Source organism: Mobula hypostoma, chromosome 2 (genome assembly GCF_963921235.1).
Source record: "Mobula hypostoma chromosome 2, sMobHyp1.1, whole genome shotgun sequence".
Taxonomy (NCBI): Eukaryota; Metazoa; Chordata; class Chondrichthyes; order Myliobatiformes; family Myliobatidae; genus Mobula; species Mobula hypostoma.
The window spans coordinates 203,083,340-203,319,491 of record NC_086098.1 but is presented as its reverse complement, the minus strand read 5'-3'; the positions used below and the strand labels follow the sequence as shown (position 1 = coordinate 203,319,491).

Genomic DNA, 236,152 nt, shown 5'->3' with positions numbered 1-236,152 from the left:
TTTGTTTTTCAGTGTTTATAATATGAAAACAAAATCAAATATCTTCTTTGTATCCAGGGTGTTCCTCCTGATCTCCAACCTTCATTTGCTCTGAATCATATGGGAGGGTAAGGTGCATGAGAACCTACTTATTTCTCCAGCAGGGGGAGCAATTTGACTGTGTAAATCTGGTGGTATCTTTCTAAACAATGGAAAATCGTACAGATTGTTTTTAAACTTGTATGGCAACAGTTAAAGTTTCTTTAAGGCTTCTATGAAACAATGGAAATGAAGTCATTGTAGGTATGGGTGGGGGTGGAGGCTTGTAGGGGATGGGGGAAGCGAAATACAATAAATACCTCTCCAGAGGCTGATCCCAGCTTCAGTGATAGCAGCCTAGAGCATATTCAATATGTGATGACCTCTTCCGCTACACCTCTCACCAATAAATAAAAGGAAGATGAGATCACATGACTTCATCCAATTTTTGTTTGTTTAAATCTGTTGCCTTTTGCAGATTTTGTATATTATCCGAATAGTTTTTGCAAACCCTGCCATAAGTTAGTGTGTGTTCACTTCCAATTTTGATTTCCTCATCAAAACCTCCTATGACCATATTTTGTACTCATGTACCTTTTGAAGCATTTTGATCACAACCCTTCTAACTTTTGTAGCCATTTACTTTTATTTCTTGGTGATTGTCAGCTATTTTCATATATATCTGTCAGATTGCAAAGTATATCCTATGGAAGATGGATGTTAATGCAGACAAGTGTGAGGTGTTGCACTTCAGTAGGACCAACCAGGGTAGGTCTTACACAGTGAACAGCAGGGCACTGAGGAGTACTGTAGAGCAAAGGGATCTGGAAATACAGGTCCATAATTCATTGAAAGTGGTGGCACAGCTAGATAGGGTGGTAGAGAAAGCTTTTGGCATATGGCCTTCATTAATCAAAGTAGTGAGTACAGGAAATGGGATGTTGAAGTTGTAAGGGATATTGCTGAGGCCTAATCTGGCATATGGTGTGCAGTTTTGGTCACCTACCTACAGGAAAGATGAAAACAATTTGAAAGGTCTGGAAAGATTGAATACGTTATGACTTTATTGCTTGGAACATGGAAGACTGAGAGGAGTTTGATAAAGGTATACAAAATTATGAGAGATATAAATAGGGTAAATTCAAGCAGGCTTTTTCCACTGAGGTTGGGTGGGACAACTAGTGGTCATAGACTAAGGGTGAAAGGTGAAAAGTTTAAGGCGAATACAAGGGGAAACTTCTTCACTCAGAGGGTTGTGAGAGCATGGAACGAGCTGCCAGTGCAAGTGGTGCACACACACTCCATTTCAACACTCAAGAAAAGTTTAGATGGGTAAATGGATAGTAATGGTATTGAGGTTGTTGGAAGGAGGCAGTTTACATGGCTCAGCACAGGCTAAATGGACTGATGGGCTTGTTTCTATGCTGTATTTTTCTATGACTCTATGAATCTAGGTGTGTATTATATTGATTTGAAAACCAATGCACTGATATTGTTTCCCTGCTCTGGATAATACTAATTACAGCTTTGGCCATGGAGCTGAAAGACCTGGGCAGTAAAAGTAGTTTCACACCAAGTGACATAATGACAAAAATACAAGCCAATTTACTGAGAAACTGTAGGAAGCCTGACCTAGGCTTTAACATAACTCCTAGTATTCTTTACATTTGTTTGATAACATATTTGAACAGAACAGACCAGCTGAAGTAATTCCAGGATATCAGTAATAAAGGAAGAAAGAAGACAGATTTCCTCACATTTCAGAATTGTTGTCTGGAGGAAAAGCTGCAAAATTTGAATCTACTACACTTAAAATAATTTGTATTTACATTGCACAAATGTGTTCTTTTTCCAATGTCATCATTATCTCTGTAAATTTCTATTCACTCATCAGCACTGAAAATATTTACATAGCAAAGGAAAATCAACTTTATTTGTGTATAGTAAAACAGCCATAGTAATATAATGAAATAATTTTAATGTTTATAATTCCTTTTGTCACACTCAATCAGTAAAGCACCTTTGATGTCTAGTCACTGTGGTACATGAAAGAGATATGGGAGCCAGTTTGCATTCACCCTACATCAGCAATGAGATAATGATCGGATAATCCACTTTTGAAATGTTGGGCATTTATGTTGGGATGTTGGGCAGATAGGCGGGAGGGTCCCTCATTACTCTTTTGACAGAGTACCTCAGGATTCTGTTGGAAATGACAGACTAGGCTCTGGTTTAGTCTCTTATCTGAAGACCAACATTTCAGGTAGTGCATGCTATCTAGATTTTTGTACCCAAGTCTTTTGTGTCAGTCTTGTTCCCAGAGCCTTTCAACCAAGGGAAATATTTCTAATAAGATTAGCCACTGAATCACAGCTGACTCATTGCGAGCAGTATTGGAAAGTTTCTAAAGTCAGTTTTTAAAAAACCTACGAGCTTCTCTTATACTCCTTTTGTAAACTATTTTTGGAAGACTGATTGCTAATGTATGGTTACAACTAATAGATGATATGTTATGCATCGACACTATTAGTCAACCTAATAGTGAACTCATAAAAATAAACAGTGATCTGTTGCACAAGCTTTCTGTAGCCCTAATAAATCCTCCAAGCCGCAATTAGTAACTCTGTCTATTGGCAGGCATCCATAGGGTGTGGGGAATATGGGGCTGGAGAGCATTTCAGCATGCCCATGGAACATGAATCGCATGAGATAATTTAATTTCACATTCTGCAGTTGAAGAAGCTCACTGACTGTGTATAAGACTATTTCTTGCTGTTTTTTTTCCACTCATGTTCTCTAGGGTTTATAAGAGCGAGAGGTGACCAATAAAACAAAATTGTTACAGTTGGCTTGACAGTGCTTGAGGCATCACAGTTCCCAAATAAAGGGTAGACCAGTTAGAACTGAGAAGCGGAGAAACCTCTATACTCAGAGGGTAATGACTCTTTGGCTCTCTCTGCCTTGGAGGATTATGGAGGCTTGTTCTTTAAGTCGAATTAAAACAGAGATGGATAGACTTCTGAATAGTAAGCAAATCCAGTACAACGATAGCATACATAAAATACACTGAGGTAACAGGTCATCCATCAATGGTGGAGCAGGATGGAAGGCCAGATAACATGCACATGCTTGTCTTTCTTAGTTCTTCTGTAAACACACTGGACAACAAACAGTCTCCACAAAAGCAATTCATCAATTCACCAGTTTTACATTTATCCAAATCCTTAAAGTTGCTACCTATGCTAAAAGCTGCACAATATTAATTTTAATACACAATAAGTACCTTAAAAACATTTGCAAACTTTCAAGAAACTTGATTCCAACAAATCTGCTCCACGCATCCACCCTTTCTTGCCATTAACACTGATGAAATCCAATCCTCTTAATGCTTGCTGTATCTGGGGATTGTATGTAGTGGCCCCTTTGGAAGTGGGTTGCATCTACACATTTATTATTTCCATTTGATAAACCCGTGCTCACTTTCAGCCGCCAACACAGCTCACTGTTAAGGACATTCATCATGAAGGTAAAAATGTTTTTAACCTAAGCACTTTGAAGAGAAAGGTCAACAAATACCTTTTGGAGTGGCAGTGGGAGAGCTTGCAGTTGTAATAAATGCAACCCATTTTAATTTGCCACCAAAGTCCACCCATCCTTGATCATTCCATCACTGAAATTTCATGGCAATGTAGCAGACAATCTTTAGGCATGTTTGCTTATCTTGTCTTCATATCTGTATCCCACAGTACCATCAGGTGGCAAATTCCTTTTAGTACCTCTGCTTAATAGGATCCTGCCTATTTGTTTATTCAGTTTTAGGATCATTCATCACTGGCAAGACAAGGTTTTATTCCCATCCTTAATTGCCCTTGAGGAGGCAGTGGTGAGCCATCTTCTTGACCCATTGGCTTGGAGTTCCAGTATATGATCTCAATGATGATAAAGTACAGATGATATACACTCAGTCGACCCTGCTTTAGGTATACCTGTATACCTGCTCGTTAATGCAAATATCTAATCAACCAGTCATGTGACAGTAACTCAATGCAAAAAAGCATGCAGTCATAGTCAAGGTGTTTATTTTGTTTTTCAGACAAACATCAGAATGGGAAAGAAAAGTGACCGACTTGAGTATGGTTTGAGTATCTCAAAAACTACTGATCTGGTATTTTCATGCACAACAGATTCTAGAGTTGACAGAGAATGGTGTAAAAAACAAAATCCATCCAGTGAGCAACAGTTCTGTAGACGAAATGCCGTGTTGACAAGAGAGCTCAGAGGAGAATGGCCAGACTGGTTCAAGCTGACTGACAAGTGACAGTAACTCAAATAACTACGTGTGTAGAAGGGCATCTCTGAACACACAACATATTGAATCTCAAAGTGGATGGGCTACAACAGCAGAAGACCACAAACACACACTCAGTGGCCGCTTCATTAGAGACAGGTGGTACCTAGTAAGTGGCTACTGAATGTATTTTCTGGTCAGAAAGCTTTGCAGCTTGAAGGAGAACCTGTAGTTGGTGGTGCTCCCAACACCTTGTCCTTGTTGGTGGATGATGTTGTGGCTTTGGGACATGGTGCTTGAGCATCTTGGTTGAGTAATTGCAGTGCACTTCACAGATGGTATAAGCAGCAGCCACAGAGCAGTGGCGGTCTGGGGAATGAATGTTTCCACCAAAAATATATAAAAAAACGCAAATGTTGGAACTCTGAAATAAAAGTAGACAATGCTGGAAGAACTCAGTAGGTTAAGCAGCATTTGTGGAAGGAGAAATGGTCAAGGTTTCAGGTTCAGAACTGAGAGGATGAGAAACAAACGAGTCGAAGTAGTAGAGAAGGTGGAGGTGAATGATGTGTTGAATAAAAGGGGTTTCTCTGATAGAATGAAATAATGTGATAGTTAAGGCAGTTAAGATTACAGTAATAGTCTTTGCCCATGTATAAGTTGATGGATTAGCTATACACAGCAGGCTTGATGTCCCAGATGACATCTAGCTGCTTGATATCTCTTGAGCTCCATTCATCCCCAAGGCTTGGCATGACAATTTCTCTGCCCAAGACTTCAAGAAATTAGGGAGAGTTGTGAACATAGTTCAATCTATCAGGACAACCAGGAACTCCCCAACCCAGCCCTCCTTTGATTCTGTTTGCACTATCTGCTGACTTGAGAAAACAGCCAACATAATCAGGGTCCCCTGCCCCGCCATCATAGTCATTCTCTTTCCCCCCACCTACCCACTTATGTTGGGCAGACAATATGAATGCTTGAGAACATGTACCTTTAGGCTTACGGATATCAGCTACTCGCTGCTATAAGTCACTAGAATTACACAATGAAGATGAATTCTTGATCTCTCAATCAAGTTCACCTTGGCTCTTGCACCTTATTGTCTATCCACACTGCACTGTTTCTGTAAGCACTATATTCTGTATTCTGTTATCGTTTTCCTTTTGTGTCACCTCACTGCTCTTATGTATAGACCAATCTGTCTGGATGGTATACAAAGAAAGTTTTTCACTGTACCTCGGTGTAGCCCCCCTGGCCAACCTCAGGGTCGCTTGGCTTGCTGTCGTCTAGGGAAACAGCCCTCGGCCCCGCCAAACTGGGTAATTAGTTTGTGGATGCTGTGTGATGTACCCCATCCCACCCAAATAACAGACAATACACCAGATACGATTAAATGATTTACAGTTTATAGATATTACTGGAACTATATAATTAATAGAGCATAAAATATAAAAGGAAAATAAAAGGCGCCACACTTATCAAAGTTCAGTCTCTTCGTGCACAAACAGTTGGAGCTCAGGACCCTTCTTCTTCACCCTGCGACCCCTCAGACCACCTCGACTGGCCGCCTGGGACCAACAACGGTGGTCAACCAGACACTCCACACAAGTCTGTCTCTGTCTCCTCTCCTTGCCGGATGCCCTGCTTGGGGTCCGACCCCGTTAGCGGACATCGCAGCACCTAGTCCATCCTCTGTCTCTCTCTCCTGCCTTCTGCCCCAAAACCCCGCGCATACAGTATCTTCAAATACACCAAAAACATAACAACTATCCCAATTGGTTCGTTACATATTCTTATCACACTCTAAACCAAAACAAGCTGCTAGCGCAAAAACTTCCCCAGCATTTAACATAACAAAGAAGCATTCCCAAGTATAACATAACGAAGAAGCATTCCCAAGTATAACATAACGAAGAAGCCATTTTAATGAGCCTATGCAGTAACATAAGAGATGAAACCCCCTTACATCGGTAAATGTGACAATAATTAATCAAAGGTCAGTTACTGATTCAGGAAGCTGGAGAGTGCATGCTTCTGACTTGTGTCTTCTAGTTGATGGAAAGGCTTTGGTGTGTCAGAAGTTGAGTCATACCAAAGAAAAGTGAAGAAACTAAGTTAATTATCTACTCCGTGAATGAAGTCTTGGTAAAGTGTCTCAGCCTGAAATGTTGACCCCTCCACAGATGCTGCCTGACTTGCTGAAGTTCTACACCCAAAAGTTCTTTAAGTAGGAACTTAAAGATGTCAACAAAATAGAGAGAGTACAGAGAAGATTTACTAGAATGTTATTTGGGTTTCATCACCTAAGTTACAGAGAAAGGTTGAACAAGTTGGGTCTTTATTCTTTGGAGCATAGAAGGTTGAGGGGAGACTTGATAGAGGTATTTAAAATTATGAGGGGGATAGATAGAGTTGACATGGATAGGCATTTTCCATTGAGAGTAGGGGAGATTCAAACAAGAGGACATGAGTTGAGAGTTAAAGGGCAAAAGTTCAGGGGTAACATGAGGAGGAACTTCTTTACTCAGAGAGTGGTGGCTGTGTGGAGCGAGCTCCAGCAGAAGTGGTTGAGGCAGGTTCGATGTTGTCATTTAAAGTTAAATTGGATAGATATATGGACAGGAAAGGAATGGAGGGTTATGGGGTGAGTGCAGGTCAGTGGAACTAGGTGAGAGTAAGCGTTTGGCACAGACTAGAAGGGCCGAGATGGCCTGTTTCCATGCTGTAATTGTTATATGGTTATATGGTTATATGGTTATATGGTTATAGGAAAGCAGCTCTCAAGCATTGCAGGTAGCAGAGCTGACTCACAACTCTGTGGGCCCAGGTTTTATACTGACCTCTGTGCACAGTTTGAACATTCTCCCTATGACTATGTGGTTATCTTTCTAGACACTCAGTTTCCTCCTATTGTATATCCCAAGGCTGTTCTTCATTTCTTGGTGAAAAATTCTATTAATGTCAGATTTGGCTGTTGTCACTGCTTGGGCATTCACAGCCCAGCAGGGTAGAGAATGCCAACGACTTGTAATATTCTATGAAGAAAATTCACCTTAGTTTAATCCTTCATGGCCAACTTATTATCCGAAAATTATGACTTTTTATTTGGATTCTACAGTGGAAAATCTCTGTACTTTGTTGCCAGTTTCCCTGGTGAAATCTTTCAGAAATTCTATGTGTTTCAACAAGTTCATCAGCCATTCAGCCGAAATCCTGAGGGAAGAAGTCCCATTCTATTCCATTTCTTCTTAGTGTCATCTCTCGTTCTAGGAATCAATCTACTGACGGCTTTAAAGCAAGCAGTTTACATTAGATTGTGAGGACACGCAGTCCTCGTTTACTGTCATTCAGTAATGCATGCATTAAGAAATGATACAATGTTCCTCCAGCAGATATCACAGAAACACAAGACAGACCAAGATTTAAAAAACTGACAAAAACCACATAATTATAACATATAGTTACAACAGTACAAAACAATACCGTAATTTGATAAAGAACAGACCATGGGCATGGTAAAAAAAAGTCTCAAAGTCTCGAAAGTCCCATTATCTCACGCAGACGGTAGAAATAGGAAGAAAACTCCCCCTGCCATGAACCTCCAGTGCCGCAAACTTGCCGATGCAGCACCCCGGAAGCACCCGACCACAGCCGACTCTTGAGTATGTCCGAAAACTTCGAGCCTCCGACCAGCCCTCCGACACTGAGCACCGAGCACCATCTCTGCCCAGCCCTTCGACCCCGGCCCCGGCCCCCAGCAGCAGGGAAGGCCGAGGATTCGGGGCCTTCCCCTCCGGAGATTCTCGATCGCACAGTAGCAGCGGCAGCGAAGCGGCCATTTCAGAAGTTTCTCCAGATGTCCCTCCGTGCTTCTCACATCTGTCTCCATCAAATCAGGATTGTGCACGGCATCCTACTTGACAGATACTGATATCATTCACCGGAGAAGCCGCACGCGCTGCGTCACACCGCCATCTTCTCCTTCATATAAGGAGACCAAACTGTACACAGAGCTGCAGGTACGGTTTACCAAAGCCCCAAATAATTCACAACAACCTTTTTAGTCTGAAACTCTAATTGTTTTGTTATAACTGACTACATCTCTGTTTGCTTTAACCATTGCTGTCTATCTGCAAGTCAACATTGTGCTTCTTATACAAAATCCCACATATCCTCAAAATACCAATCCTCAAACAGTCTCTCATCCCTTGGGAGATATTCCCTTTTCTGACAAAGTGGATAATCACTAACTACTCCACTTTATGGTTGAATTTTTATGATGTTTTCTTGTTTATTACATTTATTGGCCCTTATCCCTTTACACTTTATTTCATATTTCCCCAGTTTACCTAAACAGCTATCTTTATAACAGAAGCAAAATAAGATATACCTGATCCTCTCGTCAAAGTCAGTCCTATTGCTTGGATATAACTCGGGCTCAAACAATGATCCTTACATGAAAACAACAATTAATTTTTCCATTCTGAAAATAATCTATTCTTAATTTTTCTGATAACAAATCCTCAATCCAACTGATATTTTACTCAATTCCCCTATAATTTTATAATATACATATGTAACACATGACTGTCCATGTGTGGGCGTATGGGAGGGAGGAAAGGGGCTTTTTTTGCTGCTATTTTGTTGCTTTTTGTGTTCAGTGTTGTTCTGCTGAACATTGTGGGCACGATATGTTGGCACTGGAATGTGTGGCAACACTTGTGGGCTGCCCGCAGCACAGCCCTAGGTGCCCAAATGCGAGAAAATCTACAGATGCTGGAAATCCAAGGCAACACACACAAAATGCTGAAGGAACTCAGCCAGTCTGGCAGCATCTAAGGAAAGGAATAAACAGTTGACATCTTTGGGCTGAGACCATTCATCAGGACTGAGCTCCCCTCGCATTTTATTTGAGCTGACATCCGTAGGTGTGTTGGTTGTTAACGCAAATTACGCATTTCACTGTATGTTTCGATGTACCTGTGATAAATAAATCTGAATCTGAATATGAACTTAATTTTGTATAAAGGTCTTCAGATAATTCAACTATACCCCATTTCTTGATCCACCCCAATCAATCCTAGAGATTACACTCTCAAAATCCAATATGTAGTTATGAGTCATTAGACAAAGTAAAATAATAGCAGAAACATTTCTAAAATATCATTAGATGTTTAGAATGAAAGATAATATGTTTAAAAGTGGAGTTATGGAATATTTTGAGTTGATTTGAAACACTTTTTTTAGAAAAGTCACCACTGGCTCAACAGCCTCCTTCTGGATTGGAAAATGCTATGATGCAATTGATTTTGGAGATTGTTATTTCAGTTGCAAACTTTGCCTTGAAGAGACAGTACACGTTGGCATATAAAACAGTTGGTTCAGCATTGTGACGTTTCCCTTCACCTTATCTAAAGCTTTATAGTTACCTGGGTGTGGGTGGAATTTATAGCACTAATTGCCCTTGACCCAGCCCTTCTTTATTTGATACAGTAAACCAAAATGATTATACTTCTCACAATCAAATTTTTTTTAGCTATCCAGAAAATGTTTTCATTAAATGAATAATTTTTCATATCGCTATCTTTTAAAATTTTTAGTTTGGTAAGCATTTTGGAATTACCAGAAATTTACTCATTGAGTTGAAGGTGTCAGGAACATTTGTCTTGAGATGGGGGCAATCTCATCTATCCATAACTGCCCCAAAAACACAAGCAAAGAGGGGCTATTGTGGGCCTGACCTGGAAGGTGCACTGAAATTTATATTTCAAACTTACAGCAAAGTCACAACTTTAGTAGTGTTTTGGAGATGGAAAACACTATTTCAATCTCCTTCCACTAACTGACATCACATAGGATAGAAATTGTCTTACAATGTTGCTGTGCAGACGTTTGCACCAATCTTGAATGAGTTGTCAAGTAGGGCTAGTCCATAGCACACAAGCTCTATGGCATTCTGCAACAAATACTGCACAAGCACCTTTTATATGTCTGCATCAACCACCATGGAAGGTAGAACTGATGAAAGAAATCAGAAGGGCACCAGAATGGACTGTTGTGATAGAAATGTCACAGATGAGAATCATGGCAGGGTAGAAACATGGGGAAATTAGGAATAAGGCCAGAAGGGAAGCAGTTGAGGGAAGGAATGGTCAACAGGTGTGAGGGGATATATACTGCCACTGTTGGAAGATAACTGATGTGTGCTTTGGAAGAGGAGTGAGAGCTAGAGAGATAAATGGGGGTCTTGAGGGCAACTTGAGCAAGCAGAAAGGTTGAAGGGACAATCACACCATCAAATTGATGCCTCAGCCCCCTTTGTAGCATCTCAGGTAAATGTGGCCACCAAAATCAATGGTGAGGTAGGCCTCAGTCTTCTGGTTAAGGCTTGCTTTAGTATCTGTGGGCCCTACCTGTATGCTACAATGTGTAAATTATGTCAAAGGAAACCTTATATGTTTGACATCACAGTAGTTGCCTAGTACTAATGAACATGTATGGATTCTTCATATGAGGAGCCCAAAACAAAATCCTAGAGTGAGCTACCTGTGCTTTAAAGTGATCAGATGTCACCACTTGATCGAATTCCTACATCATTAACTTTACAGATCCTAGAAAAGAGCATTGAAAACCTATAGGAAAAACAAATTACGAAGTATTGTTTATATCATAATTTATTCTGTTGCTTTCTAAATGTTCATTAACTGACTATGTAGTGTTTGCTCACGAACCAAGACTGGGTCACATACTTGGGGACAATGGAATGCAGGTAATCAGAATCAGAATCCTTTATTATTGCCACGTATGTGGACACATACAGGGAATTTGATGCCGGTTTCCCTGAGCTCTCGCTGTACAGGATCAAAGTAAACAAACAAAACAATAGTGTAAATAATGGTGAACTATATACAATGAGGTATACCTGTGTACGTACAGGTGGACTTGGTTTATAATAGACTAAAATTCAGGTGTTCATAAGACTGATGGCATACGGAAAGAAACTGTTCTTGTACCTATTTGTCCTGGCATACAGTGATCTAAAGTGCCTACCAGAAGGAAGGAGTTGGAACAGGTGATGTCCAGGGTGTGATGGGTCTACAATGATGCTGCTTGCTCGCTTCCTGACCCTGGACGCATATAAGTCCTGGATCGAGGGCAGCTTCACACCAATAATCCTTTCCGCAGCCCTGACAGTTCTTTGGAGTCTATTCTTGTCTTGTCTGGTAGCTGATCCAAACCAGATAGTGATGGACGAACAGAGAACAGACTGGATTATTCCTGAATAGAATTGAATCAGCATCTCCTGAGGCAGGTTGTACTTCCTGAGTTGACGTAGGAAATACAACCTCTGCTGAGCCTTTTTGATAAGAGTGTCCGCGTTGGGTGTCCATTTCAGGTCCTGGGAAATTGTGACACTCAGAAACCTGAAGGTCTCCACAGCAGACACTATACTGTTGAGTATAGGGAGTTGGGGGAGTATTGGGGGGATCCTCCTGAAGTCCACTGTTATCTCCACAGTCTTGAGTGTATTTAGCTCCAGATTGTTCTGACCACACCAGAGGGCCAGCCGTTCCACCACCCGTCTGTACGCAGACTCATCACCGTCTCGGATAAGGCTAATGACAGATGTGTCGTCTGCAAACTTCAGGAGTTTAACAGATGGATCCTGTGAGGTGCAGTCATTGGTGTAAAGGGAGAAGAGCAGTGGGGAGAGCACACATCCCTGGGGGGGGGGCACCGGTACTGATTGTCCGAGTGCTAGAAATGATACTCCCCAGCCTCACTTGCAGTGCCCTGTCAGTCAAGAAGCTTGTGATCCAAGATGACAGATGGCGGGGGAGACAGTGAGCTGGGTGAGTTTGGAGTGGAGGATTTCTGGGATGATGGTGTTGAACGCCAAGCTGAAGTCAACAAACAGGACCCTCGCAGAAGTTCCTGGGTTGTCGAGGTGTTGTAGTATGTAATTCAGTCCCATGTTGACTGCATCATCCACTGACCTATTTGCCCGATAAGCAAACTGCAGGGGTCCAGCAGGGGGCCTGTGATGTCCTTCAGGTGAGCCAACACTAGTCTCTCAAAGGACTTCATGACCACAGATGTCAAGGCAACAGGCCTGTAGTCATTTAGCCCCTTGATAGTGGGCTTCTTAGGGACTGGAATGATAATGGAGCACTTGAAGCAATGAGGGACTTCACACAGCTCCAGTGATCTATTGAAGATCCGTGTGTAGGTGGGGGCCAGCTGATCAGCACAGGTCTTCAGGCAGGAGGGCGACACGCCGTCTGGGCCTGGCGTTTTCCTGGTCTTCTGCCTCCAGAACAGCTGACTCACCTCCCTCTCACAGATCCTGAGTGCAGGTACAAGAGGGTTGAAGTGAAGGGGGGTAGGGTGAGCAGGTTTTGTAATGCGGGGTGAGAAAGCGGATACTGAGATGTCGGGGTGATGGATGATGGGGGTTGCAGGTAGGTCTGTGTTGGCTGGGGGGAATGAAGGTGTCGAATCTACAATAAAACTGGTTCAGATCGTCAGCCAGTTGATGGTTCTCCACAGCTTGGGGGAATGGTTTCTTGTATTTGATGATCTCTTGGAGCCCCTTTCGCACTGACACTGGGTCGTTGTCTGAAAAACTGTTTTGCAGTTTTCCAATGTAGCGTTTCTTTGGTGCCTTAATCTCCCTTGTCAGTGTGTTCCTGGCTCATTTGTACAGAATCCTGTCCCCTCTTCTGTACGCCTCCTCCTTCTCCCAACGAAGCTGCCTGAGTTGTGAGGTGAACCAGGGCTTGTTGTTGTTGAATGTGCAGAAGGTTTTTGTTGGAATGCACATGTCTTCACAAAAACTGATGTATGAGGTCACGATGTCAGACAGATCAGGAAGATAATATAGATAGGAAAACATCACTGACTTTGGGTGTGGCCCCAGCAGCAAGATTCTGATGTGCTTAATGCCCAAGGCCTTATCTGAGTGCACTATGGCACGTCTTCACTAATTCTGGCACTGTGGAGGAAAACAGAGAGTCTCATATCGTTTTTGTGGAGTGGTATTAAATTTGTCAATTGGAAGACACCTGGGAGAGGGTTTTGTGGATGCCAAGAGATGGGTGGGGTTCAGGCCTTGAACATTAAGGCTACGGGGAGGGACATAATTGAGTTGGTGAGCTGGGGAATAGGAGTAACTTTCCAGTGGGTGTACAGTGGTGGTGGTTGATTAGAAAATTGATTGTGGGACCTGACAAGTGGGGCTTTTGCAGTTAGGGTGATGGGATCAGCCATCAGAAACATCTGTATGAAAACTATCCTCAGAAAACATTGACACGTTAAGCCCAGTAGTCACTGACCAAGTAAGAATGGTCCTCTTTAACTAGCGGAGAAAGAAATTTTAACATTCTTGTTAATTTCTACTTCTGCACGAGTGATATGAGCTGCTGCAGGCCAAGGGTGCACACAGGTGACATGCATGTCCTGAAGCAAAAAGACTGCGGATGATGGAAATCTGAAACAAAAACACAAAGTGCCAGAAGCACCCAGCAGGTCAAACAGTATCTGTGGTGAGAGGGAGAGGGAGAGGGGGAGGGGGGGGGGGGAGAGAGAGAGAGAGAGAGAGAGAGAGAGAGAGAGAGAGAGAGAGAGAGGGAGGGAGAATTCTTTGACACATTTCTTGCAACTGATGTGTTTTATATCTTACAGTTTAACTTGTTCTTTTGTTTCTTTAAAAGCAGGTGTTAGCTCAAGTTCCATCAATGAGACGTGTTAAAATATTGCACTACATGAAGGAATTTGTCAGTCCTGTAACTCCTTAAAATGAAGAGTTGCAGACAGAACCATGGTCACTGAGCTTCATGTTTCATATTAAAATATGATCTGCTGACTAATTATTGTTTTAACCATCATAATTATATAAATATTGCCATGTTGCTTCAAGATAGTACTTCATAAATGTGAACACATTAGATTTTCAGTGACAGCTTTTCAAAAGCATGTTGTTGAATTTATCATTCAAAATAGGTTTAGCTTCAAAAAAAGTTGTTTTGCTGTGGCAATATTTTACACCTAGTGCTCTGTATTGTTAACACAAGCATCACTTTCCACTTATAGATTTTTACAGATCATCATAAGAATTAAAGTGATTTTAAGCAGCTTGGAATTCATCAAAGGCATTTTACAGCTCATTTAAAGGTGTATTTTAACTCTTATTTATTCATTTAAGTGTATATAATTAAGAGCCTTGCATTCTGTGTCTAATGGAACAGATTTTCATCTCTCAAAAGCAAAATTTATATATACAGGTAAAAAAAAGTAAATATTTACTTGAGTATAGAGGAACTACAATTGGTCAATGAGGACTCTTTGAGTTTTTGGTTGAAGTTGTAGTGTTGTAAGTAAAGCAATTATTTTATGCCCAGCAACTCAGATGGAACAGCCGCAGATCATACAGTGGAGCATCTTCTCATCAACTATGCTACAGTATCACCCTAGGTTACTTGTTCAAACTTCCTTAACAAAAAGGGTTTAATCAAAAATTTGTGAGGTGCCATTAAAATAATGTACACCTTACCAACACCTCTCAGTTCCATATGATACTGTTGGAAATGTTGCTGCTCTCAATGAATAGATAACTATATATAGTGTACTTATATCCATGAGTGACCGATATAGGAATCTGTTTCTGGTTCATAGATATTTCACTCAGTGACATGAGAGATGAAGCATAACTTATATTTCTGCTGCTAATTTAACTTGTTACCTGAATACACTTGTAATATACTAAAGTGCAAGGCATTTTATTACACCGATGTAAGTGAAAGGATAAAACTCTAAAGGAAATTAGTGCAACACACATAAAAGTTGCTGGTGAACACAGCAGGCCAGGCAGCATCTCTAGGAAGAGGTGCAGTCGACGTTTCAGGCCGAGACCCTTCGTCAGGACTAACTGAAGGAAGAGTACACCTCCCCCTCGTACCCCATCTGTTACTTATTTTTATACACACATTCTTTCTCTCACTCGCCTTTTTCTCCCTCTGTCCCTCTGAATATACCTCTTGCCCATCCTCTGGGTCCCCCCCCCCCACTTGTCTTTCTTCCCGGACCTCCTGTCCCATGACCCTCTCGTATCCCTTTTGCCAATCACCTGTCCAGCTCTTGGCTCCATCCCTCCCCCTCCTGTCTTCTCCTATCATTTTGGATCTCCCCCTCCCCCTCCAACTTTCAAATCCCTTACTCACTCTTCCTTCAGTTAGTCCTGACGAAGGGTCTCGGCCTGAAACGTCGACTGCACCTCTTCCTAGAGATGCTACCTGGCCTGCTGCGTTCACCAGCAACTTTTATGTGTGTTGCTTGAATTTCCAGCATCTGCAGAATTCCTGTTGCTTAAGGAAATTAGTGATCCATTTTGGATTCAGGGGCTAGCAGAGTAATTAAGTTGACCTGAGACAGAGTAATATCTGAATTTGGTGCACAGAGATCTAGATCAGCATTGGAGGCCTCATAGATTTTCTGTCCAGCAATGCAAATTACAGGAGCAACATCTCACGAAGGGTCTCGGCCCGTAATGTCGACTGTACCTCTTCCAGTAGATGCTGCCTGGCTTGCTGTGTTCACCAGCAACTTTTATGTGTGTTGCTTGATCTCATCTTGAAGACATTCAGCTCTTACTTAAAGGGAGTATAGCTGGTACAAGCCATACCACATGATGAACTCAGTTCTTAAAGATACAGTTGCACATAAGTAAATTGCAATTATATAATATTGAATATTGAAAGATCTAGATAGAGTGAAAATGAAGAGAATGTTTCCTGTAGTAGGGGAATCTAGTACCAGGGGACATAGTTTCCGAATATAAGGATGCCTGTTTAGAACAGCGATGAGGAGGAATTTCTTTAGGCAGAGGATGGAGAATCTGATGAATTCATTGCCACCAGTGGCTATGGTTATGGATGTCATTGGGTATATTTAAAGTGGAGATTGATAGGTTCTTTATTAATAAGGTTACAATTAGTAAGGTCTTGATCAGTAATGTTACAAGAAGAAGCTAGTAGAATAGAGTTGTGGAGGACAATACTAAATCAGCCATGATGGAATGGCAGAGCAAACCTGATGGCTCGAATGACCTGATTCTGCTCCTACAGTATGTCTTGTAGTCTAATCATTTAAGTGAAATGATCTGCAAAAAAATTCTTCAGGTTTTTGGTTTTAAGTTATAACCATTTAGTTTCTCCAGATAGTACTACTTTGCCCCTCTGTCTCTTCTAAGAAGGCGTTACACCTGAATCCTGAAGATCCCTTCCCAGCATTTAACTAATCTTGTACAGTTACCGTATTTTGTTTTTAACAATTAGTTAGCTTGTACAGAATCAAAACATTTTGCAGATCATCAATGAATCTTAAGTTTGCTTAGGAAAGTTGCCTGTGACTGAAGGAAGTATTTGCACACAAAATGTAACCAAGAGAACAAAAGCAGTGAGACAGATTGAAAGTGAAAGATTATGACATGGCATGTATTGAAAAAAAAAGGTCAAAGAAAGCCTTGAATTTATAATGTTTCTTGAAAAGGTCATAGTTAGTTAAAGGAACACAGTGCATTATGCTTATTCATGATATTGTTCAGACAACTAGTTTCACTAAAGGAAAATTAAACTATTTCTAGAATTCTAAGATAAAATGAAAATGAAGGAACAACTTGCAGGCTAGGTGGTGTTTGAGAGAAACAATTATAATGCTTCAAGTCAATGACACTTTATTTAAACTCATTGTCAATGAGGGGTACATTTAGTTCAGGAAAATAGAGAGGATACTCCTGTTCTTGTACAATTTAGTAGCATGGAAATGCCTGCAAGGACAAAATGGGCCCCCGTTTATTGTCTTCTTCAAAAGCTTCCCTGGGCACTGTAGTCTGATTCCCAGATTTAATACCTAATCCTGCCTCTGGGATTCTGGATTGGAGACAAACATGGTACCACTGAAGCATTCGAAGAAAGATAGGAACTAATCTATTAAGTTTGAAAGAAATAAATATTGATAAGTGTATAGAGATGTCAACACCCAGAGAGAAAACTGAGATTAAGAGGTAGAAAGAATTATGGTAGAAGATAAAGACAATTTTGTTTTACCTTTTTCTGGTGGTGATGGATCAAGTTGTTTGAGAAACATTAAAAATCGGAACAAGAATAGACTATTCAGATCTTCAGGCCTGGTCTGCCACTCAATCCGATCAAGACCAATCCACTGCAGTGCTATATTCTTGTTTGCTTCCCTTACCCTTTAATATTGTTTGTGTCCTTCAACTTCAGAAAGTTCATCACACTTTGCTTGAAGAAATTTCTTCTCATCTCAGTCATAAATGTTTTATCCTGTATCCGTGATTTACATTTTGATGGCCAATGAACGACACAGTGCTAAAATGAACTGAACTGAACAGAACCAACCTGTATATTCCTAGACTATGTCAAATCTCGGCGGTTTGATGTTTAATATTCTGTGTGTGTCTCTCTCAATTTTGCCATTTACAATATTTGCTCTTTTTTGTACGTTATGTGTATGAACAGGTTCCTTGGTGTTTTCTTGTTTTGTCGCTGTCTGTGGGAAGAAGAATCTCATGGTTGTATACTGCATGCATACTTTGATAATAAATGCACTTTGAATCTGGAGACGTGGCTGTCGATTGCACAGACAGGGGAAACATTGTCTCTGCATGTACTGTCAAACTCCATCCAAATTTTAGATTTTTTTTAAGATTATGAGGACACTCAGTCAATGTTTACTGTCATTTAGAAATGCATGCATTAAAAAATGATACAATGTTCCTCCAGAAAGATATCACAGAAACACAGAACAAACCAAGACTAAAGCTGATAAAACCACATAATTATAACATATAGTTACAACAGTGCAAAGCAATACCGTAATTTGATAAAGAGCAGACCATGGGCACAGTAAAAAAAGTCTCAAGTCCCAATAGCCCCATCATCTCACGCAGATGGTAGAAGGGAGAAACTCTCCCTGCCATGAAATCCAAGCGCCGCAAACTTGCCGATGCATTGGAAGCATCCGACTGCAGCCAACTCTGAATCCATCCGAAAACTTCGAGCCTCTGACCAGCCTTCCGACACCAAGCACCGAGCACCATCTCTGCCGAGCGTTTTGACCCCGCCCTGGCTGCCGAGCAACAAGAAAAGCCGAGGACTCGGGGCCTTCCCCTCCGGAGATTCTGGATCACACAGTAGCAGCGGCAGTGAAGCAGGCATTGCAGAAGTTTCAGAGATGTTCTTCCGTGCTCTAACGTCTGTCTCCATCAAATCAGGATTGTGCACGGCACCCTACTTGACAGATAACAGATACCATTCAACGGAGTGGCTGCTGCAAGCTGCGTCGCGTCGCCATCTTCTCCTCCTAATATATTTTAGTGAGATCTCTTTTCATTAGTAGGACCAAGTTGACTTATATCTCTTTTCATACAAGTTCCACCATATCAGGAATCTGTCTGGTAAACCCTTTTTGCAATCCTTTTGTCACAATTATATCCATTCTTCAGTAAGACCACCATAACTACATACAGTAACCATAGAAACCATAGAAAAACTACAGCACAGAAACAGGCCTTTTGGCTCTTCTTGACTGTGCCGAACCATTTTCTGCCTAGTCCCACTGACCTGCACACGGACCATATCCCTCCATACACCTCCCATCCATGTATCTGTCCAACTTATTCTTAAATGTTAAAAAAGAACCCGCATTTACCACCTCATCTGGCAGCTCATTCCGTACTCCCACCACTCTCTGTGTGAAGAAGCCCCCCTAATGTTCCCTTTAAACTTTTCCCCCCTCACCCTTAACCCATGTCCTCTGGTTTTTTTTCTCCCCTTGCCTCAGTGGAAAAAGCCTGCTTGCATTCACTCTATCTATACCCATCATAATTTTATATACCTCTATCAAATCTCCCCTCATTCTTCTATGCTCCAGGGAATAAAGTCCAAACCTATTCAACCTTTCTCTGTAACTGAGTTTCTCAAGTCCCGGCAACATCCTTGTAAACCTTCTCTGCACTCTTTGAACCTTATTTATATCCTTCCTGTAATTTGGTGACCAAAACTGAACACAATACTCCAGATTCGGCCTCACCAATGCCTTATACAACCTCATCATAACATTCCAGCTCTTATACTCAATACTTCGATTAATAAAGGCCAATGTACCAAAAACTCTCTTTACAAACCTATCTACCTGTGATGCTACTTTTAGGGAATTTTGTATCTGTATTCCCAGATCCCTCTGTTCCACTGCACTCCTCAGTGCCTTACCATTAACCCTGTATGTTCTACCTTGGTTTGTCCTTCCAACGTGCAATACCTCACACTTGTCTGTATTAAACTCCATCTGCCATTTTTCAGCCCATTTTTCCAGCTGGTCCAAGTCCCTCTGCAGGCTCTGAAAACCTTCCTCACTGTCTACTACACCTCCAATCTTTGTATCATCAGCAAATTTGCTGATCCAATTTACCATATTATCATCCAGATCATTGATATAGATGACAAATAACAATGGACCCAGCACTGATCCCTGTGGCCTCCACTCAGAGAAGCAATTCTCTACTACCACTCTTTGGCTTCTTCCATTGAGCCAATGTCTAATTCAAATTACCACCTCTCCATGTATACCTAACGACTGAATTTTCCTAACTAACCTCCCATGCGGGACCTTGTCAAAGGCCTTACTGAAGTCCATGTAGACAATATCCACTGCCTTCCCTTCATCCACTCTCCTGGTAACCTCCGCGAAAAACTCCAATAGATTGGTCAAACATGACCTACCATGCACAAAGCCATGTTGACTCTTCCTAGTAAGTCCCTGTCTATCCAAATACTTGTAGATTCTGTCTCTTAGTACTCCCTCCAATAACTTACCTACCACTGACATTAAACTTACTGACCTATAATTTCCCAGATTACTTTTCGATCCTTTTTTAAACAACGGAACAAATGAGCCACTCTCCAATCCTCCGGCACCTCACCTGTAGACAGCGACATTTTAAATATATCTGCCAGGGCCCCTGCAATTTCAACACTAGTCTCTTTCAAGGTCCAAGGGAACACCCTGTCAGGTCCCGGGGATTTATCCACTTTAATTTTCCTCAAGACAGCAAGCACCTCCTCCTTTTCAATCTGTACAGTTTCCATGATCTCACTACTTGTTTCCCTTAATTCCATAGACTTCATGCCAGTTTCCTTACTCATAATGTGGACTCACAATGTTCTATATATTAATAACAAGCTATCCATATTCCTGTACTTATAATCTCTTGCAATGTAGGCTAATATACCATTTGCCTTCTCACTAGATTGTTGTAACTGCATGTCACCTTTCAGTGACTGGTGTACAAGGACACTCATGTTTCTTTGTACATCAAAAAGTCCCAATCCAATGTTATTTTAATTTTACCTTCCCTCTGTTTTTCTTTCACCAGATGCTGCCTGACCTGCTGAGCATTAACAGTATTTTTCATTTTTGTTTCAGATTTCCAGTATATGCCTCAATTTTCTTGTTTTGCATTTGCCTTGTATTTGTCCATTGTGTCTATGTTGCCTTGAACTCTCACTGCATCTTCCTCATTGCCACACTCATCTTTGTGTCATCAGAAAACTGTTACTTTCCTCATCTGCATCATCAGAATCAGATTTAATATCTCTGGCATATATCGTGAAATTTGTTAAATTACAGCAGCAGGACAATGAAATACATGATAAATAAATATAGAGAAAAAGCTGGGTTACATTAAGTATATATATGTCTATTAAATAGTTAAGTTAAACTTCTGTGGTTAAGAAGGCATATGGAGCATTGGCCTTCATCAATTGTGGGGTTGAGTTTAAGAGCCAAGAAGTAATGTTGCAGCTATCTAGGACCCTGGTCAAACCCCACCTGGAGTACTGTGGTCAATTCTGGTCGCCTCACTACAGGAAGGATGTGGAAACCATAGAAAGGGTGCAGAGGAGATTTACAAGGATGTTGTCTGGATTGGGGAGCACGCCTTATGAGAATAGGTTGAGTGAACTTGGCCTTTTCTTCTTGGAGCGACGGAGGAGGAGAAGTAACCTGACAGAAGCGTACAAGATAATGAGAGGCATTGATTGTGTGGATAGTCAGAGTCTTTTTCCCAGGGCTGAAATGGCTAGCACAAGAGGACGTAGTTTGAAGGTGCTTGGAAGTAGGTACAGAGGAGATGACAGGGGTAAGTTTTTTACGCAGAGAGTGGTGAGTGTGTGGAGTGGGCTGCCGACGGTGATGGTGGAAGCGGAAACCATAGGGTTTTTTAATAGACTCCTGGATGGATACATGGAACTTAGAAAAATAGAGAGCTATGGGTAATCCTATGCAGTTCTAAGGTAAGGACATGTTTGGCACAGTGTTGTGGGCCGAAGGGCCCGTAGTTGGCTGTAGGTTTTCTATGTTTCTATGTAAGTAGTGCAAAATAACAGAAATAAAAAGTAACACACACAAATTGCCGGAGGAACTCAGCAGGCCAGAGAACATTTATGGAAAAGAGTACAGTTGACATTTTGGGCCGAAGTGTCTCCCTTCATGGGGGAGCCTTCGGGAGTAAAACCCAAAGGAAAAATCCAGAGCTGGGGTCCCTAAGGTAATGCTACATTGAGCTCAATGCCGACTGGCAACCCCTGTGATGCTGCCGATACCAAACTGGATTCATCAGATCCATGGAGGCGGGAGCTTGTTATATGGGCAATAGCTTGCTCTCCATATTGTACTGCCCTGGCCTGAGTATCAAGAATGCTAGGATGCAACATCCATTGTCGACCCTGACCAATGGAGGTCTCCACAAAACGATCTTTTTGTCCTACATTTTGTTTCTCGTCTGTCAGACAATTTTGAATCTGTACCAATATATTATCTATAGTCCCAAATGGTTTAATTGAATTTAATATATGGCACTTTATCAACAGGCTTGTACTTGTTCTTGCTTATCTCTTCTAACCATTCCATCCTCAAAAACTCTAGTAATTTGTTAACGTAATTTCTGTTTTGTAAATTCATACGGGACTTATCTAATCCTTTTGATATTTTCCAAGTGTCATCATTTATAATGGATTCTGGCGTTTCCCTCTTGCTGATGCCAAACTAACTGGTGTGTTATTTCATTTTCTCCCCTTTTTTAAGTAGTAGGGTTACATTTGCCATCATTCAATCTGCAGTGTCATTTGGACAATGACAACTGCTGCATCCACCGTTTCGATGGCTACCCATTTTAGTATTTTGGGATACTCTTAATTCCCCTTTTTCATTAGATTGATGGTTCTTTTGCCTTTCCTGAAAATTATTTGTGTCAGCATCTGTGAAAACAGGATTTGTTTAATTTCTCAGTTTATTCTTTGTTCTTTGTTATAAATTTTCCCATTTCTGACTGTAAGGGACCCATGTTTATCTCTTTATTTTTCCAGACTTTTACATGCAGTTTGCATTTTTGTACCTAGCTAGTTTAATCTTGCATTTTATTTTTCCATTCTTCATCAATCTCTTGGCCCTCTTGATTTACTGAATTCTGAACAGCTCTTTTCCCTCAGAGCATTTTTTTTTTCATCTGGCAACTCTATTATGTATCTAAAATAACCCTTAATTTCCTGTTAGCTACAGCCAAGGAACTTTTGTGCTTTTGTACTTGAAAGGAGTCTATGGTCATTACAGTCCTTGTGTTAATATCATAGATGTTAGCCATCTATGAAATCCACTGTTATGCCTTTTACTGATTTGCCCCAGTCCCCATTTATCATAGCTAACTCTTTCCTCAAAGCTGTATAATTTCTTTTGTTTAGATTTAGTACCCTAGTTTTGCACTGATCTTCTTCATTTTCCTTTTTAATGAAGAATTCTCTCATATTATGGTCGTTCTCTTCTAAAGGACTCTGAAAAATAAGATTATTAACCAACTTTCTTGCACAGTACCCAATATAGGAATTTATTTTCCCTTGCTGGTTCCTCATCATGCTGTTCATACAAGATGCATTGTTAGCACACCACAGGACCACATCCTCCATAATAATTTGGTTTGGCCAGTTTACATGTAAATTTAAATCACCTTTAGTTACTTTACAGCCCTTGTTGCATGCAGTGCTAATTTCTCATTTGATGCCACCCATTACTACTCTTTGGAGACTATTAGACAACTTCCCCCCCAAAAAAATGCCTTTTTCCCTCTTTATCCTGGCGGGGATGTTTGCAAAGGCTATTGGGGAGAGTTTAAATCAGAATTGCTGGGGGGTGAGAACTGAACTGAAGAGACAGAGGAAGAGGTGGTTGGCTCACAAATAGAGAAAGCTTGGAGACAGCGTGAGAGGGAGGATAGGCAGGTGATAGAGAAGGGATGTGCTCAGACCGATGGTTTGAGATGTGTCTATTTTAATACGAGGAGTGTTATGAACAAAGCGGATGAGCTTAGAGCGTGGATCAGCACTTGGAGCTATGACGTTGTGGCCATTACAGAGACTTGGATGGTGCAGGGGCAGGAATGGCTACTTCAAGTGCCAGGCTTTACATGTTTCAGAAAGGACAGAGAGGGAGGCAAAAGAGGTGGGGCGTGGGACTGTTGATCAGTGATAGTGTCACGGCTGCAGAAAAGGAGGAAGTTATGGAGGGGTTGTCTATGAACTCTCTGTGGGTGGAAGTTAGGAATAGGAAGGGGTCAATAACTCTACTGGGTGTTTTTTATAGACCACCCAACAGGGACATCAAGGAACAGATGGGGAGACAGATTCTGCAAAGGTGTAATAATAACAGGGTTGTTGTGGTGGGAGATTTTAATTTCCCAAATATTGATTGGCATCTCCCTAGAGCGAGGGGTTTAGATGGGGTGGAGTTTGTTAGGTGTGTTCAGGAAGGTTTCTTGACACAATATGTAGATAAGCCTACAAGAGGTGAGACTGTACTTGATCTGGTATTGGGAAATGAACCTGGTCAGGTGTCAGGTTCTTAGTGGGAGAGCATTTTGGAGATGGTGATCACATTTCTATCTCCTTTACCATAGCACTGGAGAGGGATAGGAACAGGCAAGTTAGGGAAATGTTTAATTGGAGTAAGGGGAACTAAGAGGCTATCAGGCAGGAACTTGGAAGTATAAATTGGAAACAGTTGTTCTCAGGGAAACATACAGAAGAAATGTGGTAAACGTTCAGGGGATATTTGTGTGGGGTTCTGCATAGGTACATTCCAATAAGACAGGGAAAGGATAGTAGGGTACAGGAACTACGGTATATAAAGGCTGTTGTAAATTTAGTCAAGAAGAAAAGAAGAGCTTATGAAAGGTTCAAAAACGAGGTAATGATAGAGATCTAGAAGATTATAAGACAAGCAGGAAAGAGCTTAAGAATGAAATTAGGAGAGCCAGAAGGGGCCATGAGAAGGCCTTGGCAGACAGAATTAAGAAAAACCCCAAGGCATTCTACAAGTATGTGAAGAACAAGAGGATAAGATATGAAAGAAAAGGACCAATCAAGTGTGATGGTGGAAAAGTGTGTATGGAACCGGAGGAGATTGCAGAGGTACTTAATGAATACTTTGCTTCAGTATTCACTAAGGAAAAGGATCCTGGCGATTGTAGGGATGACTTACAATGGACTGAAAAGCTTGAGCATGTAGATATTAAGGAAGAGGATGTTCTGGAGATTTTGGAAAGCATCAAGTCAGATAAGTCACTGGGATCAGACGGGATGTATCCCAGGCTACTGTGGGAAGTGAGGAAGGAGATTGCTGAGCTTCTGGTGATGATCCTTGCATCATCAATGAGGATGGGAGATGTTGTTCCCTTATTCAAGCAAGGGAGTAGAAATAGCCCAGGAAATTATGGACCAGTGAGTCTTACTTCAGTTGATGGAGAAGATCCTGAGAGGCAGGATTTATGAACATTTGGAGAGGCATAATATGATTAGGAATAGTCAGCATGGCTTTGTCAAAGGCAGGTCCTGCCTTATGAGCCTGATTGAATTTTTTGAGGATGTGACTAAACACATTGATAAAGGTAGAGCCGTAGATGTAGTGTATATGGATTTTAGCAAGGCATTTGATAAGGTACCCCATACAAGGCTTATTGAGAAAGTAAGGAGGCATGGGATCCAACGGAATATTGCTTTGTGGATCCAGAACTGGCTTGCCAACAGAAGGCAAAGAATGGTTGTAGATGGGTCATATTGTGCATGGAAGTTGATGACCAGTGGTGTGCCTCAGGGATCTGTTCTGGGACCCATACTCTTCGTGATTTTTATAAGTGACCTGGATGAGGAAGTGGAGGGATGGGTTAGTAAATTTGTTGATGTTGTGGATAGTGTGGAGGGCTGTCAGAGGTTACAGAGTGACATTGATAGGATGCAAAACTAGGCTGAGAAATGGCAGATGGAGTTCAACCCAGAAACGTGTGAGGTGGTTCATTTTGGCAGGTCAATTATGATGGCAGAATATAGCATTAATGGTAAGACTCTTGGTAGTGTGGAGGATCAGAGAGGTCTTGGGATCTGAGTCCATAGAACACTCAAAGCTGCTGCACAGGTTGACTCTGTGGTTAAGAAGGCATATAGTGCATTGGCTTTCATCAATCATGGGATTGAGTTTAAGAGCCGAGATGTAATGTTGCAGCTATATAGGACTCTGGTCAGACCCCACCTGGAGTACTGTGCTCATTTCTGGTTGCCTCACTACAGGAAGGATGTGGAAGCCATAGAAAGGGTGCAGAGGAGATTTACAAGGATGTTGCCTGGATTGGGGAGCATGCCTTATGAGAATAGATTGAGTGAACTCGGTCTTTTCTCCTTGGAGCGACGGAGGATGAGAGGTGACCTGATAGAGGTGTACAAGATGATGAGAGACATTGATCATGTGGATAGTCAGAGGCTTTTTCCCAGGGCTGAAATAGCTAGCATGGGAGGACATAGTTTTAAGGTGCTTGGAAGTAGGTACAGAGGAGATGTCAGGGGTAAGTTTTTTATGCAGAGAGTGATGAGTGTGTGGAATGGGCTGCCAGCAGTGGTGGTGGAGGCAGATACGATAGGGTCTTTTAAGAGACTCCTAGATAGGTACGTGGAGCTTAGAAAAATGGAGGGCTATGGGTAACCCTAGATAATTTGTAAGGTAAGGACATGTTCAGCACAGCTTTGTGGGCTGAAGGGCCTGTATTGTGCTATAGGTTTTCTATGTTTATGTCTTTTAGTTTTAGGACTAACTGAGTTTTTAAAATTTGATTTTTTTGAGGAATCATCTTTTCTCAGTATTATGCACTTTTCATTCTTTTTTTTATGTGTCCTATCTAAGTGTCAATTATCTTTCAACATTAAATTCGCAGCCTTGGATACTCTGCAAGTATACTTTGTAACTGCGATTAAATTTGATCTATTTAAACTTACTTACATTGTTAATTTATCTGTCGTATAATGAACATATATTCATTTGCAGTAATGTATTTTTAGTATTTTAGACATCTCTGCACTGTGGCTCTTTATGTCACATTTCAATTCTTTTCTTTCCTGGATTCTCTTTGTTAGTGCCCTCTTTGATTGTGTCTTTGTCTCTCGTTGATGTAGTTTGGTTTCCTAACCCGAATCACTTTCCCATCTTTGCTCGTTTGCAGTCTCGATTTCTCTGCGCTCATTCTGCTTTCTCTTATTGAAAGTCCTATCTAATTCAATTGCTATTCAGTTGCTGAACTCTGCTCTCAGTATAATTCCTGTGTTTTCCATTCCAACAGCATAGTTCTCTTCCCATTACTGACACTGGAAAACCATGAGTTGAAATTCACTTCACTCACACTAATTTTTGAGTAACAGGTCCAAATGATTGATCCAATCAACGCTGTGCCAATTTGCTTGTGGCTCAGGTAGTAATCCAAATATTATTACCTTTGTGATTCTACATTTAAATTTAATTCCTGGATACTCAAACTCTCTCAACAGAACCGTTTTCTTAGTTCTACCTTTGTTCTTTACTCTATATTCAGTGATATTCTTGTTAAGTTTTTATATAATGGCCCAGAATTTTCCACCAGTGGTAAGCCAACTACATTCAGTGAGGAACAACCTTCCTGACCAAGGCTATCCTGATCTTCATCAGTAAGGCTTTGCTTGGTGTGGAGCCTTGTGTACAGAAATGCCATCACAAGAGCATAAAACCATGAGACCTAGAAGCAGAATTAGCCTATTTGACCCACCGAGTCTGCTCTTCCAATTCATCATGGCTGATTTAATTTTCCTCTCTGCCCCAATCTCCTCGTACCCCTTCATGCCCTGACCAATCAATAATCTATCAATGTCTGCCTTAAATATACATAAAGACTTGGCCTCCACAGCTGCCTGTGGCAAAGAATTCCTCAGATTCAGCATTCTCTGGCAAAAGAAATTCTTCCTCATCTCCATTCTAAAAGGACACCCATCTATTCTGATGCTGTGTTCTCTGGTCTTAGACTCTCCCACCACAAGAAACATCCTCTCCACATCCACTCTTTCAAGGCCTTTCACCACTCAATAGGTTTCAATGAGGTCACCCCCATACTTGTGAATTCTAGTGAATACAGGCCCAGAGCCATCAAAAGCTCTTCATATGACAAGCTATTCAATCTTGAAGCTCCTTTGAATCCTGTCCAGTTTCAGAATGTCCTATCTAAGATAAGGGGCCCAAAGCTGCTCACAATACTTGGGAGCACTCACTGGTCCTTTGTAAAGTCTTAACTTTACATCCTTGCATTTATATTTTAGTCCTCTTGATTTGAATGCTAACTTTGCATTTGCCTTCCTCACCACAGACTCAACCTGTAAATTAACCCTTAGGGAATCCTGCACAAGGACTTCCAAGTCCCTTTACACCTCAGTTTTTTTTGTATTTTCTCTCCTTTAAAAATAGTCAACCCTTTCATTTCTTCTACCAAAGAGCATAACCATAACTTCCTGATGCTGTATTCCATCTGACACTTCTTTGCCCATTCTCCTAATCTGCCTAAGTCCATCTGTAGTCTCTCTACTTCCTCAAAACTAACTGCCCCTCCACCTATCCTCATATTGTCTGCAAACTTTGCAAGAAAGCCATCAATTCCATTATCCAAATCATTGACATTTAATGTAAAAAGAATCAGTCCCAACACTGACCCCTGTGGAACACCACTAGTCATTGGCAGGCAACAATTAAAGATTCCCTTTATTCCCACTCCTGACAATCAGCCACTGCTTTATCCATGCTAGAATATTTCCTGTAATACCAAGAAGTTGTAGCATGTTAAGCAGTCTCATGTGTGACACCTTGTCAAAGGCCTTCTGAGAATTCAAGTACACAACATCAACCGATTCTCCTTTGTCTATACTGCTTGCTATTTCTTCGAAGAATTCTAACAGATTTGTCAGGCAATATTTTCCCTTGAGGAAACCCTGCTGACGACGGCCTAATTTATCACGTGCCTCCAAGTATTCTGAGACCTCATCTTTAAGATGGATTGTTGCAAAACGACCCTTGCCTGCAGAACGATCAAAATTTTGCAGCCAGCCAAAGCACATCCTGTTAAAATAAGGACTAAAATAGATGAAGTAATCAGAAAAGCATTCAAAGTCACCTAAAAACCTTTAGCTGCAGATATACAGTAAGCAGTGAATTAAATAAAACTATCTTTTACTTAGCTCTGTACATTATTGCTATTCCCCTTGACTCCAATGAGTGGGGGCACTTTTCCTGGGACAGAGATTTTGGGAATATTTCCCATGAATGCCGTGGATCTCTCCCAAGTCTGTTGTCTGGGACTGTACTCTACAAAGGTTACAACTTTGGAGTACAGTCAGGCTAACGCTGATGAATAGGGCCAACAAATTCCATGACGAACTGCAAGTATTAGCCTACAAATCCGTCGCTAATTAATTATAATTTTAACATATTATTGGGCCAGCTGTACCAGTCTAGTTCATTCTATCAAATCCATACCCGAGGACAAAGTAGAATTATCCAGAAATAAGTCAGAGTTCAAAAATAAACATGAGCAAAATAGATGTTTCTTCCCCAGTTAATCATTCATTTTAACTGGTGACTGATGTGACATGCCTGCAGTGTATTGGCTTTTACTCTTGCTTGGAATACAGAGCCGTACAGGTTAAGCAATGCTGGGCTTTCACTGTATAAATGTAAGTTGAAACGGATTCTTACAATTGTTAGGATCTGCCAAACTTGATTTTAAATAAAAGGATATAAACTGTAAGATGAACTAATACCTCTTAGGTGTTCCAGATAGCCACATTTACAGGTAATGTTGAGAAAAAAGAAACTTAATTGGCTAATCATGTCATAAAAAGAGACTCCATCAACCCTGCTTATGTGGCATTTATTACATAGGTACACAGTGTGAGCATGTCAGCTGGGTCATTGCCTTTTTTCTGCAAGTTCTAAAGATAAGACAACTGCATAAGTTATCAGAGTAGGATACAGTATTTCAAAGCATGCTCTGGTCATATGCCAATAAGTAGTAAGATATTATAAAGAGCAAAGTGAAAACATGTTGAAAGAATTAGTTTTATGGACCAGGCCTCAAATTATGGATACAAATTCAAATGCTCACAGTATCTAATTCATTATAACCATTTTTGAAAGTTTCACTTTGCCATTATCTCCTATTTAAGTTATGGCTTTGACAGTGGTTAACTCCTACATGCCCCTGTTCTATCTACGTGTCTGCTCTTTATTTGAATGTGCCATATATAAACATGATATTCCTCTTAACACACATACGTTATTTGTTCATCATACCCAGTTTCTTCTTGTCATCAATGCAGTAGTACCCCCTTGGAATAGGATAACCCAGGAGAATGAGGAGAAGAGGAGTTAATAGAGAAGAAGAGGAGGATTGCCGATGGTCTTGCGCAGGAAGCTGTATCTGATTATTTTCTCCAGTCTTGCTGAAGGGTTTCGGCCTGAATCGTCGACTGTACATTTTTTTCATAGATGCTGCCTGGCCTGCTGAATTCCTCCAGCATTTTGCATGTGTTGGTCTGCTAAGGGTGTTCAGAGAGCAGTTTTATGAGCAGACATTCAGCCAGGAGCAGTGTGCAATGCCTGCACCTCAGCAAGAATATTCTCACAGAGATTGGCCAGCTGCCGCAGCTCAAGTACATCCCCCAGAGCCAGCTAAGGCCTGCATTGGCACAGGAAGCCAATGTGAGTGTGGTAATAAATGTTTTTACATTCAGCCCCTTCCAGACTGGAAATATTTGTAATATCTCATGCTGTGTTTTGCACCGTTGAGAATGCAAATTCACTGAAGAGTAGGCAAAACACATTTTATATGTGAGCGATTATCAGGTGTAAAGAATTCTTGTCTTCACTAAGATACACCTTGACGTAACTGGGATTTCTATTACTCTGCTGTTGAGATCATGCTGAAAATCTACCAACATTCAATTTATTGACCTCATTGATAAATAGTTCGAGAAAATTCACTCATACTCACCTGTAAAAATTGATATTTTTCTTGTAGTTTAACGTTCTTATGCCTGTTTGTAATTTTATATATTCACCCATATACATTCAGTGGCCACTCTATTAGATAAGCCTCCTTGCTAATGCAAATGTATAACCATCCAATCATGTGCATAAAATATCAATGCATAGAAGCATGTAGACATGGTCAATAGGTTCAGTTGTTGTTCAGACAAACAGTAAGTGACTTTGACTATGGAATGATTGTTTGTGCCATATAGGGTAGTGTGAATATCTCAAAAACCACCGATCTGGGATTTTCATGCACAACAGTCTCTAGAATTTACAGAGAATGGTACAAAAAACAAAAAAAAAATCCAGTTAGTGACAGTTCTGTAGGCGCAACCACCTGGTTAATAAGAGAGGTTAGAGGAGAATGGCCAGACTGTTTCAAGCTGACTGGAAGGCAACCATAATTAAAATAACCATGCTTTATAACAGTGATGTGCACCTCTGAACACACAACACATCAAACCTTGAAGTGAATGAGCTTACAAATGCAGAAGAGTACAAACATACAGAAATCCACTCAGTGGCCATTTTATTATGTACAGGAGGTTACCTAACATATGAGTGCAAATGGGTGATTGTCATTGAGACAGCTGACCTGCTCTTCTTGGGCACCGGTATGATTGTCAGCCTTTTGAAGCAGATGGGAATCTCTGACTGCAGCAGTGACAGATTAAGGCTGTCCTTGAATCCATCAGCGTAGTTGGCTGGAAAGTGTTAGTGCAGGGGCACTGAGTATACATGTAATTGTTCAGTAAATTTTCCAGTAATTATGGTAAGTTGCTTCTGCATTTTTCTAGAAACTTCTTAGTTTTCAGTAGCAGGTGTATTTCCACTTAAATCTGGCTATTTTATAGGCTATTTTTTATCACTGGAATGTTTTGTTATCTCTAGTTTGAGTGTGAGATGACCATGACTAACTTTTCTATTATCTTTCTGTTGGTTCTGTGTTTATACAACACTTAATAAAATTGCTAGCAATAAGTTTTATGCTTCAAATTATTGACTTCCAAAGAATCTGTCAATTGCAAAAGCATCAGGATCCAACAAATACAATAATCTGGTAAGTAGAAACTTTCCTATTTAGATTTAGCTTTTCCAGTGGAGGAATTTCCAAATGTAAGAGTTATAAATTCGTCCTTAACACTTGATCAATGATCTGGCAGAGTGGATTTTCAATATTTTTAGATCTCATTTTAAACAAATTTAATTTGGATTTTTAATGCAGGCTCTTTCCAGCTTTTAAACTCTCCCAGATGAGCTCAAGACTTTTTATGCATACTTTGAAAGGGAAAATAAAACTACACCTGTGTGAATCCCTGCAGCTTTGGTGACCCTCTGATCTCTATATCAGAGGCCGACATCAGAACACCTTTCAAGAGGGTGAACCCTCACAAGGTGTCAGGCTCTGATTGTGTACCTGGTAGGGCTCTGAAAACATGTGCCAGCCAACTGCTTGGGAGTGTTTAAGGACATCTTCAATTTTTCACTGCTGCAGTCAAAGATTCCCACCTGCTTCTTAAGAGTGACAATCATACTAGTGTCCATGAAGAGCAGGGTGAGCTGCCTCAACGACAATCACCCAGTTGCACTCACACCTAGTGAGAGATTCGTCATGGCAACATCAAACTCAAGAACATATTGTTTTCCATTTTGAGGATCTTACCTAGAGACATATTGTCTGGGCCAGCAGCAGTATCCTTTTTCAAGCATTTGCAGTAAAATCTTTTAAAATAATGTTATTATTAACCCAAGCAACACACACAAAATGCTGGTAGAACACAGCAGGCCAGGCAGCATCTATAGGAAGAGGTACTCTGGTGGGTCTCAGCCCAAAACGTCGACTGTACTTCTTCATATAGGTGCTGCCTGGTCTGCTTGTGTTCTACCAGCATTTTGTGTGTGTTGCTTGAATTTCCAGCATCTGCAGATTTTCTCGTGTTTGTGTTATTATTAGCCCAAGTTAGGTTTGGGGTTAAATCTGTTATATCAGCTTTCATCTTAAGAATGGCAAAGTGATATGTAAAATTCTTCTCAAGACTATGTTCCTATGGGATAGCCCACCTCTGCAAGCATCTTCTGCCACGTGGAACTCGTTTCATTGCCACATTTCCAATTAGCAAACTGGTCAGATTACAAACAGTTCTCAGGAAATGTATCCTGCTGTAAGCTGCAAACTATCTGTATACAGTTTCAATAAAGGATGGCAACCAGTTCTGCCAGATTAGTACCCACATGAACAAGAATCTGCACCCAAATTATTTTGTGATGTCAGCACAACATTTTGCCCACCATACAGCTTTCAGGTAATTAGAAAAATAGAATTCTGCTAAATTTGAAGTCAAATATTAGGCTAATGATTTTAGTGTAACCTGTTGGACAATGCTATTTCATTATTTGCAAGCTATTATGTAGTTTTGCTTTGGGAAAGATATATTTTTATTGAATGTTATTATTGAGTTATTCCATGCAGTTAAACAAAGCATTAGAGTATAGAACTTGTAACCCATATGAAAAGGCACTTCAAAGTACCTCATGCAATTTTAAGAAATTGGCACCTCAATTTCCCATCAGAAATCCAAAGCAGTACATGTAGAACATAGAACATAGAATAGTACAGCACAGTACAGGCGCTTCGGCCCACAATGTTGTGCCAACCCTCAAACCCTGCCTCCCATATAAGCCCCCACCTTAGATTCCTCCATATACCTGTCTAGTAGTCTCTTAAACTTCACTAGTGTATCTGCCTCCACCACTGACTCAGGCAGTGCATTCCACGCACCAACCACTCTCTGAGTAAAAAACCTTCCTCTAATATCCCCCTTGAACTTCCCACCCCTTACCTTAAAGCCATGTCCTCTTGTATTGAGCAGTGGTGCCCTGGGGAAGAGGCGCTGGCTATCCACTCTATCTATTCCTCTTATTATCTTGTACACCTCTATCATGTCTCCTCTCATCCTCCTTCTCTCCAAAGAGTAAAGCCCTAGCTCATATATATCAACTTGCACTAATGCCTTTCTCCAAGAGCTCTCACCATCTCAGAAAGGCGAACTCAGAGAAGATCATTTGGACCAGCTGCTTGCTAATTTTGGGGACGGGGAGAAAGCGGATCAGCTGGTTGGATGGGGAAAGACTGAGGAGTAGAAATGGGATGGGTGGGGGTGTGGTGTAAAGAGCATCACAGTGGAAAGAGTTGATTGCATGTGACTGGACTCAGGCTCTGACACATTCTTTAGCTGCTCTAGTAATGCACACCAATTGTTTGACACATTTAAACAAACAACAGTTTCCAGGTTATGAAATGCCAAGCAAATTCAGGTTAAAACAATGGACCTAAAATATTTTCATGGCTCATCTTGGTGCAGTATTGTGAGGCAGTATAAGCTGCCTCAATGACTATTGCCCGGTTACATTCACATCTATGGTGATGAAGTTCTTTGAGAGGTTGATCATGGCTAGAATTAACTCTTGCCTAAGCAAGGACCTGGACCCACTGTAATTTGCCTACCACAACAATAGGTCTACAGTAGATACAGTCTCATTGGCTTTCCACTTGGCCTTGGACCTCTTGGAAAACAACAATACCTATGCAGGCTGCTGATTATTGATTACAGTTCAGTGTTCAACACCATCATCACCACAGTGCTGATCAATAAACTTCAAAATCTAGGCCTCTGTACCTCCCTCTGCAACTTGATGTTTGACTACGTCATTGGGAGACCATGGTCATTGGAGGTAACGTTTCCTCCTTGAAGACTTTGATGATGAGTCTTTGACCTGAAAAGTTAACTCTTTTTTTCCACAGATGCTGCTTTCTAGTCAAGTGTTTCTGGCATTTTCTGTTTTTATGCTTTAAGGTTCCCCACTTTGATCATGTGGTTGATGGAAGTGTTAGAGTGAGGGATTGACAGATATATGACAGATTGAAAGGAATAGTAGATTTCTTCCCAATTAAAATTATTGAATCACATTGATGCTAATTTTATTTATTACAGTTTACTGATCAATAATATTCAAACATCAGAAGTGCAGAGGGACTTTGGAGTCCTCGTGCAAGATTCCGAGAAGGTTAATTTACAGGCTGAGTTTGTGGTAAAGAAGGCAAATGCAATATTGGCATTTATTTCAAGGGGAATAGAATATAAAAGCAAGGAGATAATGCTGAGCCTTTATAAGACACTTGTCAGGTCACACTTGGAACATTGTCAACGGTTTTGGGCCCTATATCTCAGAAAGGATGTGATGTCATTGGAAAGAGTCCAGAGGAGGCTCACAAGGATGATCCCTGGAATGAAGGGGTTAACATATGAGGAGCATTTGGCAGCTTTGGGCCTGTTCTGACTGGAATTTAGAAGAATGCGAGGGATTTGGGGGGGGATCTCATTGAAACCTACTGAATGTTGAAAGGACTAGATAGGGTGGATGTAGAGAGGATATTTCCTGTGGCGGGGGTATCCAGAACTAGAGGGCCCAGCCACAAAATAAAGGGGAAACTCTTAAGAACAGAGGTAGGGAGGAATTGTTTTATCCAGAGAGTAGTAAATCTGTGAAATGCTCTGCCACAGACTGTGGAGGAAGCCAAGTCCATGCATATATTTAATGTGAAAGTTGATTGTTTCCTGATCGGTCAGGGCATCAAAAGATATGGTGATAAGGCAGGTGTGTGGGGTTGAGTGGGATCCAGGATCAGCCATGATGGAATGGCGGAGCAGACTCAATGGCTGAATGGCCTAATTCTGCTCCTATGTCTTCTGGTCTTATGGTCTAAACTTCTTGGTTGTAGAAAGGTGCATTGAAGAACATTGTAATTGCTAATGATAACTTTCAGTTCAGAACTTGCACTCACTATCAATATTTATAATAGTGGCGTCTCCAATCTTTTCTATTGTAGAAATATTACAGAATTTTACAGGAAGAGTTCATTTCAACAATTCCATTTTTCACAATTACACAAATTCAGATATTGCGCAACACAATAAAATAATTTAAAAGTAAATTCAAATAACATTCAGAAGGGAGGGCTCTAAACCTCTAGGACAAGAGGGCATAGTCTTAGGACACAAGGGTGCCCTTTCAAATAGAGATGTGGAGAAGTTTCTTTAGCCAAAAGGTGGTGAATTTGTGGAACTTGCTGCCACATGCAGCTCGGAGGCCAGATTGTTGGGTGTATTTAAGGGAGAGATTGATAGGTTCTTGATTGGAATGGCACCAAAGGATACGGGAAGAAGGCCAAGAACTGGGGTTGAGAAGGAGATAGAAAAAACGATCAGCTGTGATTGAGTGGCGGAGCAGACTCAATGGGCCAGATGACTTAATTCTGCTCCTATGTCTAATGATCTTATGGTCGAGGTCTGATATGTTAATTGATCTTTTGTATTCTGCAGGGTGATTGACCTGCTGTGCATAATCAGCATTTTCTACATTCAGTACAACTGCTAAGCATTGTCCTTGAGACAAAATGATACAACAGTCAAGAAACAATTAAAAACATAGAAAATATCTCATTTATTATTTCTGTTTTTACATGGATTAAAAGAATGGCAACAATATGTTAATAATTACAGTATTGAGTAATGAGGCAGTATTTATCAGAGACTTGTAGCAACATTTTCTTTTGCAAAGAAATACCAATAAGGGAATACCTTGCAAAGTGAAAATGGCAAGGTCAAAAAATTATACAGAGTACAGATATGTTAAAGAACTATCATTAGTGTCTTAATTGTCATTAATCATCAATATTATTTATGATAATAATGTCATAGTTACAAGAAAAATTACACCCATATTAGAATAAAGTAATTAGCAACATTAGTTTTATTTATTATATACAAATAAATGCTACTTGACCACAGTTATATCAAGAATTATTTTCTTTTAAACATTTTTGAGCCCCTGGCAGTTATGACCAAGTGAAAAACACCCAGTTGCTGAAAGTACTGAAGTAATTCAAAAATAGGAAGTGCAAAATTTGTAGTGACCAGTCTGTTAATGGTTATCACAGGCACATGTATTACAAACAAGTAAAGGCCAAAATAAATGTCACTAAACTTGTTGGGATATCAACCCTTGATAACAGAATTGTGATTTGTAGTAAATGCATCATATTTGCATCACAGACAATAAAAATAAGAACATTTCTATTTAACTGAAATGCAAAACAAAAACACATTGAAAAACAAAGCTGTTGTATCATGTGAATAGATTCACATATTCAAACATTATTTTTGCTAAAACGTGGGCAAGATGTTACCCTTCAGTAAGCTTTTGAAAACTGAGAATTCCTGAGTTAACTTGAATTGGCAGTATACGTGTAAATAATTATGATATCTGATTGGATAGTTTTGTTTTAAATGCCAGCCTCATCGTGGGATCTTCCTCATTCTTCATTTCATTGCAACCTTCAGTGGGAGTCCATCTCTCCTCAGAATATCAAAGTGCATTGAGTTATAAGTTTCTTAAGGTATTGTAGAGTGGCACATCATGGCACAGTCAGTCAGTTGAAATATCAGCTCATCATGCTGCTTTGGAATGTCGATACTGTCGGAGCAGAGCATACTTATTGATTGTCGAGACAGAAGGCACCTAGTATCTATGCGGTCGCTTTGATGTAGATTTAGAATAACAATTCAGAGGCCTGACATTATTTTTGATCTTTAGGGTCCATGTACATATGTAATGAATTTTGATTGTTGAAGTTGCCCTAGATCCTAGCTTCAGTACATTCATTCAGTCCTGCAATCAATCAGTTTTTTTTAACAGAGTTTGTTCAATGTCTTAATGCTATCTCCTGACAAAGTCTGGTCAGCCATCAGATTGTCCAGCTAAGGCTGGATCAACTCTGGGTCACCAATGGTTACTATGCAGTGTAGCAAATTTGTTTGAGAAACTGATATCTAAGTTTTGCAGAGATCAACATGTCGCAACATGGTGGATCAAGGAGAATGTTTTAAGTGTTCTCTCACTTATTACATTATAAACTGTGTACTTTAGCATACCCTTTACAAACCAGTGAGGATCTTCTTATTCAAATAGGTCCTCTGTATTTTAAGAGGGACCAAAAATTATACCAGAATAAACAAGGACAATTTATTTCATGTGATTTTGGGGACTTCTTTATATAAGAATAAAATATTTTTTTTGATATAAAATTGTTTTTTTTAAATAAATATGCTAGAACACTTAAGTTCTGCTTATAGATGAAGGAATTCACAGCACAATCTGCCTGAATTTATCATTTCTAAATAGCCTTTGCAACCTGGCTTTGAATCAGTAAAATAACAGTATTTGGATTTATTAATAATTTAGGCATCTGCTTAACTTCTGTAAATTTTCACATTTTATACCTCTATTAAAGGTAGAATTTGCTTTAAATGATATATCTCGACAAGCTGAAAGTAAACTATGAACACATTATCAATGGCTCATTATTAGTAGATAGAAAAAAATTCTCATTTAAAAATTGTAGGACAGAGAAAACAGAAGACCTGCCTAATTAGATTTATTGGAGGGTGTGTCTCTTAAGTGAAATATATCTGAGGTAGTGCACCTTAAATTTAATAGTATTTGAATTTATGTTAGTAGAGACAGACATTCCAAGCCATACCAATTTGTCACGCAAAGTAGTGCTGAGTTATAAAACTGAGCTTGCATGAATTCAAATGATAAACTTGGTTGAGTATGTCTCACAAAATGACAAGGCTTCTCATATTTTTCCAAAAATATACTTATGGGCTTTTAGAAAACTTACATTTGTTATTGCTTGCAAATATACAGTATGTATACATTAATATCAGTGTTGCATAAAATCTTCTTATTAATAGTTGGCAGTGCAGCAAACATCTGTAACTGTAGATAACTTGCCTGAGCAAAGAAGCAGGCTTTGGAACAATTACTGACTCCCTAAGTCAATTATACTTATCTAGGATTTCCATGATTCTCTACCGAAACAACAGGCTTGAGGGAAGTGCCTTCAGAAACATTCCTTCCAAAACAACATAATAAAGGGAAAAGAAAAAACTTTGAATTATAAAGGACTTTTCACAAAGGCAGGGCATTCCAAATTACACCTTCCTCTAAAAGTACTTTTGAAGAATGGTCACTGTCATAATATTAGAGGGTGATCTCTTTATCCTTCTGTTATAAATGCTTTTGTGATTATTATGTGGAAGAAGCAAGTTTTTGAAGGCGAGGGAAATTGTTAGATCATTTAAGTATAACAGGTATAAAATGGATGTGAGACTCTCACACAGCATGCAAGATACACATATTGCGTACATTCTTGCTTCAGTTTTGCCTTTTATTGTTTAAAAAAAACTGTAGTTTTCTTTAAACATTTTGAGAGGATTATCACCACTGTAGCCTAAGTGATTTTTCTTCAAATATTTTAAGACCTTTAAATAATCTTCACGAAATCTATTTTCTAATATGTACATCTACATGAATTTGACTTACTGAAATGGTTTCAAGGGAAATGTAAAAATATAGCATAGGTATATACACTAAATAAAAGAAGGAAGGGACAAAAGATATGAAATTATAGAAAAACCCAAAATATTATAAAACCATAAATATTAGATGATAAACATTCAGAGAGATAAGTGAGTTGAGGCTCCATTGAAGATGAAAAGCAACATTTTGACCCCAAACCTTACAAATTCACCCTGAGTTTATGTCAAAATCCAGTTTGTATCTAGTTCTACTGCTTGATCACATCCGATTCCTTAAGTGTGTCAAGACATGAAACTATTTTTGAAATAATAAAAACAGAAATCGCTGGAAATACTTGGCAGGTTAGTTAATATCTGAGATAGAGAACATTACAAATTGATGACTTTCATTAGAACTAGAAACCTTAGGAAACAGACAACTTACAAATTGTTAGTCATAGTCTATTAATGTATGGAGGAGATTTAAATAGAAACATGCTTTAATTTCATATTTCCAGCATTGCAATGATGCGTGTCATAGAGTTTCAGAATTGTTTTGTACTCTCTACTTTCTGTTCTTTTACAACTCCTCCAGATTGATCATTGGTGATTCACTGCTCTCTCACCCTGCATTACCACCACCCTTATCATTCAGCACCTCTTGCTCTCCACCCTAATGTTTCTAGTGTTCTCTCCACTCCTCTTGCTTTTCTACAACTTTAGATATATTTGGTTCTGATTTTTGTCCTTTTTCCGCCATCAAGCCATCAACTTGGAATGTTAAATCAGTTTCTTTCTCCATAGGTGCTGCTTGTCCAGCTGTATATTTCCAACATATTCTGTTTTTATTTCAGATTCCCAGCATCTGTAGTTTATTTGTATTTTCATTACTACAACTTGAATTCATACAATAAAATTCAATGGTAAAAGTCAAGGGTTGATTTTAGCCTGAGCCAAGTATAGAGTAGAGAGAATGTTATGCAGGTGTGCCTCGACAACAAGTTAAGCCTTTTAATAACCCTGCACTTTATAAAGTATTTCAGAACTGGGCTATATCCAAGACCAGTGGAAGTAATGATTGAGCTGGCCGGTGAGACCAGTAAGACAGGGGTCTGGTAAGATTCCTGATAAGATAAGTATTGAATGAAGGTATAGACTATAGGAAAGGAATTGAAGGTGTAGGAGAAGGATTTCAATTTAGAAACATATCTCATCCAGGTTACTTTACTACCCCGTTAGTTTCTGCATTTTGCACTCTAAATTTTCAATTAAGTTGGTAATAGCCACAGATGAAATGTCATATTGTGATCTTTGGATATGAATCCGGCATCTGCCTTCAATTAATATTTATCCTGAACTGTTCCAGTTAAGTTTTGAGATAGCAGGAGCATGAGGAACTTGGTCTGAACCCTCTGCTAATTTATTCAATCATAAGTCATCTTCTGTGCTCTAACCTCAGCAGATGTACTTAAAATATTGTTAGAATCTACAGTTAAAACCGTAGTTTAAATGTACATGGGAAGGTACATGGGTAGGAAAGTATGGAGGAATAGGTATCAAATAAAGGTAAATTGGATGAGCTTAGATTGGAATCCTGATTGATATGGACCAGTTCAGCAGAAGGGCCTGTTTCTTTGCTGTATGATTCTGTGACTCTGACTCTAAAATCAACCCTTAAGATGCAAGAAATAATTGTCATTTCACAGAAAAAATTCAAGATAATTAAATGAATTGAAATAATGTTTCCACAGCCGACTCTTGAAAACACAAAGGTACAATATTTTTGTGATAGTAAATTAAACATTTATCTTAACTTTAACCTTTGGATTCATTTGCATCACTCAGTAAAAATAGAACATAATTCTCATTAAAATAACCGCATTCTGCAGTCCTCTTGGTGAAGAAGCTCAGTATAGTTAGTTATTTAGTAAATTTGCCGTTAAATGCGTCCCATTGGTGCAGATGAGATGTTAAATTACCTCCTGTTTTGGAATGGATGTTGGTGGCTTTGATACTGATGGTACAGAGCCTGTTACTAGTTTGTATGGCTCTGATGCTGAACCTCCAGGAGGAGATGGTAAAGGAGTTTCAGGTGTCGCTGTGACATACATATATAAAAAAAAACAAGAAAAAGTCTTAAATTTTCAAAGGAAAATCTGGCAATGCAAGCATGTACTTGAATTCATTTATGTCACACATAAATAGAATGTTGCAGTAGTATTAATCCAACTAAAGACATTGTGGATTGTGGCTAGAGATTAATGGAACATTCATCCTGCTCTTCTCATGCGAATGTGATATAAGGGCTGGAAATTAGTCCTCTGTTTACTTTTTACATAGTCTCATGAATAGAGTTCTCCCTCTTGCTGTTGACCAAATCACAGATTAGGGTATAGGGAAGTAAAGTTTGAGTTCACAGTTGCTAGAAATGTAAGGCAGAGAATGGTTGTTCTTTCATTAATGAGAGGAAATACAAATCTAAGTCCTCACTGTATTTGAGCTTGCTTAAAAATATTAATAGCTTCATTGGCACAAACTGACTATATACCCTTCCTATTTGGAATTTTGTCACAATTAAAAGTAGAACAATTACATTAAAACAGGTCATGGAAGCTTGAATTAAGAAACAAAAGCCATAGTATTAGCACAGTAATTTCAGGTTTTGGAAAACATTGGTTAATACTCACAGATCTGTCCGTTGTGTACTGGAGCAGGCATTGCACTGGCCACGATGACATTAGTTGCCAAGTGTTCCTGGACCAGGTGAGGATGTAGTGAGTGGTGTGTATGTGGTGTTTCATTTGCAGTTCCTGAAGAACAAAAAATGTATGAGAATCTGGAAAAAAGGCCAACAAGATAAACTTGCAAAAAACATTTAGATTACTTACATAAGTTTAACAGGACAATTAAAAGTACAGAAAAATGAGTATACACAGAGAGTTAATTCAGGGGCTGTCAATGTGATGGTGAATTACCTCTAGAACTGAGTAGAAAATAACCCATGGTTTCTTTGATTGTATTCAATGCCGAACTTAGACATCAGTTTTAGCAAAATGAAGCACCAAGTTAACTTTGAATAAAACATTCTTTTAAAAAGGATACTAATTTAAATATTATCCTTTGCTTTAACATGATTTTTATTATTCTTTGATTTAACTTGAGTTTTTTAGGGACAAACCTAATTATGCATTTTGTTTAAAATGGCTTCTTACCTCCCAGAAGCATCTCTTGAAGTAGATTGTCAATCTTAGCCATCCCAAAGAGTTTGACAAACTGAATTTGCTCTATCATTTGCCAGGTGATACTCTGTAGAGTAGGAAGCAATAGCAGCAGCTCTCCAAATCGACCGCGAGAGTCATACTGTCTGTCATTAATATAGTCCTCCAAACTGACTTGTACCTGGAACCGCATGCGCTTGATTTTGGCAGGGTTGCTGAGGCCCTTGGCATCTGCGGATAGGAATTAATTCATCATTTCAAAGCTGTATTGTACCACTTCATTTCCTTGCCTATAATCTGTTGTTAAAAAGGAGAGATAATCTGGTTTATAAAAATGTGAACCATATTAGACGTTTTATTTCAGGTAATTGGACTATCACAGTATGACATTAGAGGATATTGTTCCTGCATTTTTCAGAGTGCAAATGGCCAGCACTGCAAAAGCAATGCTAGATTGATCACATCAATATGAGTTGACATAATGGACATTGATATCTGAAGCATAGCCATAAACATTAAAAAAGAATCTGCAGCAAAATTTAAATTCCCCTATCAAAGCTTTCCCTATCAAGACTCCAAATCTGTAGCAAACTGTTGCACTTGGACCAGAGACAAGTACCACAAACAAAGGAATAAATCCCATCTTATGTCTATACCTTTCAAAAAATTAAGAATTGGCTGAGAGTTTCCTTGGAACTGCTTTGGCTCTGTTAATTGTGCCTTAGTTAGTTTACATGATTTAACAGGGTGTGTGTTGCATCTTTATGAAGTCACTGTGTTAGTGGAAAAGTAATTCTTGGGAAAGTTCAAGCCTAAATCTTAGTTTGATCCAATTGTACACTAACTTTTTGCCAATAGAATGAGGACAGCAAAGCTCTGACTTCCTGTTGCTTTTCAAGATCTTACTTGAATAGGCAACACTTATTCCTTGATACCTTAAACAAGTGTTCATTAATCAATATGAACTAAGGCAGTGTGTACTTGAAAGTTATATAAATGCAGATAAACTTAAATTCAAACCTGAATTGGTCTTGGAATTGCTCGAGCCTTAGTGAGTAGAGGTTACTTGGATAATGAATTGAATCAAACTTAAAAGAATTATGACACCCTGTTTCCTCCCTCTGAGATCATCTAACACAGAAAGACTATGAAAGGAACCTACAAACTTTGCATTATATATGGCTCATTTATTCACCAGAAAGGTTGGCTGAGCTCTTGAGAAAATTTCAAGTAGTAAGGAATAAATCGAATTTGGAAAACCTGTTGACCCAAGTTCATCTAATATACTTGAGAATAACATTCCTCTACCTACCCATTCAGTGGGGAATGGTGGATGTTCTAACTGAAAGATGGCATGCTATTTTTAGAGTTTTAATGTTGTTCTAAATGTATCTTTTGTTTGGACTAACAAACAATCCACTGGAAGAACTCAGCAGCTCTAGCAACATCTGTGGGAGGATAGGAATTAATTACATTTCGATCGAAATCCTGCGTCAGGACTGTTTGGACTACTTACACATAGTATAGGGGTTTAAGCACTGGCCATTAAAGTGTTACATTATATAACAGATGACTGACTAATTTAGTTCTTTGGAAGTACTAGCTTCAACAATCAGTGAAAAGTTAATATTGATGCAAAGTTTCTACTTTTACAATGATGAGTATAGTTATTTAATGCCCATAGCTTAGCATTCCAGTTTCTATGCTTATGTTGCATATATTAAGCTGTTATTTCTTTGCCTGCAAACTGCCCAGTACATCTGACCTTATTTCTGTTGCTGGGTTCTGTCTTGAATTCATGGAAAGAGTCATATTGAGCTGAGGGGTCAGATGCAGTACACATCTTGCCCCTCAATTTAGTGCTGGATTTCTGCAGTTATTGTCCAGAATATTCTTACATCTCTCTTTCAGCACCAATGTCAGCAACCCATACTAGAAAGAGTGCCTAATAGTTAATTTTACAACTCTGACAGATTATGGACATATTTGTTGGTAGGTGATCTTGTAGAGTACCCTGCTGTATCCCAAGGAAGGAGAAAAAACAAAGGCTCAGTTGAAATCCTAACATACCAATTTCTAACCTGGTGGTCATAGTCTATAGGTGGTCTTTGACCTTTCCTCCTCCCCCCCCCCCCACCCCAGTTACAAGGTTAGTGAAGTGGAGGTAGGAAGTGGCAGACTGGAAACAGATATTCTGAATGTTGGTGATCATATAGTCAGAGAACTCTGGAAGCTAAGGAATTCTGAGGGACAAATTTGGGCTATGAAAATCTAGTAAACATAAATGTATGAAGAAAGTCCTTCTGGTGGTATTGATCCACTCTTTTCTTGGATATATCATGTCCAGATTCATAAACATCTAAATAGAAACTTAGGGTGTAATTTTACCTACATTTCTGGTAACGCTCATGCTTTATTAAAATATTTTTCTTTTAAAAAAGTTTTTATTTTATGGATTTAGTTAAGGGGAATTAACAGGTTCATAGAAATACCTTTCTTATCTTTTATTTGATATACTACACAAGTAACATCTACAGACTTACTTTTCAATAATCAGCTATGAATTATTATTTTATGACATTATGACATTAAACGTCATTATGTAGAGATAGCCTCCTATCATACTGACAAACAACCTACAAGGAAGCAATCACTGAAGAACATAATGCAAATAGTAAAAACATCAAGGGAGGAATGCTTTCAAGACTACATGGCAATCTTGTAGAATATTCAGCTGTCATCTTCTTAGTTTCTGGCATGAAATGAATAACAATGTAAATCTCAACAATATACAAAGTGCTCTGTTATTGATAATCTACAAAGCAGATCTTAATGTTGACCCACTCAGTTCTGTTGCATGCGTCTCTGATGACCTACCTGGATCAAAGAAAACAATGGCTTTTAAGCAAGCATATTCATTGTCGTCTATTTGGATCTCCTGAAACGTCTGAACTAATTCATCTAGAATTCTCATTGCAACACGGCTTATTTCCAGCTCCGGACAATTGCGTGGAATGATGTAGTCATTTCCTTTAAAGATGAAAGGAAGCAGTACAGATTTCAAGGATATTCCTACAATGTTCTGAATTGACTTATTATCTCACAAATGTCTCATGCATAAAAATATATTAAAAATAATTGTTTTACCCAAGAGCAGAACATCTTTGTACATCATGGAACGTTTGGCAGCTCCAAGCAGTAAATGTTCCCCAGCATGGGCTCGTAGCAAGGCAACCTACTCGAATCAATCCATGATTAATATTGATTACATTTTCTCAACTCAAAACTTGCTGATTATTAAATAAATCAGAGAATCTTGCAACTTAACATTTCATTGATTCCCTTTAATACACATATAATCAAGAATTAACTTCATTTTCAATTCTTGAATAGCTTTTCAGTCCACCCAATAACTAGGCAAGTAAAATGAGAGCTAGCAAATTTAATATTGAAATCAGAAAATGTTTTCTCACAAATAGTTCAGGAAATCAAAACCGTTTCTGAAAAAGCTGGTGGAGAATTTTAAGGCTGTTACAGATAACCTTTTGTTTCTTTGGTTTATCAAGGAAAAAGATGTAATGGGAATTACATGGGGTTGAATGGAGATTATGTTGTGATCCAATGAAATGTCCCAGCAAGCTCAAGCTGATGGAAATCTGATATTTCTAAGATGGAAAAGTATGCTGCAAGCAAGATCTATTCCAAATGGGAAAATAGTTTGGTAGCTTGGAATGGTTTCACAGCTTTTTTTTTTTGGCTATTTTCTTCCATTGCACCAAAGTCCAACCCACATCTCAACTTTCTATAAAAAATGCGAAGTCAGAAAAGGAACTGCACTTAAAATAATCCGTGCTTAAACACCACTATGTTGGCTCTTGGGAAACAAAGCATATCAATTGCAGCTTATCTGCTCCAATTTATGCTCCTTAGCAATGTTCCTTCTATCAAAAATACTGACTCAGGTTGAACTATGGTTTTAGTGATTGCCCCATGACCGTAGAGAAATATATTTATGCATTGACAAAATCACAGTGTTCTCACAGCATGCCCTTTCATGCGGCCAGATCCTCTCATCATCTGTTTTAATGTGTTCCTTTCATAGTGATGTGATGACGCTTAATGATACAGTAATGGAACTCCATTTTGAAACTGGGCATAATATATGCTGTACATCCTCATGCACGTAAGTATGATCTATCCAAAGTTTTTGTATGGAGTTGTATTTTATTTGTTCAGTCAGTAATTCATTTTGAACTGAGCTAGAAATGCATTTCTTGGTCAGCACAGTGTTTGAGGGGTAAGATCAGAGAAAATAACATTTATTATACTCACTGGCCACTTTATTAAGTACACCCATACACCTGCACGCCTACTTGTGAATGGAAATATCTAATCAGCCAATCATGTGGCAGCAACTCAATGCATAAAAGCATGCAGATATGGTCAAGAGGTTCAGTTTCATTCAGATTGAACATCAGAAAGGGAAAGAAATGTGATCTAAATGATTTTGACTATGGAAAGATTTTTGGTGCCAGATGGGGTTGTTTGAGTATTTCAGAAACTACTTATCACCTGGGATTTTCACACACAGCAGTCTCTAGAGTTTACAGAGAATGGTGTGCAAAACAACAAAAAAAAATCCAGTGAGTGACACTTCTCTGGGTGAAAAAGCCTTGTTAATGAGAGAGATCAAAGGTTAATGGCAGGCTGGTTCAAATTGACAGGATGGTGGTAGTAATTCAAATAAGCACGTGTTACTACAGTGGCATGCAGAAGAGCAATTATGAATACACAGCACGTTAAACCTTGAAGTGAATGTGCTACAGCAGCAGAAGACTACGAAACACACACTTAGTGGACACCTTATTAGGTACAGAAGGCCACCGAGCGTATATATGACCAAAAATGTTAGGAAGGATTAATAAACTTTTATTACTGTCAGTTAACTGTGGTGTTCTATTCATGTAACCACAATACCTCCGAGTGTATTTTTGTCTCTTGGACACATGAACACTAATAACACAGTATAAAAGCATGCGTAGTAACTATTATGAAATGACTTAACTTGATGTGTGGGTGGGACTGATAAAGCAAAGGAACTTAGTACTGAAATTAAAACTACATTAAAGTATTTGTGCTCCTTTGGAACTAGTAACATAAATTTCATGGAACAAGCATTAGGTAGTTCTTCAAAATAAAAAAAAATGCTGAGGTATTCAACAAATGATATGTGTAACAATTAGTGACTTAATACTTTGTTTGTCCAGTGTTAATGTTTCTCACAAATGTTTAAAATGTAACATTAAAATGGTAAAAGTGTTGTGTACAACAATAAAATGTTTAACTATTTATTCCAAAGAAGAATGTCAATGAGGCTAGTTTTGCTTCCGTTGTTAGATTTTAATGTTAACAGTGCAATTGACAGGTTTAGTATTACCTGAAGCTACATTTTAGTTTTCCTAAATCTCCTTTTTGGTTATTTCATCCATGTTCAGCTTCTTCCACAAGGCACGCGTATTTCCTGGTTGAGAAAGCTCCTAGGGAACCATCGTTTCCTAGGCCTTTATCAGTACTACTCCTGCCAAGTGTGAGAAAATATTGAGGGTACTATTGGTATTTCCTTACAAAAATGTGAATGAATTTGGAAGTCAGCATCATTGGAGAGGGGAGGAAAGAAAGGAAGGAGTTTAAATTTATTATCCATATGACCATGTCAGCTCTAATTGGCCATATCTCACAATTAATAAACATCAGATGCACATTGTAACGTTATCATATTCTTTTAGATATTTTACATTCATTGTTTTCAAATGTGAGAACATCTGGTGATGTTCAAAGCAACATTCTAATTGTGACAGGCAATGGATTTTAAAGCGATGCATTTTCTGGAGAAGTTTTCTTTGGAAGTAAGTCGGGTGTATTGTATTCACTGTAATTTTGACTTTCCCCTAGTTAGAACTTCCTTAGGTGTCACTTTTCTACTTCACATATTTCAGGGATTTCCCTATTCTGCATTGTCTTAGAGGCACACATATCTCTTTGGGAACAAATAGTGTGGTGCACTGCATTTAGTCTGTAGGGAGAGGGTTTCAATCAACCTTCCATCATGCACACAACCAGTGAGTACCATGGACTTTCACCACTGGATTCCAGGGTTCAATAATTTGGTAGTTTTCATCTGCTCAGTTGAGATGTCAGCTTCTCACACCAGCTGCCTCCTTTACACCCTAAATTCCCATTGATTTCAAAATATATTTCCCTTCTTTTAACCGCAAAATGTTTATGAAATCCTTCCCCACATTTTCTTGTTCTATACAATGCATCATCTTCACATCTCTAAGATGCCCCCAAAAATTCTGGGGCTGAAAACTGTAATATAGTTCTCATTATATGCACATGCAGTTCCACTCTTTGAGTGATTATGCAGAAAGTTTGAAGTTAATAACTCATCGGGGTGATTGATAAGATCGTGGCCTAAGGTAGAAGGAGATGAGTTATTAACTTCAAACTTTCTGCATAATCACTCAAAGAGTTGAACTGCATGTGCATGTAACAAGAGCTGTATAACTAATTTCCTTCTACCTTAGGCCACGAACTAATCAATCACCGCACATATGTATTTTATTAGGGATTATGAATACATAATATTTTCATTTTTCTTATAAATATGCATTGAAGCAAACCGAGCAAACTATTAAATCTGAGACGCAACTTCACTCCAGAATGCATCACCTATCAGTTCACCACTGCACTGGTCACTAGAAAAGCAAGTTCTAGCTCTTGTACTGCACTCATCTCACCTAGTTAGTGCTTTAAGTAATGTACTGATGTTACCCCACCATTTCCTACTCTGGGTGATGAATATTAGGTTTGCACAGTGCCGCAGATATCCATTCCACCAGCTGTGGTAGTTCTTAAAGAATTATTATTAATTTGTATTAAAACAAGTGTTCCAAACCTGGTCGTCCAGTGCTAGCTCACAGAAAGCTGGGATGTATTTGGCCCACTCCACTAGGACCAAAAGTTGCTGTTTCATGGACTCACAAACATCACTTATCACAGCAATCTTTTTAGATCTGATGTCACTATTTATAACTGAAATGGGAGAGGAGATCTGAAATAACAACAACAGATGAAACAAATGTTATTTAACACTCTGAAACTCAGTTTATTAATTTCCCTTCAAATAAACAGAGGAACTTTGTACCATGTAATTAATTGTGTAATTTCTTATGACAATTTTGTCAGCCTTATTGATAGTCTGAAGCAATACCTGTTGGTCTCCTATTTGAGGATTGAATATGGTTGCAAAAGAAATTAATTGTTTATTATTAGTAAAGAACACAGTACCAGTACTAGGGGACATATCACTCAAGATTCGGAAGAATAGATTTAGGACGAAGATGAGGAGGAACTGCTTTTCTGGAGATTTGTTAATTTGTGGAATTCTCTGCCCAATGAAGCAGTGGAGGTTACCTCAGTAAATATATTTAAGACAAGGTTGGATAGATTTTTGTATAGTAGGGGAATTAAGGGTTATGGGGAAAAGGCAGGTAGGTGGAGGTGAGTCCACGGCCATATCAGCCATGACCTTATTGAATGGCGGAGCAGGCTCGATGGGCCAGATGGCCTACTCCTGCTCCTATTTCTTATGTTCTTATGTTCAGATTATGAGGTATTCTTGAAGGGTTCTGATTCCGTAACCCTCTAAGGCTTCTGACTGAGGTCTTCAATAGCAAAGTAAGGACCACGAGGAATGGGTCCACTTCTATAAATACTGTTAGCGCTTGAACCATAGAAATTTAGGAGTATGAAAAATGATGGCACAATTATATATCTACTGGAACGTGGGCACTCACAACACCAGTAAGATATAGAAAATGAACCTACAATGAATTGCTCAAGGAATGTCAATGCATATTTAATCACTCCAGATCAAAACAGAAAACTTGATCATCAAAAACAAGCTGATGGCAATAATATCATTTTAAAGTTCACCAATCACCAGTTTTCACCACAAAATATCAGAAATTCTGTTATCAATCTATCACTGCAAATTTTGACTGTCAAAAGAATCTGCTGTCTTGATGGGTTTGTAAATCTTTTGTTCACATCAAGCCAGCAGAGGATCTGTTGTTTGCATTCAAGAGCAACTTTCATTGCTCTATTCTGGGTGTTATACAATAAGCAATATATTGGCCTGCCTTATGAATATTTACTTCTAAAATGAAGAGCTACTATGAATTATAGTGGTAGGTCATCAAAGGTATTAGGCACCTGGTTTTCTTCTGGTAATTTGTGGTGGAGGGGATCTGATTGAAACATATAAGATCATTAAGGGATTGGACACGCTAGAGGCAGGAAACATATTCCCGATGTTGGGGGAGTCCAGAACCAGAGGCCACAGTTTAAGAATAAGGGGTAGGCCATTTAGAATGGAGTTGAGGAAAAACTTTTTCACCTAGAGAGTTGTGGATCTGTGGAATGCTCTGCCTCAGAAGGCAGTTGAGGCCAATTCTCTGGATGCTTTCAAGAAAGAGTTAGATAGAGCTCTTAAAGATAGTGGAGTCAAGGGATATGGGGAGAAGGCAGGAAAAGGGTACTGATTGTGGATGATCAGCCATGATCACAGTGAATGGCGGTGCTGGCTCGAAGGGCCGAATGGCCTACTCCTGCACCTATTGTCTATTGTCTAATTTGTATGTTGAAAAATCTCTGATTAAAGCAGTTGCTTCAGAGAAGCTTCCACATTTACAATGTTGTGCACATAAGATAAAACAGATTAGTGCATTAAAGCCAACAAATTAAAACTATGTTGCACAACTAGAGATAACAACATTCGACACTGAAAGGTCAAGCCTTTTAATTGTTTTGAAGTTTTCAATTGCATGCGTTCTATAAGTTATCTATTTGGAGCATATAAACTACTCAGGCAAAACATCACCGTCAGAAGATAACCTAGTGACTAAATGATCTGTTATTTGGAGTTAATGTAAACGCATCACATGCAAAAGGTCTTAAAATGAATCACATATCTGTGGTGTCAGGAAATCATTTAAAGTATTAATTATCTGCATGACTGATTTGGGTAATCTAAAGTAGTAGAAGGTAATCTATTACGGTGCATCTACTAAAATCATCAATTTATATTCACTGTTACTCTTTTAATGGAACTGATGAAATTATGTTTTGTATTTGTGGCCCCTTGCCAGCTAGTTAACAGCTAGTTAAAATACATTTTTATCTAATTTTTAAAAGTGCTGTTTATTTGGTCAGTAGCTCCAATCACAAGGTAGACGAATATCTATGCGAACTGCAGTTCAAGAACTAACCCCTACCTAAATAAAAAGGTGGATGATTTAGAACAGTTTTTGGCACAGAGGTTATAATAAACTTAAAATATAATCAAGCCTGTTGTGTGTTAATTGGTGAATGAATCCTTCTGCAGAAGCCACCATTCGTGCTGAAACAAAACATCTTTTGGCTCAGGAACATGAAGATATTTTTGATGAAGAATTGGGAAACTTGCTTTCAGCTGTCTTTGTGCTGACTAAAGCACAAGTGAATGAAATGATAATTCAGCTGAATCCATAGTAGTTACTTGCTGTAATGCCATGACACAAGTTTCTAAAGCATTGTTTATTTGATTTACTATGGCCTTAATCAAAAGAGTAGTCATAGGAAAACAATTATAATTTACAATCTGGAGATTAAGTTCAGACGTGGAAATTTTAAAATAGAAAAACATACAGAGGAAAAAGAGCAACAAAAAGGAAATGAAAACTAAAGGAAAGAGATTTAACATGAAAATAGATTTAAAAAATCATTTCTTGAAGGAGTTCTGAGTAACCAGACTAGCATTGTTATAAAGTGCCAATGATCGCTTCCATCATATTTCAGTGCACTAGTCCATGAGCTCAACTTTAATGCAGTTCACGGTATGGTCAAGCAAATTGTGCTTTCTGGGAACTTAAATGAGTTTGGGGTAGGTAGTGCATAGGTCAAAGCTATAATCGGGGTCCTGGGCTCGTGAGTGAGCAGTTTAAATGACAGGGTCTGGAGAAATGGGTGTGTTCAGACAAAAAGATAAAATCTGGGGCCTGGGTATGGCTTGGCAGAAGGATCAAGGTCAAGGAGTGGCTGCTATCGAAAAGAAAGATGAGAGCTTAGCATGCTCGTGGCAAATGGTGGAGGTATTAAAGTAACAATGCAATGCTCTGGGATATAAGAAGAGCAACAATTTTTTGCCAGGTTGATGAAGTCCAACCACCAAGTGTGCCCATCAGTGCTTGCTACAATTTAGTATAAGTTCTCCCAGATGCTCTGAAAATTAATTTCCACCTTTGTAATGGTGATAAAGGGTTGTACTAACAGAGTTATGGACAAGTGAGTTATAAAAAAACTTGAAAAATTTTATTAGCTACTCAACAAGTGATTTCATGTTGACTTGCTATTTTCTACAAAGGTAAATGCGATACATACGAACATAAATATTAATGTAAAAAACGGGGAAAATAAAAGGACAACAGGTATACAAAGTAAACAAGATAGCACAGCAGATTAATTCATTTAATTACTTGACAATTGTTTTAAAATCCAATTAAAACTAGATTTGATTAAATTGCATTATATCACTCCTTCAGTACATTTAAACTATTATTCTATTAAAAGCTTCAATTTATTTAAATTAAAACAGTCCTTATTATCCAAATTATTGAAGCAAAGGAACAATAATGATAAACTAGGCCTTAAATGTTAACTAAGTAAGTAAAAACTCTGACCAGATATACTGTATCCTCCATCTTTTACTTTGTACAATCATTTGTTAAAACATAGTAGTATAAGATAAAGTTACTGTACCTGTCGAGAAAGAACTTCTGCTTGTATGAGAGCATTAATTGAAGGCAAACTGCTGTCCTCGTAGCTTGACCTCCTTGTACTTATTCTGTCCCTTTCGTTCTGCACAGCTGGAATTAAATTCATTGTTTCTATATGATTGTGTTTTATAGGTGTACCATTAAACAGAGAAAATCTTAAATGCAATAGATACTACAGATGCTGAAAACCACAGCAAAACAAACAAAATGCTGGAGGAACTCAGCAGGTCGGGCAGCATCTATGGAAATGGAAGTTGACGTTTCGGGCTGACACCTTTCATCAGATCGGGAAAGGAAGGAGGAGGATAACAGTATAAGAAGGTGGGAGGAGGGGAAGGAGGACAATCTAGAAGGTAATAGGTGATGCCAGGTGGGTGGGGGAGAGGGGCAAAGGGCTGGTGAAAAATGAATGCAATAACAGAGGAGCGTGGACCATGGGAGAATGGGAAGGAGGAGAGACACCAAAGGGAGGTGATAGGCAAGTTCAGAGAAGAGGTAAAAGGCCAGAGTGGGGAACTGAAAAAGAGGGAATGGGAGGGGAAAAAGTTGCTGGAAGTTGGAGAAATTGATGTTCATGTCATCAGGTTGGAGGCTACCTAGATGGAATATGAGGTATTCCTCCCCCACCTTGAGTGTGGCCTCATTGTGGCAGAAGAGAAGGCCGTGGACCGGTATATTAGAATGGGAATGGGGATAGGAATTTTGGCCACAAGGAAATTCCACTTTTTAGGGATGGAGGTAAGGTGTTCAAAATGTCTATGTCAGGTCCCACCAAAGGAGAGGATGTCACATCAGGAGCACCCTAGACAGTAGACAACCCCATCAGATTTGCAGGTGGAGTGTCTGAAAGGACTATTTGAGACCCTGAGTGGAGGTGAGGGAGGTAGTGAATGGGCAGGAGCAGCAGTATTGCCACTTGGCACGATGAGTACTGGGACAGGGATTAGTGGGGAGGGATAAATAGATAATGCCATCACAGAGGGGGTGATCCCGGCAGAAAATGGAGAGTGGAGGGAGTGGGAAAATGCAGAAGTGGAGAAAGAGAAAATCTTAAAGTCTTCTTAAGTAAAAATCAAACTTGTATTTGAAATCATTAGTGTATATGTGTAAGTAGATTGAGCTGTACTTTGTAATAAATACAAAACAAATGTTTTACCCAAATTAAATATATTTATGTTAGTGCATTGCAGTGAAACATATATAATGATTTTTCTGCAATGATTCTTTAACGTAGGTATAAGAAACAGATTTGCCATCCAAGATGACAATACAGTTTTGATATGGAAGAGCATTTACCCAGCTTCATTCAGGAATTCTTAAATTTTTTAATGTCAGAAAAGTTAGTCAGAAGCAGTTAAATTTATATTAGTGAATAAGCACAAGGCACACAGAATGCTATAGTATTTAAATTGCTACCCCAGCTACTAAGAGCATGTTGGTTGCCATTGCATCCAAAGACCCCAGTCTGTCTTGTATCCATTAAAATTGAAAGTGCATGTACTGAGGTCAGCAATCATATAGCCAATATTTTACCCATCTGATCCAAATTCATCCACTTTGGAGTAGTGAGTGATAATAATGAATTTTAAGCTGTGCCCGTGATTCTGGACCACTGCATTGTTTAACTGATATTTTATACTAGTTAACCTAACAGTCAAACTTTTTTCTGAATGAAGCAAAACTTCTTTAAACAAAAACTTTTGCATGGCTCCAAACTGAAGTCACAAAAATTCTATGCATTCCTCTCAATGAAACAATTGAAAAAATTCTTCAAAGGTTGAAAGTGGGCACAGATTCTACAGTTTTTCAATGGTTGTTGTAGGTACACCAACTCTGCAGTGTGAACACCTGTATGTAATAGCATAGAGTACTTCTCTAATGAAATCTTCTTCTAGCTAAAGACCAGTTAACCATAAATGGCATATCCAAATTAAAGTAGAATATAAACTTTAAAGAAAGACCAGGTTAATGTACAATTACAAATCATTCAAAATGTCTTCTATGATGCATTTCCTTAGTGCAGATTATTGATAGAATGTCAATATCCAGAATATATTTTTCAAAATAAAGTGGTGCGATCATTTGTTCATAGTATTATAAATCTGGAAAACCTGGAAATGTGTACATCTGCATAGTGCACATAAAATTCAAACAGTTGGATACAATGAATAACTTTTATGAGAGAAAAGTGGCAGCGTGCAGTCAACTGTCCTGAGAGAAGTTCTCAAGGTTACACATTGGTTTATCAGTGGAGACATCGTGTTCAGTCACAGAGTGCAGCTTTCTGAATGTTTGTTCAGCACTAACTGGTCATGGGCCTCAAGTGAAATCTATTGAATATTAACAGATCTGGGAAAAAGATTTGAAGTGGGGAATTCGACTTTCATTTTTCCTGTTTCAATTAGACTATGATATCCTTCCATGCAATTTTATCTCAGGAAGGTGGAAATTGGATAACTGCTGTTGATAAGTTACAAGAAGGTACATGGTGTTGGAACATATATACCTGAGGCCTAATCAATATTGGTCCTTGGCCTAAAGTTTACAGGTTAGAATGAAGAAACAGAGAAACAGAAAAAGGAACAGGGATAGGCTATTTGGTTCTTTCAGATTGCTCCAATGTTCAGTATGTTTATTGTTAATTATTCATTTCAGTATACTGTTAAGAAATGTATCTCTCTCCTTGAATATTTTTAGTGATGCAGCTTCTACAAGTTACTGTGTTCATCACCCTCTAAGTGAACTGATTTAAGACCATAATATGAAAGAGCAGAATTGGACCATTTTTGCCCATCGAGTCACTCACCCATTCAATCATGTTTGATTCTTTTTTCAACCCTGTTCTCCAAATATTGGTTCAAAATGTATTGGCCCATATCCTGAGGCTGCAATCATTCATTCTGAACTCCTCAGTCACTGGAATATCTTCCTCATATATCAGCCTTGCCATCAGAGTGTCATAAACCTTTATTATTCTGTTTACATGGCAAGAGCATTCTTTTGCAGGTCAGGACTCCAACACTGCACACGCAACTCCAGTTTGATCTTGTACAATCCTCTTTCAATGTAGACCAACAAATTAGTTGCCTTCCTAACTGCTTGCTGCATCTGTACACGTATCGTTAAGCGACTCCTGTACAAGTTATGATTTACCTCTTCCTTACCTAATTTTACAACATTCCAATAAAATCTGCCTTTCTGTTTTTAAAACATAAATGTCTAACCTCACATTGATCTGTGTTATACAGCTTCTACCATGGATTTGCCCTCTCACCCATCTTGTCTAGGTCACTATAGAGTCCCCTCTGCATCATCCTTACATTTGACTACTCTCCCCAGCTTTGTGTTATCTGGAATCTTGAAAATGATATGCTTAGTTACTTATCTAAATTGTGAATAAACTGGAGTTCAAGCACTGCTGCCATCAGTCCCAATTATACACTGCCTGCTACCCAGGAAAAAAAGGACCCGTTTATTCCAAGAAACATTTTTTTTTGCCGCGTTCCATTATCCCCTTTTAGTTTCACTTATTTTGACTGCTCGGGGCCAAGTAAGCCTGAGCCAAGTGGGCCTGACACAGCTCTTGGGGAAAATGAACTTCCAGAATTGTTGTATATCTAAAATTTAATTATGAACAGTAATTGTTACTTTAAGGGTGCTATCCCGTTAAGAATTGTCAAAATGGGAGCAAGTCACAAAGCAGCAAAATGCAGGCCATTTAGCTTAACATATGTCTTAAGGAAGATGTAAGAACTTGAGTCTGTTAATATAAACAGATACAAATAATTTTCATAGATTACCTTACCATAAATGAGTCTGATGTCCTATTCACTGAGGTAGTTGAAGAGATGCAAACCCAGCAATGGGATTATGGAGACTGTTAAATTTGGGTGACATAATTAGAAGGCCAGGAAAGCCTTATTATGGTCCTAAATCAATTCACTCAGAGGGTTATGAACTGTTGCATTTTCTGCACAGCAGCTAGTGGAAGCTGCATCATTAAATATATTCAAGCAGAGAGATAAGTTTCTTAACAGTATACTGAAATGCATAATTAATGATAAGCATATTTAATGTTGGAACAGTCTCAAAAAACCTATACCTGCTCCTTCTTCTGTTTCTCTGTTTCTGCATTCTGCAATCCAGACCCACTGGTCTGGTTGCCTCTTCACCGTTCAGGTTCACAATAAAAGCTAGCATTTCCAGGAACATCTATATCCTGCAAATGAGCAGATTAATTTTTAAAAGCTGCTCGAACAGATTTAGCCTGTATGATAGGCTTTATAATATGATCTTTTGGTATGTTGGAGATGAGAAGATAAGAATTGGGAATTAGAAAAGCGGAGAAGTCAAGAAGATCATGGAACTGAAACATTCCTAAAGAGAAAATGCTTAAGAAGAATGAACGGGTAAGATTTCTAATTAGAGTCGCGTTGAGATATTAATGAGTCTAGGGACAGATGATACTCAGCGACATTGGGTAAACTCAAAAGAGCTCACACCAGTACTGTTGCAAAAATTCAGAGTGTGAAAATATGTAACTGCTTCAAGTTTGTAAAATTTGTAAATAATTTTAAGTGGAAGCTGCAGAATACTGTATCACTATTGGTTGTGAACAGTAATTGTTACTTCAAGGTTGTCCCCACTTTAAGGATTCCATCATGTGACCTCTATTCTGCAACAACATATATAGAACATTCATTGTAAAGAGCTGTTGAATCAACTATACAGGCTTTATTTGAGTTTCTGATGTCGTGTTTTAGTTTGTCCACCCTATAATGGATTTCATTGAAGGTTAAGAGCAAACTGAGCACATACAATTTACATAAATCGACACTATGGCCCTTAGTAACATACATAAAATGTTTTACATCAGTTTGCTGATAGCAAGAGCGCTATATCATTAAAGTGCATTTTGTGCATTTTTCTGGTAAACTCATGTATATGGAGTTGGATTCCTAGATTGAGTCCCTGGATTCCCCCATCTTTTTTGTTAACTTTTACTTGTAGACTTGGTAATAATCACACCAAGCTACAGTTCAGCACTCACAAATACAAGCTTTCCGGAGGAAAGCAAACATAGACGTCCACAAAGGGGAAATGGAAACTAAATGGTTGAGCTGATGACAATGGGAGGGAAGAACTTTGCTTATAATGAGAGAAAAGGGTATCCTGGGAATTCAGGCTGTGAATTCCTGAAAGCTGGAGTATAGTGACAAAGAGATAGCCCTGGATTTTGAAGAAATATGATGTCTCTGGGAGATAATAGTGATGGGATTTAAAACACAGGAAGAATCGTGATTTGGACTTAGTGAGGTAGCAGAGATGTCTAAGGATGAAAGTATGGTTATTTGAAGGAACTATGGTTTGTGGTTGGGCAAAGATGAAGAGCGAATGATTACTTTGAATGATTGATCAATAAGTCAGTAATTTGTGGAATACTGTTTCAGCCCTTGGGGAAAGGTTAGGCAAAATTAAGTTGGAATTTCATTAAGGCCCTATTTAACACATGAAAAACTTCAAAACATTAGGCTTGAGTTGAAGGCAAGGCAGATAAAGTTGTAGAAATATATTTTTAATGGTCTAATTTGAAAAAAATGAATATATTTGTTTTGAGGGGATGCAAGTTAAACTATATAAATACCTTATATTTTTTGCTTCAACCATTTGAAAAAGTGCAATTACATCACATTTGTGCAGTGCTTTAGCTTAGTTCCTGCCATTTTCTTTCAGTACACAACACTTGTTGCTCTTCATTGTTCTCGTCTGGGATATGATTGGCTTTGTTCATGGTGTATATTGCAGAAAGAGGTACATCTGGAGTCGTGAATGAATGTGCCAAAAGTAAATCCCAGGAAAAGGAGGCTAGAAGTCCAAGGAATGGCATAGATAGAGATCAGGATATCAGAAAAGGTGGGACTGTCACTTTACAGTAAGTTCTGATTTTTGAAAATCTCCAATATCCAAACTTAGATAAGGCTTTATCTAAGGGACATTGTTTGGGCTGAGTAGTTCAGACAAAAGAATACACTTGTATTTATCTTGAGAGTAATAAGATGTAAAAGACTGATGAGGTGAAGATTTTTCCTTCATTTTTATCTTTATTTGTGGACATCCAGATGATGTGCTTAGACTGATAGAGAATGCACAGACATGGAGCTGGGTGCCAACAGAGTATGGAGATGAGTTTTCCACCTTTTAACACTATAATTCAAAGCAAACTCATCTTCAAACTCCTAGACCTGGGACTCAAAACCTTTGCAACTGGAGCCTTGACTTCCTGAGCAACTGACCGCAATCAGTAAGGATTGTTCTCAACACCATTATTCTCAACACTGTTGCCCCACAAGGTTGTATCTTCAGCCTCCTATTCTACTGCTTATGCACCCATGAATCTGTGGTCAGATTTTGGTCTAATTCCACCTACAAGTTTGCAGATGGTACCATCATGCTGAGCCATATTTCAAATAATGATCAATCGGAGATAAAGAACCTACTGGCAGCAAAACAAAAGACCTGGTCTTTGACACCAGGAAGGTGCACATACTCTGTTTATATCAGCATTGCTGAATTCAAGAGGGTTGGGAGCTTCGAGTTCTTAGGAGTGAAAAACACTAATAGTTTCTCCTGGGCATCATGGCCAAGAAAGCTCACCAGCACCTCTGCTTCCCCAACTGGCTAAAAAATATTGGCATATTCCCTTTGACCCTCATAAATTTTAATTGATGTACCAAAGAAAGCATCTTATCAAGATGCATCACAGCTTGGTATGGCCATTGCTATGCCCATGATTGCAAGAATCTGCAGATAAAACGTTAAAGTATACTTCTACTTCAATACTCTGTATAACTACTTCCTTAGGTAGGTAGTTTTGTGTAGAGCAGAAAGAGATAATTTGGCCCATCTTGCCATGTTGACACTTTAGTAGCAGAAATCAGATTTCCAATATCTGCTTCTTTTTTTAACTTTCAATTACTTTGGCAGGCCAAACAGATTGGTCTCAATCTCCAGCTCTATATCTTCGCTATCACTTAATCCAATTTCCATTCATAAACACTGAGTTGGGCCCTTTGTTAAACATCAGCAAACAAAATATTCCTGAAGTAATGAATGACATTTTATTAGAACAATGTATTGAAATTTACTCATATGCATCAGTCTTATGATGCTGCAGATGGAAAGTTAACAGGGATCCATCAGTGTAGACACTATCTCACCAGACAACTTGCCATTTAATCATCTCTTCTTGCTGTGAAATAGTCTTGTTTGTTGTAAGGACATTACTTACTGATTGTATTTCTTCTGGAACCTAAATTTTATTAGTTATAAGTGCTATGGATTCTAATCTTTCTTTTAAATCAACTTCTTCATAGAATTAGGTTAAGAACATTGCCTGAATACAAAGCTCTTCAGCTATCTTCTTCTAACACTTGTGGAATATCTACGCAATGTAAATGTCTCATTATCAACAGGCTCTGCTTCATGTATACACTTAGGTTTCTTACCTTCCTTTTTCATCCCCGCACGAAAGCACTTTTTTAATCTGCAGTATCTACATTGGTTTCGTTTGTCCTTGTCTACAATGCATTGTCTATTAAACCTTGAAGAGAACACAAAAAAATTACATTGTTAACAACTATCAGTCACCAATAACAAAAGAATGTGGACACATTGAGCTTTTTACATAGCACCAAATCAGATTGCTTTAAATGTGCAAATCTAACGATAGAATAATTTATCACCAATATTTTTACAAGCAAACCCTCTCTAATCAACAAGAATGAAACAGAGGGGAAGCATGGAATTACATCTATTCTTAGTTATTGTCTCACTAAAATTAAATTATAGCTTCACTATTAACTGTAGCTTAAATATTCTTGTCATAGGCACAACAGTGGAATTGCCAGCACTTCCATCTTGGGCACTAGCTTACAAAGTACCCAGGACACCTTTAGGGAGCGGTGTCTCAGAAAGGCAGAATCCATTATTAAGGACCTCCAGCACCCAGGGCATGCCCTTTTCTCACTGTTACCATCAGGTAGGAGGTACAGAGGCCTGAAGGCACACACTCAGCGATTCAGGAACAGCTTCTTCCCCTCTGCCTCCCGATTCCTGAATGGACATTGAAGCCTTGGACACTACCTCACTATTTTTAGTATACAGTATTTCTGTTTTTACACATTTAAAAAAAAATCTATTCAATATGCATAATTGATTTACTTGTTTATTTATTATTATGTGTTATATTATTTATCATTTATTTTTTCTCTCTCTGCTAGATTATGTATTGCATTGAACTGCTGCTGCTAAGTTATCAAATTTCACATTATATGCTTGTGATAATAAACCTGATTCTGATTCTGATTCTGAACAACCTGGTCACTTTGAAGAATTAGTTGCTCTTTACAAGTAAATAGTTCAATTGTTTCCAATTTGAATTGCAATTAAAATGGCATCCAGTTAAAATATTTCAGTTTAACATATCCTAGGTCATAGAGCTCAATTATAATAAATTACAGGGTGCATTTTCAGGTTGAGTATAAGAATAAATATTCTTTTCTGCCATTATATATTATGATTGTGAGTATGTTAGATAATTTTTTGAGGGGAAGTTACTTTGAAATATGATTATTCTTTGGAGACTAGACACAGGAAAAGGAAACATGAATGAATAAATACTGTTGGTCCTCAGTATTCCATTCACAAACAGTGGATCCTTAACCATCCTTTATGTTTAGTCTGTATAACCATGTATTCTACCTACTTCTGTCAGGCATGACATCCCAACTGCATGCCAACTGCTAGTCTGATTATTGCAATTTCATTGTCACGATCTTTTCTCAACATTTTCACAATGAGGCCAATGACACTTAAATACAGCTTTTTTTCTGAAAATTAGCAAATACATTATTTACAGCCAGTAAAGATGTCAGTGCAATTGTGGAAGGTGGAAAGTGAACACATAAATATACATTGAAACTATGTATTCTATATGTAAACAGTGTCTAACTAACATGGCATGTAGCTCGTCTTTAAATACAGTACTGAGTTCTCCTAATAGTTACTTAGCAAAGATTGTAGCTTATTATCTAAATAAGGTTAGCTGTTTAGGCCTCAAAAATTATCTTGCACCCTCAGCAATGAAACACCCCTGAGACTATTGAATCAGATCAGATGCTACTGTTTTGAAAGTTTAACAATGATAATTTTTTACATTATTGCTTTACTGCAAACATACAATAGTTCTCTTGGCACACTATTTAGCTTCCATGTTCCTCACAGATTTCATATCCTTATTTTTTAAGAGAATAATCAATTCAGTATATTTTTATGGCAGATTCTGTATGTAATTTTATATTTGTGGCTCTATACCAACGTTGCTGGGTAAATGGAATTTTATCCTTGTTTTCCTAACTTGTAACATAATTGTAATGGAGTGAAACTCAGTGCTAATCATTAACAGAATTGGAATGAAGGAAAAAAAACTGTAGGCATAATTCTTTAGAAACAGAGAAGAGTCTTTATAAAAATCTCTGGTTGCCTTGGTAGAGATTGTTCAGTTATTCAAATTATACATTGTTATATTTCATAGACATATCATAAAGATGTTATCAAAGGAAATTTAACAGAAGTGTCCATCCTTGGCTGGTACCAAGAAGTACAGTGGCTCCACCTAGATCACAAACATCCACTTACAGTGGAGCTTTCTTATGTTTATTTCTCATTTGGCAAAGACATTTTATGAGCAGATGGGTTATTAGATTTCTTGCAATGTTCATCTTAACCAAGGCCATTTACATTTCTCTGAATGGAAATTTCCTCAGGTGGGCATTGTTGAGGGTAAATAATTTATCCCTTGTTTCAAATGCCTTGACTCCTGATTCACCTTTGCATGCTTTGGCTTTAGTAAGTAATAGAAGTCAAAATAACTAAACACTCAGGACATCTGAATGTTATCAAACCATGACAACATGGTTTTATGAAAGGTAAATCATGTTGCACGAATTTGCTCAAATTCTTTGAAGAATTTGGCAGGGAGAGTTGATAGAGGGGAACCTGTAGATGTGTGTTTAGATTTTCAACGTGCCGTATAGGAGCCTGGTGCATACGTTAAGAGCGCAAGATACCGAAGGAAGTGTAGTGGCATGGATTAATAATTTACTGCCTCATAGAAAACAGAAAGTTGGAATGAATGGATTGTTTTCAAGCTGGAAGGAGAGTCCCAGGTTTCTGTTTTTGATCCAGAATTGTTCAGTTTATATACTAACAACCTGGAGTAGGGAACAAGATGTAGTGTCTGAGTCTGCTGATTGTGACTTTATGACATTGTGATTCTGCAATGACATACAGATATTCTATGGCTGGCAAAAAGCCTGGGAAATGGAGTCAATGTGGAGAAGTATGAGTTTGTGCACTTTGAGGTGAGGAATCAAAAGGTGGATTATTCCCTTAACGGAGATAATTTGCAAATGAATGAAGTTCAGATGGATCTAAATGATCTTGTGCACAAGGCGGTCCAAAGGAGAGTCACGAGATTAATTGCTAGGATGAGAGTGTTGTCCTATCAAGAGAGGTTAAATGGTTTAGGTCTATTCTCCCTGGACTGAGACATACAGGATAAGACATACATATTTAAGCATACAGTATCCTAAATGCGTTTTCTCCAATTGAGTGTTAAAAGTTTCAGGAGCACTTCATTCTGATGTAACTTCCTAACTGGCAGCTAAGTAAGAACATTGTGTTATTTTTCTACAAAGTACATGAAGAATTTTGGAATTTGTAAATTATGTCTTGTCTCTTGTACAGGTCGTCCATTGAGATTGCTTCTCTCATTTCCATGCCAGATGTGCTACATTTGGATTGTATTGATGCATGCACTTCACCACGAACATTTGTTTCCATGGAAAGCCATCTGACGATCACAGGTCAAAGATGAACTCTTTCTTGATCCACAATAAAGCCCAGAAGGATGCTTCAGAAGACATGGCCTGAGAGTTTATTTGCATTTAGAATGAGTGCTCAGGGGTCTGAGTAGGGAAGGTAAAGAGGAGATTTTTGGAGAATACACTGAAAATAATATTACTTTACCATCTACCAGTACCATACATTAATTGTGGGCAAATATTCCCAAATCAGTCTAACTTCTGCTAGACCAGGGGTAGGCAACCTACGACCCACGGGCCAGATTTGCCCCTCGAAGGTATTTTCAATGGCCCGCGAGCAAGTATTGAGATATTATGCTTATCCGGCCCGTGAGCGATTTTTCTTTATTCTGAGTGTTTCACGCAACCACACTGATGGACATGCATGGTGCCTTGTTACACTGGCCCCAGGTTCCGTTTTGTTCCAAACCAAACACTGGTATATACGAAGGACGGGAAGGCAGACTACCTTATTAATATGTATTAGATAGTCTTCGTGCACGCGCAGGTTTTCAGATGGGATCATTCAAATTTGTAAACAGAAACAGCGCCACTGTGTTTTAACAAGAAATCCACGCTAAATATCCGGGTATTTACATGTGCTACGATACTTGTTGAATAACTCGCGTTTTGAAATAATATTGAAGAAAAAAATTCCAGTGGCAATGAACGCAAAACACAGGAAGGTGGACACTGAGTGCCGAAATTTCCAAGATGCTTGGACACTAGATTACTTCTTCATCGAGCAAGCTGGGAAACCAGTTTGTCTCATTTGCCTAGAAAATGTTGCTGTGAAGAAGGTGGCAAATATCAGGCAACATTACGAGACCCGAGAGTTGAAAGAAAGTTGCAATTGTGGGAGTACCAGCTTCAAAAAGGAAATTGTGCACATTTTCCCACTTTTCAAAAAAGAAAAGCACAAGATCCAGGCATTTTTGTGAATATGGTCCAAGAATTGAGAAAAGTTTTCATCTTGTTTTGCTGATTTTTGCTTGCATGTAAATGAGTTCAAGCTGTTCGCTACTCCATTTGATATGGAAGTGGACACTGCATTGGAAATTTTTCAAATGGAATTGATTGAGATGCAGTGTGATGACATATTGAGATCGAAATTTCATTCTGAAGATGTGTCAGTGCTTGACTTCTATAGAAAATATATTCATCCAAGTGGGAAGTATCCTAACTTAGTGGACCATGCAAAAAAAATGGCATCATTGTTTGGCAGCACTTATCTGTGTGAACAATTATTTCCAAAAATGAAGCACACCAAGAACCATTTGAAACAAGATTGACTAATGCTCATCTGGATAATGTCTTGCTCTTGGCAACAAGTCTGAATCCAATATTGAGAAGCCTTCAAGCAACAAACAGCATCAAGTTTCACATTGATTTATCGACTGTTTGCATTAAAATTTTCTTTTTTATTAAACTTAATTTACCACCATTCAATGCATCATGTTCATATGACTTATGTTTAAAGATTCTTTGTGTCCTTTTAATAGATTCAAAAGATGCCTTGACTGCAATAAATTGCAACTAAACTGAGTTCTTTGATTACTAATTGGCATCCTTGGTTAAGCACAAATGATTTTCTAGCATGTGTTATTCATTAATTTGAGGCAAAACATAACTAGATGTATTTAAATAGATAATTCCCATATTTCAAGTTTTTTATGGCATTTATCTGGCCCACCGTCTGCTCATTAGTACGCGATCCGGCCCACAGAGGCAAAAAGGTTGCCGACTCCTGTGCTAGACAGTTATCATTCTCGGTAGAAAGATCAAAGTTCAAAGTAAATTTATTATCAAAGTATATATATGTCACCCTGAGGTTCATTTTATTGCAGGCATTCACAGTAGAACAAAGAAATACAACAAAATCAATGAAAAACTACAGACAAAGACTGACAAACAACCAATGTGCAAAAGAAGTCAGACTGTGCAAATACAAAAAAAAATACAGTAGGTGAATAAATAATACTGAGAACATGAGTTGTAGAGTCCTTAAAGTAAGTCTATAGCTTGTGGAATAAGTTCAGTATTGAGGTGAGTGAAGTTATCCACACTGGTTCAGAGTTTACAGGCTGAAGGATAGTTATAGTTGGGAGCTGAATATCCAATATCACAGGATAGGAAGGTAGGCAGAGGGGTTGGTGTGTTTCTACTGGTAAAAATTGGCATCAAATCAGTAGAAAGATGTGATATATGATCAGGAGATTTTGAATACTTGTGGGTTGATTTAAGAAACTGCAAAGGTAAAGGGACCCTGATGACAATTATATACAGGTCTCCCAACAGTAGCTAGGATGTGGACTACAAATGATAATGGGAAATAGAAAAGGCGTGTCAAAGGGCAATGTTATGATAGTCTTCAAATATTTTAACATGCAGGTAGATTGGGAAAATCAGGTTGGTAATAGATCTCAAGAGAGTAAGTTTGTTGAATGCCTACGAGACGGCTTTTTTGAGCAGTTTGTCATTGAGCCTACTAGGGAATCTGCTGTACTGGTTTGGGTGTTATGTAATGAACTGGAGGTGAATAGGGAGCTACTTAAGGCAGAGCTTGATAGGATCTTGATTGGACATGGCATCAAAGGTTACAGGGAGAAGGCCGGGGAGTGGGGCTGAGGAGGGGGAAACTAGGATCAGCCATGATTGAATGGCAGAGCAGACTTGATGGGCCAAATGGCCTACTTCTGCTCCTATGTCTTATGGTCTTATGGTTGAAGGGTAATAACGTTTATGAATCATCATTATAGCTTGTCACACCAGACAGCCAGCCACCCTAGTGTTGTTTAGCTGATGTTGAGCAGGTCATTGTCAGCTATATCAGGTGAGACTGGGCAGTTGTGCAGAATGTGTTCAATGTTCTGCAACCCTTTCGCCACACTCACAGGATTTGCTAGACCTTTATGAATTGATCAAATTGACTGAACGCTGTTTCTCACAAATAGTGACCTACATTTTTTCCCTTCTCCTACACACAGTGATTAGAAAATTATTTTGTGATAAATTAAAATTGAACTATATATGATTCTGCACATGGTTATTTTATTATACTTTAATCAGACTATGTGAATATAATTTTGGAAGCATACACTACTGAAGGAAAATTACATTATTATAAATGTTGAATATGAGATGAGATATTAAATCAAGCCACAACCTATTCTCTCAAATGCCTGTGAAAGATTTCATGTCACTGTTTTAAAATGGAGCAGGAGAGTTTCCCCTCATGACCTTGTCATCATTTATCTTTCATTAATATAATATTCCTCATTATGGTAATGATGTTTTCCCGGTGATTGTTGTGCACAGATTAGCTGCCACATTTCCTACATTTCAGCAGTAACAACATTTCAAAATATATGTAAGTCACTTTGGAAAACCCAAGATTGGAAAAACAATACAGAAAATCTAGTATATTTTTTCAAACATTACAGCAACAGCCCAAATGTTTGATATTAACTTCAAAACTGGTGTCATATTATATTTACATGCAGTATGCTCTTCAAGTAAGGATACATAAGGATCATCAGGGAATGGAAATATGTAATGGCAATAGTTAGGAATCCTTCCTTTTCATAATGGTGAAGTATTTTCTGTTGCTCAGTAATGAACTTTGCCATGTGCTTGGAGTAAAGCCAAAATGGGAAATTGCCTAAGTACACATGTAGTTGCGTAGCCTTTGTGAAATTTAAGGAGAATGAGTTTTGCAACCTAGTGAACAAGTTTGATACACTTTACCTGCAAGAATACATGTGGTTCTTTCGTACACTTCGTCTGAAGAACCCCTTGCAGCCATCACAGCTGGAAGCACCATAATGTTTTCCTGTAGCTCGATCACCACAGATTGCACAAAGAGCACCAACCCCAAGGCTGTTAGACACATTCATGTTGGTGGTTTCACTTGGAGATGTCTCTAAGAACAATAGAAACAGGTGCTGTTAAAGGTGAGTCCAGTTGTACTTAAATATGAAACATGAAGGTAACCTTGACTTGGGCAAATTGATGGCCGTCATCCATTCCACTATGTTCTGGCCAATATTTGTAAGTTAAATAAGGTTAAGACATGTACAGCATGTGGTAGGGTGATAAGGAATACTGATGAACAGAGAGATATTGGGGTTTATGTTTAAAGTTCATTGAAGGCAGCAGCAGGAGTAGATAGAGTGGAGAAGAAGACATATGGCATGCTTACCTTCAGAGTTTGAAGGATACAATATAAAATTTGGTTCGTTATGTTGCAAATTTGATTGCACTTGGAGTGTTGTTGCAGTAATGATCACAAAGCTATTAGAGAATGTGATTGCACTGGAAATAGTGCAAAGGAAATTCACCGCTATGTTGTTTGTTTTGGAGGACTTAGTTATGAAGAGAGAGTGGATAAGCTGGGCTTGTTGCTCTGAGATGAAACTTCAGAAAGATGAAATGATGGATGGATGTAAAAATTCAAACGATAGGGTAGATGGTCAGAATTTTTTTCCCATGTCAGGTCTATCAAAAACACAAGGGCATATGTTTGTAGAGATGAGAAGGATTTTCAAAAGGGATTTGAAGGTCAAGTTAACACAGTAAGCATTTGATACCTACAAACTTATAACCTGCAACCATAGGACACAGTAGCAACTGATAAAGTCACTACATTTCAGAGACTGTTAAACAGACACTTGAACAGGCAATGCATAGAGTTTATGGACCCAGTGCGCTCAATTGGGATTATTATAGATGGGCAAAAATCTTAGCTAGGGCATGATGGGTTGGAAGGCCCATTGCAATACTATACATCTCTATGACAATAAACTTATTAAGGGTACTAAATGCAACACAGCAGTTTTCAGGTGATCTAAGATCAAATGCCTGTCCTATGATTGATGAAGTTCATTCATTTTGCAGGCCTGAACCAATTTTGTAGCTTGGCCATGTGGAAATTTAATTCCTGTCACCTTACATGAAACCCAGAGTTCCAAGGTACTGACCAGTTTATTTTATGAAACAGTTTTGAAACACAAAACAACTTGCAAAGAAATGTATTTTTTTCTGCTCTAAAAATAGATTGAGCTACACTAAATGTAGGGTCACATCTCACCAGGGTGGGCCACTTATGAATGGACACTATACTTTTCTCAAAAAGAGTTAATTAGAACAAAGGTAACAAGTTGAACATAAATGAACTGAAATCCAGGACAGATTCAACAGGTAAATCATTGGTGGTAGATTGTGGAACAGTGCTGATCGAATCTAGGGAGGAAATTGAGGACATGATGGCTCTTGTGAAGGAATCAGTGTATCAAACGGACAATTTAATCATTCATGTTCATGTAGGGAAATAAAACCAACAGTAGCATTTTTAGACCTTTTGCTTCCAGCCTGTGTAAAATAATGTAATTAATTATTAGGAATAAGTTTGAGGATCATCTAGAAAATAATCTAAAAAACACCAGAATCTCAACTATAAAGAATTAATGGCATTAATTGTCAACCATGGAAAACCCCCAAAAAGGATTCCATTAGCCATCTTAAAAAATCCTTCTCTGGAGCCATTGAAACCTAAAAAAATAAGGGTAACATATAAACTGTCTAAAATCTGAGAAATAACAAATTCTGTTGGAATGTAAGGAAGCATTGAGTAAAGTATCAGGGAATCTGCCAACACATATTTCTATTGCATACTAATGTCTGAAATCTAGAAACTTAGTATAAACAGAATGTATTTGCTGAAATCACAAACAAATGGTGATAAATTTGAAGAAAACAGACGGGATCACAATGTGAAGATAAAATGCAGTGCAGTACTGTGCAGACTAACACAATTTGTATAGAATATCAAGTTATTGTAGGACACAATGGATGATGCTGAAGTCCAACGGAAAATGAAATCTGTGAGTTTCAGTCAACTTCAAGTGTGATGTGCCAAACCGAACCAAATTGATAATCAACAAAACTAATAGAAGGAATATCTTTGAACATGGGCCACATAAGTGAACAGTGCAAATGCCAGCGAAAGTAATTATTCTTGTGTACAGTTCTGTGCTCTGGTCAAAGTATCATTTGAGTATTATGTTTTGTCTGCACTGTCAAGCCACAATATGACATTCGAATCCCATAAATAACAAAGAGCTCAGCACGGCTCCTGATCTAGTGTGGGAAGTCTGGGGAAATCCAGCTTTTTTACGCTAAGAATCTAACATCTGAGCGATAGTATTATGGAGGTACAGTGTAAGAACTGTTATGGAAAATGGAAATCCAGACTATTACATTAAATTACATGGTAAAAGATGAAGGAGGAGACAGGCTTGCCTGGCAAAATATAACACAAGGAGAGCCTTGTATATTCTATATACAAAGATGTTATGAGTAGATATCTGATGGAAGTGCAAAAAATTTATATGCATCTAATGCACTAGTACAGGGTCCATAACCACTTCTACATGTGAAGGAATATGTCCCATACTGCCTTCCACAATAATATTAAATTTATGATATATCGACCAGACATCACTCCTGCATTTTAACTCAGATATGCACATCGTGAGATATCTAAAGCACAGTCAGTCTGAAGGTATCATTGTCAAACATAAATAGAATATAAATACTTAAAGATTATATTAAAGTTACTTCCTGTTTAAACCTCTACAGATAAGTAACACTATTATTAGTAATGAAAGATATTTGGCATTTTGAAAAATAAAATGAAACTAAAATAACCATACAAAATAAAAAAAACTAATTGGAAAAAAAAAGCAAGAGAAAGAAAGAGAGAATGGTTCACTGAATTACATCTGAAAATGGTCATAGAAACTGCCATGTGTTATTAGCCAGGTTCAGTTGATTACAGTGCAGGCTATATATGAAGTTTGTGCTGGCAGCTCACTTCACTGATTTCTCTATTCATTCAGCAATGTTCCATACAATACTGTGAGTAAGTGCACGACATTGTTTAATTATTGGGAGCAGACAGCTTTGAGGGTCAATGCCAGGATCAGTGGCATGCAGGAGAGAGTGATGCTAAACAGATGCAGCATGAACTATCTGTGTGATACACACACCAGTAAATTCTCACCTAATGGAAGAGCCAGTGTTGGCCTTCGCTGGATCAGCTATTACTGTGCATCTGGCTAGTGGTAGGATGGAATTAAACTAGTGATGGCAGTATCTTCCATACCTAGTCATTCCTATCCCATCCCACTTTCTCCTCACCCTACAATCTCTTCTGGCTTGCAGGATGCTGGTAGTGTTAGCAGTCAGCTCTCAGTTCTCCTGACTCCATTATCCACATTTTTATTCTTATTTCTTTCTCCTTTCAGATAGTTAGAGTGTCAAGGATTGGCAACGGAAGGATAGCAAGAAGACAGAGAGCACATGAAGATAAGCTGTCCTTCTATTTTGCTCTCATAGACATGGTTTGATACTCGTACCATCAGCACAATGTGGTAAATTAAGGAGATAACATAGAGATGAAATTCTCAATGTGGTGAGTTAACAGACATGAGTACCTTGCAACTACAACAGGGAGAATGACAGCCAGGATACCAATCAAACTATACGTCATATATACCTTCTGTTGCTGTGGCAGATGAGAATTTCAGCCAAAGAGACTAATCGGCATGCAAACTGTCAAGCTTGGTACTGTTCAAATTTATCAGAAATCCCAAATTCACTGTTAAAGAGTACGGACAGGCCCATCAATGATGGGGCAAAGGAGCTTATACAGAGCTTGTAGCCCATCCTTCAAAGATGGATTGGTTCTAAATTCCAGTAACATGATGTAGTGATCATTAATAATTGTACCCTAAGCAATAGCCATCCAACATGTGGAAACTCAGGTTTGCTGTAGAGATTCAGACAAGCCAGCTTCCAGTCCTGAAAGCAGAATTTGCCACCAAGATTGTTTGTGGATGACAGAAGGCAAGATGTTTTGCAGGGTATTACAGCAGTCCATTGTTGTTTAGACATGTACAGCCTGCAGCATTTTACTTTAAAATTTGAGCCATCTTACCTAAAACTGATTAGTTAAAATGTTGAGCCTCCACAGAAGGGGACTGAACTCAAGGCCACTGTACTCTTTCAAGAAGACATTAGAAACTTTCATCTGAGCCACAAGTTAAAGAAGCATTTATAACTCATAAAAGATGCTCAAAAAGTATTCAAGTTCCTCACTCATTCCCTATAGTTAGCCCAGCTTGTGTAAATACAACACCTATCATAAGATTCTCATTGATTTATACAGACTAAACAGATTAATATATTAACATATTCAGTAACATAGATTTGTTGAAATCATATCAAGCTTGATTAACCTGATTTGAATTGAATGGAGGTTTGATTAAGGAAGTATGGTTAATGTTGAGCATTTAGATGCTAAAAGAACCATTTGATGTGGTATCATGTGATAGATATTTTAATGCAATTGTAGTCTGTAGGATTAAAGTTGCAATGGTAACTTGGATACTAAATTGACTGGAAAAAAAAAGCTTAGAGAATGGGAAAGAAGCTTAAAGGTTCCTTTTGCAACTGAAGAGAAGTGTGCAGTTTTGTAGTACATTCAGGGTTCGTGTTAAAACTGTGGTTAGAATGACCTGTATTTAAGTACTCTGGGTATAGAACCATAGAACCATAGAAACTACAGCACAGAAACAGGCCCTTTGGCCCTTCTTGGCAGTGCCAAACCATTTTCTGCCTAGTCCCACTGACCTGCACACGGACCATATCCCTCCATACACCTCCCATCCATGTATCTGTCCAATTTATTCTTAAATGTTAAAAAAGAACCCGCATTTACCACCTTGTCTGGCAGCTCATTCCATACTCCCACCACTCTCTGTGTGAAGAAGCCCCCCTAATGTTCCATTTAAACTTTTCCCCCCTCACCCTTAACTCATGTCCTCTGGTTTTTTTCTCCCCTTACCTCAGTGGAAAAAGCCTGCTTGCATTCACTCTATCTATACCCATCATAATTTTATATACCTCTATCAAATCTCCCCTCATTCTTCTACGCTCCAGGGAATAAAGTCCTAACCTATTCAACCTTTCTCTGTAACTGAGTTTCTCAAGTCCCGGCAACATCCTTGTAAACCTTCTCTGCACTCTTTCAACCTTATTTATATCCTTCCTGTAATTTGGTGACCAAAACTGAACACAATACTCCAGATTCAGCCTCACCAAAGCCTTATACAACCTCATCATAACATTCCAGCTCTTATACTCAATACTTCGATTAATAAAGGCCAATGTACCAAAAGCTCTCTTTTTGACCCTATCTACCTGTGACGACACTCTTAGGGAATTTTGTATCTGTATTCCCAGATCCCTCTGTTCCACTGCACTCCTCAGTGCCTTACCATTAACCCTGTATGTTCTATGTTGGTTTGTCCTTCCAACGTGCAATACCTCACACTTGTCAGTATTAAACTCCATCTGCCATAATTTCAAATTTTCTGATGAAGATTCAGTAGTACAGCAAACAGTGAGGAAATGATAACAGACCAGGAGGCCAGAGACTGACTGGTGAAATGGGAGGACATTCACCAATTGGAAATTAACATTCTAGTACAATTTGATAGGAAGACTGAGGAGGGCAGCATAAATTCTGCAATTCATTTTCTAAGAAGGAAATAGGAAGAAACTGATCTAGGGATGTTCATATGCAAACCTTCAATCTTGCAAGACAAGCTGTAAAGGTTATTAAGAAAGTATTTGGAACTTTGACTTCATAGCCAGTGGCAGAGTCTACAAAAGCAAAATCTTGCTCTACGAGTATAACACGTTTGCATGTGGAAGAATTATTAGCATAGCTCTGGTGTTGGATAGGCTGTGCGACATGAAGAGACAAAAGAAATCCATGAATCCAGATTTATTTCACAGCCTCGAAACATTTCAAAGTGGTTTACAGCTAATTTAGTACCTATCCACAAGGAGAGGATATTGATGGGCTCACAGAATGCATCACTGATTACATCAACTTCTGTGTGGACTGCAATGTTCTGACAAGAACTGTCCTTTGTTATTCAAATAACAAGCCATGGGTAACAAAGGACATTAAGGACATCCTGAACACTAAAAAGAGGGTGTTTAGAGATAGAAATCGGGACTAGCTGAGGGCAATACAGAGGGACCTGAAAGCCAGGATCAGGGAAGCTAAAGACAGGTACAGGAGGAAGCTTGAGTGGAAACTCCAGCAGAACAACATGAGAGAGGTCTGGAGTGGGATGAGGACCATCATGGGGATTCAGCAAACTAGCAACAGAGGAGCTGAAGGCAGTGTGGACAGGGCCAACGAACTTAACCTGTTCTTTAACAGATTTGACATTGTGGCCCCTGCCCATCCCCCACATGAGTCATCTGTTGTCGGCCCCCAACCAACACATATTCCACTCTCCCCTCCTACCCCTCCTCACAGTCCCCCACCATGCTCTCATGACTATACCCCTTCCCCACACGAAACCACCACGGTGGGCTTCACAGCTGAACAGGTGAGAAGACAACTGAAACGTCTCAACCCAAGCAAGGCTGCAGGACCAGATAGTGTCAGCACCAGGGTGCTCGAAGCCTGTGCCCCTCAGCTATGTGGAGTATTTCGCCATGTATTCAACCTGAGCCTGAGGCTCCAGAGGGTTCCTGTGCTGTGGAAGATGTCCTGCCTCGACCCTGTGCCGAAGATGCCGCGCCCCAGCGACCTCAATGACTACAGACTGGTGGCATTGACCTCCCACATCATGAAGACCCTGGAGAGACTTATTCTGGAGCTGCTCCGGCCTATGGTCAGGCCACACTTAGATCCCCTCCAGTTCGCCTACCAGCCCCGACTAGGAGTTGAGGATGCCATCGTCTACCTGCTGAACCGTGTCTATGCCCACCTGGACAAGCCAGCGAGCACTGTGAGGGTCATGCTTTTTGACTTCTCCAGTGCATTCAACACCATCCGCCCTGCTCTGCTGGGGGAGAAGCTGACAGCAATGCAGGTGGATGCTTCCCTGGTGTCATGGATTCTTGATTACCTGACTGGCAGACCACAGTACATGTGCTTGCAACACTGTGTGTCCGACAGAGTGATCAACAGCACTGGGGCTCCACAGGGGACTGTCTTGTCTCCCTTTCTCTTCACCATTTACACCTCGGACTTCAACTACTGCACAGAGTCTTGTCATCTTCAGAAGTTTTCGGATGACTCTGCCATAGTTGGATGCATCAGCAAGGGAGATGAGGCTGAGTACAGGGCTACGGTAGGAAACTTTGTCACATGGTGTGAGCAGAATTATCTGCAGCTTAATGTGAAAAAGACTAAGGAGCTGGTGGTAGACTGGAGGAGAGCTAAGGTACCGGTGACCCCTGTTTCCATCCGGGGGTCAGGGTGGAAATGGTGGAGGATTACAAATACCTGGGGATAAGAATTCACAATAAACTGGACTGGTCAAAGAATACTGAGGCTGTCTACAAGAAAGGTCAGAGCAGTCTCTATTTCCTGAGGAGAGTGAGGTCCTTTAACATCTGCCGGACGATGCTGAGGATGTTCTACGAGTCTGTGGTGGCCGGTGCTATCCTGTTTGCTGTTGTGTGCTGGGGCAGCAGGCTGAGGGTAGCAGACACCAACAGAATCAACAAACTCATTGGTAAGGCCAGCGATGTTGTGGGGATGGAACTGGATTCTCTGACGGTGGTGTCTGGAAAGAGGATGCGGTCCAAGTTGCATGCCATCTTGGACAATGTCTCCCATCCACTACATAATGTACTGGTTGGGCACAGGAGTACATTCAGCCAGAGACTCATTCCACCGAGATGCAACACAGAGCGTCATAGGAAGTCATTCCTGCCTGTGGCCATCAAACTTTACAACTCCTCCCTTGGAGGGTCAGACACCCTGAGCCAATAGGCTGGTCCTGGACTTATTTCCTGGCATAATTCTACATATTACTATTTAACTATTTATGGTTTTATTACTATTTATTATTTATGGTGCAACTGTAATGAAAACCAGTTTCCCCCGGGATCAATAAAGTATGACTATGACTATGACTAAGACTATTCAAGAGAGGTTGACATTACTAAATGAAAAAATGGGGAGCACAGATGCCAGTTTTCATATAGCAAACAGGAATATACTAATGACCAAATAATTTGTTTTTATTACGAGTATTGAGAGATTAATATCTACCATAATGGGATCTTTTATATTTTCAGAGAACAGAGCGGCACTTGTTTTAACCTCTGGTTTAAATGGCAGCACAGACCTTTGAGCTAAAGTTTCAGGACATGACTTCACACTTCCCAACTCAGAGACAGGAGCTCTTCGAACACAGTTGTGGCTGATATGGGGTGATATAACAGAGATGCTGAAAATGATGTAGGCTTTTATAGAATATGTCAGGAACAAAGAAAAGAAAAATTAAAAATAAAATTTAACGCTGCTTGGACACAATAGATAGACATAGCTGATTTCTGTACCATGCTCTTCTATGATTCAGTGATTAGAATGGGTAAGGCTTGGTTTAACAAAGAAGGAACCATATTAATATAAGAAATAGAAACAGAACTGGGTCATATGGCTCCTCATGTATTTCAATGAGATTATGGCTGATCTTAAGACAGGAAGAAGGAAAAGAATTTCGAAGCAAGGGGATTGAAGGAATGGGTTCCAATGTTAGAGTGTGGGAACCTCTGACAAACAATCACTCAAATAGAGAAGGAGCATTGGGTGTGATGTTCAGAACCTGAAACCATGCATTAGGAATGTTGGCAGAATAATCACACTACTTCATAAACGCCTGCCTGCCTTCATTATCAGTTCTCACCTGCCCCATCTGCGGACAAGACTGCAGTTTCATATTGACCTCATTGATCACAACTCGGATTCCACAAAACCAGAGTGGAACTAATGGCATTCTTGATCCTGAGAGAGTGCAGAGGAAGCATCTCAAAGAATTATATCAATTTTAAGAAAAAGAAGGAAGAGTTCAAGAAATATACAAAAGGGCAGTATCAGAGAAATACAGACTTCTGAGGGGATCACTTGAAAGGGAGAGCAGATGAACAAAATAAAATGGATCAAAACCATGAAAGGATTTGAATATGACATTTTACAATGAAGGCATTGGAACTCCGAGTGAGCATTCAGTATGTCAGCATAGATAAGAGGTACACAAAAGAAAACTGGTGTGTGATAGGATAGGATATGGGGCAGAATAGTTAATATTAAGGTTTATAGTGGTAGAATAGTAGGAAGCTGACTGGAAGACATTAAAGTACAGTGGTTAGGGTCAATGGAGGTGGAAAACCAAGGCTTCTAATTGAAGATGCTGGTTTGCTGGGTAAAATTTTTAGTGGTACTTTAGAACTAGGAACTTACTAGATTAGTTTTACATAGAATTCTCAGATACAGAAGAGGAGAATTTCATTATCCCATTAATCTGGGCTGGATTCGAGAAAATGGAACCAACATTGCTTTTTAGATAGATGGATAGACAGATAATTTATTGATCCCGAAGGAAATTATAGAGTCACAGGAGCAATACAAGTGCACAGATATACAAATATTAGAAGAGAAGTAAGAAAGAATAAAAAATAAGTTACCTTAAAAATAAGATGTACAAGATTTACAAGTCAAAGATTACAAAACTTACAAGATTTCCAAACTCACACTGATAAGATGGTTGTGCAAGAATATTAGTGCGTAATATTATACAGTAATGGTGCACATTTACATCATCCAGATAAGAAGTGATGGTAGTATTGCACAGTATTACATGGAGTGTCTGTGATAGCAGAGTGTGGTAAATAGAGCTAAACAGAGCTTAAACAGTGCTCTGGTAAACAGAGGTTAATAACAATCTAACAGGAGGTGGTTATCACTTTCCCAGCTATAGGTTGAATCATTATAGATTCTAATGACCGAGGGTAAGAATGATCTCACAGAGCGCTCTTTGGAACAGCGCATTTGTCTTAGTCTAATATTGAACCTGCTCCTCTGTTCAGTCAAGGTGGCATGCAGAGCACAAGAAATATTGTCCAGAATTGCCACAGGATTTTTCAGAGGATCCTTTGTTCTACCACAGACTCGAGTATGTCCCATTTGACTCCTATACCAGAACTAGCTAACGCATAACACCCGGTAGAATATTGAGAAAATGTTTACCAGCCAGCCAGTTCTTCTGAGTTGTTCCTAATAGTTTTGTCTACTCACTCACAGGTCAATGGGATCAATAGGGTATTCAAAAATCTTCATTCATAAATTCAGAGCGACTCTCATCAGTTTTCCTCAAGGAAATTATTTGTTTGCACTTCTCCAAGAATTCATGACCTAGCCTCAGTGGAAAAAGCCTGCATTCACATAGCAAATTCTGAAAGGTGAATTTGTTCTTAAAAAAAACATAAGATCTTGTTTGAAATAAAACTATAGAAATAGTTTTACTTTTAGATGCCCCATCAGCCCTCCACCCAGCTGAAAAAACATCAATAAGCTTTCTGCTCAGTTCTCTTGACTTGGCCTCATTACATTGGCTCTGTGATTTGAATGTCTCTTTTTTAATGATCAGAACTAGCATCAAAGTGGATTCTAGTATTGACAATGCTATTTGATTATCACTTTTATGGATTTCTAATTAAAAATGCTGTTAGATTTGCCGATTTTGTTTTACATTTGTTGGAAATTGCTTGTTTTCAGTGAATTTAAGATATCCTATTCAAGATAACCTTCTGCTTCATCTTTAGCTAACGCAATGCCACATATAGAATATGTTTCTATGTGCAACTTTTCAGAATACATTCCGTGACTACTTTATTAGGTGCACCTGTACACCTGCTCGACAAGGCAAATATCCAATCAGTCAATTATGACAGCAGCTCTATGCATAAAAGCACGCAGACATGGTCAAGAGATTCAGTTGGTGTTCAGACCAAATATTGGAATGGGGAAGAAATTATATCTAACCTGACTTTGACAGTGGAATAATTGTTGGTGCCAGATGGGATGGTTTGAGTAACTCAGAAGCTACTGATCTCCTGAGATTTTCACGCAGAGCAGTCTCTGGAGTTTACAGATAATGGTGTGAAAAGCAAGAAAACATCCAGTATGTGGTAGGTCTGGGGAAGAAAATGCCTTGTTAATGAGAGAGGTCAGAGGAGAATGGACAGACTTTTTCAAGCTGATAGGAAGGTGACAGTAACTCAAATAACCATGTGTAACATCCATGGTGTGCAGAAGAACATCTCTGAATGCATAACATATTGAGCCTTGAAGTAGATGGGATACAGCAGCAGAAGACCACAAACTTTCATTCAGTGACCACTTCATTAGGTACAGGAAGTACCTAATAAAGTGGTCAGAGTGTATAATATCCAAATTAAAATATCCGGTGGAGCTCTATATGGTGATTGAAAAGAATCATAGCCAGAATCCAAGTTCCTGAAAAATTACAACTAAGAAAGATCATTGGCCCTGTTGGAAGCAGCTACCATTATCAGGAAGAAACTTTTGCAATTGTTTTCAATGGAGCAGCTCTTATAGCTGGAAACTACTTTCTGCATTGTTTGCATACACAGTGCATCTGCTATTATTACACTTCTTTCACTGATATATTGTAACATTTGAATAGATTTTCAAGATGTGAATCTGAAAACTCCAAGAAGTAAATCAGAATACCAGTAAAGATGAGGAAAGGGTTCATATTTGATAGCTCACAAAAACTGGGCATGGGATCATAATGCGGTTTGGGTAGCATGCCAACCTTTATGGCTAATATCATCAATGGATACTTCCAGTTAAAGGAAATTTTAAAGTTAGATATTGCCTTTTAATGTAGAAAGCCATTTGCTTCTTCTGACATGCCAACTTAGAAAATCCTCCTGCAGATCTAAATAATTGAAAAGAAACTGGGCCAATAAATAGAAAAAGAAAGATCAGACACAAAAACTCTGTTAGAACTTAGTTCTTGTTACGTACTATCAGAAACACATGCAAAAGAAACAATCAAGAAACCTCAGGGCTCAGCTTCTGATCTGCCATCTGTGAGGACCATGGAAGGCTTTCTAACCTAAAAGTCTTCAATTTCTGACAAATTTATATCTGTAATTTTGGGGGAATAAACAGTTTTGATCAACAGTGCAAAATTAATTTTTGAATTGCACATCTTTAAAATTACTAAATGTTTGGAATGTCTATATGCAACTGATGCTGTCTTGAAAAATAACACACACAGTAGGTACTCAGGCAGAAGAATAAGTCTTCAGTTAATAATAGCAAAGGCCCAAAAACACATAGATCCTAGTTTGTGCTTTTTGAGAAGCAAAGCCTTGAAGTAAAAACATTAATGAAGATGCCAAATGATGTGTAAAATGAAGTAGGTAAATTTGCCGCGTTCTGCTAAAATTATGTTTTTTATGTTCAGCTAGTCTTTCTTTTGGTACTGTTTGTGGATACAACTGGAAAGGCTAGGATTTTTTGCTTCACCCTTAAATCCACGCTCACTAAACTATTTCAGAGTCATCGGTCTAAGTGATGATGGCAGATTTCCTTCCCTGAGTGAGATTAATGAATCAGATGAATTTTTAAAAAAATATCCAATAGTTCATGGTCACAGCTTTTTGATTAAATTAACTGAATTTAAATACTTTAGTTGACATGTTATGTTTTAAACATATCTTCGGATCATTAGTGCTCTGATTACTAACAACATAATGTGAAATAAAGTTAACCATTATGCTACTACACCTTAATCTGAGCTAAAAAGCACAACAAAATGAACTGGAAATTCTATTGGATGATATGACTGCTGAATTTAAATGAAGTGCAAACGAGGTAGAAGATATTTATTTATATGTAATCCTAACAAAACAATTAACATTTTTCCTATTTGTCCACCAGTTTTTAAGAATGTTTTCTTATATTTATCAGTGGGTTGGTGTCACTTACCACAAAAATATGTAAGAGCTTAAATGAAAATGTGTATATGAGGTACTAATAACTATTGTGCTGTTTTTTTAAAATGAGTCTGGATTTAACTAATCTCTATAGATTTCATAACACACTTTGAAGTCTTGGGCACTTCCAGTTGCAGTATTCAATTTTTGTTAGTTTGTTAGGAAAGAATACAGCTGTGCTGTTTGTATTACCTAGTGATCCAACAGACTCAAATAATGTACAGGGCAATGACACGAAGCCCCATTTCAATGCAAATAATTGAACACAAGTATAAATACTGAACATTACGCAAAGAACTATACATTACTTATTAAAAGAAAACAGAAATTCTACCAACCAAGTAGCTAAATGCGAATTTCCAATTTCATCAGATTTCAATTATATTTAATGATTTCCAGCAATTTAGAAAGAGGGCATTATTTGCTGGAAGTGAAACATGTAACAAGATCAAATTTTTACAAATGATGTTTAATATTGCTAAAACAATTAGAAGCTTTTCAAAGGTAGAATTGTACAGCACAGTACAGGCCCTTCGGCCCACATTGTTGTGCTGACCCTCAAATCCTGCCTCCCATATAACCCCCCACCTTAAATTCCTCTATATACCTGTCTAGTAATCTCTCAAATTTCACTGGTGTATCTCCCTCCACCACTGACTCAGGCAGTGTATTCCACACACCAACCACTCTCTGAGTAAAAAACCTTCCTCTAATATCCCCCTTGAACTTCCCACCTCTTACCTTAAAGCCATGTCCTCTTGTATTGAGCAGTGGTGCCCTGGGGAAGAGGCGTTGGCTATCCACTCTATTCCTCTTAATATCTTATATACCTCTAACATGTCTCCTCTCATCGTCCTTCTCTCCAAAGAGTAAAGCCCAAGCTCCTTTAATCTCTGATCATAATGCATACTCTCTAAACTAGGCAGCATCCTGGTAAATCTCCTCTGTACCCTTTCCAATGCTTCCACATTCTTCCTATAGTGAGGCGACCAGAACTGGACACAGTACTCCAAGTGTGGCCTAACCAGAGTTTTATAGAGCTGCATCATTACATCACGACTCTTAAACTCTATCTCTCGACTTATGAAAACTAACACCCCATAAGCTTTGGGAAAAGTTTATTGAGAAGTGATGATCATAGCAGCTACAGTCAATAAAATAGATTAAGATAAAATAAGAGCAGGGATTTCCTTCCCAAGATAAGTCTGCCATGAATCTCTGTTCTTGACCTGGGTAAACTATCCAGGTGGGTGAGGTACCATTTTGAATAGGGACATGATTGGATGCGGTGGGCTGTGGGGTTGTGGTGTCTAAAGCCAGACCTGACAGTTACTTAATCTTCAGTCAAAAGTTCCAATCCAAAAGAATATTTCAAAAGGATTTTCACCATGTTGGAATGCTTGTCACTCAGCTTTGTTGAGGAAAACATGTATGTAGAAGTGTCCATGTCTCTACTGCAAAGTTATTTGTATTAAACATAATTCTCATGACACATATGAACATAGCAATTGATAGTATATACTTTCCCCCATGAAGTATTGTCATTAATGCTTTGTGAAGTTACATAACACCTTCTGCCAACATAAAACAGGAGGATTTAAATTTAAAAGAAGTCCATAACTTTATATGTATTATCCAAATAAAAGGAAGAAGTCAAATTTCACATATATCTGATCGATATCTTAGCAATTTCCATAGCCTCCTTAGTGATCTATTTTTGAAATCACATAAACTGAATCCTTCCAGATCTTTTATGTAAATAAATGCAATGTATTATTTTTGAGGTACTGAATTAGCCAGAACACCTTAATATTCATTAAACTTGCTCACAGACCAATTAGATTTTGCTGTTCAATATCTAATATTTTTAAATGTGATTCTTCTTTCTTCCTGGGTCATGCTTCCATAGTTAATCTTCATATCCATAGAGTAATTGAAAATAAAAATAAGCAACAGATATTGGAAATCTGAAATATGAACATAAAATGGAAATACTCAGGAGATCAGACAATATCTGTTTTAAGCTGTAGAGCCTTCGTTAGAACTGGGAAAGAGAAATTATAAACTGTGGAGAGAATTGAGGAAGCATGAGGCCTAGAGGACACAGTCTGCAGAGCTTTCAGGGCAATAGATTAATGAAGTAATTAGAAAAAGAAAAAAAAACAGATAAAATATATGTACTCTGTGAAATGCAGGTTCAGAGTTGCTGCCGAAACTTGAACTCAAAAGGAGCCACCTAATAGATCAGGCAGTGTCTTTGGAAAGAGTCAACGTTGAAGTTGGGAAACTGGTAATGTTAAATTCTAAATTTCTTTCATCATTTTTGCAGGTCAGATAATGATGATGTCCAAAGAGAATATTGGAAACTGAACCTGTGATTATCTCTATTCTGCTCATCACAATGACTCCCCAAAACAGTAAAAACAAAACAAGAACTGCACATGCTGGAAATTTGAATAAATATAGAAAATGTTGGAAATGCACAGCAGGTCAGGTCCTGGATATTCAGCATTTTCTAGGATTGGAAATGAGTAAAGAGATATGAACCTTATGCAAGCAAACAAGATTAGCGTAGACAGGTATCACAGTTGCCGTGGATGGGCATGAGCCTATCTCTGTGTTGTAGGTTCTATGATTCTTTGATTCTGCTCTGTTTTATTTTCAGACTTCCTAAAACAGCTTTCTTAACCCAAAAGAACTCATGGGAGAAGAATCGAGCTGGGAAATTGCCCTCTGCTCTGTGATACTGTAGCGAAACAACGTGCTGTGCTGTGCTGTGTGTGGGAAATCCCTTCAACCAAGCATTCATGTCTGAAATTTAGGTAACTCTCGATCCTTTTTGCAGTTATTACTAAAATTATTAATAGGATATGAAGGGTTCTATTGAAGGATCTCAGCCCTAAACATCGACTGTTTACTCTTTTCCATAGATACTGCCTGGCCTGCTGAGTTCCTCCAGAATTTTGTGTATATTGCTTTGGATTTCCAGCATCTGCAGATTTTCTTGTGTTTATAATAAAACTCCTCTCCCCAATGGCAGGATTGACTCATCAAGCTTCCTTTTTATTTCGCATTACCTAGTTTCTCATGATACGTTATTCACTTTTAGTGTGGTCAATTTTGCAGTTTAGAAAATAATTAATTGAAGGTTTGTTTTGAATAATGCAACTTCAAATCAGGTAATTAAAGCTTGAAATTCCTTCAAAGTAATTATCAAACACGCTGAATTTCTGATAAATCAAATTTTGGAGCTCATTTTTATTGAACACAGTTCTCACATTTTGGATGAGTAAACAAAATTCTGAAAGTATTCCCTGATTGTTTCAGATGGAGATGTTTCTAACTTTGTGCTTAATTTAGTTTCTATGATTACATTTTGAAATATTTCAATTTCTAAATAAAATGATTTTTATATATAACATTTTATGCAGTTAATTAAATCATACAATTTCCAAGCAATTAGATAATATCAAAATTTCACCTTATACTGCATGGAAGAAAAGGACCTCCATTTATATATCAGTTTTTTGTAACTGTCTACAAAGCCTGAGTAATAATTCTGAAGAGCTGTTGTAATGTAGCAAACATGGCAACATTTTTGTGCCTACCAATTCTGACAGATAACATTGATGAATGAGCTGGAAACCTATCCAAAGGTGAAAGCCCTAGACAGGGTGTCATGGTGAGGATGTTTCCTCTAGTGGGGAAGCCTAGGATCAGAGGGATCAGCCTCGGAGTACAAGGACTTCCCTTTGGAACAGAGCTGAGAATGAATTTCTTTAGCCAGAGATGCGGTGAATCTGCAGAATTAGTTGCCACAGACCACTGTGGTAGTAAAGTCTTTGGGTTTATTTAAGTCAGAGGTTAATAGGTTCTTGATTAGTCGGGGGTCAAAGAGAAGGCAAGAGAATGGGGTTAAGTGGGATAATAAATCAGCCATGATCGAATGGTAGTGCAGACTCGATGGGCCAAATTGCCTAATTCTGCTCCTATGTCTTCTGATCTTATGGTCTTATCAAACGTTTTCCATCTGGCTCATTACCTGCTGTTACACACCATATTAGTCATATGGGCTGTCAGAAAATTTCTGAAGTTCACAGAATATTGCACAACTGCCAAGCAATGTTTCTTCCAGCATTTAGCTGCTGAAGTGTTCATAACATTGGTATGTCAGTTGAACACACCTGGAGTTATTAAAGATGTTGCTATGACAATCCTTGGCCCCACATGGAAGGTTGGAAACCTCAGGCTGGAGACAAAGACACCTGCAAAGGATCTACTCATAGAAAGTCCTGTGGGTGAACTGCTAGCCACACTCACATATTTAGACCACATTCTCCATTTATGTCAAGGTCTTGATGATTCTCAGTTACCTTGCCAGAGGACCCTTCCAAGTAGCTGCATTTAGAATGAACTTGCCAACTCAAAGTGTCAGCTAACGTCAGAGAAACAGCAGCAAGGTGATCAAGACCCTGAAGTACACAAGGCAGGGACTGGAGAGCGGCAGGAGCAAGATGACTAGGAAGACTAATGCCACTGAGGATTGTTCTTGCTCAACGTCCGCAGCTTCAATCCCAGCTGAGCAGAGGAGGGAAGCTTTGTTGGTATGGACCATAAGGATATCCACTAATATAAAGAAGCAAGAGCTTGCAAAATCATAGTCTTCAAGGGTAACCAAGTGATTCATTCCATTGCCAATTGTTACCAGCAAGATTGTAATAAGCAGAAAGAAGAGACCAGTTGATGCACAATGATCACACATATCCCTCAATGCATCGGCAATCATCATAGTACATCAACAAATGAGTCCATAATCCTGTTGCTGAAATGCTCACTATAACTTCTCTATTTATCCTGATGAGTGCCATCTTCTTTAAGGAACTCTGTTCATCAAGTAAAATACACACTCTGATTGTGTAATAGTCAACGTGAATGATTTGGACTGTTGTTCAGTACTATTGGTGACTTTTTTTATTACGTATCCTGTGCTGTGTGGAATAACGCACAATATTTTGAACAACTTGCTTACTTACTGCCTAGTGTGCTTGCTAGCATGATTTTCTACAAACTAGCATAAAATAGATAGAGGAAGGCACTGAGGTGTTGTTGAGTGACACCTCTCTGGCCCTTTATTAGGGAGAGAGAGCCTGTGGTATGATGAATTTGTCAAGTGAATAACAAAGTGTTTGTTGTACTGCCGATCATGGTCTTTCTTGGGGGCTTTGCTATTGCATACTTGGTCGGTGGAGGATACTGATCTTTTTGCTGAAGTAAGTAGAGGAGGGGCAGTGTTGTTGCTTTGCTGTTGCTTGTGCGTGGGAGGGGGAATGGGGGCTTTGGAGTTCTAATATTTTTACTGTCACTCATTTTTGGGGGACTCTTCTGTTTTCGTGGATTTCTGCGAAGAACAAGAATTTCAGGATGTATATTGTATATATTCTCCAATATTAACTGGAACTATTGAAACTAAATAGCTAATGAATCAAGACAGTGAAGTCAACCCTCATTTGGTGATCTCTATGGATTGCAATAAGGTTCATTCTAAATTATGGGATTAATAAACCAATTCAATGTATCACAATGAAATAGAACTGTTGAATTCTCAGCAGATGAAACACCACATATCAGTATGTTCACAAAAAATGGATGTGATCAATGCAAGGACACAAGCAAGCAATCATTTCTTGACTGATCCTTCCTCATTTATTTTGTCTCTTTCAATCCCATGTTTTGAAAAGTGGTTCCTTTAGAAAATTGGTTTTCAAAATTTTGGGGTTACAATGCCCTTGGCTCCCAGATCACATCCCCATTGCCCTCTCTGTCTTTCTGGCCATTACATTAAAAAAAAAGAATTTTGTTTTAAGATGCAAAGTAAATAGAAACTGCAAATTCAAAGCAATGACAAATAATTGCAAAAATTATTCAAATCCATTGAAAGCTACAAATAAAATTATTGATTTATTTAATTACAGTAAAAACAATTTTCATCAGGTATTTTAGAGCATATACAGTATTAGTAGTCCAACTATGTGCTACTTCATTGCTTTTTCACTTTTCAGTGTGATGGATGGGCTTGGTGCAGTGATATCAGTTTCTCAACATCAGGGCGAATGTCACTCAGAAGGAACCTCAGATCTCCATGTTCAGTAATTTGCAGTCTGTTTTGCTGCTTTGAAAGAAGTTGGATGACTGTACTGAAACCGCTCTCCATTAAATATGATGGTAGAAAAGCAATAAAAAGAAATCTTGACCTTTTTCTACTGTGCTGTGTAGGATTCAAAGATTTTGTTCTTCAATGAAAAGTCTTGATATGATTTTTTTGAATCTCGGATTCAGCTCAAAATCATTTTGTAGTGAGATCAGTTCTTCCTCCATCCTTCCTGTTAATTTCTCATTACAAGCATTCAGGAATGGATGCATTACCCAATCTGGAATTTGGATTGAGAGAAGATCCTGAAATTTCTCTGACATGTCATTCTGCAGCTAACCCAGGTGTGCACTGTACACCTTAATATCATCATCTGGTATTCTTTCTTTCACTTCCAACTCAGAGAGGCTCAGAAATTGGAAAAGGTCACGGCAGCTAATGTTGCACTTAAATAGTGTTAACTTGGACAGAGATGTGGAGACTATTGATTTGACTTTGATAAGTTTCAAATAATTTCCTTGCAATTGAAGATTGATTTAATTAAGCTTTGGAAATATTCCTGATAAATAAGCAATATTATGCCTAATATTCTTGAGTTGATTACTGAATAAAGCATTTGTGTCTTCAAAGAATTTTATCACAGTTTCAGAAAGCACATAAAAGCATCTTAGGCAGTTTCCTTTTGGGAGCCTTGTGACTTCTGTGTGCAACAGCAAGCGTTCAAACTGTAATCAATCTCAATACAAAGCTCTTGAAATATTCGAGAATTGAGAGCATGGGGCTTGATTTTATTTACCCCTCTGATAGCAGTATTTAATGATTTGGACAGCTGATCACTTAGGTACTTCTCTGCTAGTTACATAGTAAATGGTAAATATGTGAGGTACAGCTTTTTTCAAGAAAGTAATAACTCCACAGTGGTGTCCTCTCATTGATGGTGCCCCATCTGTTGCTCAAGCAAAAATGTTGCTGACCGGAATGTCCTTTACTTTGAAAATTACTCAATAACCCAATATATTGACTCTCCCTTCATATCTGTTTCTAGTTCTCTTGCAAATAACAACCCTTGAATCATGCTTTCATCTTTTATGAAGAAAATGTAACCAAGAAACAAAGATTCGCTGCCTGGCAAAGTTGAGTCATCCAACAGCAGAGCAAATTCTGTTGTCCTAAGTGTGCTACACAATGTGTCTTCCATTTTCTCAGATATTTCATCTATTCATCGTTGAACACAGTTGTCACTGAACGTAATTGCTTTAATTATTTTATCTGATGACTTATGCAAAACTATACTCTCTTACTGCTCGCAGAATCAGTTTCTCCCCATTTGTAATCCCCATCTGGATTTAACAAGGAGTAATCAAATGTTGTATAAAACATGCAGACCACAATTTTGTTGTGAAGTACTGGCAAACATGCTTTGAAATGATTCCTGTTTCTACAAATTTTCACAAAGTGACTGAAAATAAGACAAGTTTTGTTTGCTTTATCAGAGTGTATTCTCTTCAAGTGCTCAAGGAGCCTTCAAATATGATCAAGGCCATTCCAAAGGGAAAATTCTGAACTTTACCCATTAATCATGTAATTCACAGGAATTGTGTCATCGTGTGATTAGTACATGGGAATTGTGTTAGCTAACACTGTACTACAGTACTGAACAGCAATAATGCGCAGGGTGAGGCTAGAGTTAACACAGTTTCTTCAGTCCGGATTTCTCATGAACTGCCTAATACAGAAGTGTCACATTGCTTTTTAGCAACTATAACACGCTTTGAGCACAGTCTAAGAGAATGCTGGGTTAGCAAGAGATGAGGAGATTACGTGATCTTTGTGATCAATTATGTGGCACTGAGGATGAAAGGCTTATAAGTAATTCATTTCTTAATTTAATCCTGTAATTCCTCAGCTGCCCCTCTTGCTACCAAGCACCCTCCCCCCATTGCAACTTTTATCTTTATCGCCCCCTTAGAAATGCTCACTGGCCCCAGGGAGGTGATATTACCCACTTTGGGGACCATGCTTTAGGAGAACAAAATCAAATGGATGTTTGATCTCAGCAAACAACTTTCTTCACATCCTAGAGACTCTCGTAGGAGCCTCTCCCTCAGGAGTTGCCATTGTAAGTTACTGCAAATGCAGCTCAAGCAGCAAAGATTGGTCGGGAATCTTCCGGAGGGAAGGCCTCAAAATCCCCGGCTTTGCCTGCTGTTGGCGACCGAGATTGAGGTCGAATTCGGACAGAGATGGCGTTCAGTACTCGGTGTCGGAGAGCTGATTTGAAGGCTCGAAGTTTTCGGATGACTCAGAGACGGATTGTGGTCGGGCAGCAGGGAGAGTTTTTCTTCCTTCTCCCGTCTGCGTGAGATGTGGGACACTTGAGAGACTTTGAACTTCTTACTGTGCTCATGGACTTCTTCATCAAGTTATGGTATTGTTGCACTGCTGTAGCTATATGTTATAATTATGTGGTTTTGTCAGTTTTTTCAGTCTTGGTCTGTCCTGTGTTTTGTGATATCACACCAGAGGAAATATTGTATCATTTCTTAATGCATGCATTACTAAATGACAATAAAAGAGAACTGTGTGTCTTCATAATCTAAAAAAAAGATTCAAGACACTGGAATCAACTTCAGCTGGTAGTAGGACTCACTCATTTCAAGACTAACACGGAAGCTATTGCATAAGTCACATCAAATTTCAATCTTAAACTGTGTTGCAATCATTTTTATCTGAAGAACACCTCTCACCAGCTATAATTACATGGAAATACCAATCTTATTGGGCTGAGGCATGACAGCGTGTGCAAGAATGTCAGACCTTTGCGGCTTCCATCCATGCATTCCAAAATGTTTTTGAGCATTGGAAGGCTTGATGTTAGTGTGAGCTGTGAAAGGGACTGAAAGTCAATGATAAGTTGAGGAAATGTGGATAGAGTCACTCTGCGTTTCTTGCAGGTATGTTTGTGTGTGTTGGGGGAATGAAGAGAGAGGATAAGAGAGAAAGTCTGACGTGTTTGAAAAGCACATGGAACTCATTTCTGTATTGCTGCTTTGAAAATAGTTCTCATTCTTGAAGCAGGCAACTCAACCAACTTCTTGTTCTGATGTGCTAAAAATTGGTGAAGATGTGATCTACAGCCATATATGTTTTATTTCACATAAAATGCTGGAGTAACTTACCAGTTCAGGCAGCGTCTAAATGTTCTGATATAGGGTCTTGGCCTGAAGCATCAACTTTTTATTGACCTCTGTAGATGCTGCCACACCTTTGAGTTCCTCCAGCATTTTGTGTGTGTTTGAACATGGAACATAGAACATTACAGCAAAGAATTCAGTCAGGCTTGTGAAGCATGCCCTACCCCTCACAAAGCCATGCTGACTATCCCTAATCAGACTATGCTTTCCAAATGCTCAGAAATCCTCTAGTAATTTGCTCAAGGTTTTCAGCATCTGCAAAATGTCTCAAATTTATGCTTTATTTCACATTTCCAGGTACTGTCATTTCTTGATTTTGAACAATAGTGACATACACCCAACTTGAAATCTTAAACAAAATCTTAGCAACAAAATCTTATCCTTTCAAATCTAAATTTAATTCTCTGATTCTCAAACATAAGCAGATGAAATAAAGCACAATTGATGTTGAGAAAAACTGTAATGGTTCTCAGGATTTAAATGGTTGCAGAGATTGTTCATAAAATATATAGCATGACAATGTTATCACTCAATAAATCCTGATTGAGATCTTTAAAATATGTTGTCTGATTGGAATTCACTCTTATGTTGTTATAGGTTGCTCTCAACATTGACAATAGGCCCAGATACCACAAAAATAACAAGATCATCATTTTGTAAAGTAAAGAAACATACAGAAGGTTAATTTATTACCATAGATAACATACAAAGATTCAGATACACAGTTAACCATTGCCTGACAAGGATTTTTAGATGTTGTGATCTTATCACAATAATTTAAAATGAACATTTTCTTCTTTTCAATGTTGTCAAAGCCAATATACCTAAGAAATTTTGTGAGAGAGGAGATGTAGGCTTGATTACTCTAAGGCACCTATTCTGATATTTTTATAAAGATGGTTAATGAAGTAGATTTTTTTAAGAATGTAATTCCTTAACTCCAAACTTTTGTACTTCCTCTTTCATAGTTTGGGTAAACACTATTGGGTTGGGAAAAGGCAATTTCCAAATTGGCTTGCCTTATCAGGAGGAAAGATCTCTATGATAAATGCAGCATTATTCAGGTTTGGATACAATTTTTACATTGCATCAATATCTTGGTTTAATCTTGAGGTTAGTGTCCACCAGAACATTTCCATTTTCAATACAAGCAATCCCCAAAATTCTTCTGAGTAAGGCAATCTCTGTCAGCATAAGAAAATGTTAAAGCAAAATTTCCATATGTCAGGGGGGGAGATTAAATTCCCCCACGTTATTGTGGTCAGACTCAATCCCAATACATACATATTTTTTGCTTCATTGTGGTCAGACTCAATCTCAACACATACATATTTCTTTTCTTGCTTTGCTCTGATCATCTTATCCATAAGAACACATTATAGAACAGCCAAGAAGCACAGACAGCTCCATTCTGGATTTGCACGTTTACCACAGGATCCACACACTTCAGAAACAGCTGTCAGATTTACAATGTAATGACAGAAATTGCTGATCATTCCATAGAATTGCAGAAGTTTGTGGTATATAATTTGACACATGGTGTTTTGTCAGCTGAATTTTCCAATGATCTGAACTTTTCCATTTTATATTTTATCACATAACATCTACCTATTTGTTTTAAGTCCACTGAAGGTTTCTAACTGTATCACCTTTTTGGACAGAAAGCTTCAAAAACCAATCACTCTATGGAGCAAAAACTATTTTTATCCCCTTCCACCTAGTTTTATGAATCATAATGTATCTCTCAGCTTCTTCTGGGGTAATAGTTTCAAATTAACTTTTTTAAAATTTACGTTTCTACTCCAGAAAATAGATTTTTCTCATGTGTTGTGTGTAATTTACTGATTTTTTTTTATTAATCAAATTGAATTGAATTGACTTTATTACTTACATCCTTCAAATACATGAGGAGTAAAAATCTTTACGTAACATCTCTGTTCAAATGTGCAATGTGCAATTATAGTAATTTATACTAAATATTATGTACAACAGGATAGTCAATATAACATAGAAATACGGTAGCGTCCGCATGAATTAATCAGTCTGATGGCCTGGTGGACAAAGCTGTCCAGGAGCCTGTTGGTCCTGGCTTTTATGCTGCGGTACTGTTGGTAATTTGACATTTTCCTTCCTTATGATCAATGAGGTGATCATTTTTTGTCTCATGATTTTGCCACAACTGCAAAATTTGGGTCTTTATTTGTATCCTTGAATCAAAGAAAGATTTTTAATCCAAAGCTTTAGCATGATACTTACCTCTGGATGAAGTATAAAATGCTTAAAAATTATTTGCCAGAAACATTATTTTGGTTTAACTGCAGTGTTTCAGAACTGAACAGAAAACAAAGTGACACTAGAACAGTAATCTTGCAGAGCTGAATTTTGCAAAAATATTCCTGGACCATTGAGCTTCATATGGCTGTTTTTTTTTACCTCTTTATGGAATTCAATGAGGCAATCGTGCTTTACAAAGATTTTCAAGCTCATAGCTTTGGAGATCTGGGCCTCCACCAGATGAGATCTAGCACAAATACTGAGGCCCCTTTGAATTTAATGGGAAATAATGGCTGCAGATAGAAAGGCTGGTGGACTTCTTAATTTGATTTATGTCCATGTGTTTAAAGTTCTAAAATAGTTTTTAGTGCACATATATTTTTCTTTGGTGCTCTAATCTTGTAAAAGCAATTTAATTTCAAAGTATTTTATTCATATTTCCCAAGTCTATATGAATACTTCCGAAAGTGAAAGATGGCTACAGATGCAATTTCAGCAACAGCTTTGATAGGCAATGATCCTGGGGATAGAGCCTCAACTGCTGTTAAGCCATTCTGGTAGTGAAGCCAGCCACTTCCAATCAGGTCTCTCTGGTCAGATTGGAGATGAGTTTTAATCAGAGGATTGCACCCCAGACCAAGCTGAAGAATAGTTTTATCAAAGAATGGGTGATTGATGATCTCAGGATCAGGGAAAGAAATATAAAAAAATAATGGTTATGTTTGGACATATCTATTTCAGTCGATTCATTTCTCCATTGTTCATGCTACAGCCAGGAGTTTTTCAAATCTGAATGATTCCATTCTCCTTTAAAATCCAACACAGAAAACTAAGCTGTTCTTTCCAAATTCCTTGTGAGAAACAATAATCAAGAAACTTCAAAGCATCATAAAACTGTTATACTTTTGGGTAAGATGTTGCTCTTACATAGGCAGCAGTGTAAGGGATATCTTAGACTCCTATTTGGAAATGCAATGTGTCAAATACATTACTTAATGTATGCTCTGATATTAATACTTTAGCTTCAGTCTGAATATCTAGGTGTGATGACACAAAGGAGCACAAGTGAATAAAAAATGGCTTAATTTCTTGCTGTAATCTCAAGTGACTGTTGTACAAAAGATAACCAATTCAGTAAAGAAACTTCTTGACATACTTCAGATTCTTCAGACTGACCAACTGAAAGCATGCTTGTGCCATAGAATGTCATCTTAACAGAAAAGGCCTGTAAATAAGAGATTGGAATCAGGAAAAAAAATGTATTGAATAGAATGAGTTTGAGACATGCCTACACAGGAACTAAATGGCCACTGATTCATCTAGATGAGTAGTGACCAATCTTGGTTTCAATCCTACCCAATATTTGGTAAGCAAGGTTTTTAAAATGTTATGGAAACTTGTAAAGCAGATTTTCTTTAAAAAGATTTATGTACAGTACCTTTAACCCACTCCATTGTGCACTGGTGGCTATTGTTATCAGTATTAAATAATTTATCTTATTGACAAGCTTTTTAACTAGATTGAGCTATCTGATTCAAAGATTTGTGCTATCTAAAGACGTTAGTGGACAGTGAAAACTTAAAGGCATACTTGGCTATATCTAAACATCCAAATTACAAAGGAAGATCCAAATGTAATCTTATACTAATTAAAGAGAAGTAATTAAATAATAAAAATAATGTTTTTTAGAACCTACTATCAAATCTAACTTCAAGTCATTGCTTCTGCCCTTGATTTAGGTCGTGCTTCCATGTCAAATTGAGTTGTTATCATTACTGATCAATGGTAATTCTGTTGTTTTTTACTGAACTATTTGAAAGCTTTAAGAAGAATTGGAGTTTCGTAATTTAAACTGAATAATTTAGGGAGGCAATATGCGAGATTGTACATTCATGGAAATGTCCTGAAATTGACATGTGGTGAAGATTTGAATTTTTATCTTTAAAGGTAACACAGTGCTTGGGCAGCATGTGGTAACTGAATTGTGCTATAAACACAGTAATTTATTACAAGGTACAGTAAGTATTTTTTAGTTTCCAGCTGAACTGGTCCTATGAGCAGAATTTATGTAAGAGCTTCATTAAGCATAATCTAAACTTAAATGATTCTATTTAACATTTGAAATATATTTCATTTACAGTTTTTAAATGACATGATAACTAATTAGCAAGACCTGCACAACACCCTAACACATGGATTTCTCGGGATTTATTTTACTCCTTAATACCATTGTTCTGAAAACGGAAGTTGTAGTTATAGTGGATTTTGAGACCAGACTTAACACATTTTTCATGATTAAGTTATCTTTGCTGTTTCAGGCAGAAAGCATACCCATCAAGTATTCAAGTGCTGTCATTTATACATTACAAATTAATCAGTAACATAAAAAAGGTGATTTCAATGTAAAACTGATCATACAGACACTGATATTTAGGATGGCCCTTTGGAAGCAACCTCATAGTCTTATTTTTATATAGGCCAGGGTGAGCAAAACAAATTTCAGATAAATATTTGAAACAATGAGCTAGACAGTAGAATGGTAAATAAGGTTAAAAGCCATAAAGAATCTGATGATATAGGTGTCTGCCTAACAAAATCTTTTGGACATTCATTATAAAAATTAGTAAGCTAGTTCTTTATGGGATTTTTAAAGCACTTATATTTTCTTAAAAGTACAAACATTGGAATTTATTTTCTCAACTTGCTTAAATAAAAACATTGAAGAAAACAATTTAACTTCTAAACAATCCAAAACACTTAAGAAAGTATTAAAAAAGTTTTCTAAAGTTTTATATTGCAGTTGGCCACGAGAATGTAAAATTGATTCTTCAGTGCATGAAGCACACCACAACTTTCATACCTTTGAAAAGGCTATACTTTGGCAAATTCCAACCCTTACAGTATTAAATCCACAAAACTGACAGCAAAAAAAAAAATTAGGAACTCACCATTACCCATTGCTAACACCTGCATATTCTCAAACTCCAAAGTTGTGTAAGCAGGATCTAGGGCTGCTGTGTAATCTGGCAAATCCATTTCTATCAGAGCTTTCGACAAGCGCATGTTACCAAAACTCCACAGTCCTTCTTTTGGTGAATTTCTCTGAAGGTTGACGACCACTCTGCCAGGCTTGCATTGACTGAGTCTCTATCAGCTATGATGTTTAACAAGTATTTTACTGAAATGAAGCACAAACTACTAGTGATATATGCTGACGAGGGGTGGAGGGATTTTCATGTTAATATTTAATCTCTTCTTCTATCAATATGTTTTTTTAAAGGCACTGATTTCTGAAGCAGCTTATTATTTAATGACATGCAGTTTGCTGATCTCAGCTACTGTTTCATTAATAATTGTTAGTGAGAGATGATTGGACCAAGCAGAAATTATATTCTGCTTTCTTTCTTCTATCACTCTATACTGTCATCTGCCATTGCTAAACAACATAGCAGGAAAGAAGATGAAAGGAAGATAGAGTGAGTTTCCGTGTGTGATATAACATAAAGTTTATATATACTGTAAGATTCAAGAGTAATCTTACTTTGAAAGACCAACAACTACAGAAGGCTCAAGTTTTCCATTTATTAATCGTGTCAAACAGCATGTATCAAAATACTTACAGTCTAACATCAGTAATGAACTTGTGTTTCAATCAGTATTAAAATGGCACAAATAAAATAAAGCTCACACCACTGGCATTTTTAATTAATTTAAATACCACTCGCAAACTGCAGCTAGTCATTACCCTGAAGTAGCTTTCAGTGACATATGCAATTAAATTTGAGTTTCTATGCAATTAAAACAAGCTAAGAAAAGTGGCTAATCAAAGTTTTGCAATCGGTAAATCAGTGTAAGCCATGTTATGGGACAATGCCTTTAACTGCACATCTCCCTTTTCCACTGTAATCATTAATGACTCAGTTTGGATCCCCATTCTACTGGCTGTTTGCTCCTCTTAACTCTGAACATTAGCACCCCAGTACATTCATTTGTGCACTTTGTTTCCTTTTCCTGCTTACAGTTTACCATATTTAGATTCCATCAACTTGACTTTTTTCTTGCAATGATAAACAGAATTTTCACCATCTATATTGCTGCAATGTTACTTCCATTTTATTGAGAGTCAGATTGGATAAGCTTTTAAAGGTACCTGGAACAAATTGGATCCTGATAATTGGAGAAGTACAATATCATACTAGAAGCTGATATTTCGCAGTTGCTAAATTTAATGTCAGGAGTTCATCACAACAAAACACTAGTGTAGCTTCTGTCACTTACTTCTCCAAATACTTCTGAATTTACCAACAATATAGTTTAATGACATGCCCAATGCAAAAAGCAAATGTGTTATTTTTCTTTATTAAATAAAATGGACAAAATTAAAAAAAAACTGATATAAAGAAAGTATGCTTTTGTTTTTCTCTTAATTTCCACATTATTTTAAATTAAAAATACTAAATTGGCTACAAATATTCATCACTAATATCAGATAGAAACTTTTACTATTGCCTGGTAGAACTGTTTTCATTTCAATTAATTTGCTCCTTCAGTTTATCACTCAACAGCTGAAGTGAAAATTGTATCAACTATGGGCAAAATCCAAGAAGATTGATTTCATTACCATTTGCAGTGACTATAGATTAAATGATTGGAAACATGAATATCTCAAGGTATAGGTGGCCTATGTGATCAAATTAGTGAAAAGCTGCAGAAATATGCAAAAAGAAGGGTGAATATTTTTCTTTAAAACAAGAAGGTTAGAGTTTAATTGTAGCAATTATGCTGCAGATCAACAAAATGTGTGTTAGATCACATTTATAATAACATTTAAATTCTGCACCACTCAGGTGAAGAACACTAACTGGCATTGGAAGCAGTGCCACACAAATTCATAGAACGGAACATTCACTGGGCTATTACAACTTCAAGGATTAAATTATGAGAGAAGCACAAGTTGGTTTATAATCCTTGACAAATAAGAGGTCAAGAGAGACTTTGATTGAAGAAATTGGGAATTTGAAAGCTTTGATAATGTTGTTTAACAGTAGATCAAATTTCACTTGCAGTGCTCATTGGTCTGAGAAATACTTACTGAACAATAAGATTTTACTAATGTAATTTCTCCAAAACCATGTTATTTAAAAGGGCCAAGGCATTTTTTTTGTGCTTAATGTGATCAATTATCTCTTATACCTACAAATAAACTCTCACATGCATGCTTCAGAAGCTTTGCTCCTGGCCATTAAATTCACAGTCATTCTGAATTCCTGTCCTCAGGACCTGTCCAGGCTGTGCTGATGATCTCTGCCACACCTCGCAGTTTACTTGGGCAAGAAAATCAGTGGATGCTGGACGGATTCCTGTCCTGATGAAGGGTCTTGGCTTGAAATGTTGATTGTTTACTCTTTCCATTAGATACTATCTGACCTGCTGAATTTCTCCAGCATCTTGTGTGTTGCTCACAGTTTACTTAGTTGGTCCTAAAGTGTCCTGGCATCATAAAAGGCAAACACAAAATAATCTGCAGATGCTATTGTCAAAGGAACACTCACAATGCGCTGGAGGAACTCAGCAGGTCAGTCAGCATCAGTTGAAAAGATTAGTCGACATTTTGGGCGGAAACCCTTTGTCAGGACTGAAGGAAGAACTTTGGGGAGGGTTTGAAGAATGCTGGTAGTTGAAAAAAACGGTAATTTTTAAGACAAAGGGGTGGGGGAGGGGAAGCAGGGAGGTGATTGGCAGGAGAACAATAGTAGAAGGAGGCAGAACTATTAGGGAGGTGAAGTGAAATAGGGATAGAGGAAGGGAGGGGGAAGGGATTACCGGAAGTTGGAGAATTCTATCATAAAAGGCACCATGTGAATACAATGCAAAAACAAGTGCCTGAGGAACTCATCTGGTCAGGCAGCATCTATGGAGGGAAATAAACAATCGGTAGTTCAGGACCCTTCACCAGGACTACTAAGAAAGAGGGTAGAAGCCAGAAAAAAAAGTGTGGGGGAAAGGGGATGAGCATGAACTGATGAGCTGATAGGTCAACCCAAGTGAGGGAGTAGATTGGTAGGTGGAGGGAGGGGAAATGGGAATGGTTTGAGAAGCCTGGAGGTGAACGATGTAAGAGGTAATGGGCTGAAGAACATGAAATCTGATGCAGAGGACAGTGGACCATGGAATAAAGGGAAGGAAGTGAGGAACCAGAAGGAGGAAGGTGTGAGTGATGGGCAGGTCATGAGGGTGGGAAAGAGGAAAGAGCAAGGGTAATGGGACAAGAGGGATAGCAGAAAACAAAGATTGAGGGACATAGAGGGGATGGTCTGCAGAAGTTGGAATAATCGATGTTGATGCCATCAAGTTGGAGAGTATGAAAATGGAATACCAGATGTTGTTCCTCTATTCTGTGTCTGTACTCAACAGTAAGTAAAGGAAGCCATAGACAGACATGTCATTGTGGGAATGAGAAAATGGATGGCCACCAGGATATCCTGGCTGTTATGGTGGATGGAGTGAAGGTGTTCAGTGAAGCAATCTTCCAATCTGTATCTTCCACCACCATTCCCATCCATTCCTGTTCTCCCAAACCTCCTCATTGCTTTTGTTTTCCCTTCATTCCTCTAAGCCCCTATCTTCTTTAATTTTCCATGACCCCCTCCAACCCTCAACACACCTTTGATCCTAGCTCAAACACCTTCCATGTCTTCACCAACTGCTCCAACCTTCTTTTCTCTGAGACAGAACATTCTGCCCTCGACATGGGCGTGACTTTTGCTTCCCTATTGTCCTGACCACATCTCAATGACTTCCATGGCCACCATGACACTAAACTCTTCTTCCATCGGCTGCATTTCCAGGCCTACTTCTTTGGGAAGAATTCTTCACCTCACTCCTCCTATGGAGGACCCCTTCTCCTGCCTTCAACCCCCTCCTCAAAACAGGCCACTAGGCCATCTGCCCACTCTGATGTTTTTTTTTCATTTCTATCTACCAAACAGACATGATCAATCTCGACTTCTCCACTTATCTCATCTATTCTAATCATACCCCTCTAAGCAGATGCCTTTCACTCTCTCTGAACCAATCCCAACCTTACTTTCATTCCTGTAAATAGGGGAGGGGGCTGGGGAATGCAGCTGTACTCTGATGGACTGACCTTTAGCTTGCTGAGGCCAGATGACAGCTTATGGAGACCTTCCTCTTACTTATCTCTGAACCTTAAGGACACTAAGAAGCACCAGGCCACTGTTTCTCACATCAGCAATGACCTCAACACCTCTGGAGATCTCCCCTCTACATCCTGCAAACTCATTGTTCCCCCAACTCTACTCTACATTGCCCGTTTCTACCACTCATGGAAACATCCTCGTTCCAAACTCACACTGGTAATGCTCCCTAACTCTTTTCTGCACTACAATGAAGACTACTTTGGTGCTGCTTTCTGCTCCCATGCTGAGCTTGTCAATTCATCAACTTTGCTGCCAACTTCACCCCTGCCCTCAAATTCCCTTGATCCATCTCTAACACCTCTCTCCCCTTTTTTGATCGCTCTGTCTCCATCTCTGGAGACAGGTTATCAATTGACATCTTTTGCAAACCCCATAGTTACCTTGACTATATCTTCTCTCACCTTGTAACTTGCAAGGATGCTGTTCCCTTTTCTCACTTTCTCCATCTCCACTGCATCTATTCTCTTGATCAGGCTTTCTATTCCAGGACATGTAAAGTATCCTCTTTACTCAGAAAATGGACTTTTCCCTCTGTTGCTATTAATGCAGCCCTCAACCACATTTTCTCCATTTCTCACACATCTACCCTAAACCCATCCCACCCCAGGCTATCATTCAATCAGCCTAAGCATTCTCCACAGCTCCTACCATCTCCAACGGGATCCCACTTCTAGACACATCTTCCCTTACCCTCCCCTCTCCACTTTCTGCAGGGATCACTCTCTCTGCAACTTTGCTTGGTCAGCCCACCCCACAAGTCTCCCTCCAGGCATGTATCCCTGCAACTGCACCACTTCCCTCACTGTGAGTCAAGGCCCTAAGCATTTCTTCTAGGAGAGGCAGCAATTCACATGCGAATCCATCAGTGTTATTTATTGCATCTGGTGCTCCCAGCTCCTCACTTCTTCTGCATCATTAAGACCAACACAGATTGGGGGATTGCTTCACCAAGCACCTTTTCTCCATTCACCATAATAGCCTGGATCTCCCAGTGGCCAGTCATTTTAATTTCACCTCCCTTTGCAATAATGACATTTCTACCCATTGCTTCTTCTACAGTCACACTGAGGCCGGACAGAGAAGCAACACCTCACCTTCTATCTTGGTAGTCTTTGACATTGATCTGTCTAATTTCTGATAACTACTTCTGTTTTCCTTTTTCATCTCCCCTTTGTCTTCCCTCTTTGCTTCATCCCTCTCCCCACCCTCATGACCTGCCCATCACCTACATCTTCCTCCCACTGTTTCCCCAGTTCTTTCTCATTAATTCTCTGGTCTACTGTCTTCTCCAATCAGAGTTCATCTTCTTAAACCTTTTGTCGCTTCCACCTGTCACCTCCTAGCTTCTCACATCATTCCCACATCCCACTCTCCCCTCCCTTCCTACATTCCACCCCACCTCTCACCTGGATCTCCCACCGCTGGAGAGTGGTGCTTCAGCTTGTGCTCCTCTTCCTCACCCCATCCCTTGATCCTGGTTTCTGTCCTCTTTCTTTCAATCCTGATGAAGTGTTTCACCCTGAAATGTTTCTGTCTATGGATGCTGCCTGACCTGCTGACGTCCATGAACACATTTTTTTGTACTTTGCTTCTGATTTCCAGCATCTGCTGTCTTTCCGTGTCACGGGTGAAAGCATTTTCCTTCTTTACATTTGTTGTTGATTTAAGATGACAAGGGAAATAACAGTAAGAGATGAGGTTTTAAGGCAAAAGGTTGTTTACTTCCTTGTTTTCAACCGAGTTATCTGGAACACTGGAAAACGAAGAGAGAATGCCATCCTTGTGCTACTTGTAAGTCTTCAATCATGGTTGTTCCTTAGCAAATTTTAACGTCAGAAACACTACGTGTTGCCTGTTATGGGCCTAGAGGCTTAAAGATATTGGCACATTTTCCTTTGTAGAAAATAACTCAGGAAATTGTAAGTATAATAGCGAACTATGTCTTCTGTCCTAGCTTTTATGATGTAATTCCCAACAGATAGCAAGGAAGAATAGGTGCTGTGGGTTGACAAAGCTTGGACACAACTTCCTATGAGGATCTATCCCATAGGTAGTGGGTAACAGGGTCGATGGCTGTAAGTGTTGCTTTAGATCACAAAACATTCAACTCTCTTCGACTCCCAAACTCCATCTCTACCAATGCGATGGCAGAGAAAGTCAGTATGGATGAAAAATTGGCTATCAATTTGCTCTTGCCTATTTTCCACTCTTACCTAATACCAATTTCAACCCCGGAGAGAATAATGACTGAATGTAAAGAGGCTGCACAAAAGGCAGTATTAGGGGGATTTGATAGATTTGATAGATTTGATAGATTTCTTAGACCTTCTCTGGTAGATTTTTTTCCCAACTACGAAGCCACAACCATTTTCTTCCATAAAATTTGGCAAAGTTGAAGTGACCTGACTCAAATCAATGTCATCAGAGAAATTGATGACATTGATTTGAGCCATTTGTACCTGATCAACATTTGTATTTACTGGGATATCTTATGTAATTTAATTCTATGAACCTTCAGTAAGCTCTGTTCATTAATAAGAACAGAAAGAACACTGAGGGCCAAAGTAAATAAACATACATTTCCAATCCAATACAAATTCAGGTTACAATAATATTACAATAACATCAGCACCATGCTCTTATAGCTTCTGCTTTTTCTTGTATTTATTTTTCTACACCTTCACCATCCTGCGTTCTTTACTTTAAGAGCCAGACAAATTTAAAACCTGCAGTTTCTTTGCAGGCCATCCAGGTGCAGCTGAGAATCTGCTGGCATGATTCATGCACTTCTGTCCCGACGTGCTGCATGCGCTTCCCTTGGGACATGCAGCAAATCAGCACTGGGGACTGGTGGAATTCCTGCCCCACTGTTGTCCTGACAAGCGAACCATCTATGTGAAACATCACACCCGTAATTTACAACAAGCCACAGAAAAATATCTTTAAAAAATTAAATTATAGGAAGGAAAAGCTGATATTTTATCCAGAGAGGTTTGCAAGTAGGTTGTCATACTTTTGAATCAACAATACCAATGTGCATTCACGTAAAAACTGTAATAATATACAACTATCCTAAGCAGTGATGTGTAGGGAAAAAGTCAATAAACTGCCGCAGAACTGAAGTTGTGGGAGTGAATTAAGGCTTAGAGATAGTTGAGGAACTAGCAGCAACTTTGGGATCTTTGGTGATCAAGATAAATGAAGATGTAGGCAGATATGTAAGGCAGAGGCATTTTGTAAGTGGCCATTTTTTTGGGAGGCTATGAGGTCAAATTGCTCCTGTTGAGCTCAAAATACAGACTTTGGTGAGTGCTGGGATTCAGTGAGGTTGGTAAATAGTAATCTGAATAAATTTCTTCTCTTTCTAAGTGAAAGGTACAAGGATAAAGAAAATGTTAGGTAGGGGTGTGGCATGTTCCTTCTGTAGAACGTGGGAGATCAGGGACACTTCCAATCATGACATCTGCAGGAAGTGTGCTGAGCTGCAGCTCCTGTCAGACCACATACAGCAGAAGCAGCCTGAATGCGGAGAATATATTTAGCAAGTTAGCGAGAGTACAGAAAGAAAGGAGATGGGTGACCACTAGAAGCCAAAGGGCAGTAAGTAGAGGTAGAAATGTCCCATTTATTACTGGTTTCTCAAACATCTATAGTTTGGGGGGGGGGGGATAGGCCTTACAGTGGAAAGAGACAACAGCTTTGTGGCACAATAGTTGACCTTGGCCTACAGCAGGGGAGAGAAATGTGTCGATGAACCGTGTTGATGGTGGATCAGAACAGATGAGTGCTCTTGTGGTTAAAAGTGATACTCCAGAATGGTGAGTTGCCTCCCTCATCTGAATAACAAAGGTGTCTCTAGCTGGACACAGAAAACTCTGAAAGGAGAGGGAGAACAGCCAGATGCTGTGGTACATGCTTGTACAACTGTACTGTACAACCCTGTGACTCTAGAAAGTCTGAGAGGTGAGCAACGTCTTGGTTACAGAGATAGTTTTGAGGAAGCTTTTAAAACATTTGAGAAAGGTGGAGTCAGAAGATTCAGGACAAGAATTCCAATGCATCACCCTCCATGCTGGATTATATTGCATTTTCCTACAGTATCTCAATTATAAAACTCTCAGCTTTGTTTTTTAATTCTTCCATTGACTTCTCCCCTTCCCAGCCCTATAAACACTGTAATCCAGCCTTATAAATCCATAAAATAACTGCACTCCACCAATGCTAGCCTTCTCTATCTATCATTTCCGCAGCTGGCATCTGTGCCTCAGATTCCTGGATTCCAGCTATGAAATCACTGCTCACCTCTCTATACCTCATTATATCTTTAAAATGCTCCATAGAATCTATTCTTATTTGATAGTCATAGCGTCATGCAACATGGAAACAACCCCTTCAGTCCAACAATTCCATGCCAATTGTGAATCATCCATTTTAACATTCATCCTACCTTGATGCATTTTACTCTCCCCACATGCCATCAGTTCTCCCCAGATTCAAGTAGGACTTGCCTACACACTAGAGGGAATTTACAGAGGCCAGTTAGCCCACCAGCACCCCCCCCCCGACATTTTTTGGGATGTGGGATAGAAATCAAAGCATCCAGAGGAACCTCGTGTGATCATGCAACTCCATACAAACAGCACTTGAGGTCAGGATCAAACATGGGTCACTGGTCCTCTGAAGCATTGTTTCTGCTTGCTATGCCTCTGTTCCAGCACAGAACCAAGCTCTTTGAAGAACACGGTGTTAATTGTTAAGTATTTATATAGACTAACCCCGGTTACCAGCACTTTGCCCATAGGCATCACTGTTTTGTTGATTCAGAAGACCGTCCAGATCAGGAGTTCACGGAGTTCACATCCTTTTTTATGCCATGGACCAATACCACTAAGCAAGTGGTCCGTAAACACCCAGGTTGGGAACCCCTCGTCTAGATACTCCTTAAATGTTATGAGAGTTTATGTCACTAGTACTCTCCCAAAGCAATACTCTATAGACAATAAGCAATAGGTGCAGGAGTAGGCCATTCGGCCCTTCGAGCCAGCACCGCCATTCACTGTGATCATAGCTGATTATCCACAATCAGTACCCTGTTCCTGCCTCCTCCCCATATCCCATGACTCTGCTATCTTTAAGAGCTCTATCTAATTCTTTCTTGAAAGAATCCAGAGAATTGGCCTCCACTGCCTTCTGAGGCAGAGTATTCCACAGATCCACAACCCTCTGTGTGAAAAAGTTTTTCCTCAACTCCGTTCTAAATGGTCTACCCTTTATTCTTAAACTGTGGCCTCTGGTTCTGGAGTCCCCCAACATCGGGAACATGTTTCCTGCCTCCGGCGTATCCAATCCCGTAATAATCTTATATGCTTCAATCAGATCCCCTGTCATCCTCTAACTGCCCTCTGGCTGAAAAAAGCCTTCCATTACAACCTCGCTAAACCTCCTTACTCTACATTTACCACATATTTTAATAATGCAGCTGAATATTTATTGCATTAAATCCATCTTCTCTTTTTATTGACTATTTGGTCACTTATCAAATACAGAATTGTTCATAATGTCCCCTCAAGTTTTTTTTTACCTTATGCGATGTGGAAGTGTGCTTTCATAATGTGAGTTGTATGTCCCTTATATAATGTTCCTGAGAAATGGCTTGGAGCCTTTTAATATTTTAAATGCTTTGAAAATGTAAGTAGTTGTTGCCGCATGGGTCTAAGTGGCTGAAGTGATTTATCAGTGGAAGGAGATTACAGATGAGGAGACTTTGTAGATATAAATGAAGCCATAGCTTAGAGGAGGGTGAGCCCAGGCATAAAGGAGAATTTATATTGTGGTGATTTTGGGGGAAAAATTATGCTGTGCAAATGTTTTTAACTCACTGCTCAAAAAATAAGACATAGAAAAGATAGGAAAAGGAGATATAAGCCTGTGACAAAGATACAGCTTAAAAATGCTTGCAATTTAATCAAGTCAAGTTTTAACTGACAAAAAAAGTTCATCAGTGAGTTTGCAGATTCAAAACACTTTTGAAGCTTCATCCCACCCTACATGTTTGTCTAATTAAACTGCAGAATCTGCCAGCCATATGAATGTCTGCGATCTATAGATTTTTTTCCTTTTGAAGTGCTCAGTGTGATAAGCTGCAGTAGAGACTGGCTGGAAGTCAAATTTATGTTAATCGGCAGATAAAAACAGGGAGTTTTTTAGAAATAAAGTGATTTTCTTCTTTAATGTTTTCACTTTTCACAATTTCTCTCAAGCTCTCTCAAGCTCCCGAATTCCATGTAGAGACTTTTATTACACATTTTGCATTGTGTTAATGATTTATCTATGTGCTCATCTCAGTTATTCAACAAATAAACAACATCATATCAACATACCTTGATTCGAAAGAGTTTGTGGACATTTTGGTCTGCGTTTGTACAGTGTTCTCAGCAAGCAAGATAAGCATTTCTGTTTGAAATAGCATGCATTTTATTTTATGACTTAATAAGTGACAGTTTTAACATGATAGCATCCTCACTGGCAATGATCAACTTTGTACAAGCTGATATGTCTTTTACCTACTTAGACATTTATATTGGTACTTGTTATTTAAATTCATTTGCACTAATGTACAATTAAATTTATGTTTTAAAATCAGTAATAAAGTCACACAAAATCTTATCTTAAGAAAATACTCCATTGGAGCATTTAAAGTAGTTTTGCTTATTATTAAATGCTGGGGAAGTGCTTTGGTGTTCATCCCAAATTAAGGGTGCCAATTTGTCTGGTTAAATGACCTCAGGGAATGTTCATCCTCCTTTCCAAAAACTCTTCATTTCCTGAACTAAGGCTCTACTCTGGTTTCTCTTCAGATCGTATAGATCTTTCGCCTTTTACTATCCCAGAGCCGTGGGGCTCACCCCTGCTCTGATTTACTACAATGATGTGGGGGGGGGGGGTGCAGGGTGGTAAACAGGTTCAGAATGTATTCTCCATGTGAGATTTTTGCTGGTAATTACCTCCATCACACAGTACAGCACAGTACAGGCCCTTCAGCCCACGAACGTTTGGCTGAGCGTTTAACCTGCTCTAAGATCAATCTAACCCTTCTCTCCTATGTAACCCTCCATTTTTCTGTCATCCGTGTGCCTGTCTACGACTCTCTTAAATGCCATTAATATTCCTGCTTCTACTGCCACCACTGGTAGTTTATTCCATGTACCCATTAGACTCAGTAAGTGAAAATCTTACTTCTCTATACTTTTTTTCATTCACCTTAAAATTATGCCCCCTTGTATTAGCCATTTCTGTCAGGATAAAGTCTTTGGCTGTTCAGTTTATCTATGCCCTGTATCATTTTGTACACCTCTATCAAGTCAGCCCTTATCTTCCTTCACTCCTAGCTCCCTCAACCTATCCTCATTAGACAACTCTCCAATCCAGACAGCATCCTGACAGAATATTCTATGTGTGGTGTAACCAGTGTTTAATAGAGTTGCAACTTGTGGCTCTTGAACCTCATCCCCCAACTAATGAAGGCCAACACACCATACGCCTTCTTAACAACCTTATCAACTTGTGTGACAACTTTGAGGGATTTATGGACATGGCCTCAAAATCCCTCAGTAGCTCTACACTGCTAAGAATCCTGCCATTATCTCTGCATTCTGCCTTCAAAATCAACTTCACACTTTTCTGGATTGAACTTAATCTGCCACTTCTGAACTCAGCTCTGCATCCTGACAATGTAACATCAAGTCTCCAGCCATTATAAACAAGTATGATATCCTAAGGGTTCAGGTGTAGAATGCCGAACAGAAGGATAAAAAGAGAAGGATTATGCTTGCAATTTTCATTGACCATAACTTCCAGATCCTTGAGGTTGGGAGAGGGAGAAGTCCCATATGCCAGAAATAGTCGGGTGAGGAGAGTACGAGGCCATGCAAAACCAACAACTTGTAGGAGATGAGGACTGACCTATCTTGTAGAAGTGACTCCCAGTATAATGCGGAGGAGGATAAAACTCGGTGACTTTGTGAACTTTCAGCCAACCAAATACATGCAGTATGTATATGTGCATAAAACACACACACACACACACACACACACACACACACACACGCGCGTGCACAATCTTGCTCATACCATTTTCCTCACCGTCTCCTATCCCTCCCATGCTGATTTCACCCCTCCTTCATTTCTTCCTCCTTCTTTCTCCCAAGCTCTGAGCACACATCCCTCCTCATCTCCACGTCTATCTCATGCTCCTTCCTCCTTCATTTGCCCCATTTTCCACTTCCCTTTTTCTCTTGATTTCAGTGCACTTTCCTGTCCTGCCCTTACATTGGCTTGCTCCAACATCTAGCTGCTGATTGTTTGGTCTCAACCAGACTGAGGCTACCCATGGACTCTCTATGGGAGTATTGCCTGATTTCCAATTACCTGTCTCAGTAGCCACAAGGCCCAAACCTTGTGGCCTTGCACAGAGCCGCAAAAGCTCTTCCAGTAAGGCCTGGGAGAATCTTATGCTGTCCAGAAATGGCAGAGAGTGCCCACCAAGAGGTGGGTTGTGCTTTGGTATATGATACCCATCTAACAAAATCCTGCAGGGCAGGAAGCTTTTAGCCCCACTTGTTTTGCAGTGATTTTGGAAATACATCTTTCCAAATAACTATAGTATTTGCTTTTACAGTCTAAAGAGGATGCTCACGGTGGTGTCTGAAAAGAGGATGTTGTCTAAGTTGCATGCCATCTTGGACAATGTCTCCCATCCACTACATAATGTACTGGTTGGGCACAACAGTACATTCAGCCAGAGACTCATTCCTCCAAGATGCAGCACAGAGCGTCATAGGAAGTCATTCCTGCCTGTGGCCATCAAACTTTACAACTCCTCCCTTGGAGGGTCAGACACCCTGTGCCGATAGGCTGGTCCTGGACTTATTTCATAATTTACTGGCATAATTTACATATTACTATTTAACTATTTATTATTACTATTTATTATTTATGGTGCAACTGTAATGAAAACCAGTTTCCCCCGGGATCAATAAAGTATGACTATGACTATTTATAGTACTGCTCTTTAATATTGATAATAATAGAGAAAGTTGATAAGGAAAACCCAATTGGATAATGTTTGTATGTACTTTAGGATGGAATTAGATTAAATTCTCACAAAGTGTTTCGTAAGTACGTTTAAGGCCCGAGGAGTTAAAGGTAGTGGAGGTATGTGTATGAAATTGGCTTGCAGAAAATGGGGATTTGTGGTTGTTTTCCACACTGCAGGGTTGTTGTTCTCATGATACCAGTGCTGGGCCCATTAGTATTTTGATATCTATTTGCCAGTTTGTAGATAACGCAGTGCTTGCAGGTGCAGTTATCAGCAAGGAGGATGGTAATGGACTGCACAAAAACATTTTGGTTTGGCAGAATGGGCAAGCAAGTAGCAGATTAAATTTAATACCTAGAAGTATGAAGTGATACAGATTGGAAGGACAACTGACTAATGGAAACAGTTCTAAAATTTGTGTAGGACTAGAAGGAATGGTGGATGTAAATGTATAACTTCTTGAACTAGGCACAGCATTTTGAGAAGTCGCTTGGTAAAATGTATATGATTGCGGAAATCATTAACAGAAGCAAAGTACAACACCAGGGAAATTATATTGAATCTGTATCAAATTTTACTGAGCTACAAATGCAATATATTTCTAAATCTGGTCATGCCTTCTTAGAAAGGATCTATAGGTCCTTATGAAGTCAAAGTATAAGAATGGAGATATTTTAGTTGGATGAAAAAGATTGTTTTGAGCAAATAAATTAAACATAAATCTGATTAGGTTCTCAGAATAACATCCTTTAAGATGGGATAAAGAAAGGGAAATTGTTTCCAGGTGATTTGATGACAAGAAGCAAAGATTTACAATGTTGGGCAAAAGATACAAGGGGAGGGGGAGATGTGAGGAAAATATTTTTATATAGAAGGGTGGATGGCATTCAGTGCCTGTAAGCATAGTGGAAGTAGAACAGATGAGGAAAGTCAAGAGGGAACAGTTTCAATATTTGAATGAAAATTAACTATAGAGTTGTGGGAAAGATAAGGAAATGGGACAGACTGTATTAATCTACAAGGAGCCGACATATACTGCTTCGGTGCTGAAACAATTCTATGATTTGAGTAAAAGGAAAAGCAAGTACTAATGATTAGGAAAGGTTGGAGTTCCTTAAGGATGACTTCACTTCAACCTAGTTATCCCTAATGGAACAGACATGTCATTGTGAGGTTTAACTCCCCTTTCTTCAATTAGTAATTTAAACCATACACCCTGTGCAAATATAAAAAAAATGCTAGCCAGGGAAGTCATAATTCATAATGTTCAATTACTAGCTAGCACGGAGTTCAGTTTTAAAGTTGTGGGAGGGTTCATATATTGTTTGCATCAACATTGAAACTGTAATGGCCATATTAATTCTGCAATTTGAAAAAGCTTCTGCAACACTAGAAAACATTTGATAAGTTGCATTTAAATATTTTTTGAATAGAAGAATACAAATAGTAAAAATAGTGAAATGGAATTAGATAAACATTATTGTTATGTTTTCATTTGTATTTTGACCCTCACAGGTTGCTGTCAAGCTTCCCTGTGTGTTACGTGCGGGAATGCGAGAGGGCATTCTGGGTAGACAACTTAGAAGCAAAATAAACAGCTGCCCGCTTGTTACTCACCCCTCTGTCTCTTGTGTGTGTAATTCACTGTCACCCAGCTCCCCAGTGCCGCAGACATAACAACTGGCGATGAGGTGACAAGTTCTCATGTGATATTCATTGTTTTATTCTCTTTGTCAAGAAAAGTCCACCTGCAACACTGGCGGTGTAGCACTGTGTAATGTGGGTGAGTGAAAAGAAGATGCCATGAGAAAACAGCCACAGGAAGTGTGGTGAGTGAAAAATCTGAGGGGAGAGAATAAGAATAAGAAAAGGACGGTTAAATAAAACAGCTTAGACAAAGAGAGAGAGAGAGAGAGTGACTTCTCTGGAATATGATTGTATTTGAAAATGGTGATAACATTTGGAATTATGGGACTGTATGACAATGGAATTCATATTCTGTAAGATCTGAATATTTTGCACTGACAAGTTAGATTCCGGATTATAATTATGTACCAACTTTTCTGACTGTGATGGATTCATGGGTGCAATAACATTTAATCTATTACTCAATCTTATACGTTTGTACAGCCTGCGTAGCCTGGGGATAAGCCTTTATGAGGACATAGTTAAAGCATTAAAGGACTTCTATTCACCTAAACCTTTGATTATTGCTGAGATGTTTAGATTTCATAAAATGAGTCAAGAGGAAGGTGAATCTATTTCACAATTTGTGGCAGGACTGAAACATTTGTCTGAACACTATGATTTTGGGCAGTTGTTGAATGACAAGTTATGTGATAGCCTCGTGTGTGGACTGTGTAGTGAGACAATTCAGAAACACTTGCTTACAGAAGACTGGCAAACATTACAGAAGGCAATTGAGATTAGTACATCTATAGAGATGGCAGCTAAAGAAGCATAGCTATTAAGTACATCTTGCCAAGTTCATAAAGTTTCTTTAAGAATAAAAACTGACTTTAAGAATAAGATACCTATTGACAATCAATGTTATTGTTGAGGAAAAACTGGGCATTCAGCAAAAGAATGCTGGTATAAAGATTTAGATCGCCAAAGCTGTGGCAAAAAGGGTTGTATTGAACATGCCTGTAAAAGTAAAAAGACACTGTCAAAGTCAGAAAAATGGCTTTTGAAAAAACAGAAGGAAACACATAAACACGATGGAGCATAGAGGATAGGCTGAGTGATTCACTTTGTGGTTGAAGCTTTGCATGTTTTATCTGTTTCAGGACACAAAGACTGCTATTGCGTGATCATGCAGTTGGATGGGGTGACCGTGAGGATGCAGGTGGACATGGGTGTTGCAGTATCACTGGCATCAGAGACAGTTTACCAGGAGAAATTGCAGCACCTCACCCAGAAGGGGCAAGGTTGACTTTAAAGACCTACATTGGTAAGGTTGTTCCAGTGAGAGGAGTAGTACAGGTTACAGTGGGATTAATGAACAGAGAAAAAATCATCCACTGTATATTGTTAAAGGTAGCTATCCAGTGTTTCTGGGCCGCTTGTAGTTGGAGCAGCTCAAACACATGAAGTGCACTTGATTTGTGGGAGTTGTGGTCTGCAAGAAGTCACAGTCATAGATTCATAGAAAATACAGCAGAGAAACAGGCCCTTGGGTTCATCTAGTCCATGCCAAATCATTTCAAATGCCTACTGCCATTGACCTGTACCGGAACCATAGTCCTCCATATCCCTACCAAGCATGTACCTGTCCAAACTCCTTTTAAATGTTGAAATCAAGCTTGCATGCACCCCTTGCACTGGCAGCCTGTTCTACACTCTCACGACCCCTTGAGTGAAGAAATTACTCCTCATGTTACCCTTAAATTTTTCATCTTTCAACCTTAACCCATGACCTCTAGTTGTAGTCCCACCCAACTTCAGAGGAAAAAGCCTGCTTATATTCATCCTATCTATAAACCTCATAATTTTGTATACCACTATTAAATCTTCCCTCTGGCTTCTACATTTCAGGCAACAAAGTCCTAACCTATTCAATATTTCCTTATAATTCAAGTCATCCAGTCCCAGTGACATCCTTGTAAATTTTCTCTGTGCTCTTTCAACCTTATTTACATCTTTCCTGTAGCTAGGTGACCAGGATTGCACACTATATTTCCATAGGTTTTATACAAGTTCAACATAACATCCCATGTGCTGTATTCAGCACTTCGATTTATGATAGCCAGAGTGGCAAAAGCTTTCTTTATGACCTTATCTACCTGTGCTGCCACTTTCAATGAATTATGGAACTGTATTCACAGATCCCTTTGTTCTACCACACTCCTCAATGTTCTACTATTCACTGTGGAAGATCTACCCTGGTTGGTCCTACTGAAGTGCAATACCTTGCACTTGGCTGCATTAAATTCCATCTGTCATTTTTCAGCCAATGTTTCCCCTTAGAATAGCTTCATTATTCACCTTAATTTGCCTCAAGACAGCAGACACCTCCTGCTCTGTAACCTGTATATAGGGTCCATGGCCTCACTACTGCCAACTTCACTTTTATAGACTCTGTGTCTGTTTTCCAAGTAAATAAGGATGCAAAAAATTCATTTAAGATCTCCCCCATCTATTTACCTCCATGCATAGAATACCATTCTGATCTTCTAGAGGACCAATTTTGTCCCTTGCAATCCTTTGCTCTTACCATATCTGTGGAAGCCATTAGGATTCGCTTTCACCTTGACTGCTAGGGCAAACTCATGCCTTCTTTTAGCCCTCCAGATCTCTTCTTAGGTATGTCTTGCATTTCTTATACTCCTCAAGTACCTCATTTGTTCTTGCCTGCCTATACCTGCTATGCACCTCCTCCTTTTTCTTAACCAGGGTCTCAATATCTCTTGAAAACCATAAAACCTGTTATCCTTCCCTATTACTCTCAATGGACACACAATCTCTGTACTATCAAAATTTCTCCCATTTACCAAGTACATCTTTGCCAGAAAACAACCTGTCCTAATCCGCACTTGGCCTTGGCCTTTCTCTGATTTAGAATCTCAACTTGAGGACTGGATCCATTCTTTTCTGCAATTACCTTGAAACTGATGGCATTATGACCACTAGATACTAAGTGTTCCCCTACACTAATTTCTGTCACCTGCCCTTGCTCATTCCCCAATAGGAGATCTTGTATCACACTCTCTCTTCTATGTACTGATTAATTAAACTTTTTTGAACACATTTGACACACTCTATCTGAACTCTATTGAACAAACGTGCAGAAGTATTCAACAGAAATCTGGGCAGTTTGATAAGAGTCACTGCTAAGTTGGCTGTTAAGCCCAACACAACATCCAAATGCCTGAAGGCAAGGTTTGTTCCATATGTCCTCAAACCAAAGAGACTGAATTGGAAAGACTGGTCCAGTATTGGAATCAGTGTGTGTAAGTAAATAGACAACTCCAGTGGTTTCTGTTCTAAAAAAGGATGGGTTTTTAAGGCTTTGTGGAGACTTCAAGGTAACTGTTGACCTAGTTCTTGTGACTAAACAATACCCTCTTCCCCTCATTGATGACCTTTTTGTAGAATTAGCTTGTGACAGACATTTAGTAAGATTGACTTGTGTCAAGCATACTTGTAGATGTATGTAGAGCCAGAGTCACAGGAACTGTTGACCATAGCGACTCACAAAGGAATGTTCAGGTACCAAAGGCTTCCATTTGGCATCACCTCGGCTCTCACACTTTTTCAGCAAGCAATAGATTACGTCCTGAGCAGGTTGACAGGGTTGCAATGCTATTTGGATGATTTAGTCATTACTGGGAAAAATGAGCTTGAGCACCTATAAAACTTGGATGCTACACTACCAGGACTCAAGGAATATGAGCTAAGTGTACAGGAAAACAACAGCGAGTTCTTTTGAATTTCATTTGACTATGTGATTGATAACACAAGGCAATTATGAAGGCTCTAATTATAAATAAATTAAGATCTTTCTTAGGACTACTAACCTACTGTGTAAAATTTGTTCCTAGACTAGCTAGCATGCTAAAAACTATTTCATGAACTTTTAGATAAATCAAGACACTGGCAGTAGGGTTGCTGAGATTGCTGAGAAGAGGCTCTTAAAAAGGCCAAAACAGCTTTGTCACAATCTGAAGCACTCACACATTTTAACCCACCATTGCCCACACAGTTGGCCTGCAATGCATCACCCTAGTGTGTGAGGGATTGTTATCTCACACATCACGTCATTGAGTGAAGAGTGTCCGATCGCTTTCGCATCAAGGACATTAAAAGAGGAAGAAAACCACTATGGCCAAATTGAGTGGGAAATACTTGCAATTGTCTTTGGAGTTGAGAAATTCCATTGATTTCTCTTTGTTTAACAATTTACACTACTGACAGATCGTGACCTCTTGACATCAATTTGTGATCCACATGTGGGCATTCCTTTCCTAGCTGCTACTTGAAGACAATGTTGGGCTCTGTTACTATCTGCACATCAGTATGATATAAAGTGCAGGAGGTCAGAGCACCATTTGGATGTTGATGGACTATCCAGAATTCCCTTAGCTGTTACAGCTCCCGAGCCATCTCTGAAAGAGGTCTTTTGCTTCAAGAAAGTACCTATAGCTCCGATAACTGTGGTGCAAGTCCAGAAGTACACACATACTGGCCCCATTCTTTCTAACATGATTGACATTGTAACTCATGAGTGGAAAGGAGAGCCAACCATAGAGATGAAACCTTACTAGGCTCAATGGAAGAAGCTCATAGTCCAAGCAGGGTGTTTACTATGGGGTTACTGTGTTGCCATACCTCCACCATTAAGAAAGCAAGAGTTTGAAAATGTCCCCCAACTTGTACTGATGAAAAGACATCTTCACACCTGGCTCGAGCTGCTTAGAACCCACACCCAAAACAGATCGTGCTAAGTTAGCAGAAAAGCCAAACAGAGAGATGTGCCAAAGTGAAATACTGAAGATTCACAACAGGGGAGAGAGTACTTGCCCGGAACTACATCTCTGGAACAAAGTGGATACCTGCACCATGTGACACAAACTGGTGTCATGGTCTGGTCAGTGAAATCCGCATTCCGGTTCACAGTCTGGTCCATGTTCCTTATTCCAAGTTTTCCGGTTTTCCCCAGTTTCTGCTGAGGCAGCTGATTCTCGCTTGTGCTGGCTTCATAAATACCTTCAGGATTCAGCCTTTGGTTCCTGTTCTAACCCCCTGTCTGAATCCCTTCTCTGCCCCTTCCTCCTGTAGTCTTGCCATGCCCCTGCGACCTGTGTCTAAAGCCTTGCCTCGCCTCGCCTGAAGCCTTACCTCGCCTCGCCTGAAGCCTTACCTCGCCTGTAACCTTTGCCTGCACTGCGTCTAGTTCAATTGCTGGAGCAAGACAAGGAACTGTCTATCGTTGTTTTGAACTGTCTCTGTGTCCACGCCTTCACTAGGTAGGTCCGGCCATCTGCTGCTACCTTGTGTTGGGAACTGTCTTGTTGTATTCTGCATTCTGTGTATGAGTCCCAGCCCTATGTCTTGTTTCCAAGGAGGGGTCCCGGCTCTGTGTTCCTGTCTCTCCCTCGACCTAGTCAAGGCTTCGAGGTCTCATCCAGTCCTACCACGATTCAAGAACCTCGTCCTGTCCAAGCTGTGGCTTTGTGTTCTCGTCCTGTCCATGTGTCTTGCCCAGCCCAGGAGTACCTTGCCCAGCCCGGTGCTGGGGTTCCCTCGTCCTGTGCTGGAGTTCCCTTGTCCTGTCCAGGAGTCTCACATCCAGTACTGTTGCCTCTCCTCGTCCTGTAGCCACGTCTTGCCCTTGCCTAGTTCTGGAGTCCGAGCCTGAATCAAGTCCCAGGTTCTGGGTCCTTGCCCAGTCTCTGGCTCGGAGTCCAAGCCCAGGCTCCTAGTTCCAAGTTCCATGTCCTGGTTCTGCTAACCTAGTCAAGTCCTAGCCTAGGCCCTGTATCTTTGTCTTGCCCAGGGCCTGTGTCATATCCAGTGTCCTTTCTTCCTCTCTCCCATTGCTTCCTTGTCACTCCTAGTCCTGTTCCTAGTACTTCAGTGCCTGTGTCTTGCATTTGGGTCCGCCTCCCAGCGCCCCCGTATGACAACTGGTCCTGCACCATACGCAGTGGAAACTAATAACCACAGCATCTGGAGAAGGCATGTTGATCAGCCGTGGCCCAATTCTGAGGCTACTGAAAACCAACACAAACTGACCAATCCAGATCCAGTTGTAGAAATAGGACTGGATTCTGAGACAATGACTGCAGAGCCTCCATTAAGAACAAATGACACAGCTAGTGCTCCCTCATAACCTGTGCTTCTGAGGTGTCCCGTATTAACAGCAGTACCCAAGCCAAGATCTATACACACACCACCAAGAGAGAAAATGACTTTGGCATCATCCCCAGATCATTGATATTCTCACAGGAACAGACAGCCTCCAAAAAGATTGAATCTTTAGTTTAGTGACTAACCCTCAGTACATGGGGGCATATAACCCCCAAGGTTATATTTAGGAATAGAGGCAGTCCACCCTCTTTCCCTAGTTTAGAAAGAATTTTTTTTTTGTTTGTTGAATTTGGTGCTTACTGCATTGGATGTTAATAATTTATCAGCTGATCTGTGTGAGGGGCGGTGGGGGGGGGGAACCTTGAAAATAAGTGGGGAGGGATATGTTAAGTTTTGCATATTGTGATCCTTGCAGGTAGCAGTCAAACTTCCCTGTGTTATGTACTGGATGTAATGTGAGAGGACATTCTGGGTAGATGACTTACAAGCAAAATAAACAGCTGCATGTTTGTTCCTGGCCTCTCCATCTCTTGTGCGTGTTATTCACGGCCACCCAGATTCCCAGTACCACAGACATAATAGTTATCAGGAGTGATTGGGGTCATGACCAAAATACATTGTGCAAAAAAATCAGAACACATAAGGCAGAAAATGACTGGATCATTGCCATGTAAAGGAAGCCTATTCAGCCTGTTAAGCCAACATGTGCTCGCTGCAGAAATATTCCAGTCAGTCCTGTTCCCTAGGTTATTGCACTCTTTTCCTCTGAAGTAACTATCTAATACATTTTGAAACCACTCTTCGGGTATTGAATTCAAAATCAAGTCTATTTGCTCTCTGAACAATTTTTTCTCATGTGAATTTTATTTCCAGCTATTTTAATTAATGTCTTCTAGTTACCTTTTCTTTCACCAATGTGATAAGTCTCTCCTTTGTTCACTCTATCTAGCTCCTTGTATCACATTAGGTCTCAATCTCCTCTGGTCTATGGAGAACAATTTCATCTTCTGTACTTTTTCCCAATAATCTTTATTCTCAGGATGACCAACAGAATCAACAAACTCATCCGTAAGGCCAGTGATGTTGTGGGGATGGAACTGGACTCTCTGACGGTGGTGTCTGAAAAGAGGATGCTGTCCAAGTTGCATGCCATCTTGGACAATGTCTCCCATCCACTACATAATGTACTGGTTGGGCACAGGAATACATTCAGCCAGAGACTCATTCCACCGAGATGCAGCACAGAGCGTCATAGAAAGTCATTTCTGCCTGTGGCCATCAAACTTTACAACTCCTCCCTTGGAGGGTCAGACACCCTGAGCCAATAGACTGGTCCTGGACTTAGTTCCTGGCATAATTTACATATTACTATTTAATTATTTATGGTTTTGTATTGCTATATTTATACTCTATTCTTGGTTGGTGCAACTGTAATGAAAACGAATTTCCCTCGGGATCAATAAAGTATGACTATGACTATGACTATGGTATCTCTTTCCTGTACTTGCTGGAATATAATGGATCGAGTACTTCAGCTGAAGTCAAATCTGGAGCAAGGGTCAACTCAAGATCATTGGCCATATATACTTACATGCAGTAGAAAGTTGCTGTGGTGTGTTGGCGATACATGCAATACAGACTAACAACACTGAACAATTATAAAGAATAAAGAATGATTTAAAAAAAGTAAGTACGGACACGGAATAAAATGTGCATAAGTAGCCAAATACCAGCAGGGATTTACAATGTAAACAGCATTATACAAGTGGTTTAAAGTGTTTCCAATGCAGTGCAGTGACTGAGGTAATAGATAAGAGGGGTGGGGGGGGGGTCCAACTAGAATGGTTGATCAGATTAACTGTCTGAGAGAAGAAACTTTTAAGATGGTGTTAAGTTTTTCTTTTAATAGCCCTACAGCGCTTTCTGGAAGGGAGCTTTTCGAAAAGGCAGTTTGCTGGGTGGATAGTACCTATAACGATTTTTCTTGCTTGCTTCTTTGTCCTGGGCACATATAAATACTGCAGCTAATGGCGCTTTCTGCTGTCCTGACAGTTCACTGCAGTGGTCATATATTGTGAGAGGATGTTGTGCCAAAGCAGACAGCAATGGCTAACGTGAGGGTGTTCTCTATGACGGCAGTGTGGAATTGCACCAGTGTGTTCCGGGGAAGATGGAATTCTACCAGATGCCACAAGAAGTACATCCACTGCTGATTATTTTTGTTAATGAAGCAAATGTGGTTCTCCCTCATCATGAGTTCATGTGAAATAATGAACCCAGGAACCCGAATATTGAAACGGTGATAACTCTAGAGTTGCGGATGATAAGTGGGTAGAGAGAAGACACAGTATATTTCTCCTGAAGTTGATATGCATCTCTACAGTTTTGAGGGCATTCAGCTCCAAGTTGTGATTGTACAAGGACACTACATTCTTGTTGGTACTTGGACTTGTCACCTCTGGTGATTAGTCCTATAACAGAGGTGTCATCCACAAACATTTTCAGTTTAACTGATGGATCACTTGAGACACAGTCAATGGTGTATAAAGAAAATAGGAGAGAGGAGAGAAGACACCCCTGTACTGAACCAGTGCTGAGTGAGTGGGATGTGGAGATGTGCTTGCCTGGTCTCACATGCTACCTCCTGTCTGAGGGGATGTTTGTGATTCACCTGCAGATGGCTCCTGCTATGTTCAGTTTGGAGAGTTTCACTTGCAGAAGCTCAGGGTTGATGGTATTGAAGGCAGAACTGAGATAAATAATAAGAATCCTGACCGATGTACTGGGGGAGTTGAAGAGCTGTAGTATGAGTCTGGACTGATGTTAGCTGCATAGTCTACAGATCTGTTGGGTCTGTAGATGAACTGTAGCAGATCTAGAAAATTCTGAGTTATGGTTTTGAAAAATGACATGACCAGCCTTTCCAAAGTCTTCATTACGGCTTAAGTGAGTGGAACTGGCTTATATATTGAATCAAGTGATTTCTGAGTTTTTGGGGACTGGAATAAAATGGACTTCTTGAAACATGCTGAAACAGTGCACATTTTAAAAGACTGATAATAATGTCTGTAAAGACTGTAGACAAATGTTAGTGCAGTGTTTAAGAAGCAACTTATCTTAATTGCTTTTGTACTCTGTGCTTTTACAACACGAGTTCTGGTAGGCTTTTGCAATTGCTTTGTCAACTTCTCTCACTCATTCAATGAAATATTGACCTTTATATCCAGATCTTTCTAGATCCCAATTAGTAATTTACCTTTTATATTAATTTACTGTCCTGGTCTGCCCTCCAAAATGTACATGGAGTCATATAGTCATACATGGAAACAGGCCCTTCAGCCCAATGAATCCATGTTGACTATATAGTCGATGTGGAATTACAGAGGCATGAGAGAGGAACTTGCCCAAGCAGATGGGAGAGGGATGCTGGTGGGGATGACGGCAGAGCAGAGGTGGCTAAAGTTTCTGGGAATAGTTCACAAGACGCAGGATCGATGTGTCCCACAGAGGAAGAACTTCTCAAATGGTAGGGTAGGCAACTGTGGCTGACAAGGGAAGTTAAGAACTGCATAGAAGTCAAGGAAAGGGCATATAAAGTAGCAAAAGTGGGTGGGAAATTGGATGATTCGGAAGCTTTTAAAATCCAACAAAGAGCAACTAAAAGAGCTCTAAGAAGGGAAAAGGTGAAATACGAGGACAAACTAGCCAATAATATAAAGCAGGAGACCAAAATTTTGTTCAGTTATATAAAGAGTAAAAGGGAGGTGAGAGTTGATTTTGGACTACTGGAAAATGATGCCGGTGAGGTAGTAATGGGGGATGAAGAAATGGCAGATGAACTTAATGGGTACTTTGTATCTGTCTTCACTTTGGAAGACACTAGCAGTGTGTCAGAGGACTGTAGGTGTCAGGGAGCAGGAATGAGTGCCATTGCTATTACAAAGGAAAAATGCTAGGCAAACTCAAAGGTCTGAAGGTGGTAAGTCACCTGGACCAGATGTACTACATCCCAGAGTCCTGAAAGAGTTTGCTGAAGAGATAATGGATGCATTGGTCATGATCTTTCAAGAATCACTCGATTTTGGCATAGTCCCGGAGAAATGGAAGATTGCAAATGTCACTCCACTCTTTAAGAAGGGAGGAAGGCAAAAGAAAGGAAATTATAGTCCTGACGAAGGGTTCCGGCCCGAAACGTTGACTGATCATTTCCATGGATGCTGCCCGACCTGCTGAGTTCCTCCAGCGTGTTGTGAGTGTTGCTTTGACCCCAGCATCTGCAGAGTATTTTGTGTTTGAAATTATAGGCCAGGTAGCCTAACCTATGTGGTTGGGAAAGTGTTGCAGTCTATTACTAAGGACGAGGTTTCGGGGTACTTGGGGCCTAATGATAAAATAAGTCGACATGGTTTCTGTAAAAGGCAATCTTGCCTGACAAATCTGTTAGAGTCTTTTGAGGCAGTAACAAGCAGGCTGGACATAGGAGAGGCAGTGGATGTCATTTACTTGGATTTTCAGAAGGCGTTTGATAAGGTGCCACACATGTGGTTACTTAACAAGATAAAATCCTATGGTGTTACAGGAAAGAAACTGGCATGTATAGAGGAATGGCTGACAGGCGGGAGGCAGCGAGTAGGAATAAAAGGGGCCTTTTCTAGTTGGCTGCCAGTGACTAGTGGTGTTCCTCAGGGGTCAGTAATGGACTGCTACTTTTCACATTGCTTGTGAAAAATTTGTATAATGGAATTGATGGCTTTGTGGCAAAGTTTGTGGATGATGAAAAGATAAGTGGAGGGGTAGGTAGTGCTGAGGAAGCAATGCGATTGCAGTAGGACTTGGACAAATTGGAAGAATGGACAAAAAGTGGCAGATATGATTATACATTTTGGTAAAAGGAGCAATAGTGCAGACTATTATCAAATGGGGAGAAATTTGAAACATCAGAGGTGCAGAGGGACTTAGGAGTCCTCGTGTAAGACTCCCAGAAGGTTAATTTACAGTTGAATCTGTGGTAAAGAAGGGAAATACAATGTTGGCATTTATTTCAAGGGGAATAGAGTATAAAAGCAAAGAGATAATGCTGAGACTTTATGAGGCACTAGTCTGGCCGCACTTGAAGTATTGTCAACAGTTCGGACCCCATATCTTGGAATGGATATGTTGTCATTGAAGAGAGTCCAGAGGAGGTTCAGGAGAATGATTCCAGGAATGAAAGGGTTAACATATGAGGAGTGTTTGGCAGCTTTGGGCTTGTACTCACTTGAATTTAGAAGAATGCATGGGGATTTCTTTGAAACCTACTAAATGTTGAAAGGACTAGATAGGGTGGATGTGGAGAGGATGTTTTCTCTGCTGGGGGTATCCAGAACTAGAGGGCACCTATTAACAATAAATCACACATGAATCCTCTTCTGTTAATTCTTCCCACATTCCCAGCAATAACTCTACATTGTACAATGCATCTCCATCAAGGGAACGAATGTTGAAGTTGTCTGGGACTACTATTACCTGGGAACTCACCTGAACGTTAAACTGGACTGGACTAAAAATAGAGTCTATACAAGAAAGGGCAGAGCCAACTGTACTTCCTGAGAAGGCTCTGGCCATTCAACATCTGCCTTACAATGCTGCAGGTATACTATGGCTCAGAGGTGGCCAGCATTCTATTTTACGCTGTAGTCAGCTGGGGCAGCAGAGTGAGAACAGCCGACATCAAGAAGATGGATAAGTTCGTCAGGAAGATTGGTTGTGTTCTGGGGGTGGAAATGGATTCCCTGGTGCTTGTGTCTAAGAGGAGGATGCTGCAGAAGCTACCGAGCATTATGCATGTAATCCCCTGGTTCAGATGGTTCATTTCTTTTTCTCTGGTATGCTGTTCTGTTCTGTTCTGTGTATGCTACTTGTTCAGGTTACCTTTGAAGATAAGAGACAGGAGAATTGTATTCCATCCAATTAGGATGGCTAGATTAATGGGAGGTTTCTCCGCTGAGGGACACTAAGGTTGGTCTTGGGGCTTTTGTTGGGGGCCAAGAGAGAAAACTCTGGAGGGAAGCGGTTGTAAGAGTCGACTCGAAGTGGGGCAGTGATTTGACGAAGCCCAGGGAGATCGAAGGAGGATTGGCGAGGGGGAAACTGTGAGCTCCAACTTGTGCACATTAGACTGTTTCATTAAGATGGGCCTTTTTTTTTGTTTTTCCTTTACTAACCCTTTAGTCAAATTAAGAATTATAAAGCTGAATCTTTTAATTGTGTACTGTCTACTATTTCCTGGTACTTATTTGTAACAGGGTAACAAATCACGCAGTGTCTGCACAAACAGGAGGATTTGGGGGGCTTGCACTTCAATCTCCCACGTTTGGTGGGGCAGGAGAGCATCTTCTCTGGACACTTACACAGTTGACGAAAGCAGAGTGTTACATGAGGAGCACCTTTACGATCAGACTGACTCCACCAAGTACATCACTGAATGCCACAGGAGATCCTTTCTCCTCCTTAAGTATATAATATGTGGTTTCATTGCACATCTGTATTTTACACTATTATTTTTTAATGCATTTTTTGAATTTTTCTTACCTCAGTGCTTACATTTTGTATTTTAAAGTATATATTTCTGACTGAGCAACCTTGCAACAATAAATTCCTTCAGGATAAATGCAGTTTTATCTTATCTATGCACTGGGGGATATTTACAGCGAATAATTAACCTACTGACTCAGATGTTTTTGGGAGGGAATTGGAGTACCTGGAAGAAATCCACAAAGTCTTCAGAGCAGGCAAACACCACACAGACAGCATAAAACATCCGAAAATCTGCAGATGCTGGAAATCCAAGCAACACACACAAAATGCTGCCTGAACTCAGCAGGCCAGGCAGCATCAAGCATTAAGGGACCAAGAGTCTCGGCCTGAAATTATGACGGTTTACTCTTTTCCATAGATGCTGCCTGGCCTGTTAAGTTCCTCCAGCATTTTGTGTGTACCACACAGACAGCACCAGGTTTGAACTCTGGTAAATGGAAAAACTTCTTCTCTGGAAACACCCTTGGGAAGTTCCTCTAGTGCAAATATATTCTTCCTATATTGTGCAAACCTGGCCTGTTTTACAAAGTTGAACCATAACCCTTGTGCTCTTATATTCTGTGCCCTGGCATACTAAGCCAAATATCCCATATGCTTTCTTAACTACCTTGCCTATGTGCTGCCATCATCAGGGATCACTGGACTTATGAACTAAGATCCCTTTGTACCTCAGTACTCTCTTAAGACTTGTCATTTTTGGGCATTTCCTAGTCTTAATAGTCTTCCCAAAATGCATCGCCACACATTTCTCAGGATTAAATTCAATTTGCAATTAACTGAATTATTTATATTATCTCATAAATAGATGGTATGCTTTGTACTATCAACTTCTTGTCAGACATCCCACCCTGCAAAAATTAATTTCAGGGAGGTCTCAACCGGAAGTCTCAACCTCATAGCAGTCTGTGTCAATGAATTTGTTAATTTTGCAAGACATCAGATTCACAAGTGTTTTGTGAGACAGCCGACTTCTGAATTCTGTCTTAATGTGACGCACCATGCTGAATGCCCTTTCTACATCACAATTAGAATTTGGCAGCACCAAAAGCAGCTTCATCAACTGGCAGAGCTCTTTGAATCTCAACTGCCCTGTGCTCACAGATTTTACTTTGGACAGCTTCCCCCTGAACTCATCAACTGGCAAGCTTTTCTAGTTTGGCACCAGTCCTTCAAGGGTAGTTGAGACATAATCCAGGACTCACCTCAACATGTCTTTTACAGTCATTTAGCCCACCATATACAATAGAAAAGTCACTGTTGCAAACAGTACAGTGAGCAACACTGTCATTACTTTTGACCTCCATTAAGCGGGGGTACACTTTAGTGTAGTCTGGGGTGAAGTACGTTTTATATTTTCTTTTTTTGGAACTCTCTGCCATGGCGCTGCAGGACACTAAACTGAACTGATGGACAATGAAAGAGAGAGAGAGGTCGACTGTAAAGCCCACTCATAGAGAAAACTGATAGGTCTACTTAGCACAAAGAGAGACCAATCAGGATGCTCTCTCTCTGTCACTCTCTCGCTCTCTCTGTCTCTCTCTCTCTCTCTCTCTCTCTCTCTCTCTCTCTCTCTCTCTCTTACCCACCCCGGCTCACTCTCAAAAAATCAATTTCCAGGCGTCAGGGAGGCACTATCAGTATGTGGGAAACTCCTGGAACCTCTGGGAGAGGTGGGATGTCTGTCTTGTCATCTGCAGATTTAATAATCATATCTCTTATGGAGAGTCACATCTGGGAAAGGACCCAGCACCAATCCTTGTGATATTCTCTTAGTCACAGACTTCCACGAACAAAAAAAAATCCAGTTTTCAGGCATTGTTCTTTCCAGATCTACATAGAGCAATGTTTGTCATAGCAGCTGTGTTTTTTACTCTATCTAACTCTAGATAAATCTGTTTTCCTCTTTGTGGTAAGGGTCTTTATCTGCTTCGTAATTCTGCAGGAATCTTATTATCCATAGAACAGTGACTTGTGTGAAGCAAATTTAAAGGTAATCGGTAGAATCGTCAAGGGTGCTGTGCTGCTGCTGGAGAACATACAGAAGTAGTTATTATAGCTGGATCAAATCCCTTCTGAAAGCTCAGGCAAGCCTCTTAATGAGGGTTGAGCGTAAACTTTTACCGTGCTTTATAATACTTCAAATGTTTGAAAAGCAATGCAGTATCTACATATATATCTGGACACTAATTCAGGTATTCTTGCTGGAATACATGTCTGGGGAACTGGTCAAGGATTGTGTGGTCAGTGAATGATCCTGTGATTTTACTACTCATGATTGCTATCAGCAGTGCTACCCAATGCTCCTGGGATGCCTGCTTATTATACAATAGGAATGCCAGTTTCACCTGTCCATGGGAGAGAAACTTTCATATTTTTATTACACCTTAAACCTAACCCCTGTCCACTTCACCATGTAAAGAGTTTTACTGATACAAATATATACATCTTAATATTAAATCTTTTGAGAATTCATTATATATCCTTCATTTGAACTAACATTTTAGGCTTTAGCACCAATGATCTCGAGGTTGATACTTCAAGGAGAGCCAAGGAAAATCCCCAGGCTTCAAAAATAGAGATGTGCAACACAGTCCAACCTGCACTGCATCATTGAATTTCACTAGATATGACAACTGGTTTTGCCTATTCCCGGTGCTCCTCAAAATGTCTCAGCAGGATTTGCAAGGGTCGTAAAATTTTGACACCAGAAGTTCTGAATCAGTTGGTAGAGTGTAAACTCCAAGGTGCTATCTGCTGAAGTTGCATTGAGCCACCATCTACTAATTAGATGAACATATATCTTCTGATGGAGTTGTTTGAAGGAAAGTATAGCCTTGATCTCTGCGGATCTGTTGTCACGTACCTAAAGGATTTTTCAAATTCCTATTTTAAAAAAAAACACATAATATTCCTGCTGGTCATTCTTGCCTTGGCAATTAAACATAAACATGTTTTCTAGTGATTTACTCATATACAGGCTGCTTTGGTATCTTGATATCTGCAAATTTGTTTGCTGTGTTTGCCCTCATAACATCAGTGACTATTCTTTAGAAATAATCATTGTTATCGAGCATTTAGGACATTTGGAGGTGATAGATAAAGTACAAGTCCTATTTTCCACATCATTATCTGCCATTAACACAAGGGATTCTGCAGATGCTGGAGAACCAGAACGGCACACACCAAAAATGCTGGAGGAATTCAACAGGTCAGGCACCATCTTAGGAAATGAATAAACACTCGATATTTTGAGCCAAGGCCCTTCAACAGGATTGCCATTGATTTGATCAACAAGTATATTTAGGATACTTAAATATAAATCAGCATTTTGAAACTGGTAACAGTTCTCAGAAAAACTACTTTTTAGGTCAACGAGAGTGGTGAACAAAGTTCCGGAAACAAGGATACAGGATCAATTCAGGTAGGAATGAGAAACAATAAAGGTATTTCTGGGAGAGATATCCACATCCACAGACAGCAGCCGTATGTTATGACAGAATATAAAGGAACAAATAATGGATACTTGTTAGACAGGTACAGCAATTATCATGGGGGATTTTAATCTTCATTAAGAATGGAGGATATTACTTATTTGGGTATAACAATTACTAGGAATTATAAATTCGTTTTTAAAGAAAACTTTATCACTCTTTTGGATTATGTTAAGAAGGTACTATCAAATGGGTCTCCCCTTTCTTTATCACTGATTGGACGCATTAATTCTATTAAAATGAATATTTTGCCTAAATTTTTATATTTATTTCAAGCCCTTCCTGTTTTTATTCCTAAATCCTTTTTTGACTCTTTAGATTGGATTATATCTTCTTACTTATGGAAGAATAAAACCCCCTGATTAAACAAAGTTCATCTTCAGAAAACTAAAAAAATAGGGGATTAGCCCTACCCAATTTTAGGTTTTACTACTGGCCAGTCAACATACGCTACCTTACGTTTTGGTTATACTACATTAATCGTGAAGACTGTCCGGTTTGGTTTTCTTAAGAAGTTAATTCTGTTAATAAATTTTCTATTATTTCTCTTCTTAAGTAATTTGACTGATAATTATGTAGTTAAACATTCTTTGAGGATATGGTTACAATTTAGAAAATTCTTTGGGTTATTTGGTTTTTCACTCTCTAGTCCCATTTTTTCTAATTTCTTTTTAAACCTTCTTTGTCTGATGTGGTTTTTAAAGAGTGGAACAGACTAGGTATTAAATGTTTTCAGGATATGTTTGTTGGAGATAGTCTTTCCTCATTTGATCAACTATCTATTAAATATAATCTTCGTAAAACTCACTTTTTTAGATATTTACAAATTAGGGACTACTTGCGTTCTCAACTTCATACATTTCCTAAATGTCCAGATAAGAATTTAATTGATGCAATTTTTACTTAGAAACCTTTTCATAATGGATCTATTTCTAATATTTATAGTATGTTGTTGGCAATGAGAAACATTCCGTTAAGACAAAATTAAAAACCTCTGGGAACAAAACCTACAGATTTCAATTGATGAGGATACTTGGAATGAAATTTTTAAACTTGTTCACACCTCTTCGTTATGTGCGCGTCACTCTCTTTTACAACTTAAAGTGGGTCATACAGCCTATATGACTAAAGATAAGCTCTCTCATTTTTACTCAGATTTTTCTCCATACTGTAATAGGGGTAATGTTGAAGAAGCCTCTCTAATTCATATGTTTTGGTCCTACCCGCAGCTTGCTAAATTTTGGAAAGAAATATTTCAAACTTTCTCAGAGCTTTTTAAAGTAAACTTTAAACCCAACCCTTTGACTGCCTTGTTTGGCATTGTTGGGGGAAATGATTTTACTCTTAAGCCGAATGATTTGCATATTTTGGCTTTTATTTCTCTTTTAGCCAGAAGAGTTTTGTTGCTTAAATGGAAAGATGCCGCTCCGCCTGCTCTTGCCCATTGGTTGATTGATGTTATGTCATGTCTAAATCTAGAGAAGATTAGCTGTTCTATTTCTATACCTAGACAAGATTTTTTCACATTATGGGGACCTTTTTGGAACTACTTTCACAATTTTTGACTTGTTCAGCAATGATGATGGTTATTATATGTTTGAATTTACGACTATATGTCAGAGATTTTTTTCCTTTTCTTTTAACCAAACAGTTGTTTTTTTCTCTCTTTTTTGTTTTGTTATGGGGTTTTGATTTTGCTCTAGATTAGAATAAAATATACCTTTTCAATATTATGGTTAATTTGCCCCATAGTTATGGGGCATTTCAATCTTATTTCTGTTTCCATAATATCATAATGTATTTTGTATTCGTCTATGCAAGTGATTAATAAAAATATTGAAAAAAGAAAGAATGGAGGATATGATACTACCGTAGATAACCTGAACAGAAAATTCATAGAATGAATTTTCAGGATAGATTTTTAGCACATTTTGGAGCTCACTAAGAATTAACCTGCACTGGACCTGATGTTAAGTAAATGATAAAGTGAAGACTGATGAATTAAACAAATACATTGTCTTTACTTTAGAGAATGGAAGCAAACTAGTACAGTAAACTTAAACAAAGAAATAATAAGGCTATGAAAGCAGAGATAGCTGATGTAATATGGCAAATTACATTGAAGGATTAATCAATCAAAATGCAATGCTAGATGTTCTGAGCGGATTTTTCAGAATACTTTGAATTGATGGATTCCGATGAGAAGCAAAAAATCCAAAGGGGGATTATGCCATCTATGGTTAACTGAAAATTTTAAAGGAGTATCACAATTAAAGAAAAAATGCATAACTGAGTAAATAAAACTGGCAGATCAGAGGAGCCCACAGAATATCAGAAAGTCAGTTATGAGAAAATATAAGGAGGCTACAAAGAAGTCTAAATAGCCTACAATGTAAAATATGAAGTTGTCCTTTTTTCCAGGAAAACATAAATACGCATGCTCTCTTGGAAGAATATAAATAAACATTTTCTCTAAATAGCAAAAGACTGCAGAGTTCCAAGGCACAGAGGGCTCTGTGCATGCTAACGCATCATTTGCAAAAGCTCAATATGCAAGTCCAGCAAGTAATTAAGAAAGACTGTATCTGCTGAAGTTTAGAAGAATAAGAAGTGACATGATTGAAAATACAAGATCATGATGGTTCTTGAGAGAATGGATGTGAAGAAGATATTTACCCTTGTGAGAGAAGCAAAGACAAGAGGACAGTTTAAAACTAAGCAGTCGTCCAGTCAGCGACGAGATGCGATGCACAGGCTTTCTTTTAGAGCAGGAATTCCTAACCTTTTTTTATACCATGGACCCCTACCATTAATCTAGGGATCTGTGAATCCCAGGCTGGGAACCATTGCTTTAGAGGGTTGTGAGTTTTGGATCTCTCTTCTGTAAAGAGAAATGAAGACAAATTCTTTTAGTATTTTTATGGCAGAAATGGAGATATTCTTGCTAAGAAAGAGGGTGGAAGATTATTGTGGGTAATTGAGATTCCAATCAGTTCTGTCAGGAACCTATTGAAGACCTGAGAAGTGGAGTGGTTCACTCGTGCTCCTGTTCATGCATTCTAGATTGTGGTATTCTGCAGTATTTTGTGGAGCCATATATTAATATAACTTTCTATCTGAGATTCCTGTTGCTATTAATGTTTGCTTTTTTCTAGATTTTAACAGTCAGAGAACAATGGTACATGAGCAATTAGGTCAACAATCACTGTCACTGACTGATGTAACCGTTTTCTCTTTGAAATTACAAACTCCAGTTTGTGGACAAAGTCCTGTCTACTTCAGTATATGGATCTCCGACCACTGACCAAACTCCAAATGAAACAACAGCCTATTTATACTTACAAGAGTCACTGTTATGTTTATTCTCAGCCTGTACTATAGGTGAACTTCGAGGAGCAGAGAAACTGCTACCTGATAATCCACCTTTTGGAGATTCAGATCTAATGCACCTGATCGAAGTATTGGTGGAAAAAATATATAGGACTGGGAAACAGTTCCCGGCACTTCATATAACAGGTACGTTTTTAAAAATAGTTTTCAATGCATTAAAGAAAGTACTCTTTCTCTTGGCAGCCTTATTGGTTTTACTGAAAACACAAACAGCCTGCTGTGTATGAATGTGATGTGGGGTTTATTTTCTGGAACAAACACTTCACGTGGTTAACTGATAACAGGAAGGAGTGTTCATATTGCACTGTTTCTGGGTTGAATGTGGACAGCATAAATGTAGCTCGGAGTAGATGCACAACTCTGTAACTCCTGAACATCCAGCAACAATATCTTTATAACTTTTTTAACACCAATGAGCTTAAAATAAAAATGAATTCAATTACTCAGCAGTTTGACAGAGTATATCAACTCCATTTACTTCAACGAGTCACTCAGTGAAAGGAATTACTGTTTTCACAATAATTTTGGCTCTGCAGTGCAACAATTTTTACTGTTTTGCTGCTAGAATGATTTTAGTTTTTTATTTAGGAGCTTGCATTGTAATGGAAAGTAGAAAGGAAATGTGAATTGAGACTAACTATTTTCTGTTAAAATGTGCTTTGCGTCAAATTTGCATAAGTTGCGTCAAATTCAAGAAACCTTGGCAAGCGCCTTGGTAAAATCTTGGTAAGGGTCTTATTTGAAATGCTTCAATTAATTTTCTTGCAATAATTATGCAAGTCAAATTAATAGGACTAACAAGAGAAATATTGTGTGCCACTCAAAAAAGATTTTACCAAAATTATCCTTTCACTGATTAACTTTTACAACAGCAATCATAAAGCTCATAAACCTATTTCCCAGAACTCTGCTCGTTGCAATCATTCTCAGGATAAATAAATATTAACAACAGTTTTCCCCAGATACTAATGGCGAAATAGTTCTCTTGGGAAATCTAAGTGAACGGTCAAGGATGGAATTACAGAACACCAACGAGGCAAATAAGAACAAAAAGCATTGATTTGTTTGCACGGATTGAGTTATTTAGTGTTTTCATTATATGCAAATCAACTTAAATGCAAATATTGTAATATTAATTCCATTGTCTAGTGCAGACAAAGTTTTAAAGACAATAGTACTTCAGGAGATGAGAACATTGACTTAAAATGGTGCAGTTGGCATTGGTATTGGTTTAAGGGGTAAATCTGTAACCTACAATGTACCATAGATAATTGAACATTCAGACTTTCATCATTGTGGTGTCGAAAGTTTTGACTTATGACATATATATCGAAGATTCAGACTTACATCATTGCGGTTGCATTTCTATGTTAGTCTCTTTCAAGAGTAGCTCTCCATGAGGAAAGCAATTCTTAATCTTCTATGCTGTATTATTTATCAGACTGCCTGACTGCAGCTGTATTAGTATTAACATTTTGAATCAAAGTTGCTTGGATCTCTTGGAAGCAGATACCATTTGAATTCCATAGTGCACCAATGCCCAATGGAGTGGGTAGGGATCTGTGGCTGAAGCTTGAAAACATCTGGAGTACAATTCAAACGTAGTAGAAGACTGGGTTTATAATTATCTTCAATTTAGAGCAAAATCAGAGAAAGTAAAGTTTCTGATCCCTGTTTATCTAAATTAAAAAATACAGATTGAAATCTCCAAACCTGGATCTACACTACGCTACCCACAGGGTTGTTGACATTTGTACTTTATTCAATGAAGCTAATGGAATGAGTATGGTTCAATCATATAAAGCAGTATAGATTCCTGTACAATTATCATTTAAGAAATATATTGTGCCCCGTACTACAGTTTGTAATTCATTTTTGAAATACCAGCCTTTCAAAGTCATCAAAATCATTCTGATGGCATTTTCAACTTTTATGATGTTTTTAATAATCAGTTGACTTTACTTTGAAAGTAGTAGATTGCTGAGGTTGACCACAAACTAATGATTTAACCTTAAAATTTAGATGTAATCCAAAATATTTTTTGGACGTCTTGAGCCTAAAAACTAATTTGCATAACTCCAGGAAAATAAACAGAGCTGTGAAGTTGAAAAGTGTCTTAACCAGAGTGCATTATCTGTGGTGTAGGGGAGTATTAGGAGGATCGGGGTGGAGAGGATGGGAATGGGGCAGAGAGAGCAGGAGGGAATTAACTGGGGGAAGAGACTTGATGGAGGTGATCTGAGAGTCAACATTGACTTTACAGGTTGAATGTCCTCATTCTACCTGTATGTCATGAAAGAAGTAGATCAAATGAGGATAGGGCATATTGCATTGACTAACAATGTCAGTGTCAGTGCTACATAAATGAGGAAAACATGACAAGATTGTTCTGCGTGCTCACGGTGTGCATGAATTTCTTGCTCTGTTTGCAACGTTTACAATTACAGCTATGGTGACCATAACACTGTTTTAAGATAGATACGATTTCTTGCCCTTGTCTTCAGGATACCTCTAGTATTTCAATGAGTATTTAATGAGTATCTCTTCAGATGCATTGCCTTCATTATGTAGGTGAATGCAGAACATTCTCATATAAATTTGACCTGGATGGTGGCTGAAGGAAGAGTGTTTGATAGGACACAGTAAAGGACCTATGAATCCTCAAACTGGACACTGTGAACTTATCCAGTCAACTGAAGAAGAACTTAGCTTAACATAACATCTGGATGAAAGAACTGTCAAAATTTCAGAAGTCCAGTAATACAGCACTGAAGTAGACCATAAGCCCGTAAGATATAGAAGTAGAAGTAGGCCATTCAGCCCATTGAGTCTGCTCTGCCATTCAATCACGTGCTGATCTAATTCTTCCAGTCATCCCCACTTCCCGGTTTTTACTCCATACCCTTTGATGCCCTGGCTAATCAATAACCTATCCATCTCTGCCTTAAATACATCCAATGACTTGGCCTCCACAGATGCTCATGGCAACAAATTCCACAGATTTAGCACCTTCTGACTAAAGTAATTTCTCCACATCTCAGTTCTCAAAGGACATTCTTCAATCCTGAATTCGTGCCTCCTTGTCCTAGAATCCCCTGCCACGGGAAATAACTTTGTCATATCTAATCTGTTCAGGCCTTTCAACATCTGGAATGTTTCTATGAACCCCCCCCCCCCCCATTCTCCTGAACCTCAGGGAATACAGCACAAGAGCTGCCAGACGTTCCTCATACTGTAACCCTCTCATTCCTGGAATCATTCTTGTGCATCTTCTCTGAACCCTCTCCAATGTCGGTATATCCTTTCCAAAATAAGGAAAACTGCACACAATACTCTAAGTGTGGTCTCACGAGTGCCTTATAGAGCCTCAACATCACATCCCTGCTCTTATATTCTACTCCTCTGGAAATGAATGCCAACATTGCATTTGACGTTTTCACAACCGACTCAAACTGGAGGTCAACCTTTAGGGTATAGAAACATAGAAAATAGGTGCAGGAGTCAGCCATTCGGCCCTTCGAGCATGCACCGCCATTCAGTACGATCATGGCTGATTATCCAACTCAGAACCCTGTACCTGTCTTCTCTCCATACCCCCTGATCCCTATAGAAACATAGAAAGTATTTTGCACAAGGACTCCCAGGTCCCTTTGCATCTCCGCATTTTGAATTCTCTACCCATCTAAATAATAGTCTGCCCATTTATTTCTTCCACCAAAGTGCATGACAATACACTTTCCAACATTGTATTTCATTTGCCACTTCTTTGCCCATTCCCCTAAACTATCTAAGTCTCTCTGCAGGCTCTCTGTTTCCTCAACACTATCTGCTCCTCCACCTATCTTTGTAGCATCGACAAATTTAGACACAAATCCATTAATACCGTAGCCCAAATCATTGACATACATTGTGAAAAGCAGCGGCCCCAATACCGACCCCTGTGGAACTCCACTGGTAACTGGCAGCCAGCCAGACTAGGATCCCTTTATTCCCACTCTCTGTTTTCTGCCGACCAGCCAACGCTCCACCCATGCTAGTAACTTCCCTGTAATTCCATGGGCTCTTATCTTGCTAAGCAGCCTCATGTGCGGCACCTTGTTAAAGGCCTTCTGAAAATCCAAGTACACCATGTCTACTACATCTCCTTTGTCTACCCTGCTTGTAATTTCCTCAAAGAACTGCAGTAAGTTTGTCAGGCGGAATTTTCCTTGCACAAAACCATGCTGGCTTTGATTTATCTTGTCATGTGCTTCCAGGTACTCCGTAATCTCATCCCTAACAATTGATTCCAACAACTTCCCAACCACTGATGTCAGGCTAACAGGTCTATAGCTTCCTTTCTGCTGCCTCCCACCCTTCTTAAATAGCACAGTAACATTTGCAATTTTCCAGTCATCTGGTACCATGCCAGAATCTATCGATTCTTGAAAGATCATCGTTAATACCTCCGCTATCTCCCAAAGGTACATTCCATCAGGTCCAGGAGATTTATCCACCCTCAGACCACTAAGCTTCCTGAGCATCTTTTTAGTCATATAAATTCATAACAGTCATAATATTCATATAGTCATAATATTCACTACACAAACTTCACTTCCCTGACACTCTTGAATGTCCGGTATACTGGAGACATCTTCCACTGTGAAGACTGAAGCAAATACACATTCCGTTCCTCTGCCATCTCTGCATCTCTCATTACAATATATCCAGCATCATTTTGTATTGGTCCTGTACCTAGCCTTGACTCTCTTTTACCCTTTATAAACTTAAAAAAGCTTTTAGTACCATCTTTGCTATTAGTCGCCAGCTTCTTCTCATAATTCACCTTTTCCTTCTGAATGACCTTCTTTGTTTCCTTCTGCAAGTTTTTAAAAGCTCCCTAATCCTCTAGCTTCCCACTAGCTTTGGCTTCCTTATATGCCCTCTCTTTTGCTTTTAGCTTGGCTTTGGCTTCACTTGTCAGCCACGGTAGTGTCCTTCTTCCCTTTGAAAATTTCTTCTTATTTGGAATATATCTGTCTTGCACTTCCTTCATTTTTCACAGAAACTCTAGCCATTGCTGCTCTGCTGTCCTTCCTGCTAGTGTCCCTTTCCAGTCAACCTTGGCCAGTTCCCCTCTCATGCCATTGTAATTTCCTTTATTCCACTGAAATACCGACATACTGGATTTTATATTTTCCCTCTCAAATTTCAATGTGAACTTCGTCATATTGTGATCACTGTTTCCTAAGAGTTCCTTAACCTTAAGCTCTCTTATTACCTACAGATTATTGGACAACACCCAATCCAGCACAGCTGATCCCCTAGTGGGCTCAACAACAAACTGTTCTAAAAAACCATCCCTTAGACATTTTACAAATTCTCTCTTGAGGTCCAGTACTGGCCTAGTTTTCCCAATCCACTTTCATGTTAAAATCCCCAACGATTATCATGACATTGCCTTTCTGACATGCCTTTTCTACCTCCTGCTGTAATTTGTAATCCACATCCCGGCTACTGTTTGGAGGCCTGTATACAACTGCCATTAGGGTCCTTTTACCTTTGCCATTTCTTAACTCAACACCTTCCAATCCTATGTCATCTCTGCCCATTGATTTAATACTACTTCTTATACACAGAGCCACACCACTGCCTCTGCCTACTAACCTATCTTTCCGATATACCGTATATCCTTGGACGCTCAGCTCCCAATGGCAGCCATCCTTTAGCCAAGTTTCAGAGATGGCCACAGCATCATACTTGCCAATCTGTAGCTGAATTTCAAGATCGCCCATTATATTCCTTATGCTGCGTGCATTCAAATACAACACTCTCAGTCCAGTATTTGTTGCTTTCTGCTTTAACAGCACCATGCGTCTATTGCCCTGTAACACATGCCACTGGCTTTGATTAAGCCTCACCTCCTGCCTGTTTTTTCTATAATCTCTGTTGCACGCTATCTTTGATTTATTTCTGTTTTCCCCTTCCTCAGCCGTATTACTCCGCATCCCCCTGCCAAATTAGTTTAAATGCTCTCTAACAACTCTATTAAATGTGCCCGCTAGGATATTGGACCCCTTTGGATTCATGTGTAACCCATCCTTTTTGTACAGGTCATACCTCCCCCGAAGAAGCCCCACTGATCCAGGAATCTGAATCCCTGTCCCCTACACCAGTCTCTCCGCCATACATTAATACGTCTGATCATGCTATTCTTGCACTCGCTAGCACGTGGCACAGGCAGCAATCCTGAGATTACTAGCCTAGAGGTCCTGCCTTTCAGCTTCCTACCTAATTCCCTGAATTCCCTCTTCAGGACCTCCACCTTTTTCTACCTATGTCATTGGTACCAATGTGTACCAAGACTTCTGGCTGTTCACCCTCTCCCTTCAGAATACTTTGCACCCAATCTGAGACATCCCATACCTTGGCACCTGGGAGGCAACATACCATGTAGGTATCTCTATCAGGCTGACAAAACCTCCTGTCTGTTCTCCTCTCTATGGTATCCCCTATGACTACCGCATTCCTCATCTTCCTCTTTCCCTTCTGCACCACGGAACCAGGCTCAGTGCCAGAGGCCTGATCGCCATGGTCATCCTCTGTCAGATCACCTTCCCCGCCCCCTGCCAACTGCATCCAAAACAAGATAACGATTACTGAGGGGGATGGCCACAGGGATGTTCTCTACTATCTAAGCTTCTTTCCTTGCTTCCCTGACCATCAGCCACTTATCTAACTCCTGCAGCCTCGGGGTGACTAACGCCCTGTAACTCATCTCTATCTCTGTTCACTCTCCCTAATAAACTGTAGGTTATCGAGCCGCAGTTCCAGATCCCTAACACGGTCTCTCAGGAGCCGCGTCTCAGTGCACTTGGTGCAAATGTGGCCATCTGGAAGACTGGAAGATTCCCAGGATTCCCACATCCGACACCGAGAACAAAATACTAACCCTACCAACATGCTCATTATTCAGGGAAAAAAAATGCAAAGAAAACCAAAAACGAAATCCACTTACCCACTTACTTCGCTAAAGTCCGCTTTTGCCAAAGCCTGAATGAACAAAATCCTGTCGCTTCTACTCTCGCCAGTGGCCTACTCCCGATCATGCCCGCTCCACTTATCCCTTCTGTACTTTTATTTAATTTGTCAAGCTCAGTTGTTGCCGCTGACAGGCCCCGCATAATGGACAAACACCCACGAAGCTCTTATTTTAAATCACCGACTCTGACCTGATTTTCTGCTGAATCCTTTGGGTTTAAGATAATATTTACAGAATTCTGATAGGTAGTAGACTGGTAATTTTTTAGGAGGTGCATCTAATCTCTGTTTATGGGTCAGCAATTGTGAAATCAAATGGCATAACTTTATGAAATGACACTTTCAATTACAAGACATAATTGAAAATCAGAGAAGGATCCCAGGCATTAAATTTGAATTGTTTTTCTTTCCAAAGATGCTGCTTGACTTGCTGAATGTTTCCAGCACTTCCTGCTTTTAACTCAGAGACTTAATATTTGGAGATGCACATTGGGAGGTAAAGAATTGTGATGTTTGGGATTTTCCATGCATAAAAATACCAATGTAGTTACCTTCATGAAACTAATCTAGACAGCATCAGCAGTGGTTTGAGAGCATTTGGAAGCACACGATAAGGGGAAATCTTGCCAAACAAATCTGGAATGTTGGAATTCTTTGAGAAAATAACAGACACAATAGATAAAGAAGAGTGAGTGGATTTTTAGAAGGTCTTTGACAAGGTGCCACACATGAGGCTGCAAAACAAGATAAGATGGTATTACAGAAAAAGATACCAGCATGGACAGATGATTGGTTGAAAAGCAGCAGACAATGAGTGAAAATAACAGAGGCCTTTTCTTGTTGGCTGCCAGTGACTAGTGGTGTTCTGCAGGGGTCAGTGTTGGCCCTGCTACTTTTCATATTATATGTTAATGATCCGGATGACAGAATTGATACCTTTGTGGCCAGGTTTGAGGATGGTACAAAGATAGGTGGAGTTGCAGATAGTATTGAGGAAACAGGGAGCCCGAAGAAGGTTTGGACAGATTGGGCAGTTGAAGTACAGTGTAAGAGAGTGTATGGTCAAGCATTAGGATAGAAGGAAAAAAGGCATGGACTGGTTTCTAAACAAGGAGCAAAAAATGGAGGTTCAAAGCGACTAGGGAGTCTTAGTGCAGGATTCCCTAAAGATTAACTTGCAGATTGAGTCGATGGTGAGGAAGGCAAATGCAATACTAGTATTCATTTCAAGAGGACTAGAGTATTAAAGCAAGGATGTAATTCTGAGACTTTATAACATATTGGTCAGACTGCATTTGGAGTATTGAAAGCAGTTTTGTCCCTATCTAAGAAAGGTTGTGCTGGCATTGGAGAGGGTCCAGAGGAGGTTTATGAGAATGACCCCGGGAATGAAAGGGTTAATGTATGCAGAGAATTTGATGGCTCTTGTCCTGTGCTTGCTGGTGTTTAGAAGAATGAGGGGTATATTATTAAAATGTACTGAACATTGAAAGGCCTAAATAGAGTGTACGCGAGAAGATGCTCCAAATTGTTGGAGAGTCTACATAGAAGTCAGAATAGAAGTCATTGGGTATATTTAAAGCAGAGGTTGATAGGTTCTTGAATAATAAAGAGTGTCAAAGTTTAAAGGGGGAAGGCAGGAGAATGGGGTTGAGAGGGGAGATAAATCACAATGATCAAATGGCACAGAAGACTCGTTGGGCCTAATGGTCCAGATTTGCTCTTATGCTTTATAGTCTTAGCATCTGAAAGAGAGAAAAACTTTCAGATTCCCCATGTACGCCAACAAATGAGAATCAAAAGGACAAGGATAAAAGTAATCACAAATATGATTTTACTTAGGAATGCCAGCAAATTCATCCTTGATTCTCTGCATAACACTGTATAGATGTTCCCAGTAACTTCTTGCTTCCTTTATATCAGATATTTATTCAATAATCCAGAGTAGAGGATGAAATAGTTAAATACTTACCTTCTCCATTCAATTTAGGACAAGCAATAAGGACAAGAAGTTCAAAAATGAGAGAAGTTCTGATGGGAATTCCCTATGTAATCCTGTTCAAACCGAATTGTGAAATTCAAAGTAGTTCTGCATGCTAGGCTTTTATAATTAGTTCAAATTGCCAGGGCATAAAGTTTCTGTGCATAACTTTAGATTTTGCTGAGGTATATTCAATGATAGATCAGCCAGCAGCACTAGATCATAGTCGATTTCCTTTCCAATAGACCATCTTCAAAATTACTTTCAATATGTCATTTTTGATCCTTATGTAACTTGGAAGTTGCCAGTTAAAATCAATTCTGGAGCGAAGATAAAATTTCTCAATTGGCAAAGGTAAAATCAGTTTACACCAAGTATCCATTCTTTGTTATAATGTAGTCTTCACATCATATTGAATGGACAAAGATTTACAATATCTGGTCATATTAGTTGAAACAATAAAATTTAAATACCGTGACATGAGATGGTCATGATCACAATAAACTTGATAATAGAAGTAGACATACGTTCCCTTAATCCCTTCAAATTCAGTAAGCCTACATCTACATCACCTCCCTGCCCTAACCTCATACCCTTTGGAATACTTACTACCTGAGAACTTCTGTCTCGGATACTCTGATTTAAAGAGCAGCTAGAGCAGTTACAGGGGAAGAAATCTAAAGGTGAACATAGCTATGGCTAATAAATGCCTCCTTATTTTATGTTAAGTAACACTTTATCTTGACACTATAACCACCAGACTCAAAAAAAGTTACTTTGCCCAGGAAATAAGGCTTATCAACATTTCCACCCTCTAGCCCATCCCTCCATACCTCCAACCACCACTACTTTATCATTTCCTCAATCACCATATGTACTGACACTCCTTTGTCTACAATCATCCATACTATCAATATATGTACATAAGCTGTCTTAGTTATTTGTATGTATTGTGTTTCTTAATTATTCCACTTGTTATTGTACTTTTATAGTACTGCTTGGGATCTAGAGTAACAATTATTTCATTCTTATTTATACTTGTGCACTGGGAATGACATTAAACAATCTTGAATTAAAGGCTAGGCTCTCCAGTTAGGAGAAACAACACCAGGTCCATCAATATCTCAATTTTTTCATTTCTTATTTTTCTTGCACTAGAAGGTGAAATTAGACTGAATTGGTCTATCCTAATCAACATGAATATGATGGGCTGAATGGCCTCCTGCTGTGTTGTCAATGTTCTATGACTCACGGCTTTTCAAATATGTATTCAATTTATTTTAAAGTAACACACACAAAATGCTGGAGGAACTCAACAGGCCGAGCAGCATCTATGGAAAAAGTACAGTCAACGTTTTGGGCTGAGACTCTTGGTCTTGACAATAAAGGGAAATACCAGAAAGTCCAGCTGTACTTAAATTTGATGAATCACTGGTCCAGCAGGGATGTATCCTAGGCTGTGGGGGAAGAAAATCCAGAGGAAAATTTAAAAAAAACCTGAAAATCTGAAAAAAACAGAGCATGCTAGTGCCCTTCTTAGCTACAGATATGAGCTTATTTCCCTCCTTCCTAAAACTGATGAAGAATTCAGGACTTGAAACATTAACAATTTCTCTTCCATTGATGCTGTTATCAGCTAAGAAGTCAAGAACTAGAGGGCAGGATTCTATGGCTCTGTGGATAAAAGTAATCAGTAAAATAATCTAACTAACATAGAAAAATCTTTCTTTACACAATGATTAGAGACTGAAATGGACTAGCAGGAATAGGAATGGAGGCAGAAGCAGTTATCACCTTCCAATAGGAGTTGGATAAGTATTTGAAAGGAAAAGATTTTGTGGTCGATTGGGAGAGGGTGGGAGAGGGTGGAAGAGTGGGCCTAGCTGTGGTGCTCTAAGTTAGAGCCAATAAAACCTCCAAGGGCTGAATGGCCACCTTCCCTGTTATAATCATCCCATAATTATGTCGGAATAGACACCATGTTTAAATAAGAATCAAATACACATACAGTATCTGTAATAAATAAATTGATGAAGACCAAGTATGTTACCCCTATGTAAGTGGAACAAGTGCTACACATGCCCTTACACTTCCTCCCTCACCACCATTCATAACCCCAGACAGACCTTCCAGGTGAGGCGACACTTCACCTGTGAGACATCTGGGGTGATATACTGCGTCTGGTGCTCCTGATGCGGTCTTCTATATATTGGCAAGACCCAACGCAGGCTGGGAGACTGTCTCGCTGAACACCTACGCTCGGTCTGCCAGGGAAAGCAGGATCTCCCAAGGGCCACACATTTTAATTCCATGTCTCATTCCCATTTTGATATGTTTATCCACAGCCTCCTCTACTGTCAAGATGAAGCCACACTCAGGTTGGAGGAACAACACCTTATATTCTGTCTGGGTAGCCTCCAACCTGACGGCATGAACATTGACTTCTTAAACTTCTGTTAATGCCCCACCTCCCCCTCGTACCCCATCCATAATTTATTTATTTTTTGTTATTACTAATTTTTTTCTCTCTCCTTTTTCTCCCTCCGTCCCTCTCGCTATACCCCTTGCCCATCCTCTGGGCTTCCCCCCTCCCCCTTTCTTTCTCTCTAGGCCTCCCGTCCCATGATCCTCTCATATCCCTTTTGCCAATTAACTTTCCATCCCTCCCCCTCCTGTCTTCTCCTGTCATTTCCGATCTCCCCCTCCTTCTCCCACTTTCAAATCTCTTACTATCCCTTCTTTCAGTTAGTTCTGACGAGGGGTCTCAGCCCAAAACGTCGACTGTACCTCTTCCTAGAGATGCTGCCTGGCCTGCTGTGTTCACCAGCAATTTTTATGTGTGTTACCCCTATGTAATCTGCCTTGCACTACAATACGTACTGAAAAGTGAGCAAGTCAATGCAGCATAATTCGGTATAGTCTTTTAGGGATCTGATTTTGAGATTTTGTTTATTTATTGAGATACAGCACGGAATCGGCCCTTCTGGCCCCTCAAGTCGTGCTGCCCAGCAATCCCCTGATTTAATCCTAGCCTAATCACAGGACAATTGACAATGACCAATTAACCTCCCAAATGGTAGGTCTTTGGATCCTGGGAGGAAACTGAAGCACCCGGAGGAAACCCACGTGGACACAGAGAGAATGGACATATCCCTCACAGTCAACAGCATTGTGCTAACCACGATGCGTACTGCCCCAAAAGAGTTCATGCCAAAATAATCAAAGGAGCATTTCCTGTATTGTTACTATATTCTCAGTTCAGGTTTTTTCTGTCATTAATCCAGTATTAATCATTCTGCAAGTTCCTGATAACAGATACGTCGCAAATTTAATCAGTGTTCAATATCCCCATTTTTTGTTGATTCCAGCATGAGAGCAGAGAAATCTTACAGCAGTAAGTAAGTTATTTTAATCACACTAGGCTAATCTTAATGCATTTCTTGAAGTCACCCTTGCTTGTCTCTAGGAGTTTACTGCAATGGAATGAATTGAAGGATGTCAAGCAGCTTTTATAGGCTCCATTTATAGGAATCGATCAATTTCGATAGTTGTGAAATGAAACAGCTTGGATCTATTTAATCTTTAGACGTAAGTTAACCTGTGTATTTTTTGTTTTTCATTACCTGCTTTTTAAATATTTTTGAATTAAATTTAAATAATTCTGGAATAAATTTACTAATTTTACTAATTTTTCTCCTTCCACTTATTTTCTGGCCATATTAGAATTAGATGTGAATATGGGTATGTCAGTTATTGGATTATTACGTCTTTTGAGATTGGTTAGAACTACAGGTGATTTAAATATTTGGAAAACAATTATAAAGCTAAATCCATAATGACATAAATAATCTAGCAGCACATTCTCTTACATAAGAGCATACTTTTCTTTATTTGATATTTTAATACATTAGAAAATAGCATTTTTACCATTTACTAGGGCAACACAGTAGTGTAGTGGTTAGCACAACACTTCACAGTACTAGCAACCTGGGTTCAATTCCTGGCTCTGTCTGTAAGGTGTCTGTATGTTCTCCAGGTGCTCCAGTTTGCTCCCAGAGTCCAAGGACATGTCAGTTGGTAGGTTAATTGGTCGCTGTAAATTATCCCGTGATTAGGTTAGGGTTAATCAGGGGTTACTGGGTGGCTTGGCTCAAAGGGCCAGAAGAGCTTATTCTGTGTTATAGCTCATAAAGAAAACAAATTAATTAATGAATAAAGACATTGCATTAAATTAGTGCTCAGTAGCCAAAGCGATTATTGCATTAACTTTCAAGAATTATGTTGATTTGAAATTTAATGTATTACAAATACATTTACAGCCTTCTTCATGTGAATCTGTCCTTTCCAGTCCAATCCAGTTGTATCGGCAATGTAGTGACTTTTTGTGGAACTTTGGCTAATTATAAACCACTGGACATGGTTCAACTATTTCACAATATATTCCCAAAATAAGATTGATTAGTCATTGCCTAATATGTGTTTGTCTGATCAAAGCGATACAATTGCCTCTCCTTTGCACAACTTACTGAGCTACTATAAACGGCTGCTGCATTTTGCTGCTGTTAATATCTGTTGAACCACTCCTCCCTGAATATTAGATTTTCTGTTATATTGTTAACCTTGTTGTAGTAATAGTGGGCCTTGTTTCCTGTTATTTTCAGCTGTACAGATTGTGTTCTAAAATATGGCTTTGAGTCTGATGATGTAATAAAATATAATTGCTTTAGTTTTGGTGAAATATAATTGATCAATAGGAAATATAACCAAAATATTTTACCCAAAACATTATTTTCTTATTGTTCTCAAGAAGTGAGCACTACTGCCTTAGCTAACATTTATCCACATCTGCAGCTGCTGTCCACAGGAGAGGAAGAGTGTAGTGGCTTCCTGAAATTTTGCAGTTATTGTGATGCCCACCATTACATTGCAGTTGGGATGCAAGTTTCAGGATTTTGACTCAGATGAAGAACTAGCCAGTTATATAAAAGAGGATGCCAAAAGTTTTTCTTCAGGTACATAAAAAGTAAAAGAGAAGCAAGAGTGGATGTAGGAGGGCTGGAATTTAATAATAGAGAGGTGGTAAATGGCAACAAAGAAATAGTGGACAAACTCAGAAGTATTTTGCATCAGACTTCACCGTGGGAAACACTAGTAGTGTGGCAGAAATTTGAGAGTGTCAGGGTCAAGAAGTGAGTGTAGTTGCTGATACTTAAGAGAAGGTGCTTTGGAAGCTGAAAGGCCTGAAGGTACATACAGTAAGTCACCTGGAACAGCTGGACTACACTTTAGGGTTCTGAAAGAGGTAGCTGAAGAGGTTGTGAAGGCACTAGTAGTAATCTTTCAAGAACCACTAGATTTTGCGATGGTTCTGGAGGACTGGAAAATTGCAAATGCCACTCCACTCTTTAAGATGGGAGGGAGGCAAAAGACAAGAAATTATGGGCTAGTTAGCCGGACTTCAGTGGTGTCTTAAGATGTTGGAGTCCATTATTAAGGATAAAGTTTTTGCAGTACTTGGAGGCACATGACAAAATAGACCAAAGTCAGCAAGGTTTCCTTAAAGGGAAATCTTGCCTGACAAATTTGTTGGAATTCTTTAGAGCATTAGACCATAAGACATAGGAGCAGAATTAGGCCATCTGGCCCATTGAGTCTGCTCTGCCAGTCAATCATGGCTGATCCTTTTTTTCTCCTCCTCAACCCCATTTTCCGGCCTTCTCCCCGTAACCTTTGATGCTATGTCCAATGAAGAACCTATCAATCTCTGCCTTAAATATGCACGATAACCTGGCCTCTACAGCTGCATGTAGCAACAAATTCCAAAAATTCACCACCCTCTGTCTAAAGAAATTTCTCCGCATTTCTGTTTCGAATGGACGCCCCTCTACCCTGCGGCTGTACCCTTTTGTCCTAGATTTTCCTACCATGGGAAACATGCTTTCCACATCTACTCTGTCTAGGCCTTTCAACATTTGAAAGGTTTCAGTGAGATCCTCTCTCATCCTTCTAAATTCCAGTGAGTACAGACCCAGAGACATCAAATGTTCCTCATATGATAACCTTTTCATTCCTGGAATCATCCTTGTGAATCTCCTCTGGACCCTCTCCAACGCCGGCACATCTTTTCTAAGATGAGGGGCCCAAAACTGTTTACAATACTCAAGGTGAGGCCTCACCAGTGCCCTGTAAAGCCTTAGCATCACATCCTTGTTCTTGTATTCTAGACCTCTTGAAATGAATGCTAACATTGCATTCTTTAAGGAAATAAAGAATTCTTTAAGCAGGATAGACCAAGGAGCGTCAGTAGATATTGTGAAACTGGATTAAAAATACGAGGCAAAATTAAAAATCATAAACAAAAACCCACATTATATAGAACAAAATGTAATCAAATATACCAAAGAATATAAATATAATCAATATCAACAGACACTAAGTAACTCTATAAGTAAGCCAACTGAAAAAATTAGGTTTTTAGATGTATTTTGACACATTCCACAGCACTAGTCTGCTGTACTTCTATTAGTACAGTATTCCAGATTTTTGGTGTATAAGAGCAAAAAGTCGCGTTACCAGTTAGAACATAAAACATAGAAAATCTACAGCATGCTATAGGCCCTTTGGCCACAATGTTGTGCCAACCACTTAACTTACTCTAGAAGCTGCCTAGAATTTCCCTACTGCATAGTCCTCTATTTTTCTAAGCTCCACATACCTATCTAAGAGACTCTTAAAAGACCCTATTGTATCTGCTTCTACCAACTTCCATGCACCCACCACTCTCTGTGTGAAAAACTTACCTCTGACATGCCCCTTGTATCTACTTCCAAACACCTTAAAACTATGCCCCCTCATGTTAGCCATTTCAGCCCTGGGAAAAAGCCTCTGGCTATCCACACGATCAATGCCTCTCATCACCTTATGCACCTCTATCAGGTCACCTCTCATCCTCTGTCACTCCAAGGAGAAAAGGCCAAGTTCTTATATGCTTGGCTCCAGGAATACTAAGCAAACCAGTATTCACAGATCTACGATTATGATTAAGGCTGTAAGGGGAGAGACACTCCAAAATTACAGAAGAGCCTAGAATATTAAGAGCCTTATATACAATTAAGAGTATAATAAAATTGATCCTAAAGCAGTGGTCCCCAACCTCCGGGCCGTGGACTGATACATTGCTGCGAAGAATGCAGTGGTGCAGCGGTAGCCGGGAGGCACCCAGCACATCTTTAAGAAAAAAGCCAAAATAAACAAGCTAATTAATTAGGTGCCGCCTGGCACGAAAATGTCGGCCCAGATCTGAGGCGATTGCCGATTGCATCGCCTCTGATCTGGGCTGACATTTACGTGCCGGGTGGCACCTAACTAGATTGTTTATTTGGATTTTTTCTTAAAGCTGTGCTGGGTGCGTTCCGACTACCGCTGCACCACTGCATTCTTCGTGGCAATGTATCGGTCCGCGGCCCGGAGGTTGGGGACCACTGTCCTAAAGAACACAGGCAGCCAGTGTAATGATGAAAACTGGTGAAATATGAAACATAGAAACATAGAAAACCTACAGCACAATACAGGCCTTTCTGCCCACAAAGCTATGCCGAACATGTATTTTTCTAAGCTCCATGTATCCATCCAGGAGTTTCTTAAAAGACCCTATCATTTCCGTCTCCACTGCTGCCGCCTTCAGCCCATTCCTCTCACTCACCACCCTCTGCGTAAAAAACTTACCCCTGATATCTCCTCTGTACCTGCTTCCAAGCACCTTAAAACTATGCCCTCTCATGCTAGCCATTTCAGCCCTGGTAAAAAGTCTCTGACTATCCACACGATCAATGCCTCTCATTATCTTATACACCTCTATCAGGTCACCTCTCATCCTCCGTCGCTCCATGGAGAAAAGGCTGAGTTCACTCAACCTATTCTCATAAGGCATGCTCCCCAATCCAGGCAACATCCTTGTAAGTCTCCTTTGCACCCTTTCTATGGTTTCCACATCCTTCCTGTAGTAAGGCAACCAGAAATGAGCACAGTAGTCCAGATGGGGTCTGACCAGGGTCCTATATAGCTGCAACATTACCTCTCAGCTCAAACTCAGTCCCACAATTGATGAAGGCCAATGCACCGTATGCCTTCTTAACCACAGAGTCAACCTGCGTAGCAGCTTCGAGTGTCCTATGGACTCGAGCCTCAAGATCCCTCTGATCCTCCACACTGCAAAGAATCTTGCCATTAATGCTATATTCTGCCATCATATTTGTCCTACCAAAATGAACCACCTCACACTTATCCTGGGTTGAATTCCATCTGCCACTTCTCAACCCAGTTTTGCATCCTATAAATGTCCCGCTGTAACCTCTGACAGCCCTCCACACTATCCACAACACCCCCAACCTATGAGTCATCAGCAAATTTACTAACCCATCCCTCCACTTCCTCATCCAGGTCATTTATAAAAATCACAAGAAGTAGGGGTTCCAGAACAGATCCCTGATGCATACACTGGTCATCGTCCTCCATGCAGAATATGACCCATCTACAACCACTCTTTGCCTTTTGTGGGCAAACCAATTCTGGAACCACAAAACAAGATCCCCTTAGATCCCATGCCTCCTTACTTTCTCAATAAGCCTTTCATGGGGTACCTTATCAAGTGCCTTGCTGAAACCCATATACACTACATCTACTGCTCTTCCTTCATCAATGTGTTTAGTCACATTCTCAAAAAATTCAATCAGGCTTGTAAGGCCCGACCTGCCTTTGGCAAAGCCATGCTGACTATTCCTAATCACAATATGCCTCTCTAAATGTTCATAAATCCTGCCTCTCAGGATCTTCTCTATCAGCTTACCAACCACTGAAGTAAGACTCACTGGTCTATAATTTCCTGGGCTATTTCTACCCCCTTTCTTGAATAAGAGAACAACATCTGCAACCCTCCAATCCTCTGGAACCTCTCCCATCCTCATTGATGATGCAAAGATCATTGCCAGAGGCTCAGCAATCTCTTCCCTCGATTCCCACAGTAGCTTGGGGTACATCCCGTCGGGTCCCGGTGACTTATCCAACTTGATGCTTTCCAAAAGCTCCTGCACATCCTCTTCCTTAATATCTACAAGCTCAAACTTTTCAGTCTGCTGGAAGTCATCCCTACAATCGCCAAGATCCTTTTCCGTAGTGAACTAAAGCAAAATATTCGTTAAGTACCTCTGCCATCTCCTCCTGTTCCAGACACACTTTTCCACTGTCACACTTGATTGGTTCTATTCTCTCATGTCTCATCCTCTTGCTCTTCACATACTTGTAGAATGCCTTGGGGTTTTCCTGAATCCTGCTTGCCAAGGCCTTCTCATGGCCCCTTCTGGCTCTCCTAAGTTCATTCTTAAGCTCTTTCCTGCTTACCTTATAATCTTCTAGATCTCTATCATTGCCTAGTTTTTTGAACTTTTCTTAAGCTTTTCTTTTCTTCTTGACCAGATTTACAACAGCCTTTGTACACCATGGTTCCTGTACCCTTCCATCCTTTCCTTGTCTCATTGGAGCATATCTATGCAGATCTCCACGCAAATATCCCCTGAACATTTGCCACGTTTCTTCCGTACATTTCCCTGAGAACATCTTTTTCCAATTTATGCTTCCAAGTTCCTGCTTGATAGCCTCATATTTCCCCCACTCCAATAAAAAATTTCCCGAACTTGCCTGTTCCTGTCCCTCTCCAATGCTATGGTAAAGGAGATAGAATTGTAATCACTTAGATTTTCTTTTTTTTTTGGTTAAAATACTTGCTGCTGCATTTTGAACAAGCTTTATTAGGCAGTCCAGAAAGGAGTGCATTACAGTAGTCTAATCAGCTAAAAGCAAAAGCGTATGTCAATTTTTCTGAATCTTCAGATGTCATAAGAAATCAGACTCTTGCAATATTAAGTGAAATGATGCAGTCTTAGTAATATGATTAAAGTGTGATTTAAAATTTAGCTCAGAGTTAATAGTAACATCTAAATTCTTTACGTCTCGCCTGATTTGTAATGCCAGTTGATCAGATTTTTTTCTAAGATTCACACTTTTTTTTTATTGCTACCAATATCCAATCTTTCTGCTATGCTGGCTTTTTGAACAGGTGTGAATGTTGCAAAGATAGGTGGAAGGGCAGGTCGTGCTGAGGAGGCAGGGAGTCTGTATAAAGAATTAGAAGATTAGCAGAATGGGCAAAGAATTGGCAGATGGAATCTAGTGTTGGGAAGTGTATGGTCATGCATGCACTTTGGCAAAAGGAATAAAGGTTTAGGTTATTTTCTAAATAGGGAGAAAACTCAGAAATCAGAGGAGCAGAGGGTCTTGGGAATCCTCACTTCTAGATTCCCTAAAGGTTAAATTGAAGGTTGAGTGTGTGGTATGGAAGGCACATGCAATGTTAGCATTCATTTTGGAAGACTAGAATATAAAAGCAGGATATAATGTGAGGCTTTGTAAGGCTAGACCACAGAGAATTGTGAGGAGTTTTAGATCCTTTATATAAGAAAGGATGTGCTGGTATTGGAGAGGGTCAAGAGGAGGTTAATGAGAATGATCCCAGGAATGAAAGGGTTAACGTATGAATGGTGTGTGATGGCTCTAGGCCTTTACTCGCTGGAGTTTAAAAGAATGAGAGGAATCTCAATGAAACCAATTGAATATTGAAAGGCCTAGAGAGAGTGGATGTGGAGAGGGTGTTTTCTGTAGTGAGGGAGTCCAGGACCAGAGAGCATAGCCTCAGAATAGAAGGATGTCCCTTTAGAACAGAGATGAGGAGGAATTTCTCTGGAGGGTAGTGAAAGTATGGAATTTATTGCTACAGATGATTCTGAAGGCGATGTCATTGGGTATATATAAAGTGGAAATTGGTAGGTTCTTGTTTAGAAAGGGCCATAAAGGTTACAGGCAGAATGGGATTGAAAGAGATAACAGATCAGCCATGATGGAATGGAGGACTAGAATCAATGGCCCGAATGGCCTAATTCTGCTCCTATTTCTTATAGTCTCATGGTGTTCTGATGTAGTAGCAGTGAAATCTCTGAGTTGGAGTAGTATATGACTAGATAGTGTTCTGATATACACATTAATTAAGGTGGAAGGTGCCATAAACAAAGCTCATGTCACTTACTGTAATACCTCTTGTAGATAGCACGCACTGCCACTATGGTATGCGGCTGCAAAGAGAATAAAACTTTAAACCATGGGATGTTCTTGTTTCTGGGCAATTGTCCCTGGTTGTGTAAATCACAATAGGCTGCATTGGGCTACACTGGATTTACTACCTGCAGCTGCTGCCTACTACCCTCACAGTCTCATGTGAGCTGTATGTGAATGAGCTCCACACTCTCAAATCCAGTGATGTGGTCCAAGCAACATCACGGCCTCCAATGCTGAAGTGGGGAGTGCTGGGCCCAAGTTGTGACGAAAGGCTTGTATCGCTAGCAAAACCAGGGGCAAGGCTTTTTCCATCTCTGAAGTCTGTATATGATTGTAATAATCTTTAAATATCTGTGATATTCAAAGACATTTAAAAAGTACTGAAAATAAAATAAGTTTGGTTGGCACGGTGGTATAGCAGTTAGCATAATGCGATTATAGTATCAGTGATCAGGGTTCAGTTCTGCTGCTGTCCATAAGGAGTCTGCATGTTCTCCCCGGGACCACATGTGTTTCTTCCAGGTGCTCTGATTTGCTCCCACATTCCAAAGATAAATGGGTTAGTTGGTTAATTAGTCATGTGGATGTAACTGGGCGGGATGAGCTTGTTGGGCCAGGAGGCTCTGTTACCATGGTGTATCACTAAATCAACAATGTAAAAGTAATTAAAGAAAAATGATTAATGAAAATAAAGCTAATTAAAAACACATAAAGTATAAAAAAATTCAGAACAAAACTTTCCCCTCTGCCTCCTAACCACAGTCTTTTCATCTTTGTTGGAATTAGTTTGGCTTCTACCCCAGGTCTGACTTGGTGCAGAATCACAGAGGTGAAAAGCTGAGCTCCTTCTGCACTGCACCATGAGTCCAGAGTCTGATGAAAATGGCAGATACAGCACCACCTGTCAGTCAGTGTGGATTTGTGCGCTAGATGTTTGCTACTTAAAGCACCTACACTGTGTGTAAGCACTTGCGGTGGCAAATGAATAACTTCCAGCCTTTTATCACAGAACCACAGGAAAACTACTAGTAAATCAGAAAACATGCATGATTAATTAAGACACATTAATCGAAAATAAAACAATTAAACTAAGCTTTGTCTCCTAATACAAATTTGTACAGAGGAAAATGGAAGTTCTTCCCGTTCAGGCTGACTGCGTGTAAAGCATGCTGGGACCAGAGTTTCAGTTAATTGAATAATTTAGGTGATTAATAGGGTTTTCTGCTAAATGTGAAGTTTAGGGAGAAAAGACAGTGTGAAGGTGGGGGGGGGGGATAGTATGGGGGAGGATCTCAGTGGAGGGAAATCATGACTACTAACGAGAGGCTGAACAGGAGAATGAATCAGTTCCGGATGATCAATGGCATCAGGAAAGTACAGGAATACAAATAAGGTCCAGGCAAGTAAAAAATTTCATTAAGACATAGGGTTATAAAATAGTATAAAATAAATAATGTCAAGAGGCCCAAAAAGGTTAAAAAGAAAAATCTCAAGATGTTGAATCTAAATGCACAAAGAATTTAAAACAATGGACGAATTAACAGTGCATAAAGGTTTCAATTGACACTCAAGATTCATTAAGTAATTGTGCAGATAATTTAAATTAAGGTAAGTCTTGTTGTTGTATAATATAATGAAACTGCATATCACGTCACAAAATCTGTGAAATTCAACATAATGGCATTTTTCCTGGCCATCAGAGAGTAACACCACTATTACAACATGAGGTGCTTTGAGTTAGACTTAAGGACAATCAGAGACCTCGGTAGCTCACCATTTATAGTCAAGAACCCATGAACAGCTGAAAGCCCTGCACTCTTACAATGATGCTTTAAACGTTACATATATTTTGGAGAATTAATGTACAAAGTATATGGATGTGCAAAAATAAAAAAACTGAATATGGTTCTGAATATGGTGTAAAAAGATACTGTAACCAATTAACTGTTAACTCCCTACCAAAAGATTGTAATGACTACTGCTAAAGGAAGATACCTTTTAATTTCAATTATCACTAAATTAGGATGATTGGATTAACTGAAGCTGTGCAAATCTGAACAAAACAATTCAGTGATCTATTGCAGTGTTCAAAGTGCATCAAACAAACTACTCTGTAACTGTGAAATTGTTTGTTATATCGTCAAAGTTCGTCTGGTCAACCCACTTTAGAACGTGATAAAAGGATGCATAAAACACACACACACACACACACACACACACACACACACACACACACACACACACACACACAGAGGTACATTTACACATACACTATACACTCAGTGGCCAGTTTATTAGGTACCTACTTACTTAATAACATGGCCACTGACTGTACGTTTGAGGTCTTCTGCTGCTGTAGCCTATCTACTTCCAGTTTCAACGTGTTGTGCATTCAGAGTTGTTCGTCTGGCTGTTCTACTCTGATCCCTCTCATTATCAAGGCGCTTTCGCCCTCAGAATTGCCACTCAGTTGATGTTGTTCTTTGTACTTCGCACCATTCTCTGTAAACTCCAGAGAGTGTTACGCATGCAATTCCCAGGAAATTAGCAGTTTCTGAGGTGCACAAACCACTCCGTCTGAGACCAACAATCATTCCATGGTCAAAGTATGTATATAATTCCGGTTAATTGGGCCACTGATTAATCAGGGCAGTCCATTATCTGCATAAGGTGTCAGTGGTGATTTTGTTTATTTACAGTCAATCAAAAATATGCAGCAGCAAGCTATAGTGACGAATTCCTCCATCGATAACTATTGAGAAGTAATACACAGTTTTATAGTACTGTAGTAGTATTTGTACTGTTCTCTATTTAATTTAAATACATAATTTATTCATAGTCATAGTAGTCATAGTCATACTTTATTCATCCTGGGGGAAATTGGTTTTCGTTACAGTTTGTTACTCCTCAGTTAAACAGTAGTTTGTCTTTTTGATATCTTTTAAACTATTTCTAATTATTTCCATGACACTTCAGCTAATTGGGCAGCTGTTTAATCGGGGCAAAATAACGTACTAGTCCCAATGTGTCCCAGTTAACCAAAATCCACTATATATATTCCATTCATGCTGGGTTGATTGTCGAGCTAGCAACTCAGCCTCATAAGAAGCAAACAGATGCTAAAGAAATGGCACGGTTGCTGCCTGATGCGTCACATGCGGAACAACAATATATATGTGTGTTTTTAGATGTACAGTAAGTATGCAATCAATTATTTTGTGTTTAATAATTGGTATAAATTTAGATCCATTTGTAGAAATTTGTTTTCACTTTGGCATGTAAAAGTTTTTTCTGGTGATCAGTGTTAAAAAAGCCAAATTAGATCCACTGTGATTCAATGTTGTAAAACAATAAACATGAAAACTTATAAGGGGGCTGTATAGTTTTAATGGGCACTGCATATATGTGTGTGTGTGTGTATCTATCTATATCTATATTGATAGATAGACATAGACAGACAGACAGACAGACACACACACACACACACACACACACACACACACATATATATACATGTTGTCCATTCTCATCCATTTATGGTTTGTTCCGGTAGCCAATTTCTCACCAAATAGTCCTAGTTCCCCACCCACCGGCACGGACTATAGGCAATGTCTGATCCAGCATGATTCCTCTTGTTCTTGTCACTCTCATCTGGAGGTTTTTGTCCAAGGAGATAGTGGAGAATGGCAGAACTAAGAACCTATGGGACTTCCAAATACAGACCGATAGGCAGGTACTAGCCAATCAACCAGACATACTAATACTGGACAAGGAAGAGAAGAAAGCAATAGTAATAGACGCGACAATCACAAATGACAGTGACATCAGGAAGAAAGACTATGAGAAGATGGAGCAATACCAGAGCTTGAAAGAGCAGATAGAAAGGATGTAGAAGTTTAAAACTAGAGTAATGCCAGTGGTGATAGGAGCACTTGGAGCTGTGACACCTGGACTGGGAGAGTGGCTCCAACAAATCCCAGGAAAAGCATCTGAGATCTCAGTCCAGAAGAACGCTCTACTAGGAACAGGAAGAATACTATGCCAAACCCTGAAGCTCCCAGACCTCTGGTAGAGGACCCAAGATCGAAGGAAAAATACACATACGTACCACCCATAAGTAGGGAGATAATAATAACACATATATACAGTGCAGATAGACATACAGTGAATCTCAAAGCATTTCACTGAAATATTATCAGCAGTGTATTTTCTGATATGAACGAACTGATAAGACAAAAATCATCATGAAATAAATCAGAACTCTTGTGCAGGACATAGGATTATATGTAATAAAATATTAAAAGGAAATGTGCACATTTATTTACATGGCTAAAATTGTGTCTGTATTTTCTTGTTCTTATATTTTTGGAAGTATATTTCTGGATTATGTCTGTATCTGGAAGGAGGAAGTGTTAGAAATATCGGCATACTTTGGGCTGGATATATAGCTTCAAAGAGAATGAAAATTGTGTAAATAGTAAGTCTGAAGACAATACAAAGTTGATGGAGTAGTAGAGGGTTGTTTAGGGAGGCTTAGGTAAGCTGGAAAGCTGTGTGGAGTAAAGACAGATGGAACTTAATTCAATCAGGTCAGGTAATGCAATGATAGGTCATATAGAATAAATGCAGTAATGTTGGGAAGTTTGAAGTACAGAGGGACATTGGGATGGAAGTCCGGAGCCTGCTGAAAGTGGTGACACAGAAAGGGAATGAAGAAAGCATTCAGCATGCTTTTCTTTATAGGTTGAGGCATTGAGTATAACAGCTAAAATGTAATGTTGCAGCATACAAAACATACATAGGTTCTACTACATTTTGGAGAATTGTGTAAAGTACTGATTGACATACTACATAAAGGATATAATAGAATAGAGAAGGGAGAAACTATTCACCTGGATGTTGCTGATGGAGAGGTATTATTTTAAAAGGAGAACACATAATCTGGGTTTATTCTCAATAGAACGTAGGAGGCTGTGGTATGATTTTGTAAACAGGGATTCTCAACTTGGGGTCTATTGACCCCTCAGTTAATGGCAGGGGTCCATGGCATGAAAATGGTTGGAAGCATGTGCTGTAGAGGTTTATAGAATTATGAGGTACATAAATAGGATGGAAAATCTTAATCTTTTCCCATCGGAAGGGAATGTGGAATAAGCGGGAGTAGGTGTGAGTTAGAGGGAGAAAATTTAAAGGAGCTCTGAGGAGCAAACTTTTTCACACAAAATGGTGCTACTTATCTGAAATGAGATGTCGGAGGAGGTAATTGAGTCAGATAAAATTACAGCATTTTAAAAGGCATTTGGATTGGTACTTAACAGGAAAAGGGAAGTGGGCTATTATCCTATGGCAGGCAAAAGGGATGAGTGTAGACATCATAGTCAGCACTGACTGAGGTGAGTGACATGACCCAATGCTGTACCATACAGTTAAAACAATGTAATTCATATCAGGATCGTAGAATTTGCATTATAATGACTTATCATCAGCTTTGTGATGTCATTAACAAAAAGAATTCTTTCTTTCTCTGAAGGCGTCTGTGAAGATTTTCTTACAAGATAAATGACTGTCCCTCTGAAGTTTTGTCAAATGTTCATCCAAGTTTGAACATTTACCAAATCCATCAGGCTATGAAAGGGTTAAGAGATAAAATTGCCTAAGTGAAACAAGTGAAGCAATGGAGTTCATCATAACAAGCATGAAACACAATAGTCTTTTCTGGTAAATCATTACACATTTAGTAGATTTAAGCTAGTACAAGTGACTAAAAAGAACACCGGAGGATGATCAATAAATCATGTGACACATTTTATATTTAACTTAACAAAAGGTTTTAATTCCCTTGTGTGTAAATGCTGAGTCATATAACCCAGTACCAAAACACAGTTTAGAGCAATTTTAAGATTAATATGTGGAAAATACTTCAAGGAAAACTTTTTTAGCTGTCCCATACCTTAATGTAAACCATTAGAGCACACATTGTGAATGCAAACTGCAATTGGAGTACACGGAAAGTTAGATGGCTGTATGGCTAAATGTTTAAACCATGCAATTTTGCAAATCAATCACAGCTTTTGATAAAGTGGTTCAATTATTAACAGGACTGCTGCTGACAGTTATCCCCCTGCCTGAGGACTGAACACAGATAGGTAGAGAATATTTTTGTATCTTAGGTTATTACAATTCTGAAAAAATTTTTACAAAGACTTTTTCACACTTCAGAGTACCAAGCTCTCTAAGAGTTGATAGGAAATGACTTGTCTTGGTAAATGTTCCACAATTCATCACATAGAAAGATACATAATGGAATTTTTTAAAAATCAAATTTAATAGATGAGGCAAAATTAAAGATATAGAGCGTTGAATAACCAAGCTCAACTACTTACAAAGGGGTCGGCTTATCAGTACTTACTCAATTAGAAACTTCTTTTTACTGTAATCACCATCTGCAAATATTCATGTTTTCTCAGCGCCAAACTATGTTTCTAGAAGTGTACCTGCTTCAAAAGGCTCCATAATTACACTCAAGTTTTCTTTAATGGCGGCTCCCACAAAATTTACCATCTAGAATAACATGAGCTGCAAATGCACAAGAACACCAAGTTCCTCTTCCAGATCACGTGCAATCTTGCCTTGGGTCTCTAGTCTGGCACTCCGTATGCCTTTAGAACAGAGATGAGCAGGAAATTCTTCAGCTGGATGATGGTGAATCTGTAGAATTAATTCTCACAGACGGCTGTGGAGGCCAAGTCATTGGGTATATTTAAAGCAGAGGTTGATTAGTTCTTGATTAGTCAGGGTGTCAAAGGCAGTGGGGAGAAGGCAGGACAATGGGGTTGAGCGGGATAATACCTGTAAGTCAGCCATGATGGAATGGTGGAGCAGACTTGATGGGCCAAACTATGCTCCTATGTCTTATGGTCTTATAGATTATTCCTCAGTCAAAAGATTGTAATGGTTCAAGAATATGAACTACTTTCTCAAGGGCAACTTTTTTTCTCCAGTCCTGATGAAGGGTCTCGGCCCAAAAAGACTGTATTCTTTTCCATAGATGCTGCCTGGCCTGCTGAGTTCCTCCAGCATTTTGTGTGTGTTGAGTAGATAGAAATGTAAGTGCTTCATCAGACATCTAACCCCACTAGTTCTGGTAATTACTCTTTCTTTTTTGATTACAATGATCGGAAAAGCCACATTGTAGAATAATCTTTTAACAAAAGCACCTTTTCAGGTGAGGAGGAATCCAATAAGAAGCAATGATACATTATGCCATATTAGCTACAAGCGATCCTAAAGTGCTCTGCACTCTGCTTGGAACTCTAAGTAGAACCCTTAAATAGTTCTAAACTACACAGTGAAGAATTTACTTACAGCAAAAAAAAGATAAAACCATGTCGACATCATCACCTTCTGTCTTTTAATCAGATGAGGCAAAATTATTAATTGGCAATTACCCATCTTAAATTATTTGAAATTATTGGGTGTAACGTCAGTCTTGACCTATTATATGAGTAACGCACCCAGAAGGAATAACTGGATGCTGTGCACTTTAACAGGTTTAAGCTTGGTGTATTTAACTGCCACTATCAGCCAGTGCCCCCGCATAGCACGTAGTGCTATGGACTCACAGCTCCAGCAACCTCGATTAGATCCTGAATCCTATTGGTGCTTATGTAGATTGCTACACTATCTCTGTGATCCTCTCATATCCCAAAGACCTGCTGGTAGATACGAAACTGCCAATGTATCCCTCGTACATGAGGTTGGTGGGAGAATCAAAGCTAAGTTGATGGGGTTGTGAAAAAGTACAATGCAGTGACATTAAGTGGGGAAAGGAATTGTTCAGAGCCCGGTATCGACTTGATGGTCTGTATGGATTTCTGTGTCTAAATATGAGAAAGCTGGGAATAAAACATCCATTCCTGAAATATAAGAATCCATTGAGGACATCTTTAAAAAGGGGTGCTTCACGAAGATAGTATCCATCATTAAGGACCCTCACTATGCGTGACATGGTCTCTTGTCGTTACTGCCATCAGAGAGGAGGTACAGGAGCCTAAAGACGCATATGCAAAGTTTTAGGAACTGCTTCTGCCCCTCTGCCATCAGATTTCAGAATGGTCCATGAACCCGGGACCATCACCTCACTATTCCTCCTTTGCACTGTTCATGTATTTATCTTTTTATTGTAACTTCTAGTCATTGATATCTTGTACTGGACTGCCGCCACAAAACAACAAGTTTCACAACATACGTCAGTAATAATAAACCTGATTTTGATTCTGATCTTTTTCAAGTACTTGTAACATTAGCTTGAACACAAAGCATTTTGCAGACCTGAGCCTTCATGACTGATTTTATTGTGTACAACGGTAACTGAAAGAGATCTTTTGCTTAAGTTATCAAATCACACACTTACAAGCTAATTCTTTTGTACACAGCACAGCGCACACTTAGATTACATGAAACTTAATTCTCTGTAAATGAATAACACTTAATACCTGTTGAGCTTTTGAATCAAATGCCATCTTCACCATCGATCCTCATGATGTTTGATATTCTGCTGTAACTCATTGGTGAAAATGTGCCAAGTTGTTTTTACTTCATTGCTGTCAGCAGGCTTCTGGAGCTCATTGTTAATATCTTGTTGTAAGGCGTGTGATAGATTCTAAGTGTGTGGGCTGAAGGAATAATCCTTTAATGCCTGTCACACTGAGGTTGGATTGAGGACAGAAATGAATAGCCTTTGGCCCATAATGCAGAGCTTGTGTTGTTGTTGTGGTCAACAGTAGCTTCAGAAAGTTTATCCAGAGAATTAATTTTGTCGCTCAGAGCAAGATTTATTTGAATTTTTACATAGTTTTAAAATTACCATAAATAATAATGCAGAAAAAATTGAAAAAAGGGCTTTAATGATTGACCTCCCATGACACGAACAATAGACTCTACAACTAATTATTCAGTAGCAAATTGTATAAGAAAATTACTCCTTGCTAATTCCATCTGCACTTCATGTTATTTGAATGCATTATTTGCATTCACTAATTTTACTGCAGTGGTTTTGGACAAATAATTGAAATAATCTGTTCCCCTGTCTCCAGCTCAAAGGTGTTTCATGGAATTCTAGTGTTAGTTAAACTTGCAGGGATATGTCTACAGCGATTCTTATACGTACCTATCCTGAATCATATTGGCAAAATCCTGTTATGGAAGCTCATCATAATTAACGCAATAGTTTACTTTAGTGCCTTCTTTCAATATTTATGTTGTTAATAGATCAGTGTTTAAGTTTATTCAATGATAAAAGCCTAAAATCAACTAGAGCGAGAAAGAAAAGATATTGTCTTAAAAAATATTGAATGACTAAGACTGGGATTTTTACATTGAGAAATTACACCTTCTAGAAGTACTGTAGATTAACTACTTTTAACTGAAGGCATGTTCTTTATTAGAAGGGGCAATATGTAGGCTTGAGGGCTACAGTTAGGATGAGCTACAAACTCTCACAGTTCAATAAAAGAAAAATCCTTAGGCTGGGATGCTGACAGTTTGAACATGAACACTTGAGACACACAGGTGAGATTGTATCTGAGTCAGAGATCTCAGCATGAAGACAAAGAATGCAATTTAAGTGCTGGACCTTTTACAAAAGTGGTTTCTGGATAAAGGGGAGAAGGGCACATCAATTTTTTTAGAGCAGTGTGGCTCAATATCTTATTATTGACAAGTGCTGACATAATTTGGGAAGTTTCACATTGGAAAAAAGTGCTAGAAGGAATAAAAATTGTTGGTTTGTAACTCCAGAAACTAATTGAAAGAAAAACACAGGGGCCAGGGATACCTGTGTACTTAGTTTCCTTTTCTTTTCTTCGTGAGGTACCCACATATGACCAGGTGGTGTAAGGACATATGCAATTCACATACTTCTTACATACAACATGTAATGAATTATGTAAACAAAGAATGCTTAACCAAGCAATATATTTACAAGATTACTCAAATATTACTGAAAAATTAAATACAGTATATATAATGACTAGATGACTTGTGTGTGTATATATATGTGCACAATGACAATGTAGACATCCACATCATAGTAAATAGTAAGTTTTAAATTGTCCCATTCAGACCTAAAGACTTAATCGCCTTGGAGGTTTTCTTACTCTTGTGGGATAACGTCTTTCCTGGCAGGTGAGACTTGTGGCTGTGAAACAATATCAGGTTCTGAAGCCTCCCCCATGGTGATTGCAGGAATTGACTTTTAGATTGCAGGAAGTGGTGCTGACAGCACTAGACACCTTTGTTCTCCAACAACTGACCCGGTTCTTCTCAACTGATTGAAGTGTCATCTGCAGATGACATCGGATGCAATAGCATCTGTGTAGGAGTGTGTGTGATCCAGCTCTGTCCTTAATCTTTCCAAGAACCCACTTTTGATCACCTCTGCAATCCTGTAGTGCCTCTCTGAGACTGCTGGTCCAGGAGCTAAACATTGAACTTCCTTATTTGAGGAGCCCTCAATTTGTCTCATCTATTTGTCCTGCACACTCCTTCTGAGGTTGGGTTTTTGGCAGCTCCCAGCTTGAGCGCAAGTGATGACCCAGGAGCAGTGTAGTTGGTGTGCTGTTGGTGAGCTGCACTGTGATATGCAAGGAGCAATTGGCAAGCTTCTGATTCAGCGTCTGTGAAGTGTGTACCGCTCACATTGCTTGCAGTGCATTCTTTAGATTCTGGACAAACCATTCCACCAAGCCATTTGTAGCTGGGTGATATGGTGCACATGCAATATGTCTTAATCCATTCATTTTCAGGAATGACTGAAATGGTTCTGAAACTGTGGTGGGTTGTCGGCGATTGAGTGTTCTGGAACACCGTCCTTGAGAAGAGGCTTCTCAACACATCAACGATGTGCGAAGCTGCAGTGGAGGCTACTGGGAACGCTTCTGGCCACCTCTACCAAAAGAATTGTGCCCATGAATGATCCAGCAAAATCCATATGGATCCTCTGCCAGGGCAATGCAGGCCATTCACAGGGATGGAGAAGCACTGTTCTTGGAATCCTTTGAACATATCAACTTCACCAACAGTGTAGGGCAAGCTGCTCGACATGCTGATCTATCCCAGGCCACCAGACAAAGCTTCAAGCCAACACTTGCATTTTGATCACACCCAGATGACCAGCATGTAGTAGCTCATCCAACACTTTAGATCTCAGCTCAATCCTCACATAAAGCAAACTCTGTCAAGGACAAGTTCATCCCAGTGCTGGTAAAAATGGGGAAACACGGGTTTCTGTTGCACATTCCATCCATTTTGGGTTGCCATGTAGACCTGCGACAGTGTGGAGTCTTTTCTGGTTTCCCTTTGTATAATTTCTGCCGTAATAGGGAGAATTTCGATTTGCATTGGAGAGTATAGGTCAAGTGAAGTGTCAGTGTCTATTTTCAGGTATTTCCTTCACCAAGGGTAAATGGGACAGCCCATAAGTGTTATCCTGATGAGGTGACCTCTTGAATTCAAATCTTGTAATTAGGTCCTTCAAGAAAGAGAGCCCATCTCTGCATTTGTGCTACTGCTGTCAGTGCAAAACCCTGCTGTGGATTGAAAATGGACACCAGTAGTTGAAGACCAGTACTGAGGGTAAACTCTCTCCTATACAGGTACTGGTTGGAATGTTTTACACCACAACCCAGACTCAAGGTCTCTCTGTCAACCTATGCAGAATTTTTCTCTGCAGCAGTGAGGGAACTTGATGCAAAGGCCTTCAGTCAACTTAAGCATTCGCTTCCATCATTCATAACGTGTGACATGTCTACACTTATTCCATAAGGCAAGGCGTTAAGCAAGCTTCAGTGGACAATGAGTGAATAGTGTCTGATGTCACTTTTTTTCTTTGTCTTTTGGAGAACTACCTCTGCTTTGTCCTTTGCCATTTCTTCCTGGTCTGTAGCAATGAGTTCAAGGGGTGGAGCACAGTAGCCATGTTTGGCAGGAACCTGTCACAATAATTGACAAATCCTCCCTTGGCTTTGGAGCATCCACAATTGCTTGAATTTTCTCAGCATGCTTATGTAATCTTGTGCGTCAATAGTGCGACCACAGCAAGTGAGGCTTGGTTTAAAGAATTCACAGTGTTCACATTATGTGCTGAGCCCATAATCTTCTAATCTTTTTAACAGTCTTGAGATTTTGGAGGTGTTGTTTGTCATCCTCACCAGTGACAATGATGTTATCCAGGTAACACTGAGTGGTTGAACAGCCTTGCAGCACCTTGTCCGTAGCTTTCTGCCAGAGTAGTGGCACAGATGCTACTCCAAAAATAAGCCCATTATAGCAATAAAGCCCCTTGTGAGGGCTTATAGTGAGAAACACTTTGGACTCTTTCAATCTGAAGGTAGGCCTCAGCTAACCCACTTTGCTGAAGTATTTCTTTCCAGAAAGGTTTGCAAAGATATCCTTTATCCTGGGTTGATGACTACAGATCCTGACAGACCCATTCTTCTTGGCTACTGGGACCACTGGTGTTGCTCATGGGTTCCATGCAACTTTGGAAAGAATTTCTTCAGCCTCCATGCAATCTAATTCACTAACTACTTTATCATGGATGACATAAGGAACTGAATGGACTTTGTAAAACTTGAGTGTAGCATTTTGATTTAACATTACACTACCCCTGAATTGCCTGACTTCCAAAGGCACCCCTGAACATTGTTGTGGCATCATTCAGAACCTTTCTTAATTTGCTTTCAGTTGACTCTGCTGCAGGGGATGTGACATGCAAATGGTGTATGGATCTCCAATTAACTTGCAGTTGTCTCAGCCATTCACAATCCCACAGTGCTGTTCCCCGCTTTTAGCACAGACAGCCCAATGTAACTTGTTGGTTGTTATATTTCACTGTTGCAAATATCATTCCCACAAGAATTATCCTTTCTCCAGTATAAGTTCTTCATTGAATATCTGTGGGCTGCAGTTCAGTAACTTTGAAAGTCTGTACAATTACATTTTATAAATACATTTTGTGGAGTGACTGAAACAGCTGAGCCTGTGTCCAATTCCATTTTAATTAATTTGCCGTTCACTTCTGGTATAACCCATATTGGTTGTCTATTGTTAGTTTTCATATTATAAATCTTAAGTCTACTCACTCCTGTGTCACCGTCATTATTATCGGGTTGTTCATCAACAGCATGCAGATTAATGCTCTTTTTGAAACTGCAGCTTGAATTGTTACCTTTTTCACGTCCCTGTAAAGTCCATTTATATTTGTCAGCCTGGCCTGCTCTTTGGCTGTGTCCTACTTTGCTGCATTTTCTGCAAGCTTCACTTTACATCTACCTTAGTCTGGTGTAAGCAAGCCCCTGGCACTGTGGTAACACTATTTGTTTGGCCAGGAGGGGTTCTGTTCAGATGTTGCAATTTTTTTGACGCTCACTTTTATTTCTGACTGGAAGTCAATTGCTTCTCTGGCTGCTGTTTCTATTGATACAGCAATTTCAAGGGCTCTTGTAAATGTAAGTTGTTCTTCAATTAGCAGCCATTTTTGAATGCTTTCTTGTAAAACTCCACCTATTAAACTATCGCTTCGTGCATCATTAATCCCACTCTCTGAACTGCCACACAAGCTGAAGTGGACTCCTCTTCCTTTTGATTAATCGAAACATAGAAACATAGAAAACCGACAGCAGAATACAGGCCCTTCGGCCCACAAAACTGTGCCGAACATGTACTTACCTTAGAAATTACCTAGGGTTACCCATATCCCTCTATTTTACTGAGCTCCATGTACCTGTCTAGGAGTCTCTTGAAAGACCTTATTGAATCCATCTCCACCACCATCGCCGGCAGCCCATTCCACACACCACCACTCTCTGCATAAAAAACTTACCCCTGACATCTCCACTTATGAAAACTAGTGTTCTACAAGATTCCACTTATGAAACCTAGTGTTCTGCAATCAACAATGGCTTTGGTTCTACATGTTCCTGCATTACATTCACGACATCATCAAAGTTCATTTTGGCTGTTTTTGTTGGAGCAATTAAAATGCTAAGCAACCAGTATGCTTTTCCACTCACTGCACTCAGCAACACTGACATTTGTTTTCATTGGCTATTCCATTTGCTTTAAAATACTCTTCAATTTGTTCAATACACATCATTGTTATCTGTTGTGTAATTAAACACATCTAGCTTTCTGACGTAACCAGCCATTTCTGCTTTGTTATAAATTTACTCACTGTTTATGTTCCCTCATTGCTTGTTAATTTTGTCCATTTTCTGCCTTTTTAACTTAAACTTCTCTCTCCCCTTCCAAAGAAAAATGTGTTCTGCTTTCTTTTGCAAACTTGAATGTCTCTCTCCCCTTCCCTAGAAAAATGTCGGCACTTTAATAAGCAGATTGTCATCTAGCTTGTTTTAAAGCTTTCTCACCACCACAGTTAAGTTTTTTAACTCCAGAAACTAACTGAAAGACAAGTGTAGGAGTGGGGATACTTGTTTATTTAGTTTATTTTCCTTTTTCTTTGTGAGGGGTTCACATACCTGTATGTGCTGGTGTAATGATGTATGCCATTCACCTACTTGTTACATATAGTCGATAATGAATTATATAAACAAAAAGTGCTCAATAAAACAATATATTTACTCAAATATTACTGAAGTATTAAATACACTACAGAAATGTTATTGAAAATTGAGTTTACAAACACAAAGAAGCTTGAGCTAGATGTAGAGCAATTTTGTCTGGTTATACTTTTGTGAAGTAGCCTGGATGATTAACTTTATTAAAAACACCATGAAAATCAGATTGTTATTGTTGCTGAACATACTCACAATGGGATCATTTGTTATTCTTGCTCCTTACTGGAGGACTAACACACTCTTTAAGCAAATTTTCAGCTGGTAATTCCGTTTTGAGAGATATATTCATCGGGAAGGTGGACTGCAAAGTAATTAATGTATCCTGGTAGTATCAAGAAATCATGCATGCACCTGCTGTATATGAGACAGATTCGTGGTTGCATACTTGGTACACATTCATTGTACAGAGGCCAAAATAGTTAATTAATACTCCTGTTATCTAAGGATGCCTTAACTGCCATTGATGATTCTCTGTACTTGTGAGAAGCCAGCCAAGAATACAAATCTGAGTGCACATTCAGTAGGAATGCTGTTAGTGCAGGGGAAGTGCTGGCTGTGACAAACAAGCTCTTCTGTCAACATTTGTCAGCTGCTGACTTCCATTACCTGTAAACATCTCCAGGAGAATCTAGAACTTGAGTTTGACAGTCACTGATAAAGCATGGAAACAGGTCTTACTCCAATGGGCTACAGATAGCTGCCACTACTTCATATGACACATTGTGGCTCCTCAGACACAAGAATCCAAACATATTATGAGTACCTATCATCAATAGACCCAGTACAGCCTTCTGTAATCTGTACCTCCTTGCAGATCTGCTTCCCACAGAAGAATGGTAAGCAGGTAATGACTAGTGTGTTGCTCTTCTTGCTCCTGCAGGCATTGGTGTCACTGCTGTTAGTGCTACACTTACTACTCCTGATAGAAGCATTGATTATCAACTAAGATCTAAGGTAACACACTATAAAATACACTCGGATTTATCTTATAGGCCACAACACCATAATAGATATTGGAAGTACAAATATTCAGAATCTGGTTATACCTTCAAAGCAATAAAACATTCATGAACATTTTCATTTTCCAAATTTTTATACGTATCCTTCTATAATGAACAACATGTATCACAGAAGCAGTCATGTATAAAGTTGGAATGTATCAGTTCTTAGTAGTACTTTTTCCTGTCATTTCTTCTATCCCTTACTGATGCTTTGTTCCTCTATTGCTTTTACTCATAACTTCCAGGAAGTCCAAGACAGCCAAGGAGACACTGGAAAACCCTGTTCCCGTAATACCGGGACTGTTTCTGTTTAGTTTCCTACATTAATGGGAAGTTGATAAGACACCCTTTATATGAAAATATCTGTACAGTGTTAGAAAATAGAAATGACAAAAGATAGATAGCTACGTTGTGTCACAGACAATCTAGTTTGTTATTCACCCTTGAACCCCATAGGCTTTTCATTGTTGATCAGCTGCCATGAAAAGCATTGTTTAAATCAAATGACAGGCCTTCTGAAAAAATATGATTGTTAGTCAGTCGTAGCTTTCCCTTAATAAATCCAGCCTTGCTGTCCTTACTTAATGAGTGCCTTCTGAAGTTAAGGTTTATACAGTCTTTCAGAAGTGATTCCAGTGATGTATCCACAAATGAAAGTAAACTAATTGATCTGCAACGACATGTTTGGTCCCTTCATTTCATTTTGAATATCGTGACCATATTTGTTGTCTTCTCACTGGTAGCACTGCTGTCCCAGTGTTAAAGGAAAGGAATGATAGTCAGAACCTTTGCAATTTACTCCAGGGCTCCCTTCCATTAACAGACTGGAAAATATTTCATTCATTTTCCCACTTTCAAATGTTAAACATCGTCTTTCACAATGTTTACCCCATCCAATATTTCCCACTTCTTCATCTTAAACATATCGTCTGCACCCCTCTTTATGAAGGCAAGCACAAAGTATTTACTCTTCCAGCCTACATTGATTTGTCCTTTGGTCCCCAGTATTGTTTCAATTATTCTTTTATGTCTTTATGTATTTATAAAATTTCATTTAATGTTATTTGCCAGCTGTATTTTATTCCCTGCTTTCTCTTTCATGATTTCTTTTTAATTTCCCACCAACTCTTTCCATACATTCTGAGGCTTTCAGCAATATTTAACCCTCACTATCTGACATAGGTTCCTTTTACTTTCTTCTCTCACTTTCTGTGTATCTTGCCTTTTGGGGGCTCTAGATTTGGCAGTGGCAAATCTTTTCCTTGTGGGCATATGTTTACGGTGAATTCTATAAATCTCTGTCTTGACTGTATTCAAGTGCCTTGAAAAATGCATTATCTTCAAATAACTGAGTAGAAGTGATCCATTCCCAAAAGTAACATACTCTGACTTATTCAAATACATATATTTATGTTATATTCGATAATTATTGATCACTATTGCAGCTCTAACAGAAGTAGGATCACAACCATGCCCTCTTAATGACATTCCAACACTTGGCTCAGTTTCACACCTTACAGTAAAAGTTCTTCTGAATGCAGTTTAGGAATTCTGAACCTTTGATTTTTGTAACACTGACTGTATCCAAGTTAACAATGGGAAAATTGAAATCTTTCATTATTATAGCTGCAGTGCTTTTCTTTGTTGGAAGTTTCTCTTCCACTTCTTGTGGAGGTCTAACGTACACCCCAACAGTCTGATTACTTTCTTGCTCTTTAGTTCAACACTTTCAGCCTCTCCCGATGATCCCTGTATTATCGTTATCCATTCTCACAAAGATAATTGTATCTTTAACCTATATTGCCATCTCCTCTTCAAACCAGACCTCCTTCCAGTCTTGACCAGAAATATAAAACAGCCATGTTTAGTACAAGTTAAAATGTTATGTTTGCACATATTTATCTTTGCCTTCAGTCTGCCCACCTTCTTCTCTTAAACTCATTGCATTTATGTCTATACCAAAGCCCAGTCAGACTCAATTTTGTCAATTTTCCAATCATTTATTAAATTCAAACTTTTCACCTTTGACTTCTGGTTCAGTTTTCCTCCCATCCCTCTGTCAAGCTAGTCTACAGCACACACAACAGCATTAGCAAAACTGATACACTTTAAATGAAAGCTAATTGGCTCCCAGAAAATGTTGCAAAGTGTTGGAAAAATTCAACAGGTCAGGAAAGAGACAGATTTCATATTTCAGGTCTGGAACCCTTCATCTGAACTGGAAAAATGAGAAAGATGAGTTAGTTTTCAGGAGAGAAGATGGAGAAAGAGATGAATAGATATGTCAAAGCAAATACCTGTGATCGGATGAGTCCATGTGGATTCATGGGGATAGTTACCGGCACAGTGTTTCTTTATTTGTGTAATGTGTTGCTCGTGGCAAGGTTGCAGTTCATGCCCAGAAGGCCAGACTATATGAATAGATTAAGAAAAACTGAACTAAAGTTATGACAGACATAAAAAATTAGTTCTTAATCGAGCAGAAAGAAAGAGTGAAATACCTAAAATTGGAGAATTCACTTAGTGAGCAGAGTCTAAAAGACTGGAGTGTGACCAGATGAAATATAAGGTATTACTTCTTAAGCTTGCTTTGTGCCTTGTAATAATGAGGAGGCCACTAATCAAATAGATAAGTGTGGGGTTAAAGTGGCTGGCAGGAAGGTCAGAGTCACTTCTGTGGACTAATTGCAATGCTCTGCAAATCTGTCACCCCATCTGCATTTGGTTCTCCAACATAGAGAAAGTTGCATTGTAAATGCCTATTGCATTTCACTGCATTACAGAATACCTTGCAACTGTTTCCAACATTTTCTGTTTTAATTCCAGATTCCCAGCATCTGCAAATTTTTATTTTCAGTAAATTTGCTTTGCACTGGCCAAGTGTCAGGGTCAGATAATTTACTCTTGAACAACTTTAGATTTCATCAGCACAGTTAAAGGTTCTGCTTGAGGCAAAAGCGATTTTGTATTTTCTGTCCTAGTTTATAATTTGCCATTTTAGTCTTTTTAAAGTGCTGATGCTGGCATTCTTCTCTGACACTTAACACCTAAAAGTTAAACAGTTAACTGTATTCCTGAAGTGGATGGAATGTGAGAACTAAGATAATCATTTAGAAAATTATATGAAAACGTAAAAAAGGTAGATTGAATTGAGAAAATGAATCCACTGTAAATCTTTGGAAATGACAGCCCTTATCATTTTGGAGCTGATGGACATTTTAACTCTGTTCTTTAGATGCTTCTGGTTTGCTCTTCCATTTATTTTACTGTATATGTTTGCAATGTTTAATAATACACATACTTTCATGCTTCCAAATCCAATTTTAGGGACATCAGAACAAATTAGCATAGCTGTGGAGTGCTTCACAGTTGACTGTCTCGTCCAGATGTTCTTGTTAAAGGCTGCAAGAGGCTTGGGAGTGTAAGCTCTTATCCTCGTAACTAGATGGAATTTTGGGACTTCTGAGCAGAAACAGAAATCTCAAACTTCTATTTGCCTGATCAGCATTCCCAGCGTGAATAACTCTGCTGTTAAACTCCTCCTGGACAGAACAGCAAGTGCAAGGTAATTCAGTTTTATTTCATTAGTTGTAGCTGTTTCATTGTAGCTTAACTGCTTTAATAGTTTGAAATTTTAGTTTTTTGAGTGCTGTTGAATGTTTGTAAAGGGCAAGTAAGATGGAATGGAAAAACATCCCCTGGCGCTACTTCATAGAAGACCAGAGGAAACAGAGCTGATGTCTTGGCCAATTTTAACCTTGTATCGGCATCACCAGTGCAGTCATCAAACTGCTGCTTGTTGGAGTTGCTGTGTTCAAAATGGCTCTATGTCTCCTTGGTATCACTGTGACCACATTTCAAAATGACTTCATTAGACGGAATACCCTGAGGTGTTGAAAGATCCTTTATAAATGCTAGATTTGTTTTCTTTTTATTCCCTTGGGACTTCTTGGAATCAATCATGAATCATTCAAGAAACCAGTAACAGTCAAGAGATAAATTTCCACTCTAATTTAAGCATTCTCATCATCTGTAACCCTTATACAGAGAAACCTTGTTCACAAATAAACAGTTAATCTAGTTTACCTGAAGATGCTGACTAAAGAAATAAGATAGAAATAACTAAGAATAGAAGATCTATCCAATTCTGGCATCCAAGGGAGAGGTTAATCATTCCTAGCTGTAGTGAAACATGGCTGGGTGCAGGGCAAATCTCCACCTTGTCTAACCTGACACTTGGCCACATCAGGTAACTGTGGCCAGTGGTTCTGGAAGGAACCACCCGTGTTCAGTTACTCTCAAGTTTGTAAGGTTTGGCTCTACACTGTATTACTGTCAACTAGGGGCCTGCAGAAACTGACGTACAAAGCTTCTCTTCACTTTGAGTTCGATGACAAAACTCAGTTGTGCTAAGAATTTCCAGCATTACTTTAGTAATTCAGCATCCCCAATCTAATCTACTTAGATGGTGAGGAAGCCGTGACTTCCTTGTTTTGGAATAGGGTTAACTGGGAAAAGGTAAGTAAGATTAAGGTCAGTTAGTCAGTTTTAATTATTTCTATTTTATTTCCATTTATATAAAATATAAGGAAAAGGAACTAGCCGTCCGGTGATCAGAGCCTACTTTTCATTTCTTAAAACTATGGCTGATCTTTGATAGGTCTATTTTTTCTGTACTAGCTTACTGTTCATCTCCTTAGTATCCAGAAACCTACTGTATCTATTGCGATTTTGTATGATCTCAACAGCCAAGGCTCCATATGATTTTGGGGTAGAGAGTTCCAAAGACTCACCATAAAAGTGAAGAAATTTCTTCTCATCTCATTTTGTAGTGGCCTTCCCCCTGCCCTAAGACATTATTCCCCCCTAATTCTAGATACTTCAGCTAGTGGAAATATATTCCCTACACCCAGTCTACTGAGACCCATAACAATTTTGCAATTTATATTGAGATCACTGTCGGGGGCAGTATAAAAGCAAAAGAGAAGTCATACAATATAGCAAAGGTTAGTGGGAAACTAGAGGATTGGGAAGCTTTTAAAAACAATAGTAAGCAACTATAAAATCAATAAGCAGAGAAAAAATGAAATATGAAGGAAAGCCAACCAATATTATTAAAGAGGATACCAAAAAAATTTTCAAATATAAAGATTAGAAAAGAGGCAAGAGTGGATAGCAGAAAATAGAACTGGAGAAGTTGTAATAGGGGATAAAGAAATGATGGACGTACTCAATAAGTATTTTGAATCAGTCTTCACTGTGGAAGGCACCAGCAGTATGCCATATATTTGAGAGAGTCGGGGGTAGAAGTGAGTGTGGTTGCTTTTACTAAAGACGAGGGAAGCTGGAAGGTCTGAAGGTAGATAAATCACCTGGACCACATGGAATACACCCCAGGGTTCTGAAAGACGTGGCTGAAGAGATTGTGGAGGCATTAGTAGTGATCTTCCAAGAATCACTGAATTCTAGAATGGTTCCAGAGGACTGGAAAATTGCAAATGTCACACCACTATTTAAGAAGGGAGGGAGGCAAAAGACAGAAAATTACTGGGCAATTAGCCTGACTTCAGTGGTTGGGAAGGTAGTGGAGTCCATTATTAAGGATGAAGTTCTGGCGTACTTGGAGGCACATGATAAAACCGGCTGAAGTCAGCATGGTTTCCTTAAGGGGATATCTTGTCCCGATTAATCTGTTGGAATTCTTTAAGGAAATAACAGACAGGATAGACAAAAGAGAGTTAGTGGGCATTGTTTACTTGGATTTTCAGAAAGCCTCTTACAAGGTGTCACACTTAAGGCTGCTAAACAAGATAAGAGCCCAAACAACAGGAATTCTGCAGATGCTGGAAATTCAACCAACACACATCAAAGTTGCTGGTGAACGCAGCAGGCCAGGCAGCATCTCTAGGAAGAGGTACATTCGCATTTCAGGCCGAGACCCTTCGTCAGGACTAACTGAAGGAAGAGTGAGTAAGGGATTTGAAAGTAGGAGGGGGAGGGGGAGATCCAAAATGATAGGAGAAGACAGGAGGGGGAGGGATGGAGCCAAGAGCTGGACAGGTGATTGGCAAAGGGAATATGAGAGGAACATGGGACAGGAGGTCCGGGGAGAAAGACAAGTGGGGGGGGGGACCCAGAGGATGGGCAAGGGGTATATTCAGAGGGACAGAGGGAGAAAGAGGAGCGTGAGAGAAAGAATGTGTGTATAAAAATAAATATCGGATGGGGTACGAGGGGGAGGTGGGGCATTAGCGGAAGTTAGAGAAGTCAATGTTCATGCCATCAGGTTGGAGGCTACCCAGACGGAATATAAGGTGTTGTTCCTCCAACCTGAGTGTGGCTTCATCTTTACAGTAGAGGAGGCTGTGGATAGACATGTCAGAATGGGAATGGGATGTGGAATTAAAATGTGTGGCCACTGGGAGATCCTGCTTTCTCTGGCGGACAGAGCGTAGGTGTTCAGCAAAGCGGTCTCCCAGTCTGCGTCGGGTCTCGCCAATATATAGAAGGCCACATTGGGAGCACTGGACGTAGTATATCACCCCAGCCGACTCACAGGTGAAGTGTCACCTCACCTGGAAGGACTGTCTGGGGCCCTGAATGGTGGTAAGGGAGGAAGTGTAAGGGCATGTGTAGCACTTGTTCCGCTTACAAAGATAAGAGCCCGTGGTGTTTCAGGACAGATGCTAGCATGGATAGAAGACTGGCTGTCTAGCAGGAGATGAAAAGTGGGAATTGCAGGGGCCTTTCTGGTTGGCTGCAGGTGACTAGTGGTGCTCCACAAGAGTGGGTGTTGGGACTGTATATTTTTACATTTTATGTCAATGATTTGGATGATGGAATTGATAGCTTTGAGGCTACTGTAAGTTTGCGGACAATATTCCCTAAAGGTTAATTTTCAGGTTGAGTCAGTGGTACGGAAGACAAATGAACTGTTAGCATTAATTTCGAGGGGACTAGAATATAAAAACAGGAATGTAATTCTGAAACTTCTTAAGGCGTTGGTCAGACCGCATTTGGAGTATTTTGAGAGCAAATTTGGGCCCCTTATCTTGAAAAGAATGTGCTTGCATTGGAGAGGGTCCAGAGGAGGTTCATGAGAATGATCCTAGGAATGAAAGGGTTAACATATGAGGAACATTTGGTGCTCTTGGACTGTACTCACTGGAGTTTAGAAGAATGGGGTGGGGAGGGGGAAGGCATCTCATTGAAACCTATTGAGTTTTAAAAGGTCTAGATAGATTGGACATGGAGAGCACGTTTCCTATAATGGGGAAGTCTAGGACCAGAGGGCACAGTCTCAGAAAAGAAGGATGTCACAGTTGCAAATTTGGCAATGAAACAAACTTGGAATTGTGAAAGTGTCGAGACTTCATGAGGAGGTAAGTGTATGGGAGAGGACTTTGTAGACGGAATATAATGCAAAAACATGTGAGGTCATCCACTTACCCAGTTCTACGCATGTATTAGCGATGAGAGAGAATTTCTTGAGCCAGAGGATAGCAAATCTGTGGAGTTCATTGCCACAAACAGCTGTGGAGGCCAGTCATTAGGTATATTTAAGGTGGTTGATAAGTTCTCGATTAATAAGAGTGTCAAAGGTTATGGGGAGAAGGCAGGAGTATGGGGTTGAGAGGGATAATAAATCAGCTATAATAGAATGGTGGAACAGACTGGATGGGCTGAATTTCCTAATTTGGCTCCTAAGTTTTATGGTCTTGTGATCATTATTCTAGACTCGAGAAAATACAGGCCTATTCCATTCAACTCCCCTCATAAAGCAAACACATTATCCCAGGGACCAGTACGGTAAATATTCATTGCACTCTCAGCAGGGCAAGATACCTATTTATGTAAGGAGATGAAAACTGTATGTAATTCTCATTAAAGGATATCTAATTGAAATGAGACACCTTTACTCCTATACTCAGAAGCTCTTGTAATAAAATTAACATTTGCTTTGCCTTTCTAACTTCTTTCTGCACCTGCTTTCAATAAACTGTTTATAAAGACACATAAGTTTCTTTGATTTTCAAATCTCCTACTATTTAAAAATACTATTATTTTCTGTTAAATGCACCAAAGTGGATGGCATCACATTTTTTTACGTTATACTCTACTTACAATGTCCTTGTCCGTATGCTTCTTTGTAAATGCCCCTTTGAAGCCTTATCTCACTGAATTTGCAAATGCGACTTTTCATCCCCTCAGGCAAGCCACAAATAGATTCTGAATAACTGAGTCCAAACACTGAACACTAGAAATCACAACCTATAAGATAGAGAAAGATCCATTTGTTTCCACTCCTTTCTTTCGATCTTTTAACCAATTTTCAATTTCTGTTACTGTATCACTCCTTTTCATTTGCTTTAACCCAACTGACCAATCTTCTTCATTGGAAGATTTTCCGAAAATATTATATGGTCTTCCAGTCAAATCCTCAATGAGCAAGAATGTTTTCATTTTTGTATATCTCTGCTGATTCTGCTCAATCCTGTTACTCATTGATGAGTATTCTGTTATTACAGCATTTCCCTGCCTACAGATGTCAGGCTAACAGGTTGGTGCTCTTTCTTAAATAGAGAGATATACTTGTTACCACATTTGCTGCAGGTATCATTCCTGAATATACAGAATTTTGAAAAATGATAACCAATATACCCTTTAACTCCATTTGCACCTCTGTCAAAACTCAGGGGTATTGATAATTGATCGTAGGATTTAACAGCTTATGGTCTCTCTGATTACCTAGTACTTTATTCCACAAATACTAATATCCTGATTTTGTGTGTTAGCAAAACATTTAGTTCCCTTATATTTCTGACACACTTCTTGTGTAATCTTCTGTAAAGACAGACTCTAATTAGTTCTTGAGTTTCTTTACAATCTCCTTATGCACTGTTATAAATTTGGCGATCTCTGTTAGTAAGGGACAAACATTTGCCTTCACTGGCCATAGAAGGACTATAGATGGTAGAGCTGGAGAACTGTAAAGACAGTTCTCATTTAGTTTGTGTATAACTGGCATAAAGGATTAAAACCAGCATGAAGTATGTTTTCATTTATTTGATTTAGATGTGATAACAAAGTGAAATCCTTTATGTTATGATAGGACCATATTACAGGCTCAAAGATCAATAGAAACTTGAGGTGCAAAATTCCATTATCATTTGTGGAAGTTAATGTGGCACTGATGTAAAGGGCAAGAATTTGGTGTCGATTAGCTATGTTTGAGGTACGTGCATTCCAAAATGAATTGTCTGATGGCAATTCACAAAGTGGTTCACCTCTGCAAATGATAGCCAAGAGCTCCTTCCCCAAGAATTACAAATATTCCTTCTGTTTTAAGCTTTGATTACAGAAAACAAGTGGTTTTTCAATCTCCTGCAGAGCTCAAATCTCCTGTTCTTTTCCAATATACCTTATTTGGTGATTGGTAGGAGGTCTCTGAGTGCGATCCTGGATGTTCTTGGGTGATGATGATGGTGCTCATGATGGTGAAGTTCGGTGTGGAGAAGGTGGGTGGTAGGGAAAGTGTAAATCTCACCCATGGGAGAGATTTCATGTTGTGTGCAAGTTTAAGTATACATGGTTTTGCAGAAGGGGAAAGGATTCTGTAATGTTTTGTAATTCCGAAACACCAAACTGATTGAAAGAAAAACAAGAGAGTCCAGGATGCATATGTTTAGTTTCTTTTTACTTTTAGTGAGCTTATGATGCAGCGGTGCAATGACGTATGCCATTCATGTACCTTTACATATAACTGGTAATGAATATTTAAGCAAACAAGGAATGCTTAATCAAAAAATATATTTACAATATTACTCAAATATTAAACACGCAACATATTCGACACTTAAAACCTAAATACAAGTGATTAGGTTCCATTTTTAGAGTCAATAGGTCATAGAGCACTAAAGCACAGAAATAGGTCCTTCAACCCATTCAGACTTGATTTTCTGCCTTGCCCCACCTACCTGCACACAGACCAATACCCTCCAAACCCCTCCAATCCATATACCTATCCAAATTTATCTTAGATGTTACAATTGAATCTGTACCCATCACTTCTGCTGGCAGTTCATTTCACATCCACACCACCCTCTGAGTGAAGAAGTTCCCCTTAAATATTTCACCTTTCACCTTAAACTTATGAACTCTAGTTCTAGTCTTGCCCAACCTCAGGGGAAGAAAAAAACTGCATTTATTTACCCCATCTATACCCCTCATCATTTTGTATACCTCTATAAAATCTCCCCTCATTCTTCTATGCTCCAGGGAATAAAGTCTTAATCGACTCAACCTTTCCCCATAACCAGGTCTGAAATGTCCAACAACATCGTGGTAAATTTTTTCTGCTCTCTTTCAAGTTTATTGATATTCTTCATGCAGGAAGCTGACCAGAATTTCACATAACACTCCACAGTTAGCCTCAGCAAGATCTTAGATTAGGCCCTCCATCAATCAAGATCAACCTAGCTGTTTACGCAAGTCAGTATGCAAGCCAGGGCAGTAGGATATGGAGACCAAACTGTTGCCCATGCAGCAAGCCCCCCCCCCCTCCACATAGCTGATGAATCCAAATGAATGGCAAAGAATGATATAGTTTGGCACCAATGGCATGGCAGGAATTGCCAGTCAGCATTGAACTCAACATGGACTGCCTTAGGGACTCCAGCTCCTGATTTTCCCTTGAGGATTACACCCAAAGCCTTCCCTGTGTGTGGGTATAGCTGCATGGCAGTGGATATTTGAGGTAAGAGTTTTCCTTTTCCTCAATTCATCCTGAATGCCAGATTTTTGGACCAGTTTCCCATGCAGGACTTCATCAAAGATCTTGCTGAAATTCATACAAATAATGTCCATCACCTTTTGTTCATCAACCCTCCTCGTAACCTTTCAAAACACTCTATGAGATTAGTTAGACATGATCTACCATGCAAAAAACCACATTGACTGTCCCTTTCAGACCCTGACTATCCAAATTCTTATATATCCTGTCCTTTAGAATACCTTACAATAATTTATCTACAACTTAAATCAGGCTCACTGGCCTGTAATTTCCCAACTTATTCTTAGAGTCTTTCTTGAATAATGGATGACTGGATTTACTATTGTCCAGTCCTCCAGCACCTCACATTCGTTTAGGAGTAAGTTGCTTAAGTAAAAAAAACTATGACAATGTCCACTACTGAAAATGTAAAAAAAATTAAAATTCATAATCATATAGATGCCTCCATATTTCTGTATTGTTCTAAATTACTGAAAATGTTAGATGTTCTAGTCGGCATTGTACTTTTCAAATACAGTACCACAGTTTCACAAAGTGAATAGAACAGTAACCTACGGTCTATTTAAAAAGGTACATATTAGAAACAAAAACATCAAATTCTAAAAGCACATAGCTAGGCATTGTCTTTTCAAAGAACAGGCAAGTTAGTATTTTTGTGTTTAGTAGGGTGAAAATTCTTGACCATGGGCTTTCTCTCAACCACTTGATCAGAAATATTCAATTATTAAGTCTGTTCCCTGGGAAGACCTGCTTTTACTGCTGTCCTTGGCAAATTACATAAAAATCTCATCGGGATTGCCCTCCCACTACAAAAACCAATAGAAAATCAGCTTTAGAATGTACATAAAGGACTTTACTAGCTAATGTTTCTCAGCTTAACCGCTGAAAGTTTCCTATTAGTATACATAAAAAGTGATGATATGATCCTTAGCATGTGTTTGCCAGATATGCTAACATTGGGAGTTCAGCTGGGATAATGGAGAATAAAGGAGTGTCAAAGGTATGCATTAAAGAGCTGGTAAGTGGGTCAGGCGATCCTGTATACCAAAATTAAAACTGTCTGAATGCAATTTTGGCAGAGGAGTATAGTGATTCTTACACTTTATTCTCACCCATGGGATCCTCCTCAAATATTTAATATATTCTTTCTGATGCAGGCTGAACAGAACAGGATGGAAGAGAAAATAATGCAGCCTTGTGTCACAGAGAAATAACAAAGGAGATAAGCACAAGAGGTTCTGCAAATGCTGGAAATCCAGAGCACCACACACAAAATGCTGGAAGAACTCTGCAACTCAGGCAGCATCTATGGAAATGGATAAACAGTCGATGTTTCAGGCTGAGACCCTTCTTCAGTACTGGAAAGGGGGTGGGGGAAGATGTCAGAATAAAAGGATGAGGGCAGGGGAAGCAGAATAACTAGATGGTGATAGGTGAAGCCAAGTGAGTAGAAAAGGAGAAGGGCTGCGGAGGACGGAATCTGATGGGAGGTGATAGGCAAAATAAACTTATGGTATTTCTGCACCAAGGTGCCCCATCCCCCACCAGTAGGGGGCAGAACCAATGGTAAATTCAGGGAGTGTGTGTATGCAGATATGTTTAATCAACTATTGGCTACCTGACTCCTTTGAAAATGACATCAAGGATTTCGCATGATACAACTTTGTTCTGACAGCATGGTCTCTAATATATAGGCTCATGAAAAGTGGCTCCACTCCTCACTTTTTTTTAAAACCCCCTGATCCCTCTAGCATTACGAAGATTTGAAGATTAGGGGAAAATGAATGCATAGAGAGAACTAGAGAGCAGAAAAAATTTGCAAGTCAGTCCTGGGATTAAAAGGGAAAATGATTACTACTTATATTAAGAATTTAGTTTTGCTCATGAACAATGATGGAATTGCTGTTTTGGAACTAATTGCATGTCTTTATCATGCTTCTACACCTGTACATAATTTTATTGATATATAAACTCAGGAAAATAAAATAAATTCCAAAAGATATAATGTAACTGTTATGAATTGCTTTATTGAAGTTTCATATTTATGACAAATAGGCGGAATAGTTACTTACCTTATAAAATGATTAATTGTTTGCCTGAGGCCTATTATGCCAGAATATTTCACAGCTAAAATCATGTTCTATTCAATGGTGTTACAGGAAGTTGGAGCTTATCTGTGTGAACAAGCTAGTGTTTGACAAAGCAAATAATAAAATATTATGTGATTCGCGACTAGCATCCCAGGACGTCAGATTAAGTTTTTGAAAATTGCAGGTAAAACACCTATGTTCAAACACTCTGTCTGGTACAAGCATGGTGTCTGTGGTTGAATTGGTTCAGTAAATGGTACAATGCACTGAGAATCTGATTAATGATCACCAAATTTAAATGTTTTCCTATTTTCTACAATCTCTAATTCATGTGTTTGGAGGCTATCAATTATCAGATGTATGAAGAAAACGTCTATAAATTGAGGTCTGTAGAGTAATTAAATGCCCAGGATGGTGCCAATGCAATGGACTGCAAGCACCAGCAGAAATCAAGAAATCTCTGATGAATCATTTTGTTTAAGTAAGGCCAGATGAATAAGCACCATGTTGAATATTCTATATGTTTACATCTATTGTGAAGCATAGTAACATGTTACACGCATCATTCATATCCTGTGGACATTACTACATTACTCAAATCTCCTTCCATCCTTCTGGCTATATTTCAGTCTGCATTATCCTCCAGTTCTATCTCCTTATGTGCCTCTCAATTTTCCTTTTAGCTTTTCTATAGTATTCAGCTCACATACTCCCTGAAGAAGCTGGTTCAAATTTCTTATCATCCTCTGGTTAAAGGGATGCTCTCTGAAAGCCTTATTTTATTAACTTGAACTCTTCTTAAATTGAAGGCTTTTAGTTTTCAACTATCTCACAAATGGAAAAAGTGCACGTGAAAGGATTGCATTGGTCTCTAGATGGTCAGAAGGAAAGCGGTAAAGGATAGGTGCTACATCTCTCTTACGGTTACAAAGAGAATGACTGATTGTTGCCAACATTTTCCCTTTTTTGTTTCAGACATCAAGCCTTTGACAATATGAGAAAATGGGAAAGTGCTTGCTAGGATTTTCACAGGATAAATGTACATCAAAGAGGCACAGGCATTCTAGGGTGAATCTTCATGTTTTTTTTATTGGAAATGAAGGAACACAATGTCACATTGTACATGCCTACAAAATCTTTGAGGATAGTATTGGTAGTCCCCTTGACTTGAAATATATCTAGACAAGCTATAGAAACACTGTCACTACAAACTGGATCAGAAGCAAGCAACTTACTGCCTGCCTAACAGCTCAAAGGCTTCCCAGCGTCTATAAATGACAGGATAGGAGAATGAAGGAATAACCCACAGAACCCATAGACAACTTCTTCCTATTTATAAATCCATAGAAACTCTTACTGGTTGTTTTGTTATTATATCTAGGTCTTCTCTCAAAATTTGTTTTCTCCATCCTTAAGACCCTGTAGGTATTTCACAGTTTGATCCTAAACTTTTCAATTTAACATTACCTTTGACCTTGTTTGTTATCCAGTCTCATGGAATCCCTTGTTCTAATTGGGATACACCCCTGCTGAGCACCAGGGACTAGCTGTTGCAATATCTGTCACAGTTTATCTACTAAATACTTTCTCAGTCCACCTCAGACACAATTTCTACTATTATACTTGCTCTTATGTTGCTAGAAATGTTTATGGCCCTGTGGTGTTCACCCTCAAACTTGTTCAAGAATTATGTCAAAGACAAGAAAATCTGCAGATGCTGGAAATCCAAGCAACACACACAAAATGCTGAAGGAACTCAGCAGGCCAGGCAGTATCTATGGAAATGAGTGAACAGTCGATGTTTGGGGCCAAGACCCTTCATCAGGAATTCCTGATGTTCTGGAATTATGCCATATAGTGGACTTGACCGCTTAGGAGATCTTTAACCATAAGGGGTCTGTTAATCCTTCTTGATTACTCTTGACTAAATCTAACATTAGCTTGTTCCTGGGTAAGTCCCGTAATGTACTGTCCTAAGAAGCCAATCCAAATGCAATCCATAATTTCTTCTATATTACCAGTCAACTTAATAGACTAGTAAAAATCTCCCAATTCCCTTTAAATATGCCCATATATTTCCTCATTATGTGTTATGCTATGAAGAGATCACATTTTTGGGGCCTGTAGACTACTTCCACATGTGTCTTCTTTCCATGTTTTTCATGATTTCAAACTATATTAAATCAATTCTACTTTACTATCCTCTGCAATACATACAAAATGCTGGAGGAATTCAGCAGGCCAGGCAGCATCTGTGGTAAAGAGTAGACAGACGACGTTTCAGGCTGAGGCCCTTCTTCAGGACTGGAAAGGCTGAGGAGAAGGCAGAGAAAGAATGTCAGGGGAGGGGAGGAAGAAGTACAAGGTGGCTGGTAATAGGTGAAACTGGGAGAGGGTGAGAGGGTGAAAAAAAGAGCTGGGAAGTTAATTGGTGAAAGAGATGAAGGGCTAAAGAAGGGGGAATCTGAATGGAGAAGATAGGCCAAGGAAGAAAGAACATATAACATAGAATAGTACAGCACAGTACAGGCCCTTCAGCCCACAATGTTGTGCCGACCCTCAAACCCTGCCTCCCATATAAGCCCCCACCTTAAATTCCTCCATATACCTGTCAAGTTGTCTTTTAAACTTCACTAGTGTATCTGCCTCCACTACTGACTCAGCCAGTGCAGTCCACGCACCAAACACTCTCTGAGTAAAAAACCTTCCTCTAATATCCCCCTTGAACTTTCCACCCCTTACCTTAAAGCCATGTCCTCCTGTATTGAGCCGTGGTGCCCTGGGGAAGAGGCGCTGGCTATCCACTCTATCTATTCCTCTTATTATCTTGTACACCTCAATCATGTCTCCTGTCAACCTCCTTCTCTCCAAAGAGTAAAGTCCTAGCTCCCTTAATCTCTGATCATAATCCATACTCTCTAAACCAGGCAGCATCCTGGTAAATCTCCTCTGTACCCTTTCCAATGCTTCCACATCCTTCCTATAGTGAGGCAACCAGAACTGGACACAGTACTCCAAGTGTGGCTTAACCAGAGTTTTATAGAGCTGCATCATTACATCGCGACTCCTAAACTGTGTCCCTCGACTTATGAGAGCTAACACCCCATAAGCTTTCTTAACTACCCTATCCACCTGTGAGGTAACTTTCAGGGATCTGTGGACATGTACCCCGAGATCCCTCTGCTCCTCCACACTGCCAAGTATCCTGCCATTTACTTTGTACTCTGCCTTGGAGTTTGTCCTTCCAAAGTGTACCACCTCACACTTCTCCAGGTTGAACTCCATCTGCCACTTCTCAGCCCACTTCTGCATCCTATCAATGTCTCTGTGCAATCTTTGACTATCCTCTACACTATCCACAACACCACCAACCTTTGTGTCATTTGCAAACTTGCCAGCCCACCCTTCTACCCCCACATCCAGGTCGTTAATAAAAATCACGAAAAGTAGAGGTCCCAGAACAGATCCTTGTGGGACACCACTAGTCACAATCCTCCAATATGAGTGTACTCCCTCCACCACCACCCTCTGCCTTCTGCAGGCAAGCCAATTCTGAATCCACCTGGCCAAACTTCCCTGGATCCCATGCCTTCTACCTTTCTGAATAAGCCTACCGTGTGGAACCTTGTCAAATGCCTTACTAAAATCCATATAGATCACATCCACTGCACTACCCTCATCTATATGCCTGGTCACCTCCTCAAAGAACTCTATCAGGCTTGTTAGACACGATCTGCCCTTCACAAAGCCATGCTGACTGTCCCTGATCAGACCATGATTCTCTAAATGCCCATAGATCCTATCTCAAAGAATCTTTTCCATCAGCTTTCCCACTACAGACGTAAGGCTCACTGGTCTACAATTACCCGGACTATCCTTACTACCTTTTTTGAACAAGGGGACAACATTCGCCTCCCTCCAATCCTCCGGTACTATTCCCGTGGACAACGAGGACTTAAAGATTCTAGCCATAGGCTCAGCAATCTCTTCTCTTGCCTCGTGGAGCAGCCTGGGGAATATTCCTTCAGGCTCCAGGGACTTATCTGTTCTAATGTATTTTAACAACTCCAACACCTCCTTTCCCTTAATATCAACAAGCTCCAGAACATCAACCTCACTCATATTGTCCTCACCATCATCAAGTTCCCTCTCATTGGTGAATACCAAAGAGAAGTATTCATTGAGGACCTCGCTCACTTCCACAGCCTCCAGGCACATCTTCCCACCTTTAACTCTAATTGGTCCTACCTTCACTCCTGTCATCCTTTTTTTCTTGACATAATTGAAGAATGCCTTGGGGTTTTCCTTTACCCTGCTCACCAAGGCCTTCTCATGCCCCCTTCTTGCTCTTCTCAGCCCCTTCTTAAGCTCCTTTCTTGCTTCCCTATATTCCTCAATAGAACCATCTGATCCTTGCTTCCTAAACCTCATGTATGCTGCCTTCTTCCACCTGACTAGGTTTTCCACCTCACTTGTCACCCATGGTTCCTTCACCCTACCATTCTTTATCTTCCTCACCGGGACAAATTTATCCCTAACATCCTACAAGAGATCTCTAAACATCGACCACATGTCCATAGTACATTTCCCTGCAAAAACATCATCCCAATTCACACCCGCAAGTTCTAGCCTTACAGTCTCATAATTTGCCTTTCCCCAATTAAAAACTTTCCTGTCCTCTCTGATTCTATCCTTTTCCATGATAATGCTAAAGGCTAGGGAGCGGTGGTCACTATCCCCCAGATGCTCACCCACTGAGAGATCTGTGACCTGACCCGGTTTATTACCTAGTTTTAGATCTAGTATGGCATTCCCCCTGGTCGGCCTGTCCACATACTGTGACAGGAATCCGTCCTGGACACACTTAACAAACTCTGCCCCATCTAAACCCTTGGAACTAATCATGTGCCAATCAATATTAGGGAAGTCAAAGTCACCCACGATAACAACCCTGTTATTTTTGCACCTTTCCAAAATTTTCCTCCCAATCTGCTCCTCTGTATCTCTGCTGCTGTCTGGGGGCTTATAGAATACCCCCAGAAGAGTAACTTCTCCCCTCCTGTTCCTGACTTCCACCCATATTGACTCAAAAGAGGATCCTGCTACATTACCCACCCTTTCTGTAGCTGTAATAGTATCCCTGACCAGTAATGCCACCCCCCTCCTCTTTTTCCACCCTCTCTATCCCTTTTAAAGCACTGAAATCCAGGAATATTGAGAATCCATTCCTGCCCTGGTGCCAGCCAAGTCTCTGTAATGGCCACTACATCATAATTCCATGTATGTATCCAAGCTCTCAGTTCATCACCTTTGCTCCTGATGAAAGGGAAGAGTGAAGAGCAACAGACGGAGGTGATGGGCAGGTAAGGAGATTAAGTGAGAGAGGGAAACAGGAACAGGTGATGGTGAAGGAGGGGGGCAATTACCAGAAGTTCGAGAAATTGATGTTCATGCCATCCGGTTGAGGCTACCTAGACGGATTACAAGATATTACTCCTCCAACCTGAGTGTGGCCTCATTGTAGCAGTAGAGGAGGCTGGTGACTGACATGTCAGAATGGGAATGGGGAATGGAATTGAAATGGGTGGCCACTAGGAGATCCCGCATTTTCTGGTGGATGGAGCGAAGGTGGAAGAAGCTGTCCAACCTACGTCAGCTCTCACTGATATACAGGAGGCCACACTGGGAGCACTGGATACAATAGATGACCCCAACAGACTCGCAAGTGAAGTGGCGTCTCACTTGGCAGGACTGTTTGGGTCCCTGAATGGTAGAGAGGGAGGAGGTGTCGGGGCAGGTGTGGCACTTGTTCCACTTGCAAGGATAAGTACCAGGAGGGAGATCAGAAAGAAAGGACGAATGGACAAGGAAGTTGCGTAGAAAGCAATCCCTGCAGAAAACGGAAAGTGGCGGGGGGGGGGAAGGGAAAGATGTGTTTGGTTGTGGGCCACCTGTCTTTACACCTTCTTCCTCTCTACCATTCAGAGCCTCAAACGGTCCTTCCAGGTGAGGCGACACTTCATCTGTGAGTCTGTTGGGGTCATCTACAGTGTCCAGTGCTCCTGGTGTGGCCTCCTATATATTGGTTAGACCTGTTGTAGATTGGGAGAGCACTTCGCTGAGCACCTTCGCTCCATCCACCAGAAAAAAAAACGAGATCTCCCAGTGGCCTTTCATTTCAATTCCACTTCCCATTCCCATTGTGACATGTCAGTTCACGGCCTCCTCTACTGACAAGGATGAGGCCACACTCAGGCTGGAGTAGCAACACCTTGTATTCCGTCTGGGTCACCTGCAACCTGATGGCATGAACGTCGATTTCTCAAGCTTTCAGTAATTACACCCCCTTCACCATTCCCCAATTCTGTTTCCCTCTCCCAGTTAATCTCCTTACCTGCCCATCAGCTCCCTCTGGTGCTTCCCTTCTTCCTTTTCTTCCGTGGCTTGTCCTCTCCAGTTAGATTCCCCTTCTTTAGCCCTTTATTTCTTTAACCAATCAATTTCTCAACTTCTCAACTCTTTACTTCACCCCTCCCCATCTTCTGGTTTCACCTATCACCTGCCATCCTGTACTTCTTCCTCCCCTCTCCCCCGTCTTTTAATCTGCCTTCTCCCCTTCTTTTGCAGTCCTGAAGAAGGGTCTCGGCCTGAAATGTTGACTGTTTACTCTTTTTCATAGATGGTGCCTGGCCTGCAGCGTTCCTCCAGCATTTTGTGTGTGTTGCTTTGGATTTCCAGCATCTGCAGATATTCTCATGTTGGTATTACTATCCATTGCCTCTATGTCCAAACACAATACTGTTCTTATACCTTCCTTTAATGGCACTACTCTGCCTCCCTTCCCTTTTGTGCTGTTCTGGTGGATCATCGTACAGCCTAGAATACTAAGCACTCGATCCTGATCACCCTGCAAGTACATCTTCATAATAGTTGTTGCATCAAACTTATATGCTGCTATTGATCATGAAATAAGCCCTAAGATTCCATCTTGTCACAGATCTATCACCTTCCTCACCCGCTGCACACTGCCCTGATCATTTTCCACCATCTGTGTCACCTGTAGTTTGATTACAGCATGGAAATTGATCTTGAATTAACTTCTATTGTTCTTCTTAACACTTCTGACTGCATTTTTATACAACTTTGGTCTGTACCACATTTTTTTAGCTCTTCTGCCTGGCTGCAGTTTACTTTTCCTTTATACACAATTTACATGTTACTCTAATTATGTCTCCTGCACTTGATTTCCTTCTCTCTCCTTGTCTGGAATTCACTAAACTTTCTACCTCTAAAGATATTTTCTCATTCCCTAATACTTTAAGGCTGCTGTTACATATCTAAGATAATCCATATGAGAGTTTACATTGTATTATCTTCCTGCCTAAGTTTTATTGTACAGATTTCCTTCTATATATCACTGTTTTTGAGGTTTTAAACTTAAAATGACTGCACTCAAAATAGCTAACTTGCTGGGTCTCTGCACAGATCTTTAGCTTCCAGCATTTAGTACTTTTATTTCTGTGAGGATCCTGCTCGCTTTTTTTCAAAAAGAGTTGCTACCAGAAAGAGTTGGAACTGGGAATAATACAAAGAATGAAAACTAGCAGTGCACATACGAGGGGTGATTGATAAGTTCGTGGCCTAAGGTAGAAGGTGTACTTTCCAAAAAACCTAGCACATTTATTTTTCCTACATTTACACACTTAGTCCAGTGGTCATGGAGCATATGGATCCCTTCTTTGTAGAAGTCGGCGTCTTGGACCTCCAGAAAGTGGTCCTCAGCTGGGGTAATTGATAAGTTCGTGGCCTAGGGTAGAAGGAGATGAGTTATTAACTTCAAACTTCCTGCACTTTCACTCAAAGAGTTGAACTGCATGCGCATGTAACGAGAGCTGTATAACTCATCTCCTTCTACCTTAAACCACAAACTTATCAATCGCCCCTGCTATGGACCACTTGGAGGTCCAAGACGCTCTCGTTACATGCTCGTGCAGTTCAACACTTTGAGTGATTATGCAGAACGTTTGAAGTTAATAACTCATTTCCTTGTACCTTAGGCCATGAACTTATCGATCACCCCTGCTGTGGACACTTTCTGGAGGTCCAAGATCCCTATGCTCCACGACGGCTGGAAGTGTGTAAATGTAGGAGGGGACTTTGTTGAAAAATAAATGTGCTAGGTTTTCTAAAGTTGACTCCTTCTACCTCAGGCCACGAACTTATCAATCACCCCTCGTACAAGATATCAGTAAATGCAATGCAGCTGTCACAACTGTCAGGCTTTGAGGAAAACAAAAGTGTCAGAAAGCTAAATTTAACTGTAAATGTTGGTGTGGAATTAAGTCATCCTGTGAGTTGTCAAAGTTATCTGAGTGTATGAAGTGCTAAAGAGTGTATGTGAGAGGAGAGGCTTACACCTAGTGTAAGATGGAGAACTGAAAGTTTGGTATCAATGTCAATGTCACAAAGTGGTGTAGGTATTTCATGGATCAACTTTAAGCTTTGACTTTTAAGCAAGTTTGTGATTTGATTAATAAGCCAAGAAATTTAGAGGACCTGGATGTTGGGTTAGAAGGGTGGGTTGGCAAGTTTGCAGACGACACAAAGGTTGGTGGTGTTATTGATAGTGTAGAGGATTGTCGAAGATTGCAGAAAGACATTGATAAGATGCAGAAGTGGCAGATGGAGTTCAACCCTAAGAAGTGTGAGGTGGTACACTTTGGAAGGACAAACTCCAAGGCAGAGTACAAAGTAAATGGGAGGATACTTGGAAATGTGGAGGAGCAGAGGGATCTGGAGGTACATGTCCACAGATCCCTGAAAGTTGCCTCACAGGTAGATAGGGTATTTAAAAAAGCTTACGGAGTCTTAGCTTTCATAAGTCGAGGGATAGAGTTTAAGAGTCGCGGGGTAATGATGCAGCTCTATAAAACTCTGGTTAGGCCACACTTGGAGTACTGTGTCCAGTTCTGGTTGCCTCACTATAGGAAGGATGTGGAATCATTGGAAAAGGTACAGAGGAGATTTACCAGGATGCTGCCTGGTTTAGAGAGTATGCATTATGATCAGAGATTAAGAGAGCTAGGGCTTTATTCTTTGGAGAGGAGACATGATAGAGGTATACAAGATAGTAAGAGGAATAGATAGAGTGGACAGTCAGCGCCTCTTGCCCAGGGCACCACTGTTCAATACAAGAGGACATGGCTTTAAGGTAAGGGGTGGGAAGTTCAAGGGGGATATTAGAGGAAGGTTTTTACCCAGAGTGGTTCGTGCATGGAATGCACTGCCTGAGTCAGTGGTGGAGGCAGATACACTAGTGAAATTTAAGAGCATAGATAGGTATATGGAGGAATTTAAGGTGGGGCGTTATATGGGAGGCAGGGTTTAAGGATCGGCACAATATTGTGGGCCGAAGGGCCTGTACTGTTCTGTACTGATCTATGATCTATGTTCTATTAAATGCAATACAATATGTATTTTATAGCTTATAATTATGTCTGTTTTTTATTTGATGATGGAAATGACATTTAAGTCTACATATATTCAATACATTAGACTTTAATATTTGGATATGATGGTAAATCCCTCAACAACACATTTCTTTTTCTACATACTAACCATCAACTGACTTCTGTTTGATGATCCAGAACAGCAGGCATTACTAAACTGCAGTAAAGTTGAATAATATTGGGAAGAACATGGAACAGGATGTAGCAATTACACAAATTCAAACATGGACAATGAACCCTGTGTTCTTATATCTACATCCTTATTTGGGTTCATGCAATTTAAAACAACTTCACGTGATGTGTTTGATACATTCTTATCAGTAATTTATTTGAGATGTATTATAATGGCAGCATTCACTCCACATCTCCTGTAGGCATTTTTGGTTTGCTTTGCTTTAGAATTCAGTCCATTCAGCACTGCAGCTTTCAATCACAAACATGAAATAACCAAAATGATTTAGTTTCAGGTAATTGTAAATTCAACAAAAAGAGGAGGTGAATATAGTATTGAGACTAAGATGTTTTCGAGCCTTCACTTTCATCTGTATCATATACTGTTCCAAGTTTGGGTTTGTAGACATTGAATTAATTGGGTTCTGGAACAATCATCAGACCCTTTGGAAGGATTCGCTTCAGTGTGGTGAGCATATTTAGCTGTCTCACATGAATGAAAAAAAGATCATGTTACTATAATTTGACTTACACTCTTTCACATCCCCTTCCTAGTGATGCTGCCACACTTAATTTATTTATTTATCCAGTGCAGAATCGCCTTTCTGGCCCTTTGAGCCGCACTACCCAGCAACCCCCTGATTTAAATCTAGCCTAATTATTGGAACATTTACACTGACCAATTAGACAACCAACCAGTACGTCTTTGAATTGTAGGAGGAAACCAGAGCACCCAGAGGAAATCCACATGGTCACGGGGGAGAATGAATAAACTCCATACAGTCAGCAGTGGGAATCTCAAACCTTTAATTCCACTACTTCAGCTTTTGTCATTTTAGCATTTCTTTTTGAACTACTGCAACCCTTTGTACCATTCTGTTGTTCTTGCGCTCAGTGCTGTATGTGTTGTTGCACCTATTATTACCATGTATACCGTGGGGTTCACAAGCGGAAGGAATGTAATTGCACCTTGTTGTATATGACAATAAACTAGTATGATTCTGAATCTTGATTATGATTTATTTTTCATTAGGAGGGAAAAGGAGACACACACACACACACGCACACACACACACACACACATGCTTGCACTGAGCTTCAGACTAAAACACATTTATCTCATTGTCAATCTGAAGGACTGGTATTCCTTCAGACGAATGTGAAACAGATGACTTAATTCAGACACAGGGAATTGTTTCAGTGTTTTCATAATATTTATCTCTTAGCCTATAATACCGAAGACTGATTATGTGTCTTTTACTTGCAAATGTTTTGTTCTGTGCAAATGTGTTGCAATATTTTTCTATATTATAACATTGATGTCACTTCAAAATTGGCTGTGAAGAGCTTTGATATCTCAAGGATTAGAGAGGATTCTCTGAGAGGATTAGCTTTGATATCTCAAGGATTAGATTAAATGTAAGTCATTTATATCTTTATGAAACATCTGAATGAAAAGCGTTTAAAGAGTACATGTACGGTTCAAACATTTCTAATAAAATGTTGCTCATCTATTATCTCTGAAGATAAAAATAGACCTATGAATTTCAACTTCAAGTTCAATTACCATTCAAGCACACATGAAAGTAACCAAATGAAACATGATCCTCCGGAGCCAAGAATCAACACATATTACCAACAGCACAGAGCACAATGGTTACAATTTTAGAAAAACATACAATCACAACAAAATAATAATATATGTCCCTGAACGACATGACTGTAGTCTTGGTCAAGCTTGTGCTGAGCAACACCGGAGAGCAACACGGAGTGAACACTGGAGAGCAGCACTGCTGGGAGGGGCCAGGCTCCATCCCAATACAGGTTCCAGCACCCCACAGGGGCTCCTCCACACCGCCTCGGCCTCTCCTCTCCCCGGTCGCTAGAACAGCCGAACACACGAATTTGGCCTTCTTCTCACCGCAACTGAGGCAACGCAGATCCCTTGCTGACGGTCTCGCCTATGAAACAGTGAGCCGAACTTACAACATACCAGATTCCCAATGTTCAGACTGGTCTTGCAATCCCAGTAAAAATGTCCAAGACAATCACTCACACTGCACACTATCACAGCACAAGTCCAGGTAACAACATAACAACGACACGCAACAAGTCCAACCCCATCGCTGATGGGGTAGTCCTGCAGTACTTGACATTCTTAGCAGTAACTAGCAATCATAAAAAATGTACAGGATGAACAAATGCACCTTTGATTGGATCAGGAGCGGCTGCTCTGTCCAAGGAAGTCGCCATCTAACTGGAGGGCATGGCTACATATTACTACAGGACCATTGCTTTGGTGTTCTGACCTCGATACAACTGTTCAGTCTGTGACTATATTAAACTGAATGGGATCTGGATAGAAAAAGCTATCATAAATAGATTCTAAGGGAAAATATATGAAATGTTGCAATACTATTATGTCATGCACTATAGGAAATTTCGCTATGAACTATATCAAAAAGTCTAAGTTTTCAGAGTGTTTTCTTTGATCAAGACATTAAAATAGAAAAAAACAAAGGCAATTTAAACAACATGAACAAAAAGCAAAATAGCACAATGTGGCAAATAGCAAAATTCTGGAAAAACTCAGGCAACACTTGGGAAAAAACAACCGCTAATTACATGGAATTGATGGAAATTCCCTTCCTGTTAGCAATTTCTTGATTTCCAAGTGAACAAGCAGAAATATAGAGCCAGATTCACCCTGAGGGTTGCAGGCTGTTAATCGTCCAACTCTTTTCAATGGGGTTATGACATGAAGCCCAGTAACAGTGTGTCAAACTCCTGCTCATGAGGTAGAAAGGTACTGAGAAAGTAATTGACAAAGACACGGCATTCATGAACACACCAAGAAATATTTTTCGGTCACCTAAGCATAGAATGTAGTTAAGCAAGCGGCCAACGCAGTTCTGTCACTGGGAATTTTTTCAGCCTGTCCAGCATGGTACTGTTAACAATGAGGAGACACAGTGTTGCATAGAACCTCATCAAACACATTGTGGAAGCTGACACCAGAATATGTCGAGGTAGCTTAGTTACTGCTGACAGAAATTCTGGGCCCATGTTTTAAGAAACTGATCTGCTTGTCATAACCAGAAGATACAATGTATAAACGTTTAAAAAGTAACTAATTTCTTAAGGACACTAAATAGAGCTTCCATTTTAAATCTCACTGGAAAGAATTTATTTGCGACCGAATAGCTCACCTTTTCAAAATTTCCATCATCAGGTCATTTTTCAATCCGCACAAGACAGCACAACTTCAATCTTCCAGCTCACCTCTGTAACCTATTATCCTGTAGCTCATCTTATCAAATGTTCACAAGTTAGTTCACTCTCCTAAACTATCAGTCATTAACTCATCCTCCTGTTGTAACGTGGATGAAATTACCAGAGAGACAGAGTCACTGGTAGATACAAAGCAGTTTCTTTATTCGACACAACAAGGTACAGCAGGCATCTTATGGACGGAGACACTTTCCACAGAAATGTCTGCTAGCTCAATGTGGGCTGCATATTTATATGCTAAACGCAAAGGCAATTGCTACTTAAAAAGTTATAGACAATGTATAGACAATGTTTCCTATTGAAGCTACATACAAAATAACACACCATCCTTTCCTTCCGATGCCAACATGTCTGGGTTGGTATCCACAGCCTTTAGGAATGTAAGTTAAGTCTATGATGCATTTATTTGGCATTTCCCGTGCTAACATAGAAGACAATTAATGTTTATAATGTATAGATAATACTGTCTTTGAAACTACAGCATCAGGTCAAAACTACAGTGCCAGAAGCATCTGGTATTCACACCTTTTTAGGAAGCGCATTGCCAAATAGAAGTCTGGTGGCCAAAGTCATTTAAGTGTAAACAAATCATCTACCCAAAAAAATTCACTCTAACACTCCTAACCTATAAAATATTTGTTTGAGATCTCAACGTATCAGTAACCAACTAAACTTATGAATGATCATATAAAACAAATGCAGGAACTACAACAATTATACATCCCTTCCTGGCGTGAAATTGCAAAAGGGAAATTAACCCATCCATGGCTAACTAATTAAGTTTATGCTGGATTCAAAGAGGAGGCATGTAAGTTTGCTAGATAAAGTAGCAAACCTGAGCATTGAGAGAAGTTTTGTCTTCAACAATGAAGGAGAAAGAAAAGGTTTTAAAGAACAAGAGTATAAGAGTAAACTTGTGATGAACATAAAAGTGGACTCCAAAAATTACTACGGATGTGCAAAGAGAAAAGCAGCGCTTGTCAAGTGTAGATTCCCAACAACAAGAAATGGGAGGATTTATAATGGAAAATTTGGAAATGTCATCACAATTAAATAATTATTTTGATTCCCCTTTCACAGAAGAGAAAAGAAAGTTTCTGGAAAGGTTAAGGAGCCAAAAAGACCTAATGAAGGTGGGTGCATAAAGAAAACTAGCACTGTCAGAAGATAGTGCTGAAGAGATTAATTGGACTAAAAGGCAATAAATCCCTAGGGCCTGACAATCACTATTCCTAAGTACTACAGGGTATAACCTTGGAAGTAATTGATATATTGGTATTCATTTTCCTGAAGTTTGAAGATTAGAGAATCATTCTTTCTGCTCAGAAGGTTGCAACTCTAGAAAAAAGGAAAATGGAAGAGAGTAACGGGTAACTAGAGACTTAGCATCAGTACTGACCATGGCCTAATGAGCAAGATGAGATAATGGCACATTTAGGAAGTATCAACAACTACAGGAATACAGACTTCTGCAAGAGAAACCATGTTTGAGAAACCTACAGGAGTTCTTTGAGAATATAACCAGTGGAACAGTAAGAGAAAAGTGGTGCTGGGTTTTCCAAAAGTCTAATATGTGCAACATTTAAACACATGGTATTATGGGTAATGTATTAGCATGGATTAAAAACTAGTTTATGAATCAAAAACAGAAATTTGGAACAAATTAATCCTTTTTTAGGATTGAAAATAGTCGCTCGTGGGATATCACAGATATCAGTGCTTGCGTTGAAGCTATTCATAATACTTAGATGGGGAAACCAATTGTAATATTAAACATACAATCTGCTGAAGGAACTCAATGAGTTGAGTAGCATCTGTGGTGATAAAGGAATTGGCAACATCTCAGGTAAAAACTCTGCATCAGTATGTGTGCCCTTGATAATATTTTGAGGGATATGAACCATATACAGGCAGATAGGATTAGTTCAGATTAGTAACATTGTCAATGCAGGCACAATGACCCAAAAGACCTATTCTTGCGTGGTACTGCTCTATGCTGTATGCTTGTATAATGAAGAATATACTTGTGTGAAGGTTTTTTAAGGGTTACGGGAGAAAGCAGGTGGGTGGAGATGAGTCCATGGCCAGATCAGCCATGAACTTATTGAATGGTGGAACAGGCTCGATGGGCCAGATGGCCTACTCCTGCTCCTATTTCTTATGTTCTTATGTTCACAGATTTATTCTTTCAATAGCAGGATTAACGCACATTCACCAGATTTTAGAGTAATAGGTAGAGATCCGATTGAAACCTAACAATTTTGACATCAAAGAATGCCCTTTAAAAGGTGATGCATACTCAGGGGCCCCAATTGAAGCAGTTTTATACCTTCTGTCTTCTATCAGCACACCATTCAAACCTTTTAGTGAATTACTGACTGGCCCAACTCAGCTCATTGTCCGGACTTTTAAGGTCATAGAATCATACAAAAATTACAGCGCAGGAACAGACCCTTTCAGCCCATCTAGTTCATGCTGATCCATTTAAACTACTTACTCCCATTAACCTGAACCAGGACCATAGCCTTCCATATCCCAACCATTCATATTCCTATCTAAACTTCTCTTAAATGCTGAAATTGTGCTTACATGCATCAATTGTGCTAGTAGCTCATTCCAGATGCTCACAACACTCTGAGCGAAGAAGTTTTCTCTTATGTTCCACTTAAGCTTTTCACCTTTCATCCTGAACCCATGACCTCTGGTTGTAGTCCCACCCAATTTCAATGGAAAAAGCCTGCATCCATTTATCCTATTTATACCCATCTCTATTTTGTATACCCCTATTAAATTTCCTCTCAATCTTCTATGTTCCAAGGAATAATGTCCTAACCTATTCAATCGTTCCTTATAGTTCAGGTCCTCCAGACCCAGCAACATCCTTGTAAATTTTCTCTGTACTCTTTTAACCTTATTTACATCTTTCCTGTAGGAAGGTGACAAAACTGCACACAATACTCGAAATTAGGCCTCACCAACGTCTTATACAACTTCAACATAACATAACATCCCATCTCCTGTACTCAGTACTTTGATTTATGAAGGCTAATGCGCTAAAGGCTTTCTTTATGTTTCTATCTACCTGTGATTAATCTCAATGAATTATGGACCTATATTCCCAGATTATTTTGTTCTACCACACTCCTCGGTGTCCTACCATTCACTGTGTAAGACCTACCCTGGTTGGTCATAACAAAGTGCAACAACTCACACTTGTCTGCATTAAATTCCACCTGCCATTTTTCATCCCATTTTTCCAGCTGGTCCAGATCCCAGTGCAAACAATGATAGCCTTCCTCATGGCTAACTACACCCCCAATCTTAGTGTCATCTGTAAATTTACTGATCCAAATTCATCATTCAGATCATTGATACAGATGACAAACAATAATGGACCCAACACTGATTATTGAGGCACATCAATAGTCATAGGCCTCCAGTCAGAGAGCTAACCATTTACCACCGCTCTCTGGCTTCTCCCACAAAGCCAATGTCTAATCCAATTTACTACCTCACTTGAATGCCGAATGATTGAATTTTCTTGACTAGCTTCCCATGTGGGACCTTGTCAAATGCCTTGCTAAAGTCTATGTAGACAACAATCACTGCCTTGCCTTCATCAACTTTCCTGCAAACTTCCTCGAAAAACTCTATAAGGTTGATTAGACACGACTTATCAAGCACAAAGCCATGCCGACTATCTTCAATCAGTCCATGTCTGGTCCCTTAGGATACCTTTCAATAACTTTCTCACCATTGATGTGAGGCACACGGGCCTATAAATTCCTGGGTTATGTTTAGAGGCTTTCTTAAACAGTGGAACAACATTAGCTATCTTCCAATCCTCCAATGCTTCACCTGTCATTAAGGATGATTTAACTAACTTTTCTAGGGTCCCAGCAATTTCTACATATGCCTTCCACAGGATCTGAGGGAATACCTTCTCAGGCCCTGTGGATTTATCCACCCTAATTGCCTCAGGACAGCAAACACCTCCTTCTCCATAATGTGTATAAGGTCCATGAAGTTACAAGGTCCCAAAAGTACAAAACTGCAAATGTTCACAAAGGACGAACAAAGTACAACTCCATATCGCACGAGTGTCAATTGTAAACTGACTGGCAAAAGCCTGTGACGCACCGCTGGTGCAGATGCCTGGTGCCTGGTGCCTCAGGATTAAACAAGTATCAAACGTGTATTGAACAGTTATGGAACGACTGCAGAAAGTCCTTCTTTCCTAGTGTGACTCATTGAACATTTTTTAAAATTGAAGACAGATTAATGTGAAAGAAAATAACATTCACCAAAAGATGTGCACGAAATAATAAAATCGCTAAAAATAATTGCTAAGTTTTAGATTTATTCTCAGTAAAACCTATTTCTAGCTCTAAGCTATTTGAATTCCTGTTATAGATTTTTTTTTCTACAAATGGATTTTTGGTTAATACTTTTTGCATGAGGTGGCTTACATTTTTATTATTATTACTGGGGTGCAATGCGCCACTTCTAATCATCCAATGTGCCACTTCTAGTGCATGCGCCATAGGTTGGCCATCCCTGTTCTATGCCCTGCAGACCATTTGTGGCCAATTTGAATGGAGATAGCCACTGTGCATTTCTCTAACCAAACAATCTGAAGAATTGATAGAATAATTGAAAAATAAAGTCTTAAATAGATCAATCACATACTCAAGGCAAAACCATGAGAGGGAAAGAAATAAGGCTAGAAAAGATAAAGGGAAGGAAAAGATTATTTTAAAATATCTTTATCAATGACTAAAATCTGAAGGACTGCAACTATCAGGTTTATAAAAGTTAATTTTCAGTGCAAAAAAGTTAATTAAACGTAACTATTGCTACCCTGTCTTAAAGTGATATGTACACCAGCACAGAAAAACCTTAACATTTTGATCGTATCTAGCATATCCATACAGGATACTGCTATTCAGTACGGAAGCAATGATGCAGCCGGTAGAGTTGCTGGCTTATCCTTTCAGCAACCCTAATTCAGTCCTGATCTCCTGCGTTTACTGTATAGAGATTGCATGTTCTTCCCGTAACTGTGAGGGTTTCCCACAGTGCTGGAGTTTCCTTCCACATTGCAAAAATATGCAGGTTAGTAGATTAATTGGCCACTGTGTTAAGCCACTAGAATGTAGGTGAGCAGTGAAGGTAAAAGGTGTTGTTGGGAAAGTGGGGAGAATTAAAATGGGATTAGTGTCAATGAGTGTTAATCATCTATATAGACACAACTGAGCTGTATGACTCCATGATACTATGGCGTTAGAATAGTAAGCAGTGGCAAGATGCTATTGGGGTGCTTATAAAAGAGTATAGTATCTCAGATAGAAATCCTAGATTTTCTCTCCTGGGTGTCATACATAATAATAATTTTCACATAAATGATAATGAATATTATTAATAATTTACCAGTTCTGAAAATCAGAGAGAGCCAGGGATGGAGAGAATACACACTGCACCATTGCAGGTAAAGTCAAGTTTCAAAGTGCTATGAAATGGCTTCAGTTATTTTATAATTCCACCTATTGCAAAACGGTTATCAGTTATTTCCTGATTCTAAGTTGTGTAACTATTCATCTATCAACCAACATTAACTTCTAGAAATAACAAAATCAAATGTGCTCTTTCAACACCGTGTAAGTAATCTAACAACTTTGATACATGCACATTGTTATCACTGGACTCGATCTTCTGTTGACTGGCAAACCAGCTGAGCTCATTCCTTAAGCACTCTTGTCACTTGCTCTTTCTCAGAACAGTTTGCTGGGTGCTGCCAAAGCTGGTATTTAAACTGAGTATTCCACAAACATTCAAAATCACCCAAAAGCTATTAAAATTTAAAATACAGCTACAAATTTGAAACTATTCATTTATTTCTTTAACAACATAAAAGCACCACATTACAATTAAAATAACCGTAAACACTAAAATCGACTCAATTATATCAATAAAAAAGAAATTACCTTTATTAACCTTATGCCTGAAGCCGTTTCTCTCCATTGAAATCAATGGGCTTGTTGGCATTGTGCCAGCTTCAGCTGGCGCAAGCTCAGTGGGCATATTTCCCAGCCTGAGTACAGGAAAACTGGCAGAAGTCTGCATTCTCCTATTGGACTTCATGAAAATGTCCAGTGACATATATCAGTGACATAAAGGAAAAAGTTCCTTTGCTGTAACCCCAGCTCTGCCACCAGAGATTCATTATCATTATCAACAAGCATAAAGCTGTTACTCATATCAAGGATAGTCCTTGGTATTTATTCATTGTTCAGTCTTTATGTACTCTGTAATGTGTAGGTGCAAAGGTAAATAAGAACACACATTATAAGTTTGGTGCAGATTAACCACTCCTTTAAAAATAAATAAAGGTATACACCTGAATTAAGGTTCAGAATCAAGTCAGTCAACCTGAGACTAATCTTGTTTCTTAAATCCACATTTTATCTATCTGCCTGGTAATATTGGTCAGTTAAATTTATCTTAAAAATTTGAAAAAAATTCTGAATGTAGTTAGATTAATACACCTTTTTCCTTCCCCTTCTGCAGTCAAGATAAGCATATTTTATAATCAATCAAAACAATCTGATCGTGCCTAGCCAATGTTAGACTGAGAATCACTCTAAATTAAATCAAAGTGCTTGAACATCACTCTGGGCAAAACTCACAACAATTTGCAATAAATCAGAATAATTGGTAACTTTGCCGCAGGAAATAATTATTAAACTAAACTTTCCTTTCGAACTAAAATACGCATTCAGCTCATTAATTTGTTCACAAACTTATTTCCTGAAACAGACTGTGCCCTGTTCCAACCCAGTACTGCACCCATCCGCATCAATTAGCATCAGGTCTACATGATTCTTGAACATTTTTCCTCTTAGAATAAATGTTTTATACTATGCTAAGACCGGATCCACAAGAGATAAAGATGCAATTAGAAGGATATGGCCTTGGCTGAAGAAGCTAATGAACACAGAAATATTTAAAGGAAAGAAAATTGCTAAAGAAATGATAAGTTTGAGTGATAATTATTTCCGGAAAAATTTCATTTCATAATAATGTCCATTATTAATTTACAACTGCATTTAAATTAGTCTATATCCTTTAAAAGAAGTCAGATGTATGCACACACGAGGAAATCACCAGATGCTGGAATTTCAAGCAACACACATAAAAATTGCTGGTGAACACAGCAGGCCATGCAGCAACTATAGGAAGAGGTTGAAATTTCAGGCCGAGACCCTTCGTCAGGACTAACTGAAAGTTCCTTCTCTTCTTTCAGTTAGTCCTGACAAAGGGTTTCGGCCCGAAACGTCGACTGTACCTCTTCCTATAAATGCTGCCTGGCCTGCTGCGTTCACCAGCAATTATTATATGTGTTGCTGGGATGTATGCACATCTTTTTGGTGTTTTGGTCTCATTTTGGATCAAGAATGGTGTGCAAGTTATTAGTGCCGGCAGCTGGTGATATTATGCAACCGTGTTGGTGTCAATCTGTAATTTTGCTAACATCCAATGACCGCCTATTTTTAACCTTAAACGGCTGAAGAGCAGCAGATATGATGCACCCCAATTAATGCCATTGAAAGGAAATGCCAAGTACTTTGATTGTAGTTGTTTGGTTGACCTGCTGGTCATTGCTGTGAAGTTATAGAATTGTTAGGTGCTTTCTAAATATTCTATCAAGTTAATCTACTGGGAAAGGGGTGAAAGATGTTGAAGAGTTTTATCCTGAGTTCAAGTACAGTGTACCAATTATGTGTTCCCAGATGCTGCTGGATTGGTAAACATTCCTCGGAATAGTACTAAACTAAGTGAAGAAGCAGGAAGCAGGAGATGTTGCTGAAAGTAGGAGGGAGGAGGAGGAGAAAGAAGGAAGGAAGACAGGGGGAAGAGGAAGAAAGAAAGGATGGAGGAGGGGAGAGAGAGAGAAGAAAATTGAGTGGGAAGGAGAGGAGCAAATGACTTCAGGCAGGAATCCATAAACATCTTGGTTTGCAGTACTTGTTTCTCCTGCCAGAAACTCAGTGAGAAACTGGATGAGAGACGTTCTTGATTCAGTAAGAATGTCCTCGCTGAAACCTTCCTTATATTCAGGCACAATCATAATTTTTGAGCAGGACAAACCTTATATTTTCAAGAATGTGAGGGGAATGTGACAATTTTTATGCAACCAACCACCTCCTGGCTGGATCTGGAGATATTTGTAGCAATAGATGCACGGAAGGAAGTAAACGAAGCAAAGGGAAAGTTTGAGAAAAAGCTGGCTGTAAGTATAAATGGATTCCAAAAATATCCTCTTGGTGTATAAGCAGGGAAAAGATCATAAGAGTGAGGTACTGAAGGGATATATTATCAAGGAGAAAGATGCTGAGTTTGAGTATCAGAAAAGGGAGATATAGTTGAGACTTTGTATGGGCTAACAACTGACAAAGAGAAGGTACCAGAAGACTGCATAAATAACCTGTCCTGATGGGATGTATCCTAGGTTGCTGATGGAGGTAAGAGAGGATATTGCTGACACCCCGTCCATAGTCACTGTTGGACTAGGGTCCAGATTGTTGTGTTATTCTGCTTGTCATTGTAAGTTTAGCTTTATTTATAATCACTGTTACGTTTGTATAATCAGGATCAGAATCAGAATAAGGTTTAAAATCATTGGCGCATGACGTGGAATTTGTTGTTTTGCAGCAGCAGTACATTGCTATACAAAGTAATAAAGACTATAAATTACAATAAAAATACATAAGCCGTGCAATAAAAGAGGAAAAAGATACTGAAATAATGTTCACATGTTCATTGTCCATTCTGAAATCTGATGGCGGAGAGGATACTGAGTGCTCGTCTTCAGGCTCCTGTACCTCCTCCTTTGATGGAAGCATTAGGAAGAGCCATGTCCTGGGTAATGGGGGTCCTTAATGTTGCTGCTTTTTTGATGCATCACCTTTTGAAGGAGTCCTGGATTGTGGGAAGGCTAGTGCCCATAATAGATTTGGCTGAGTTTACAACTTTCTGCAGCTTATTCCAACCCTGTGCAGTGATCCTTCTAACCACAAACAAGAGAAAATCTGAAGGTGAACGCAGCAGGCCAGGTAGCATCTCTAGGAAGAGTTACAGTCGACGTTTCAGGCTGAGACCCTTCGTCAGGACTAACTGAAGGAAGAGCTAGTAAGAGATTTGAAAGTGGGAGGGGGAGGGGGAGATCCGAAATGATAGGAGAAGACAGGAGGGGGAGGGATGGAGCCAAGAGCTGGACAGTTGATTGGCAAAAGGGATATGAGAGGATCATGGGACAGGAAGTCTGGGAAGAAAGACAAGGGGGAGGGGGGGAAACCTAGAGGATGGGCAAGGGGTATAGTCAGAAGGACAGAGGGAGAAAAAGGAGAGAGAGAGAGGAAGAATGTGTGTATAAAAATAAAATAAGTAACAGTTGGGCTACGAGGGGGAAGTGGAGCATTAGCGGAAGTTAGAGAAGGCAATGTTCATGCCATCAGGGTGGAGACTACCCAGACGGAATATAAGGTGTTGTTCCTCCAACCTGAGTGTGGCTTCATCTTTACAGTAGAGGAGGCCGTGGATAGATATGTCAGAATGGGAATGGGATGTGGAATTAAAATGTGTGGCCACTGGGAGATCCTGCTTTCCCTGGCGGACAGAGCATAGGTGTTCAGCAAAATGATCTCCCAGTCTACGTCGGGTCTCGCCAATATATAGAAGGTCACATCGGGAGCACCAGACACAGTATATTACCCCAGCCGACTCACAGGTGAAGTGTTGCCTCACCTGGAAGGACTGTCTGGGGCCCTGAATGGTGGTGAGGGAGGAAGTGTAAGGGCATGTGTAGCACTTGTTCCACTTACAAGGATAAGTGCCAGGAGAGAGATCAGTGGGGAGAGATGGGGGGAGGGACGAATGGACAAGGGAGTTGCGTAGGGAGCGAAAATCTGAAGGTGCTGGAAATCCAGGACACACACAGAAAATGCTGGAGGAACTCAACAGGCCAGGCAGCATCAATGGAAAAGAGTACATTCCATGTTTCGGGCCGAGATCATTCAGCAGAACCCTTCAATGTGTGTTTCCTCAGCTTACCCTCCCTGAAGTCCACAATCAATTCCTTAGTCTTACTGTTGTTGTGACACCACTCAGCCAGCTGATCCATCTCACTACCATACGCCTCCTTATCACCATCTGAAATTCTGACAACAACAGTTGTGTCATCAGCAATTTTATGAACAGTGTTTGTGCTGAGACTGGCCACATAATCATGGGTGTAGAGAGTAGAGCAGTGGGCTAAACACGCATCCTTGAGGTGAGCCAGTATTGATTGTCAGTGAGGAGGAGATGTTATTTCTGACCTACACAGACTGTGGTCTTCAGGAGAGGAAGTCATTGATCCGGTTGCAGTGGGAGGTACAGAGGCCTAGGTTTTGGAGCTTATTGATTAGAACTGAGGGTATGATTGTGTTGAAAACTGAACTGTAGTCAATAAGCAGTAGCCTGATGTAGACATTACTATTGCCCAGGTGATCCAAGGCCGAGTGGAGAGCCAGTGAGATTGCATCCATTGTAGACCTGTGATGTCGCACGGAAAATTGCAGCTGGACCTGGTCCTTGCTTACACAGGGGGTGATTCTATCCATGACCAAGCTTCAAACCACTTTATCATAGTAAATGTGAGCGCTACCGGGAGATAGTCATTAAGGCAGCTCACTATGCTCTTCCTGGGCACTAGTATGATTATTGTACTTTTGAAGTCAGAAGTTCCGTCTGACTGCAGCAGTGAGAGACTGAAGTTGTCTGTAAACAAACCTGCCAGGTTTTCAGAGCCCAACGAGGTACACCATCAGGGCCTGTTTGTAGTCACTTGTTTGTCTGCAAACTTTTAGTAATTTGTATATTTGGTTTTGTACTTCCATAGTTACTTTGCCTGCAAAGCTGAAGTGTGATTTGTTAGTACCTGTATGCAGGTTTCTTTGCTAACCCAGCTCAGAAGAGCTTGAAGTATGAAAGGAAAGCATGTGTGTTGAAGTTCCTTTATTACTTCTTTACTTGCCTTACTTGCTGCTACAGGCAGACCCTGTCTAACCTGTATCATGATAAACATCTAATGGAATAGCTGCAACCAAAAGATTTTCACCTTATCATTGACTTCCAAAGAATCTTCTGGATAACATCATCTCCAGGTCTAACACTTTCAAATATCTACAGTTTCAGAAATAACGCGTAAAGACTGACAAATTAAAGATCTTACATCCTTGTCCATAAAATGGTATAAGCTCAGTATTCAATGACCAGTCAGAGTAATTGAAGACCAAAAAAATTTAACCTCAGTATCAGGGAAAGTTTGAGAAACAATAATTAGCGATAGAGTTAGCAATCACCTGAACAAGTGCAGATTAATTAGAGAAAGCATAGATTTGTTTTAACCAACCAGTTAATATGTTTATGGTATAGAGATCAATGAGGGAAATATAGTTGATGTAATAAAAGACATCAAAAGTTATTTGATAAAGTTCCACTTAATAAATTTATCATTAGGAACCCATGGAATAAAATGCATTGGAGCAACATGGCTGGAAAATTGAAAAGCTATTATTTAGATTGGATGAAAATATATACTGGGATTCTCAGGGATCAGTTCTCATATCGCTGTGTTCCCTAATAAATCTTAGTGGTTTGCACCTGGATGTATGGGGCACCGTTTCATAATTTTCAGATGACAGAAAAGTTGGAGGCATGAACTTTGAGAAAGGTACCGTGAGGCAGATTAGAAGAGATTGACTAAATTGATTACATGGATGAGAGAATTTAATTATATGTGGAGAACGGAGAAGGTAGGACACTGGTAGATACAGGGGAGGTTTCTAAGAAGGTCCTACAGAGGTGTTTAAAACCATGAATGGTATAGACAGAACAGATAAAGAGAAACTGTTCATATTGGAAGGAGACAAAGGATGAAGGTGACTGACAAAAGAACCAGAAATGACATGAGGAAACATTCTTTACGTAGTGATTAAAGTCAGGAATGTGATGGACCATGTGATATTATGATTCTCTGATTTGTTATTTAATGTTTACTGTGGGTGAATTACTGTTGCTGATCGTATTTCATTCTTTTCTATCATAAAGTAGCAGAGAGATTTGCAGAGAATGAAGTTTCCCCATGGGATTGATAGTGGGATCTGAGGAAGGAGGAGGATTAGGCCTGAAGATCCATGATCAGAGCCAATGGCTGCACCAAAGCGGGTGAATATGGGACTAAAGGCATGGAGTCCTACCACTGCCTCAGTTTTATATCACTCTGTTCCTGCAGAAGAGAGGGAAATGTTTATCTCGTCATGAGAAAACATTTTCCCATGTTGTGCCATTATTTTCTAGGTCAAATTGACCTCTATGAAGATTTCTATTGCCTGCTGCATCCGGAATGCATTTCTCTGGATTGGATTTAAGTGGAGTAAAGCTACTTATGAGATCCCACCTCTTCAGTCCCCTCCACAGCATATAGTCTCTGAGCATCCCAGTTAGCACTGGTTAAACATGAACAACTGTGCCAACTCAGGAAAAACCTGGCATGGTGCCCACATCAGAAGCAACCAGTCATGCTTGTTCTCTAAGATCTTTGTGTTTTTGTCACAATTACCTTTCTAGATCAAACTATTATTTTTAATGCACTCGCAAGTGTGTGTGTGTGTGTGTGTGTGTGTGTGTGTGTGTGTGTGTGTGTATATGCTTTTGTACTTAGTCAGATTATTAAATTCAAAGAGGTAATTCACAAACATCTGCCATGGAATGTGGGCCAAAGCAACTTTCACACCACTGAAACCAAATTACTGGGTAAATGATAACATCACCCAATTCTGTCTGAACCTTTTCCTCAGAATTATCCTCCTCTGGGCTGACAACACTGACATTTTCTACTTAGCTGAAACAGTTACATTATTGACTAAGATAGACAAATTGAATCTGATCCATCTTTAAAATAAAGCCACATCATCAACTTCATTGTAAAAGAATTTGGAAAAGGGGAAAATGAGATTCTGCAAATGCTGGAAATCTTCAGCAACACCTACAAAATGCTGGAGAAACTCAGCAGTTCTGGAGGGGAATAAACAGTAGTTGTTTCAGAATGAGACTCTTCTTCAGGACTGAATAGGAAGGGGGCAGAAGCCGGAGAAGTTGGGACAAAGGGAATCCTTTTTCAAAATGTATTAAAATTGCAAATTAAAAACTATGTTGGTTTTACCATGTGTCAGACACTATTAGAGGATATTGCCTTTTGTAACTATGTTACAGGTTACATATGATTGTTCAATAATTTTTATTGGAGCCCCTGAGTTTCTGTGTGAATCTTCATTCACTTTTTTATTATCAATTGGGATTTATTTGATAGCAATACTGAAGAATGGAACTCCATTTAACATTGTTTATCCACTTCAGCCTCAAATGTGCCAGCACAACAATCTAGTAAAGGAGCTGGATTGTTTTGCATCTATGCCATCAACTAGATGGAGATTGGTGCAAATTAATTTTATGCAGCTGGCAAGCAAGGAGAACCTTTACTCCCACAGCACTGACCTCAGTCAAAGCTGGATATGAACCTAGAGTCTTCAAGATACAAGGCTACTGTGTTACTTCATTCAAATATCTTCCAGAACTGGCTTGGTTTGGGGATTGAATATTAACCTCTAGGTTATGGCAATGAGAAATAAGGGACATAAATTTTTTATAGGCATCCGTTAGTCTCGTGAGACCATGGATTTGTGCCTTGGAAGGTTTCCAGGGTGCCGGACTGGGCAAGGTTGTATGGAAGACTGGCAGTTGCCCATGCTGCAAGTCTCCTCTCCACACCACCGATGTTGTCCAAAGGAAGGGCACTAGGACTGATACAGCTTGGCACCGGTGTCGTCGCAGAGCAATGTGTAGTTAAGTGCCTTGCTCAAGGACACAACATGCTGCCTCAGCTGAGGTTCGAACTAGCGACCTTCAGATCATTAGACCGATGCCTTAACCACTTGGCCATGCACCAACACACATAAATATTAGGACATAAATTAGGATTATGTATTTGTGTTAATTTATTTAAATAGTTCAGCTAATTGCTTATAAAAATTCTAAATGGTAAAAAGTCAGCTAGCGTCATTCAGAAAAGAAACAACCTTCTCCACATCTTAAACCTATTGAGTGAGAGTTTGCGTTGAAAATGAAGTGTCTGGGTATTTAATCGTAGACAAATGATTAAAGAAATATGATATCATTTGGAAACAGGAAATCCAATAGTAACTCACAGTAATATATCCAAGCAGAGATGTCAATAGTATTAAGATTTTTGTGCTAACTAACCAAGTTTAACCAATAAATAAAATAAGCTCAGCATAATGCTTCGCTTTTCAAGAAATCAGTTATTGTATCAATGGCACTATAAACTTCACAGTCAAAACTATTTTCTCTACTGTAAAGAACTTATAGAAGATGTTATTAAATCAGCTATGACAGAAAGACAATTTTGATCCCAGAATAAAAAAAAGCTTCATCTATGTGATGTAACTGCTTTTGCTTCGAGGTTTTAAATGGGTTTAAATGATATAATGAAGTGAAGTAATGCTACCATTTCAGCAACACAAGCATGTTTATGGCTCCATGTTAAGCCATTTTGATGTACTTTTGTTTGTTTTTGTGTGTGGCTTCTGTTGACACTAGGCTACCATTAAGTGCATATGGTTTGAATTGAATGGTTAGAACCTGATCACATCTTCAGACTTCAAGGATATTGCTGGGAAACCCATGAAGAATCAGCCCAAGGATTTACTTAGTGACAAAGGGGGGGGGGATTCTCTACTTAAGAAGTACTTCCAATATGAAGCATTTTAACATGGCTTCCATTGGCTTGTTTGTTATTGTTATGCACTTGTGACATTTATGCTGGTAGGTTTTTGTAGATCAGGAAAAAAATTGATACCATATGCTATTATGTGCTTTCTATGGATTATAATGTAAACAATCTAAAAGTTAATTGCAGTAAACAATATTGCTTGTACCTTTACCAAACTGGCATCCAAATTACTTGTTGTAACTACCCTTATGCTTACTTAGTGCTCCTTTTCAACTTCTGTGGATACCAATTTTACCCTCCTCACTGTCTCAAGTTAATCAAGACTCAGTAAATGCTGACCCTCTCTAACTAAATCCTTCCTGCCACCTCAGAAACGTGGATCTCCTTTCATTTATACTATATATTTTGGATGTTTTAAACATTATGTTCTGCATATATTTGATCGCTTATCTTTTCTCAGCTTGGCGGTGTCCAGGTCTTGAACCCCCACCCCAGGTCAAGATAAAAACAAAATCTCTACACTGAAATTGTTTTAAAGGTTTCAAACTTGGAACATGAGGCAAGAACAGAGAATGCTGGAGGTACAGCGGGCAGCGTAGTTTGCGGGCTGCGGAGTGAGCCGGGAGCAGAGTGAAGGCTTAAGGGCTTCGGCGAAAACGGGCAAGGCGATGAAGGTTTGGTATTCATTTTTTGTTGTTATTTGAGGAGAGGGGCAATATGAGTGTGAGAGCAGCTTGTTGTTCTCGGTGCCGGAAGTGGGAGGCCCTGGAGTCTCCAAGCCTCCCGGACGTCCACATCTGCGGCAGGTGCGCCGAGTTGCAGCTCCTAAGGGACCGCGTTAGGGAACTGGAGCTGCAGCTCGATGACCTTCGTCTGGTCAGGGAGAGTGAGGAGTTGATAAAGAGGAGTTACAGGTAGGTGGTCACACCGGAGCCACAGGAGGCAGACAAGTGGGTCACGGTTAGGAGGGGGAAGGGGAAGAGTCAGGTAATAGAGATTACCCCGGTGGCTGTGCCCCTTGACAATAGGTACTCCTGTTTGAGTACTGTTGGGGGGGGACAGCTTACCTGGGGGAAGCGACAGTGGCCGTGCCTCTGGCACAGAGTCCAGCCCTGTAGCTCAGAAGGGTAAGGAAAGGAGGAGGAGGGCAGTTGTAATAGGGGACTCGATAGTAAGGGGGTCAGATAGGTGATTCTGTGGACACAGTCCAGAGACCCGGATGGTAGTTTGCCTCCCTGGTGCCAGGGTCCGGGATATTTCTGATCGCGTCCAAGATATCCTGAAGTGGGAGGGTGAGGAGCCAGAGGTCGTGGCACATATAGGTACCAATGACATAAGTAGGAAAAGGGAAGAGGTCCTGAAAGGAGAATATAGGGAGTTAGGAAGGGAGTTGAGAAAAAGGACCGCAAAGGTAGTAATCTCGGGATTACTGCCTGTGCCACGCGACAGTGAGAGTAGGAATGCAATGAGGTGGAGGATAAATGTGTGGCTGAGGGATTGGAGCAGGGGGCAGGGATTCAAGTTTTTGGATCATTGGAACCTCTTTTGGTGCAGGCGTGACCTGTACAAAAAGGACGGGTTACGCTTGAATCCTAGGGGGACCAATATCCTGGCGGGGAGATTTGCAGGACTAATGAGGTGACTTTAAACTAGAATGGTTGGGGGGTGGGAATGAAATTAAAGAGACTAGGAGAGAGGAGGTTAGTTCACAACAGGGGGATGGGAACAAGTGCAGAGAGACAGAGGGGTGTAAAATGAGGGTAGAAGCAAAAAGTAGTAAGGTGAAAAGTAAAAGTGGCAGGCCGGCAAATCCAGGGCAAAAATCAAAAAGGGACACTTTTCAACATAATTGTCTAAGGGCTAAGAGTGTTGTAAAAGTGAGCCTGAAGGCTTTGTGTGTCAATGCAAGGAGCATTTGTAACAAGGTGGATGAATTAAAAGTGCAGATTGTTATTAATGAATATGATATAGTTGGGATCACAGAGACATGGCTCCAGGGTGACCAAGGATGGGAGCTCAACATTCAGGGATATTCAATATTCAGGAGGGATAGACATGAAAGAAAAGGAGGTGGGGTAGCATTGCTGGTTAGAGAGGAGATTAACGCAATAGAAAGGAAGGACATTAGCCGGGAGGATGTAGAATCGATATGGGTAGAACTGCATAACACTAAGGGGCAGAAAACGCTGGTGGAAGTTGTGAACAGGTCACCTAACAGTAGTAGTGAGGTTGGGGATGGTATTAAACAGGAAATTAGAAATGCGTGCAATAAAGGAACAGCAGTTATAATGGGTGACTTCAATCTAAATATAGTTTGGGTGAACCAAATTGGTAAGGGTGCTGAGGAAGAGGATTTCTTGGAATGTATGCGGGATGATTTTCTGAACCAACATGTCAAGGAACCAACTAGAGAGCAGGCTATTCTAGACTGGGTATTGAGCAATGAGGAAGGGTTAATTAGCAACCTTGTCGTGAGAGGCCCCTTGGGTAAGAGTGACCATAATATGGTGGAATTCTTCATTAAGATGGAGAGTGACATAGTTAATTCAGAAACAAAGGTTCTGAACTTAAAGAAGGGTAACTTTGAAGAGATGAGACGTGAATTAGCTAAGATAGACTGGCAAATGACACTTAAAGGATTGACGGTGGATATGCAATGGCAAGCATTTAAAGATCGTATGGATGAACTACAAAAATTGTTCAACCCAGTTTGGCAAAAGAATAAATCAGGGAAGGTAATGCACCCGTGGCTGACAAGAGAAATTAGGGATAGTATCAATTCCAAAGAAGAAGCATACAAATTAGCCAGAAAAAGTGGCTCACCTGAGGACTGGGAGAAATTCAGAGTCCAGCGGAGGAGGACAAAGGGCTTAATTAGGAAAGGGAAAAAAGATGATGAGAGAAAACTGGCAGGGAACATAAAAACTGACTGTAAAAACTTTTATAGATATGTGAAAAGAAAAAGATTGGTTAAGACAAATGTAGGTCCCCTACAGACAGAAACAGGTGAATTGATTATGGGGAGCAAGGACATGGCAGATCAATTGAATAACTACTTTGGTTCTGTCTTCACTAAGGAGGACATAAATAATCTTCCGGAAATAGTAGGGGACAGAGGGTCCAGTGAGATGGAGGAACTGAGGGAAATACATGTTAGTAGGGAAGAGATGTTAGGTAAATCGAAGGGATTAAAGGCAGATAAATCCCCAGGGCCAGATGGTCTGCATCCCAGAATGCTTAAGGAAGTAGCCCAAGAAATAGTGGATGCATTAGTGATAATTTTTCAAAACTCTTTAGATTCTGGACTAGTTCCTAAGGATTGGAGGGTGGCTAATGTAACCCCGCTTTTTAAAAAAGGAGGGAGAGAGAAACTGGGGAATTATAGACCGGTTAGCCTAACATCGGTGGTGGGGAAAATGCTAGAGTCAGTTATCAAGGATGTGATAACAGCACATTTGGAAAACGGTGAAATCATGGACAAAGTCAGCATGGATTTGTGAAAAGAAAATCATGTCTGATGAATCTCATAGAATTTTTTGAGGATGTAACTAGTAGAGTGGATAGGGGAGAACCAGTAGATGTGGTATATTTGGATTTTCAAAAGGCTTTTGACAAGGTCCCACACAGGAGATTAGTGTGCAAACTTAAAGCACACAGTATTGGGGGTAAGGTATTGACGTGGATAGAGAATTGGTTGGCAGACAAGAATCAAAGAGTGGGAAGAAACGGGACCTTTTCAGAATGGCAGGCAGTGACTAGTGGGGTACCGCAAGGCTCAGTGCTGGGACCCCAGTTGTTTACAATATATAATAATGACTTAGATGAGGGAATTAAATGCAGCATCTCCAAGTTTGCAGATGACACGAAGCTGGGCGGCAGTGTTAGTTGTGAGGAGGATGCTAAGAGGATGCAGGGTGATTTGGATAGGTTAGGTGAGTGGGAAAAATCATGGCAGATGCAATTTAATGTGGATAAATGTGAGGTTATCTACTTTGGTGGCAAAAACAGGAAAACAGATTATTACTTGAATGGTGGCCTATTAGGAAAAGGGGAGGTGCAATGAGACCTGGGTGTTATTATACACCAGTCATTGAAAGTGGGTATGCAGGTACAGCAGGCGGTGAAAAAGGCGAATGGTATGCTGGCGTTCATAGCAAGAGGATTCGAGTACAGAAGCAGGGAGGTACTACTGCAGTTGTACAAGGCCTTGTTGAGACCACACCTGGAGTATTGTGTGCAGTTTTGGTCCCCTAATCTGAGGAAAGACATTCTTGCCATAGAAGGAGTACAAAGAAGGTTCACCAGATTGATTCCTGGGATGGCAGGACTTTCATATGATGAAAGACTGGGTTGACTAGGCTTATATTCATTGGAATTTAGAAGATTGAGGGGGGATCTTATTGAAATGTATAAAATGCTAAAGGGATTGGACAGGCTAGATGCAGGAAGATTGTTCCCGATGTTGGGGAAGTCCAGAACAAGGAGTCACAGTTTGAGGATAAAGGGGAAGCCTTCTAGGACCGAGATTAGGAAAAACATCTTCACACAGACAGTGGTTAATCTGTGTAATTCTCTGCCACAGGAAACAGTTGAGGCCAGTTCATTGGCTATATGTAAGAGGGAGTTAGATATGGCCCTAGCGGCTAAAAGGATCAGGGGCTGGTACAGGGTTCTGAGTTGGATGATCAGCCATGATCATACTGAATGGCGGTGCAGGCTCGAAGGGCCGAATGGCCTACTCCTGCACCTATTTTCTGTTTCTATGTTTTACTCAACAGCTTCATCAACATCCCAGAAGAGGGAGAATCAGCATTATCTCCTCTGGTTGATGACATATTGTTAGTCTGAAGGGAAGATATCCAATAAGGATTGGAGCTCAGATATCCTTCCTCAAAGTTGAATTGAATTGACTTTATTTCTTACATTATTCACATAATGAGAAGTAAAAATCTTTATGTTATGTCTCTGTCCAACGGTGCAATGTACAATTTATAGTAACTTGTAATAAATAGTATGTACAACAGTATAGCCAATATAACATAGAAGTACAAATGTGTCAGCATGAATTAATCAGTCTGATGGCCTGGTGGAAGAAGCTGTCCCAGAGCCTGTTGGTCCTGGCTTTTAAGCTGCAGTACTGCTTCCCAGATGGTAACAGCTGGAACAGTTTGTGGTTGGGGTGACTTGGGTCCCTAATGATCATCTGGGCCCTTTTTATGCATCTGTTGCTGTAAATGTCTTGAATAGTGGGAAGTTCGCATCTATAGATACACTGGGCTGTCCGCATCACTCTCTGCAGAGTCCTGCGATTGAGAGAAGTACAATTCCCATATCAGGCAGTGATACAGCCAGTCAGTATGCTCTCAATCATGTGCCTTTAGAAAGTTCTTAGGATTTGGGGAGTCATGACAAACTTCAACTATCTGAGGTGAAAGAGGCGCTGTTGTGCTTCTTGTCATGTTGATTTTATTGTGATGAGCAGAAGTACATGTATGCACAGGTACAATGAAAAACTTATTAACAGCAGCTTCACAAGCACAGAGCATCAGATAAGCAGTGCCTCCAAGAAAAAATAAAGTAAACATAAATTATTTACATTTTTACAATAAAACGCACGGAACAAAAAAAAATCAATTTTATTGCAATTTTAGTCTAGTTTCATAATTAAGTGATCAAACTGTCATACAGTTGCTAAGCTGCAGTGATTATAGTTTTGCCCATTGTTTCAAGAACTGAGTGGTGAAAGGGAAGCAGCTGTTCTCGAAGCTGGTGGTGGAAGCTTCAGTCCCTCCTGTCCTACGGTAGCTGCAAAAATATGGCATGGCCTAGATGGTGAGGATCTTTGATGATCAATGTTGCCTGTAGGTACTGCCAACGGTGAGGAGGGATGTGCCTGTGATGTACTGGGAAGATTCCACCACTCTATGCAACTTCTTAGGTTGTCGTGCATTCAAATGGCCACAACAGACCATGATGAAACCAGTCAGGATATTTTCAACACTAGAAACACTAGTTGTAGAAGACTGTTATAATGTTTGATGATAAGCTGAACAGCTGAACTATCTTAACCTCTTAAGAAAGTAATGATGTGTGTGTGTGTGTGTGATTGAGATTATCGAGAGAGGTGGGCAGATAGATATGCAGGGGACAGCAGTAAAGTGGAGCAGCAGGAGGTTAGCAAAACTCACAACAATGACCATGAGCTTGGGAAAGAATTTTGAGGGGTGTATTTTGATGGCAAGAAACTCCCTACTTTCTTTCTGTGGCTGTCCTTTCACCTGCTGGGAAGAGTAGGTTTATTTCAGGTTATGACAGGAATAATGAAGGATTCTTGTTATCTTAATTGCAACACCCCTCCCCCCACCCCCCCATTCCAGTCTGGGTCCTGGCATGAGGAAGACTTAAAATGTGGACCATATCCATAAAGATATTCACAGGAAGGTAGTGGATGCAACCTAACAATGGACTGCGTCCCTTTCAATTTTTGCACAAGCTCATAATTATCCTTATAGTTTCCACTACCCCAACCCATTCACTTCCCCTCCCTGCTTAATTTACTTCTTCCTTCTTTGGCATAGATAGGGTAGATTTTCACCAGGGTGATATATTTATATACTTGGGGGCATAGGTTTAAGGTTTAAGGTGAAAGTTTATAACTCCCTAAAAGTGGCTACTTAAGTTGATTGGGTGGTTAAGAAGGCATATTGTATGCTTGTCTTAACTAGCCAATGCATTAAGTTCAAAAGCCAGGACGCTATGTTGCAGTTTTATAAAACTACTTATACCAGAACTGGAGTATTGCCTACAGTTCTGGTCACCCCATTATAGGAAGGGAGCAGAAGAGCCTGGATTAGAGGGCATGTGCTGGACTAACCTAGGTTGTTTTCTCTGCAGCTGCAGAAACAGAGGGGAAATCTGATAGAGTTTATAAGATTATGAGAGGCATAAATTAAATTAGATAAAATAGACAAACAGTATTTCGTTCCCAGTAATGTCTAATACTAGAGGGCATGCATTTAAGGTGAGATGCAGCAATTTCAAAGGAGAGGTGAGGGGAAATTTTTCTTCATAGAGCATTGTAGGCGCCTGGAATGTACTCCCTGGGGTGATGGTAGAGACAGAAACATCAGGAACTATTAAAAGACAATTAGAAAGGTATATAAGCAACACACATCAAAGTTGCTGGTGAACGCAGCAGGCCAGGCAGCATCTCTAGGAAGAGGTGCAGTCGACATTTCAAGCCGAGACTCTTCATCAGGACTAACTGAAGGAAGAGTGAGTATATAAACATGTTTGAAGAAGAGATTAGTTTAATTAGTGATTTCATTACTAATTTAATTGCTTCAGTATAACATTGTGGCTGAAGGGCCTAGTCCTGTGCTTTTCTATGTTTTTTAAGTGTGTGATTAAGTTTTCTTTACATAGAGAGTGGTGTATGTCTGCAATGTGCTACTGGGAGAGAGAAAACAGATATGTTTAAGAGGCATTTGAACAGGTACATTGTCATACAAGGAATGGAGGGATATGAGTCAGGTGCAAGTGAATAGGATTAGTTTAATTCGGCAAAGACATCACCAACTGACGGGCCTGTTTGTGTGCTGTACTGCTCAATGTTCTGTCTTCTCCTTTGACTTTTGCTTCTATTGTTGTTAGGCTAATATTATTTCTGGCAGGCTGAAAGGGTTAAAGTTAGGACTGGCTCTGATTTAAGATTCCTGATATGGAACAGTTCCCTTCCAACCATTTCTTCTTATGACTTAGAATTGTTTCCTCCTTGATATACCCTCATAATTTATGGATGGTGTCAATCTGCAGGTATTCCATGGAATCACTTGATTTGCATATTCATGGAGTGACAAATTTAAGATTAAGGCTGCCAGACTAGATTCTGACTTCAATGGGGAAAAAAGGGAGAACTGTAAAGGAACTGCAGGTTGATTCTCATTAATTTTACACTACCACATCAGGTCAAATTTTACCCTCTACCAATCAGCTCCTTGTGGAGGAAATCACCAGCAGAAGCAAGTACATAAGTAGTGAATCATTCAAGGCATTATACTGTGCTTCTAATATTGCATTCTTCTGTTATTCTCTTTCAACTACTCTGTTTTCACTCTACATTTTTATTATTCTGTATAATTGACAAGAGGTATACTTAAACTGCTAATTATTCATTAATACTGATCCAGTAAACTTACAAAGGTTGTTAAAGCTGATTTGTTCTTAAGTTATCTCAATGTGAATCAAACAATCTTATTAAATCTAATGAATTGACTACTCAATTGCATTTTTGACCCAGTTGTTAATTGACTGTTTATTAACTGCCAGTTGCTCTATATATCATCATTCCAACCGTATCGTTTACAATACAGTTGTGAAAATGATGTTCCTCCCAACTTTCCAAATAAACCATGAACTTCTACCATTGTTTTCATTTAGTTGTTAAACTCATGATGTGCATCCAATAAAACTGCTCAATGAAATTATATCATGAACTGAAAATATATGTATGGGTAACAGCTGTGGTTTAATTCCTCTTCTCTGCCATAAAAATGGCAATAAAATTCATGTACACATGACATTCTGCAGATGCTGGAGATCTTGAGCAACACGCACAAAATGCTGGAGGAACTCAGCAGGTCAGGTAGCATCTATGAAGGGGAATAAACAGTCGATATTTTGGGCTGAGACCTTTAAAGGTATAAATATAAAACTCATATGCAAGTTTGAAAGCTTTAACCATTATATAATGTTCAATGGAGATTGATGAATTGCAAATTATATTTTCGCTATTGTTGATTTATTTCTAAATATTCTCAGTTTGCAATCAAAATAAAGTTTCTGTAAGCTGGACCTGCAATGACATATTAAGTTCAAATTCAATTTCAAGTCCATTGTCATCTGACTGTACATATACAACCAAATGGAACAATGTTCTTCGGGACCCACAATACAACTCTCACCCGCAGCACATGAAACAACATATTACCACAAATAAACTAACAAAATGTGATTCAAAGTGCATGTAGTGCACAGTTTAGGTAAACAGTAAACAGTAAATAAGTTGCTGAGCTAGTGACGAGACCTCGGTGGTGGCAAAGTATTCATTAGACTCATAGCCTGAGGGATGAAATTGTAACCGATTCTGGCAGTCCTAGTCCTCATGCCCCTGTACCTCCCCCCTGACAGTAGTAGGTCAAAGAGATTGTGGGATCGGTGGTAGGGATCTTTTAAAATACTTTAGGCTCATTGTATACAATGCTCCTGGTAAATGTCACAAATAGGGAAGAGGGAGATCTCAGTGATCCTTTCGTTAGCTTTTACTGTCCTCTGCAGGGTCTTGTGCTTATGGCTTGCAGATTCTGTACCACGCAAAGATGCAGCCAGACAAGACACTCTCGATGGTGCTCCTGTGGGAATTGTTAGAATGGGGGCAAGGAGCCTTGCACGCCTCAGTCTCCTCAGAAAGTGTAGGCACAGCTGTGCCTTTTTGACTATTGAAGAGGTGTTGTGGGTCAAGATTAGATCACCTATCATATGCACACCAAGGAACGTAGTGCTCTGCACACTCGAGGCAGTGTCATTGATGTGCTATGGAGAGTGGTTGACCTGAGCCTTCTTGAAGTCCACAATCATCTCTTTTGCCTTGTCCACATTGAGTCAGGCTGTTGTTCCCACACCACTTGACAAGTCTCTTACCTCCTCTCTGTATGCCAACTCATCATTGGTGCTGATGAAACCAGCTGATGTATCATCAGTGAACTTGATGATACGGTTTGAGCTGGATCTGGCAGTGTGGTCGTGGGTCAGCAGTGGGCTGAGCCCACAGCTATGGGGACACCAGTCCCTAGCATGATGGGGCTTGAGATGCTGCTGCAAACTCTGACAGCTTGGGTTCTTCCACCAAAAAGTCTAAGATCCAGTTAGAGAGAGAGGTGTTGATTCCAACGAGGACAGTTTACCCACCAGCCTCTGAGGGATGATTGGGTTAAATACTGAGCCAAAGTCAATGACCAACAACCTGGCATAATAAGCATCATTTTCTAGATGGGACAGGACGAAGTGAAGGGCCATGGCTATGGTGTTACCTGTGCACTGGTTTGAGTGATAGACAAACTGGAAAGGGTCCAATGTAGCTGGAAGGTAGGGTTTTTTTTTGTACGATCCGTTACCAGCTAGCCAAAGCACTTCACGATTGTAATAGTTTAAGCCAGTTACCATTGCACTGTTAGGCACCAGAATGACAGTGGCTGCCTTTAAGCCTGCAGGGACAGGAGACTTTGCAAAGAGATATTAAAGATGGTCATTAAAATCTCAGTTAGCTGGGCCACACAATCCTTCATCACCCGAACAGGTATGTTGTCCAGCCCCACAGCCTTGAGTGAGTTTACCCTGACTAGTATCCTGTTCTGCTCAGCTACGAACAGACAGGGTGCCTGTTCCTCAGGGAAGAAGGGTTTTTTTGCGATGTCACATCATTCATTGGGTCAAAACATTCAACCAATCAGGAAGGGAGGTGTCGCTGTCATTGAACTGCAGGGTGGACGTGGTCTGTTACAGTTTGTATACCTTGCCATATGTGCTGCAAGACCCTGATGTCACGGAGGTATCTGTGAATTTTCTGTGCATACTCTTGCTTTGCCTTCCTAATGGCATGTGAGAGCAGAGTCCTTGCTGACACTAGAGTTGTCCTATCCCCCGATCTGAAGGCAGTGTTCTAATCCCTAAAAGTGCATGAACCTTTGCAGTCAGCCATAGTTTCTGTTTTTTCCTGACAGTGTAATATTTAATCACAGTAGTGCCCTCAATGAATTTTCTTATATAGCTAGTCATTAATCTCACATATTCATCAATGTAGAAGTAATGAGATCTATGACTGGAGGGACCTGGATTTACTTTACTTTATACTTTATTGTCGCCAAACAATTGGTACTAGAACGTACAATCATCACAGCGATATTTGATTCTGCGCTTCACACTCCCTGGATTACAGATATTAAATATTAAAAATATTAAAAATAGTTAAAATTAGTAAATACTAAAAATTTAAATTATAAATCATAAATAGTAAATAGAAAAATGGGAAGTAAGGCAGAGCAAAAAAAACTGAGAGGCAGGTCCAGATATTTGGAGGGTACGGCCCAGATCCGGGTCAGGATCTGTTCAGCAGTCTTATCACAGTTGGAAAGAAGCTGTTCCCAAATCTGGCCGTACGAGTCTTCAAGCTCCTGAACCTTCTCCCGGAGGGAAGAGGGACGAAAAGTCTGTTGGCTGGGTGGGTCGTGTCCTTGATTATCCTGGCAGGACTGCTCCGACAGTGTGCGGTGTAAAGTGAGTCCACGGACAGAAGATAGGTTTGTGTGATGTGCTGTGCCGTGTTCACGATCTTCTGCAGCTTCTTTCGGTCTTGGACAGGACAACTTCCATACCAGGTTGTGATGCACCCTAGAAGAATGCTTTCTACGGTGCATCTATAAAAATTAGTGAGGGTTTTAGGGTACAGGCCAGATTTCTTTAGTTTTCTCAGGAAGTAAAGGCACTGGTGGGCCTTCTTGGCAGTGAACTCTGCTTGGTTGGATCAAGTCAGTTCATTTGTGATATTGATTCTGAGGAACTTAAAGCTTTTGACCTGTTCCACTTGCGCACCACCGATGTAAATTGGGTCGTGCGGTCCGCTACTCCTTCTGAAGTCAACAACCAATTCCTTCATCTTGCTGACATTGAGGGATAGGTTATTGTCTTCGTACCATGCCACCAGGTTCTTAATTTCCTCTCTGTACTCAAACTCATCATTACCCGAGATACAGCCTACAATTGTTGTGTCATCAGCAAACTTATATATTGAGTTTGATGGAAACTTGGCTACATAATCTTGGGTGTACAGTGAGTACAGCAGGGGGCTGAGTACACAGCCTTCTGGGGCACCGGTGCTCAGAGTGATTGTAGAGGAGAGCTTGTTCCCTATTTTTACAGCCTGGGTCCTGTCTGTGAGGAAGTTGAAGATCCAGCTGCAGATCTGAGTGCTAATGCCCAGGCTCCAGAGCTTAGGAATCAAGTTTATTTGGAGTGATGGTATTAAAGGCAGAGCTGTAGTCAATGAAAAGGAGCCTTACGTATGCGTCTTTATTCTCCAGGTGTTCTAAGGAGGAATGTAGGGCCAGAGAGATGGCTTCTGCCGTTGACCTGTTGCTCCGGTAGGCGAATTGCAAAGTGTCGAGGTTGACCAGTAGGCTGAGGTTGATGTGTGCCATAACCAATCTCTCGAAGCACTTCATAGCAATTGAACTTCCAGACTTAGAAACTGAGGAACATCCAAGAGAGGAAACATCTGAGAATTTGTCATCGGTTGGTGCCTTGCATTTGCCAATTTGCTGAGAATTATATTGGCAAAAGTCTAATGGAATTTGTATCCTAATAAGGTGCAGATTAGAATTATAAAAAATAATGGAAATGAGAAAAATAAAGACAGCACTTCAATAAAAAAGACCAGAATATTTACAATAGATATTGACACAAATAACGTATTCTTGTAACTGTAATTTTTTTTGGAATTAGCATTAACTTTATGTGTTCAACTTTCAAGTGTTAGTGACAATTCTCTTTCCACAGGTACTGCCTGAGCCCTTGAGTTTTTCCTCTACTTCCTTTTATTTACCATTGATGTAAAACTTTCCTGCACAATCTCTCAGACTTTCACAATCTTCCTAATGTGATATGACCAGAACTGTATCCTAAATGGTACCTCTATTACAATAAAAAACAAATCCTAGTTTGGTTAACAGCACACATAAAAGTTGCTGGTGAATGCAGTAGGCCAGGCAGCATCTCTAGGAAGAGGTGCAGTCGACATTTCAGGCCGAGACCCTTCGTCAGGACTAACTGAAGGAAGAGTGAGTAAGGGATTTGAAAGTTGGAGGGGGAGGGGGAGATCCAAAATGATAGGAGAAGACAGGAGGGGGAGGGATGGAGCCAAGAGCTGGACAGGTGATTGGCAAAAGGGGATACGAGAGGATCATGGGACAGGAGGTCTGGGAAGAAAGACAAGGGAGGGGACCCAGAGGATGGGCAAGGGGTATATTCAGAGGGACAGAGGGAGAAAAAGGAGAGTGAGAGAAAGAATGTGTGTATAAAAATAAGTAACAGATGGGGTACGAGGGGGAGGTGGGGCATTAGCGGAAGTTAGAGAAGTCGATGTTCATGCCATCAGGTTGGAGGCTACCCAGACGGAATATAAGGTGTTGTTCCTCCAACCTGAGTGTGGCTTCATCTTTACAGTAGAGGAGGCCGTGGATAGACATGTCAGAATGGGAATGGGATGTGGAATTAAAATGTGTGGCCACTGGGAGATCCTGCTTTCTCTGACGGACAGAGCGTAGGTGTTCAGCAAAGCGGTCTCCCAGTCTGTGTCGGGTCTCGCCAATATATCGGAGGCCATATCGGGAGCACCGGACGCAGTATATCACCCCAGCCGACTCACAGGTGAAGTGTTGCTTCACCTGGAAGGACTGTTTGGGGCCCTGAATGGTGGTAAGGGAGGAAGTGTAAGGGCATGTGTAGCACTTGTTCCGCTTACACGGATAAGTGCCAGGAGGGAGATCAGTGGGGAGGGATGGGTGGGACGAATGGACAAGGGAGTCGCGTAGGGAGCGATCCCTGTGGAATGCAGGGGGGGGGAGGGAAAGATGTGCTTAGTGGTGGGATCTCGTTGGAGGTGGCGGAAGTTACGGAGAATAATATGTGGGACCCGGAGGCTGGTGGGGTGGTAGGTGAGGACCAGGGGAACCTTATTCCTAGTGGGGTGGCGGGAGGATGGAGTGAGAGCATATGTACGTGAAATGAGGGAGATGCGTTTAAGAGCAGAGTTGATAGTGCAGGAAGGGAAGCCCCTTTCTTTAAAAAAGGAAGACATCTCCCTCGTCCTAGAATGAAAAGCCTCATCCTGAGAGCAGATGCGGCGGAGACCGAGGAATTGCGAGAAGGGGATGGTGTTTTTGCAAGAGACAGAGTGAGAAGAGGAATAATCCAGATAGCTGTGAGAGTCAGTAGGCTTATAGTAGACATCAGTGGATAAGCTGTCTCCAGAGACAGAGACAGAAAGATCTAGAAAGGGGAGGGAGGTGTCGGAAATGGACCAGGTAAACTTGAGGGCAGGGTGAAAGTTGGAGGCAAAGTTAATAAAGTCAACGAGCTCTGCATGCGTGCAGGAAGCAGCGCCAATGCAGTCGTCGATGTAGCGAAGGAAAAGTGGGGGACAGATACCAGAATAGGCACGGAATATAGATTGTTCCACAAAGCCAACAAAAAGGCAGGCATAGCTAGGACCCATACGGGTGCCCATAGCTACACCTTTAGTTTGGAGGAAATGGGAGGAGCCAAAGGAGAAATTATTAAGAGTAAGGACTAATTCCACTAGACGGAGCAGAGTGGTGGTAGAGAGGAACTGATTAGATCTGGAATCCAAAAAGAAGCGTAGAGCTTTGAGACCTTCCTGATGGGGGATGGAAGTATATAGGGACTGGACATCCATGGTGAAAATAAAGCGGTGGAGGCCAGGGAACTTAAAATCATCGAAAAGTTTAAGAGCCTGAGAAGTGTCACGAACATAGGTAGGAAGGGATTGAACAAGGGGGGATAAAATCATGTTGAGGTATTGAACAAGGGGGGATAAAACTGTGTCGAAGTATTGAACAATAGTTCCTCGTTTGGTTCTCCATTCTTCTATTTATTTGTTCAGGATGCCGCGTGATTTACTATTCATTCTCTCGATTAGCCTGCCATATTCAAGAACTGTTCAAAGTAAATTTATTATCAGAGTTCATACATGTTGAACATCTACTATACGTTCTTGGACTTCTGAAGTGCAGAATAGCAGCAAATGAACTTCACTGCAGGAAGTAAGTATATATGAAACCAGAAATGTTACTGATATATTACTGGATAACAGTAGTTTTCAATGTTGAAGCTCCATCTGTATTCAATTATTGGTGAAAATATAATGGTAAAATGGGATTCACTTCTGCAGATTTTCAACAGAGTATTTGACATTAAATTGACATTTATCCATGACATGAAGATTTTGATTTATTATCTCTTTGGAAAAGTTTGAAAATATTTTCTGCGATAACTACACAAATTTTCTCCCCAGGAGCCATGGTGAAGATTTACCCCACCAACCCCAGTACACAGTATTAGGTTACAATCCCAATTACTGCAGTAATTTTATATTAATTTAAAACTAAACTAAAGTTATTAATAACATCATGCCTGAACTGTTAGCATGATGTTTGTACAGGGAATGTAATATTCTCCAGCATTGCTCAGACAAATGAGTAAATCTTTAAAAAAGGAGGAGAAGATGGCAGTGCGACACAGCTTGCGCGGCCACTCCGGAGAATGATATCTGTAATCTGTCAAGTAGGTGTCGTGCACAATCCTGATTTGATGGAGATAGACCTGGAAGAACGAAGGAACATCTGGAGAAACTTCTGAAAGGCCTTTTTCGCTGCTGCTGTTACTGTGTGATCCAGAATCTCCGGAGGGGAAGGCCCTGAGTCCTTGGCTTTGCTTGTTGCTCGGCAGCTGGGACGGAGTCAAAGCGCTTGGCAGAGATGGTGCTCGGTGCTCGGTGTTGAAGGCTGGTCGGAGGCTCGAAGTTTTCGGATGGACTTAGTGTCGGCTGTGGTCGGGTGCTTCCAATGCATTGACAGTTGTTGGTGCCTAGAGGTTTATGGCAGAGAGAGTTTCTCCCTTCTGCCGCCTGCTATTGGGGACTATCAGGAGTCGATTGGAACTTTGAGACTCTTTTTTTATCGTTCCCATGGTCTGCTCTTTATCAAATTATGGTATTGTTTTGCACTTCTGTAACTATATGTTATAATTATGTGGTCTTGTCCATGTTAGTCTTTGGTTTGTCCTGTTTTTTGTTATATGCATGCATTTCTAAATGACAATAAACGAGGACTGAGTGTCCTCATAATCTAATCTAATCTAAAAATTACATCAATAACTGTATGTAGGAGGTTGAAAGAATCATATGAAAGGATTTCTTCAACGATAGTCAAACATAAGCTATATTAAGTTTCCAAAAGGATTGGAACATTTGACTTTTGTATCTGCAGAAGCAGTAGGGATACTGACAGATGAGTTAGAAGTGAAAAAAAGATAAATCAATAGTTTTTTTATGAAAGTATTCCCATTCTGTTTCCTTTTCAAGAATGCTTGCAACTTTCATCAATGCATACTCCATACTTACAATTACAGATCCGATTAAATATTTCCTTTCAACTTTTGCCCTTCTGTGAAAAGCTGATGCTCAATTAATGTGTGCCCAATTCAGCTCAGACATTCAGCAGCCTCAGTCCACATAAGGCAAGAGCATACTATGACTATTGCATCTAGCAAAAAAAGCCTTTAAAAATTTCAAAAAAATCATCAGATTTCTTTCACAACAATGGTACTGAAATAAAATCAGTAGTATTATTCCAGATGTCAAAGATGGGCAGCAAAATGTTGGGAAAAGAGGTTGGTCATTTAGGACAAACCTTCAAAGAAATTACACCACTTTGATGGTAGTAACTCTTTTGAATTCGGTACCCCAGAGGGCTGTGATGCACCATGTGAGACTGGTAGACATTTGGGTAGCTAGACATTCAGGCAGATCATGGGAGGCTTAAAATTATTCATGATATTAAATGCTAGAGAAGGCTCAAGTCAATGTATGTTCTGTTCTTTTATTTCTTACACTCTAATCTTCCCAAATACCTTGTACAAATAATGTCATCAAATGCAATAATTGAATGTAACATTGTTAAACATCAATCTTATATAACTTGCTGAGCAACCTTTACACTGATGGCTGCTACAACGCAGAATATTGGAATTATCGTCAAATGAACACTGTACGTACATTACAAAAGCAAGCCTTTCACATTTATTTGGCTAATTAATAATATGATTCAGAAACTCAATTATAGTCTACAGATTAACTCCTTGTTCTCATTTAGTTGCTGCTGTCCAAGTCCTATTCAATCTAAACGAGGAGCTGATAGCAAGTCTGAAGAACTTGTGGGGCATGGAAAACCACCCGTAATGAACTAGAAGATGGTGAAGCTGGTTTCCACAGCTGCCTAGGGGAAGGTCTCACAATTTAACTTAGGACATGAGTACAGACTATATTAAACATGCCATATCCCCCTTATCATGCCCCAGAAGGAATGAAGAGAAAAATAAAATTTGCCTGTTTTGTCCTTTTCTGGCCTCAATCTTCTTTCTCACTTGGTCTGATAAAGGAGCAAACACATTGGGGTATCTCACACAAGCTGCTAAGCTAAAGCACGTTTGATTAACAATTTTAATCCACCTTTTAAAATTTTTAAAATGCTGCATGGTCGCTTGAAAGGTTAAACGTCCAACCGGCTGGCTTCTAGTGACTCCTCTGTAGTAAGTAACAGGTGCTTTTGATGATAACCTACATACATTTACCTGTCAGATAGAATTGAACTCCTCCATAGATTTGTTTGTTATTTAATGCATATCATTGTTCAAACTTCTTTGTGGATGGTAGTTTTAGTGCTTCTGATCGGAATCATTCTGTGCGGTTTGAGTAATATCATTCATTGGTATCCATTATCAGCTTTGTAAAATTTCAGAGACTATTTTAATTTACAGTGGTACAATTTTGTAATCAACTTTCACGTTCTTTCTGCAGATTTCAAAAGCTTGCATATGCTTTACAAATTTCCAATAAAATGCTAATAACTTATCATAGTATTTGCCATGTTAAAATTACTTACATCAAAATATTAATGTGTTATTGTTATTCCTAAAGCCAGACTGCTCTAATATATCCTAGTAATAATAATTCATTAGAACTCTAGTTCATGCAAATTTATTTTCTGCAGACTGATACAAAGTATTTGCTGTAGAAACTACAGGATATGTTAATCTTACCTGACAGAAATAGGTCCGAGAGGAGTGTGTTTTACTTTGTAAAGTCACAGTAATGCACATATAATAAACTGTGACTGAAATGAACACAAAGGCTCCTGTTGCCATGGAAGGCTTTGCCACATTAAATTTACAACAGGACTAAAGGACCAGCTGATTAAATGGCTTTTAACTATAAGACTCATGTAATAGCTTCCTTTAGAGAATCAATATCGGAGAATCCTCCATGCTCGAGGATAAACAAATATAAATGTTGCAGTTAAAAGAAACTGATATTGCTGAAGATTTCACGTACGCTCCTCATATAAAAATAGTCAGAAATAAAAGCCAGCATTAAACTTACCATATGGTGGCTCCATGTTTGTATTTAACTGTGTTCGTACATTGACCATTCTTTTCTTCACTAGAGCAGAGTTTTAAAATAGTGTCTCTCACAAAGTTTGGAGAACTGAAAAGAAAGTTAACAAAGGTTTTTTTTCCCCACGTGGTTTTTGGTGTTACGAGTGATTGTATGTGTATTATGTTATCATATTGATTCTTCTAATCAACCCTAATGTGGGTGGGGATGTTAAACAGTAACCAAGCTGTTTTGGAAGAGAGTCTATATGGGAGCAGTTACTATGGTAATCGTGAGGCTAGACAAACTAAAACAAAGCTCATATCATAGCTTTTATTGCTGTGGTTTTTAAATTTCATCCTGGCACCCATCTTTGAGACCTTTCTCGGGACATGTTTTTGCCGTACAAATGCAGACTCTTTATGTGGTGAAAATGTCTATTGAATGGCACAAAAAAAAGTCGCAAACGATCACTGAATTAGTGCAAAAATTTAGTAACTCTCAGTTATTGGTTTACTTCATGATCAGGAGTAATTGTGGCTCCTAAGGCTGCTTTTGGATTCACTTTAGATTGCTACTGCAGCTGCCATCTGTCCAATGATTCACATATATAATTATTAATAATTAGCAAATGAAGCATGGATTGATCACTTTCTGATGGTGTGAACAACAGATATGAAACCTTGATCGAACCATGCACTATAAGAAAATAATTGGAAGTCATTGCTTGAACTGGGAAATCGTAAGTTTAGTATGGTTAAATGTCTTATCAATTGTTTTTATACAGAAGTGGAAAAAAACTTGAATTGATTCAAAAAATAAGTAATCCTTTTCTAACTGTGAACTTGTGATTGGTTCCACCTCAAGCAAATGTTAGTTGCAACTATTAACAGTTTACACTAGCATATTTGTTCTATTTTGTTTCAAACATCTACTTTTAAAACCTCCTTGACTTGCTAAATACGTTACTGTGTTTCGTGATTGATTTTGAAGTGAAATTACTCTTGTACATCCGACATAGCATTCAGTCTGTGAACAGCAAGATCTGAGAAACAGGGACAAGATTAGCTGCTATTTCATCTGTCTTTGATGAAATTAGTGGAAGGATATACTGTTGGCAGGGCACTTTGTAAAACTCTTGTGCACTGTCACATTATATTTTATATAATAATAATTCACCCATCAGATAAATTGTATTTTAATTTAAAATTTAATTCCAATAGCCCATTATATTCTCAATTCTGCATAGAACTCCAGCTTATTATATGATTTGGAATAGGCTTTGAGTTTGAATCAGAGGCAATTGATACCTCCATTTTGACAAGCCATAACGGAGCATCAAAATAACTATAATCAAATATTTCACTTGGTCAATTTTCACTCCCAGTAAGAGAGAATTTTCTTTCTGACATGTCTGAAAAGAGCGCCAAAGGTCAAGCATAAAAGCTTGATTGCATAATACTGTTTTCTTAAAGTTGTACATTTGAAAATTGATTTTACCTGGAGTAAAACATGACTAACAACCATCACCAGGTTGTTTTGAGTCACTTTGTAAATTCAACCTGCCCATTCCCAGGGTGACTAACCATTGTGCAATTCGTGCAATTTCTATATTGGTTGTACATGGATGATAAAATTCATCATGCTTCCTATCAGATATTCTGAGGGAGAAATTAGCTCAAAATAGCTCAGGAGAATTATTGTGCCAGGACACTGATATTTGAATAAAACAAGACCTGTATTTACCTTCAGTCCTGCTCTGCAGATCATCAACATTTCCTGACTGCCATACTATGAAATGTCCAACACCCTTAAAGTAGAATCAAAAAGCAGAAAATACAATATTGGACTCAAAATGGAGAAATGGAGAAATCACTAGTGCCCTACTGCAAAGGCTGTCTTGACTTACTCATCTGGAACTACAGCATGAGCCTCATTAGAAATCCATATTGGCTAGTTCAGTCATCATTTGGAGAAGAAGAGGAATCAGTCACCAACTTACAAATTATTGAGAGATCATAGCCAACCCCCATCATTCATTGCTATATTGGGCAGCGGCTAAATTTCCTTTGCGCTATGCAGAGAATTGCCTTTGTCTCTTACAGATCCATGTGAAAATGTTAAAAAAAATCAAAAAATGATCTCTTGATTTTCCTTCAACTGATGCAAAAATTGGAGTGATGACATCAGATCCCCATCTGAACTTTCCAGCTTTGATGTTTGCACAGAAGGGATTTTTAAAAAAATGGAGTCACAGCAGACAGGAGATATTAGAATATAGAACAAAAACAGAAAATGCTGGGGATTCTCAGAGAATTAGGCAGCATCCATGGAGATAAAGGGATGGTTGATATGTCAGATTGAGACTCTGTACATTGACTAACATGGAGAATGTTGGGATTCAGGAGTGAAATGTGTAAAATCGGTGTGTCACTAAACCTGCCCAAGCCTCCCCAAGCCTGACTGGAGAGCATAGTGGTTGGCAGTGGATTGGTAAGCAAAGGGTTAAAACCAGTCAAAGTCAAATTTATAATCAGAGTACGTACATGACATCACATACAACTCTGAGTTGCTTTTTCTGTGGACATGTTTAGCAAATCCATAGAACTGTAACTGTAAAGAGGATCAATAGACAACAAACTGTGCAGATGCAGATATAAATAAATAACATGCATGAACTATCAAGGTAAAAGAGTCCTTAAGTGAGTGCAGTTATCCCTTATTGTTCAAGAGCCTGATGGTTTACGGGTTGTAACTGTTCTCGAACCTGGTGGTGAGAGTCCTGAGGCATTTATATCTTCTACCTGATGGCAGGTGAGAAAGGAGCATAGAGTGGGTGGTGAGGATCTTTGATAATGGATGCTGCTTTCCTGCGGCAATGTTTCATGTAGATGTGCTCAATGATTGGGAGAGTTTTACCCATGATGTATTGGGCCGAATCCACTACCTTTTGAAGGATTTTCTGCTCAAAGACATTGGTGTTCCCATATTAGGCTGCAATGTAGCCAGTAAATACACTTTCCGCCACACACCTATAGAAGTTTGCCAAGGTTTTTGATGTCATGCTCAATCTCTGCAGACACCTGAGAAAGTAGAGGTACTGTTGTGCTTTCTTTGCAATTATATTTACAATGGTGGGTCCAGGTCAAATCCTCTGATATGGTCACACCCAAGAATTTAAAGTTATTGACCCTCTTCACCGCTGACTCTCCAATGATTACTGGCTCATGGACCTCTTGTTTCCATTTCCTGAAATCTACAATCAGTCTAGCAATGAATTCAGTATTGATATGATATAGCAGCACACATCAGAAAGTGTTGGAAATACTCAGCAAGTCAGGTAGCACCTAAACAAAGGAGTGAGAGTTACCACTTCAGACTGATGAGTCTTCATCAGAACTAGCAAAAGTTAGAGATGAAGCAATTTATAAAATTCATGGAAAGGAGGGATTAGAGGAGGGAGCAAAAGGAAAGGTCCCTGACAGGGAAGAAGACAGAAATGTTTAAAAGACCAGAGGAACAATGACGCAAACATGTTTAGTAATGGGGCAAGTAAAGAAGGAAAGGATAGATCCAATTGATAGATAGATTGATTGAATTGATAGATCCAATGTGGTTGGAAATTAGAATCATTGCATTAACTCAGTGTTAGTGTGGAATGCTATAATATGTCTAGTGAAAAGTTGAGTGACTGTTGCATGAGCTTTAATGGAAAAATAAAGTAAGTATTACAGACAGAAAATTCAAATTGGGAATGGAACTAAAGACAAAAGTGACAATTGAAAGTACTGTCATGTTTTCAAACAGAATATATATAGGCATCTATTAGTCTCGTGAAACCATGGATTTGCGCCTTGGAAGGTTTCCAGGGCGCAGGCCTGGGCAAGGTTGTATGGAAGATCGGCAGTTGCCCATGCTGCAAGTCTCCCCTTTCCACGCCACCGATGTTGTTCAAGGGAAGGGCAATAGGACTCATACAGCTTGGCACCGGTGTCGTTGCAGAGCAATGTGTGATTAAGTGCCTTGCTCAAGGACACAACATGCTGCCTCAGCCAAGGCTCGAACTAGCGATCTTCAGATCACTAGACAAACTCCTTAACCACTTGGCCATGCGCCAACACTCATACAGAATGGAAGAGTTCCAAAAGGAACTTACTCAATCCGTATTGTGGAGGGAACATAACCCTGAGCAGGATTTGCAGCATCATTACTTGTCACATCACTGACCCTACTTTGCATATCTTTCTTTTTATTATTTAATTTTCCATTCATATCTTGTAGTGTGGGAAGGAATAGACACCAGAGTAATTTTAAAGACAATGAATGGAATGCTTTAAATTACAGTAACTAAGATTGCATAAGATTTAGAAAGAAAAGAGTGAGACTGCTTAGCACGTACCGTATGTGGGTATCAGGAGTGATTTGATAAAATAGAGTTGACAAATCCAAATCAGTTTGCAGCCCTTTTCATCTTTCTGGTCTGATTTAGTTTTTAAAATGGTTCCTAATTTGAATTCCAGATCACATTGCCTCCATGGCAACCATTGGAAATATCCAAACTAATCCTACTTGCCTGTTTTAGTTCTGTAATGACTTGACTAAACCCTAATGATCACGCTCCCATTCTTTTCAGTGTATCTTGGAATCAACATTAGGCCAGAGAAAAGAACTTCCGATCTTGGTTACATGATTGAAGGAAAAGTCAGGCAGCAAATGATCTGAGGCAACAAGTCACAGAGAACATTGGAAAAGTATTGGAACACTTGAGAATCGTAAACACAAAATACTCTGCAAATGCTGGGGTCAAAGCAACACTCACAACACGCTGGAGGAACTCAGCAGATCGGGCAGCATCCGACCTGCTGAGTTCCTCCAGCGTGTTGTGAGTGAACACTAGAGAATGATGTACAGCATAAGAAATTTAAAGAGGGAGAAGAAATAATTCAGAACTTGGTAGGAGAAAAACAAGCAATAGGGATATTTGAGCAATTAGGCTCAGGTTAGCTCCAATTTTTAAGATCTGTAACAAACATCATGAGCAAAAAGAAAAAAAAGGATAACCCAAAGATAGTATCTAACTGAAGGGTGACTGCAGAGCTTTGTGATACAGCAAGATCTGAATGTCTTAATATACAATTTGCAAAATCCATTTACAAGCATAACAACTTTTTGTGAAAACCAACAGAATATTATTTTTTATTGTTGGGAGAATTGAATATAAACTTATAAATGACATACTTTATCTGCTGTGGATGGCAAAGAGGAGTCCAGATTCGATAAAAAGTGTATTATATTGGCCTATTTATTTAATTAACTATATGATCAATTATTTACAAATATATTTAAATACTTAAGCTACTTCATAAAACAAAAAATCATGTAGAAAATAGTAGTCAATTCAATCTATGACAGTGATGAACAAAGTACAAAAATCCCACAAAAGTCGAACTTCCCCTGATCACCCACTTTAATTCTATTTCCTATTCCATGTTTTTCCCTACGGTCACAATGAGCCCACTCTTAATTTGGAGGAGTAACGTCTCATATTCCCACTGGATTGCCTCCAACTTGATGGCATGAACATTGATTTCTCTATCTTCTTTTTTTTTGTAATTTATTTTTTTATTGAATTTCATCATCAAACAAACATTTCCATAAGATGTATTTCAGATACTGTACATATATATCATATAATCATATTTGTCACAAATCTCCACATAATAATTATCAGATGTATACACTCACGGAAAGGAGAGGAAAGAAAGCACAATCGAAAGAAGAAAACTATGTACAGAGTAGGGAGTGATCTTTTTTTACAACATATTCATTGACTTGTGAGAATAAAATCAGGCCCATGAAGTGTTATGTAGTTAAACCATTTTTCCAGTATGAATCAAATTGTTCCAACTTATGATTAACAGATGCTGATATCTTCTCCATTTTGTAAATGTCCATTGTAATTTCCATCCATACATTTAAAGTTGGGCTCTCCTGTGATAACCATTTCCTGGTAAGGGTCTTTTTACCAGCCATCAGCAGTACATTCATTAAATATTTATCGCTTTTCAACCATTCTTGAGGTATATACCCAAAATATATGGTCTTACTCTCTAAGGGTATTTCACATTTAAAGATGTCTTATAGGGCATTATGTATCCCACTCCAACAGTCTTTGGTAATGGGGCATTCCCAGAAAATATGATAATGGTTTGCATTTTGATTTCCACAATTTCTCCAGCAAGCAGGGGGGGTTACTAACATCATGGGATTTCTGAGAGGGTGTAATAAAATATCTTATCAAGTTTTTCCACACACCCGAACTCCCTCCATTTCTGTGAACTGGTACACTTCTATTGAAACCTCCATACTATTGTCTATTCTTCCTCAGATATTATTATCCCTCCTTTCTTCTCCCATTTTGTTTTAATGTATGAAGTCGAATGTGTTTTAAGATTTGACAAACCCTTATACACGCTTGAAATGATTCTACTACTGTTGTCTAAATTATATACTTTTCTAAATAGCTCTATCAGACATGTACTTGCCTTGGTTACATTTTTAACTGTCCTATTAGCATACTGTTGCATCTGTTAGTACCGGTAAAAGTTTTGTTTTTCTTTGAGTGTTTCTCTTTGAGCATTTCAAAACTGAACAGTGTTCCTTCTTTCACTATATTGCAAATAGCTGTTATTCCTTTAGCTGTTCAGTCCTTAAATCTAGCATCCAGTATATTCAGTGTAAAATCTGAGTCATATGCCCACCATTTAAGAATTGTAATGTCTCTCTCTCTAGTTTATATTCTTTTATAATAGTTTTCCATATTTAAAGAGTCCATTTCACCCTCGAGTTGTCAATATTGTTTATGTAACTTTGTAGGTTGTTATCGGCCAAAATTGCCTGTACGGGGATGGAAAGTATCCTCTCTTCAATGTTTTTCCATTGAGCATCATATGATGGGTTGCCCCAGCATATCACAGCTCTCAAATGTGCTGCAAAATAACAATCTCTAAGAGACAGTAGGCCCCATCCACCCTTTTCCTTGGTTAAGTGCAAAGTTTTGGGATGAACCCTGGGCCTTCTGCCTTGCCATGTATATCTTGATAGCATCTTCTTCCATTCATTGAATTGATTTTGGTTAATCTCTATTGGCAGGGTCTGAAAGAGATATAGTAATCTGGGTAGTATATTCATTTTAATAGATTCAATCCTTGAACTGAGACCAAGAAAAGGAGTTAGGTTCCATCTTGTTATATCTTCCTTAATTCATATATATATATAGGCTGATAATTGCATTCTGATAATTTTGCCAACTCTTTTGGCATAATGATGCCCAAATATTTGATGGACTCTGTTTGCCAAGCCCAAGGATATCTTCTTTCAATTTCTCTTGGTGGGCTATAGTTATATGAAAGTAGTTGGGTTTTATCTATGTTGATCCTGTATCCCAATAATTGGCCATATTGTTCAAAGGACTGCACCAATTTAGGTAAAGAGTATGTTGGTTGCACTAGATAGTTCAAAATGTCATCTGTGTAACAGGCCAATTTATGCTCTGTCCCTTTAATAGTAATTCCCCTGATATCTCCATTTTGTCTGATGTATTGAGCTAATGGTTCCAGATATAATGCGAAGAGTAACGGTGACCATGCACAACCCTGTCTCGTGCCCCTTTCTAGGGTAAAACTATTAGATAAATATCCACTGATTTTAATACTGGCAGTAGGATTGTCATATCATGCCTGTATAGTTTTAATAATTGTGTCATGTAGACCAAATCTATGTAAAACTCTGTAAAGAAAATTCCAATTAACCAAATCAAATGCCTTTTCAGCATCCACGCTTATCACTATTTCTTCAGTTTCTTTTTTTATATATGATACATAATGTGAAGTGTCCTTTGTATATTGTCTTGTGTTTGGCGTTGTTGTATAAAACCTGTCTGATCATTATGTATCAGTGTGGTTAGAAACTCTTCTAATCGTTTGGTCATGATGGAGGTAAACATTCTATAATCCACATTAAGAACAGATATTGGTCTAAATGACCACATTCCATTTTATCCTTCCCTCCTTTCGGTACAGCTGAGATTATTGTTTCCTTCCAGCTGGGTGGCATTTGTGCCTTTCTCAGGGCCCAGTTCAGTATGGTGAGTAAAACAGGAATTAACTCACTTCTAAACTCTTTATACCACTCCGCCGTATATCCATCTGATCCTGGTGACTTGCTTAATTTAAGCCTACTAATTGCATTTTCTAGTTCAGCTTCAGTTATGTCAGCAGTCCTCTGTTCTTCAGGTCTGTAGTCGCCTCGTCCACCGTCTGATATAGTCGTATCCCTTCTTGGTAAAATAGCCTCAGTTTAGCAGGGTACGGGGTTTGGAATTTAATTGTTTCTTGCTTTAATATTCGTTTTGCTTTAGAATATTCCTTCCGTTTCTGTAGGACCACCGGGGGGTAATCATGATCGAAGTATATTAACTTCCCGTTCCAAAACACCCTCTTCTTACCCCAGGCCCTTCATAGAATCTCCACCTTGCTCTTGAATCAAAGGAATATAAGTACTATTGAGCGCAGCTTACTTTCTCTGTCTCTGGGAGGACGTGGGACGAGCGAACGATGCGCCCTCTCAATTTCAATCTCCATAGTCGGGGGAATCTCCAGCGCTTCCTGCAGCAGCTTTTCTACAAAGTCTATCATTGACAATCCCTGCGCTCCTTAGGGAACATTATAAATCCTGATATTTTTCCGTCGTGATCTTCCCTCCTGGTCAAGCAATTTACTTTCCTGTTGATTTAATATTTTTATCGTCTTACTTATTATCTGTTCCATGTTTTGCACGCGGTCTTCCACCTTCTCAATTCGAGTCTCTGCCACTGCTATTTTCTGATTGACGTTGACGAGCTCTGACTTTATATCATTGAGTTGTTGTTTTATATCTTTTTGAACTTCCCTTATCTCTTCCAGAATCCTTATCATATTTGCTGCTTCGCCTGCACGAGGCCCAGCGTCAGCCTCGCCACCACACGCACGTGTAGGAGAGCCGCACGTTGTACCTCTCTCTTCCATAGGCTCCGCAGTGGTGCTTTTTTTATCTCCATTCTTTTTCCCCATTCTTGCCCCCCTTATCAATTCAGATATTTTTGCAAGTTCTTATATTTGATGGATTAACGGGGCAAAATATGCGTTTTTCCAGAGGAGCTATTGATTTAAGCTGTCATTCTGAACGATGATGTCACCGGAACCCCAATTTCTCTATCTTCTGATAATTTCTCTGCCTTCCCCATTCTGGCTCCCCTCTTGCCCCTCCTCTTCTCCTCACTTCCCTCTCATACTTCTCCTACTTCCCTTTTTCCCATGGTTCACTGTCCTCTCGTTTCAGATTCCTTCTTCTCCAGCCCCAACCTTCTCATTCTTGCTTCTTCCTCATTTCTTTCCAGTCTTGATGAAGAATGTTGGACAAATAAGTCAACTCTTTATTCCTCACCATATGTGCTGCCTGACCTGCTGAGTTCCTTTGGCACTGTGTGTGTGTTGCTCTGGATTTTCAGCATCTGCAGGATCTTTTGTGTTTGTGATTCCCTATATATATTTTGTAGGATTTTGTTCATTTTCTTTCATATATCATATTTTAAATTTAAAACAAAATATATGAAAGGAGTCTTCATTGTATTAACAAAGTTATAATCATTACCATTGTATCAGTGACCAATGAGGAAATAGCAATCAGTTCAGAACTGTAGTCTGCATTCCAATATGGGGTGCAAAATTAATTCAAGAAGACTACATTGATTTCATTTTAATTCCTTCCAATATAATTATCAGCGAGTTGAGGAGCGTTTGTGCAGTAAACAAATTAGTATCAGTCACGATGACCTTAAACAGGAAAAAACCTGACTGATTTACTAGATTTAGTGACAATACAAGCTGGTTGTTCATTGTTTATGTGAAGGTTGAAAGGAACAATTGGACACAAAGTATTATAAATTAATTTCAAAACCAAAAAGTCTTCTGAACAAAATTAGAATATATATAAATATTAGAAACAATTGGCTTTGGTTTGAGGTTGGGACCAAGTGTTATATGGAGCAATCTAGGCCCAATATTGGAACTATGTTTGTTCTGTATTTATACCAGTGGTTTGCAATCTGAAACTTGCTATCTTTTCTTAATATAAAAAAGAGGGACTGGGATCAAAAGAAGTAGTGTGGAAACCATATTTCAGACAGTTCCCAGGTTTCCACAGAGTTCCATTCACTAGAACTGTTGGTAACTCAATTTTTTAATGTTGTAAATAAACAAAACCAGTGTGTGGGAGAGTCGCACAGAAACAGCTGTGAAGATAAGAGTGAACAGGTACATGACTCATGGAGGGAGTGAGTGAGTCTGCTCAGTACTCCCATTTCTGCTCAGTTTGACCTGTCCTCTGATTGTTGTGAGGGGTAGAAGGGTGTGGTAGGGAGAGAAGAAATGTATTAGTATCCTGTTCCCACTCTGCACCCTGGCAAATCCATCTCCATCCATCCTGCCAGTCTCCCAGATACTCAATTACATGCACAGGTGTCCATAAAGTGGGCATGCATTCACCCAGGGAGGGACTGTGTTGGAGGGAGGTTTGAAGCAACTGAATATATAAGCTAAGAAAAAGGAATGGAAAAGGTTAAACTTGAATTCAAATTTATCATACTGTGAAGTAGGTTGGTCAAACTCAAAATAAAGATTTAGGATTGGTAACATTCTTCATGAAAAGTGAGACAAGCTCTTGGATTATGCTTACAGCCATCGTGCTTGAGGCAAAAGCCAAAATGTAGCAATCCGCTGCTTGGAGGAACAGGAGAATGACGGGAATGTTCTGGGTGAATATATTAAGATTGTTCTATGGCCTTCATTGTCCATTTTTTAAGAGAGATTTCAAGATCATACTGTGGAATGTGTAAAAAAAAAGCATAGATGAACTTAAATATACTTAGTTAATTAAATATTGAGCCTAATGTCACCTAACTTTATAAT

The 236,152-nt window shown here is 39.5% G+C and overlaps 1 protein-coding gene and 2 long non-coding RNA genes across 7 annotated transcripts; 2 read left to right on the top strand and 1 right to left on the bottom strand.

Moving 5' to 3' along the window:
- Positions 1 to 36,285: 36,285 nt before the first annotated feature.
- On the bottom strand, positions 36,286 to 225,301 carry hnf4a (hepatocyte nuclear factor 4, alpha). 5 transcript variants are annotated; one of them, XM_063041420.1, is made up of 11 exons: positions 95,721 to 95,849; positions 93,929 to 93,997; positions 67,993 to 68,167; positions 60,829 to 60,923; positions 53,307 to 53,413; positions 49,405 to 49,560; positions 45,594 to 45,681; positions 45,324 to 45,476; positions 42,441 to 42,677; positions 41,916 to 42,038; positions 36,286 to 41,326 (listed from the first exon to the last, which is right to left on the bottom strand). In XM_063041420.1, the coding sequence occupies exons 3-11, from the start codon at positions 68,139 to 68,141 to the stop codon at positions 41,199 to 41,201; spliced, it is 1,236 nt and encodes a 411-aa protein (XP_062897490.1). In that variant the 5' UTR covers positions 68,142 to 68,167; positions 93,929 to 93,997; positions 95,721 to 95,849; the 3' UTR covers positions 36,286 to 41,198. The 5 variants fall into 5 exon arrangements, with proteins under 5 accessions (XP_062897490.1, XP_062897489.1, XP_062897488.1 ...); XM_063041419.1 differs by lacking the exons at positions 93,929 to 93,997; positions 95,721 to 95,849 and adding an exon at positions 225,153 to 225,301; XM_063041418.1 differs by lacking the exons at positions 93,929 to 93,997; positions 95,721 to 95,849 and adding an exon at positions 106,373 to 106,392.
- Positions 45,690 to 67,512, top strand: LOC134342819 (uncharacterized). The gene is made up of 3 exons (XR_010017111.1): positions 45,690 to 46,629; positions 53,456 to 53,676; positions 64,130 to 67,512. It is a non-coding gene; the product is annotated as an uncharacterized LOC134342819 (long non-coding RNA).
- On the top strand, positions 110,684 to 118,231 carry LOC134336605 (uncharacterized). Its single transcript, XR_010015838.1, has 3 exons — positions 110,684 to 110,918; positions 111,879 to 112,042; positions 117,941 to 118,231. It is a non-coding gene; the product is annotated as an uncharacterized LOC134336605 (long non-coding RNA).
- Positions 225,302 to 236,152: the final 10,851 nt, after the last annotated feature.

Bases quoted from the DNA above. Each gene is read 5' to 3' on its own strand.
- hnf4a (XM_063041417.1), bottom strand. From the start codon at position 95,835: ATGCGCTTGTCGAAAGCTCTGATAGAAATGGATTTGCCAGATTACACA. The intron at 68,168-95,720 runs GTGAGTTCCTAA...TATTGTTCTTAG, and splicing joins GGTGTTAGCAATGGGTAATG to AGACATCTCCAAGTGAAACC. The intron at 60,924-67,992 runs GTAAAGTGTATC...GTTCTCTTCAAG, and splicing joins AACCACATGTATTCTTGCAG to GTTTAATAGACAATGCATTG.